The sequence below is a fragment of the Oreochromis aureus genome, linkage group 1 (assembly GCF_013358895.1).
Source record: "Oreochromis aureus strain Israel breed Guangdong linkage group 1, ZZ_aureus, whole genome shotgun sequence".
Lineage (NCBI taxonomy): Eukaryota > Metazoa > Chordata > Actinopteri > Cichliformes > Cichlidae > Oreochromis > Oreochromis aureus.
The window spans coordinates 24,096,014-24,383,093 of NC_052942.1; the positions used below are offsets into that span (position 1 = coordinate 24,096,014).

The 287,080-nt window shown below is 39.9% G+C and overlaps 12 protein-coding genes across 21 annotated transcripts; 9 read left to right on the forward strand and 3 right to left on the reverse strand.

Annotated features, from left to right (window-relative positions):
- Nucleotides 1-699: 699 nt before the first annotated feature.
- Nucleotides 700-10,722, forward strand: got2b (glutamic-oxaloacetic transaminase 2b, mitochondrial). The gene is made up of 11 exons (XM_031758089.2): nucleotides 700-717; nucleotides 2,734-2,947; nucleotides 5,338-5,494; nucleotides 5,661-5,789; nucleotides 5,881-5,940; nucleotides 6,046-6,207; nucleotides 7,250-7,354; nucleotides 7,504-7,654; nucleotides 8,197-8,362; nucleotides 8,826-8,976; nucleotides 9,444-10,722. Exons 2-11 carry the CDS (start codon nucleotides 2,865-2,867, stop codon nucleotides 9,564-9,566), a joined length of 1,287 nt encoding a protein of 428 aa, XP_031613949.1. The 5' UTR covers nucleotides 700-717; nucleotides 2,734-2,864; the 3' UTR covers nucleotides 9,567-10,722.
- A 781-nt stretch (nucleotides 10,723-11,503) lies between these two features.
- slc38a7 (solute carrier family 38 member 7) lies at nucleotides 11,504-24,685 on the forward strand. 2 transcript variants are annotated; one of them, XM_031758009.2, is made up of 12 exons: nucleotides 11,504-11,575; nucleotides 12,351-12,781; nucleotides 13,633-13,686; nucleotides 15,210-15,354; nucleotides 16,278-16,422; nucleotides 16,588-16,686; nucleotides 16,771-16,828; nucleotides 16,944-17,058; nucleotides 19,870-20,017; nucleotides 21,928-22,127; nucleotides 22,213-22,264; nucleotides 23,159-24,685. In XM_031758009.2, the coding sequence occupies exons 2-12, from the start codon at nucleotides 12,530-12,532 to the stop codon at nucleotides 23,259-23,261; spliced, it is 1,371 nt and encodes a 456-aa protein (XP_031613869.1). In that variant the 5' UTR covers nucleotides 11,504-11,575; nucleotides 12,351-12,529; the 3' UTR covers nucleotides 23,262-24,685. The 2 variants fall into 2 exon arrangements, with proteins under 2 accessions (XP_031613869.1, XP_031613868.1); XM_031758008.2 differs by having other exon boundaries at nucleotides 11,516-11,632.
- A 269-nt stretch (nucleotides 24,686-24,954) lies between these two features.
- si:ch211-122f10.4 (cathepsin A-like) lies at nucleotides 24,955-30,367 on the reverse strand. Its single transcript, XM_031758007.2, has 11 exons — nucleotides 30,064-30,367; nucleotides 28,723-28,834; nucleotides 28,500-28,637; nucleotides 28,248-28,406; nucleotides 28,041-28,132; nucleotides 27,670-27,754; nucleotides 27,426-27,578; nucleotides 27,198-27,343; nucleotides 25,993-26,155; nucleotides 25,822-25,911; nucleotides 24,955-25,737 (listed from the first exon to the last, which is right to left on the reverse strand). Exons 1-11 carry the CDS (start codon nucleotides 30,231-30,233, stop codon nucleotides 25,654-25,656), a joined length of 1,392 nt encoding a protein of 463 aa, XP_031613867.1. The 5' UTR covers nucleotides 30,234-30,367; the 3' UTR covers nucleotides 24,955-25,653.
- A 3,752-nt stretch (nucleotides 30,368-34,119) lies between these two features.
- On the forward strand, nucleotides 34,120-40,390 carry LOC116335741 (transcription factor E2F5-like). Of its 2 annotated transcripts, none has more exons than XM_031759492.2 (10): nucleotides 34,120-34,370; nucleotides 34,792-34,958; nucleotides 36,557-36,666; nucleotides 36,778-36,933; nucleotides 37,901-37,944; nucleotides 38,113-38,177; nucleotides 38,279-38,489; nucleotides 38,954-39,001; nucleotides 39,086-39,130; nucleotides 39,264-40,390. In XM_031759492.2, the coding sequence occupies exons 2-10, from the start codon at nucleotides 34,800-34,802 to the stop codon at nucleotides 39,347-39,349; spliced, it is 924 nt and encodes a 307-aa protein (XP_031615352.1). In that variant the 5' UTR covers nucleotides 34,120-34,370; nucleotides 34,792-34,799; the 3' UTR covers nucleotides 39,350-40,390. The 2 variants fall into 2 exon arrangements, with proteins under 2 accessions (XP_031615352.1, XP_031615351.1); XM_031759491.2 differs by having other exon boundaries at nucleotides 34,121-34,370; nucleotides 34,795-34,958.
- Nucleotides 40,391-42,115: 1,725 nt separating this feature from the next.
- gas8 (growth arrest-specific 8) lies at nucleotides 42,116-50,541 on the forward strand. 4 transcript variants are annotated; one of them, XR_005612813.1, is made up of 12 exons: nucleotides 42,116-42,201; nucleotides 42,500-42,595; nucleotides 43,469-43,666; nucleotides 44,515-44,709; nucleotides 46,872-46,926; nucleotides 47,041-47,243; nucleotides 47,527-47,682; nucleotides 47,809-47,889; nucleotides 47,968-48,177; nucleotides 49,205-49,270; nucleotides 49,351-50,075; nucleotides 50,196-50,541. XR_005612813.1 is itself a non-coding variant. In XM_031759571.2 (12 exons), exons 1-11 carry the CDS (start codon nucleotides 42,199-42,201, stop codon nucleotides 49,435-49,437), a joined length of 1,350 nt encoding a protein of 449 aa, XP_031615431.1. In that variant the 5' UTR covers nucleotides 42,116-42,198; the 3' UTR covers nucleotides 49,438-49,481; nucleotides 50,196-50,541. The 4 variants fall into 4 exon arrangements, 3 of the variants coding, with proteins under 3 accessions (XP_031615431.1, XP_039467049.1, XP_031615430.1); XM_031759571.2 differs by having other exon boundaries at nucleotides 49,351-49,481; XM_039611115.1 differs by having other exon boundaries at nucleotides 49,351-49,451.
- A 2,194-nt stretch (nucleotides 50,542-52,735) lies between these two features.
- On the forward strand, nucleotides 52,736-70,179 carry LOC120440687 (stereocilin). The gene is made up of 29 exons (XM_039613788.1): nucleotides 52,736-52,829; nucleotides 52,938-54,074; nucleotides 54,544-54,568; nucleotides 54,679-55,249; nucleotides 56,417-57,295; nucleotides 57,375-57,437; nucleotides 57,523-57,648; nucleotides 57,973-58,139; nucleotides 58,221-58,407; nucleotides 58,634-58,749; nucleotides 59,880-60,012; nucleotides 60,102-60,284; nucleotides 60,646-60,684; nucleotides 60,758-60,934; nucleotides 61,106-61,255; nucleotides 63,099-63,157; nucleotides 63,315-63,438; nucleotides 63,523-63,605; nucleotides 63,713-63,848; nucleotides 64,314-64,516; nucleotides 66,338-66,428; nucleotides 66,536-66,707; nucleotides 66,848-67,017; nucleotides 67,333-67,488; nucleotides 67,972-68,114; nucleotides 68,569-68,717; nucleotides 68,953-69,050; nucleotides 69,752-69,899; nucleotides 70,047-70,179. Exons 1-29 carry the CDS (start codon nucleotides 52,736-52,738, stop codon nucleotides 70,133-70,135), a joined length of 5,868 nt encoding a protein of 1,955 aa, XP_039469722.1. The 3' UTR covers nucleotides 70,136-70,179.
- A 3,727-nt stretch (nucleotides 70,180-73,906) lies between these two features.
- furina (furin (paired basic amino acid cleaving enzyme) a) lies at nucleotides 73,907-156,717 on the forward strand. 3 transcript variants are annotated; one of them, XM_031759510.2, is made up of 16 exons: nucleotides 73,907-74,148; nucleotides 82,255-82,572; nucleotides 116,011-116,109; nucleotides 123,266-123,361; nucleotides 125,272-125,400; nucleotides 125,600-125,676; nucleotides 132,260-132,348; nucleotides 138,272-138,444; nucleotides 139,881-140,093; nucleotides 141,700-141,800; nucleotides 142,921-143,024; nucleotides 143,196-143,313; nucleotides 148,413-148,592; nucleotides 148,686-148,810; nucleotides 150,058-150,180; nucleotides 151,451-156,717. In XM_031759510.2, the coding sequence occupies exons 2-16, from the start codon at nucleotides 82,369-82,371 to the stop codon at nucleotides 152,056-152,058; spliced, it is 2,439 nt and encodes an 812-aa protein (XP_031615370.1). In that variant the 5' UTR covers nucleotides 73,907-74,148; nucleotides 82,255-82,368; the 3' UTR covers nucleotides 152,059-156,717. The 3 variants fall into 3 exon arrangements, with proteins under 3 accessions (XP_031615370.1, XP_031615371.1, XP_031615372.1); XM_031759511.2 differs by lacking the exon at nucleotides 73,907-74,148 and adding an exon at nucleotides 74,405-74,728; XM_031759512.2 differs by lacking the exon at nucleotides 73,907-74,148 and adding an exon at nucleotides 78,500-78,518.
- A 372-nt stretch (nucleotides 156,718-157,089) lies between these two features.
- Nucleotides 157,090-183,118, forward strand: fes (FES proto-oncogene, tyrosine kinase). 2 transcript variants are annotated; one of them, XM_039611121.1, is made up of 19 exons: nucleotides 157,090-157,205; nucleotides 164,316-164,593; nucleotides 165,600-165,773; nucleotides 168,227-168,323; nucleotides 168,509-168,692; nucleotides 170,690-170,827; nucleotides 170,920-171,039; nucleotides 171,204-171,326; nucleotides 174,144-174,339; nucleotides 175,453-175,527; nucleotides 176,381-176,590; nucleotides 176,921-177,043; nucleotides 177,403-177,456; nucleotides 178,132-178,250; nucleotides 180,479-180,573; nucleotides 180,726-180,849; nucleotides 182,236-182,393; nucleotides 182,530-182,652; nucleotides 182,852-183,118. In XM_039611121.1, the coding sequence occupies exons 1-19, from the start codon at nucleotides 157,166-157,168 to the stop codon at nucleotides 182,992-182,994; spliced, it is 2,574 nt and encodes an 857-aa protein (XP_039467055.1). In that variant the 5' UTR covers nucleotides 157,090-157,165; the 3' UTR covers nucleotides 182,995-183,118. The 2 variants fall into 2 exon arrangements, with proteins under 2 accessions (XP_039467055.1, XP_039467056.1); XM_039611122.1 differs by having other exon boundaries at nucleotides 157,124-157,205; nucleotides 164,203-164,593.
- Nucleotides 183,119-198,767: 15,649 nt separating this feature from the next.
- On the forward strand, nucleotides 198,768-203,847 carry LOC116335753 (ammonium transporter Rh type C 2-like). Its single transcript, XM_031759507.2, has 11 exons — nucleotides 198,768-199,101; nucleotides 199,818-200,010; nucleotides 200,117-200,267; nucleotides 200,374-200,521; nucleotides 200,612-200,778; nucleotides 200,866-201,003; nucleotides 201,391-201,527; nucleotides 201,870-201,994; nucleotides 202,270-202,343; nucleotides 202,442-202,515; nucleotides 202,604-203,847. Exons 1-11 carry the CDS (start codon nucleotides 198,789-198,791, stop codon nucleotides 202,635-202,637), a joined length of 1,554 nt encoding a protein of 517 aa, XP_031615367.2. The 5' UTR covers nucleotides 198,768-198,788; the 3' UTR covers nucleotides 202,638-203,847.
- Nucleotides 203,848-233,327: 29,480 nt separating this feature from the next.
- kif7 (kinesin family member 7) lies at nucleotides 233,328-245,098 on the reverse strand. 2 transcript variants are annotated; one of them, XM_031759516.2, is made up of 20 exons: nucleotides 244,999-245,098; nucleotides 242,824-243,204; nucleotides 242,425-242,622; nucleotides 241,920-242,319; nucleotides 241,483-241,830; nucleotides 240,069-240,261; nucleotides 239,791-239,955; nucleotides 239,427-239,585; nucleotides 239,166-239,305; nucleotides 238,902-239,008; nucleotides 238,216-238,356; nucleotides 237,925-238,130; nucleotides 237,575-237,772; nucleotides 236,809-236,934; nucleotides 236,514-236,690; nucleotides 236,219-236,434; nucleotides 235,795-236,001; nucleotides 234,519-234,717; nucleotides 234,207-234,368; nucleotides 233,328-234,021 (listed from the first exon to the last, which is right to left on the reverse strand). In XM_031759516.2, the coding sequence occupies exons 2-20, from the start codon at nucleotides 243,152-243,154 to the stop codon at nucleotides 233,627-233,629; spliced, it is 4,068 nt and encodes a 1,355-aa protein (XP_031615376.1). In that variant the 5' UTR covers nucleotides 243,155-243,204; nucleotides 244,999-245,098; the 3' UTR covers nucleotides 233,328-233,626. The 2 variants fall into 2 exon arrangements, with proteins under 2 accessions (XP_031615376.1, XP_039467073.1); XM_039611139.1 differs by lacking the exon at nucleotides 244,999-245,098 and adding an exon at nucleotides 243,415-243,545.
- Nucleotides 245,099-249,963: 4,865 nt separating this feature from the next.
- On the reverse strand, nucleotides 249,964-255,992 carry LOC116335789 (fibulin-7-like). Its single transcript, XM_031759552.2, has 8 exons — nucleotides 255,822-255,992; nucleotides 253,826-253,985; nucleotides 253,574-253,744; nucleotides 252,844-252,969; nucleotides 251,354-251,542; nucleotides 251,115-251,252; nucleotides 250,699-250,834; nucleotides 249,964-250,605 (listed from the first exon to the last, which is right to left on the reverse strand). Exons 1-8 carry the CDS (start codon nucleotides 255,888-255,890, stop codon nucleotides 250,242-250,244), a joined length of 1,353 nt encoding a protein of 450 aa, XP_031615412.1. The 5' UTR covers nucleotides 255,891-255,992; the 3' UTR covers nucleotides 249,964-250,241.
- Nucleotides 255,993-258,519: 2,527 nt separating this feature from the next.
- LOC116335766 (C-type lectin domain family 18 member A-like) lies at nucleotides 258,520-269,684 on the forward strand. Its single transcript, XM_031759522.2, has 12 exons — nucleotides 258,520-258,578; nucleotides 259,429-259,520; nucleotides 263,658-263,891; nucleotides 264,003-264,100; nucleotides 264,188-264,309; nucleotides 264,443-264,550; nucleotides 264,671-264,763; nucleotides 266,766-266,872; nucleotides 266,964-267,093; nucleotides 267,260-267,356; nucleotides 267,923-268,014; nucleotides 269,647-269,684. Exons 1-12 carry the CDS (start codon nucleotides 258,539-258,541, stop codon nucleotides 269,682-269,684), a joined length of 1,251 nt encoding a protein of 416 aa, XP_031615382.2. The 5' UTR covers nucleotides 258,520-258,538.
- Nucleotides 269,685-287,080: the final 17,396 nt, after the last annotated feature.

The following is a 287,080-nucleotide window of genomic DNA, read 5'->3' on the forward strand; positions in this document are numbered from 1 at the left end:
GTACAATACCTTACAGTGTATAAGTATGACTAGGTCATTGAATTGTTGTGAAATGTTGTGAGTCTCAAGTAAGTTGCCTGCAATGATATTTAAGGTCCAGCAGGTGTCAGTATGGAGCAAAACAGCAAAACTGTGTCGACACAGTGTCGATACAGTTTGGGGAATGTGCTGAAACGCTTCACGAGGCCTCATCTACCCATCACTACCTGCAGGTTTTAGATGTGTCCTTGATCCAACACAGCTGGTTTAAATGGCTAAATTCCCTCCTCAACATTTCTTGAAGTTCTCCAGAGGTGTGATGGACCGAGCAGCGAAGGAAACTTGGGCACAGGTTAAAGTCCAAAAAGATGATTTTTATTTAACCCAAAAACATAATTGGTTAAATCATGCAAAAAGAATCAAAATCTTGGGCCCATAAAAGAGGTCAAAATAACAGAACTCTACTCAAAGTTGACAACACTACTGATAACTCAAACAAACTGACCTAACTTAATGAGACAAAGGGGAAACTTAAATAGTGGCTGATCAGCCCACAAAAAACACAAGAAGGGGTAAAACACACAAAACCTAACTAAACCAAACATAATGAACTCCCATTCCCCCCCCATGGTCCCGAGTTATGGCATGAACCAATTTGCAGTCTTCCTTTAAAGCTCGCTCCGCCCCTTTTCCACCTCTTGGCTCCTTATTCAAGGGACTGGAACAGCTGCAACTAAGGTAACTCAGAAAACAAAAGATTAATCATACATAACAGTGTAAACTAAAATGTGCGCACTTATTTTAGAATGCAGTGTTATGTGAATATGTGAATTAACTCTAAACCAAAACCAGTTATTTATTGTCCTGTAAATTAATTCCTATATCTAAAGAAAGACAAATGTGAATGCAATGTTACTTATAAGCCTCTACACTAACATGGTGGGTATTACCACTGTGTGGCTGTAAGTGCAGCCATCACAAGAGGCCTGGTAATGAACTAATCATTTGATTCAGTTGTGCTGACCCAGGGTGAGATCTAAAGCCTGCAGCAGACTGGCCCTCGAGGCCTGGAGTTGGACACCCCAGTCTTAGACTCACATCTAAGATTTGAAAGACATGAATAATCTGTGCAGAAAAGTCCTGCAATAAACTAAAACTACCAATCACATAACTGAAAGGTCAGGTAATAAAAGTTATAACAAAAATGAACAAATACAGTGTTTGTTTGTTTTTTCATTTTTTAGGAAATCAAAGTATTTTAGCTTTAAAATCCAACCTAAAGATTATTTTAAAATACATACAATGCCATGCTTCCTCAGTACTCAGTGATATTTTAGTGTCCAGACATCAGCACTGCAGTACAAACGGCACACAGGCCTTAATAAACAGTAACTGTCACAGCGCAATGCACAAAATCTCGTCTCGTCTCATTAAAAGAGCAAAGGTTGTGATATAAAAATGCAAACCAGTTTCAGTGTTTTCAATAGAAGCAATAAACTATGGCTGAAATAAAAGCACACCCACACTATAACTCTGTATTCAACTTGAGCTTTATTTTTATATCTGTTTCATATTTTTATATATCGCTCCCTTTTTCTCACCTCAGGACAGGTGTTGTAAATTAGCTGCAGTGCATGCGGTGCTTGTGCATAACTGTGTGTTGCAATGCAGTTATTATGCCTGTGTCAAATAAATCAATTCCCCTGAGAATTTAGTGACTAAAAAGACGTAAAGCTCCTCTATTTGAGTCAGATGGCTTTTATCCAGGAGACGTTATGTAATTTAAAATAAGATTGCACTGCTCTTGTGTGGATTTATGTATGTATAGTGTCCCCCTCCCTCCTTCACTGCCCTCTCCGTGCCACACTACTCTAGGGATTAAGAGTCAGATTATAATATCGAATCTTAATCTTGTATCAACTGAGCTGACCCCGTACAAACTGTCAGTCCAACTGTGTTATGGCCTCCTGTTACAGTGTGGACACTTGAAGTTATTGTAACTGAGGGAAGCAAATAAAAATGTTTGTTGGCTCTCCATAGGCAAATAAATATGCAAGCTAACACGGTCATGTTGCTTCTGTCATTTGAAGTGACAGCCATGTGGCGTTCAAAATGATGGACAATGTACTTAACAAACTGGTAAAAGACTAAAAATCTCCAAAAAAACACTAATTTCCACCCGCTCCACCCTGCCTGTACCTTCTACACCTCTGTTAAGCACTATCTGTTGCTTTGCATGGCTGAGCCCAGGTATTTAAACTCATCTATCTTCACTACCTCTACACCTTGCAGCTTCACCTCTCTACCTGTCCCACTCTCATCAGAAGTTTTGCTTCCACTGACTTTCATTCAGTACTCTCCAAGATTGTGTTCTCCATACCTCCAAAGTTTTATTTGGACCAACCACCTTTCAGTTCTTCATCTTCTTCATAGATGTCCTCACTTCCTCTTTACTAATCATCCGCACTTCCCGATTCACTAAAGTTCCATCTATCCATCTCTCATGTTGTTGTTTTCAAAGTTATTGATACACATTTATTTCAACATTCATCTTCATTTAATTTGCTTTCTTTTTCAGAAATCTGGCAAATATGTCCTTTTCTAGCATACAGAAATCTCATTTATAATCAAGATCCACAGCAAGATGAAAGTTTTACTATCTGGTGGTTTCTGTGTGACATCCGTCCTCGTTATTAACAGTACCTATGACAAATTACTCACGCTTCTTCTCCCTTTTCTGCTCTATAAATACAGACGAAACGACACCGTACGATCACTGACGGCTGCTCTGACGTCAGCGCGTATTCAGAGCGTAGCAGCGTGGTCTCGCCTGTCCTTCACATCCGTCCACATCCTTCTAGGCTCTCTTCCCAAACGCAGCAACAATGGCTCTGCTCAAGTCCAGCAAGGTGATCTACTGCCTGGGGAACATCTCCCCGTCCCTGGGAGTCCTGTCTACCCGCAACAGGTAAACGGCAGTAACGTGGACGTTCAGTTCGTTAAGCACCACCTACGTGGTCTCATGAACTGTCACGTTTTGCAGCTAGCTCAACGAACAAACCTTATTTGAAGGTTGACGTTACCTTGAGTTTTATGGTGAAGCTTGGTTGCTCTGCGGTTAGTGTAGCCCCAATAGCCGGTCAGCTAACCTCAGACTGAGGTCAAAGGATTTTTACACGGCCTGCTGTTGTCCGGGGTTTAGCATCTGCTCCCAGGTAGCAGCTAATATCTAGGTTAGCGATGTCCTCTTGTGACTTGATGGCCTGAAAGGTCAGCAGCCATTGTTTAAGACAAACTTTCTCTTTGCTTACCTCTATCCTGACCTCAAAACGGCAACTTTGAGTTACCACAACTTTGAGTTGCTGTTAATGAGGTTAACGGTACTGATAAAAGTCACGCTGGTGTGTTAGCACCGGAGGATGGTGGAGACTGAAGCCCAGCCGGATTTGTTACGTTATCAAAAGCAGCTTAAGTTTACAGTAGTAAACAGCTACCTTTATTGTTAATAAACGGTTTTCGCCTCTTGCTCCTAAAAACATTTTGAGTGACTTAAACCATCGCGATAATTTCAGTTGCACAGTTTGAGCTAAGCGACTTGTCGTAGTTTGTAAAGTCGTGCGAGCTGATTGGCTGTCGCTTCCCACCTTTGAGCGCCGATTGGCTAATTTCCAGGTGGAAATTGAGACACTGGTGTGTCCTTTCAGGGTGTGCTTGGAGGACAAACTCGTCTTCAGTTACTCGTTTATGCGATTAAAATATTTAACTTCAAGCTTTCGTAAATGCTGAGATTTGTGGACGTGGGGAAACTGTATTTAGGTTGCCCTTTCACTGCAGTAACTCTAGGTTTCGTTTTACTAGCTGCTTCTGTCGTGATTCAGTGTTTTATGTTCAAGCACGCAGCCAGCCGTTATTGTGTAATTTTAGACGGTAATATCAGTAGCTGATAGGGGTGAACAACAATATTGCCCTTTACCGTGCCACAAAGGCCTCTGGTCTGCTGATCGATGATAACTTCTCAGTAAATATTTAAATAAACGCTGAAGTTTGTCTGTTCAAAGGTTCTGCTTGCATGCACACTGCAAGAGACAAATGAACACAAATAACACTTTAGTTACTACGTTCCTGCTTTTAATGTCAACAGTAGTATGTTACACACAGTAAAATACTTGCAACCACAATTGTCTGTATAGATGGTAATTAGGGGAAAAAAGTATGTGCCAAATGATAGGAATAATATTTTAATGTCCCTTTGGAGACACTTGCCCTTTGCAAAGTGTCCTGTCCTAAATTTAGACTCAAGTTCAGAAAGTAGAAGAAACCTGATACAATAACATGTCTGTGAGGGCAAGAGTGCAGCAAAAGTAAAATCATGCCAACAGTCTGGAATTAAAAAAACGTGATAGTGGGTGTGGGTTTTCTAAATCTATGTACAAACGGAGATGTATTGTATTAATATCAGTTGGCGATGTGAAAACAGTAAAACGCCCAGTGAACTGATTGACTTTTCTTTTTCTTTTTTCCAAAACCCATACATCCCCATCTATGCTTAAATCAGACTTCAGTCTTTAGTCTGAGTGTTGTAAAAATATGGGATTGAAAAATAAGCGTTTCTAAGCCATTTGTCCCAAGGAAGAACTTTAGGTGTCTGTCTTGCTTTCTGTAGTGTGTTTGTGTGGGGTTTTTTTTTTTTTAATAATTACTAATAAGAAATTCAAGGATTGTTTAGTTTCTTTACCTTAATCAGCCACTTAAACAAATATTTTAATTAGCATCAAGTATTTTGAAACTGCAAAAGATCAATAAGCTTTAAAAGAAAAGAATGATATTCAACAAGATGATGCTGAAAGCTGGAAGAGCAAATAAAGGAAAGAATGGTAAAAAAATCATATAATATTCCACTGAGTGTTTGTTGTGGTGGGAACGTGAGTAATTATAGCATTTTTGACCCTGATTAACTGTCACACTTGTTGTTGGACTCTGGACTTCCTGATGGGATTATGTTTCATGATGCTTGTGCCAGCCAAGCATGTGTCATTCATGCGTCTCTAAGTCAGTGTGTTATCCCCAGGTCACATGAGGTGTTAAGCTGGCATTAGGCTCTGCAGCATGTATCTTTTTTCTTTTATTGGCCTTTTCTGGAAAAGGGACCATCTACAATATTAACATAAATGTTGCCATTTGATGCATTGTATCAGTTTTAGCTTAAAGCTAATTTGCATCTGCAGTCTGTTGGCAGGCTACATGCTTTAAACTGTACAAGGTAGTGGTACCTTAAAACCAGTTTGCCCCTCTTCAAAGATGCATTAGTTTGTGTTTGTGACCACAATCTAAGTACTATACTCATCTGCTTTGGTGCAGCTCCTGGTGGGGTGGAGTGCAGATGGGTCCCCCTGATCCCATCCTGGGGGTGACTGAAGCCTTCAAGAAGGACACAAACCCCAAGAAGATGAACTTGGGAGTGGGAGCCTACAGGGATGATCAAGGAAAGCCGTTTGTCCTCAGCTGTGTTCGCAAGGTAGATCTACCTCCTGATTAAATTATCAGACACAAAGTGTGTGTGTGTGTGTGTGTGTGTGTGTGTGTGTGTGTGTGTGTGTGTGTGTGTGTGTGTGTGTGTGTGTGTGTGTGTGTGTGTGTGTGTGTGTGATGTTTTATGCCTCATTTTCTTTGCCTTCTTCTAGGCAGAGGCTATCATTGCAGCTAAACAGCTGGATAAGGAGTACCTTCCCATTGGTGGTTTGGCTGAATTCAGTAAAGCCTGTGCTCAGCTGGCTCTTGGTCCTGAAAATGAGGTTTTGAAAAGTAGCCGAGTAAGTTCAACTAAAAGTTCAGTTGACGATGGACAGTTTTTGTCTTTTAAAAGAAATCCATAGCAGTACAGCAGTTTTCTTCTCCTTGCAGAGCGTCACCGTCCAGACCATCTCAGGAACTGGATCTCTGCGTATTGGAGCCAACTTCTTGGTGAGGTCCTCTTGTATTGATCACCTGGCATTTAAAAACTGTTTTTAAGAATGAGGTTTCTTGGTATGCTATAGCTATAGCTCATCAGCTTTTCCTGTGTCACAGGCTCGATTCCACCCTGGGCCACATGATGTGTACCTGCCCAAACCCTCCTGGGGGAACCACACACCCATCTTCAGAGACGCTGGCATGCAGCTCAAAGCTTACCGCTACTATGAACCTTCCACCTGTGGCTTTGACTTCAAAGGAGCACTGGATGACATCTCTGTAAGAAATGCGTAAAATACATGCGTCAAAAGAAAATGAAACATGTTAAGCATTTTTCCAACAATTTGATTATTGTTGATGATTTTATCCTTTTTAGATTGTCCAAATTATATCTATGATTTTGAAGGATAAGTTCTAGAGTTGTGATCAGATTTAAGAAATTTTCCTTTTATTAGGAAAGGAACGCAGGAAATGGGACTCTGCTTTTTCACTTGTGTGGTGTGTAGTGCAAACGGTGTATTTATACTAAGACATCCAAGAGGACTTTGGTCTTGCCCGCTTTCTGTTTACACACAGATATCAGGGAAGTTACACTGCGCATAGTGTGAATTTTTGTTGCATCAGTATATGAGGCTCTAATAAAGATTTGCTGAAATGTACATTTAATTCTCATCCCCTTATCTTAATATTTCTCATCCACTGTGCCACAGCACATAGGTGTGCCGTGAGAAAAGATCAGGTGTGCTGTGGAAGATTATCTGGTTCCACATCTGGTATTCCAAGCGATTGGCTTGAGTAACGGGCAGAACAATTACATTCTCTTCCACTAGAGGGCAGTTCAACTACATGCTCTAAATAAATCAGTTGCCAACTGCCAGTAAAACAGAAGACAGAAGAAATTGCATAATAGTCATGCAAGTGAGACAACGCAACGCGTAATAACAATAGATCAGTATTTGAAAAGAAAATGTAGTTAATCCGACCTGGGGCCTGGAGTAAATTCCAACCCAGATGAAGGCCCTAGCATCAGAAGAAGATAAAGCTATACTGGGGACAAACCGAGCCAATTCCGCTATACCTGGTGCACAGGGAAAAATTATTAATATGCTTTTTGTGACATTTTTGTTTGTGAAATCTGTGCCATGGCTCCAAAAGGTTGGAAAATGCTGCTTTATCTCATGGTGAGGAAGCTCCACTTCATGTTAATTATATCTAGTGCATGAGCAGTGTAAGAGTACTGCTGCTGTGAGAACACTGTCAGGCCTGTAGTGTTTGTGCGAGGGTTTTTGTAGGCTGACTAACTGAAACCCTCATGTTGCAGAAAATCCCAGAGCAGAGCATCATCCTGCTGCATGCATGTGCTCACAACCCCACTGGTGTGGATCCAAGGCCCGAGCAGTGGAAGGAGATTGCTGACATTGTGAAGGTGAGAGGTTATCAGAGGTTCTGAAAATGCTAATGCTGAAACGGCTGCTTTGCTTTTATCGCATGAGGTCTCCGACAGTTCAGACACCAAAATTGATGAGCTCTGCATAATTAACTGCTGTCTTTGTTCACCCACCACCACTCTTATAGAAAAGGAACCTGCTCGTGTTCTTCGACATGGCCTACCAGGGCTTTGCAAGTGGAGACATTGATCGCGACGCCTGGGCTGTCCGCCACTTCATTGAAAACGGTCACAACATTGTGCTGTCGCAGTCCTTTGCCAAGAACATGGGACTCTATGGTCAGTCAGATTCAGTGCAGGCTCTTCTTAAATGCAACATGATGGGTGTTTTCTGTTCTTAAATGAAACCTTTGATCAGATCTATCTTGATCCCTTAACACAACCCACTGAGAAAACGCTGATACTAAAATATATTTATTCGGTTACAGCAGTAGTCCTTTTGAGTGTTGTCACACTTGTATGGCAACACTTATCCTCACTGGCCACATATGGTTAGAATAGTGTCCTTATAATTTTTTCTACATATAGTCTCTAATTTCTGTTTAGTGGTGTCTTGCAAACAGTCTGTAGGTGCATTATTGCCACATTAAAACCTACATGAGTCTGGGAAAATATGACTAACACAAGAATCGCAAGCTATTTAATTACACGCGTGTGTGTTTGTGTGTCTGTCATCCTTGCTTATTTTTAACCTGTTCAATTTTCTTAAAACTGGGTGTTCAGTAGAGTTGGTGGTTTATCATGAACCAAAATCTTGTATTAAACCCTGAGTTTTTTGTCATCAGTATTTATATTTTTTGACTTGCTGTGCATGTTGACAGGTGAACGTGTCGGAGGCTTCACTGTCGTGTGCAAAGATGCAGAGGAGGCAAAGAGGGTGGAGTCTCAACTCAAGATCCTCATCAGGCCCATCTACTCCAACCCACCAGTGAATGGTGCCAGAATTGCAGCAACTATTCTCAACACGCCAGAGCTGCGCTCACTGTGGTACGAACTTTTAGACATGGACATATCCACAGACGACCCCACTAGGGTTTAAATACTGGGGACTCTCCTCCTTTAAGCTTCAAGCAGAGGTTTCACTTCTCATCAAAGAGGCTTCTTCAGTTTTAAAACCAAATGAAGCCCAGTTGCTTTCTCTTCAAGCTCCTTAGCTTATCACAACACTGCACTTATGCTGCGTTCCTTTGGCCACAGAAATCAGAGCTGGGAGTGACACGACTACCTTAGTTGAGCATGTTCCAGGAGTAAAGTCAGGTTTTAGAGACACTGCTCCAGCACATTCAGGAATGGAGCCTGGTCAGTGCTCTATGCGCTGCTGCCAACTAGCAACTTAAACTCTGACACATCAAACTAATGTAGTCTGAATACTTTGGGAACGCTTCAAATCTTCAGCGTGCCCCAAAAAGGTTGATGCTCAGTTATGCATTTCTTTGTTTTTTGTGTCCAGGCTGGAGGAGGTCCATGGTATGGCTAACCGCATCATCAAGATGCGAGAGCAGCTGGTGGCCGGTTTGAAAAAGAATGGCTCCTCCCACAACTGGCAGCACGTCATCGACCAGATCGGGATGTTTTGCTTCACAGGACTCAAGCCAGAACAGGTACTGAGACGATTAATGGCAGAGCAGGCAGAGAAATGGATAAGTTTTCATATTTAAACAAAGTGTAATGAATAATGTCATTCAGCAATAAACCTCACAGATCATATCAGAGGAGAGTTTATCTCTTAGGAAAGGGACTTGCCTTTTGGCAGGCCCACTCTTACAGTCATATGTGTTGTGTAAAGCTGCTTTCTGTACTAAGGTTTCACCACCAGGGGGTAATGGTTTACTGCTGTTTAACTTTGTAGTCGTTCCAAAGTTTAGTGGCGATTCGTATTGTGCAGGTTGCGTTAAGAATGTGGGCTTAAACACCTGCTGTCTCATTTAAAAACATGCATTCTTCAGTCTGATTTGTTTGACATTATGAGTCTTGAGCTTGCAGATGAATGTTTATTTAAAAAAAACAACAAACAAAAAAACAGCCTTTTTCCTCTGCCTCATTTGTGCTGCGTTTTCTTTCCCTGCAGGTCGAGCGCTTGACAAAAGAGTTCTCAGTGTACATGACCAAGGATGGCAGAATTTCCATGGCAGGTGTGACCTCTGGAAACGTGGGCTACCTTGCAGACGCGATCCACGCGGTCACCAAGTAGAGTGGATCCCGCTGGGAGAGCAGCAAAAATCAGAAGGAGCAGCACAAAAGAGGAGCTTCAAGCGTCATTTATTCTGTCTCCTTCATTCCACCTTTAGAAAACTTCCTTTTTCATTTCAATATTTTTTTTTTTTTTTTTTTTTTTTTTTTTAAGTTGTAGCCTTTTTGTTTCCTGACTGGCTTTCATCATGAGTTAAATTTGGAACGGTTAACGGTTGCTCTTGTTACAGGCTCTATTTTCCGGTTACACTTTCTTTCCTCTACATTTCACTAAAGGCTTCCCCTGCCAAATTGAAAGATTTCTTCCCATGACTGACTCATCTTTCCTTATTTATTATCAGAAATGAACTGTTGGCTGTACATTCGTGTCCTCCTACATATATGCTCTATCTGCTGTGGGCCCACACGCTAAAACGTTGAGGAAAAATTATCCAGGCGATGCTAGACGGAGATGAGATCTCTGGTGCTTCGTGAAAGCTTGTAGTTGATCTGAGGTTTTCCTCTTTAATTGTGGAGTTGTAGCACTTTAAACTGTGAGGCACTGTGTGAGTTTCAAGACATCACTGGCACTTGAGTGGGCTTTACTGTACTAATGGGCATCTGCCAGACATGTAATCTCGTTACTCTGTGGATCTGCCCTAACAATGATTCAGCAGTTTACTCTTTGTTCTGTTTCAGTAGAATTTGAATCTGTTTGATTTGTTTTAGTGATCACAGGGCAGCGGTCTCTCTCTGTCGGTCCTACTGTAAGCTCAGATACAAACGAGCACATGGTTTAGAGTTGAGAATGGAGGCGATAAAACTGTCGATCCCACTGTAAGGAATTTTTATTACACCAAATTTAATGTGTTCATCTCGCCAATTGAAAACTCTGTACTCCATGGTAAAGTCGTGTGGGGTACTTTCTTCAGGGGAACAAAACGGTTCATGATGCACACACTGTTCATTCAGATGAACACCATGTTTTTAGTGTGTGAATCTGTTCATCGGTAGGACTGTGAGACACAGATGGCAATTCAAAATGTGGGGTTTTCCTGAGTCAGCTCATACTTCTGGTACTCTGCCTCCATGTTTTTGCATTCTCTCTTATGGATCATCAGTCTTGTACATCATTGAACAAATAATAAATCATAGAGTAAAGATGTGAAACCAGTTAATTTTGTCCCTTTTCTTCACATTTACCTGCTACATCATGCTCAGACAACCTACATCTTATTCCAAGTGATGGATTATTGCACTGAGGTCCAGGGCAGTTTCCTAACTGTGTTAGCTATGATAGGCTAAACTTGTATATAATGATCTTGACTTGCACAAGCACAAAAGAGTACAGAGAGCTCTGACTTATGCATTTGCTTAAAAAATGGGTGTGGTTGCATTTTCATTGGTCTTGAAGTTTCTGATATGTTCTTAGATAATAGTTTACCCATGTAAGAAATGGTTACATGCGCCCTGTGTTCTGTTTTATTTACAGATGACAGCAATGAACAAATTTAAAAGACCACTTGTCATAAACATGATACAAACACTTTTAAACTAAATAATTTTAGGCAAAACTGAATTCATGTTCTTATAACCAGTTTGAACCAGCACACTGGTTTTCTCTGAGGAGTCAGAGATGAACAACATAGAGCATACACATATATTATAAAATTTAAGGTTATAGAAACACACAAATCGGTCTTTACCGATACTTTTAATTTAAGGCATAAAATGTACAGTAGTATATTTATAGCAAAAACAAAGGGTAAATTAAAAAATAGGATTAAAAAAAGACAGGTTGTGTACGTTATGTACGCCATAAGTTTAAGAAACAGCGGCATATAGGGAAGGGTAGAAACAATTTCCTGATTATGTCAAGAGTAGAAGCCTCAGGTAATCCCACAGGGTTTAAGAACACGTCGGGGAGAAAAAAAACTACATTACCCACAATTCTATTGTTGCGCACATGACTCGCTCGTCACGGTTACGGTCAAAACACAGGTCTCTCATTTCCAGCGGTGGTGGCTTAAGGTAGGATACGAGCACTTCAGTCTTACACGAAACGGAGACGACTTCTTAATCTTTATTGTGAGTAACGCGGAGGTGTTTAAATTTGCGGACTGGTTTGTGAAAACGAGATCTCTTCAGCTCGGTGTGCTGTTTGCTAGCTAGCTAATGTAGGCACAGTGGTGTATGGGTGTATTGATAAATGCTATTGTTACCTTAGTGAAAAGAAAAGTCTGAATCTAGCCATGATAAAAGGTGGATTACTTGACCAGTGTCTATTGTAGATACCCGTGTGTGTGTGTGTGTGTGTGTGTGTGTGTGTGTGTGTGTGTGTGAGAGAGTGAGCGTGAGAGTGACTGTGTTGGAGATCCGCTGGACACAACATTAATAAATCACCGCCATGCTTTATTCCTGGCAGCTTTGTGTGTTCTCCTACACTTTCTGCCGTAAGCTTATTAGCTACTTTATAAGAGATCCACTTGTAAAACGACTGTTCTCTAAAAGGTATGTTTGTTCTTGAGCTCACTGATTGTGATGTTTTTAAAAAACATGGTGATCATAAGAATGGTGTCATGTTTCTAATATGAATAGTACCACTTCACTGCCTTAAACTGGAGAATTTCTACATACAGTTTATTATGGACTTCCAGGAATCAGTGAGCAGAAACTGTTTTACCAAACATGACTCGTGATTCAAGCCACCCTTTTTTTTAACTTCCTCATCTAATGTACTTAGTATGTTAATTTGATACCACACTTCTCCCAAATGCATCTAAATGCAGTTAATATTTTATTACAGCTCAATCTCCAAATGGCTTCACCATCAAACCATCACCGTTGAAAAACCTGAGCTGGCTCCTGACTGGACACAAATATTCATCTGCAGCTGGGTTATTTCTTGTAGCTTCATTCCAATTTCCTCACCTGATTTTCTGAGGTGCTTAACGCTTCCCAGACTGAGCTGCACCCTGGTGACTCATGGCAATTAACAATGATGTTGAGGACTGGGGTGGTGCTGGCAGCAGTGACTCTGGAGAAAGGGCGTGGCTCTTGCAGAGCCCCAGCGTGGATTCTGTTCGGCAACCTGAGTCTGACAGGAGGAGCTCGGGAGTGTCACCAATAGGTGCTATTTTCATCGTGGTGAATGCAGCGCTGGGAGCAGGTCTACTCAATTTCCCTGCGGCCTTCAATATGGCAGGAGGTATAACTGCAGGAATCGTGCTTCAGATGGTGAGAAGATTATGTGCTTCTGCTACACCTATTTTGTCTAAGCATCACATGAAGTACAGTTAAATTGGGATTCATATTTATAATTTGGTCTGCTCAGTTTTTATGAAATACTTGCATTGATCATCTATAAATTAAAACCACTGAGTGTTGAGGTGAATGGATCCTGTTTTTGTGCTAAAAGGTCTTAGGTCCTGGCATGGTCCTGGTCCTATGTTACTTCGAGACATACCACACACCTTAACATTGCTGAGGCCAAGCACATCATTGGATAGCAATGGAAGCATCCTATAGCAGAACAATGTGTTCCATCATACTTGAGAAAATGCTTGGAAAAAGCTTTAGAAACACAACCAGAGTGTGACGTTCAAGCTCCAATCTCCTGACATCCCAGTCTGACAGAGCATCAGCGGGATGTGCCAGGAGAAGCCGATCCATGCAAGTCACACTCTTTAATCTACGAGACCTAAAGGATCCATTGGCAGTGTTAGAGTATCAGACACCAAGGGATGTCTCGTGTTCATTCCCCAGTCCCCAGACCAGTTTTGGAAGCTCAAGAGGGACCTCCAGAATATTACTCTGGTGTTTAATGTTGTGGCTGATCAATGTATACCCCCATTACACTGAGGATGAGACATTTTTTGACACTAAGAGAAGCTGAAAGGAAAAGAAATGTTATTTTATGTCACTACCCACAGTTATTATTAGGTTAGCTGGATTAGAGTCAGACTGAATATAGCATGAGCTTGTTCATTCCTGGAATACAAGCACTGACAATCAGAGCACCTGCTTTCTCTGTATTCATGTGACCAGCATATTCATATTGTGCTGCTTTGTGTTTCCTTGTGTTTCAGTTTATGCTGATCTTCATAATCACCGGGCTGGTGATCCTCGGATACTGCTCCCTGGTTTGTGTTGCCCCCGCCCCCAAACTTTCTTCACATTTCACTTGTTTTTCTTATATTTTCTCCGCCATGTTCTGGACCTCTAACTCCGAACAGTTTTGTCTCTCTTTTGTCTTCTTCCTTCATTCGTAGTGAAACAAACTGCGCAGGCCTCTTAAGTAACAACTTCTTTATTCTGTGGTTGTAATCCTGATCATATGGATAGGTTTGGACTTTCACTTCCTCAGTAGCTCAGATTTGTGCTTACGTCTCACACAACACTGGAATAAAAGAGTAAAGCTAAGACTGAGTCAGTTGAATTAAGTAAATTTGAAGTGATGCAACAATATCCGCTGAAGAAAATCATTTACATTCAGCTGTTGGATGGTTTCTGGCTATGTAAATGTAAATGTGTGAGACTCCAACCTTAATTTTGCCAATAACTATGCAGACTTCGGTAAATCAAGCTGTGGTAGCCAAGATAAAGTGTTTTTCTGTGTGATTGTCCTGGGTGCTGGCAGAATCCAAGATAGCCAATTAAGAGTGACTTAAATTACTTAAGTTATAAACAGCGATGCTCCTGCTGCTCGGTTGTTTGTGGAGTTATGTAGAAAAACCTGTTTTAAATGCCGCACACAGCAGGAGTGATCTGTGTTCTCAGTGGGTGCACGGATACATCAGTTTAGGCTTGCGGGAAATATCACTGGCTTGTGTTTAAAAACCTAATTTGGACAGTTAAACACTGTTTCAGCTGCATTGAAACTCAACGGCTAATTTAAGTGTAACATTTTAATGATGCTGATTTTAATGGTGGCAATGAAAAATCAGGCAAATACATACAGGCTACAGATGTGATTGCTAACCTTGTGACTTTAACTCGTGCAACTTTGTAAATTTGTAGTGTTAAGTGAATAAAACCCAAATCACTTAGGCCTAGAGACCGGTTGCAGGGCATTTAGCAACCATTGGTTTGTAGGCCAAAAATGCGTATTTCTTGACTGGTTGGCAATTGCTGGAGGTTGCTTGCCGCAATTGGTGAAATTGGTTGTGAAGAGCTATGTGGTGCTGACCCAAACACCCGTTTTTGGTTGCTTTGGTTACCATTTGGAGAGCAGCTGGTGAGCATTTGAAGTGGGTGACTGTGATAATCTGCAAATCAACCACAATAAGGTGTTTGGGTCACCACCCTCTGTGCTACAAATATTACCTCTCCAACCACTCGCCAGCCAGGTGGGGAATATACATTTTTCCCTAGGAACCAAAGGTTGCCAGGTGGGGTCACTGACTGGTCTCTAGGTCTGTATGACTGGGGTCTAAGTGAGTGATAAACTTAATAAACATTAAGCATAAATGAGATAAACTGTCACAACTGTGAGTGAAAAAACAAACACGTACACCCTCAACAGTCAATAGATTGAATCACCTCCATTATGGCAGGCAACTCTCGGATAATGAAGTCACATGAGAAACCTGAGTATCACTATCGTGTACCTACCTACTGTTGGATCTACGTCTTTTTTTTAAAATTATCTGTCTTTTTTATTCAGGTCAGTAATGAAGGTACTTACCAGGAAGTTGTTCGAGCCACTTGCGGGAAAGTCACAGGAGTTGTATGTGAAGTAGCCATTGCCATCTACACATTTGGCACATGCATTGCTTTCTTCATTGTCATCGGAGACCAGCTCGATCGCTGTGAGTGTACTTATTTATCAGACTGGTTAGCTTTTTTGTTTCGTCTCTAGAAAACCAAAACCTCTAAAACTGGAATGTAAAAGTCAAAAGATGCACCTGAATTAAATTTAGCTGATCTCTTCAAAACCATCTTTAAAAATTTATTATTTTTTTAAATCCTGGCTACACAGTCGTTATTGACCACAAGCTCTGTTTCCTGGGTTTGACTCTCTGTGACTTTGACCACTTCCATAAAATGAAATCTGAGGTGAAGGATCTAATTTCACGTAAAGGACGAGATCCAGAGCACGCTGCAGAGGCAGGGACAGGACAGGACTTCCAGGGAGCCATCAAAAATATTAGTGACAGTTAAAGCGGTCCGGGGTGCACAAGAGTATGATCTTTAAAAGGAAGATCAGCCAGATTTAAGTCATATAAGGTTTTGTTTATTTATTATTGTTTTACTTATTTTATTTATATTTTCATGGGATAATTCATGAGACTTTCCGATCATCTCCTACATTTAAATGACATTTCTGCTTTTCTTTTGCATTTAGCTGTGATGTGTTAAATAGGGGAAGTCTTTCTGTCATAGAGCAGTATAAAAAAAGGCAGTGTCATCACTGATGAGGGCAAAGAACATCAGAGATGACACTACTCAGCTTTTTTGCTCAGTAAACGTGTCTCTCATGTGATCAACTCAACCCAGAGATGCTGACAGTGTTTAAAAGAATTCAACTCTGGCCTCTTGCTATTTAGAAATGAATGAAGTGTTTGTGACTTTGATTGTCTACATTTCTACATCCCTCCTGTGTGTACAGCTGTTTAGCTAATCTCCTGCTCTGTACCCTGTTCCCTTCTCCAGCAAACAGCAGATTGTACTCCGGCTCTTTCTCTTTGTGCCCTTCACAAATGTTTTTGAAATCCTTGTTTTTTTGTTACAGTGATCGCTGCAGCGGGTCATAATGCAGAGGGTGAAGACGATCACTTCTGGTACACTAACCGCAAATTTACCATCTCTCTGACTGCGGTACTGGTCATTCTTCCTCTCTCCATCCCCAAAGAGATTGGCTTCCAGAAGTATGCCAGGTGCAGAACTTTGTCCCTTGTTGACCTGCAGCTTATTTTCACTATGAGAATTGGTTTCTTCTTCTTCTTCTTCTTCTTGTTATTATTATTATTATTCTTTTGTTTTGTTTTTTTTAATTTTCAATTTACACACTGATTATTTGAGTTGTTCTTTTTTTCTGGTAGTACTCTGAGTGTGATGGGAACCTGGTATGTTACCATAGTGGTCATCATTAAGTACATCTGGCCGGACAAAGAAGTGACTCCGGGCTATGTTCCTACCAGGTGTGGACACATTTCACAACACTTTCTAAACATCTGCATCCTCCTCATCTGACTTTGAGTTGCATATTGTTGTGTTTGTTACAGTTCTGCTTCCTGGACTGCAGTTTTTAATGCAATGCCCACCATATGCTTTGGCTTCCAGGTATCTCCTCATTTGGTATCATTTGATGAGATTTTAAGTTATGTGCCTTTATGATTAGACTTTAATATTAATAAGCTGTATCTCCTGCCTCCCCCGTCCTGATCTCTGGTCACAGTGCCATGTCAGCTCCGTGCCAGTGTTCAACAGCATGAGGAGGAAGGAGATCAAACCCTGGGGACTTGTTGTCACCTTCAGCATGTTCATCTGCCTTTTTGTTTACACTGGAACAGGTATTGTACATATATACTGAATAACATGCATGTTTATAATTGACTTTTATTTTTTATTTATTTATTTATTTATTTTTTTGCCTGTCCCGTTTGGTTCTTTTGCCATCAGAATTATTGTCTAAAGGCAAGGAAAGATGCCCAACGGATTTACTTTACCAAATGGACCATCCCAGCCTTGCTGTCTTGGTCTATTTGATTCACCTTTTATTGTTTATTTTATTTTATTTTCACTTGCTAAATACGGGACAGACTTGACTGGGGAAAAGAAAAGGGAGAAAGAAAGAGGGAAAGAAAAACAGCGGTGAAGAGGAACTGTGATAAAGGGCAAAAAAAACAAAACCAACAAAACAAACAGACAAAAAAATACATATATCAATCACCTGGATCACCTGTTGAGAAAGAAAAAGAAAACAAGCAAAAAAAAAAAAGACAGCAATATAATAAACAACATCATCGCGATGATCTATGTGAATATAACAGTAAATACTAAATATTGAATATTATTGTGCAGCACTTAAGATCGACAGCGCACAGTGTGCTTTGATTGATATATATATACACACACATATATATATATATATATATATATATATATATATATATATATATATATATATATATATATATATATATATATATATATATATATATATATATATATATAGAGGATCAGGAAAGCTAAGGCTGCCTATAGGAGGAGGATTGAAGATCACTTTGCTGACAACGACCCCAGAAAAATGTGGCAGGGGATCAATCACATTACCAACTACAGAAGCAATAACCAGGCGACAGCTAGGACTGATGCCTCGCTGGCTGAGGATCTAAATCGTTTCTTCGCCCGCTTTGAGGACGACCAGGCCCTCAGCTGTCACACCACTTCCACCCGCCCCCCAGCACCGGCACACTAACACTGAGGGAACATCAAGTGAGGTGTGTTCTAAGGTCAGTGAATCCCAGGAAGGCGGCAGGTCCTGATGGAATACATGGAAAGGTTCTCAGAGCATGTGCTGACGAACTGACCGGAGTCTTCACTAAAATCTTCAACCTTTCCTTGTCATTAAACACCGTCCCGCCCTGCCTCAAAACCTCCACCATCATCCCCATCGCCAAGAAGACAGCTGTGGACAGCCCAAATGACTACAGGCCTGTTGCACTTACGCCTGTAGTGATGAAGTGCTTTGAGAGACTGATCTGTCAGCACATCAGGGCCAGTCTGCCTCCCACTTTGGACCCCCACCAATTTGCCTACAGGACTAATCGATCCACCGAGGACGCGCTATCACCATAGCGCCCACACTGCGCTGAGTCACCTGGAGCACAGAGGAAGCTATGTAAGAATGCTCTTTCTGGACTTCAGCTCAGCATTCAATCATATCATCCCGGAGATCCTGGTCCAGAAACTGTCTCACCTGGGACTCTCCACCCCCATCTGCCTCTGGATCAAGGATTTCCTGACAAATAGACCTCAGTCTGTCAGACTCGGCCCCACCTGTCCAGCACCATCACACTCAGCACGGGTCTCCACAAGGATGTGTTCTGAGTCCCCTCCTGTTTACGCTCTACACATCCGACTGCTCCCCTACCCATCTCTCAAACACCATCATAAAGTTTGCGGATGACACCACTGTGGTTGGACTCATCTCAAGGGGGATGAGTCAGACTACAGAAATGAGGTCAACAGACTGACTGAGTGGTGTTCAGTTAACAACCTCCAACTGAACACCACAAAAACTAAAGAACTCATCTTGGACTTTAGGAAGGGAAGAGCAGACCCGGCCCCACTTTACATTCACGGGAACTGTGTGGAGAGGGTACACTCCATGAGGTTTCTGGGCGTGCAGATCTCTGATGATCTCTCCTGGACTGCAAATACCACGGCGGTGGTAAAAAGCCCAGCAGCGTCTCCACTTTCTGAGAGTGCTCAGGAGGAACAACCTGAGGAGAGGCTGCTGGTGACATTCTACAGAGCCACCATAGAGAGCATCCTAACGTACAGCATAACAACATGGTATGCAGGGTGCTCAGCTGCAGACAGGAAAGCACTGCAGAGGGTCATCAACACAGCCCAGAAGATCACTGGCTGCTCTCTGCCCAGCCTGGAGGTCATTGCAAACTCTCGATACCTCAGCAGAGCTGGCAATATCATCAAGGACTACTCTCACCCCAGCAATCAACTGTTTGAACTATTACCATCAGGCAGACGGTACAGGTCACATAAAACCAGAACAAACAGATTCAGGGATAGCTTCTTTCCCAGAGCTATCACCATTGCAAATAAGCACAAAAACAATTGAACCTGCTTAGCCATACCATATTGTCACTGCCATTATATTATGCTATTATTGTTATGCTGCTATTCATACTGTCATACTGTCATTATATTAATGCTGCTATCCTGTAAATATCATACTTACTTTTGTTTGAGTACTTATGTTTGTTTTATTGTACCTTTTATATCTTACTATTTTTTTTTATTTTTATTATATTTATTACTGCATTTTGCACCAAGGGAGTGGCACTCCAATTTCGTTGTACCCTGTACAATGACAATAAAGGCTATTCTATTCTATTCTATTCTATTATATATATAAAATTTTTTTTTTTTTTAATTGACTTTTAAATACATTTGAGAAACTACATGTAAAAGGTATTTGAAGGTATTTTTTATAGCACGGAAATATATTCCATAAATGTAGTCAGCATGCAGGTTTGCTTTTTTTGTTGTTTTTTTGTTGTTGTTGTTTTTTGTTGCTTTTTACAGTGAAATAAAAACACATTTCAGATCCTTGGTGTGATTTGTGATTTGTTCAGGTGTCTGTGGCTTCCTGACATTTGGCTCCAACGTCAGTCAGGATGTATTGATGTCGTACCCTCCCGATGATATCGCTGTAGCCATTGCGAGAGCTTTCATCATCGTCTGTGTGGTCACCTCCTACCCTATTTTACACTTCTGTGGCAGGTAAGATACAGAAAAACTAAAACGTACTACTAATGATACTAATGATGAAGCTGTAGTTGATATCTGGATATATTAATAGGTCAAGAAAATACAGCAGAAAACCATATGCAGTGTAAAGATACATTGGACTAAAGGTTTCCTCAGCAGAGAATAGAGTAATACTCACTGTGTCTGTCTGTTTCTGTTGTAATCCGAGCGTCTCAGTGTTTTTTTTTGTGGCTGCTCCAGCACATGTGTCTGAGTGCATGCTGTTTCCTCCATTTCTAACTGTATTTCCTCCCCTACATCTTGAGAAAAGCTGTGAGATGGCATAATCAAAATAAAGTATTTTATTTGTATTCCTGTGAAAAATACAAGTGGAGAACACTCTTAGGATAAGTAGCAGCCAAGTGGTGCCGATTGAAGGCAGCTGATTAATCGAGCGTGATCACCTCTATAAAAGTAGAAGCTTTAGAGGTGGAGAGCGTGTTAAAACATGCCATAATCTTCCCAGGAGTGGACGTCCCAGTAAGCTGACCCTGAGACTAGACCCCCAATACTTGGAGAAACTGCAGAAACCCCCAAAACTACATCTCAGACTCTATAGGGCTCAATGAGCATGTTAAATATTAAAGTTAATGACAGCACGATTTACTAGAGGAAAGCCTCTTCTCTCTAAAAAGAACATGACAGCATAGTTTAAGTTTATAAAGTTGCAAATGTAAGGAAAAAAAATCCTAATGTAAAACTATAAACTTTCCTATTTTATGTGCCCACAGTGAGTCTTTACTGCTAATTTGCTGCTCTCTCTCTCTTCAAGTGTGTATTTGTCAAATTAGACACACATACAGGGTGAAACACTACAGAGATGAGAGCAGCAAAGCGGCAGAAGTTTAGCATGAGATGATGATTATGGGTTCAACATCTGTTGGCTTACTGTAGCATTTTATTGCATCATCCAGTCTATTTTACCGTGCTAGCTCTTCTTCTTCTTCCTCCTCTTCCTCCTCCTCCTTTCCTTTCCTTTCCTTTCCTATTTCCTTTAGTCAGGGCAAGTGTGTCTCATGCACTTGATTGTTCATTCGGTGGTTGCATTTTTAAGTGTCTAAAATATATAAGCAGATTTTTTTGGTAAGGCTCCCATTTAGATAATTTTAATCAACATATGCACTGAGCTTGCATTTTCCAGCTGTCAGTTCTTACGAGTGAAAAACTTATGAAGAGATATCTGTGAGATTTCTGACTGCAGCTTGTTACTGGCATCAGATAATATATATATACATTTATATTTTCTGTTTTGGCCTTTTTGTTTCCTGTGGTGATTTTTTTTTTTTTTTTTTTTTTTTTCACACACTGAGATGCGTTCAAATTATCACTAGCAGAAGAAACTGACCATATTTATGTATTTGTTATTGGCTAAATATAATCTGTCCTCATTAAATAATGTTTATTACTGATGCTAGGGTTGCTAATTTTTCCAATATTTAGAAATAGAAAAGCAGCACTGATGTGAGATTTGTTTCAGGTGGTACCCCGTGTGTAGTTTTTAAAATCTGTATCAGATGATTAAAAAAAACAAAAAAATAGTCAAAGGGATTGGTGGTATGTATCGATGTGTTTGTATGCACTAAAGCAGGGGTGTCGAAGTCCAGGCCTCGAGGGCCGGTGTCCTGCAGGTTTTAGATAACACCCTGGGTGAACACACCTGAATCAAATGAGTAGTTCATTACCAGGCCTCTGGAGAACTACAAGACATGTTGAGGAGGTAATTTAGCCATTTGAATCAGCTGTGTTGGATCAAGGTCACATCCAAAACCTGCAGGACACCGGCCCTCGAGGCCTGGAGTTCGACACCTGTGCACTAAAGTCTTTATTTGGTTTTTATGGATGTTTTCTTCTCAGTACTCTGCTGTGGTCATGTGTTGTTCTAGGGCAGTTATAGAGGGACTTTGGCTGCGTTTCCAAGGTGAACAGGTAGAGGTGTGTGTACGTCGTGAGAGGAGGAGGAGGATCCTGCAGACGCTGGTGTGGTTTATCATCACCCTCGTCCTCGCCCTCTTCATCCCAGACATTGGTCGAGTGATCTCTCTGATCGGAGGACTGGCAGCCTGCTTCATCTTTGTCTTCCCGGGTACAATGCACGTCATCTGCTCTGTTCTGGTTTTCTGTGCAGCTTTTTTCTGTAAAGCCGACTCAATGTTTCTTTAAATTTACAGGTTTGTGTTTGATGCAAGCCAAACTCTCAGAGACAGACGTCCGATCTGTAAGGTGAGGCGCTGCTAATTCTTGGTCTTCTTTCTGCTTCTGTATATATTTTTTTTCAATCATGCAGTAATTACATTGCATGACACCATTTTATCATCAGCTGACTACACGTTCAAAACCTCAAAAGGCCCCTCTGCACATGAGGCTGTAATCGAGCTTGTGGGAATATTTGCACACTTTTTAAAACTGCGTTAATACCGGATGCTACATTATAGTTACCCTTCACAGTTAAATGACTACAATAGATTACATACAGCATACTTTGATCTTAAGTGGGCCAGACCCCTTTTTGCCGTTATAAAAAAGTTTAACTACGTATTTAATCCCGGATATCCCTAATCCCACCAATATAAGAAAAAGAAGTGCACTTTCAGTAGTATCTCCCTTTTTCTACATATCAAAGAAATCCTGCTGTGGTGACAGAAAAGCGTCAGCACAGCTGTTTGGGCTTATAAGACTTAAATGTGTAACAGTGCAGAGGAAGTTCTGAGAGCTCATTGATCAGACTAACCTTTAATTATAAAGCAGAAGGTTTTTGTTAATTTACAGAAAATGGCCACTTTTTTATTAATTAGTTAATTACTGTGGAACTGAAATTTATAGAGTAAATATTAAAACAAAAAAGCACTATTCTGTAACTTCATTGTTCATCTATTCATTTGGGGGAGGTCTTTATTAGTAGCAAAAGCTGTAAAACTAGATAAGCCCGTCTTTTATGCCACTGAGCTTCTGCATCTGTTTGGTCTGTGACGAATCAAAGTTGAAGAAAAACTTTCCAGTTGAACACTTTTTAAAAATTCTTCTCTAATCTTTTGACATTGGAGCCACATGATTCACTGTCATTATTGCAAAAAATGTTATCCATGCTCAAACGAATCTATTTCCTCTCTCTCACAGCTGGCATGGGCTGGTGATCTTCAGTGTTGCCATGGTTACACTTGGAGCGTTCATATTCGGCCTCACTACGACGAACTCCATCTACCAGGACGTCGTCAACTGAAGGGAATGTTTTTCATGAGCCAGTGCTGCTCTCAGGCCTCTGCTGCTACTCGGGACCTCTGGATGATACAAAGCGTCTCATGACCCCCCCCAAAAAAACAACAACAACAAAGACAAACATCACCTGCTCCGTACTGACGTGAAGGTCTAGAGAGTTTTGCTCAATCGGGGAGTCACCCCGTCATGCCGAGGGAATTCAGACGCTTCTAACAGCATGTTTCATGTGTTTTACTGTGTCATTATTTTCAGAAGGGACACACACTCCTTACTCCCCTCTGTGGATGTAACAATGACACGTTCCTGTTTACAAGAGCCAAGGGACTTAATCAGATTGATTTTAACAAAAGAATTGTACCACTTTGTATAATTTAATTAGCATGTCATAATGTAATTCATGTTCAGTACCAATTATGTCGCTGCTAATAGTTTGTCTACTCACCAGTGTTAAAAAAGAAAAAAGAAAAAAAACTGAATTAAGTGATACGTTACCACAGTAGGACAAAGCATATTAAATGTATGTAAAGGTGTAGAGTGGCCTTAATACAGAGCCAGGGCAGTTTGATTATGAGGTTTTCAATTATAGGGACAAAACAACCAAACATACTACACTTTAAAACTGATTTAGAAATGAGTTATTTTTTTGTTTTACTGGTTTGTGTAATTTATTGTGCTATAGTACAAGGTAGTTTTACAAGTGAATTTTAGATTAGATTGGACTAGATTAGATTATTTGTACAAATAAGCAAAGACCTACAAACATATGCTCATTGAAGCCAGTGTGTAAAACAGGGTGAAAAGTGCAGCTCTGTGTCTGCACAAATGAGCACCACCTCCACAGGTTTGTGCAGGTTTGTAAAGAGAGGGAAGGATGTAACCTACAAAGGATTCACTTCGCACTTTATTTACAGGAAAGGGTTATAAGACACGACAGGAAGGAAACTAAGTGAACAAACTGCACATGTGACATTTTAAGTTCAAGAATGTGATGTTAGAAATAATTTTAGTTTTTGTGTGCCTCAAACCAAAGTGGGAGCTTTTTTTTTTTTTTTTTTTTTTTAAATGCCCAAATATCCCAAAACTCCAACACTAAAGACGTACAGAGCACAGATCACTGACATGGTTAAACTATATCAAATGACTTTACCCCTCATCTTTGTACCAACTGTAACTTTAATAACCATTTTTGCAGTACATTGTTTTTTTTGTGATTCAGGTGATTTCATGTTTATGTAGTTATATTTTTTGTTTAATGAAACCCAGCAAGTATTTTTGTGAACACAACTGACAAAACAGAAAAAAGGGACTGTCAGAAACACGGGTATGCTACATGAGACTGCTGGACGGACATATTTATCATAATTGTGAAGAAAAACTACAAAATGAAAATTTCTTAAAGTACTAAGTGCTGGGATACTTTTTTTTTTTTTAAACAATCATTGTTATGATCATTGTTTTTTTATGGTTTGGTGCTTTAACTTGTGTGTCAGACTTAATTTATCGATGATCAGCTGCAATTACGCCACTGATTAACAAAGCATTTGCTAATCACAATCATGTCCCTGTTGTCTCATAAAAGTGACTTAAATATGTTAATGGGAAGATTTGGTAGAAATATTGTAGTGAACATTCAATGCTACTTCAATAAATGAAGTGCAATTAAAGCATGTGAATAAATGTGGACTGCTCAAATCTCATGAGTTGAACAAAAAATTTAATAAAAGACATTGAATTCATTTCATCGAATTACAGTTTTTGATCGGAGTTTGGCATCATCAGTCCAAACATTTTTTTTTTTTTAAATCCTTTATATTGTTATTTTATTAACACGTCAACCATAAGGATGAAAAAACAAACAAAACAAACATTTACATAAGTGTCACAGACAATACTTTTATAAAAGTATATAAAGTTCAGCATCAAATATCTGGACTCAGATCTGTCTGAGTCAATGAGAAGAAGCTTTGCAGAAACCACGGGATGCAGATGTTTCTTTTACACACAAGTAGCTCCCGAATTTACTGACAAAAATGGTAAAAAATACACACGAACAAGCTGAGCAAGTAGCTTTGGAGCCAAGCAGAGGGTTTGTGACCAAATCAGCTGTTAGCTTCAATCTAAATGAACACAAATTTCACCCATAAAAGCTGAGATTGAGGGCAAAGCGGTTATAACCATTTAATAACTATGGGTTATTCATTCCTTGATTAATTTGATGAATTAAACTTTTGGGCACGCCCCCCCCCAAAAAGTGTTCTCCATTTGTTCTGTCAAGAGCCAGGCTGACAGTCTTGACCTATTAAAAGGGTGCAAGTGCAATACCAAAGAGTCATTTTTACATCTCAAATTTATTTCCCTGAGAACAACAACAACAAAGAAAAAGTACATTCTCCGACTCAGTAAGGGGAATTTGTTATGAAAGATTGAAACATGTGGAGAGCTGGACCTGGAGCCCACTGAGGAACCATGTGACCTGCACCCTGAAACAGATCAAAGCAGTATTTTGAGTAACTGCGACATCTCCACATAAAGCAAACCGACAATGCAAAAGCATTAATGCTTACCTTAACAGTCAGAAAAGTGATGTTTCCAAACATCTGATAAAAGCCAGCAATTTGGTCCTCATGAATCCAGGTTTGGTATTTAGTGGTTGCCTAAGAACATTTTAGTACAATTAAGAAGTGCCTGCCGTTGGTGTGAAAAAGTATAATTTATGAATGTAGAATTAAAGCTACCTTCAAGCCAAGATCCTCCACAAACCACTGGTCACCCAGAAAGTTGCAGGCCATGTCGGTGTCTCCGTTATAGACGAGCGCACGGAGGCCCAGAGAGAGCAGCTTCAGGTACACGTCCTTCATTGTTGCATACAGCACGTTGTACTGCGATCCAACTTTATCACTGCAACAAATACATACTTATCATCATGCAAATCACACGACGCTAATGACAATCATTCACGCAATAATCACAATTACTGTTTTTTGGAACTTCTGGGAGATTTTGTGAATTAAAAAAAAAAGAAAAAAAAAGAAAAAAGAAAATTCAATACAGCTGCTTTGATAGGGTTACCTGTACAAAGATATATTTATGTTTTGATACATATAACAAAAAACAAAACAACACAAAACCAAAACCAGCAATGCAAACATGAATGCATGTTTTAAACCAACATCCATATTTGCCCGTTTTGTCTAACACAGTAACACAGTAAGGCTGTTTCTCTAATTTGTGAATTATTGACAAATGTAGTTTGTTTTTATGTGTACTGGACACTGGTGAGCAGACAATACTGATATTTTTTTAATCTTTACACAACAAACAGGGTGCTATACTTTAAAACAGGACTTCTTTGTACTTACACTAACTAAACAGATTACCTCAACGTAGTCCTTGCAGGACACAATTTTGCATTTAAAGGAGGAACTACTTTACTGTTTCCCACCATGTATTCTTTGTTTTGGGACTAAACCTTGGGCTTAAATCTACATATATGATTCACAGACTTTAAAAACCAACCATTAAATTCGGTCTGTAAGAACTTGTTTTCCCCTAAGAGTCATTTTCTTCTGACTGGCCAGTTTCAGGAAGCCAGGTGAGGGGCAGCTCCAAATGCTTGTGAGCTATACTGCTGCTGCTTTGTGGATGGGGCATACCTTTGTAGTCATCAGTGATTTGCTGGCATTGGCTCAATGCAAAAAATGGAGGATAAAAAAAAAATGTTGGAAGGAGGGTGAAGCTTGAGCTTTCTGCTCACACTTACAGTCACCTTAGTGTTTCAAACTTTGGCCAATTTCAGTGTTTAAAAAAAAAAAAAAAAAGCACTGCAACATCATCAACTTATATCTTCAGTAAAACTGCAACAAAGAGGACTTGAGGTGCACACATAACATTATTTATCACCAATTTTGCAATAACCAGAAGATTTCATTATTTGCCATACCTGCAGATATCCCAGGGAGGCAGGATAGCCGGAATGTGCAACGCTTTCCTCACGTCGCCTCTGTTCAGCCAGTTCATCTGGGCTGTGCTGTTGATACAGGGTGGGACTTCACCCAGAGTGGTGGAGGAACTTCTCTGTACTGAAAACTTCAGTAAACACCATCATTAACACCCAGGACAAGTAAAACACAGACATGGAGTGCACGAAAACGTGTTTTTGGAGGGTTACCTTGTGTGTATGTGGGTGACTCCTGTAGTTCCTAAACAGAAGACTCATAGTCCTCTCATAGACTCTACTGGATCTTCTCTGACCCTCACAATCCAAGTAAAGGGCATACTCATTAAGTCCACTATTATAGATGAGACCAAAGGCCACTTTTATCTTTAAAGGAGACAAAGAAGTATATGTCTGAAAGACTCTTAAGTCAACATGAGAAATTCCCAGTTGATTAAGGCAACAGTGAATACGTTACCAGTATCGTGCATGTCTCAGAACTGGAGTTGTAGAAGTTGCAGGTTCCATCCTTACAGCAATTTATGTTCAGGTCACGCCACAAACTGCACAAGAAACAGCTCTGCATCAGCTCTGTGCAAATGATCTCTTAACTTGAAGGCAGATTACTTCTGTCATATTTTTATATGACGAACGATATTAAAATGTAAAAATGATATGCTTCCCAGCTCCTGACTTTAATAGGAAAAACAACCTAAGTGATCAGATATATTTTTATGTAGCAACTCAAGAGAATTCATCTTGTGTGTAATGGAGCATGCAAACAATAAACACCATTTCTTTTTAAAGCCATTCCTTCATAATAAAACAAGAAACCTTGGCAAAACTTACTCTTCTCCAAAGAGGCCGTGGTAGTAACCAAAGTAGATCAATGACTGGTCATTGAGATTAAAGCTGCTGAGGCCATTTCCCACTGCAAAGCCCTGGGTACAAGCAAACGTGTCACTTTAAACCACGTCAGTGGGCACAATATAGAGGAACAGCTTCTCCTTCATCATGAAACTACATTAAGGAAATGAGGCAGATGAAGCGTCTTACCTTAAAGTTTATTTTGGCTTTTCCCGTGGCCACAAGGAGGCTGAGTGTTGGCGCATAAATTCCACCGTAGCTCTCCCCGAAGATGAAGAACTCGTTCTGAGTGAAGTTTGGGAACTTGGAGAAGAAATTCTGCAGGGCTTTGTAATTATCTTGGGCAACCTATGATAAACATTTCACATGTTTTCACATTTCACAGTCACCTTTTCTTCCTTTATAAAGATCTGCATTGGTTATTTAACACACTGAGCTCACCTGGTCATCATCAGTTGCATATTTCTCATCATCAGAGTAGGAATATCCCACACCTGCAGGAGACTCAACATACAGCACATTGGCAATCTTGTTCCAGCTGAATTTGTTCTCGTAAAGCGTAGCCCCATCATCATTTACCTGAAAATCAGAGTCAACACTTTTCTATTGAAATCCACTTTACTCAGTGCACAAGTGTAGTTATGCACACAGTGAGCACACTCACATGAAATGGTCCATTCTCTGATAGGAACCCATCCAGCGAGCTGCAGCCAGGGCCTCCGTTCAACCAGAGCACCAGAGGGTCTTTGACGGGGTCCCTCTGAGAAGTTACAAACCTGCAGGAAATCAGGACACAAGATATCACAAACTCAAAGTTACTCATTCCAAATAACTAGATAATCTCTTGTGAATAGTGAAAGCAGATCTGCAGGCAAGAACGAGTATAATAAGGACCAAGTGCTCCAATGCACTTTAACCTGAGAGCCAATACAATAATTGAGCTCAGAAAACACCACTCATACACCAGATAAGACCCAAGCTAGAACCACAAGGACAGTTTTGTTTGTTTGCAGCAAAACCCATGATCTAGAGCTTTTCTTGAAGTTCCTCAGTGATTTGGTATTTAAGTTCAAGAAACCTGCTCAACTGGTTTGTCTTTCTGATTCAGGATAACATAAGGTGCTGCTGCAAACATGAAATCATGTTTACTAGGCTTACATGAACTACATAAGGAAATGCATCATGTGGACAAAAGCAACAGAAGCATTTAGGTGTACCTCTTAGTTATTGAATCCAATAATGTAACGGCATTGTTTTATGGGATTGTTGTGGGGCCCTTTAGTTCCAGTGAATGCTTCAGCATTCCAAGACATTTTAGACAACTTTGTAGGCACAGTTTGGTGAAGGCCCTTTTCTGTTGCAGGATAGCAAACCAAAGTCCAGAAAGGTAAGGCCTGCACAGAGCTCTGACCTCAACCCCACAGAGCACCTTAGGGATGAACTAGAACTGAGACAATGAGCCAGGTCATCTCCTCCAGCAACAGTGTCTGACCTTACAAAAGCTCTTCTAGATGAATGGGCAAAAATTCCCCACAGACACACTCCAAAATGCTACAGGAAGACTGAAAGCCGTAACACACCTGCAGAGGGGTTTAGGGGAAACCTATTTATAGGTTTATTATGTAGGTGGCCCAATACTTTTGTCCATATGCACTCAGGGGTAATTACTAGACTCTGTATTAGTGGGAAGAACGTCAAGGACTTTGTTGTAATTAATATTATTATAAACGGTGACATGAGCAGATTTTTTTTTTCTTTTTTTTACATTTGGGCTCTAAACTTAAAATTTAATCTGGCTCCCATTGCAGATTTTTAGTATAAGAGGTAAAAGTTTGCTTTATAGTTGTTTATATTCTGTGTGGGGGGTTAAAAAGAAAGCTTTGCGTGCCTCATTATAAAGAAATAGAAGTGTATATATACTGCATTTGCACACAGAAACCACCGCAGTGTGGGCAGCCTGACGTGCTCTGACAACGTTTCTGGCGCATTTACCACCGGTTCTTACCAGTAATGGAGAAACTTTCCAGGCCGTGCCTGCAGGTATCCTGACCACTGTCGGTAGTTCGGTTTGAACGTCATTCCGGGCAAATGCGTCACTTCGTCCGGAGGGTACTCAGCCCGCGAGCCGAGCGGAAACACGGCCAGCAAACACAGCAGCAAACCTCCACCGAGCATGGCTGAAGCCTGGGTCACGTCTCAAACACCAAACGAACCCCGAAAATAAGTCCCTGCGCTCGGCGAGGAAAGAGGAAGAAGAAGCGTTCACTTCAACTTCCTCAATTACAGCTCCGCGTGAAACTGAACGTCATATGACTGGCGGTGTGGGTCACGTGACTCACATGGCGCTGTCGAACACAAATATTGAAGTTTAGAAACAGGTGTGAAGAATTTAAATTACAGTTGTTGGGGGGTTTTTTTTAAAGTTTTTAGTTTCGTTTTCAGTTTTACTTTTTATTGTTCAAAAACTAAACTAACTTTTAGTTTTTAGTAGTTTCACTGCTAGCTTTTTCTTTGTTAATTTTTTGTAAATAAAGGACATTCTCTATTTATCCGAGTAGTTATAATAATAAAAATGTAACTTTTTGAATGCAGTAGACATCCCATATACGCCTCAGTATGACAAATCAGACAAAGGCTAAAACGATTCCTGGTTACTTTCATTTTGTTATATTTAGTTTTAGTAGTACTGTTATAAAATATAATCCAAGTGCCTATTTGCTAAGTATATATTAAAGTATATATTAAAGTAATATTAAAGGCCAGCTTTGAGGGTTTATACACTGTCTTTTAGGTCATTAGACGGCTTGGCGACATGAAACTGTGATAAACAGGATCTTTAGTGCAGACTTTCCAGAGAGTCTCGTTCATGTTTGTGCTGCTAGATGATAACAACAGGAGACGACCTTCGGGTCGTGAGTGCCAGACGTGGGGAGCGGGGGTGTAGAGTATATCACACTCATCGTGTCGGTAATGCATTAGATTTTGCAGGAGGCTTCGCGCTGTGCACATCTCCCTTCCGGAAGGTTTTGTTGACTAAAGTATATATTTTGAATACACTGAGTTTGCGTCTTCACTATCAAGCCTGAGGACAAAAGAATCGGGTCGATAGTACTCAATATCCAAAGCAGCAACAGTGACAACAAAAGAGAGTGTTGGAGCTGGTGAAGACGAGTGTCAGGGGTTCTTTGTGAGGACAGAAGAGTGAGAGGGGAGGTTTATGGGATATTAGTGAGGCCTACAGTGATGTAATCTTGTTCATCTTGGCCACTCCCAATGAACATCTAAGCATCATCAACACTGCCACCTCCAGTTCAGCCTCCTGTCTTTATGGCAGTACAAAACCACACGATACTATGAGGGGCCGTACAAGCCAAAATTCATTCTTTCACTCTCACATACATATATTCTTCTTTCAGGCACATGTATTGTCACTCTCACATACATACATACATATATTTTCACTCTCACATACATATATTGTCATCTCGCACACCTTTATTCTTATTTCATATCCATGTATATTCACTCTCACATACATCCATTAATCTTCCTTTCACACACATGTATTCTATTTTTCTAAATGCTACATATTTTTATGCTGACATATATTTATTCTCCTTGCAGGTGCAGCCCTTTCTAGTCATATATATATACATACCCTTTACCTTTCAACACATATATATTTGTACTCCTATACTCATATATACATACAATCCCAGTGTTTATCCTTTACCCTTGCATACACATATTTTCTTCAGACATGCATGCATTCTCTTCTTACATACATATATTATTTGTAAGATTAAATGCATATTGAATGCATGTAAATGAGAGCAAAATGTAGGAATGCATAAAAGAAAATGCATGTATTTTAGAGTGAAAATTTGTAAATATGTACATTAAAATACATGTATAAGAGAGCACAATATTGCAATGTGTGTGTTAAATATGTGTAAACATGAGAATAAAAATATCTAAATATAAAAATTAAAATAAAACTATGTGAGAGTGAAAGTATATGTATGTGAAAGAAGAATGTATGTGTGTGAGAGTGAAAGAATGAATTTTGGCTTGTACGGCCCCTCATAGTATCGTGTGGTTTTGTACTGCCATAAAGACAGGAGGCTGAACTGGAGGTGGCAGTGTTGATGATGCTTAGATGTTCATTGGGAGTGGCCAAGATGAACAAGATTAGAAAAAATTAATACATCAGAGGGATGTTGAATATGGAGCTGCCAGGCAGGAGGAAAACAGGAACACCTCAGATAAGATTTGTGGATATCGTAAAGGAGGACGTGCAAAGGGTTGGTGTGACAGAAGAGGATGGCAGAGGAGGCAGATGATTATCTGTGGTGACCCCAAAAGGAAGCAGTGAAAGAAGAAGAAAAAGAAGAGGAAAAATGCTGGTAAAAGTGGAAGTTCAATGAAGTTAAAGCTTTTTAAACCCAGAGTTTGGGACACAGTGTGATCAGTTTAGAGTGGTGACTTTTGCACATGCAGTTTTTATGTTTGTTGTATTAAATAAATGCTTCAAACTCAGATAAGTGCCTGGATCCATTTCAGGATCGTAGAAATAGAGTAGATGAGTTAAATGACAACTCTCTGTCAAAGGATTCCCAGCAGAGACATTTTGGTTGACCAAAACATATAAATTGAAATTGACTCCCACAGAGTAAAAGCTGCTGTGCGGGGTTCTGCAAATTAGAGCTGATCAAAATGTAAAACATGGCTGTAGCAGTAAAGGGGTACAAGGGAATCCTGTGCAGTTTCTGATAACAGTCCCTAATCAGAAAACAGTCCTTAGTGGGACATTTGATCCCTATAAAGATAAGGAACATGACCAGGTTTCTGGATTTTAGCGCTACTATATCTTCCATGACTCTGTTCAAAAAGATTTTTATCATTCTCAAATTACAAATCTGGGTTAATCTGTGTAACACAATATTATTATCCAGTAAATAATTGTAAATAATTATTTCCTGGATATAATTACTTATTTACTCATAAAAATGTAAATAATATACATTTATATACATTTATATGGACCCGTGTTCACGATATGAAGCTGGCTGTAGTTACAAAGTCAACACAGGTTCCAATCACTGAATATAAATTGTTGTATTTAACAGAAAAATGCAAATACCCTTCAAGTTATGATGCAACAGATTTGCATTTCCACTAATACCAATTTTAAATACTAAATGTTTTTTTCAGGTTTTATTAAAAAATAAATATTAAAAATTTAATACTATTTTATTTTACTTTTTTGGCAGACTGGAGTGTGACAAGGAATGGGTTTGTACCTGTCTGCAGCCACTTTAAACAACCATTCAGAATTTTTGTCACAGTTTAAAAAAAAAATTAAAATAAGTCTTTAAATTACTGAGAATATCTTTTTATCATATGATCTTATTATTTACAGCACATATGTACGTATAAAGATCGCTTGACTACAATAATTTTTCTTCTTGTCAACATATCTTTAATAAAGCAACAGCAAGTATAAACATTACTTTACAGTACTTAATAATTGTCTATAACCTCCATATATGATTTTGCTGCAGATTTAAAGATAAATCATTTACAAGCTTGTGATGAATTGTGTGCAGCATGTCGCGCTTATATAGCACATTAATATGCATAGATGATAAATGTTTTTATATGCTTTACTCAATATAAAAGAAAATTTTAAAGATTTAAAAATAGGTCATTTTAAAGATTTAAATAAATTGATATTCAGCAAACTTTCACTTATTATTACTTATTATGTGCTTGTTTTCCATGAAATGTTACGGACATCTTTTCCATTATACCAGCGTACTGTCCACATTGTTGCTCTGTTGCTTGTAAATTTATCTTTAAATGAAAATAAAGAAATTTGCTAAATGAAAACACGTTTTTAAAAACAAAACAAAAACAGATCTAAATTTTACACTCTTTTTCACACGAGGATAAAGTCGCAGAAAACCTACTTTTGTCAGTGATTCACAGCTTTTGGCTGTCCGACCAGACTGATATTTTAATGTGAGGTGATTTTATTTTGGTCGGTCGAATGGTTAGGTTTTATTGTGAAGGCAGGTAAATGCAGCTACCGGAAAGCTCCGCGCCTAAACAGTTGGGAGTGGAGTGTGTTAGTAGAGTTAGCGCGGTGCTGTTTACCATGTAAATACTGTGTTTACATTAGAGGTTAAGAACGAATATATTTACTTGTCCGCCAAAACCTTTGTCTCAGTTTAAACACTGAAATCAGCTGTCGTTGTTGGGCTTGCTAACGTTAGCAAATCTGCGCTGCTACTTCCTCCAGCCATCAAGGTAAACACAGTTGTTTTGTCTTACGCTCGTCGCTCTTTGTGTTCGTGTGGAAGTGATCTTTAGAAAAACTAAAGGGTTTTACCAGTTTGCAGGATAAACTAAACCTCCTGAACAGCTCTTTCGAGTGAAAAGCTAAACAAATTTAAGCATTTCCGATACAATCTTTTCATAATAAATCGGCCCCAGGTAGCGGTGAGCTGGTGAATGTAAATATAAAGAGCTCGACATTATCGATTAGCCAAAGCGCTTATTTACACAATATATACCTGAAAACCTGACAAAGCAACGGCAGAGAGCATACACGGAAAACACTGAGAATATTTTATTTCGAAGAGAAATCTGCGGCTGTGTGAGGCGGGCTCATTCAAAGATCGGAGAGGCCCCATCTCGGGTTCATTTTTTTTCTTGTGTTCCTGCCCAGCAGTAGCTATGGATCTTGAAGATAGCCCACACAGCCCGGACGAAGACACCAGCATGCCAGAACAAAACCCCAAATACAAGAGGAGTCTGAGGAGTCTTCATGTGCTCACCACGAAGTTTGTCCAGTTACTGCAAGAGTCTGAAACCGGTGAGCTGGACCTGAGAGACGTAAGTGAGCCCACACAGTACAGTAAACACCTAGGCCAGCACTTATACGTGTGTTGTACAGTATCTTATAGCTTTGAAACTTTAAATTTGTGCTACTTTATACTGTATGCCCGCCATTTTTAAACTTCAGGCCTCCGTGGCCTAGTTTTCCTTTGTGTTTTCATTACTTCATTTTGGTCCTCAGAGGATTTACTGGTTGACCCGATCCTTCATCAAGAGATTTAGGAACACAGAGGTCATAAATGAGGGAAGCACAGAAAATACTTAACTTTACTTTTTAAAATGTAAACACAGTGGGTCTCAAAATCGAAAAATGTGCATATTTAATAAAATTATTCTCTAAGTTATATTTAGAGCATCATCTGGAAACTTTTGATTTTGTTTTATTCCGATTATGCTATGTTTCTTTTTGTGGTACAACTTGATATTTTTTCAATCCAGGATGATTTTAGCATGAAAACAGCATTTTCTCCATTTTTGTGACGAAAAATTTGAAGTTAAAAATGTTCTACATGTTTTACTTTACATGTGATGATTTGGGATAGAATGAGTCTTGTCCTGTAGGTTATAGACTTTTAAAATTTTAGATTAATATATCATTATATTTTTAAAATCTTATAAGAATAATTTCAGTTAACTGATTTAAAAAAAAGAACAAAGTATTTATTGTAAATAAACTGCAGTACCTTCAAGGCTCACAAGGGGGCGACCGGTCACACTTTACTACATACTATCATCATCTGGTTACTGTACATGCAGATCTTCTGTAAGTGCTTCTGCTTCTTATATTAAGAGAGCCATACTAGCTTAGCCAAACACACAGGACCACACACTGCATAGCTGAATTGACACATTGTTACAGGTTAGAATGAAAACATTACATCATTCATCTAACATGCTAAATAAACATTTAAATTAGTCTGCATGTTGCCATTTTTTTGATATGCACCACTGCATCGGTCACTAATGAAGCAAACTGGATTGAAACCATGTTAAATAGCAATAAAAACACACTGCATCTTGAGATTTCTAAGCACGAGTTTTACACTTACTGATTCATTTATTTATTTATTTATTTATTTTTGGGCTTTGTTTTGTTTTTGTTTTAGCATGCAGCAGCCCTTATTTGGCATGATCTGTGGGGCCTCGGGATGTCCTTTCCCCATGTGTGGGTTTAGAGTTCGATTTCTTTAAAGTTCTTTAAGATGTTTTCTCTGATTTAAAGTCCATGGATTGTTCTGGCTACATTTTGGCATACATTTAAAAATTACACTTCATTTGTTAAGCAAAAGCTTTTGCTTAAGGAAATAAATAAGTGCATTAAACCCCACAAGAACAGCAGCTTGATTTTGTTAACATTGTGAGTGTAAAAACTAAGAAGGAGTACATTGCGACTGGTGTGAAGAGACAGAGTGAGACGGAGGCAGATGATCAACTTTGTTCACCCCTAAAGAGGCCAGCTGACAGTACAGAACTAGAGCACATCTGGGGTGTTAGTGTAGGTCTGATGCATTGTCTTTGAATAACTGCTGTGTGTGTGTGTCAGACACGGAGGCTGGGGTAGAAAAAGCATCTTTTTTTTCCCCCTGTTGTTTCAGGCGGTCAGGGCTCTGGCTGTTGGACAGAAGAGGCGAATCTACGACATCACAAATGTACTGGAGGGCATCGGCCTGATTATGAAAATATCCAAGAGCACCATAAAGTGGATGTGAGTTTTTAACTCTTCTCTTGTGTGCATGCACGTATGTCACGAATGTGAAGCAAAACATAAATAATGGTAAAAGTTAACATGTTCTCTTTTATTTTCCCCACGAATAAGAGGCAACACGTTGGGAGAGAATACACAGCTGTTAGCCAATAGACTGGTGAAGTTAAAGTCTGAGGTGAAGGACTTGGAGCAAATGGAACGTGTTTTGGACCAGCAGAAACGCTGGGTCGAACAGAGCATCAAGAATATAACAGAAGACTGCAGAAAATATCCTTTTCTCTAATAACTGTTGAACACATTGGTTTCCAACAGTGCTCAGTCATTATTCTCCCCCTCAAAGGGAGGGAGTATGTAATTGCTTCTGTTTGTTTGTTTGTTAGCAGCCGAGCCTTTAGTTTTCAAGATATCTTTTTAAAATGCTGATTGCATTTAGGTAAAAACAGGGTCGAGGTAAAGGTCACACCAAATGTGAAAATGAGTAAAAACTTTTTGTGAAATCATATCGAGTAACAGATCACGAAAGGATGGAAGTTCTCACAGCTCCTAGAAGCCAAAGATTTCAGCCAATTCTGCTGCAATCATTTGGGTAAAGACAATAAAATACATCATTTTAGTATTTAATGCTTCAAGGTCAAAGGTCAGGGTCACTTAAATTAGGAAAAAGCTTTAGGTTCCATTGAATCATCTCCAAACTTTAGGGGCAATGTCTTAGTCATTGAGGTGCGTAAGCACTTTGTTTTTTGAGCTCTTTAAAACATTATTTTTTCAATAAACCATTATATGACTTCACAATGACACAAATACGATTAATATACTACACTAGATTTCCATGTTAACAATCCTGACAGCAGTACAAATGATCTATGAAAACAATACCGATGTCATTACTGAGGATTTCCAAAAGACAAGCTGATGTTAGCATGTTGTAATAAAAACATCAAAGTTGTAGTGTAGTCCGTGGGCGTGCGTGCATGCATGTATGTATTTACTTCTGTTTACGACAACGTAGGAACAGAATTATGTGTATTTGTACTAAATGTTTTATCCTTCCAGCTTTAACTGAAAATGAGATATTGGATATTATTTTTAGCAGATTTGATGAGATTTAATGTGTTTCTGTGACAGATACGCTGCATTTGCATTTGTGCCATTACACAAGATGCTGTGCAACAATCCATCACATCTCTTTTCTGAATAGCAAAATATTTTAGGTTGAACCTTAACTCAGATCAACTCTGTCATATGTGAATCATGAAGATATCTGCAACTGCTTTTGTGGTGATGTATAATCCCTCTTTTCCAGCAATTACTCTTTCTTCAGTATATTTTTATATAGTTAAAAAAAATCAAGTAGAGAGTCAGTGAGCCTGAGATGGTGCTTTCTGCTCTTTGGAATAAATGCATATAAATCATATTTTGACTTGTCTGCATCTTGTTTCTTCTCAGGCCACACACTTTTAGCAGTGCAAGCACCACCTGGCACACAGCTAGATGTCCCCATTCCCAAAGCTGTAAGATATGCATCACTGAAAGCGACTGTAGTTTATACTCCCGCTGCTGCCCTTAATTCAGATGGGGGTGATTTATGTGTGCTTGCATCTCCTTTGTACAGGTCCAGAACTGCCCGGCAAGGTACCAGATCCATCTGAAAAGCGTCAGAGGTCCCATAGATGTCGTCCTTCTAAACAAATGCTCCGTCAGCTCTGCTCCTGTTGTACTTCCAGTCCCACCAGCAGAAGAAATTTTACAGAGCGCCAGCTTAGCTCTGTCTGCCTGGCGAGAAGAAAACAGTAAAGTCAGTAACAAAACTGATGAATCCAAAAGTGAGTCGGTTATCTTTCCTGGATACACCACTGAAAGAGAAATGAAAACAAAAACCCTTCATTTTATGAGTTCCACGCCTTTTAATATTCATCCAACAGTTTGTTAACTTTTAAAAGGCAACAAACTGCTGTAGATGATGATGATGATGATGAGGATGATAGCTGACCCTGCATGGTGGCAGACTTGGTGTTTGAAGCAACCACTTTTGATCGTGCCACAGTCTTTACTGTTTTCCCCCATGTGACTGGAATCAGTTAATTTTAAAAAAAGCACATAATATTCTAACATGAAAAAGTGGATTTAATGCTTAGTTAAATAAGCTGTGTGACCAATGGTATTGTTAAATATTAAAGGAGGAAATGATACAGACAGGCTGTTCCTTCTTTCATCCTTATGCAGACTTTACATTTAACATATCTACATTTTCATGCTCACAGTTGGTTCAAAAAAATCTTTTTTCCAGCGCCGGATCCATCGAACCAACGTCAGGACCAAACAGTGCCGCCCAGAGGTAGTGCCGGTCTTCGCTCTTAAAAACACTAAAGTCAGATAATTTTACTGTAAATTAGTGTCTGGTTTGTTTTTCTTTTTGTAGGAATATTAAATACGAATCTAATCACACAGCTCTTGGCCTCTGAAGGTAAGCACATTTTATTTATCTTTATAAAGTTATTAACGATTATTGCATATTGAATGTGGTAATTACACGTTTACATCTGCCTAACAGTTTTTTCTCCTCTGCTCCGTTTGTCTCCATCCCTCATCTAAACAAGATTACACCTGTGATCTGGACGAGAGAGAAGGCATCTGTGACCTCTTTGACATCCCCATGCTCAAAGCCTGTGGTTACATGAGCTAATGTTTATAATTGGGTGTGATTTTAAACACTGGTTTGTGATGAAATGCATTTAATCAGAACCGTGGGACCTTGGCGAACGTGCAGTATTCTTCTTGAGCTTCCTGAAGATTCATATTTATGTTTTCAGCGCTGTTGTTGTGTTGATGTAAAGTGTCCAAGAGTTTGAATTTGGAAGCAAAGGGCGTGCACAGAAAGAGCACAGTCAGAGTTAAAGTATTTGTATTCTGGTTGAACTGTCAAGCATTTCAGCTTTTAAGCCAATTGCTACCAGAATTTTAGGCTCCATGTAAAAGCACAACAGGTGGCCTAGAGTCACAGCAGTTAGCCCTGTTGACTCACAACAGGAAGGTCCTGGGTTTGAATCCAGCCTTTTGTGTGGGGTGTGGGTTTTTTCTTGGTATGCTGATGTCTCCAACAGTCCAAAGACATGCTAGGTTAAATGGTGACTGGTGCCTAGATTACCTGGCTAAACTAGCCACTGTTATGAGTGTGAGTGTTAAATCTGTCTCTGTGTTGGCCTGATGATTGACTACCTCTCGCCTCGCTGGGACCTGTGACCATGATTTGGATAAGCTTTTTAGATGGGTGTAAGTGTACCCAGTGTTTTATCTGGAACTCAGCCCTATGTTCAAAAGTGAATATTCTCTTTTTAAATAATGATTTGTATTTAACTTTTAAGACATAACAACAATAAAATTATGCAAAAAGTTTTTGTATTTTCTAGAAAAATTGGAAATGGTAACAGTACAACACTGATACCAATCGATGAAATGTGGTCCCAAACCATGACGGAGCCTCCACCGTTTTCGATGACTTAAAACACTCACTATTGTATTTCTTTTCTAATCGCCATACATATTGATTTAAACCACGAATGTCAACTTTGGATGCATCACTCCTTAAGTCCTTTTGCTAATTGATTGACTATTTTCTGGTCTAGTTCTTGGACAGCTTGATGTCCCTCAGCCTTTTCTTCCCGTTTCCCTTCCTTAATATGTCATTAAAACTATTCCTGATTAGTAGATCAGTCAATCAACTGAAGCTCTAGATGCATCTGTCAGGTCTATCCTGAATTTTTTTTCCTTTTTCTTAATGACATGACTTTCAGATGCTGTAGATAGTGTTTTTTTACAAAAATATTTTTATTAATGCCTCTTATTTATTTTCACCTCCACTTCTCCACTTTTACTTTTTTTTTTTTAAGAACACACTGCTAAGATATGAGTCTTCAGCTAATAGTTCTTTGAGAATCACCTCTGTGCAAAAATACAATTTTTATGTCTGTGAAATTGTTATCTTTGAAATTTTTTTTTGTAGCGCCAACTAAAGGAAACCCCCAAAAAGCATCTAACACAGGGTGCCTTTATTGTCTTTCATAGGCTGGTGTGATTTAACAAATAAGCAAAAGCAAATATTCTGAAAATGAGTGGAATAGCAGCCAAAGGAACATTTTGAAACAACTTCAGAAAGTCTGGAGAACTACTGCTCCAGACCACCATGAACTACAGCCTCAGATTACAATATGTGTGAAATGTTGCTCAGATGAAATTTTAATCAGGTCTAAAGTATTAGTTTATGTTATTGCTTGATTTTAAAATACCTGCATCATACCAAACGTGTGAATAACAGGCCTAAAGCTGTACAACTACACTCACATCTCTGATACTGTACTTTCTCTAAATACATCCATGACATGGCAGTGCTTTGAGCTAAATGTTGGTGTCCTAATATTTTAAAATGAAATGGGTATATGTTTATTAAATACTGGTATGCCAGCATTTTCCTATTAGCCTAGAAGAACAACTGAAACTGATGGGAATGCTTTTCCTCTTGTATATGTTTAGTGATAAAGCTTTATGAATCTTGATGGGAGCAGCTGGGATAACCTGCACTGAGACATCTAATCTACTGGGGACAATGAAAGATCTGCATACTCTTATCACAATCTATGCAGAGTTTAATATTTTAGTCTGGACCAAAGTGCCCTCAGTAGAGCCATGCTATTAGCAAAATACTGTTGATTTAGCACTTAACCTTTGTTTACTATTTCTTGTCAATACGGTTTCACTTTCTAAAAAAAAAATGTGTGGTATACAGTTAAATTTCTAAGTATTCTATTTTCAAAGGCCATCTCAACTATCAATTGGCAGCACGTATGGCCATCAGATCAATTTGCTTTTAAGGAAATTATCTGGCAGGCTAGGAGAATAAATCTTTCCCCCAAAATAAGCAGGAGCAGGATATAAACTTAACTTTAATACTTGGTTCACATATGGCATATTTTTAAGGGACTTTTTTTTTTTTTTTTTTTTTTTTTTTTTTTAAGTATTATCGGCTCTATTCCCATAGGTGACTGGATCAGGAGTGATAACTCTTCCTTTCTGCTGAAAAGCATGCTAAAAGCTTTCTAGTAGGACGTCAACACTCTGCAGCAGTTGTGAGTCCCCTCCAGTTACCCACCTTAACTTCTAATAAGTTGCTTTCACTGGTTACATGAAAAGAACTGCATTAAAAACTGAAGCTCTATCACCGGCTTTAAAAGCACTGAAATAGTTGATGAAAGATACGCACACACGTAAACGCTGATCTTTATTTTTTCTTGTTTAATGCTTATGAGTATGTGTATGTTTTGTGTGCTACAGACACAGTAGAATTACCTGATGATTGTTAACCAATCATCCTGCTTGAAGCCCCCTTCCTGTCCCATTTGATTGGTTTTCCGTCTGTAGATCCCGCCTCCTCAGCAGGTTTGTGTTTATGTTGCTATAACAACACTAGTACTTACTGAGTGTGCGGCTCTTTTCGCAACAAACCGAACAGTTCTTCGCGTAATTTGAGCAGCGTACAAGATGGTGAGCATTAAATAATTAAGAAACAAGTGCTTTATCCGTAGTAAATAACCAGCTTTATCTTTTATGCCGCTAGCAGCTGGGCGTGTGTATAAATGTAGCTTATTTTTGTATACTTCTCATTGCTACTTAAAAAACACACTCAAGGTTACCACCAATGACTATAGAAACCTTTTTCTTTTATAAATATAAAAGGATGCATGGATGGATATATATATACTTTTATCTTTTATGCAGTCATTAGTTGCTAGCCAGAAAGCAGTTTTAACTTTAAACAGCTGTGCTGAATTTTTTCCCCCAGCCACCCAAAAAGAAAAGTGCAGATAAAAAACCAGCAAAGCCAAAGACGCCAACGCTGATAAATGGCCTCACCAAGGATGAGATGTCCAAGGAGCAGGTCAGAGCTGAAGAGTGATATAGCATGTGTCTGAATGTGTATTTTATGTCAGGAGGAAGCAAATAGGAACCTGTTCAAAGTGATCTGTGTATTTAGAGGGGTAGTACATAAAGCCGAGGCACAACATTTAAATAACACTCAATGCCAGTGAGATTGACATATCTTGGCTCCTAATATGGATCAAGCTCTGTAAACACTCCATTTGAATATTTTAATTAGAGCCTCCCTGCCTGCAAAAAGGCGTCCTGTTGCAGATAATGTAATTCAGATTTTTTGTAATAACTTTGTAATGTGCCAAGCTTTCCCTGAAGACTTTTAAGATGCTTAAGTCCATTGCAATACCAAAGAAAAAAGTAATAACAACAAAAACAACACACGGATATGGTAAGTTTACATGTACTCGTCATGGACATGGATGTTATGGCAATTTGGGGCTTTTAAAGATTTCTTTGAACTGCTGTTTCTCCAGGGTGGAATGATTGTGCAGGATATATCTTTAATGAATTAGAAAAAACAACAAAAAAACAAAACCAAGAATGGAGTGTGCAAGTTTGGATTAATTTTGGATTTTCTCTAATCCACACTCCTTCAAGTTAATGGGCCTTGGCCTTATCAAGTTGAGATACATTGTAGAACATTTAGGACCACTTATAAGACTTATGTGAGTGTGTATATATAGTGTACATGTACAGTGTATATAGAGCAAGAAAGAAATCATTAAAAGCTCCAAATTACCATGATATTGATGCCCATGATGAGTGTATGGAAATTGGACAGTCCGATTTTCTCAGACTCTCCAAAAGAGTGAAAAAAGTGACAATATGTTGCAGTCATTCGGTTTGTTGAGCATCGTCACATCTTTCTGTGTTTCAGCTGGAGGAGCACATTATGCGTCTTCGAGAGGAGCTGGATAGAGAGCGGGAAGAGAGAAACTACTTTCAGTTGGAGAGGGACAAGATCCACAGCTTTTGGGAAATCACAGATAGAAAACAGAAGGAGGTCGACTCTGAGCTGCAAAAGGTAGAAAAAGACGTAGAAGAAAATGAGGCCCGTCACCAATTAGATGTTAAGGTAAGATTTTACTTATTTTAAGCCAGAATATTACAAAATAGATAGCTCTTCCATTTTAAAGGCTGGTCAGATGGAGTAAGGTGATGCTGAAGTCCCAAACCGTGTTCTTAAATTTGGTAAAACAGGTCAAGAAACAGAAATCAGGACAAGTTTCTTATGCTAATATTTTAAGGTTTTTAGTGAAACCAGGATATGTGGTTCGGTGTTTAAAGGTTATTCTAGGATATATGTAGGAATCTGTGTATGGGGATTTGCTTATTAATGTCTACTGATAGATTTAAGGTACAGATGACTTTATCTTTTATGCTAGCGGCATAAAAGATAAAGATGGGTAACCGAGAGGGCTGTGGTGTTAATATGTTAAATTGTCTTCTATAAAGTTTGGCCAGAGATTATAATCTAACTCAGCGGTCCCCAACATTTTTTGCGCCATGGACTAGTTTATGTCTGACAATATTTTCTTGGACCGGCCTTTAAGGTGTCATGGATAAATACAACAAAATAAAACCAGTACCAGTACCAAAAAATGAAGATTTATTCATAACACACGGGAAAAGACCCAGGACACCGATTTAACAATAGAAACGATTAAAAAAATAATGATAAAAACCGATAAAAACCCTGAAAACCATAAATTTCACACCCGAGCCTCAACTCTCGCGGCCCGGTACCAGCTGATCAGTCCGTGGCCCAGGGGTCGGGGACCGCTGATCGAACTTGAATAGGCACTAAGCCAGGGCTTTGGGTCAGGGCTAAGAGATGGTGGATGATACCAACTGCAAGGCTACGTGTTCTAGGAATACTGGATTTCCATATGAACGCTCACATGTGATTGTTTTCCCCACCAGGTGTACAAGCAGAAGATCAAGCACCTCCAGCATGAACACCTGAACGATATTGCTGAACTGAATGCAGACTCTTTGGCGTCCAGTGAGCTGATGGAGAAAGAGCAAGAACACCTAGAGGAAGAGCTTCGTAAGACAATTACGAGGGTGGACATCCAAGAGATCAACTTTGAACACACCAAGAAGGAACTTGAACTGGTTTGTAGTACAAAACATACATTTCCCTTTACCTTAATCATAAGCATAGTGTTGCCAGGCTGCATTGGAAAGATACTTTCCACTTTTGAGGAAAAAAACCTTCATATTTCTGTATTGAAGTAGATTTTCACTTCCACCCTCACCCATGGCCACAAGCTGTAGGAAGTGACCGAAACAATGAGACTGTGGACACAAGCAGTGGTAAATGAGCATCCTTCGAAGGATGTCTGATCTCAGTGTTAGAGATAGGGTGAGGGCCTCAGTCATTCAGGAGGCGCTCAGAGTAGAGCTGCTGCCCCTTTACATCAAAAAGATGCCAGGTAGGGTGGTTCAGGCTTCTGACATAAGTTAGGTGTTTGGAGCATGTCCGGCTGAGAGGAGAGAGCACACGCTGGAGAGATCACATCTCATGGCTGGAGAATGGCAGAGGAGCTGGAGAAGGTGGCTGTGGAGAGGAAGGTGTGGCCATCTCTGCTTAGACTGTTTACTCCCATGACCTGGACACAGAAGTGGGTAGAACCTGGATGGATGGCTTAATTCACATAAACGTATTTCATTTTACAGTTGCTAAGCTTTATTTAACTCAGCTACTGACTATAACGAGCCTTTGTTGTTGCCTCTGTTTGATATATTAATCAAAAACTCATACTTTGTGTTTTTCATGCATTATAGCATTGCTAAAGTTACTGCATTACTCATCCTTTTCTGTATTTGTTTTAACATTTGTTTTAAAGCACTTAATTATCAAAAAAAAGTAATTAGGTACAAGAGCACTCTGGGGCTTTACTCACATTTATTAGCTAGTCTTCAGTGAAGAGGACACAGGAAAGCAGGGAGATTGAGGGTGGGGAAGACACACACCAAAGGGCCTCAGAATCTAACCCGGGCCACTGCATTTGGCCTTGCAGCATGTGGTCGCTGCTCAACCACCGAGCTAAACCAGTGTCCAAAAGCACGTAATTTTTTAACAATTTAACAATGCTTTTATTGTGAAACATTGTTAGGAACTTTATTGGTGAGGTCACTGGAAACTAAATACAAGACTCAGACTAGGTAGAAATCAGGAACTTACTAGGAAACTATGACAGTTACGTAGAACAAAGTGAGCAAGTGACAAAGGACAAGGGGAGACTACCACAATAAGTATACGCACAGATAACGAGAGGATATGAAACCTTCATTTTTTGTGATGTTTTTATTACAACTTGCTGACATCAGCCTGCTCTGACCCATGAGCTTGAACCATTAAATACTAAAACAGTGTATTTTATGATCTTTACCCATATGAATCGGTTGAAATATTTGGCGTCTAAGAGCTGTAAGAACTTGAGATATTTTGATTTTGCAAAACTTTATGGTGTCATTGTGATGTCGTAGGGTGGCGTATTAAAAAAAGTGCGTGTCGTACACCTCTCTACATGCCCTTTCATATGATAGATTATGGTTTCTTGATTTTTTTTTTCCGGGGTCAACTTTGACCTTGGGTCCTAACACGTACTCATGTCCCCCAATACCTAGTATCATGTTGTGAAGTTTGATAATCCACAAAAAATTGTAGATAATATAAAGTTTTTACTGATTTTCACAAATGTGGCGTGACCTTGACCTGGTTTTCATCAAAATGAAATCAGCTCGAGCTGTAATTGGTATCAAGATATCATTTATCTAAAAATGATATCTTGAAAACTGTGCATGCTAGACTGCTTACAAACACAGACAAACAGTACTGATTGTATACTTCCTCCTGTTGTGGGGAGAACAAGGACTAAACTAGAACATAACCTAAGAATAAGATGGACTAGAAGGCAAAGTACAAACAGAGACTGTAAGTAAATAAATAAACGAGATAAGGGGAAAAAATCACTAATGTGTATCAAAAGAGCAAAATTTGGTCAAAATTGATCCTCAAACAAAAAGGAATCACAAGTATGTGAATTAATAAAGTCTGGCTTCTATGAGCTGTAAGAACTTGACCACAAATTTGATCTTGTGGTCTTTTAAGGCTGATTAATTAGTGTAAAATTCTCACTGTGGTTTAACCGTGGGCATAGCTGTTATTGCACCTCAGTACTGTATTACATAGCTCTGCACGTCTGACCCTGATATACTTCAGCTTATAAGAATAAACACTCCTAACTGCAGCGTGGTTGTTATCTCAACAGAAACATGGTGAAGAACTGACCACAAGAGGCGACCACCTGGAGAAACAACTCGCAGGTTAAAAAAACGAAACGCAACCCAAAAATAAAAAGCTCATTCTGAGTTGAATTCATCGCTTCACGTTATCAAGGACTGAACAGGAGCCATCCTTTTGTGTTACTGTTGGAGCAGAAATTACAGCCTCGTTTGAGAAGAAGGTGCAGGCGCTACGACAAGATCTGGACAACATCAGGAAAAGTGAGATCGGCGAAAGAGAAAACCACTGGAACAGCCACATTGCCACTCTTAAACAAGATCACGATGAAACCTACCGCAGCGCTGAGGAATTTGTCATTATCATGAAAAGGGATGCGGACACGCTCACTCAGCTCAAGGTGCAAGCGCAAACACAGCTTTGTTTAAACCTATAACTCACTACTGATCAGTTTTCTGCTCGTGACTACAGCTTATAATTTTAAACTTATCTTTAAACTGAGTGAACTGATAATTGTTTTGACATTCTGGAAAATGCAAAACAAAAGCCTCCAAATTTGAAACGGTGACTGAGATTTTATTTTCGGTAAATCAAAGTGTTTCTGTTGCTGAACGGTTTGTTCCGCTAGCTTTGACCCAGATATGTTTTATTTTCACATGCAATGTTTTATTTGAATTTTCCAGGGAGAAATTAATGAAACAAAGAAGAAACAAAAGAGCATGAAACTGGAGGTGGTCACTGTTTTGAAGGAGAACAAACATCTTGCTGAGCTTATCTCAAAGATCAAGGAAGAAAACTATAAAATTGCCAAGAAACTGAAACACTACTCAGGAAATAAGGTTCTTTTGGCACCTTTTTTCAGTTTACTGTTGGACAGTTTTTCTTGCTTTTACCAGCATCTTCGTTGTTGTGCAGCATCGCTGTAGCCCAGCACGAGCATAATTTCTGTGCACTGCTTTTGACAGGATGTAATTGGAAACATCAAAAGAAAAAAGCTGAAAGATCTGAAAGCGGAGCATGAGGTGTTGGAACAGAAATTCAGCGAGGTAAAAACGAACACTCAGCTCCATTCATGTGTGGTTGCGCGCGTTTTATGTGAATGCTTTTGTGTGTTTGCTGCACAGCTCCAACTGGAAAGGGATGAACTTCGCAAGGCTTTCACTGAGATTGTTGAGAAGGCGCAGCATAAGGGAGACATAGAGAACATGGTGCTGGAAAAGAAGCTGCAGGCTCTGACAGAGAGCCTGGAGGAGACGGAGGCTCAGCTCAGCGCGGTGCTTTCAGCCTCCAACATGGACCAAACAGCCCTCAGTAGCGTCATAAAGAAAACTGAGGTAGTGTTGTACATCTACCTCATGTTTCTTCTTCAGCAGTCATCTAAACCTTTACACTGATTTTATATACGCTTACTGGCCACTTTGTTAGGTACACCAGTTCAACTGCTTATTTGCACAAATATCTAATCAGCCAGTCACATGGTAGCAAGGCATTCGGCCTGTAGACATGGTCAGGATTTCACCAACTGCTGATCTGTTGGGATTTTCACACATAACCATCTTGAAGGTTTACAGAGAATGATGAGGAAAAGAGAAACAGCAGCTTTCTGGGTGAAAATGCCTTGTTGATGTCAGAGGAGAATGGCCAGACTGCTTCAAGCTGATGGGAAGAACATCTCTGAACAAACCATTGAACCTTGAAGCGCACGGTCTGATGAGTGTCAAATTCTGCTGTGACATTTGGATAGCAGGGCCAGAATTTGGCTTAAACAACATGATCCATACTGCCTTGTGTCAATGTTTCAGGGAGCTGGTGGTGGTGAGGTAATGATGTGTTTGTGTGTGGTGGGGGGATTTTCTTGGCCCGTCAGGACCAACTTAGCATCTTTTAAACACCACAGCCTACCGGAGTATTGTTGCTGACTGTATCTGCTCCTTTATGATCACGGTGTACCCATCTTTTGATGGTTTCACCCAGCAGACTAACACACCATGTGACAAAGCTCAGATGATCTCAAACTGGTTTCTGGAACATGGCATTGAGTTCACTGGAGTCAAATAACCTCCACAGTCACCAGATCCCAATCCAATAAAGCACCTTTGGGGTGTGGTGGAATGGGAGAGTCACACTATGAATGTACAGCAACCGCAAGACCAAAAATCTCTTGAGGAGTGTTTTCAGCACCTTGTTGAATCTGTGCCACTAAGAATTAGAAGAAAAAGCTCGGAAGGCAAAAGGTTCATTCTGGTATTAGCAAGGTGTTACCAACAAAGTGGCCTGTGAGTGTATATTTTTAAGTATATTTCTGGAAGTGTCATGTTTTTATAAGAACATTAAAGAAGCTCTTAATGTTTTTGCTTGCAGGCACATATTGACTCCAAAAATACTGCCATCAGGACCCTACAGCACAAAATAAATAAAATTTCCGTGGTTAGTAGTCTGTTTGTTTCCTGAAATTACTTTTAATGTATTTCATAACAATAACCACAGTGAAACTTTGTATCCTGCAGGTCCGCAAGCATTTGCTGCTGCACACTGAGGTAAAGGCAAAGGCTCTTGGTGTTCCTGTGGAAGAGCTCCTGTGTAATTCCCAATGAGAGTAATCCTCATGGTAAAAATGTGGAGCAGCACTTGGATTAAAGTGAGAAGCAATGATTCCAAAGACTGGAACACTTACATTTCATTTACATCTTTTCTTTAATCTACCTTTGATGCTCATATGACTTTAAGTAGTAAAGATATATAAAAATAAAAATTAAAAATGGGATCTCTTAATTTGGAGAAAAAAAAGAGTTGTGTTGTGTGTTGTTTTAGACTAAAGGGTATGTCATGCCTCTATCCGTAGCATCCTGTCACACCAACCCTCAGCATGCCCTCCTTCATGACCTCATGAATTTTCTCTGTGGTCTTACTCCTTTACTCCTGTGTGTCATCTCCATATTTGACATCCTTTGTCCAGTATGTCCTCTCTAAAGGGAGCAGCTGAAAGATGAAGATACTTCATTGGATTTGTCAGGTGTTTTGAATTACAGCCAATAGGTGTCGCTATTCACTTAATTCATCACTGTGTCTCAGATGGTGTCATGGTCACAGATGTTGACATGCCTTCACTCTTTCTCTCCTCATCTTCTCTGTCTGACGCTCTCTGTCATGGGAACGAGACTCCTACCAGCAGTGGGCGTGGTTACCCAAGACTCCCGCTGGTGCACCTGTTTCTTATCAACACCCACCTGCAGTATTTAACCACTGTTATTCCCACATTGCCAGATTGCTAAGCTATATCATGTGGCAGTGTCACTGAGGCCTCTTCTAGTAGATTTTTTGGTACTTACCTTGTTTATCCTCTTCCATCCAGATTGGGTGTGTGAGCCTGCCTAGCTCCTGGTTTCTCCTGCCTGTCCCCCTCTGGCTTTACTGAGGAATACTCACATAAGTCTAGACCTGTGGAAAACAGGAAATTCTTATGTGACTCAACATCAATCTTTCTGAACGAGAACCCTGCAGAAAACTGAGCAGTTCAAGCATGCCGCGGTAACTGAACTCTATCCTGTGTAAAGAGTAAACTTGACCATTAGATTGCTGACCTGGGACCTTCCCTTGAACATTATTCATCTTTAATTCCTGAACTTGCTGCAGATGTTGTTACTGTATCTTGAAGTTGTTCATTAAAGTTGTTAAAATTCTTTCCATTGCTTCCTGCATTTAAGTGTTTTGTACAATCATTCAGTGGTTAGCTCTACAACGTTGCTTCACAGCAAGAAGTTTCTGGGATTGCACCTCCTGGTTGACCTGAGCCTCTCTGTGAAGTTCACATGTTCTTCCTTGTTTTTTTCCCCACTGTCCCAGGGCTTCTTCTTCTTTTTTTTTTAATAACTGCTGTTTCAAAATTGTCTATAGGTGAGGGTGTGAGATTGAGTAGATCGTGTCCAGGTTGTTCCCCACTCACCCCAAGACAGCTGAGATAGGCCCCATGATCCTGAAATGGGTCATGCACATTTCTTGAACTTGTGTAACCACATTTTGTTTGAAGTAAGTACTTTGATAACGCTTCTGATAATGCTTCTGCCTTGTGACAGAAATGTTCTTTCTGGTTCAAAATTACTTGATGTCATTCATGAGCGATATGTTTGGCATATTTTAGACTAATTATAGGCCAACAACACATTTACAACAGTTTAAATGTCTGGTAAATAACTCCAAACCACTTTTTGGCACAATACCGGTGCTTCATTTCTCTTTCCTGGATGCTGCTGCTTGTTCTCACCATTTTAAGACACAGAAAACAGCAAAACAATCAAACGAAATAATATCTCTCACACAAGCTGCAATTTAAATATATTACTTTTATATTTTGACTACTTGCAAGCTTTTGGCCTCATGCTGGAAAATGAGGTCAAAAAGTGGACTCAAATCAAATATTCCAATCTCAACTGCTACTTTCATCAGATGATTTCCCCTCCGCCATGACTGAGTTTCCAGCAGAGAGAGGAGGAACGTATGTGGCAGATCCAGTTTCTCATTGCCTATTCCCGTGGTGAATCGAGCCCCGCTGCGCTGAGTGATCGCTGTTCCCCGCGGCATCAATAATACAGGAGGAAGTTATTGTCCCGGTGCAGGCCACAGTATCATACAGCTAAAGCAAGTGGAGGGAGGGGATGGTCCTTTCACTCAGCCCTCTAGGGTTTCAGGGCCTGCAGACAGTGGTCTGACTCTGGGGAGCCTGCTCCCGTCCCCTTGCACAGGGCTCAATTGTAAGTTTGCCTGACTGAGGGATAAATGTGTCCAAACACTGACAGCCTGCACAGTCCTGCTGGTCTGGCACTGCTGGTAAGACTACACCCCCAACAAACCCTGTGTCACAAGATGAGTCTCAGCTCAATGGAGAATTAAGCAGCAGGGGGACATGGGACAGTCAGGGGATAGATATCCTGGGTGTGATTAACATGATCCAGATTTTCATGTTCTTTGAGCACCTTGCTGAATGCTGTGACCTTCCTGTAGCCTCGAGATGCTCCAAAATAAACTGGGAGCACCTAAACAATGCTATGCACTAATGGTAACCAACAAGACTGAGACATTTGATGCCTTTTTTTCAAAGTAACCACTTTGCCATGCCCATTATCTGCACACTGTCAAATGAAGACAGACAAAACCCCCCCCCCCCCAAAAACAATCCACATAACTAACACCATGAAATACTAATCCAAACATCAGCCTGAACCCCAGAGACAAAGAAAAAACAGGTGCCACAAATAGTTAAAATAACAGAGAGATAGAGGACACTGGGGGGAGCGGTGGGGAAGGAGAGTGAAAGGTAGAGAAAGTCCAAGCGATGGTGAAATAGAGAGTGGCACTCAGGAAGAGGTCAGTGCAGAGCGTGCTGACACGGCTCAGTGTGAGGAGGTGTTAGACAAACACTTCAGAGGATACTTACAGGCATGGATGCATAGGAACTGCAGGTAAGTTCAGAAAATAAGTTCTCTTCTTTTTGTCTTTAGTATAATTATCATTTAAAAGCACAGTTTTAATGAAACAGATGTATCCTGGTATTCTAAGGATGTACTGAAGTGTGAATATAAGTATCCTGTTTAACAGTCTTTAGATATCCATTCAGTGTTAAATGTGGACACTTTAAATTTTCAGCCCCAACATTTGTAAGACTTAATCACATTACTGATACTTGTTTTAGCAACCATGATGGTAAGGTGATGTGGTAGCCAGGCATTAAGGTTTAATATCCCCTTTCCACTGAGACACTTTACTCCTTAAGTTCAACCCCATCACCTAAAATGAAAAAGCATTTAAATGAGGGTTTTGTGAAATCAATAGCAGACTCAGTCCAAAGAGCAACATGTGACACCAACGAGTCGCGGTGTGGGCTGGCATGAGATGAAGATGGCTATGAAAGGGTCGGGGATGGCGGCTCTTAAATTCACGAGCATCATAGTTTGTGCTGTTTTACTCAGACAAGGAGCACCTGAGAGGACAGGTGAGTAGGCCACCAAAACATGCTACCAAATCCACTTTTTTATGTATTCGGTTACTATCTGTTTATTACACAATGCTGGCTCAAGCTATCGCTGATGCTATTTTGTAGGAGGTGGCAAGGAAGACCAGAAATACGCCATTCTGAAGGAGATCATTTCAGAATGGAGTAAAGGAGGCGGTGCAAATCCACAGAGAGCTCCCACTGAGACAAACACCAAGGACCAGTCTGTGCCCGCTTGGATGAGGAATATTGTGGGGGGCTTAAAAACGTTTGGTCTACTTCCCAGCAGGAATATGCCTTCTTTAAACAAGCCAATTGACAGACATCGTCTCTCTGGCTTCCTCTACAACATCTCCATGTATCTTCAGGAGATGGGTGCTGAGTTGGAGGAGGAGCCGGCAGAGCCAGACGAAGAGCAGCTTTGGGAGAAGGTGCTGCATTACTTCCTGCAGTCTGAAGGAAACGCTGCCCTGAACCAGTGGAACGGCCAGGTGCCACCCCGGCCCAGCGTTAGAGTGCAGGACTGGTTTCTGTCCCTCAGAGGTAGCCCACACTGGGACTGGCTCCTAGGCCTGCTGCAGAGCCTCATCACTCTATCAGAGCGTCAACCTCACAGGCCCTTCTTGACTTTCATAGCTCAAAACTGGAGGACAGTGAGTGCTGTGCTGGAAGCTGCTCTTCAGGCTCTCGTCAGCGGGACCTACGGCCAGGCCAGTGCAGGCCTACAAAGCTTCATCTGTGCACTGAAGGGTCGCACTGACTGTGCCTTTAGTGTCAGCTGGCTTCAGCAGCTGCTGCAGTTCCTAGAAACACGCAACTGGAAGCCCGTGGTTAGTTTGCACCCAGCAGGGGAAGCTGCTGAACACAGCAAGGGCTCGAACGCATTCGGGCGTTTAAAGCCCTTCAGCTTGCCCCCTGAGGCCATGAGGCAGGATGGGTTGTACGGAAATGCATCCGTGGATGAAATGGTAGCCACCGAGGAGGAGGCAGACTCCATGCAAAGCTTGCTGCTGCAGGCTTTGTCACGTTCAGGTGGAGGCGAGCGGGGAGGCAATTTGGCACAGAAAAATTTAGCTCTCGTGCAGAGTTTGGATGGACTGAGGAGGGGCCTCCTGCACAGGGTGGGCAGTTCTGTCTATGGCAACCTGAGGGAGAAAGTATCAAGAGTTACAATGGCGCTGCTTGATGATGTCAGCAGCCTGGTGGATATGCCACAGCCCAAAACCCGGAGCCGGTGCTCTGCTGGTGAGTATTCATATGAGATTTGGTCTGAAAATGTTCTCACAATTAGAAGAAATAAAAACTGGAGTTAAAATTCATCTGATGTGGTTAGAAATCTTTGTTTCTTGCATTTAAACACAAACTAACATCAGAATCTTTTCATAATTTCATAATTAAGGTCGCACACCCTCTTCCTGTGGTTTCTATAAAAAGTGCTCATTCAGAAAACAATTTTAACCCAGAGAAACCCTCCAGGGAGAGGACAGTGACAGTGAATGACACTGCTTTAAAAACGTTATAATCATCCTGGCCAGTGAAGGCATCTGTTTATCCTCCCATTGATGTCAGTAACTTTATATGTTGGGCTTTGTTAGCCGAGCTGCAGTGTTACATCATCCATGGTTGTGTACTGCAGAAGCTTCCAGCTGCTTTTCCACTACTTATTCGCTTTGATTTCCAAATAATATTTCCTTTCTCATCGGTCTTTTTGAAGGCGACCTACGACAGCTCATCTTATGGTAAGATATATTAGAAATACAAATGACTTTGTTTTTGATTTAATTTGATATATTTTGCATTAAATATCTGGCAAAACAAAACAGACATTGTTCTGTCTGTGGATTTGTAGGGGAATAAGGCACAACGTGATGTGGAACACTCAAGCTTTGGGTGTAAGCTCCCGGGGCCTCCCTAGCTCCCTCCCATTCCTGTCCTGCCCCTCCACCGAAGGAGATGAGCCAAGATCACCAAAATCACCAGCTCAGTCAACCCCAAAAGCGGCTCCCTCTTCACGTAAAGTCTCCAACAAAAAGCTTCATATTGAACCATTAACTGCACCTAACAGCCAGTCACAAACAGAGACTAAAGAGAGCAGCAGTCAGCAGAAGGAGATGGAGTACTCCACCTCTACAGAAATCCTGGAGGCTGCATGTAATGAATCCATCCCAGGCTTGACCGGCGTCTCTAACTTCACTGTATTCCTCTATTGTAAACTGTTTGAAGGTGAGAATGGGTCAGTTAACCCTGCAATGGATCAGATGGAGCTCGACCTGCATGCTACGTGCTCCGATGCAGCTTGGTACCTGTCTGCTGCAGAGGAGGACTTCCTTTGGGTCCATGTCTGCAGCGAGTTCTTTGCCCATGAATTTAACAATACAGTGTGTGCCAACTCATCTTTCTGGCTGCAGAGAGCACATCAGGTAATGGATTACTTTTTAGATGAGTGAGCATGAGTGTCTTCTTGGAATTCAGCTTAGCAAGGAATACAAATTTGAGTTTTGGTTGCCTTTATTATCTTAACATACAGTCATGTGAAAAAATTAGGACATGCTATGAAAGCCTGCAAACATGTTTGGTCATATGGACATTTAATATTCATTTTAACATTGGTGGGAGGTTCAAGCAATAAAACTAAACAATTACAACTGAAGAAAATACATTTTTATGTAAAATGCAATACTTGACTTAGGACACCGCTGCATTAATTCACATTAAAAAATGGGCAAAGATTTGCTTGCAGGCGAATCACATCAGGTGCACATGATTAAAACATCCTTACTCAGCATTTTAAAGGAGGCTTGCCCTGTTTAAACCTAAGACGCTGAGTTTGGTGTGTTCCTGACCATTGAAGTGAGAGTGAACACTATCGTGAGATCAAAAGAGCTGTCTCAGGTCTTCAGATAGAAGATTGCAGCAGCTTACGAGTTTGGGAAGGGATTTGGAAAGATCTCAAAAGAATTTGAGGTCAGCGATTCCTTTCCAAAATTAGTCTACAAGCGAAGGACATTCAAAACAGGTCTGGCTGTCTGAGCAAGTTCACCCCGAGAGCAGAGTGCAAGATCCTAAAAGAAGTCTCCAAAAAAATGTCTTCACAGGACATACAGCGGGCTATTGCGACTGCTGATGTAAAATGCATGCCTCTACAATCAGAAATCAGACTGCACATGTTTAACTTGCATGGGAGAGGCCAGGAGGCCAGAGAGAACAAAGACTAGGACTTCTGGGATAATGGATAATGGGCTGTACATGCAAATAATTCCTCAAAAATCTCACAGCTGAAGGAATTCTGCTGGATTGGGGGAAATCTTCCTCAGACCATGTCAGAGACTGGTAGACGGCTACAAGAAGCATCACTGATGTTATTTCAAACGAAGGGGGTAACACTAGCTATTAGGGGGTTTGGTGTCATAATGCTTTTCACAGTTAGAATACAAACTTTTGTTAATATCGTTTGTTTAATTAATACCTTTAATATTTGTTGTTTATGTGCAATGAAATCTTTTGTTTTCAGAGTTAAGTAGAAACAAGATTCTTAATAAAGAACTGAATATTCAGTGGGTTGACTAATTTCTTTTGTGCTGTTTCAGGCTGCAGTGACAAAAGACTATAATTTTTTTAACCAGACAAGCATAGATGAGCTGTGTGTGCAGCTTTCAGATGAGTCAATGTGGAATACAGGACTCAGTGAGAACTGTCTGGCTCAGTTGGGCAGCAGGTCTCTCAGTGCTCAGGCTTTCAGACACTGCTTTCTACCCAACAACTCAGTCCTGATCTCATCTCTGTGTGGCACTGACTCTCACCAGTCCTTGCCAGAGGGCAGGTGGGCTGCAGCATACTGTTCCAAGATACACAACGTCTCCCATGATGACACCACTTTGAAGACTTGTCAGTACAGAGAGTGGCCTGTGCAACATTTCACCAACTTCACCCTCCTGGAGCTCTGTGTGCAGACACGTGGACTGAGAGAGTACATCTGTCTGAATGCCACACTCTACGATCGGCTTTTAAGAACAAATCCTCAGTTTGCTGATGTCTGTGCTGATCTGCTGGCTGAACAGGAAGACAGGAAGTGCTTCCTCCAGAGGTTTTTTGACATGCTTCCAGCACCTTATGACTTTGATACATCGCAGCTGTGCATGGACCTGGCACCACTGCTCATGGATGTCCTGCACAAGCTGAGCGTGTGTGAGGTCGAGATGGGAGAGCGCGAGGGGTTTTTAGTGGCGCTGGGATATGTGCTGCGAGTCTTAGATTTTATGGTGGGTCTCTCTTCGGGACTGGATGAGGGAGAAAGAGAGGCAAGGCAGGGTCTGGGTCAGGCTATTCTCCTCTCCAGTCTCATCGACAACACATCCTGGTCTGTGCTGCGGCCCGAAGCCTCCACAAGCGTCCTCCACACTGTGGGAGTGTTCCTACGCAGAGAGCAGAATGCCACACTAAAGGAGGACCTGCTGAGCTGCTTCAGTGTAAGATGCAGTTACTAACAGACATATTTGTTTAACAGACACACAATAAGTAAATAACCTGTTACTCCTGTTACATCAGCCCGTCCTGTGGGACCTCATCCAGCGTGATGACAACTCATCTGCTCTCAAGGTTCTGCTGCAGGTACTGAGCTTGTGCAGATTTACCCACATATAACACCTCACACATCGACACACTGAGAGTTACATTCAACTGAATCTCTCACCAGGAGTACCTCCAGATGCCAAGAGACAGCATTCGTACTCTAGTGATGTCTGCTGAGAAGGATGCAGTCAAGAGATTTCTCTCCCACATGCATCGAAGCTGGGATCAGCTTCAGGTTGAAACCAGCCAGGTTTGTTCTTCAACTTTTTTTGCACTTAAACATGTTTATTGCTAAAGCTTCCTCTGTGTAAGAAGCTAATTAGCTGGATAAATACACATAAATGAGCCCTTGTTGATTTCACTCAGTAAAACTATTCATCACAGCGTAAGGAGATGGAGAAGAATTGTAATGTGTTTTCTTTCATATGCATTTCTTTTGATTGGTGGTTATTACAGCAGGTTGCACTGTGTTGCTTCTGCTTTATTTGGATTCACGTCATGGTCCATGCATAGTTAAAGAGTGCCAAATTGAATCCACGTCCATTCCTGTCCGGCGTTTTGTTTTCTCTGTCAGGCCTCTCAAAAAGAGTTGCAGGCCATGGAAACAATGACAGCAGCTTTCATCCACAAGTTCCCCCGAGTGACCCCAGAGCTGTTTGTGGACCTTTCTCAGTTCATCCCCTTTATGTCTGTCTCTGACATAATGAGCTTCCCAGCCTCCCTCATCGTCAATGACAGCGTGTGAGTTTACAGGCCAAACGTGGTCATAGTTAATGTAAAACGTCTCAATGTGACACTAACAGCTTCTGCAATGCTCTTCAGATTGACAGCCATCCGTGACCACAGCTCGGGGATGAAGTCCCTGCAGAAAAAGGCCTTTGTAAAAAGACTCCTGCAGTCTAGCGTGGTTGGTGATGTTCCTACATGGCCACCATACTTTCTCAGCTCCATCCTCCCACTTCTGCCTTACCTCCCAGTCAGTCATTTTCAGCAGCTGACATCACAGCAGGTTTGAGGGCATTTCTCTGATTGACATATTCTTACATGACTTTATCTCTTTTCATTAATGAATACCTACATGAATAAATGCTTCCATATACCAACCAATACCAACACATATGTGAGGTTTTAGAGAAAAGTGTTCTCCACCACCACCATTAAAGACCTACTTTACCACCATGAAACTTTCTTTTCACTCCGCATGCTTTTTTCGTCTTTGTAATCCTCTCTGCTAGCTTTTTCCTTTGGTGGAGTTACTTGGCAATGGCAGTCTGGATGGAGTAAGGGGGCGCCATGTGCTGCGGACCCTCTTCAGTAGGAAGATAAATGTGACCGGTGACAACATAATGAGGTGGGACCCAGATACCTTAAACTTATCCAAGCTTATCCATGTCTAGAGTATTGTGCAAAAGTCTTGAGCCACCTCACAATTCTTTAAATTTTGCTTCCAAGGAGCCAGACTTTCTTCAAAATTTCTGAAGTAGTCTAGACCAATAGTTTTTCTTTTTCTTTGGACATTGGCTGCTTTTTCACTCATTTTCAGACCAGTTCTTGTATGTGACCAAGCACTTAACACCAGCCCGTGAATCACTCAGATATACCAAACGCAACTACCTAAAGGGATGAACCTTTGTGGTATCTATACATAACAGACAATGTGGAAAAAAACACAATTTTCAATTGTATCTTTAGGTGCTGCAAAAACATATAATTTGTTCCCATTTTGTAGTTGACTCTATGAAGAATACCAAAGATAATACAGTTTGAGAAGCATAAAATAGTATTTTTGCACCAAAAAAAGTTGAAAACCTGGCATAGTGTGTAGTGAGTCCTTAAAAAATGAGGAAACTGGACAACTGGAAGACAAAAACGTGTCAGGCCTAAAAAACTGTCCATAACAGATGAACATGATCTGAAAACCAGGTCCTCAAGAAAAAGGAAAAAAAAAAAAAAAACAGCACAGACCTGACACAGTTGAAAAATGCATCTGGTCCTTCAGCTGATCCGTCTGCTGTTCACTGAAGCCTCATCAGAATTGGACTCAGTGGAAGGGTGACTGCCATTCTTAAGGAAAGGGAAAAGGGGAGAAAAGGCGGAGGTATGCCAATTGTAAAGAAATTAGGTATGTTTAAAGACTTTTGCACAATAATATTTTTTGGTATTGTTGTAGCAAAGGAACTTAACATGAATCTGGGGTCCATACTTGTAGCTTGGAGGGTCCACAGCAATTTTCTTTTTTCCCAGAAAGTCAAGCTGATGATGATTAATAACAATAGTGAATCTCATTTTAATCACACCCAATGCAGCATATGTTATCTTTATTGTGCTGTAGTTTATTCATTCTGTAAGAATCTCTGTATTTAGTTGTGATTTATTTCATAACTGAGCCCTTCATTTTGCAGTCCTTCTACAAAAAGCATTATGCCATTGAACTTAATGTTAAATCAAGTGATCAGAAAAGTGAATGAGTGCCTTTTGCAGATTAGGAGCCCTTGCGTGCTACCTGGATCCATCTGACTTGGGTTCATATCTTCAGGACTCTGCTGTGGCCTCTGCTCTCTGGCAGCAGCTGTCTCAGTGCATATCCAAGGGCTTTGTCAGTGCCGGTGGCAGGGTGAGGGGCACAGAACAACTTTAGGTTAAAGTTAAGTATGTTTTCATGACATGTCTGACTAACTGTATTTCACTGTGTCTTATGAATAGCTGTCCTCTTGGTTGATACCAGCAGTTCAGACCCTGAATGTCAGCAGCATGGCTCCTCCGGAGCTGTCTGCTCTCAGTGGTTTGCTTCCCCAGTTGGGAGCTTCTTTTCTGCTGTCACTCCCCTCAGATCAACTCCTGGAAGTCCTGTCACAGCCAGGATTACACACATATTCCCCAGCACAGGTCAGCAGGGAATTATTTCTCTTGTCATGCTTATCTTCTCCCTCCCCAAGTGTCACTGTAAATGTATAAATTTGAGTTGCATTTCCACAAAGTTTCCGATTTGTCAGGACAACTTCTAGTGGTTTTTATAAGGTGATGTGAAGCGTGTAGCAGTGGAGCCCCCTTTTCACAGAAATGAAATGCTAACCTTTACTGAAATATGTAATGCCAGGGATTTTGGGCATAAATGTAAGTCTACTGTTAATTTGCATATAACTAAAGAAAAGCAGGGAATAAACGGAGATGAAATATGTGTCCTGTGTGAACTTTCTTAAAATGTGGGTGTTTTGTTGGCAGACTTATTTTTTAACGCTCTTTGCAGGCATTTAAAATGTTATCCAAGATTTCGAAGGACACCAACGTAAGTGGACATTTTAAAAATATTTGTGCTGAATTTCGTCCAGCTGCACTCTCACCTCTGAGTTTTTCTCCAGCTCACCATGGAAAAACTGTGCCGACTGAAGCCGTTACACTCCGGTCTCTCCCCTGCTGTGCTCAGAGACCTCCAGTGGGCTGAGATCAGTGAAGCTGTCCACTGCCAGTGCTGGAGAACATTGCTAACTGAGCTTAAGCCTGGCCATAGAGCCATGCTATACAATGCAATGCAGGAGGTGACGGAGCTTTGTTTCTTCTCCTCTGCTTCTTCTCACTTTTCTAATCTTATGGTTTATCATTTCCCCTCTGGTGCTGCATTGAGTAGAAAAGACATTTGAGCAGGTTGTGACAAATTAGATTCAATAAAGCATAAATTCACATTTCTTATTGTGGTTCTGTGTCAGCAGGCTCTGCACAGAGACACGAAGAACACCACTCTGCAGCTAAACTGTCTTTTACCATTTGTCCCTCTGAGGGAGCTGATGCAGACCATGAGTGCTGAAATCATTTCGAGAAGCATCGGCGTGTACAGAGACACAGACTGGTCGCCACACCAGGTGCACCCTTTTACTTTAATCCCTTCTTTTGCGTGCTGTTTAACATCACATTCATATAACAACAATAGCTCTTTTACAAAAGAAGAAACTGTTAGCAGCTTCAGTTTTCGCCCCCGTTAATCTGCAACTCATAGGATATGCTTCAGGAGGCCCTTTCAGGATATTAATACTCCATTCACATCAGCTGCCATCAAGCTAATTAGTTTGGATGTTGTACAATGATGTGGAGGAGTACAGCATAAATTAATAATTGGCTACCTTAAAGGGGTTTTGTCACAGCCAAAATTGTTTTAGCCTGCTTTCACCACCTGTTCTCAGCCCGACAAGACTTCAGTCAAACCAATGAAGATTGTTCCTTTTCTCTCATTAGCTTCCCTGATATGTGCAGTAATCGGACTGATCATCGGGTCAGTGTTAAACCTTAAATTTCCTCTTAAAAACAGTACTAAATGTTTATATGAGCATTATGAATTAAACACTTGTCAAAGTGATCTTAAATTTCACCTAAAACCAATACTGCTGAATATATATAGTATGGAGACATTTATGATTTCTGGGGCTGATGCCAGCAGAGAGGGTGTCGTTGTTTACTCTTATGAGGATCGCTCTACAGATTAAAGTGAATAAAATCTTGACTGTTCTACACCTACTGCTGGCTGTTTGCTCCAATTCACATTTCCTGTAAGCTACACTGGTAGCGTACTTTCTCTTTTACTTTGCCATGTTTACAGTTGCACTTAGCTGTAGGGGAGAAAAATACCATCAACAGCAGGCAGAGCATCTGTGCTCATATTAGTCAGTCTCACATGAAGGGGGAAACTATCGTGAAGGACTGAGTGTCATGTACACTCTCCTTCCATTATGACGTGCTACATGGAAAAAAATGATAGAATGGTGTGCAACTGAGCTGAACTCATGTTTCTGGTTAAACAACATGATGACACTATTTCTGAACTAACCTGCAATATGTTCTATAAATAAAGATTTTCATATTGTACTATATACATATGATATCTCTCGTTAACCAGCGTCTGCTGATAAATATCCTCCAACCAGTGTGTGTGCATATACAGTGGCTAAAATAAATATTGAACACCAGTTTTCTAAGTATATTTCTAGAGGTTCTATTGATATGACATTTTCAGCAAACATCTGTAACAACCCATCCAATTCATGCATGTAAAGAAGAACTATAGATGTCCATAAATTATGTTATGTGTAATAATGAGAAACAACACAGACAAATAAATGTGTGTGTCTATGTGTCACGCTCATTTCAAGAGGTCTCTAAGTGGCTAACCTCATATTAATCAATATGTTAATGGGTTTGTTGTAAATACCCAACATGCTGAGTTGAAGAAGTATAAAAAATTTTAAACAGTGTGGGAAAACAGGGAAAAAAATCTTTCTCTGTACTCAACATTTATGCATCCTAAAAATGTCATCTACAAAATAAATAAATAACTGAACAAAATCTGTGACGTGTGAAACCCAAGGTAGAGCAGATGAATAAATATATTTTGAAAGGATTTTGACAAAGAGTGAGATTCCACTTTTTATAGGTGATGAAATATCTGTCTGTACACGTTAAATGCTAATATGGATGGCTGTAGGGCCGACCACAGACACCACAAGGGTATTGTTAGTCCGACGAAAGGCAATACTAAAGTCTATAAGGGACCAACTGTTTGTCACAGTTAGGTAATCGATTTTTATTTTCCAGCTGTTGGGGCTAAAAAAACTTGCCTTATTGTAATATCTGGAAGCTGGTTTGAGATTCTTTCTTGATTTTAAAGAAAAGCACAGTTAAAATGCTAACTCATGCAGTTCCTTTTCTTTACAGGCTCAGTTTCTATTCAGCAAGATCCATGAATTTCTAAACATTACCAGCAAGTCAGTGAGGTAGGTTTCACCCCTGCCAAAGCACGGATTTAATAATTCATTTAATATTTTGATTGCAAACTAAAATAAAAACACAACAGAAACATCTGAAGTCTCATTTTCAGTCAGACACCCGCTTAGAAGACAGTCTAAATAATAGCTTCTTTCTCACTCATAGAGATCTGGGTCATATCGCTGGTGGAATGAGCTGTGACTTTCTGAAGCTCTGGACCAATGATACAGATTTTGTAGAGCTGCTTCAGTTTGTTAGTGAGTTGCCTGGAGGCATAAGACCTGCTCTGGTGAGGAATGTGAGCCATAAAAATGTATGTTTCCATGAAAATGCATTTTTTCCCCTGTACTAACAAGTTCAGATGTGCCACCAGCGAAAATGTATCATAGAGGAACTGAGAAGACAACCTAAACTCGACCTCAGTATTTTGAGTTCTGCGTTTTCTGCAACATTGCCGTAAATATCACCTCCTTATATTTATATTTTACTCTTTTTTTCTGAATAAATGTTTTACTGTTTCTCTGGGGTGACTACATTTACACCCATGCTCTGCTCTTTTCCAGGGTGACCATGACAGAGAGGCTCTCTAATGCATCCCTCAGAGCCATTTTGGACCACGTTCAAGCACAGTTTGCTGATTTTCTCAGACTGCCACATTATAAACAGACCAATTTAGCCGAGAAGGCCTTAACTGAGCTGGTAAAACACCCAAAATAACAGCTTATCATGCAAGATGGGCACAAGTTAACACATGTTTTAGCACGTTTTAGATTTGTTGTTGCTGTAGGAAGCAAACTTTATCAAGCTCAAATACCAAATTCTGCAAATTCCCAAAGTAATAAAATTCTAAACCATTATAATGAGAATTCAGAGCAAACCAGAAACCAGAAGAGCGTTTCCTCGATGAGATAAGTCAGGGCTTCAGTCAGTGTTTGTGTGTCACTTATTAGATTTGTTTTAATTCATTAATTTTGCAGAAAGAACATTTGTGTGTTCAGGCTTTTCAAGCAGGCAGTTATAGTATTTAGAGAAAAACAGATGGAGAAAGTGCTTCAGAACATAACCCCCCTTTATCCTCTCAGCAGCTTTTCACACAAGTGAAGTCATTTCAGTGTGAAATCCTGGTAATCCAAGACGTCTCTCTCTGTATGTCGTGCTCTGCAGGGCTCTTCTCTGTCTGAGGGGCAGATTGATGGCATCGCTCTGGATATCCTCGGACCTTTGCTGCCTTTCTTAGACGGGGACATTTTGGCTCTGGTGGACAGACGAGCGGTGGCTCTGCGGCTGGAGGAGATGAAAAATTTCTGCCTTCCTAAAGAGGCTCTGAGGGATATCAGCGCTCTGCTCACCCAGAAAGACCTGTTTGGGTAAAACAGCACATGTGTAGGAGTTTTTGACACCTCAAGATTAGAATTAAAATATTGTTATTATTATTATTTTGGATTCACACAAACAAGCAGCATAAGCACTGAAAAATGAATTAATTAGAAAAAAAAGGTTACACCATTAAAAACTTAAATCCAATGTATCAAACAGGACTGTGGAAGTCATGAAATGTAAGCCTGTAAAAATACATGTAAATAAATCAAGCCCACCCCATCATTTTTTTATCATATCTTGTATAAATTGAAATATATTGACATAAAGGTCACGACTGCAGCATCAGCATACAGTCTTTTACTTTCACTCCATCTTTTCTCTTCTCCTAACCTATCACAAGTAACTGGGCACTAGTCTCATAAATATCTGTCTGTGCATCGTACATCACATCAGTGCAATTTATGTCATAGTTCAATCTGGACCGAAGTAGTGCTGCCGCCCAGTGCTGTAGCAAATCTGAAATTTCACACACAAAATAATGTATCAGCTTGGTTGTCTGAATCATTTTTGTACATTTTAGCGCCAACTGATCTCAAGTGAGCCTGAAACCAGTACATACAATAATAACCTGTAACAAATTACCACCTCCAGTTCAATTCAATTTCATTCATAGAGCACTAAATCACAACGAAAGTGAAGTGGTGTTATATCGTGAAGTAGAGACCCTGCAGTAATACAGAGGAAAAACTTCAACAATGAGACGACCCCCCTCTAAGCAAGCACACATGGTGACAGCGGGAAGGAAAAACTCCCTTTTAACAGGAAGACACCTCCAGCAGAAACAGGCTCAGAGAGGTGCAGCCGTCTGCTACGCATGGCTGGGGGGACACAAGACAAAAGACACACTATAAAAGAGAAACAGAGATGAATAATAACTAATGGTTAAATGCAGTTCTCTTCTTTCTTCATCAGGTGGAAGGCTGTCAAACTAATGATTATTCCGAGTCAAATGAAATTAAGAATCTGGACGAGTGGTCTCATTTTGTGGTCTCAACTTTTAACAATTTACAAAACAAAGCTTCTTGGTCCAAAATATAGTAAAACGTACTAATCTCCTGCAGTTCTTACACTGACCTGTGAACTTTGTATTTCAGACACAATCCACATCTATTTGTGGAGAGTAGAATAATGGTGTAAAATACAAGCCCATTTGGGAAATTCCAGCACTGCTCCTGCACTAACACGTGGATTGTCACAATTCGGAGGATTAGGACCCAAATGTAAACTCAGGAGACGAGCAAGATTTAACAACTGTCAGCCGTTTAATGAGGCTGGGTGTAAAAGTCCCACACAGCAATACAAAATCCACAAAGGCACAAAGAGAAACACACAGGGCTTGATAACTGGTGAAAAAGACACTGAGACGAAGAACAAAGGAATGACAGGACAATATATACTCAAACACACACTGAGGGCTAGAGTCACAGCTGGAGAAACAACATGTAGATGAAACTAATTATGATTAAAGTGCAGGGGAAGAGCGACTTACAAAATAAAACAGGAAGGAAGAAATAATAACTGAAACTGGGTGGATGCAGAGACAGGAACATTACAGAATGAAAAGAGGGATCACTGAGGTAACAAAACGCACTAACAGAACACATACTCAGAACATAAGAGGAACAGACTTACTTGATAAACATCACTAAGAACCAGAAAGATTAAAAAAAAGAATATAAATCAAAACCCAGACAATAAACATAAATCGTAAATTTCAAAGAACTAATAAAACCCTGCTCCAAAACCCAGGATAATAAGAGATTTCCCACTTTAAGCAGCAGTAATGAATACCTATTCTTGTTTTCCAGGGAGCCATCCAAGTGGCAAATTGGAGATGTAGAACATTTGGGTCGACTGGTGTTTGCTCTCTCAACGAAGCAGATTAACTCCATTCCACTGGTAAGCAGCAAAAATCATTCAAATAACTACATTTATTTTACTTTCACTGGTTTTCTTGGAGACATTTTGACCTGCAGGAATTCATAATAAGTGTTTCTGCTGTACAGTCAGTGCTGAATAAAGACACGGTGGAGCAGGTCCTGGTGGGTCAAAGGCGCTGGGAAGACAGCATTATTGGTGGCGTGTGCATTACCCAGTGTATTGACCAGCATCGCCAGAGACAGCAGACTCAGAGCCTCATTCGGGGCATTGTGAAAGCACGGAGCCGGAGGGCAAAAAGTTCAGTAAATGTTTCTTTAAGTGCATACTTTGTTTAATGCATTTTACATAGCTCTGTTAACTAGCACATATAAATGCCACCTTTTAGCGTCTTTTCACTGAATCCGCATGTATAGTTTTTTGTTTTTTTTCTTGAGCAGTGCCAGTTCCAAGCTGTGCAGACATTAGAGGGACATATCCTTCAGCTTGGACATCCACTCAGCTCAGCCGAATGTCACAGGAGGAGCTGAAACAGTGCGTAGAGGTGTTTGGTCAGGATTCTTCGCTGAGCTCAGAGCAGCGCCGGTCACTGTGGGTGAAACTCAGACAGGTCAGTTAAACTCCACTTACAGGAACATCCCCCAGGGCACTCAAAGTTCTCCTCCTCTTTATATTTCTCTGTATATATCATCACTTATGATTGCTTCAGGGTCTGTCAGAGCAGGGCTCTTCTGTCTCTCCTTCCAGTTTAGATTTTGACCCCATGAGGTGGATCTAAAACAAAAGTGGAAGCAATATATGTTCCAAAAATGTGATCAAAAATCTGCAAGAGGTGCTAAAGAATTAAAATAACTGTGAGATTTTTTTTTTTTTTTTTAAATATCTAGACTGTTGTGTCTTAGCTAAAAGATTTTATTCAATCCAGTTGTTGAGTCCAGTGAGAGAGCTGAGTGAAGATCAGGTGCTGGAGCTTGGCTCACTGGTGACTGCAATGCGAGAGAAGGACCTGCAAGACACTAACCTCTCTAATCCAGGTGTTTTGGCACATCTGGGCACACTGACAGACTGGAGCCCTAAAAAGGTGAGCAATTTTTAAAAATTATTTATTAATTTATTCTCTAAAACAGATGGGTGACAAATTAAAGTAAAACCAGCCTAAACTGTTGGCACTGAATCTATAAGCATGTGGGGTTTTAAAGAAGGGTTTGAACCGGGTTCTTCTGTGTTTTGAAGTTTGAAAATAATGTCCGAATCTCCCATAGGGATGCAAATGGGTTGAGATCTAGAGACTCTGGACTCTATTGCCTGATTCATGTCCTTTGCATAGTCTTCAAACGATTTAGTGTCTGCCACCAGGATCATTTATTTCATTATGGGAGAAAGATAGTCACTCAGGGCCAAGTATACTCAGACCATGTCAGCATACCCGATGCAGAAGATTCACTGACTGCATTGTTGAAGGCTTTTCCTTTGAATTTGACCCCCAAATTTACCAAATTAAATTGCAGAATCACAACTTGAGTATGTTGATATGAAAATTTGTGGTTCCTGTCTGACGTTTCAGATGAGAGCAGTGATTTTGAATGTGCTGCGGAAACGCAAACTGAAAGTGGAGCAGTTAACAGTTGTTGATCTGGCAGCGTTTGGCCATCTGATCTGTGGTCTGCATCCCTCTGAGATAAAAAAACTGAGCCCCTACAACCTCAGGTCAGTCACATAAATTGCTTACCCACACTTCCTACATGCACTTAGCTCCAGCTCTAGCTATAACAGAAACATGTAAAAGCAAGAAGGAGGAAACACAGCGATCCAACTTTACAAACAAATTATCCAGCATATGCAAGGGAATGATCACAAACTGGCAGATGTCAAACATAGCTATCAGCTAAGTTTGACATGATGGAGAAAAAAAATATCTGTCAAATAATGCTAATCTCACAATCTGTCAAAGTAAGAGCTCATAATGAAACTCCCTCCTGCTGCAACACAAAACTATCTGCTTGTGGTTTTATGAATAAAGGAGCTGATATCGCATGAACCTGCTAACAGATGCTAACTAACAGCAGGCGGGAGCACGATTCTGAGCAAAACAAACCCAGTGAAAACGTTTTCTATCCTCAGAGGAGGAATAAAATCTTGAATCTTTTCCCTCAAACTGCAGTATGGCTGTTGTGTTCCTGCGGGAGACATCCCTGCCATGCACAGAGCAGCAGATGGAGGCATTGACAAGCTGTTTTTCCAGACCACAGGCCTTTGGTCCAGTTAGTACTTGGGGACCAGAAGTTTTCACTGAAATTGGGACGTTGGCAGGTATAGTAGAGCATAATATCCCTTGGGTGTAAACTCTTTTTGATTAACTTTTTAAAAATTGTTTCTTTTTAAAGAGGAAATGACAGCTCTTGGATGGATAGGTACAATTAAAAGTATCCCTGAGGGTACAGGCTCGGAAGTAAGAGGAAATGTTTCTCTACACTCCTCCTGTGATGCGACATGAGAAACATTAATTATCTCACTACAGCGCCTCTTTCTCTCTCTCTATGTCCAGCGGGCCTGCCAGACATGGTGCTGTCAGCCCTGCTACAAGAACAAGTGGGGGGAATCACCCCCGAAGCTATCGCCCTGATATCACCAAAAAAGATGGCAGTGAGTTTCATCACTTATTTTAAAGGGAATATCTTATGCCGATTTTTAGCTCCTTTAGCTCTAGAATTTTATTCTTAGATTCCAGTAGAGTAGCTTTGCATGATTCACAGATTAAAATAATCCTTATTTTTTTATTCTGGCCCTTGGTGAAGCAAGCAGTCTTAGGTCATTTCCCTTTAAGTCAGCTCTCTTCTGATTGAGTGCCCTCTGCAAACAGAAGGTCTGCAGAGCAGGTGGGCAGCGATTTCCTTGCTTACAGCTGGAGACAGCTGTGTATCTGAGACAATCATTTTAATGACATACATAGCCAAGAGTTCTCTCTTTTTCACATGACTACATATTCAGTCATTCTCTTTAATCTTTTTGAAAATGATGAAAAACAATTTTTTAAACTTGTGATTTTCACCAAATGAATATTAAATAAGTAAATATTATAAATAATGCACTAACTTACAGTGGGCCTCAAAAGGGTTTGTCTGTGATTTTTAATTGGACAAATAAACAGAACAGGATAGTTTTTTGCTGTAATACACATACTATAACATTTTATTTATATACAAGTTACTGAACTCCTCATAAAAGTGTGCTGCTCTGGAAATAACTGAGAAATGTCAAATCAAAGGAAACCTGATGCCATGTAATGTCTGCATTCCTGGAAATGAAAATTTATTTTTTTTGTGTGTTGGGTGTGCGCCTGACAGGTGGTGTTTAGTGCAGTTCAGTTGTCATGGTTGAGTGTGGAGCAGGCGTGGGCTGTCACTGAGGAGCAGTGGGCAGAGCTGGACAAGGAACAGAGACATGCTGTTGGATTAGCTCAATATGAAGGAGATGTTCTGCTGGAGCTGAGAGGCGGGTGTCTTTAGAAACAATACAACTGATAACCTCCCCCATATTTAGTCTGTTAAAGCCACTCTGCATGATACTTGTTTCTGATAAGCACTGAATAAGATTTGTGTGTTTGCTCATGATGTATTCTGCGTTCTTCTTCTTCCACAGGGAGAAACTTGGCTCCATCATCCCTGAGCAAAGACATCCTCACTTTATGCTCACTGGCTTTGCACCTCTTCTTCTGGCAACTCATTTAAAAGACTGGAAGAACATTTAATTTTTGTTGGTACTTCAAATAAATAACTTGAACTGTTCTGTTTCGTCTGTGTGCTATTCCTTTAAATTGCATTGCTCTTGATTGTGCTTGGCTGCACATGTTTCTCTCTTATGTGGGTTATCAGCTTGGCAGAATATAAATGAGTTTATGTAGGTGTTTTGTACGTAATGTTCTTTTGTTAGAACAATCTCACTGCAATAATTAATGTTTGACAGAGGATAAGACTTTCAGAAACTTGAGATATTTTATTACATTAATACACCATGGTCCATACACTCATCAGACAATTTATTAGGCTCTCTTTGCTGCTACTGGGTTGGACTTGCTGCAAATCTGTTGGTTGCACATCCATGATCTGAATCTCCTGTTTCATCACATCCTAAATGTGCTCTACTGAATAGAGATCTGGTCAGAGCTGGTGTAAATTTGCAGTCTTAGTTTTCGCATCTTAGCTGACAGGACTGGCATGAGGTGTGGTCTTCTGCTGCTGAAACCAATGTGTGCTCTTCTGCACTCATTTGAGTTACACATGAATTATACTTCTGCATCAGATCTACGTCGTAACTTAGGCCATAACTGCAACTTCATTTTAACCCTACACCGCAACCTTCTATGTAACCTGATGTGCACCTCCCGAGAAATGTAACTACACGTCGGGTCAAGGCATTCCACAACAGTCTGAATGGCGTGGAAGGTTGCGTGCAGGGGTAAAAGGAGTTTTTCAGTTACTACATAAATTCGGGCGTAGATTTCCCACAGAAGTCAAAATCAAGCTTTACTGTTGCCTTCCTATCAACTCAAAGCAGTCTGACCTCTGACCTCTTACATCAACAAGGCCTTTTCACCTAAAGAACTGCTGATCTGCTGGATATTTTGTGTGCGGGAAAAATTCCAGTAGATCAGCAGTTTCTGAAATACTCAGACGACCCTGTCTGACACCAACAACCACGCCACATTCAAAGCTTTTCTTCTCAATTCTGATGTTCAGTTTCAATTTCACTTTGATTATGTCTATGTGCCTTTTCAGCTGCTCCCACGTAATTGCGGTGGCAATTAAACACATGTTAAACAAATGAGGGCGGGGCAGATAATCACATGAAGGCAAATGAGTAAAAACAGGAAGCAAAGCCAAAAAACAAGACACGTAAAAAAACTAACCTTCAAAGTAAAAGAGGCTGTCCCCAAAAATAGCTAATAGCTAACGCTGAGAATTAAGACTGAAACAAAACATGATGACAAAGAAAGTGGAACACAGAAGGCACGAGAAGTGGAAACCACAGGGACCACAACAGAGATGAAGCCCACAGACTCTGCCCACCATGATTCTCTTCCCCTATCAATTACCCCGACTATAGCTGCATAATAATAGATTCTCAATCCTGTCAGAATGCTGGCTGCTTCTCAAAAGGTAGCAAGGCACAACTGCACAGTATAACACCGGCACTGTGTCAGTGGAAATAGAGCTTTCAGTGCGCTTAAAAGATTTTCCCCCCCCTCCAGCAGGATTTCATTTCATTTTATGAAATGCTGCATATTTGATGGAAGAATCCTTCAATACAGCTGGATATGGCCTTTGAGTGTGCCCAGCTTACCGTCTCTGGACAACAATGCAATCACGTCATTTATGAATCTTGTATAAGCTTTGCAAGACAAACTCAAATTCTTTAATTTCTCTAAACAAACAACAAAAAACAAACAAACAAACAAATGCTCTAAAATCTGCAGAATATGCTATTGTTTTAACTTATCAATAAAAATAAATAAATTAAAAAAGAAATAAGGGATAAAAACGAAAATTTCTGTTTTTTTTAATGGTATAACTGAACTGATCACTTTCAGTAAGTCAGTAATTAAAAGATGTAGCCTCAGTTAGCCATTGCTACAACATTTTAGCTGTCATGATTTGAGACTTTAAAGTCTAAAACTGCAAATTGTCTGAATATTCACTTCAGTGTGTCAACTTTTAGGGGTGGGTGTGAATGTGAACTGTGAGTGTCTGTGTTGCCTGTGATGACATGATGATCTCTCTGGGTTTTACCCCTCTTTTTGCCCTGAGTCAGCTGTGATAGGCCCCCAGTGAGCTGAATAAGCACTCATGGAAAATGGGTAGTCAAGGAAACAGGTTTAAGCTGAATAGTTTAAACTATGCAACAGTTTAACATTTGATGAATGCAATAGCATTTGAAGTGTTTGCTCCATAGACTGTTGCAGGTGGCCTCACTAAATTATTGAAGGATGCTGAAAGAAAGAGGCAAGTGAGAAACTAAACCTAGAGCCCCAAGTTCACTGCTTATCATTTGGTTTCTGATTTAAGAAATGGGCCTGCCCACCGGGACCTGGAGTAGGTTTAAAATCCTGCTTTATGCTGGAGGTTGTTTAATAAACTGGTTTCTGTATTATCTGAAAAATAGTTAATCATTTTTCTTGATATTATGTTAATTTTTTCCCATTATTTTTGTGGTAGTATGTTAATTTATTAAAATGCTCCATTAGACAGTTGACAGGAAATGGAGTGAGAGAGATGAATTAATGACATGCAACCCTGGTGCTGAGTTCGTCCCCATATGGAAGGGAACCAGGCGCTGGCTTCAGGGGCAGCCCACATGGTGCATGCATCTAATTACAGTCGGGTTAAATCTGACACAGAAAATCAGGGACTATACAGTATTATTAACATATGAGTTTTCCATCCATCCATTTACTTCCACTTATCTAATTCAGGGTTAGGTTGGAGCCTACCACAGCTATTATGGAAGGAGAGGCGGGGTACTCCCTAGCCAAGTCGCCAGTCTGTCCCAAGGCTGACCCACAAAGACAGACAACAATTCACAGTCACATTCACACCTACAGCCAATTTAGATTCACCAGTTAACCCAACATGCATGTCTTTGCACTGTGGGTAAAAGCCGGGGTACCTCAAAGGCACATAGAGACCCTCCTACGGTGAGGCGATAGGGGTCCTCCTTGGTCTAAGCCAGTCATTTGCATGCTTTGAGGCAAACCCATGTGTGCTTTGAGATTTTGTGTAAATGTAAATTTACTATACAGGTATACATCAAAGGGACTGATTGTGAAGAATTTAAATAGAATCAAAGTCCTTTACATTGGAAGGTAATCGGGAGAAAAACCCAATAATCCAACGACTCTGTATGAGATAGCCCTTGTGAAAGTGGGAAGGAAAAACTCCCTTTCAACAGGAAAAGACCTTGGACAGGACCAGGCTCTGGGAGTGGCAGCTATCGACTATGACCACTTGTCTGTTGAGGAGAAAAGAACAAGACAGCATCATGAGATAAAACAAATAAACAAACATACAAAAAAAAACTATTAGAGTTTGTGTGGAGAAAACTGTAACAAAGGAAATTATAGCCATCAGGCTTGGACCAAATGCTGCAAATGTGCTTTTTAAAACGCATTAAACCTGTTTCAGATAACATATAGGTTATTTTCCACATATGCCAAAAGGTCATAATCTGCACTGTGATATAAATGCATGTTTTGTTTTTGTTTTTTTTAACCGACCTTTTAAAGTTTAAGGAAGCTGGTAAATTAATGGGGCCAACAGCAGTTTTCTCAACTACAGTAAGCTTTATTGGCATACAGTCACGCACACATAACAGATTGGCATCCACTGCGTGTTTTTCACTATAATAAATGACCCCTCTAGGAATCAATAGCGTGTTTGGCAGCTGCCGGACACAGCCTCGGTGTCGGCATGAGGGTGCGACGCCGCCTGTGGCCGGCAGGTGGGGCTGTAGCAGCGCCGCAGCTCGGTAGTTTTCCTCTAACGTCTCCGCTACATTCACGGCCGTGACGTATTTCCTGGGGCTTGTACGGACCACTCAGCCACACACCGGAGGGTTATCATGACTATTTATAACCAGCAATTCGATGTTATCAGTTTTTTTGCGGTTTCGTCGCGTCGTCGTCGGTTCTAACACCGCGTTGTGAGGCAGCAACAAGCCGTGTGGAGCAGGATGTAAACGGCAGCTGGTAAGTTGAGCCGTCGGTAAGTTTCCTGTCTGCTTTAGCTTGTGTCGTTACTTGTTTGGGCTGCCAAGTTTACCGAGCCCTCGGTGTCAGGACCACCGGGTCCGTGACACAGGGCAGAACCGGACGACGTGTTGATATTTTTGTTTGTTTGTTATCCTGTCAGTTTGTGGGTGTGTGCTTGAAAAGGGGGAGACCTCTCGCCTATACACAAACACACACACACACATGCCGAGCTGACGTCGACTGCGCCGCGTCTGGTTTCTGTGGCTGTTCCTGCGGAGTGGAGGAGAAAAAAAAATCGTGGCGTTCCTGATCCGTGCTGTGAGGAGTAAAATGTGAGGAAATGCTCGCCAGGGGCGGATGAGACGAGAGAGAGGGAGAAGAGAGGGGGGAAAAAAGGGGAGGCACCTGTGAGGCGGAATAGCTCAGCCTACCGCGGCGTCAAGTTTGCGTTAATCGCGGCGCGGTTACAGTTTCAGACATATTTGTCAAGCGCAGGAGTCATCATCGGATCAGCTCCAACCTCTTGCTCCGAGCCAAATTATGACAGCGTGTTGTTGTCACGGACTTAACCTGTGAGGTGAGTTTAAGCGACCGCAAACTCGCAGCAGCTCCGCCGTCAGCTGACACACGAAAACCTCTCAACTTTAGCTGGTAAACATCAAAGCGTTTCCCCCTTTTTTTTCGTGGCATTTAAGGCCCGAGAAAGAAGTTTTTTTTTTCCTCCTTCCTGATCTGTACTGCAGTTAATCTCTGCTACCGTCTTCTGAAGGCTAAGTACTTGTTGTTGCCACATGCAGTTTATAGGAACTCTTGTATATCCAGTGAATATGGAGACTGAGACACACAGTTTGCTTTGAGTAATGTTCTGATCAGCTATTGCTGTTAATTTGGCACATGTGAGTAGTTTAAGTACTGTTGGGGGTGAAGTTATTAACCTCGCTGTCTGGCCTGCTGTAGTTTACATGCATGTCTTGTATAGTTTAAGACATAATCTGGATTAGCTTTCCCTGAAAATCTCTTTTGGGGTTTATGAAATGTGACTGAACATTGAATATTAAGTGTCACACTATATGCTGCACTGATCGTGGGAGCTGACCTGCTTTTGTTGTGCCTCTGTTTTTCCCATTATTGTTACACCTACTGATAATTTTATCTCTCTGCTGTGGCAATATAGAGCTGCTCATCGTTATGGATAAACATAAAAACAAAACTGTAAAGCTCCTTGCATGCAGTGACATGTACCACATTACAAAAACACAATGCATGTTGTTCTCAATGCAAGCATTTGATGCTTTATAGATCTGAGCAAGCTTTTCCTTGTCATACCAGATTTTTAACGTAATTCATCTGTACTCTTGGCTCTTTTAAGAAAAACTGAAATTTACAAAGAGCTCTCGTGGTCGGAAAAAATATTACATAGGTGTTTATATGATGCTGAAATTGCAGCAGGAAGTCTGGAGAAGTAGTTAGATGACAACACTGGAACAAAACGCATGTTCCAGAGGGGGGGGAGGAGGGGCAGATGAGCATGGTGGGGTTTTTGTGTGTGTGTGTGTGTGTGTGTGTGTGTGTGTGTGTGTGTGTGTGTGTGTGTGTGTGTGTGTGTGTGTGTTGTTTGCAAGCACTAATAGGGCAGGGTGATAATCAATTCTCCAGTAACCCTCAAATAGGTTTAATAATAAAAATTATAGCTCACTCTCAAAAAATGATAGCAAAGCACATGATATTCTGTGGACAATGAAGGTTTTTTTAAACTGGGAACACTGCACTGATGATGTGTTTGGTTATAGTTGTGTGTCTAAGAAGGTGGGATACACAAAAAATGGGAAAATGGTGAAAACATGCACCCCGGGGATGAATAAAAAGCCGCCCCTGCTATTAGAAACCTGCATTCAAGAGCATAAACAATAACAGGAGAGGTTTAGCTTGGATATTTTATAAAAGGGTTTTATACTTGCAGCTGTGCCAGGTTTAGGTTTAACACAGGGCTCGTTCTATAAAGATGCACAGTGGTGTTTAAAAAATTATTATTTTTTAAACACTTTTTAAAAGCACATGTGAACAAGTAGTGGTCCCAAAGCTCTTCTCCTTTTTCTTCTTCTTTCCCTTCAATAATACAGGTATCTATTTCAAAAGCAGGCTTCATCTTGAGTTCTTTAGTTCTTCAGTGGAAATCTGTGACGGGAAAAAGTTAACACTGCAGTTACACTTCTCAAAATGCCATGAATTCTGTTTTCCTGCTTTATTCAGCAGTGAAACCTGTGTGTCATCCAGAGGCTTTCCTCAGCACATGGAAGGATAGAAACACGAATATTCTGCTGGTTCAGTCGGCTTCCTTTAAAAGGTTACTCTTAAGTATCTGAGGGAAAAGGGGGAGGGGAATAATCCTACCTCTGTCTCTAACAGGAGTAGGATAACCTATTAAGAGGTTATTGATAAATCCATTTTAGAAAAACGATCATTGTTAGGTTGATTGGTTTTTGCTCATCACCATTTAGAACAGCTGATTAATCAAAATTTTTTTAAAAAGTAAACGCGTGAGAAACTCCTTTCAACCATGTTAGAAATGTTGAGAATGCATATTGTGATAGTAGTATTTTATTTATTTTTATGTTTTTAAACCAGAGGGTACTCTGCAACTTCCTGTTGGCAACATGGGTTTGGAACGCAACAACCAGCTGATCTTAGCAGAGCTGTAAACAAGTAAATGCATAACAAATGTTAAAGAAATCTGTTTCTGAAAGAAGGAAAAAATGTTGTGTGACATATTGGAATGTCAGATTTTGAAATTGCCAAATACTGGTAATGATACTAGGGGTGGGTGATATAGCCTCAAAATTATAACATGATATTTAAATGAAATTTGGAATAATGGTATTTATAAAGATGTATGAAAAACAGTGAAAGTGTTATTGGCGGTTGCAGCTTGCAGGCAACAGCATTTATTAGTGGGAACAAAATAAAGGGTAGTTTCCGATGACAGACTGCCTAACTCGAAATGTGCATCTGTTGTCACAGGGTGCCACCAGCAGCAGGAGCATTATAGGGCAACAACAGTGACACATTAAAAGTCAAATGAAAGCATAAAAGTAGGCTAGGCAATGTTTTCCCTGGAAATTTTAAGTAACGCTTTTATTTTTAGCAGTCATTTCCATCCAGGCGAGTGTTTGGCTCAGTCATTTGTTTGTGACTGGGTTGCACGCCACCAGGTTCTCGTATCTCCTCTTTGCATGCCTTCATATCCTGGTTGTACTCACTGGTGTGCTTTTTGCCCTAAGTGGTTAAACAAGTTTATTTGCACTTTTGGCTAGAACAGTGCTCTTGCATATGTATGAAAGGAAAAAAACTGTCTGGGGTTGTTGTAGGGCATGCTAGGCAATGTAAACGCGTGGCATCACAACATGTCAATTGATTGGAAGTGCCAGATTGTCCCTGAGGATTCTAATCTACACATTCAGAAACGCTGTGGTTTTACAAAGTGTTGCTTTACCGTAGATGTCCAAGAATTGCTGACTTGTGCTTGTAGACAGTTTAAAGAAGTAGAAGTTGATGGTTTGTAGTATCCTGGATGGGAACACTTGCTGTGGTGCACTGAGGGTTCTCCGTTTCACACTAGAGAATATTTTTGGCTTGACTCCACTTCTCCAGTAATCTCTTGCAATATTTAGCAGAGAGCACTAATTTAATTTTTATTATGTTGTTCGTAGCATTTTCATGATTTAACTTATCAGTATTGTTATTGTCATTTCATCACTCTGCTACATACACAGATTATCTTCAGAACCCTCTGGAGGCTATTTGAGTCCGCCAACGGAGAAATATTGATTTTTGTGTATGTCACAATGTGAGAGAGAATCATAATTGCCAGATATTTGTATTTCTCAAAGGGTCATATGGGCTAAATGCATTTGAGTTCATTTTTATCTCATTAAAATGTAAACAATAAACCGATGAGGTGTAAACTGTTTTCCTTTCTAAATTGTCCTGATGAGATCGGTAATGAGGGCGGTATTATCCTTTGAGTTTAATGATACTTGGCTAATTATAATATGGCGCAGGTTTTTTCTGTAATAACCTGTGTTATCGCAGTCTGACATATGGTATCATTTACCGTGGTAACACTAAAGACCTCGCAGCCCAGCAGTCGGCTTCGTCTTTGTCTCTCGCAGACTGTAAAGTAGTTGAGCGGTTGTTGGGCCACGGTATGTGGGTTTTCCAAGCTGACGTTGGAGAAACTGAGTGGTTGAGCACTGAGGTGAGGTCACAGGCAAATGTGCTTTAAAGAAGGTGCGTGTGAAACCAAACAGAGCACAGGGATCGGCCACTCGCTGATACTTACTGCATTAAAGGAAAGAAGACAAAGTTAAGTGAGTTATGCCATCATGTTCATCTGTAATACTTTGAGTGCTTGACTCCTTTTAATTTGAAAAATTTGATCATTTTAACCTAATTTTAATACTTATGCAAATATTTGTTTAAGTAGCTGTAACCTTTGAGCTTTTCAGAAGGATGTAAAATCCACACAGGAGCAAACTCTTGTGTGTCTATTTCAGTACAAATTGAGTGGGCAATAAAAAGGTAAACATGTAATTAATATGGCGTGTTTGGATTAATTTTTTAATTTGGCTAGATATTTCTGTTTGTAAAACAGGCTTATCTGAGCAGAGAGGGGGAATTAACAGTCGATGGAGGGATTTGGGTGTTTTTGAGATGTATTTCTGACACCTGATTTGTTCTGCTCGCTTTCTTATACATGTCACTTTTTATTTATAGTTGTTTCTGATGTGAAGGGATTTATGCAATCAAAATCTACTCTTGAAACGTCCTGACATAGATTAGCAGCTTGCCGGGTCAGCCACAGTCGGGCTGACCTGTTTGCTTGCTTTTTGCTAATGATGTGACCTGTAGCTTCACAACACACTGAACAAAGTCGGACCTAGTAAAGGGATGAGTAAATGTCTGGACTCTGATGTTTGATGTACACTTTTAAGTCCTCACCTCATGCAGCCTGTCAGTTCTACATATGCATTATTTATTCCAGATAACAAGGAGCTTTTAAAAGGTAGATGTTGTTAATTCAAGTGAGTTGGCAGACTCTGCATTAATCTGGTATTTGTGTTAGGGAATACAGTTACCAAAGACATTTTGTTACAGTGTATAGCATCTGGCAACAAAAGATAAAGATGTTTTGACACGTATGCAAAAGAAGAGGTTATGCCAGGAGACTTCCCCTGTGTTTCTGAGCAATAAGCTCCACCACTGGAGCAATAGTACAGCCACCATTGTTCTAGAAACTTTAATACTGAAGTGATGGAGATCTACCACATATTTGTATTTCTCTCTCTCTCTCTCTCTCTCTCTCTCTCTCTCTCTCTCTCTCTCTCTCTCTCTCTCTCTCTCTCTCTCTCTCTTGTTTTTTTAACATCATGGTTGATATAAACCTAACAAAAAAATCACGCTGAAAGTTGCACATTTAGGACAAATTGCTGTTAGAGGTATTTTGACATTTCACAGTGCAGAGGTTCCTGGGAAGCAGCCTTGAATTGTGTTGAGTGTTCAGCAGAATATCAGCTTTTGATAACGACAAAATAGTGAGTAGATAGTCATTGAAAGTGTCATAATCGATTTGAGTTTGTTTGTTAGTTTTCTCAGGCTTACTCATAGTGTCACTAAAAGGTTTGGCTTTCCCGAATTACAAGTGACTAAACTTTGGTGTCGATGGGGGTCATGTTCCAGGAATTTTGGAAGGACTCTGTGTTAAATCAGAAACCCAGAAGACATTGTCTTGATGTTCTAATGAAGAAAATGTAACAAACTAATCTGGATCCAGATGTCTTTCCTTATCTCAAGGCGTGGACAGAAGTATCAGGCTGTTCTTGATGGCTCATGTATCAAGTTCTAAGTGATACGAGATGCCCCTAGTAGGTCTCTGAGGTCGAGTAGTCAGGGCCTACTTGTCACTCCGTATACGAGACTGAAAACTAGGGGTGATAGAGCTTTTGCTACTGTGGCCGTCAGACTCTGGAATTCCCTTCCTCAGGACTTACGATCCGCTGATTCATTGATTACTTTTAAAAAACAGCTGAAAACACATCTTTTTAAAATTGCTTTTTGCTAACTTTGTTTGTATTTTGTCTTTTTAATCTGTTATATCTTGTAAAGCACTTTGTGATTTCTATCTAGAAATGTGCTATATAAATAAAATTTTACTTACTTACTTTACTTACTTACGAGATGTGGCCTAAGCATGATGGGTAGGATAGTAGGGTCACAATCATATAATTGTCTAAATTTGTACTTTAACTTGTGACATGAATGCAACCAAATGAAAAAGCTTTAGAGCACACAAGGTTTGGACACTTATCTGTTGATTAATGGGTTTTTCTGGTGTAAAATCCTGGAATTCTAAGAGATGTTGTGTTGGTCCACTTGAGCTGATTTGGACATCTGCCTTGGATGTCTCCCAAGTGAGATATTTTTGACATGACCAGCTGAAACAAGACCTCCAGGACAGACCCAGAACTTGATGGAGAAATTATGTTGTCTCTTGCCTGGCTTGGGAATGCTGCAGTGTCCTCCTGGGAAGAACTGGAGGAAAAAGTTGAGGACAGGGATGAAACATTCCTATGTAGATTGCTTCCTACCGCACCTCAAATCTAGATAAGGTGTGTGTGTGTGTGTGTGTGTGTGTGTGTGTGTGTGTGTGTTTAATGTAAATATATGTAATATATTCATATAGTAAAGATGATGTTTGTTTTGTGTGCTGTTGTTGTGATGAATGGATTGGTGGGATATTTTTAATCTGTGTCTTTGGTAACACTGTACCTAAAAGTGACTCCAAGTTCACAGCTAAATTTTCCTTCCACCTCTTAACATATCATTCGTGCCTCACAACAAACTGCTCAGGGAAATCTCGAAGCGCTTGTTTGTTCATTTGGAGTGTGAGTTAATTTCAAGTCTTTTAATTTGTCGAATGGCTAACACAGAGGCTGTAACACCTGCGAAAGGATGGAAAGCTCCGTCCCACAGTAGTGCAGATGCAATGTAAAGGCCGAATGGAAGCACTTTATTTAGTGCAGCATAGTGAGCTTAAGATTACAACAGAGTTAGCACTTTGGATAATGGTCTCAACAGCCACAGCTGACCTTGACTCTAAACAACAGCTCAGACGCAAAATTGTATCAGCAAACAATCACCGCAAGCTGAGATCTCTCTGCTCGCACTGGCTGCTGTGGCTTGATAAGATAAATTGCTTTGTCTCATTCATAAGATTGTGTTAGATGTTTTCCAATGAGTGGCTGATAACACATCAGTCAGCATTTTACAAAGAAATGGCATCACTCAAATCGGAAACTTTTTTTTTTTTCTCCTCTAACACTTGATGTTCTGTCCTTTGGCCTCAGCCATTCGGTGGCTGCCGCTGCTACCTTCAGGCATTCAAACTGCTCCCTCAAGCCGATCCTGCACCTCATACCGAAACTGCCTCTGCTGTGATTCCCCCAGCATCCAGGGCGTAGTCTAGCTTTCCAACCACACTTCTCCACCTCTGCTGCCAACTCAGTATACCTCAGCATTTTTTTTTTTTTTTTTTTTTTTTTTTTTTTTTTTTTGTTTGTAAAGGGCATCTACTGTATCCTCCCAAGAGAGCATAAACACCAAAATTTGCCGCTGCATGTCTGACCGCAACATCATTTTGGGGCTGGGCGTCCGACTCTTCCTGTGGGATTATCAAATGGCTGTCTTTAGCTGGGCTGCAACGTGCGTGGATGAACAAAACAGATTAACATATTTAATGTGGTCAGTTTTCTTTGCAACACCTCAGCAGTCACATTACAGTGTAATTTAAAATCTGTAAACTTCCACACCAAGCCTATTTCTTTCTTGTTCCCCTTTATTTGGTGGATTAAGGAACATAAAGGAAGACGATAAGGTTAAAATTGAACTGTTTACTTTTTTCTTTTCCCCCCCTTCCCTTGCGTGTGTTTGTTCTTGTGTTCTGTGGAAATTTGATTTGTGTATCTTTAAATCTTTTGTTAGTTTAAAAACTTACGGTATCTTGTTTTAATACTGTACCTTTTTGTTATTTTTGCCTTTTCTTTTCAGGTGATTTGTGACTGTTCTTTTCTCTGACGCTCCGTGCACCTGCATGTACTGTGAGCAGCCCCGGCCTGTTGGTGAGGCGCTGTGCTCAGTGACTGTGCTGCACTAGGGGAACCCATGGCTACTGGCCATCCATCTCCCTCCGTAGGCCGCAGGTTGAGGCTGCTGGAGTTGCTGCTTGGGCCTCTGTTGGTGTTGCTGGTTTGTGGACCGGTACAGGGTCAGAAGGTCTACACCAACACATGGGCTGTCCACATACCTGGAGGTCAGGAGGAAGCTGATCAAATTGCTAGCAAACATGGATTCATCAACTATGGACACGTAAGTAATAAGCTGCATTTTCTTTTTCTTTTCCTGCATTTGCTGTTGCATTGTTTTCATATGGGAGTGTTAAAGACCTGAAGTACTCTTGATTAGGGGTTATAAACAGTTCATATGAAATTTAAACAAACCTCAATTTGACTATCTAAATATAGGGCTTATCTAATTCCTGAAGAAAGAAGGTGGGCTTGCAGCAATGAGCACAGTGTGTCCTTGTTATGTCTAATTTCTGACTTGGTAAATTCTGTTATTATATTCTCTAAACATTTATGAAATCAGTTATGAGAGTTTCTTGATGATTTTAGTGATTATTTTTAAAGCCATTGTTTTCTGGCTTGCTGTTAGCTCAGCAGTCTGAGAGCAAACTTTCTCATCAGAAGACAAGCACTCTGATTTCTTCACATTGTTGATGTTTCCAGTTAAAACCGGTTTTCTGTTCTTTGGCCCATTGTGTGACTGTATTGTTATGGTGTGATGGAAGCATTATGTATTACCTGTCCTGCCAGTGCTTTTTTTACATGATCATTGTTATGAGACGGGTTCTACAGGAAGCAGGAATTTCTTCCAAGAAATCTGATTTTTGAAAACTCTTAAAAAAATAAAAATAAAAATCAACCCTGATTGTTTGTCACTTTGATTGCGTTTATTTTATTGTTTTGTTTTTGTAGAGCTGGGTAGTGAGCTAGTTCAGTCTGTAGGCTAAAACTGCAGTATACAAACATACAAAACTCCCCTAAAGCAGGAAACGCCTCATAACTTCTATAGTTTTTATTGATGACGATATTAAAGAATCTAAGTAAAAAAGACAACAGTGAAAACACTGAATAATGAGCAGATTGTTGTGCATATTCCTAAACCTGGTACTGATCTTTTTTTTTAGAACTGCTTTCAATATGTGAAAGCTTTAAAATGAAGATTTTACAATGCCCATAGTTTTCAAAGCTCAGAAGATGTGGCCAGCAACTTACAGATAATTATTTCCTGTAATCTTCAGGCACTTTTTACGACTTCCTGTTTGGACTCGATGGAAACCAATTAACAAAGTTATCCTTCAACTTTATCACACCCTCCCCTTGCAAAAGAAAGAGGGGAAAAGTTAATTTAGTCTTTCAGTATGAAGGAGTGCCTTCTTTGTGTTGACTACTGTCAAAAGCTGAATTGTTGTCATGTATCGGTGATTAACAGCTAACCCAGTCGGAGGGGAAAAAATGGCTCAACAGGTGTCACACAGGAGTAATAAGCTTCAAAGTCAACACAGAGCCAGTATCCATGTATGAAATAAAACCACAGATGTAATACTGCAGCTTGTGAAACGTATCTAAATAAATAACCTCCTTTTAAATTGTTTTATACGTCTGTGTGAAATAGTAATGAGTCCCTATAAAGTTTTTATTTTTATTTCTTCTCGGAATGAAATGTGGCCAACATGTCTCGGGGAAATGGATTTTTCAAGCTTCAAAATTGTTTTGTTCTGTATGAAACAATCATAACAAGTAACTTTAAGTATATGTGACAGAGCTGTGTTACACTGGATCTATGTTTCACCCCAAGAAAGTGAAAACTGGATATATTTGTAAAATAAACATGAATGGGAAATGGTTGATTATTTTTATGATATTGAACAGTGTTAAACACTCACCAACAACTCAAACCAATTCAAATTATACATGTAAATAATACTTGATTTTAAAAACACTAACACAACTGACAGAGGTGGGACTGAGGTAAGCTCGTAGGTAGTGACCCATTTGTTTCCTTTTTGAATGCCGGTGTGCATTTGTATTACTTTTGTTTTTATAAATATACAATTTTTCTGGTTTAGAAAATGATTGAGGAACAAGCAGGTATTTATGCAGATGTTTCAGTCCGTGTAGCTTCACCTTGTTTTCAGGGAACAATATTCCGCACTGCACCATATGGTATTACTGGTCGTGACTAGGAATGTTATTTGTGCTCTGAATCACAGCATGAAGACTAGTGAGTAATCCTACACATTTAATCCTTTAACTATGTATTGGCTGTGAATAACAAGAAACCCAGACAAAGCAATTACACCCATGTAGTTACAAAACTGCACTCTGGAGATGAGGTTCTGCATGGTTCGGCCTGTCTCAGCAACTTAAAAGATTTTATGATGTTTTATGGAAGGAAAATGGACCGTTTTGTCTGACCAGAGCTAGATTGATGAGGTAGTCTTGACGCAGCATCTAAGACAGGAAAAAAGGCAGAGCGTGGGTCTGTCTAACAAAGCAGGCTTAATAAAGTTAGCTGGAAAGATGCTGAGTAAAGCCTTGAGGTCTCTGAAGTCTGAAACATGAACTGAATGAAAAACAGATGTTCCAGGTTTTCACTTAAATCAGTTATCCCTCTTATTAAACCTCCCATTTAAAAACTTTTTTTTTTTTTTTAAAGTTCGATCCATAAAATGGTATACATGTATGTTTGTTTTTTGAGAATAGTTGAGTAAATACAACCCAACATTAGATCCACTATCCTGCTGAAAAAGGCAGCAGCCCTGACCTCGTACATGTTCTGCAGGAAGAACTATGGCAGCCATCTTATGCTGCTAAGGAATTCCACCATTACCTGTGTCCTAATGTGCACATGCTGGGCTGCTGGCATTACATGAAAACCTGAGTTTGATTTATCAAAGAGAAATTCACAAGACGGATTACCGATCGTTACCAACATTCACTTCCTCTGTGTGCACTCAAGGTTAGTGTGAAAAGGACGAAAAAATTAATGATGACTCAAGAAGATTAACCTTTTTTCTAATGATTTTGTCTTAACAAAGATGCAGCAGGCACTCAGTTTATTAAAGCATTGAATACCAGAACTCTGTTTTGGTTTTAAGGGAATGGGTGGAAATGCCAATCTGCTTTTTGTTCCAGAGGTCTGTGGTTCAAACGTCTTTTGGGTATTTTGAGCTGTTTGACACACAGAGACAAAGACATTTATAGATCTGTAAAACCGATGAGATGTTTTCACAGATGTCTTTTATTAAATCAATAGAATAGTTGGTGGTGAAAATGATCCCCCATTGCAGCTCTAATTGAATTGACCGTTTTAGGCACAGGCTTCAGGAGACATCGACTTGCATATAAAACCTTAAGAGTAAATGACATGAAACGCCCACATCTGTTCAGTCCCTGGCATTTTGCTGATGATCTTTGAAAGGTTAGCTATAACAATAAGTGATAACTAAAATAAAGACGTGCTCATGCTCTGCGCTGCCCCGACGGCATAACATCACTGCTCATTGATTAAAATGAAGTCATTCCTTCAGAGATGGAAACAAACAAATCTGTTTGCCCCTTCTGCCTACAGCTGATGGGAAGTGAGAGTTGCTGTGTGAGCGATGTGTGGCCAGGCGTGGCGTGTGTGAGCAGCGGGGCTGTGCGTGTGGCTCGGTGTGTGCAGGTGTTCAAATTAAGCAGGGGAGCTGGAGGGGAGGATCAAAGACTGCAGCTGAGCAGGTTTTATAGCGCTGATGATGGTTGTTTTTATTTCGCCTTCACTCATGCTGCTCGCTCTATGGCATCCATACAACCTCTCCCTTAACCAACCCACAATTTTTATGTGACACGTGAGCATGTTCTCATGAAGGTGTCTGCATTAATTGCAGTTCATAGGTTAAAATTACCCATCAATCCAACAGCCATCATTAGATATAGTTATCGCTGCGTGTCCCATCCTGATCCTGTAAATTAGACGATATGGGCGAAAATTGGGACCAATAAAAGCTGGGGATAAAGTGATTGGCAGGGACGTCTGCTAATCAGAAGGTTAGTGATTCGAACCACACTCATTTAGGTCAGATATTGACGTCTCTTTGGGCAAGATGCTGAACCCAGAGCGCCATTGTGGATGTGTAAGATTATCCCATTTTCCACATATGGGTTACTTCATATACGGTTCAATTTTCAGGATGCACAACCTATAACATCAGGTTATTTCAGATAATGATGCTCGCTAGCAGTAGGCAGCTAGCTTCTTGTGGATTTCTTATGAGTCTTGACAGTTTAATGGAAACTTCCACAGTGGTGCTTTGTCTTACCTTTTAACTTACAATGTCAGGTCTCCACTGTTTAGATTTGCTAATCATACTATTAAGAATCTAGAGCAACATCTGTGTATAACTCTTTCAATACAACAAAAAGGAATGGTAAATGGACTGGTTCTTATATAGCTCTTTTCTGCTCTACCTGAGCACTCAAAGCACTTTACGCAATGTGCCCCATTCATAAGTTTTTTTTTTTTTTTTTTTTTTTTCCTTTCTAGTGCTTTCTATCTAACATTCACACTCTGATTGCTACATCGGAGAGCAACTTGGGGTTAGTTGCCAGGGATCAAACCAACAACCTTCCGATTAGTAGATGGCCTGCTCTACCACTTGAGCTACAGCCACCCAAGGAGGCCTCATCTTCAGATGGTTACCCTGTACAAGTCTGTAATTCACTGACATATTCAAAAGAGGCAGAGAAGTAAATTGGCAAAATAAAACCCACCAACGATGGACATGTCCAAACTCTGATGTGCCTAGTGGACCAAACCCTGGGCGAAGACATTTCTGTAAACAAAAAGATTAACAACAAATCGTACACGATGCATTGCACGAGCCGGGTAGATAAGTTTGAGATAATTTTGCTTGATGAGTGATTCGATTTCATGTGGTGTAACTCCATGCTGTAAACTGCAGAATCAGCTGACTTCAGCGCATTATGTCTCTTTATATACCAGTCGGATTTATGACTGCAGCTACTGAGTACTTTTCCTTTTGAGTAATCTATGTGTCATCTGTTCTGTAGAGCAGGGGATTCACAGGCAACAAAAGTCTAGCTGGCTGACCCAAAGCAGTGAGTCAGGGATATGGTTTTTTTTTGTTTTTTTTTTTAAATGGTAATGGATGTTTAACTTTGATTTGACATTTTCTCATTCAGTTTTGTAGTATTTGTATTGGGGCTGCTGAATCAGAATCACAGTGGCATTAAATCAGTTGGGGTTTTTTTACTATATATAGTTTGATCTCCTTTTTGTTTAACACAAAAATATCCACCCAGCTGGTGCTGGCTGATGCAACTCGTCAGTCTTTCTTTGCTGGTGCTAGTACTTGAAGTCGTGTTGAAGGTAAACTTCACTTGAAGTCCAGTTTGTTTTTCTGTCACTGCTAATCAATCAAACCGAGCCAGAGACTGTGAGAGTTGAGCTGGTTGTTTTACGGTGCAGAAACTTGAAAGCTGCCATCAAGTTGTTGTCTGATAGCAGCAAATCATGTAAAACTCTTGACACACTAAGTGCACAAACTGTCACAACTGAGCTATACTCCCTCTATGTGCTACCCCTTACTTGGCTGCCTTTATAAGTCTTTCTTTTTTCTCATCCTCCCTTGATTGTTAAAGGCAAAGACATTCCTGTAAACGTGCCTCAAATTAACCAGACTATCTCTTTTAAAAGTAAAGGGTTGCGGTGACCAAGTGGTCTGCAAATAGATTACGCCTCTCACTTTGACATTACGTCGAGATTATAGGGCCATTTAAGAATAAGGAGAATAATTAAAACTAAGTAAAGGTAATAAAATTAGGAAACTGCTGACTCACACTGTGGCATATGGGTATTAACTGCCAACTTGCGTCTCCGGATGGTTATTTTACATTTTAAAGACCCAGTTTCAGACTTGCGTTGCAGTTTTTCAAGAGGACCTTAAATTTTCGTGGCACATCTGTTTCAATTGCTCCTCCATTATGCTGGTATTTAAATAAATGGTCAGATGGGATTAGGGGAATTGCTGTTGGTGGTAAGATGTGATTTGATAAGGACTGACACAATGTTAAAAATCATTATAGTGTGATCAGTGAATGGGATCAGATGGAATAAGATCAAAGGCATAATTGAAAATGCAGCAACATAGTCATAATTTCTCATTTTATCAGCTGAAACCAGTGCTTTGCATATTTTATTTTTTTAAATCACGTGTTTTTTAACATTGTGCATTTCTGCTGTCATCTTGTTCCCTCACTGACGGTGTGGCTTAAAGTCTCAATATTTAACTAGTTTCTGAAAATGTTGCAGGTCAACCTTGCGCTTTCTTTTATTGAAGAATCATGCTGCTTATACTCGTGAGGTATTTATGTAACGCCATGTCTTGCAATTACTAAAGAATGGGGAAGTTGGCATGTCATCATTTTTAACTTGTGCTTCCTTGGAAGTCTTAGAAGTTAACACAGTAGTGCTGCTTTTACTTGCAAAGAGCTTGTGTCAGTAGAACCTTTTTCTGCTTCCTCCTGCTCCTGGAATGTGAAGGATACTAGTGTTCGTTAATAAGAAAAGAATAATAATTTAAAGTAATTAAAATGTTTCCTTGGTATTGGTAAGTTTTTCCTCCTTTGATTATTCATAAACAGAGGTGGAAGGAAAAGGATAATGAATCAATAGCTCATTTATTCCTTCACTCACTTCAAAGCCAAAGTCCTCAGAAGCCTGTCACTTCCCTTCTTGTGAGCAGTGGTTTTATGTTGCTGCTGGTGGATAAAAACGCCTGTGTTCTTGATGCTGATCTATTTAGAGACCAACTGCCCTCCTAGCTTGTTCTGCTGGTCTACCCCAGGGCTTTGCTTGTAAGAGAGGATTGTTTCTGTATAGTGTTCTCACTGTACTCCATGGCACCATCTTGGCCCGTTTCTGCTATCTAATGTGCTCATTTCTTCCTCCTTTTTGAAGTGGTAAGACCACCACCCCCCCCCGTTTTTTTTTTTTTTTTTTTTTTTTTTTTTTTTTTTTTTTAAAGATGATTAATATTCTGTCCAGCACAAGATTAAAGGAGTAGTGAAAAAAGATGGAAATTCTCCAGTTCTGATGAAGTGCATGTGATGAGTCTCCTGTGTCTCAGTAACTCATGACACGGCAGCACACTTAGGGCCCCCTGAACGTCTCTTCAATCTAGCCCACAGTTCTTAGTTCAAAAGATAAAGCTGAGTTTGTAAGCTTTTTTCTTTTTTCCTCCCCCAGATTACTTTTAACTTAAACTTTTACAGGCAAATTAAAAATTTTTCTTCATGAGGCAGTGAGAGAATTTCTTGTTTTTCTTACCAAATACATTATTGCCAACAGAATTTGCGTGATCACTTTTACACAGAAGTGTTAACTTGGTGTGTTGATTGTGTTGCAACATTTATTGTGCATCTAAGCCCACAGTTCCACAAGCCTAGAGACCAGTTGGCGACCCCCTGGCAACTGCTGGTTACTGGAGAAACGTGTATACCCCAAGTTTTTGCTGAAGGTTGGTGGGAGTCGACAGCTGAAATTGATTGCAAAGAGTTAAATGGCGCGGCACCAAAAACCTCCTCGTTATTGTGAAAAGTATGAGGGAAACTGGAACTCTTACTTTGAAGGTCATATTCCATTCAAACTACGGACGACTGCACCAGTCTGCCAGTGAGCAGTGGTAGCACCCTGTCTGTGACTGATTTCACCTAGCAACAGCGAGCAAACACTTACCAACCAGTCATTGAGTTTTAAATGAGTAAAAATGACATCAGAAAATGTCAAATCCCAGAACATAATGTTACGTTTAAGTGGGTGAGCCAGGTATATAACTCTCCCCTCTTTCTTTAAAATTATCCAGGACCTGCCATATTTCATGGAAAAACATTTGGCGTAGGTGTCTTAAGAGTTTTTGTGGTAAATTATGTGTATTGGAAGATTTTAAAGGTTTGCCACAGTGAAATAAAGTTTATTTAACTACTTTAATTTGCTGATGCAGGCTAAATAAAACATGTCACAAAGTATATTTGCACTAATCCATAAACTGGCCCTGTTGGATTGAACTTATCTACAGAGCTTGTTAAAAGTAACGTTTCCTTTCATGTGAAGGAGGTTTCTGTGAGATTGGGTTACATTCAGTTATGATCAGCGTTTGTTTTCCTCGCTCACCGTCTTCTCATTTTTCATTTTCTGAATCAGACTTTGTCACACCCCGTGGACATGAGTAGTTTCTCATGGTTTAATCATTGAGTAAAGTGTGTTGTCAGCAGCACTGAATGGTTTCTGTTATTAAATTTGTTCAGTGTAGTATTGTGGTGTTTATGCAGTGTCTGGGACATACAGTGAAGGTATATTTTCTTGACTTAAACTGACAGTTTGTCTTTTAAATAAGGCCTGTTTTGAAGTACATTTTACATAATTAGTTTGAAGACTTCTCCTTGGTTACTTGAGTGGTACCTAGCTGTTTCTTAAAATCTTCTTTCTTTTATTTTGTAGCATAAATGTGCAGAAAATGAGATTTGATGAAGGGTCTAAGTCAAAAGTCTAGCGATAAAAGTGTTCTGGCTACAAAACCTGAAAACAGATTCTCCGGTCTGGTAAATGGTAACTACCTGCTAAAAGGACTAATTATTTTCTGGTGAAACTTTATCACTATGCACAATAGCCTTGAATTAGAGAAAAGCATCAGCATAGAAAGACTGAAGGAACAGAATGCATAATTGGACTCTGGAGACCTGAAGCGATTAACTGTGGGGGGGGGTTGAAGAAATTTGCTGGAAAATTTTCTGAGCCGTTATGATTGGCCCACAGATGATGGGGAAGAAACTACCTGCTGAGTGTTGAAAGGAGCTCCGCTGCATGATTTGTACAATCACGCACAGGTGCTTCTGCTTTTTTTTTTTTTTTTTTTTTTTTTTCTTCTTCTCCCCCCCTGCTTTGTGCTGCCAAGCACAGTGTTCATCTGCCAGAAAAGAGACTGATCAGCACCTTCATAATAGCTAAATAAGTGTTAAATCGACGCCTCTTTTCTGATTCACTGAGCTGTAGCTACCTAACATGATACTAGCAACATCCTACTTTGAAGTAAATATGAAATGTCACAAACTGTGAAATTGTTCTTTGCTTTTCCTGTAGCTGACATGGAAAGTGGGTTCATCTGGAAAGAACGCATGCAGGTCTGGGGAAAAGCCTTTCTGGACTTGATGTTGAGAGAGGCTTTTTTTTTTTCTCATTTCTCTAATGTGAACACCAAAGGAATTATTCAGTAGTCAAACACAGCGTGAGTAATTTATCTGGTAGATATGGCATATAGAATTGATACATTTACAAGGATCTTAAAATTATTCGGAATCAGTTGGTCTACAGTGTGTGTTTAGCAAAAGCTTCGAGGGACAACGGTTATTATACTGGGATCACGGTTTGTGCATCATCATGCATGATGTTACTGTTCCCAGAGGGCCTTTAAGGGTCCTTGAGTCAAATGTGGCTTAAACACACCAGCTGTGTCGATTGGTACTTCTAAATATTTTAGTATACTTAAGCATATTTTGTAAGCTGATTTACTTGTGCCATATCTTCATAAATCTTTAACACACCACTCTGTGTACTGTGGCTCTGGTCCACTTTAACCAATGAGAGCTGATGGCTCCAATGGAGTGTGCAGCCCTGTACAGTCAGTGTAGCATGTGCCTTAGACTTTGCTTCTTTGAAGTTCAGTAATGAATGGTGCAAACCAGTGCTGAACTGTTGGATTTGGGCTGTTAGTTGGTACATAACTATTAAAGGGGCAAGATTTTTTTATTTATTTTTTTTGTTTTAATCTAGAGATGAATGTATCGTTTCTCTTCTTGGGACGGTTGCTCATCAGCGGGTGGTGTATCTCTTCAGTGTCTCTGGCCCTTGTGCTGTTGTTAATGAGAGAGGCTCCCTTTTATTCCACGCTTCGGCCTCTCTCTCACTAAGCAGACCCAGATCTCACTTCATCTCAGTGCAGCTGCACTTCTTTGAAAGTTAATGAACTGCAGAGATCGACTTATCCTGTTTGCTCTGCTGGAGACTTCTGTGTTGAAAGCAAGGACTTTAGAGCCACCTGAAATTAAATCCTAATCCATTACCAGCACAAAACGCTGTAACTGATATTGGAATCATTTTTATTGATGAGCCAAGTATTAAATTACACTTATTGTGAAAGTTTTGTATTACACTATTTTTATTATTTTATTTTATTTTATTTTGTCTGTGTTTGGAGCTTATAGAAATTACCATAAAAATGCCAGCAGGGGTTGAAGGTTTGAGCCGATTAATCCTGCTTTAACTACAGATTTTGTCAGCAAATGAACATGCCTTAAACTTGTAATCAAAGGTTTTTTGTTTTGTTTTGTTTTTTCTCTTTGAAAACGGTTGATCAAAACTATGACCAGGTTTCAGCTACTGTTGTGCAAGCCCTGCAGGCCTGAGTTGACGCTCTTTGCCAGGCATCAGTTTTGTAATGTATCTTATTAGCCCGCTCTTATATTTAGGCATAGAAAAACTGATTTAAAAAGTATGTTTATAAAAAAATGACTTAAACATTTTACTTTCACTCTTACAGCTGATATACATTCACGTTTGTTTACTAGAAGTCATTTATTGCTCCATGTGAATGAGGTAATCAATGGTCTGTTAATTCTTGCTGGAAAAAAAATAAACACTTCTGTACTCATCTTGTCTCTCCTCACACCAGCAGCAGTGTGTGTGTCGCAGAAGTAATTTTAGATGTGAGCAACTTTGTGTAGTTAAAGATGACAAAAAGGTAAAAAGCTGTTGCTGGAATCCTCGTATATGCTTTCAGATGAGTAAATGACAGTGAATTTCTAGCTTCTGTCTGCCCATATCATGCATCAGCATGAGCTTCATACAGTTGGAGCAAAGCAGAACAACGCCTACTCATTATTTTTTTTTTTTTTTTTTTTTTTTTTTTTTACAGCTGCAAAACAAGTTGGACTGCTGGAGAAATGCCTTTCGTTCATTTGTTGCATGGTTGACCTTGTTGGTTCTTTTAATGCAGTGAAGTTGTTGTTCCAGAATGTGCACGGAAAAAGCCAATGGGCTTCTTATAATTATCTCCAAGTATGACAGGCTTGTGTTCTCAAATCTTCCATACATCAAAAGGACTTTTTAACCACTCATTTATTAAGCAACATTTTCATCTGGCATGGATTTGTTTTTGTTTTTTCTGTTTAAATCAGTGCACATATTTGTGCAAATGTCACAATAGAACTTGTATGTGCAGACTATTTCCCCAAAGATGGAAAACAGTGTCTGGTATGGAGACAACTTCAAAGGCTCAGTGAAATTTATCGGCTCCGTTCTGTTTGGTATTCTCATTATAGTTAAGTCACTGATAAGTTTCTGTGAACCTCTGTTTTTTTTTTTTTTTTTTTTTTTTTAAATCTTTTTAGATTGGGTTATTAATCAAAATGACACTGCTATAGGTCAAACTAATAAATGCTGTCTTGTCAAAAAACTCAGTGTTGCGACGTGCAGGAATCGTAGAGGAGGCTAACATCATGAGAACAGAAACAAATCTGTATTTGTGGAGACACATCCTGACAACATAACTCTTGTTCTCCTTTTTAAAAAAGAAGTCAGACAAAAAAGGCAAAGATTGGTGGGGGTGGGGGGAATAAACTGATCAGCAGGAGGCCATCTGAAGCCTTGAGCAAAGAAGTGAACCACCCATATTACCAGAGGTCCTGGGAAATGTAGCAGCAGAGGCCCAGCAGCACTCAGTCATTACTCTGCTCTCCCACAGCGGCGTGATGGGGGCTGGGATGGAGCAGAACCACACACAGGTCACAGGGGCTGTAACAAGAGCCAGATGTGCTGAGGGGACATGAAAACACGTGGACGGGCACCTCTGTAGCTTTTAAATATAAGCATGATTACATGTGCAAGCACGTACACATACTGAGAGAAGAGGTATTTTAGGAATGCCAGTATTGAAATGGAGAGTACTCTTGGTTTTGTACTTAGATGATGATGATGATGACAGTGGGAATACCTACAAAATGTTCAGCTACTGCTTTTACTTAAATGCGTGACACATTTTTATGCCTATTAATGTATAAAACATCACAGGCGGTGCACTGTACTCATCAAAGTGTCATAAACCTATGTGCAGTGTGTGGGATGTTGCAGAAATCATTTAAGGAAGCTACACTGAATTTTGGGAAGTGGTTTTCAATTTTGACTTTGATTTTTATACATTGAGGAAATAACATGCATATTGACTGAAAAGGTCATTTCTTGCATCTGCTAGGAAGGTAGTTGGATGGCAGTTTATTTCATGAGTGAGGTAATAATTATCTGTTACCGTAATTTAAAAAAATAAATAAATAAGTAAAACAAATGTTCAATACTTAAAGGCCATGTTAAACAAAAAAAAAATGTAAGGATAAACTCTATGGTCTTGGTGGTCAGTGGATAACTGCAACATTGTGTTCACTTCCCAAACCCTCCCCATTAATGGTTGTCTTTCACTGAGCCAACACCTGAACAAAGGCACAAAAAGCCTCTGAAGTATGTTGTGTATGTACAGCATGTACAGTTTTCTGAGTAAGACATCAATGATTTTAATATCTTTGGTTTATGTTTAAGTAGAGTCCCTACAGAAAATCTAAAGTTAAAAAAAGCTTTGAATGTGTGGTCATAAATTTTATCACTGATGCTGTAAATCTGGGTGGGGAAATGAACACATCACTTCAAGGAAGGAAGCCAATTCTTAGGGGCCGTTAGACGGTGTACTTACCCATCTGCTCCAGTGGCCACGAGATAAGACTGTGGTCGAACTGGGCACCTTCCAGGCGTGAACGTGTGGTTTTCACACTGAAAACCAGCATTCTTTCTAAATGTATTCAAATGAGACTTTGTAGAGTTTTAAAACAGTAAAATGCATTATGCCGCTGTGGTTTCTCATTATGAAGCATTAGCAGGTGCTGCTCGGTTTCCCTCATGTCAGTGGACGTTTGGGGATGGTTAAAGTGTTACGTTGCTGGGAGCTAAAGTGAGCCACATTGTTTAGCATTGTGTTAGAAGGTAACTGATCTGTTTGTGAAAGTAGCTGGTTTTGGCTTTTGATGTCATGTCAGGGGCTCTAAACAAAGGCGCAACGATCTTCTTTGACCTACCTCTCCTCCTCATGTTGTCGAGATACGCACGCAAGCTGCCCTGGGAGGTGGAGCAGTCATTTGCGTTGCAGTTTGAAAAGGTTAAAGGCTTAGATCTGATAAGCCCTTTACAATGAAAACAATGAAGTGAATGTTTAAAAGCCTGTAATAGCCTAATGGAGGCAGCAGTGTGGGAGGAATGCAGTATTTGGGTGGAGCTTTATTATGACGGCTACGTGCGAACCCCCCCCCCCCCAACCCCACACCTTTGAAACAGGAGTCCTGCTAAATTGCAACACTTTTGAGGTCTTAGATTGTAGTGTAGCAGAGATGCTGGGTTTAGATTTCACATCAGGTGTCGTCTTCAGTGATACAGTTAGTGTTGCTTCACAGGACTGCCAGAGGTAGAGAAATGGGTTTCTGCTCTGAGAGGAGTCTGGTTTTGTGCCACTGGTCACCGTAAAAATCAGATTTTGAATAATGCGATACTCTCTTTGGCGACGTACATGATCCACAGTACATTTTTGTGGCTGCCAGTACAATTTGTTTGTTTACTGTATTGCCGAGAAACATCTTGTTTTTGCCGTCAGTTACATTTCTTTGTCGGCCCGAATGAAACCAGCACGTCAGTACAGTTGCTTTGGTTCGCAGGCCGAGTCAGTCTTGGAAGAATTCTCATCAAAGTACTGTTTGGCATGAACAACCAAACACCTCTCGGTCTCTTTTGTTGCACCTTGAATTAATTTTTCGGAGTTTTTCAGAGCTTCCAATCATGCACCATGGAGTTCCTGGCTTGCAGCGTCTTACTCTGAGTAGGCGCTTATTTGTTTTTGAGTGTTTCCAGTAATGTTTTGCTATCATGCCAACTTGGCAGAGATATTTTCTAGGGTGTGTGTGTGTGTGTGTGTGTGTGTGTGTGTGTGTGTGTGTGTGTGTGTGTGTGTGTGTTGATATCCCTTGGAAAAAAAGTGTTTGTCCTTCCAGCGTGTTATATCATCTGTTTTATTGATGTGACGGGCTCATCGGGTCTTTGTTCTCTGGTTTCCATGGAGGTCCTCTCAGCTGGCTAGTTTGAGCTCTGCAGTCGAGTGACACAGACTGTAAAACACAGGGTTTCTTTCTAGGTCATCTATCCATGTTGCAAAGGAAGAGGAATCCATCATATCAATGTGCTGTATCAGTTGTTGGTGTGTATGCTCAAGTGTTCATGAATATTTTATTGCTGATGTAAGCTATGCATCAGTGGGTTGCAGCTCCCCCTCCCTCTCCCACCACCTCGTCAGATGTTTGTGAAATTGAATCCCAGGATGCTCGCTATTGATAGGACGCTCGTCTTCTTTATTGTGGATGATGATTTTGCTGACTGAAGACATGCTGGCTAAATTGGATTCTTTTTATGGCTGGTCTTTAGCGGTGGGAGTTTGCTGCCACTGGTTTGTTGGATGGAGAATAATACTTTTATGTACATATCTGGATGTTGGCAGCTGAGGGGGAAGGCTGTGTCCTTTTCAATGGTTATGAAAGAGGTCCAAGCTGTAATCTATTTTTCCATTTACATTAAGATGGGACGATCTGGTTCAACTCAAAACTACAATAACAAGATTTATTTTTTTTTCCCCTGATATTCTCAAGTGCTGCAACCAGTGATTATCATTTTGATCCCTAATTCCTTACATTGTAGTGATTCCCACAGATAGACTTGGGCTGGCTGCCCAGTTATGTTAACATCCTCTCAAGTATATTTGGCAACTAATTCTAGCATTTTTGTGATCTTATATTCTTTTTTCATCTGACCAGCAGAATTGCGCTCTCTGTTTAATAGTTTTTAAAGTTTGTTGCTGCAAACCAGCCAGCTCTGGCCCTTCCTATGTTGCTGACCAGTTAACCAGTCACTGCTGATACTATGTAGTGATCATCTCCACAGGGAGATGAATTCCACCTCCATCATGTTGGACTGCATCCTGGGAATGTAGTTCTTGCACGGTTCAGGAGATCCACTGTGAGCTTAGAGGGTCAGTCTAACCAGTAAGTTATTGAAATACATGTTAGAGTATAAGCTTAAAAAATATGTTATTCAGACCGATTGTCTAATTTTGGCAACTTCAGACACTTGCGCACAGTTACATATTAGATAAACTGCCATTTAAACGCTAAAATCTGTTTGGTTTCTGTGTAATATATCAGGAAATCTGAACACTTCTGTTGGAAGAGTACTGTAGCAGGACAGAAATTTGAGTAATGTTGGCAACATGTAATCACAGCATCACAGAACCTCAAAACCCACTTAATCTCAGTGCACCTTTGGCTGTGCGTCGATTAAATTATAGGTGATCCCTTTTTAAAGATGCATGTCACATTACATTTCTACGATTTGGAAATTGTGACCACTACAATACAAGCATGTCTCCCTTAACTAATATAACTGCACAACAGCCCTAGATGCACAACCAATACATGTAAAGAGCTCTAGAGATTATAGCTAAAAAAGGCTCGGAGCTGAATTGGGCTCTCACAACCTAAAAATGTTAGATTCCAGCAGCATTTGGTGCAATATAAAGGAAATGAGTAGCAAAGGAAACTGTGATGACGCCGTTTTGTGAGAAGTGTCCATCTGCTTGGATCTGTTTCTGAGAAGCTTCAGCTCAGGGAAAGTTAGTGTTTTGGAGTACTCTGATAGCTTTGATAGTTGGTGGGGCTCAGTAGCTCGCTCTCCTTCTCAGGGCAGTTGTCCAGACTACAGTGCTTGTTCCCGTCAGCCTGCTCAGTCGCATGCTGCTGTGGGCCAGTGGAGATACAATAGTTCACAGGTTTCCCTCAGAGTCTAGTGCTGCCATTTCTCATTCTTCCAATGCACAAAGTAAACCAAGAGACCAGCAATTATGGTGCATGGGAAATAGCCGAGTCCTGTGCTGAGCTTAACTCTGAGGCAGCTTTCCCAGCAAGTGGGCTCAGTGTTTAGTCCACAGAAAACTGTCAGCCTCCCACTGCTTTCCAGACCTATAATACTAGCTGTATCATAACCCCCCTCAACACATGCACACAACACAGCCTGAAACCTTTTATTATCCTTTTTTGGCACCAGGTCAGCTTGTTTGTCTATTTTCGTTCTGTTCCACTTTCTTCCTTGTTGTCCCAGCTCACAGTAACTCAGATACTGGTGGAACTTTGTAGGGTTTCAGGAAACATGCCTTCTGTTTTTGCTTAGTCACATATTAGTCAGTGAAGGGAAAACTTAAGGGAGTTATAAATGTGTGCCTCATGGTGGTTTTCTGTTTTCCACTGACATATTTTCTTTTAACAAGGCATTTATCCTCAGAAATCATATATATGATATATTATTAATCTTCTTAGATGCTAGGATAGGGCTGGACACTTAATCCAATTTTATTCTCATTTCCAATCTTGGCATCTAATGATCATGAAAACCTTTGCCTTGTCTTATAGACCCAGTGCAGCCCTCATCTTTGTCGTGGTGCACTCATCCCTGTTTCAAAACCTAAACTGACTCAGTGTTTTGCACAGCAAAGATCTGACTTGTTCTTGTGAAATGGACTGAAACACCCACTGGTGTCATCTGATTCAAACTCTTAATCCCATGCTCAGTTTTTATTTTAAAAATGTTGTTTCAGTTGAATTGTAATTAAAGGACATAATCTAAATCAATTTAAAGTTGTTGTTGTTTTTTGTTTTTTTTAAGTTGGATAAATTGATGAATCTTTGTCTCAATATTAATTGATCTTACACTTTTAAGCGGAGCAGTCTTGTACTGTGGGAAAATGAACTAGATGATGTGGATTAGAAGCCGAAGGAGGAAGGGAATCTCTTAAATAACATGCCGGACAGAATGACCATGCTGGGGCTGTTAGTCTGGAGGAAATGGTTGTAGCCAGCTTTCCTGCCATTGTCCTTGCCGCCACCATGCAGCAGTGTGGTTTGGCCAGCCAGAAGTCTTAATCCAGCAGTTGTGGCAGCTGAACAGTCTGTGTGCTCAGAGCTGTTCAAGAGAAAGGAATTTTCCTTTCCATAGAAATATGTGACCCGAAATGCCACCACAGTGCAAAAACTGAGAAACATGGTCTGTAAAAAGTTTTCGCATTAAGTAATGGGTTAAACTGGTAAGCTATGTCTTATACTCTGGGGAGTCAGCTTACTGACACTTGGCTCAAGCTATGCTGGAAATTGGGAAATTTCCATACTTCATGAATTGAGTCACACTGTTGTAAATCATCTGATCCTACGTGTCACGGCATTTAATTTACATTGTTTTAGTACTCTCTTTGGGCAAACTTTTTAGTTGCCCCGTGCGCGTGTGCGTGTGCGCGTGTGTGTGTGTCTGTGTGGGTCAACCATCAGTGTGGAGGGACTTTACCAGCAGCCCTGCCTCCATGCTGAACACATTGTTCTTTAATTTAATTCCCCACAGACTTTGCATCCATTGATTTACTTTTTGAACCAGAGTATTCTCTTGTTACATCTGGTTAACTTGTATTTTGATTGTTTACTGAATGGGAGACAGCTGTTGTGCATGTAGCTATTTACACCCCTTTATTTACTGTAACATAACTGATCCCCTTTCAATCAGTTTCATGTTGTGCTCATTTTCCATCATCCTCTGACAGCATGAAGCAAACACAGGTGTTTCTAACATACAGTTCTTCCGGACTTGGTTTAGTATCTGTAGGCAGCGTATGATGTGTAATTACATGTTTGAGGAGGTGTACGTCAACTGTGCTGCTGTGAGTAGGATTTATGTTTTAACCTCTGGATACACAACTTCAATCAGGCCTCAACTATACAAATTCTGTATTAGCTGTGCCCAGTAAATTTACAATGCTTTAATGGTGATATGTGAGTGTTTTGATTCAAATCTGATTAGTGTGCCAATAGTATCCACAGTAAGACTTGATGCTGCTTAAGGTCACTGCTAGTATTCGGCGGTTGTGTTATGTGCAGCTCTGTTGTTTTCGCTCTTACCTGCTGTGAGTGAGATTGAGGAGGAGGTGCAGACAGAGCATGGCTCAGCATCTGCTCGCTTTAGACGACGTGCAGTAATCCTCCTCCTAAGAGGAAACCGTCCAGCAGCTCCTCCTGAGAACGAAGAAAATTGTAACTTTTTTTGTGATTTGTGTGTCCACTACAGAGGACATAAATGAATAGGCTGAAGATATTTACCATTGTGCTCTTTAGACCTGTGTCACATGCGTTGTGGACTTCTCACAATAAACGCAATGGGACTTCTTTTTTTTGTCCAAGTTGTGATTGCTGAAGAAAAGAACTTTGGCACAGATGATGGATGAAGTTACTTGAACTTTACTTGCCAGTTGAGTGCATTGATGGTGGGGAAGACTCACTGACATAACTGACATTACCACAGTTGCAAGAAAACATCCTGAAAGATGTGAAAAGAGCCCCAGAGTACATGGCATCAGTGTTTCCTCTTTTTGCCTTATTGTGGATTGACAGGCATCTCAAGTCTGTAGAAATACTTTGGTAACCTTTTCCAACAGTATGATTCACTGACAGTTTAAAAGCTGGAAGTAGCTTTTGGGGCTGGAAAGTGAAGCCAATGTGGAAATGCCTTAAAGTTGTGTTCTTTTTAAAGGCCAGCAGAGGCAACTGGTTGTATACAAGTAAGTGGGGGGAAAACTCCCATTGGCTTGTTTCCTCTGTGACCTCTGCAAACAATTTCCTGACAACTTTCTGATCTCAGTCCCTAGTTTCAGGTCATATTGAGTACAATAAAGTTTATTTTGGAATTTATAGTCATTCTAAGAGTTAAAAGGCAAGATTGCTCAGGATTTGCTCATCCACGGTCAGTCGGTTGGTTATTGGCTAAAGATGTGCCAATCATAAGGGTACACTGAAAAGCCACAGTTCCTTTTGAAAATGTCAGCTTTCAGCGGTAGACACTTTGCACACATTTTGAGAGACCATATGGTCTGACAGTGAATTTAAGTGAGCAAGTGAATTATTCTTATAATTGCTTTTGGTAATTCATCTTGCACACACAGCTCTCTCTACTCAGTGTTGTGTTACTTAAACTGTATTGATGTTTGGCTTGACTTTGATGTTTCCTGTGCCAGGACCACACACAATATGCAAGGCAGTACACATGGCTTAATGTCTGTACACTCTCCACTCTACGGAACGAGCGTGTAATTGATATTATTTTTAAGCCACACCAAGTGCATCTTTATTTGACAGGGAGCTGAAATAAAGGCAACCATGTCATATGAGTTTAATGTTCCTTGACAAGGCAGTGACTGCTTTTCATTCTCATAATGTGGACGTGAGTTGTTTTGCTCCATGGTGCTGTCTACTATGAATAATTCTGTTTTGTAAGTGCATTCAACAGATCTTCCCTCGACTGCTGAATTATTTGGTTGGAAGAGTGTATTTGTTCATACTGCCTAGGGTAAGGAAATTATGAATAATTTTGTTGATTGACATTCACCCACATAAATGAACGCATCAGTTTCATATTTCAAGGAACAAAGAGTTGCAGGATGTATGGCAACAGTGGTGACTGCAGCAGGGCACAGTTGTGATTTCCATGTTGACATCCTAAGATGATGATGATGATGGTTCATCATCAGCCACGGTGGCCCAGTTTCTCTGACAGTCTGCTTGGAACTGATTTCACTTCTACTTTATTGCTGTTGACAGTATTTTCACTCAGCCTTATCGTAAATAAGACTACCGTGCTAATCATCATTTGCTCATTACACCCAGCGTGTGCGTAGCACTCCGCTTAGTCTTCTGATTTATTCACTTATCAGCTCAGCTTCTTTGTTGCTAACCGAAACGTGAAGGTCGCCTGTGGAGTTTTTGTTTAACTTTTTTTTTTTTTTTTTATTTATTTATTTTTTTTTTAGGGGCAACACGGTGGCACGGTGGTTAGCACTGTTGCCGCACAGCAAGAAGGTCCTGAGTTCAATTCCACCATCAGGCCGGGGTCTTTCTGTGTGGAGTTTGCATGTTCTCCCCGTGTTTGCGTGGGTTCTCTTCGGGTACTCCGGCTTCCTCCCACCGTCCAAAGACATGCAGTTTGAGGGGATAGGTTAATTGGATAATCCAAATTGTCACTAGGTGTGAATGTGTGAGTGAATGTGAGCGTGAATGGTTGTCTGTCCCTGTGTGTTGGCCCTGCGACAGACTGGCGACCTGTCCAGGGTGTACCCCGCCTCTCGCCCTATGACAGCTGGGATAGGCTCCAGCGCCCCCCGTGACCCTGGAAAGGATAAGCGGAAGCGAATGGATGGATTTTTTTTTAGTTTTAAACAGTTTTATCCTCCACCGTTTTACATGCGTGGCTACTTTTTACCATCTTCTTCTTCCCTGTATCTGCCAGCTAAGTTTATTTTTGCCTTATTGCCACCTATTGATCAGCAAAAAATTGTAAAATGATGGGCAGGATTGTCTGTTGTATCAAAAGACTTCTCATCCCAATAAACTGGGCCAGTGCTCAGATGCTCGGGCTTACAACTATGTCGGCTGCTTAGAGGTAACAGCCCATTTTAAAGACTTGCAAATTCCTCATAATGAGGTTGGAGGGATGCTGCTGGCATAATCTCCTGGGTTTACAGCCGGAAAAGCCTGGCTCATGTCCCTTTGGGTCCCCACACACTTTTTACTTTCACTTCTACTCGTTGTTAGAGCTTGACCAGTTTAACTGCAGACTGATATTATCAGCCAATATTGGGTGTTTGCCAATATATAATGTTGGCATTTATAATGGACAGTAGATTAAAATTAAAGTAAAGAGGAGATGTGGGGGGTGGTGGCTTTCAACTGTGTTATGAGTGTTTAGAGCACCACAACAGAAGCCAACTTGGCCAGAGTGTAAACAAGTAAACAACGTAACAAATGTTAGGGTATCTGTTTCATGCATCTAAAAGGGGTTACTAGATTTTTAAATCTGCAGCCTGTAAGTTTACTGATTAGCTTTGGCAGTAAAGACAACTTGGTAAGGTTTAGGAAGTACATACAACTTTGTGTAGGGCAGCATTGTGGTTAGCACTGTTCCCTCACAAAAAGAAGGTCCTGGGTTAACATTCACTCTCTGGCCTTTCTGTGTTGAGTTTGCTTAATTTCTCTGGGTACTCTGTCTTCCTCCCATAGTCCAAAAACGTGCAGTTAGTCAGGTTAGGGTAACTGGTGAATCTAAAATTGCCCATAGGTGTGAATGCAAGTATGAATGGTGCTGTCAAGGTATGCCTGGTGACCTATCAAGGTATAGAATCTTGCCCTCCACAACCCTGATAAGTTGAAGAAAATGGATCAATATACAATTCTTGGGGTATTAAAAAGATTTCGGATCAACCCATTACCCAGTGTGACTCCTTGTGTATAAAAGTCACCTGTTTTGACACAATGATGCCCCAGGGATAGGAATGGTGAGGTCATAGCTGTGCCTGAAGTCACACAAAAGCTCTTCACTGACTGAGAACACTAAAACCCTGTCCTTGTTGCACATCATTTTTGGAGGTAACCCTCTAATCTGTTTACTAGTCAGTAAATTTAATTGGGAATCTACATTTTTCTTGTTCCCATGTCCCTTCTGATCTATAAACCTTTTAATGGATGTCATCCAACTCACCTTTGGATATTGAATCGATGGCGATGTTTGTGTCATATACTGTGATGTGACAGATTTGTTCTTTGCAAACTGGAAGATGCACAATAAAGTTGGCTGGATGTGACTTAGGTTACGCTTATACTTAACTATTCTAACTGGATGTGGGGGGGAAAAAACAATCTTCTTTGAAAGTCAAATCTCAGAAGTCAGTGCGTTGAACTGTGATTATTAATCTTCTTTTGAATTTATTTGAATATAAAAGACATTCCACAAATTCCTCAGACGAGCCAGCCAGCCATTATCCACTACATAAAACCTAAGTGTAAAATGCTTTCCCTGTACTATCTACTTTAAAGATGACTGAGATATTCGGGTAAATGATCCTTTACTTACAGGATGTCCTTTGGTTTCTTACAACAGATAAATATCGAAAGTGCTTTCAGAAATGGTCCGTGGCTTTTTCCTGGTACCGTTCACAGTTGCGATGCAGTTCATTTGTGGGAAACTTTGATATCAGTGCAGAGCTTAAAAAAAAAATCTAATCTCTTGCAGATAGCTGGAAAGTGGGTGTGCCTGTAATGTGCATTTATGCACTGCTGCTGATGAGCCTCACTATGCTGGTGCCTCATTTAGACTGTTCAGTTACTTGGAAGTAGTTTTCTGAAGAAATATTTCACAACCATTTTTTTTTTCTTTCGAGTGTGTGTGCAGCATTTTGTTTTAGCACATGTGTGAGCAGTCGCCGGAACACTTTTTGGCACCATCAATTTCTCGCCTATTGCTGCACGTTTATCTGTGAAATTGATGTTGAAATAAATTTAAGCTAAAGGGATGGAAGGTGTGAGTGCATGTGTGTATTGGCCCATAAGGCACCAGGTGCCCATTACTGAGGAGGAAGACTTTTTCCGAAAATTAGCACCTTTACTGTAACATCATAAAAGCAGAAAGCCCCTGCGTGTAGTCTTTCCTCAAGCAAGACAATGGCAGTACAGATAAGTAATGACTGATGAGACAGCTATTCAGCCAGAAATATGCGCTCAACATTTTTTTTTTTTTTTTTTTAAATTTAAATCATGAATGTTTGCAAAGCATGCCATATCAAATGCACACCAGTTGTGTCTAGTTTGGGTGATGTTTTGAAAAGCCCTGCTGTACTTAAAAATAACACCGCATTACTTGTGGATGAATTCCAGTGTGCATAATCCCTTCCCTTACTCACCTAGGCTGTACAGCATTTTCTTATTTTGACAAACCAAATACTTTATCACCTTCCCTTGCCCTTCTCGCCCCCTTAAAAGATACCAGATTGTCAAAACTGAATCTCAGTCTCCATGGAGGCAGCAGTAACAAACAGACTTTAAGGGCTTCCCCTGTTCAAAATGTGTGCTGCGTCTTGTTTTGCGATCTTTCACCCGACTTCCCATATGGTGCAGAGAGAAGTACACTGAGTCAGTGACTGTTGTGGAATAACAGGGCGATTTCACACACGGACTAATGCATACAGCCTCGGGCCTTGGCAGCAGTATTTAATGCCAGCACTGTGTAGCAGGACATGCTGGAATAAACAAACGAATAATGATTAAGGATATTCTGGGTGACTAATTTACTTGTTGTTCACACAACAGAGTCCAGACTAGTCAAAGATAAGAGAACACTCAGAAAACGGTCAAAATGAGCCCAGTCTAATGAATGATGTTAAATATTGTTCTTAGAAGTTCACATATTTAGGAGCCATTACTCGCTGACTACCTAACCCCTTGAAAGCCTACTAGGAGCAACTCTTGAAGCTCTTTTCTGAGCTGATGAACACAATGACTGAGTTTTCCTCAGAAGTTACCTGTTAGAGAGAGATGATCCTCTAACCTTGGAAAAACTAGAAAATATTCTAATGGTCGTCAACCCATGTCTTTGCTGATATATACTGAGGTGTCAGAACTCCTCATTAAGGGTACAGAGGAGGTCTTCAAATCTCGTCTTTGTCAGGGAGAGAATTGAGAGAAGTTGCTTGAAGTATAGAGTTTCCATATTGTGCAAAGGCCATCAAAAATGGCCAAGAAATGTTCTAACTTAAGGCAGTTTTCATTAAAGAAATGTCCTTCACCTCACAATTTCCCTCAAAGTCACTCTTAAAATGCAGCTGCTGTGCACCTTGGGGAGACCCTCATGACACTCCTTTAAATTGAAGTGCAGAGGGCTCAGCTACCTGTGGTGGTGTGGTGAGTGCAGAGACTAAAATGCTCAGTCCTCTGTGGAGGGAGAGGACAGTGATGGAAATGTTTTAGATGGAAATTAAGAGAGTGCAGCTTCCTCACATGGCCCCAGCGGTCCATCAGTGGTGGTGGGGGGAGAGCCTGTTTGGTATTACTGTCTTGCAGGAGTGCTCTATCTTTGCTCCGTGAGTTAAAAGGGGAGATAGAATTAGACTGCAGAATTAAATCTTATTAGCCCCTGTCCCACTGGCAATCACCTTTTGCACCATCTTCTGTGTGTGTGTGTGCGTGTGTGTGTGTGTGTGTGCGTGTGTGAGAAAGGAAGAGGGGAAGGTGGGAAGAAATTCAACAGGTTATTACTGACATTATATTTGAAATGAGAGTGTGTGTGTGTGTGTGTGTGTGTGTGTGTGTGTGTGTGTGTGTGTGTGTGTGTGTGTGTGTGGTCTTAGAAATTACAATCCAAGTGCTACTTTGCTAGTTTAGATGCACTGTTAACTTCAGATTCAGCTGTTAAACTCCCTGTGAAGAACATCACCTCTGCATGTACATCATGAACTGACCTTAAAATAGGGAAATTAAAAATAAAACGGAAACCAGGTGATGAGACCTACATTTCAGCCTAATCATTTAATTCAGTGCGGTAATCTGACTCATTGCAGCATTAATATCAGCGCTCATGGTTATTCATCAGTGCATATTAATGCCATCCAATCCAAAATTTTTTATTTTTTTTATTTTTTTTTTGCACCCTGCTTTCATGTCTCCTTATATAATAGCTTTTATTCCAGCACTCCTGACAGGGGGCCTTTGGGGCTGAGAAGCAAACTACCTGCCAGTGAATTCATGGTGCATCTTCTGTTCTTCTCAGCACTGTCAGATTTTACTTTGTTCAGTGTTAAGGAGGGGAAGAGAATCTTCATGAATGTGAAATGGTGTGACCTTTTTGAAAGCTGGAAAAACCCCCAAAACATTTCACCTCATCATGCGGATTATTTTCTCCATTTCCTAAAAAGTATACATTTGGTGATGTAGAGTGTTAGAGTTGTAGGAAAGGAAGTGGCGAGAGTCTTTTTTTCTCCTTTTTTTTTTCTTTTTTCTTCATAAATCATGGAACAATACCTTAAAACAGTATCAAGAATATTTCAGGTAACACAGACAAACCTATACAACCATGTTGGGGCATTTTTCATACTGCATTAGAACATGGCCAGTCATTATATGAAAATGTTGCTGTTTCATAAGACTAGATAACTATGCAAAAAGTAAGAGGAAAAAATGGAAACGCATTTGTTTCCACAGTAATGACCATATGCAGTTTTTCACGTGGTTTGGCTCTGCTGCTTGCACAGAGTATTGTTTACTGTGGCAGGGAGCGTCGGCCACAATGAGCTTTATATATTCAAAAACAAGGCAAGCAGGATGGTGTGATTTATGTAGAGCCGCTTGTATACCTGTACAGCACAGCCTGCAAAGCGGCTCTCTACCAACTGCCTTATAACTGTGTTAATATGACTGTCACAACCAAATGATTTTGAAATAAGTGGCAATATCATTGAACTGCCTGTACATATATCGTCACAAATAACCAACTGTTAAGCTTGGCTGAACATTAACAAGTTATGCAGCAATGTAGTAGCAGGAAAGAAATTTTGTCGTAATGATCCATTCTTTATAGCTGTAGTTATTCAAAGAAACTGTAATACACAAGGCTGCACAGATGTCAAAATGTCTGTATTTAATTTGACGGATGAGGAAGATATCAGCAGAACCAGTTACTTCCTCTTTTGGCAGCAGTGTTGTTGCTCAATGTTTTAGCACTGCAACCGGAATAAATGCTGTGTATTGCCTTTTGTCTTTCTTGAACTTTGCAACCTTGAGCTACAGTCTCTAAGTAATTATTTAGTAATACAGCAATTAGCCAGAATGCCACAACAGTGTATTTACACAATAACAGGATTATTATTTGTTTCTGCATAGAGATTTTGCAGACACCAATAAAGGTTTTAGTAAGAGGAAAATCACCACCGTTCTAAAAACAAAATATTAAACCTGTTTTGTTTAGTATGATTTTGTTCACTCAAACCTAATTCTAATTTTTATTTGTGAAATAGACAGAATTAATGGCAACGGATAGAAGTTTGCTGGAAAAGGGGGGCAAAATATGAAGAACCCCGAAGCGCAAAATGACTCCCTAGTATCTTTTTGGTTTTAAAGAGCATCCTTTTCTCCATTTAAACTGTTTTGGTCAGTTTTCTATACTTTTTTTTAATACAGATTGAAAGCTGAGATTAGATTTAGTATTCCCTCGCAGTGTCAGAAGCAATCATACACTCTGCTCTCCCACTGATAGAATTGCCTCCCTTGTGATAAAAGCCTGCTTCCTCTCTGTCCCTCTCCAATTTCCTCCATCTCTGTATAGCTGTCTTTCCTTTCCAGACACCCCCAACCCCAATGCTCCCACCTCATCCCGCACATCCCCTACACACACACACACGCGCACGCACACGCGCACATCACTGTGCGCACACATCACTGTATCCAGTGATGGATACAGTCCACTAATGAGGAAGAGCTCATCAAGGCATCTGGATGAGAGTTGTTGATGGGTTTAGAGAGATTATCTCTCAACTGTTAATACAAATCTAATGGGGCAATCTTTGATTTCCAGCAGGCTGATCATGAAAAGTAGTTTGTTTCCCGGTTGTCAGAGAAAATGCACAATTGTGATTAGAGGTTCATCATGTTAGAAGTTCTATGAGCGTAATCACACTTGATTTTTTTGAACATTATAGATATTAGATCTTCTTTGATAGTCCATACAACATAAGTGAAAATGCCCCCCCTTTATTTCAGTTGACAAGAAGGGACGTTTTCACATCAGCAAAGTTTTTCCATTAGTAGTTTTGCATGTTTGCACTTTTCTAATTGAATCTTTTGTCCACTTTGAGGGAATTCTTTGCTCTGTTATTAACAATTAAAAGGATCAATGCAAGACGACTTCTCGAGTTAGACTGACTATCACTTTATGCCTGAAGAATTTGCTGCTTGGGGACATTGTATTGCGTTAGTGCACTGCTTTAAAAAAAAGTGTATGTATATAGGCACTGCAGCTGCCTGGGAGGTGATTACAGCAAAATAAATTAGACATAATTTTAAATATTAATGAAAGTAAAATGTTACTGGAAGAATAATGAACAATATTACAGTGCAACCACTGCTATCAGAATTAATACATTAATACAGAGGGGGAGGGGGGGGGGGGGGAAGTGGGCTGTTGGACAAACGCTGATTTATTTTAGTCTGAATCATCTGCTGTGGATGATTCATATCTTGCACTTGCCTTTACCTTTGTGTTTCTTGTGAATACTGCTGGTTGTACATCAAAACCTTCACTAGCTGACTTTCCCAGTTCAGGAAATGGTGACGTGTGCACACTTCACTCGTTTTTCTTCTTTTTCGAAAGCACAATGAATATCAAGGCCTTCACATATATATTTTAAACATCTTATCTGTGACAGTTAAATCCCACACACATGTCCCAAGACAGCTGAGGAATTGATTCTTCAACCATCTCTGGGTATATTGTTGTATTATTGTAGGGTCTTTTCCTTACAGCGCCTTAAGGCAGCTGCTGTTGTAATTTGTTGCTGTATAAATCAAATTGAATTGAACAATACTGAAGTGGTCCTGTGGTTGGAAATGTTTCCTCACAGCAGGAAGGTCTTGGGTTCGAACTCAACAACTCATCGCATCAAAAATCATGCTATGACAATGCTGCCTATCTAGGCCCACAGAACTATTTTTAAAAGTCTGAATTATTTTTACTTAGTGGTTAAATAAAGGTTAATAATTGAAGGTATTTTTTGTGATCAGCCATCATCCAATGAACCTTGTCTCATTTCTGAGAATATTTTCATAAATCCTGCTGGTTGTAGTTGTGCTCAGATGAGCTAATTTTTAGCATGTCATCTGACTTCATCCTGAGGCCAGCTTTCAGTCTCTCACAGTAAGTCTTTCTGGCTTGGTTACTGAAAGTATTCAGCCTGAACATTCTGGCATTTATTTATTTTTTTTCCTTTCACTTTTTCAGACATTTGTTTTGTTATAAATTGTGAGCATGGAGAGACTCGAGGAAACCATGTGATTCACAAATGGGGCTAAATACCTAAAGGGGAGGGGTGTGTGTGTGTATGTGTGTATATATATATATATATATTTATCTCCATATATCATAACACAGTTGCACAGAGCGATTGGATTTCTAGTGCTCAGATGTATTGGCTTTTCTATAATTGATTATGTTAGTCTGTACAAACTCAGTGCAGCTGGGACTCTGGTGTTAGAGCAGCTGTGTATGTGTCTTGTCCTGTGCTTCTGACTTTACCTTCACAGCACCATAAAGACACTGCGAGGAGTTAGTCATCTGAGAACAGCACGCATCGACCCGTGAGCTACCAGCCCTGCAGCACTCCTGCAATGACACTGTAAACTTTTTACACGCTCATCCTCTCTATAAAGTTGAGGTTGTGCTGCTGCAGTGGCCAAGATGCTGAGTCCGTCATTTCCTAATGCAGGGACTCAATAAGAAAGGAGCTTATAATGAGCTAATATTTCTTTGTTTTTCATTAAGTACTTAGAAGGCAAACAATAGTTGCCTCTTTTTATGTTTTATTGCATTGTTATTATAGAGGCTTGCCATAAATTTAAGCTGCGAGAATCAGTATTTTATTTGACTGCATCAGTGTAAATATTATTTATTTTAGTCAATAAAAAATTGGCATTTACTGTGTAGTCAATGGTTAACAAGAAGTAAAAATGTGGCGAGGATTTCAAGTATTGCATTACATTGCTGAACAGAATCTGCCAACAGGTGGATGTAGGTGTGTTTGGGTTCATCAGAGGTCCCCAACTAGCCAACAAAAGGCAAGTGGCAGACCCCTGAGAAGGTTAATCATCTGCTAAAGGAGGGAATCCTGACCTTTTTGTTTTGCACGTTAACCCATCCAGCCACATAATGCAAAATGAGCTTAATCATTAGATCATTAGCACTTAAACTGAGGCTCTCTTAACTCATTTTTTTCTTTCAAGTGTAGATATTGAAACTGCCTATATCAGCCTGTCCTCTGTACAGAAATGTCAATTCTGTATTTAGTCCATTTTCTTTTTTTGTTCAACATTAAATGAGCTAATCAGAGTTCTTCAAAACAGTTTGTGTAGACTGAATGGTCGACTGTGCCAAGAATGATAATCTCTGTTTTCAGTATAAACAGAGCTGAGGAATGAGGCTGGTAGCTTGTTGAAAATGGATTGCTTGTTGATAAATAAGGTAGCTTGCGTTTACCTTGTAAGGCTTCATATGTTTAACAGTTTGTTCCAGTTTGTATTATATTAATTTAGACACTTTTTTTGGTCAAATTAGCCACTGCTTAATGTACAGCTCTTCAACAGAAAACAAAAAAATGTTTTAATTAAAGTTTGAAGCAAACGGAGACCGGTTAAGTTTTTTTTTTTTTTTAGTAATTTTCTTTAACTCTTGCAAAATGTTTGCTGTCTGTATTTAGGTCCTCATAGGATGGGTTAAAACTGGAGGCAACTTATGCAAACACAGCGCATGCAAATCTTATACAAAACAGCCTTGTTGTGGCTAGGTTTCAAAACACAGGGTGTTCTTCCTGTGAGGCAACAGTGCCATTGAGCCACTGTGGTGATGATTTAGCTTGCATTCTTATCAAGTAAATGCGTAGCATAGTTGCCAAATAAAGCTAAAGGTTAATGAGTAAGTAGAGACGGCGTGTGCTAGGAAAATAATTAAGGGGGCAAACAATGAGGAGAGAACATGTAATCACTAAATGTGGTTTGGCAGAAACGTAGACCAGCTGTGCAAACCCATTTTCAGGTGTGTGCGGGGAGCTCGGGTTTGTCTGTCTACTCTGTAGTTGTCTTTATTTTATTTTTTTTTTTTTAAGAAACTGCTTGTTACATCCAGCTGCCACTGTGGCCATCTGTGCCCTGTTCTGCCCATTCACCGCAGCGAGTAATTGGGCTCTGGCCTCATTAAATAAACAAGTTGCTGAACTATTTTAGGATGATTACTTGTCCTATGAAAGTCTAATTTTTTTTTTTCAATTTATCTCTGCTTACTGATGCACGAGCAAAATATGGTAATGACCTACATTGTGATTTTCTTAAATCAAACGCAATCCAAATGAAAATGAAGTGTGGGGTGGTTTGATGTGTCCATAGTTGAACCACAATGATGGCTCCCCCTTGAGTGGGATTTTCAAAAATCCACAGGGTCGATGTTCACAGCATCCGAAACTGTTTGCTATCGTCTTATTGCAGCCCCAAACCTCTTTCCCAATTTGTCTCCAGACATTGTTTGGCTCTTTGTAAAACATAATTGTGTCAACAGCCTCTGGAGATGAGACACCAAACCTTTCGATAAGTGCCTTGCCCAAAAGGTAAATTTGGCAGCTGAGGAGTGAGCCAACGTGCAAACAAAGCAGCAGACAGTAATTTTCCACTGTCTGTTACTATGCATATTAATGAGGTCGATGGATTAATGCCTCACTTTAGTAACAGGCCACTAGGTGAGCACCGGTTAAGTCTGTCGTGCTCCAACGGTGCCCAGCTTATCGCATCAGAAATTGTGGACCAGATCAGTTTTCCACGTGAATGTCTTTGCTGTAAATGGCCTTTTCTCTCTCAGTGGAAAGCAGTTAAAACCCCACAGAAACGGTGCGATCTTGAGATAAATTGTTAAACACAAGCTCTTAAGATTTGTTGCTGATTGCTTGATGATGATTAAGCTGCAGGGTAGACATTTAACAGGACTAGAATGGATTTCCTTTAGTTAAGTGTGCGTGAGTGTATGTGTGTGCATACATTTGTAACAGTTGAGATGTTTTCAGGGGAATTGACCTTTTTGTCCCTGCTCGAGTATGTGTGTGCATGTATGCATAGTGGCATGTGCAAGGTGTTTTTGTCCAAAAGCTAATCACAGGCCAGGTTGCTGTTCTTTTGTTTTTCCTTTTGTTTGTAGGGAGGTTGGCATAACTTTGCAAATTTCCTAAAAATCTGATGACAAGATGCCTTAAAGTGAAATAATTATGACCTATGGAAACAAAACTTTCAGACACACATATTTAATCAAAAGGTTTCCCAAGTTGGATAACAGTAACTTTTTCTTTTGTTTTTTGTTTTTAACCTTGTTTATCTTCTTTGACCATCATTGCAATGAGTTTCAATTATTCCATTCAGCCAATCTTTTCACTGATGTTGGTGTTATTTAAGGTTGCTTAATGAACACTGCCACTCTTTGCCCATGTCTTTGATCAGTGTCCTGCCTCCCAGGCTCTTATCTTGGCAAACACAATGGACACGGTACCTGCTTTCATTCTTTTATTCAGAAAAGGGTCGGTTGGCTCGGCTAATGCCTTTTGGTTGTCAGTGTTCTCTCCCCTTTTATATCCAGCACTTTCTTTAGACTTGTTCTTTAATGATTTTTGCACACAGAGACTTGTGGTTTTGGTAGTCCCACCTCTGAGCTAAATATCACTGTAAAGTGTGTCCTCCCTCTTGGTTATTGCCTCCCTATTGTCCTTTGGTTTTTGTGTGCAGGAGCTTTTTGTCTCAGCCAGGCTGGAATTGGCCTGTTTACTGTGATTAAATGGGAGCAGAGGAGGTTGGTGGGCTGAGCCGTATCTGTTTTAGAGTTGAGGAATGTTGCACTACCTTAGCTCAACATCAATCTCTACTGGGACACACAACACACACACACAAAAAATGTGTAAGTATGTTTTGGTTAACAACTCAGAATATATAGAAACCAAATGAGAACCAAAAGCAGGACTCCAGCAGAATGAGCAGTTGAACTGAATTTGTTGTACAGTACCATCGCCAGGATGAGCATGAATGTGCAGAGGTGGGGTGCAAGGAAATTGCTTAAGGTGGAGCAGGAAGGAGAGCGTGGCTGGCCCTTGAGCTTGTGAGTGGATGTGGAAGAGGGGGCAGGACTGGCAGGCTTGGAAGCACAAGAAAAAACTGAACTAGAAGCTGTCCGTTGTATTTTGAGCACATTGGCTAACTGCACATTGTGTGAGATAATTGAGTGAAGAGCGGAATGTATCCAGCCGGAGGTTGATTAGTGGAGGAGTGCAAGAGTGTGCAAGTGGCAGCTGGAGAGAAATCACACAAATGCAGAGCGGGAAACTGAGAAGAAACATGAGGAAGGGGAAAATCAGCTGCTACTCAATACATTTTTTGATTGTTTGACTAGTTGGAGGATACATGGGTATTTTGCTCCACAACTCATTGGTAATTTTTGCTCTAACTGATGAGTATATTTGCTTAAATAGTTGATCAGAAAGTCAAAACACCAGTAGAGAACTAGTACAAAAGCAAGCTAAACCTCACCCTTGAGTCGGTTTCTTTTTTATTGAAAGATAATTTAAATTAGTAATGGACTATAAAATTGGATTTGGTGTCAATTAATTTATTTTTCGGGAATGTGTAGATTCTCACCATTAATTCATTTAGTTAGTTTATTTAGTCATCACTCATTAGACAGACTGTATCAACAGTCCACGTAGCACGCAGTGACTAACGGGCTCAGGCAGAAACATTGATTATATATGGCTGTTCTCCACTCCTAATTAAGGCTACCCATCGACATTTTTAACACTCAAAACTGGCTTTGGAAATCCTTCTTTTGAAAAGGAAAAGTGAAACTAAACATTTTAAAAAAGCTTAATTAGAGCCTCACCACCACCGCCCGAGAACATTTTACTTTCATTACTAAATATAGCCCTCTTTTAAAAAATTTTTAATTGCATTGTTTCTATAACATACCGATCATTTCATAATGCGGGGCTTTGAAAACAAGGATCAGTGTGATAATGGGTTATTATAGTGTTTTTTTTTTGTTTTTTTTTTGTATTTTGTTTTTAATATGTACCTTATTTAAATGTAAAGTAAAATAAAGCCACCACGTTTCCTTCCCTCTGAAACTGCTCCGCTGTGATGTGAAGTATTTTTCATTTGCTTAGACAACTTGTTCTCCCAAGTGTGCTGCTGCTCAATATTAATAACCTAGGTTCATACTGTATTAATGGACTGATTACAGAGGAATATGGGTCACGTATAGGATTTCCCAGTGAGTAATGTGTAAGTCAAGTTTGTGGTGCCATGAGTAGGGTGGGGTAGGTTTACACAAACAATGCGAGTACATCGTGTCATGCATTGCTGGCATTCCATTAGCCTAATTAGGTGCCGCAAAGTGTGGAGAGAAATGGTTGCAAAGATGGGAGAGATGAGCCAGGCCAAAAATGGGTTTATAGATGGATTGTAGTAAATAGAAACATGAGTTTTAATTAATTTTTTTATCATCTGTTATGTTGCATTTTTCTTTAAGAATTGTATGTAACTACATGTACTCTATATATGAGCGTATGTATTTATGAAATATTTCTATAACTGGTGAGAAGGACATACCAATACCTGTGTATTATTTTATAAATTAACTGCCAGCTGCATGTTGCCTGACTTTGCACTGGCTCTGTACACACAGTTGTGATTTTCCTGGAAATATTGATTTATTGGTCAAGAAAATGAAAGTATAGAGACTAGAGTGATTTCATACTTTATTGAACCTATTATCACATGAAGAGCTGTTATCGGACTACAGAGAGACTTAAATGGCTCTGATGTGATAACGGTTCATATCTCCTTGTCTCTGCAGGTATTTGGTGATTATTATCACTTCCGGCATCGCACGGTGGTGAAGAGATCATTGTCGGATCACAGGGGGACGCACGTCCGTCTACTAAAAGATCCCAAGGTAAGACATTTGTTTTTGGTGCTACAGTCATGCATGCAAAGGAAGTCTGTTGGTTTCTTATGCAATGATGACTGACTAGGTGTGAAGTGTTGAAACTGCTGCTTTATGCTAGAGCGCTCTTTGTGTGATGGATTTTTGCAGTGTTGGGGTTTATTTTTTGGCATTTTGGAAGAACTTGATAGTGAATCGGGCTTTAGAATTGTGTTTGACCTAGTAAACCGCACTCTCTGGGCTCCTTTTAAAGCTTATAAATCCTACTTTGGATGTAGTTTTATTTATTTATTTTCAAATATAAAGCCCTCTCTTAAAATAATTTGCTGCGCGTTGCCAAGTAAAATGTCAGAAATGGGGGAACATAAACTCTTGCAAAGTTCATAAGAACATAAACAGATAAACAGAAATGCTTTTAAGACAAAAGACAAATATAAATATTGCACTAGTTTTATTTCCATACACAATCCTAAATAAATAGCACTGGTGCTTTTGTTTGTTAATAAGATTTAGTGCCTTGTGTAGGCTCACAATCCACTTTGTTAGGTACACCTCTTCAACCGCTTGTTCATGCAAATACCTAAACAGAAAGTCCAATGGCAACAACTCGGTGCATTTAGTCATGTCTGTATGATCAAGACGACCTGCTGAAGTTCAAACTGTGCATCATAACGAGGGAGAAAATTCATTTAAGTGACTTTGAATGTGGGATCATTGTTGGTGTCAGTCAGGCCGGTCTGAGTATTTCAGAAAGGCTGGGATTTTCCCACACAACCGAAAGAGAATCACATCTGCTGGTGTGAACTGTGCTTTGGTGTCATTTCGGTTGGTTTTGCACATCAATTTTGTCTAACCTCAGAAACGTTTCCAGCAACCTTGTTGACACTATGCTATGAAGAATTAAAGCAGTTCCGTAGGCAAACCACTGTGTACCAAATAAATTAGCTGTTCAGTGTACATGGACTGGGATAATGGGGAACAAACGTGTTTAACATATTGAACAAATAGGTTGATAAAATAGATGACAACCCCCATTATGTTGTGGAGGCAGATTTTCTTGCATTTTATTACCATATGTTCAATATTAAAGTCATTCTGTTTTTATTGTTTGGAATTGTAATAATAATTTAACTTAAAAAAAAAAAAACATGTAAGAGATCTTTCTTCTGGTTCGTCAGTCCAAACAATTTCCTCTCCCCCCCCTTTTTTTTTTTTTTTTTTTTTTTAAACACAGCATTTCAGTCCTAGCATCGACAGTTGCCTTTTTTTTTTTTTCTCATTTACTCAAGGGCTTGGAAGGTGAACATGCACTTCTCTATCGACCTGATTCTTCCTCCTCCTTAACTGATGTAATTTGAAAATTCACATGTCTGTGTTTTCTTGCTTTTTTTGTAGGAGTTTGAGGTTAGTGTGAAAATGAGTCAGTGTCCTTCCCCACTGGGAGGGACAAAGGGAAGGGTGTGAAATTAACATTCATAGCTGTGGGAAAGCAAGTGAGAAAGAATGTTTGAAGGATTCTTTTTAATGCTTCTAAATGAAAGAAAATCTTTCATTTTGAAAAAAGACACTTAAAACCAAATCAGTATTAAAAAAAAAATACAAAAACGCATCAAACGTGGCAGCTTTGTAGTAAACTTTGTTTTTCTGTATCTGTTAACTACTAAAGTTGCTAAATTACTGACCACATAAGCATAAATGCACTTGAAACTTTAACTAGTGTACCAATTAATTTTGGATATAGATATGACATGCCACACCTTCACACGTAGCTAAAGCAGCAGGTTATTGTGCGACATGCTGGGGTGACCATCCGAAGAGGGTTTCAGTGTCTGGCCTGAGGGGTGCATAAAAAGGGAGCCGGAACTGAACCACCAACCCTGTAATTAATGAGCGACCCATTTTACCTCCTGAGATAATCCTTTGATCCATTAATTAACCAATTATTACAGCTCTAAGCTCAGCTCAGTGGGTTTCCTATAGTATTTTATGTAATTTTTTTGCCCCGTTGTTGTGTAATCTTTGTTGGAAATGACCTTGTTTTTGTGACAGGAGAGTTTAGGGTGATTTTCAGACCGATTCACATGCAGGAATCAAAAGTTAAATTATAACTTACAGCTGATTGCAGTGGATTCTAAATTATGCAGAAAAGACGAAACTATAATATTTAAAAAAAGCACCATTCCTTCCTCTCCTCCTCACTTGTATATATTTTATTCTATTCATTTAAACGCTGGGTTTTGTTTTTTTTGGGGGGGGGGGTTTGGTTTGTTTGTTTTTTTAGTTTCTCCCTGACACTGGATCACAGTGATCAGTGTGCATCGGTTTCACTGAAAACAACAGACTAAAATAACATAATGCATAACTGTGAATAATACTACTTTCATAATCTGGCTCCAGCTTCTCAACACTGTTCCTGTCCTCCTTGTAAATTGTAAAAAAAGCTCCTCTTTGCTTTCGTACAAGTCTCTGGAAACGATATAAATGTATTTGCATTTAAATTGTGCCCTGTCTTTTCTGTAAACCTCGAAATTTAATGCCCGTTACAGTAATCTCGACAGGTGCATCTGCAGAATCATTATGTGCATCAAAACTACTGCTGCCTTGGAAGAAAAGAGATGAAACCTGCCTTGAAGTATCTCTGGCCACACACTGCATCTCTGCAGTACAGGTGCACACTGGGAGTAGAACAACTTCTGCTGGGTTTGTTTGCGTACATGTTAGAAGTGGTCCACCTCCCTCTTTGGGATTTCCTTTAACGCTGGTGTTCCATTTCCTGTTTTGAATCCTTTTTCCCCCACAGTAACTCAGAGAAAGTGGAGCCTTACAGTTCCAGGTCTTCCTGTCTGCTTCACGATGGTCAGATTAGTTTGTCAGTATTCATGAGTTTATTTTATCAGTAGAGCTTTGGACAATCATCATTAACTTGCAAACCTATTAGCATTGCTACACATTTTAAACTTTACTGTAATGAATAGTTTGATCAGAGCTTGAAAACCAGCAGGTCTGACTTGCATTTGCATCAGCCCAAGTGTTTTTCCATAAAATATTGCAGAAATGCTTCAAATAAAAGGAATTTTAAATCATAGCAAGGCCCTCTGCAGCTTTTAAACTGATTGAGATGAAGCCTGAACAAAAGGCTCAGTAAACTCTCTTTGAAGAGCATCTAATTACTTACAAAAGCACCTGGACCTATGCCAGATCTCATAGAATGACGACGGAGCTGAGAGCACTGTTAATAGGGTCTGTTCAAGATTTAAAGCTTGTGTCTATCTACTACCTCCACGACTTCAGCTGTCCCGTTTTATGCTGTCTGTGCTTTTCTTTTTGGTTTGTTTGGGAAGTTTACTTCATTTCATTATTTTGTTGAATAGAAGAAAAAGAATACGCACACACAGAGCACTGTAAGCTGGATTTGCTGTAATAGGTTTGGCTGGTTGAGGCTTTTTATGTCAAGAATAATAACAGCTCTGTAAACATAAATGACATTGTGACTGAGGTGTGATACAAATGGCACTCTACTGTATTCCTTTACGGGAATGATTCCTTATTAGGCTCCAACTTGGTCTCTGTGGGAGGATGCTGTGTTTGTATAATGAAGGACAAACCAGTGGTTGGGTAAGATGGGAAGGGTGGGGAGCCTATGTGTTGCAGAGATAGGACTCTCCACCTAAACATGAGCCAAGGCAGTCTGTTTGTAAACATTAGTTGTGCGTTGGCTGGTCTGGGCGTATGAGATAGACGGTTTTTAATTTTCAAAGCCTGCTTTTAATAAAAATGCCCATTTGACAACTTCATAGATACTTTGTGTTCTGTCACAGACTATTGAAGGTTTTCAAAAGACTCTTTTCAAAAGGTAGAAAGTGGAAATGCTTGCTACACTCCAGGAAAAAGTAGGAATCTGTTCAAGTTTGGCTTTGAGAAAGTATATAACTTACACCATTTCTGTTTACTGTTTACTTAAGTATGGAGATGCTCAATTTATAGAAAAGACACGCTATTAAAAATGATTGGTAAATAATGTAAGGTGTCAGCAGGGAGATGCATTTCTAAAACTCTGCATCCTCATTGCGTGCATAGTTTATGGACACGCCTGGGCCACTAATCTCTGCTGTCATTTCCTTGTGACTAGAACTAAAGTACTCCTCTCTAATACATTAATTAGTGGAAAATTATGTCTTTGTTCAGTTTGATGGACATTTCCAAGAACTGTGTGTGACATTAAGATGACTGACTGCACAAATTAGCTGGAAATAACTGGTGTCACTGAGATGCCTGAAGCTGAAAGGAGCAGGAACTGTAACGACTGCAGGGAAGCTAATCTGCATGTTTGCTGGAAGTCGAGTGTCTATGACTTGGCAGTCATCTATTATGACTAACATAGGAAAGATTAACCCTGCGTTTTAACCAACCTTAACAGGTAATGGGATAAGTACTGATTTCTAAACTGCAGTGGCTGCTGTTTGTATCAAAAATAGTGTTTTCTTTTAGTCGTGCAAAGATGAAAAAGACCCTGAAAGGATCAGTAATTTTATATTGGTTTTAATGTATAGAGTGTGATAAAGGTGGCATGCCTTCTCTGCAAGTTGTCATATCAGACTATCTTGTTAAACTCTGGCACTGTAAGGAAAGGCATGCCAAATACTGTTTTTGCATAGTTTTGTGTATGTGAATAGCTTTCAAGGGCGCCAAAGGGCATACACTTCTGAACTCTGACTTGCATTAATTGATGAGATTAGATCTAGTAGTATACACTCCACACACACCATGTTTACAGTAAAAATCCTCAGTTGCAAATTTTACAATTTCCTGTGTTGCATCAGACTTTGCAAACATTTTCTGTCTTCCAAGAATCTTGATCTGTTTGAACAGAATCTTTGTGGAAATGTTGCACATCAACCACCGACCCTGCATAGGTGTGAAACCAAGATTTAAGGTGTGATGAAAACATTGCAGAAAATGAAGAAGGGAAAGTCACATAGAACCATGTGATGACGCAGGAGAAAATGTCATACTTTTTTTTTTTCTGACTGAAAATTACAAATTCGTCACGGCGTACAACTGACTGTAGACATCCTTTTTGTCAGTTGTGCCCTTTTCCTTAGGAAGCCAATATTAAAGTGGCTGAGAGACATTGCATGTCATCAGCTGGCTTTATATCTCTAAACTGTACTCTTACCTGCCCTTTTCTGAGTAATTAGGGTACTCGTTAAATCTCCTGCCTAGAGATTAGCAGTTTATTTGCTTCAAGACATTTTTTTTTTTTTTTTTTTTAAAGGCTTCAAACCAACCCAACACTAGACTAACACAAAAAGCAAAAGCAAGACAGTTCTCTAACCTAAGGTCAAAAACGGTATAAAACCAAATAGCTACCAACTGCTACAAAGTCAAGTTACAAGCATTAGCCAATAGGCAACTTCTAGTACTACTTCTCTCTCAGGGCAAAACTAAATGCTGACTCTTTGTTGTGAGAAGAGATGGTTGTCAGGTGGACTTTACAAAGCTGCTAACTCTACATAACTTGGATTGAGGAGAAATCAGCATCAAGTGTTAGCAAATGGCACACATGATACAGGCAGGGACGCCTTCTGAATTTTTACAAAGGTGTGGCCAAATGGGGGCCACTAGAAATATTGGGGTGGCACACACCAAAAACAGAACAGGGAAGGGGTGCAGCAGAGGGATGACAGGAAATCGTAAGGGCGATTAAAAAGTGACACAATATGAATGACAAATTGTATATGCAGGAATAAATGACTTAATGTTTGAACTCATTGTAGGGTGTCTTTCTCTCTCTTGTGCTCATGGGGGCTAGCAAATTTTGGGGGGGTGGCCAGTGCCCCCTCTCCCCCCGGTGGCACCCCTGGATACAGGGTTACAACAATACACATGGTGGAAGTACATGCAATGAAATTCAATTTCTCATTTAAATATTTTGTTGCATTAGTATACTGTATGGGTTTGTTAACACATTGAAAACAAGTGGTAGAAACTCTAATAGTAAATGGGCTATAATTATATGATGGTTTTTCTACTCAGTTTGGGCTCTTAAAGGGCTTTACAGTTTTGTTTTGGTTTTTTGTCGGGGTTTTTTTGTTTGTTTTTTGTATGTCTTTGTTAGTTCTTTGGATGCATCTGGGTCAACTCAAGGTTCAGTATGTATGTCAGTAGGCATTTATTTTTCTGCATATGGTAGATAAGATCACCTTTCTTCCTCTGAAAGTAAAAGTGCAACACTTCTTTTCTTTTTTTTTTTTTTTTAAATATGCGTGCTTGTCTGTATTTGTGGTTTGCTCTGTTATGGCCCTTATTTTCAGTCTGGTGTAAACTGCCACAGTAACACCTCACCCCTGTTGACCCCGGATGAATCTGGATATTAACATTTCCGCTTAGATTGACCTCACATACATACCTGAAGTGAAATACTTCCCTTTTGTCACTTTTTGAACTGGCATTGCTTCAGTGTAGCTGTCGAAGTGACCTTCATTTACTTCTTGCTTCTCTCAGCCTTGTGTCTCTAGTGATCTGTAGAGGCGGGGAGAGGGGTGTGCTGTGATTTAGTCGTCCTTCAAATCAGGTGCTCCGTCCTTGCGGCAGGCACTTCTCTGTCTTCCTCCTCTGACACATTTTTTTTTTCCCTTTTTTCCCCCCCCTCTCCTGTTCCCATGTAACCAGCCGTTTTGCAGTACAGCAAGAACAATTCTGCAGAGGGTGTAAAAAGGCGGGCTTATATTCACTGTATTCTGCTTCTGTCAACAATTCCTGATAGAGCTCCCATGTTTTGAAAGCCCAGTGCAGACTTGGTTACTGTTCTGTTTGGCGTTGGCTCAAAATCTGCCTCCGTTTGTCTATTGTTAGTTTGCATACATGTCTAGGTGCACCCACAAGCAAAGTGAGACAGAAATTTTTAATTAGTCCTGGGCTGCTCTGGAATTCAGTGAGTCTCATTAGTGAGGAGTCCACAGTGCTCCTGTGCCTCTAATCTCACCATTTCTGCTGTTATCCTGCTGAGGACTCTCTATTAATTTATGTAACATGGTGACACTCGTGGCCAGTTCATTTTAATTTCTTGTACTACTTTTTGAGTGTGGTTAAAGGGTTTTTTATTTTAATTTATTTTTTAAGAATCACCATTGTTAAACTCCTAATGTGTCCTTTCTCTGTTTAGGTGACCTGGGCAGAGCAACAGGTGGTAAAACGGAGGAAAAAGAGGGATGTTTTTGAAGAGCCTTTAGATCCCAAGTTCAGAGACCAGTGGTACCTGGTAAGTATAAACAAGAGGCTATGGGTTTTTTCTTTTTCTTTTTCTGTCTGTCTTTGAAAAATAATTCTGTGCTGCAGCCTGGTAGAGCTTTTTATCTGTCTAAAGTCAATATAGGTAATTACATTTAGAGCTGTGATATTTCCTCAGGGTCTGAAAATAAACCTGTATGAATCCAATATACTTTTTGTGTGTGTGTTTTTGGGGGGGTGCTGTTTGTCTGGCTTGTTTGTAGAACAAGACGCTCTAGTGTGACTTTACCTAAAGGATTCAGCTTTAACAATAGCATACTTTCGTACAGCTCCCCTCAGCTCTGAATGGCATGTTTCTTGAAATTGATGGTTTACTTTGGTCCATAAACGGCACAGCAACAAAGAGCAAAAAGCGGAGTGAGAGAGGGGTGATTCATCTCCAAGTGCGCTTGTTTTCAGTCGATTGATTTTCACATTCGACTTGAAGAATGCCACTGATACACTGGCCTGTTAAAAGCAGCAGTAACAACTCTGGAGATTTTCTGTTCAGCCTCACTCTTCCTGCAATTACTGTGAGGTTGCTTCAGGCAGAAGATTATTCATGGTGATGCAAAGCACGCTTGTTTCACCACTTGTTCAAAATGTCTTTGCTTTAACGCACTCTGTTCCCCACTGTGCTTGAACAGTTAGTGGCACCTTGATAAGTAAATGTGCCAAGTTCACAGCATTTAAAAGTTGAACTGTTTAGTAAAAACCTGCCTGTGATACATGTAGATATGTTTTATGTGAAAGTTGGGTGCTTTTAGTGTCTTTCGAGGGCTGCAGCTAATGATTCTTATCATTCCTTTTGTCCAGCTAATCCGCTGGAGAGCACAGAAGAGGATTATACTTCTGTCTGTTTCAGCCTTGCAGAAATAGAATGAAGAAAATAAGTAAATGGTTGTCATTATGCAAAATGCATTGGGTGGATATGAATAATATTGGTGATACTCAATTGTCCAAAGAGGTCGTGAGCATCAGTAATGTCCTGCTCTTCTCTCAATGCACTAAATAAGTCTGAGTCTCATTAAAACTGAACCAGACTGACCACAGGAGGGTGTGGGTGGGTCTGTTGGCAGGGTTTCCAGCATCTGCTGTTACAATGAATATTTAATAATGCTTATATTTATCAAGGAGGAAAAAAAAGTCTGATTAGACTAATTCTTGTGCAATTAATAAATCATGGACAGATCTCATGCTCAGCTCTACATATGCTCGAAATATGAGTGTGCCCGAGGAAATGCTAAAATTAAGAGAGATGGGAAAGATTTGATGAACAATATCCAAAGTGAAACCTTGGACATGCCTCTCAGATTTATTATTCAGCAAGTGTGTCAGCCACAAAAGACCTTTTCAGTCTGAATCAGCATTGCAGATCGCAGCGTTTACGTTTTAATTGATTTTCCTGTCGATGGTTTAAAAGTGTCAATGGCAGTACAAGGTTGAGGAACAAAAATAATTCTGTCTGGTAAACTGCACTCACAAGGGCTTGAAATTTAAGCGGAAAATACAGTAAACGCTACACTAGACACATTATATTTTAATGATGCACTTTGAAAATAAAAAGGGCTTTGAAGTAGTTGAAAGCAAGACGTGGCTTTTGACCAAAGGTCAAGCTGAATGTCGAAACCCATCAAAAAGCATACTGAATGATCATTGCTATTTTCCACTTCACTATTTCTCTGGTTTACCAGGTATTAATAATACATGGTTTAAAAAAAAAAAAAAAAAAAACTTTACCAAAAGCTCAGCCTTCACCTAAACATGTTAAATTGCTCATATTTTATTAATTTGTTTTTATTAAAGGTGTCCTTTTCACATTTGGTTAAAACTGATTGTCATCCCACAGATATTTTTCTCATTGCTAAATTCTGTGTATTTCATTTGCTCTCTGCCCCTCAGTACAACAGCAACCACCATGACTTGAATGCTAAAGCTGCATGGCAGTTGGGCTACACAGGTAAAGGTGTGGTGGTGTCAATCTTGGATGATGGAATCGAGAAGAACCATCCTGACCTGATGCAGAACTATGTGAGTAGCACTTCTTGAGTAGCACCTGCTAAGGTTTTTTTTCGTTGTACTTGTACAATTACAATAAAGAGCTTTTCTAAGGATTTTCAAATTAATTCTGCAGTGGTGCCCTGCTAATATTTTTCTGTAGTAACATTTCTAACATTTACATGCTTTTTAAGTTCATAAAAATGGCAGTAAACCATCTGTCCTTTCTAAGGACCCGGATGCCAGCTACGATGTGAACGATGGTGACCCAGATCCCCAGCCTCGATACACGCAGCTTAATGACAACAGGTAAAACTCTTCTCAGATAAGAACTTAATTTACTCTTGGCCTTCCCTGAAACCACCCTCTTGTTCTTCTTTGTCAAGATAAAACTGAACTTGTTTATTAATTTGTCCACCTCCCTGTGTAATAGCTCACAACTGAAATCTAGATAAGTCTGCGGCTGTTTCCCATCCTCTGTTAAGCCTGGAGGCATAAATTCTGAGGGCAGATACAATTAAATGTAAAAGGCTGTAGGTTTTGTTTTATCAAACAGCTTTTTTTTTTTCTTCCTTTGTGGTATTTATGATATATCCGAAAATGTGCCGCTGCCTCCTGATATGAACCTTACTGCTGTCATATCCACACAACACAAGTCTCTGATTTGATTTGGCCTTTAAAAGTCGGGCGTTTCTTTAGCCCAGATAAATCTGCAGAAGGATTAAGGTAGTGTGTGAAGAAAACTACTTTATTGCAGTGGCATCTGCAGATGGCATTAGGAGTTGTTTACCATCACAGTGACGTCTTGCAGAGAATTGATTGAATTAAGTTCATCAGCATTAATGAAACAGCAAAACTCTTGGCTCTGGAGGGTCTCTGCTTGCCTCTCTTCATTTTCAGTGCCTGCCTTCTTTCTGGGTTTAATTTCTGATTTGCTGTAATCTGCTGCTTGTGGGCCACAGGCCTGAGAGGCTTTTTTAACTTGAGGCTCACCATGATTACTGGTGATAGGCTAAGATTATACTTGGGCATGGATGAAAATGCAACAGGGCCCTGGAGCAGGCACCATCAGTATGGAGGCCAGAGGGATACAATCAGAGTGGCAGCGTGGCCCAAACATATTGAGACTATGCTAATGCTGCATCAGCACCTTAAAGGCTTTGTCGAACATACAGGGGTTTGGGGCTGATTGTAGTAGTTAATTGCTTTCAAATTAGACATAGTTCACAATAATTTAAAGCAGAAGCACAAACAGTTATCAGCAAAAGCTTGGAACGGTGAAACAATGCAAACAGTATGCGCCATGCATTCTAATTTAGCCCAGTTAAGTGTTTTTAACAGCGACAGTGCCACAAAGTGTTTTCACCGAACCTTATATGGGGGATTTTCTTGTGAAAGAATGTGGAAAAACATCCCTCTGGTGCGGCTCCATATATCCAAAATCTATGCCAAGGCACGCTTAAGCTCTTCTAGCTGCTCGTAGTGGCCCAGAGCCCAGCTAAGACACTTACTATTGATGTTTCCTTCATTTTTGGTTGCACCTCTTTCCAACCCTCGCTCACCTCGGCCCTTATCTCCTGCCACCCAGCTCCCTGTGTCTGTCTTATTGCTTGAACAATTGACAGGAGGTGTGTGTGTGTGCGAGTGTGAGAGACTGTACGATGTGTGTTTGCCTGTTATCCTTGCTCTACTGTAGGGTTGGTGCAGATGCATGTGTAAACAGCCTGTGGGCAGGCATGAAACTGCGTAACGTTGTGTTAAACTGTAAGTGTCTGTTCCCTGCAGAAAGCCCAACTCTGTTCACCTACATAAAGCAGTCTTTCTCTCGCAGCATACAAGCAGCAATAAGGACCATTCACCGTCATGTTTATATAAAACGGCATGTGATCTAGATGTTTCTTTTTCCAAGGTTTCTCTGAGTTCTATCAGGACGGTTTCCAAATCTGCATTTTTCGATTAATGTTAAACTGACAGCCTTTAACAGGGATACTTTTTTTTTTTTTTTTTCCTGTGAGCATTTATTGCTGCTGCAGTACAAAAACCATAGTCATGATTATTTTGCTCAGTAACTGGAATCTCAGTAACTTAGCAGAATTATTCATTAACTTAATAAACATGCAGCAGGGAATTTCGTTGAACTTTATATATAATTCATATGGAAAAAAATTGTGATAGGGGACACAGGGTGTCCAGTTGGGACTCGAGCCCAGACTGGTGTGTTTTTGAATATAAAGCACTGCAACAGCACAGCCCTGCTTTAGGTTGCAGCTACAAACCGGGGCAGACATGTACAGTAGCCAGAGAGAGTGACTGAGAGCAAAAGCCGATAACTAACCGACACATTGGTCACACGCTACTGAAAACCAACCAGCTGAGAGATCCATAAACCCTCGGCAGCTACGAGCCTTAGTAACCCTTTCACAGAATCTCCACCACAAATCTTGCTGCTACTTTGAGATGCATCACATTGACCATGGGCTCTCTTAATGTGTTTATGACTCAAGCTGAACTAAACTGTGAATTTAGGCTTTTTGTAGGGTGAAAGTGTGCTTCATATATGACACAAGTTGATATGAATGCTTTGTTAAAAGCCCATCTGTATCCGTACACAGGACTGACTAAACATGTGACCTCGAAAGAATTCAGTGCACAGCAATGGATAAAAAGACTGCTAACAGTAACCTTGTGAATACTTTTCCAGACCTTACGTTAATCTCTCAGGACAATTTACCTCACATTCCTTACTTCACTTTCCTCTGCAAACATCACCAGACACTTTGACCTGTGGGTCAGATTATTTGTTAACTGGTAAACCATTAATAGACCTAAGAATGAACAGAAGGTGGTTGTTCAGAGACCAGCCAGCAAGTAGTCCTCGAGTTTGAGGATGACAATATCATGTCTGAGTGAAGCAGTTTAGGTTTTAGACAATGCTGATTGTTCTGCCAGCTGTGGGTCTGAATACTGATCGTGTGTTGGCCTTGGGCCTGCAGCCAGCTGTAGTTGCTGTAACCCAAGTTAGTCCTTGTGCCTCGAGTCTGCCATAGGGCTTGTTCCTGCTGTAATCGGAACAGGGCTTTGTTGAAACTGCTCTTTGTTCACCATAAGTTTTTGTTATCTGTTCTTGAGACAAGAATCTAGTTATTGAGCAGTGTATCACATACAAAAGGTGTTTCAGTGTTTCTATGAAGAGTTCTTTTTTTTTTTTTTCTCAGGAAATGGGAGATTTTATGGCAGCTCTGCAGAGAATGATAATTGAAGGCCTTGAATTTTTTTTTTTTTGGGCGGGAGAAAACATTTTCATACTGTAACTGCTAACGTTTGAAATTGCTACTTTAAGCAGCATAGCTATAAACCCACAAGTCAAAAAGTAATGTTAGTAAAATGGGAGGCATTTAATGACATTAATGTATACAGAAATCAGATTTTAATTATGGACATGATGATGGATAACAGTGCTTTTATTTCTGTTTTCTTTGTACTCTATTCCATAGAATAAGTGCTTTCTGATGCACTTGCCAAACTGCATCTAACAGAATGGGAAAATGTATTTCGGAGGAAGGACAGGGAAACGAGGCAAACAAGTTTGGTCCTGCAAATTTGGCTTAAAGAGTTGTTGAATAGTCAGCGAATACTCAAGATTTATGGCATTATGTAAATGTAGCATGATCCGTTTTTCTTTTAAAGAGTGGGTGCAACTGAGAGTTTAGAAGACTGTTTCATATTATCTGAGAGTCTTTCAGTGTCAGGGAATTTATCAGGACGATATTACAGCCGTGATAATTAATCTCTGAGACTTGTTAACAACTGATTGAACACTTCTGCCCTTGTCTTGTCAGTCAGCTCTTTGTTCCTGCTGACAATGTCTCTGAGTGGTTTCTCTGGAGTACTTCATGTGAAGATCTCCAGCACTGTGCTGTCAGCTCTTTAGCCTCCTGCCGGAACCCTGAGCACGAGGTTCAGTCCAGGTTTGCTTTCATGTGATGTCTTCTCAGGAACTCGAAACAGTAGAAATGAGGACAGTCAGTGAGCCAGCATTCATTCCTTCAATCACGTCTCGCCCTCATTATCAGGACTGGAAGCTCCCTGAGGCTAATCTTTGTGAATGATTATGCTGTTGACAGATGAACTCATAGAGTCATAGTTTCTAATTAGATATGGAATCAGTCTGCATTTGGAGATTTTGGGCAATAAACTATTAAAATCTTTCACCGGGGTTCTATTTGATATTATTATAAAGGCTTCTCTCTTATTCCTTTTTTTCCTTTTTCCCCCCTCCTCACCACCATTCATCCAATCTGCTTCACACCCAAGGAAGTGAAGTCCTATTTTGGGCTAGAAGTTGATTTCTGTTATTCTTTCACAAGAAAAACTTTTGATCACGACATCCTCAGTAGGCCACTGTCGACAGGGAGTGTTAGCAGCGTGATCACAACAGCTCATTGACTAGGGCTCAGTCTAAACTGCGAACAGTCATTGAGACAAACTTATTACCACCTGATGTGAAGTTGTTGAGGATGCTATCTTTAGTAACTATCAGCTGTCCCACCATCTGTTTTATCGCCACAGTGGTTATTTAACAGCAAGCAGCTAGTAAAAGTGGAGTTTGGGACTGATTAACTATTGTGGTCCGCTCGATAGGCACAAGCTCTGCAGCTAAAGCTTGCTTCACTTGTGTTTGAGCTTGCATGCAGTGAGAGACACGTATGAACTGTCCTCCTTTCAAAACTCACACAGTATTTATGTGTGAGTTTGTGCACACTGTACTTCTTATAAACACTCTGGCTGCTTGTTGTTTACTATGGCAGCACACATGCAGGGCAAATATTAAAGCCTATGCATATAAAATCAATCTAAATAATGTCATTTCTGGATCGCAGTCCAAGACTAATGCTGTTGGATCATTGCAGGTAAATGTTGAAAACCCAAATCAGCTGTGTATTTGCTGACATATCCCATTTCCCCCCCATGATAAATGACTGCAATAACTCAGTTGTGCTGCAAAGTGCACTTGTCCCCCTCTAAACAGGGACATTGTGAACGGGCGCTGCACCAGTTTTAGAACACTGTACTGGCTCTGCAGAGAGAGGAGGTTTTGTGGATGTGTTGCCCTCACAACCTAAAAAGTGATACAGTAGTAAAATTTCATTTGAGTAAGGGAGTAAGCTTCTTTGCCCAATCAGAATTTCCTAGAATTTGGCCCAAAGATGCACCCTTCTCTCTTTCTCTCCCCCCCTTTTCTACTGACCGTAGCAATGAGTAGGAGGAGCAAAGAGATATCTTTGTGTATCCATTTCATTTCTCACAGGAAAATGATTCCCAAAACCCTGATTACGCAAGTCATTCTTGTATAATCAGGTTCAGAAACCCAGGGCTCTCTCTGAGTCATTTGTATCCCACGAACAGCCTAGCACATAATTGACTTTAATGCATGTATTAGAGGAAGACTTCGGGGGGAAAGGTTTACTCACGGGAGGGATAGGCCTGTGCATACCTGGCATCCCATCGCAGACACCTGAGCTGTTCTTTATCATCAGCTTTCTCATCAAAAACACGGATGCTGTAGGATCTAAGACTCCAAAGTCAACAAACACACACTGCTGGGATTGCTGTGATAAAGTTCTCTGGAAAATCCAGATGACGTGTGCATGCGTGTGTGAGTGTTTAACTTGGTGTCTATAAAGATGTTTTTTATTATCCAACTGGGCCTCTGCTACCAGCTCAGTGGTAACAGAGGCCATTAAGAGACGTGGCACTTTTGTTGCCTCTGGCATTGACATTAACCTTTGCCCTCTTAGCTCATCATAGTGTCTAATGAGATATCTTGAGATGGCAAATTAAATTGCAATGCTCTAACCTTTTTTTGTTTCCTTTATTATAGCCATGACTTAAATGAAACGGGAAGTCCTCATAATTAATTAACTTAATAATGCTAAATGCGTTTCCTTATGTCTTCTGTGACCTCCGACTTCTCTGTTAGCAGTTAAAAATGCACGTCAGGCACCACAAACCGAGGGATTATGAATTTATTTAATGCTCATTTAGAACTACTCATCACTTTAGTAGCTGTCTACCCTCAGACTAAATGTCCATGTTCTGACATCAGATGCAGCCCATTTTATCAGGGAAGGCTGTTCACTGCTGATAGGGTGTTTTGATTATTTGGTTTGTGGTTTGGCAGGTTACCCAGAGTGCCTCAATGAAAGCCTGCTGGCCTAGATAGTTCCTTCAGTAGTGAACGTCCGCTGTATCTGTTGTTTCCTGATGGATCCAGCATTCCTGTCTAGGAATGGCTGCAATCCATCGGGGATTGCGCCATGGTTTGGAGGGCAATAAGAGTGCATGTCCATCTGGCAGGCGATGGGAATGCACTTGACTGGAATACGTTCCCAAGCCCTTCTGTATCAGCTTTTTGTATCTCTGCCTGCAGCTTTATCTTGCTATAGAAGTTCAAACTTGATGAAAGAGACGTTTTGATAACAGCAGATGTGATTTACAATTTCTTGCCACTAGTGTCATAGTAGTATGGCCGTTTATTTTTTCTTTCACTTGACACGTTTCAGGCTTTAGGCTTCCTAAGGTTTACTTTTTCTACAAGGACATGGTAATCCACAGTGGTTTTCAGTCATAAACATTTTTTTTTCTTTAATGGTTGAATTCAGATTGTTTAAACGAATCAAGGCCAAAGAGTGTGGGTGTGTTTTGTCTCGGTCTGCAGCTTAACCACAATGAAAGATGAAGTTGAGTATTTCACAAGTAACTTTTTGTTAGACAAGTGCACAACCTGCCGTGTGTGTGTGTGTGTGTGTGTATATATACAGTAAAATGCTGTCATTAGGCAAGTAACATTAGGATAATCAGTTTGTCTGACGTTCTCATTCTTTCTTTTAAGGCATGGGACCCGATGCGCAGGAGAAGTGGCGGCAGTTGCCAGCAATGGGATCTGTGGCGTCGGTGTGGCTTACAACGCAAAGATTGGAGGTATGGTGTGGATGATTGATTCAATCTCTCAGAGGCAAAAGTCAGTTTCATCTCAGGTTTTCTTTTTCTTCCTTTTTTTTTCCTTTGACTGCCAGAATGAGGTGAAATGCTTGTTCTGCTGTGCCTGTGTTATTTTCAGCCCATTTCCCGGGCACAGCATGCCACTGAATCTCTTTGAACATCACCACAGTTGTTATGTGGATTGCCAGTGTGCTGTAAGTGTAATGGTTTTGCATGGAGTAGCAGTGCTGAAATGCACTGAAATGACACAATCGTATAGCTTTTATTGAATCTCCATTAGCCATAACAGTTTGTATACACGCTACACATAAATAAAAATGGCTTTTATACTTTACTTCAGGTGTTCTCTTCAGGCAAACTGTTCTATCCCCGAACCCATAAAATTATTAGTTAAATTATCTTTTTAACATTATGTGACAGTCCTTAGCCAAGGTCAGTGCCCTGCCTTACATTTTTAAGATTTGTATTGGCCCCATAGTCCAGCTCTCCACATAGATGCTTGAAATTCAGCTTTTTTTGGTGTAATTTTGCTGACAGACATCAGCACAATAAATTGCTAACTCTGAATATTTACAGGCACCTTGTTGTGCTGATGGTGTCTCAGAAGAAATTAAGGGACTCCTCAAGGTTTTAACTAATGCAGCATAAATGTAAATCTGCAATCTTTAGTTGGTCGAAGGCAAATCCTGCTTTGAGTTTTTTGTCTTTTTGTTTTTTAAGCCAAGTCCCAGACAGCCAGAAGTCAGATTGTTGTTCTACACATTTGGCAGGGTCTCGTTGGCACCTTGCTGCGATTTCGGCTCCTGCTGTTTTCAAGTGATGCAACCACAAATTGACTGTGTCACTCTAGCCAAAGAAATGCCATCACCTAGTGTCTGTCTCCATCACTGTGCACATGCAGGCTGTTGCTGGCGTTCTTCTTTCACTCATTGTCTTTTTTTAATTTAAGAAAGCAAGTCCAATGAAATAAATCCCAAATACATATTTGTACCTCATTCTTTCTGGTTTCTGGTTTGCCTCATTGTTCTCTCCTTGTTTTACAGACATACTTTCATTTCCTTTTTCATGTACAAAACAAACTACTAAATGCAAAATTTATGTGGCAGATTGACCCAAAACAAATGGGTTGACAGAAATTTAATACAACTGTTTTCTTAAAGTATTTCTCTTATTTCTTTTTATGAAATAAAACAAACCAATATTCTGGTTGCAGCTTCTCAAAGATTTGCTGCTTTTCTCACTTTTCATCACAAGATAAATATTTTCATCACTTAAAAAGCCATATTTTTTAAATTGTTTTAAACTGTTTTAGATGTTTGAATGATCGGTTGATTAACCTATTAATTAGTTTTCTAATAATGAAAACCCTTGTCTCGGTGCTAATGCTTGTGATCAGTTTGTTCTCTTGTGTTTTTTTTCGTAACAGCTTATTTTGCACTCCTAATGTATTTCCTTGTTAATAAACGGTTTCAGCGAGCTAGCAGTTACGGTGTCAAGGTGCAACTCCACACAGATGAATAATCATATGCTGGGTGTTTGGCCTTAGGGGTCGGAGCGTGCTGCGTACCACTGTTAGTTTCATCTTTAAATGATGAAGATGTGGAGCAACAGTCAGAGCCTGCTCATTTATGAGACTATACAAAAGCGGAGAGCGTGGCAAAATATTTTGAAATATTAATTTGTTTGTTCTAAAAAGGATTTTGCACCCCGATGGGTTGTTTTGCTTCTGCCTAGAGGGAGAGAGCAGTTTTATCATTTCTCTTCCCACCCTTCAAAAGAATCTTCTGTAGCTTTTTGATATTATAACAAATATCAGATTTGATTTGTACATTTTGCATATAAATTATTTCATTTAAAAAAAATAAAATTATATAATTTAATTTTTTTCTCACAGCATGATGCTAAAATTCCAGCCACATCAAATGGGTGGTTTGGAAAGAAGTTGCTGTGGAGCCATTGCCAGTACATGTGCACATGTGTGCTGTGATGATCATGATGATACTGGCTCACTGCCTGTTTTAGTGCGGAAGACATGTTGTTTTGTCAGTGTTGTGGTGGTCTGATGACTCCAGGATGCAACCTAATGATGTTCAGTCCTTTTTAAGGACTGCACATACTGTAGGAGCTTATTTATCTAAGTGCACGCTGTAGCTCATTATGTCTCTGCTTATCTGAATAGCCTTCTGCCTACTTCCAGCTGTGATAAAGTTTGAACCCTGTCAAATAGTGCTTCAACTAGTCTCTACAGCCGTTCCAGATGGCAAGCATAAATATACCACTTTGAATTCTGCCTTTCTAACATATCAAATTGGCAATTTGAGGTAATGTAGGTGGAAAATTAGGTAGACTACTGTGTTCTTTATCTACACTTGAGGCTTTTTTCGATTGGTAAAGTCCAACCAAAACCACCATTCACAAATGGAAAAATCTTTAACCATTCATCCACTTTTCACAAAGAATAACACTTTATTTTCTTATTACAGGGTACAGACATTTGCCAAAAATTTGCTGTCAAACATCAGAAACAAGTGAGGGATACCCATTTATTGTTCATGTAGTCATTATTCCAGTAGCATAAGATGGGAGGTGGCAGTGCAACAGTGCAAAGATTTTTTTCCTCTCTGCACAAGATCACCTGCCGTCTTATCACCTACAGAACTGAAGCCCGTTATTTAGCCAGAATTCTCTCCTGTGAAGTACTTTTATGGTTGTTCTTAAATTAAATTGACTGACTGGCTTAAGTCTTCCAGTATTCTTAAGATCAACTGGGTAAAGAAACAAATAATCCTCACAGTTAACTGGAAAAGTCTCAGTTCTAACATTAGGAGGGTCACCACCTCAAACTCTTTAAATCTTCTCTGAAATGTTTCACTTAGGGTTTATGGTAAATAGACTCAGACTTATTTGCACACACACTTAAACTTTGATAGATGCATCTGGGGCTCAGTATCATGTTCAAAGATACTTTGGCATGCATACTATAGTTGCGTGGGATTGAACCACCAACGTTCTGACCCTCTTGGGCCACAGCCACTGCAGGATAAGCTCATCGTTCCTTCAGGCTAGTGAGCGTATGCTATGGAGGGGCGTTCGTTTGTTCACAGTTCACAAGAATTGAAACTTCTCCAACAGCGTTGGTCAGAATTTAATCAAAGCTGCACACAATTATCACCTAATGGGTCGTCACCCATCCACCCAGTCTGCTCGAGCTCAAGGTCACATTTGTTGTTGTTATTATTATTTTTGTTTTAGAATAGAATAGAATAGAATAGAATGCCTTTATTGTCATTATACAGCTGTACAATGAGATACAGAGCATCTCCTACTCAGTGTAAACATGTTTGGGGGGGGTACAGTTCTGCAGCACTATATACATATGGACAGTATTAACATAGGGAAGAAGATGTATATATATATATATATATATATATATATATATATATATAAAATGTACAATTTACAAACCGTAAACAATATGTAATAAATAGTGTTATGTATGTACAGTTGAGTTATTGCACATGGAATTGGTATAAATAGTGTTTATGTATATACAGTTATTGCACATAGAATTGGTATAAATAGTGGTGGTCCATAGAGGAAGTGGGAAGTGGGGGGCTGTGTTATCGGTGCATGTGTGAGTTCAGGGTGGTTATCGCTTTGGGGAAGAAACTGTTTTTGAGTCTGTTTTAACCTGTTTCTCTGTGGTGAGGGGGATGAGCTAACAATTCACTGCCGCTTTTTGTTTCCTCAAACATGTAGCCCTTAGATACAAAGATCAATACATATGACATCACAACCAGTTGTTTTATGTGGTCGTTGGTTTTTTAAACACTTTGAAAAGAATATAAACAGGAATGCAAATAATTAGTAGGATTCAGAGAGGCTGGAATGTGGAATCTGCTCTAGAACTGTATTGAACCTGTAATATGGATCTTAGCCTCTCTGTTTTGGGGGACTCTGTGATTCAGGATTTTGGACAGCCAGAGGAAATGCTTGAGTCTCCTCATCGACCTACACATTCCTCTCACAAAAGTGTATGCTGCCATGGAAACGCTAGTAGCAGTGACAGTTTAGAGCTTTTGGAGAACTTCAAAGAGCAGCTGCTTTGTTACTTATAGCCATGTATAACAGCATGAAGTAACCTGACCTGTAATCAGAGCAGGAAATTAGTTTGTTATTAAAGTGCCTTGGATATTTTTTCCCCTGCCACTTTTCTTGTGGAAGAACACTAGTTTCATTGCGAGATGAGCTTCTGAAAAAATAATTGGATTGGATAAACACCTCCTACTCTATATAGCCATGCTGCATTATGTGTGTTTTGTCACTGGCACAGCATATTCTTGCTATCATTTGCCTTATAAAGAAGCTTTAGTTTAAGGCAGACCATTAGCCACTGTTAGGTATTGAAATAACAGCAACTTTGATCTAATTTACGCTCTCACAGCTGCACTAATTTCATGTAGACACAGAGGAAGAAGAAGAAAAGTTGTTTCCTTTCATCTTTTTATCTGAGTTTTCAGTCAAAGGAGTCTGCTTCACACTTGAGGAGGTAGTTCACCCACAAACCAGCTCAAACACCAAAGAAAATCAATAGAGATAGTGTTTGATTTACGTGATGGGCTCCATAATCACAGCAGGTAGACATAAAACTAACGGCAGCATGCACCACACCACTGCAGGAGCTTTACAAATACACATGAACGCCGCATCGAAAACTCATGTGTAAATATGCAAATTAGACACTACAGTGGTAGTGTTTTGTGCCTACACCTTGCTGAGTACATTGTCATTTCATGCTGCGACACTATGGCACAGAGCTACAGACTATAATAACAGGTTTTCTGCCAGATGGATGGATTGATATCATTATTATTATTGTTATTATTATTGTTATTATCATTTTTAAATACAAATTTTATTGCATATATTTTTCTTGCTTTTCATAACTGCAGGGCAGCTTGAGTGCTTACTGTTTGATTCAAGGTGAACCAAAACTAAGCTGTACACTGTACAGGTTTTAAAAAACAAACAAACAAACAAAAAAAACCCCCACCAAAAACATCACAGTTAAGACACGAAATTAAAAACTAGTCATTCAAAAAAAATTCTGCTAAAATATTTATAAAAATTAAATTACAATTAACACGCAGGTTGATGTTTTATAAATTTACAGTAGTTGGTGCATATGGATTCAGTTGAATTTGTATTGGATTTAAATGAATGACATTTAAAAACATATATTTTTCATTGTGTGTGTGACAGATTCCCAACTCTGCTTTAGTTTTTGGTATTTGATTGTAAAGAAAATAAGTCTGTCTAAATCTCCTTATGGGGGACCAAATCTCTCTCAATTTTTAAAGAAATCACTTTAGCTTTGAGATAATTTTTCTCCTCCGCAGATGTAGTTGTGATCTTATGATGGGTTAAGTGTTATACCCTCTACAAAATGCCTTGTTTAGATGAGTTGGTGAAATATTGATCAGCTGTCTTGTGATACAACATACATGCAGGAGGGTGTAATCATCGATAACCTTGCATCTGTCCATTACCAGCCATTTCATTTCATACAAATCCACTCTTCCAAGTTTGTTTTTCCATCTGACCAGATGCAGCTTCCTGCACCATCTTTTCAATGGCCTTATACCTTATGCAGATGATTCTGTATCTGTAAAGGCTAAATGACACGCACATTTTCAATTAACCGAAGCATGTCAGTAAATTCTCTGGCTCTTGGAGCAATTCTTATTTTCCAGGGTGACGAGCAGTGAAACTGAATTTGCATCCTTGACTTACAGTATCATAAGAATTATGGTGTTAAAAGTAGTAATGAATCATTTCTGTTTTGCCATCTGATGTGTGTCTTTGACGTAGTTGACGTTTGCATTTGTGAACGCACATGCAGGTGTGCGTATGCTGGACGGTGAGGTGACTGACATGGTGGAGGCACAGTCTCTCAGTCTGAATCCCCAGCACATCGACATCTACAGCGCCAGTTGGGGTCCGGAGGATGACGGCAAAACTGTCGATGGACCGGCCAAACTCGCCAAAGAAGCTTTTATGCGCGGAGTTACAGAGGTGTGTGTGTGTGTGTGTGTGTGTGTGTGTGTGTGTGTGTGTGTGTGTGTGTGTGTGTGTGTGTGTGTGTGTGTGTGTGTGTGTGTGTGTGTGTGTGTGTGTGTGTGTGTGTGTGTGTGTGTGTGTGTGTGTGTGTGTGTGTGTGTGTGTGTGTGTGTGTGTGTGTGTGTGTGTGAGATGCAGAAATTATTTACTGCCTGTGTGTCACTTCCTTTCAGCAGTCAGTAATTGAACTGTTCAAGCATGAGAGGACACAAGCGGGAAGAACAAAGCGTTTTTTGACCCTGACAATTATGAATAGAAAGCAATGTCCTCTGAAAGCCACCCAGGAAGAAAACTCCTAGAAAATGAAAAGCGGCAGCACTGGCAGGAATCAAATGTTTGTTTGTGTGTGTGTGTGTGTCACCCCCCCCTTTTTTTTTTTTTTTGCTAGTTGAAGGATACTTATTAAACTCTGAGTTCGTCTTTTATCTTTGCATCTTTTTCAGATAATCAGGTTGTGCTTTCTTTAAGTGTGAATTCAGTGCCCCCCCCCCCATTCCCAAGGTTGTTTTTAAGAATTCCAATTAAACAGTTAGCGGAGCTTTAAATTGCTTAATGACAAGCATTTATAATCAAAAGCTTCCAAACACATGCTTATCTATATGCACATACACGTAGAGGGGTTGTAGAAAAGTAATTTCAGAAACTTTTCTGCCAACATCTAATGCTGCGATCTGAATAATAAGCGACCAAGCATACTGTCATGTCATCAGCCCTGTTGTTGACTTGTCTTAATGCATGTGACACACTGGGTGTGTGTCAGAGATGTGAAATGAACAAGTTAACAGATTAGTAAGTATACAGATCACACCCCGACCTCTCACATCTGCTCACCATGAATAAACACATCCATCCCGCTAACACAGACTCTTGTTATGGAGCAGTAGGATTCAAAGCATGTGCCATAAAGCTTGATTGGAACTGCTGACACTGACTGCTAAGATAATTGCCACAGTGACAGCACTGTCAGATGGTGGTGTGGGTGGTGCATGGCTGGAATTGATCAATGCAGAGAGAGAGACGGTGCCACTCAATACAATAAAGCCGCTCTTAGATGAAAATTATTGCACTTCAAAGGCTGAGAGGTTGGATGATTTATTACAATGAGCTGTTGTCGTATACTGCCTTTCCATATTGAATTGCTGTCATGCGATATTTGGCTCTTTGTAATTTAGTGAGTGACCACCCAGGCCTGTACGTTGGGTTTTAATGGGACTCTTTTTGAAGTGAGCTCTGAAGTGAACTTGCCCCACTATAATTGGGCTTCCTATTAAAGAGTGAATGAGATTTTGTTCTTCTGTGGATACTGTTAGTCTTTGGCACACATGGATGAAAGGACATGTGGTTGTCTTTTATTTTCCTGTTTGTTTAAATCTATGTTGTGTGTTCTCCAGGGACGCGGTGGTTTAGGCTCCATCTTTGTGTGGGCTTCTGGTAATGGAGGACGGGAGAAGGACAGCTGCAACTGTGACGGCTACACCAACAGCATCTACACGCTGTCCATCAGCAGCTCCACACAGAACGGCAATGTCCCCTGGTACAGCGAGGCTTGCTCCTCCACCCTTGCGACCACCTACAGCTCGGGAAATCTAAATGAGAAGCAGATAGTGAGTCGACTCTTTCCAGATTTTGCCGCCTGCTGCAAAGGTTGCACAAAAAGTACTAACGCACACTGCAAAAATACAGCTCACTACCACCTAAAACATCTGGAACATTTTAACATCTGAGAAGCAGGAAGCCTGGAGAACTTAATAAATTGATGATTTTAATGGTTGGAGATGAATTTTAATCTCATTGTGATTAATTCTGAACATGGTACATTAAGCTTTTTCAGCATTTTCATTCTGTACCCTCAATGTGTGAATCACAGCTAGCTTCTTCATTCTTTGCTGCTTTTCTTTCCATTTCTTCACCAGTCATTCAGTTTTGGGCCATTAAAATGATTATGAATTGTGACTGGCTGAAACTCCATCTGGCAATCTGTTGCTGCTTAACACTCTAGTCACAAATGCTGTTTCCCTCTTTGTCTCTCACACGTGTGCACACACACACACACACACACACACACACACACACACACACACACACACACACACACACACACACACACTCTTTCTCTTGCATGCACCCTAGCTGGCAGACCAACTGGACGGGCAGATTATGACATCTCCGTGACGTGTGGCTGGTTCCTTAATGCTTCAGTGATGTACTCATTTAATAGTGCTGTCATTCATGAAGCCAGGAATAAAGAGCCGGAGTCGGTGGGAAGAGAGAGTGGGACCTCTGAGGTTATACAGGAATATCTTCACTTTTTTAATTTTTTAATCACATGTATTATATCTGTCTCTTTCAAATTAAAGTGAGTTATATGTGAACCTAAGGCTCCTGAATGCATAATGACCATTAAAGTCATTCTTCCAGTGCATTTATTATTCCCTCAGTCTGTTAAAAGATCAGTTTCTGTATGCTCTGCACTGGTCAGCAGATTTGTGATCCAAGCTGCTTTTGTTTCAGCTTCATTCAGTAGCACTGATTGACTTCACCTCCAGAATTATACAGTGGGTGACTTGGGGCCTTATCACCAGGCAGTGTTTTGTAACCTTTATCTTCCAGCAGATGGGTTTTTTCCTGAGGTCAAATACACCACATTTCTCTGTATTCATGTAGCTGCAGAAAATTCTCACCTGGGAGCTGCCCAGCACAACTACAGCAGACTGCTGGGGGGGTCATTGAAATGATCTCTGCTAGAGCAGTCCAGTAAAAACAAGACTTGTTCAAAAGAAGCCAAACATCAGCTTATATGGTTTCTCTGGTTTTATTTTTCCGCTTTACCCATTAGATGATTTCTCTCTCTCTCCCTAGCAAATACATGAGATAATAAGTGAAGAAGTGATGGAGGATAAAGGTTTTTACTCATTCGAGGGAGACAAATTCCAATTTATCGGGTTACAAGAGAGTGAAATATCTTGTGAATTTAAAAATGAAAATGCAGCTGAGATTTGAATACCTTCATTGTCAAATGATGTACTGAGCTATGTAGACTTATACGAAGAAAATGGACACTGAGGACGGAACATAGCTAATGCAATTTTCTAACTATATTTTCTTTCTAGCAGCGCCAAGTGAAATATGAGTTTGAGAACAAAATGGAAACGTGATAAAAAGGAGGAGGAATGCTGTGATACTTAAGTCTACTGTGTTCATCTTGCTTAGGTGACTACAGATCTCAAATCAAAATGCACGGACTCTCACACAGGCACCTCTGCCTCTGCTCCGCTGGCTGCTGGGATCATCGCTCTTGCCCTTGAGGCCAAGTAAGTGCTTATCGCCATCATTTTTCTGAGTCCGACTAGTCCTTGCTATTCTTTTCAGCTGTACAGCCTTATTCTAGCGTTTAATATCTGCTGGCTTTTGTTTTGGGGGAGGGAAAAAATGGCACAAGCTCGTTAGAGAGTGCAACAGTTTATTCTTTCCAAACTCAGATATTGAAGTTTTCAGAATGCCAGAGTAGTTTGTAGTAATGCTCCACTGTTATCTCTTTGTAATGTTTCCCAACAGCAAAGTCATTTTTTTTAAAAAATAAACCAAAAAAAATAAAAATGCAATTTTTCCAAAAAGTAAAATATTTATTGCTTTTTTTTTTTTTTTTTTTTTTTTGCATGTGTTGCACAAACTTTTCCAGGCCCAGTTTTTAAACTTTTTTTTTTTTTTTTAAATTCTTCTATTAAATTAAGCTTTTACTGCTGGTGCTGAATGTTTATGCATTAGTTCTGCGTGATTATCCCATTTTATGAATTACTTTTTAACCCCTCTGCCACAGATTTCAACTGTGCACTTACAAACAACACCATTTGGATGTGAGCGCTAATCATTCTTATCTAGTCACGCAGCACTAATGGAGAGACAAACACGGACGTCAGAAGAGCGCTGAAAACGAGTAATTAGTCTTGTGGCAAAACAGAGTGAGGTGATGGAAAAAGATTGCAATTAGGAATGAATTTGATGACAAAGTGAGTCAGCAAAGTTATCTAAAAAGCCTCATTTTCTCTAAATCCACAATAAGACTAAAAAGCCTGTACGCATTTAATCACAACAGAGGCCAGTTGTGGCTTCATGTAAGCCCTTTTTGCGTTTAGTAAATACCAACTTGCTTGCCTGCATGAAGATTAATGATGCTTTGGAAAATGTCTCGCAAAGGGCAGAAAAGGGCTTGAAATACGTCTCGACTTAAGATTTTATGCAAGCCAAGAAAGAATGTGACTGCTAAATCGCTGTATTCTGAATTCAATCAGCTGTCCATCAGCAGAGTATCGGATGATGTTTCAGTGGCTCAACTTGAATTTTAAGCCAAACTTACCACGTGTGTCGCTGTTTGTGTGCTGTCTGTCTCTTTTTGTGTGTGTCTGCGTGTGCTTGCACGTACACGTGTTCCAGTAAAAACCTGACCTGGAGGGACATGCAACATCTGGTTGTACAAACTTCTAAACCTGCCTACCTGCTCACCAATGACTGGAAAACCAATGGAGTCGGGCGCAAAGGTACAGCAGCTCCTTTCAAGTTTTCATCAACCCTCTGCAGTTTGCAGATGCCTGCGAGGCTCATTAATAGTGTGCATCACATAAACCAGACTTAACTGGACAGAGAGGTTGAAATGCACACCAGCTGGGAGAGCCAGGATGCTGGCTAACGTTTCCTCTTGCTTTCTGCAGTCAGCCACTCGTACGGATATGGTCTACTTGATGCCGGTGGTATCGTGTCCATGGCAAAAACGTGGACCAATGTCGGACCACAACGAAAATGCGTCATCACCATGGTCAGCGAGCCAAGGTTAGTACACCGGAGGCTCATTAATACCGCAGCTCGGTTTATCTCAGCATCCTGATGACAAGAAACCGTTAAGGTGATGCAAAGAGAGGCAACACACCGCAACAGACACACAAACACGTGTACATAAACACAACAGAAGCAAATTATAGATATGTTTGTGTTTAAGAACACAATTTCAGGAGATTCTCACAGTGCAAACAAATAGAATACACTGAGCACAAGCAGCCTGTGTGAGTTTGCTTAGGTTTTAATTAATATTGAGTCACAAAACAATGAAAACTGCAGTGTGTCCCAGCTCAGTTCATGCGTCTCCTGGAATCATTACCATTGTAGTCTGGCATACTTGCAGCACATTCTTGAATTTGCTCCTGTTGTATCTTCAGTGCAGTGATTTTTGATTAAATTGTGTTTTCTTAATTTGGTTGTTTTGTTTATTCACATGTGTTTTCATGAGACGCACTATGTTGGTCTCCCATGGCCACTGTGGTCTGCACACGTTACAGCTGTCAATTTTCTAAAAACAACTTATTTGTTTAAATTGCTTTGACTAAAACCCACACAGCCTAGTTATTAAACTAAGTCATATGTGTCTCTGGAGGAAATTATCTTATTGGATTAGAGCAAATTGATGCTTCACTGTTTTTGGAGCTTGACCCATATTATGGAACAAAAAAAACCCCAGCCCCAGTTATACTAATTACTAAATATTCTAATTATTTGTAATCATCTATGCAATTATGAAGGCTATTTTAATAGATAAAGTTTGAAGAGGTAAATGTTAAAAGCAAAGAAAGAGGGGTAGAGCAATAACAGCAGTGAATGCTATATTAAAAGAGAATGCACCAAATATCCATCAAAGACAGTTTGTTTATTTCTAGCTGCTTTGTTCTTTGACTTCAAACATTCGTTAAATACTATGATAAGAAGCCTAAATTTTTCAGAAGTGGTAAGTTAAAAGACTAAATGAAAACAGAAATCAACATTAAATTGGTAACTCATAACAAAACAAAGGTTTTGGAGATGTTTGTGACTTGAGACTGAGCTGTCAAGCTTTGGCGCAGCGACACATCGTGTCTTCATCATGCTGGCTCTGGGCGCCTGTTGAAATGCCTGTCATTTTGTGTGCGCAACTCAAACTTGAGACAAAACACTTAAAAGAAAGATAATAGTTTGTCAATTCATGTCTACCTCTCGCTGTTGAGACTATATATTTCTTCCCAGCCATTTTATTCCTCCTCTTGCTGGTGTCTCAGTCTAAATCCAGTCAGACATCGCCTCTTCATTATGCGCTGCCTGTCACTTCCCTTGCTGGCTTTGAGGTTCCTCTCTTTTACTGCAGCTATGAGACGCTCAGAGCAGATGGTTTGAGCGTCTGGGAACAGCAGTCAAGGCAGGTTATTCAATTTACATTTTAGGTGTTTAGCTGACGTATTTATCAAGACTGTCTTGTAATAAGTGAGCAGGCAGGGTTTCAGTATCTTTCTCACTGTCAGTTACTTTCACTCATTACCTCTGACAGAGTCATGACCGCATGCTTACTGAGCCCATATTATGCTCATTTACCGGCTTATAATTTTATTTTGTGTTCTGCTAGCATACATTTACATGCTTTTATATTCAGTAACACATCAGTTTCCTGACATGGTGTATATTACGCCAGAATATACTCAACAGACGCTCCATTTGAACCCTTCATCACCCGAGTATCAAACAGGCCGCTTGGACAGATTTTGTAATTTTGGCTGTAAAATTACAAAATAATTCTCATCTTTCAGAACCGATTTGAATTTTCTCTGTAGCCCAAAATGGTTGCGGAGTTACGGTAATGTGAGGCATACATAGTTAAATCTGGATCGGGCTGATTTTTCTGTCTGTGTCATGATGTACTGAATATCCCTGTGTCTTTGTCTGAAACTGTTTGAATTTTGTCCACAGTCTAAACTGTAACGGTGTCACAGTCATTTACAGAGGGCTTGGAAAAATGGATCTGTGGAGGTTTTTTTGTTTTGTCTTGTTTGGGGCCTTTTAAAAAAACAAACAAAAAAACAATCTAACTAAGCCTACATTGCTCTGATTGGTCAACTGGGTGAACAAATGGGACTGAGTGGTTATACCCATTAACTCCTGTCCTGTGAGTTTGTGATTTTAGGATTATAGCTAGTAAATATAAACCAGAGTTTAGCTGTATGAATTTGAACTGTAAGTAGACCTGGTTCAAGGAGAGACTCCCGGATCAAACAAAACATGTTTTAACATTTTTAGGAATAACCTGAGTTACTAGTTCACATATGTACTGTCAGGGAAACACTAGCTTAAAAAAAGCCAGCATAGTGAATATGATACCATGAAAACCTCGTCCTTGGTTCAATTTCTGATTGGACACTTAAACATTTCAACCTAGTTCATCAAGGCAAAGTTATAGCTCTGCAGTGCTCAAACACATTTTTGGGGACTTTTCTATCAAAATAATACTCCTCTGCCTTGTCCTGAGCTCCATAGATAGCACGACTAAGATATTTTAGAGTTGGAGTTACTTAAAAGACTTGACTGATGTAGATTCCTGAAGAACAACCAGCCAGTGGTTCAGAAGCAATGTTCTGTCTTTGGGAGGGCTGTATAACTATGCAGACCTTTTACATGCACAAAAAAGTTGGAACGCACTTGAAGGGAAGTAATTTTATGATGATTTTATGATTACATTATTAAGTCCAACAATACTGCACAATTATTATATTTAAAGACCAAAGTGAATTATTATAACCATAATTACAGTAACATTAGGCCATTTACTTTTGTAGCCGTGAGATGGGGAATTAGGTTTTGAGTGACATGAGCAGACAGAAAAGCTCCTGTATGCCTGACTGAATGAGGCAGGCTTTGTTACAAATGTGTGTCAATGTGCTGTAAGAACACTGAATGTGCCCAATGTGTGCCCATTTCCTTCACACGAAAGTTGATGCAAATTACTACCAGGTCTGCAAAATCTTTTACAAATAAAAACTGTATGGCATCAGTTAAAAGCTCTCACATAGTTTTTAAAAAGTGATTTATGATTTGGAAACATCCCTTTTTGTTTTCCCAAGATTCTGCCAAACGCATGGGAATGCTTCAAGTTTGGCTTACACATGTGGTGTTTGTTCAAAAGCTTTATGCACAATGAATTGACATGAACATGTCTGTGCTGGAGGGATAGTTTTGATTATGCACAACATGTTGATTGGTTGATTTTTAGGTCTTTTTGCATAACCCACTTTACACACTTAAAAAGACAGCCAAATAAATTGTAAACAAAATGTTTCCAAAGGTGGTTTAATGCTACAAACAGACTTGGGATAAGTGGTTGAAAACATGGCATGGCCAGATAATTGCAACCATGTGCAATAAATGTGCAGTCTCAATGCCTTTTGGATTGTTGCTTAGATCACGTCTTTGACCACTCAGTCAGTTGCCATCTTTAAAGCAATCTTGGTGCATCAAAACGGTGATAAAGCTGCAATAATACTGTGTCGGTCTTCTATCAGTTAGCAGTTGAATAGAGACAAATTGGAACTTGCATGCAGTCTGTTTGTGATTTGCTGTGATAAATTAGTGAGATTGAAAATCTGCTTTAGTCTGCGTACACAGAAATGCACATTAACTACTTGCATTCAGAGTCCAGCCATAACCTTATAGGCTTGAAATAGAACCAACCGTACTTTTCATAGCAATATACCCAGAATACAAGCAGCTGACGACCAGATGAGTTGAGTTCCCTGTTCCAAGGAGAGCGCTCTAGGACGGGTTGTGCTCATTGGTGCTCTCTGAGTCAGATTCATTGACTGACTGTGATGAATTTAATTTGCATTTGCATTTATAAATTAGACTGCAAATATTTGCAGACTTTTGCCAGCCTGTCTGAAAGTGATTGCAGTTGGTCCGAGCTATACTGCGATTGCATGCAGGCTGCGCAACCAGCAGTCTGTCTGTATGGCTTCCCCATATTTTGATTTTTTTTTTTTTTTTTTTTTTTTCTTCCCCCTAGTCACAAGAACAATATTATCCTATTTTTACTTTAGTGTGGCTGAGCTATATAAGGAGAGGAAATAAAAATGACCTGAAATCAGCTGGCATGTTGAAGAAAAACCATCGTGCAAAAAAGTAAGGATTTATGTAACAGTTGTTGTGACAAATTGGAATCTGACTGCATGAAGTAAGAAAAAAATGATTTTTATTTTACTAGCTCTTGATAAAAAGGGAAAGGGAGAGTAAGGTGTAGCTTCTCATTTACTTGTTGGGCAGATTGATGGTTAGGTTTGCAGCTTCCTCTTCTTTTTAAAAAAATATTATTTGTTTTTGTCCAAGTGTGCTTGTAAAACCAGATTCTGTGTTTCCAGCACTGCCACAAATTTAGCTGCTTCTAGACCCTAAATCACAGTCGCTTGTGCTGCAGTGGTCAACTGCCGATGATAAATCAACCTCAACAGCTCTCTGTATAAATTTCCATTTCTCTAAGATTTTCTGTCCCCACCTCAGGAAACCATGAAATACGTTTTGCAAGCATGCTTAAATGCTGCGTGGCTGTCAATTTGCATTATAATATTATCATGGGCAGTCACTGTATGACTCATTGGCATCTGAATAGTGCAGAAAATTAACCTTTTACATGACTTTTCCCATGTGAGGCTGCTTTAAAGGTCAAAGGTGTTTACTGTATGCAGCCCTTTCAGTGCATCCTGAAAAATGTGACTCAGCCTAAACCTGAAGGGACTCCGTCTGGATTCAGTCTGGCAGTTTACTGATCGTCTTGTCTATAATTTGGGCACATCTGTGCCACTAAAACCCTGCACCTTCCTCCTCCTCTGAATTGTTGTGGATGCGTATAATCTCCTAAGCGGATTTGGGGGGGGGAAGAAAAAAAGAGGTGTGTTTACTTCCACAGAGGATAGGGGTGCTACAGGTCGAGACACTAATCCTGTTCAAGGCTTGAAACGAATCACCATTTGTTGGCTTTCAGTGTCCAAGAGCAAAATGTTGTCCACTTAGTAATAAGCCACTAATAATTCCACTGACACACAATCCGTAAGTAATGTCCATCACTGACTTAATCTGTCGGTTAACAGGAACATTGGCAGCCATTTATATATTAACAAGAGTGTGGACGGCTGCATGGGGACAGACAGTCATGTGACCTCATTAGAGCACGTCCAGGCCCGGCTCACTCTGTCCTACAACCGGAGGGGAAACCTGGCAATCCACCTCATTAGTCCTGCTGGCACACGCTCCACACTGCTCCACCCCAGGTAAAAAACGCACAACTACACAAACATGGTGATCTTCAGTGCATGCTGGTAATCACAAAATACTTCCTTACGCTCCCGCTTGCTTTCCTGCAGGCCTCATGACTACTCATCAGAGGGGTTTAATGACTGGGCTTTCATGACCACCCACTCTTGGGATGAGGACCCTACTGGGGCGTGGACGCTTGAAATTGAGAATGTGGCTGGTGCCAGTGACTATGGTAAAGCAGTTTTGTTATTACATAAATATAATATACACCAGTTACCCACATTGTTACAACCACCTGCTAAATAATAGCTCTCCTTGTGCCATCCAACTGCTCAGACTCATCAGGGCACGGGCAGGCCACTTCTTCCTGTTGTGTCTGGCTTCACAGTGACGGTCCTGTAGGTTGCAGTTTAGTCCCATCGTGAACTGATTTTATTCCTTCTAAATTTTAAAATTGCTTAATTAAAACTGAGGTCCAAGATTGTTGCTGTTCATTTTCCAAGTTTTTCAATTTTTTCAGTAGGGCATATTGTCGTCCTCCCCCTCACATGCTGTTGGGGATGGTGCTCTAAAGGTTGGGTAAACTTGGTATGCAGCAATCATGGGTGTGTGATATGTGCCAAAGTAACATCCAGGAGAACATTATATTGTATCAAGATAATTGCTTCCCCTGGTTTAAATGTTACGACTGATCATTGTGCAATGATTGATCGCTTCCAGGCTTTATCTAATTTAGTATCAGTTTATCTTCCCTCTTTATCTGGAAAATGCTGATCAAAGATCTTCAGAGTCCACATTGAATGTTTTCAACAGTCTTAAACCTAAACGAGGTCACCACTAGGTCACCAGGATGATCCTGAATGACATTACTTGAGTGTTATTTAATGTAACCTTTAATCTGTTGGGCCTACAGTTCAGCTCAAGGGTTGGAGGGTCAGTGCCAAGAGATTAGAGATCAAGTGGCTTCTGTGTCCAAAGTGTTGTTGCTATTTTTATACTAGTTGACTGTATGGCTGTGCAGCCTTTTTCCTTATTGCAGGAAGGATGACAAATTCTTCAGTGTTTATGTTTGGCTGTGGATCATCACACAACCATCCAGTCAAAGCAGGTCCACCCACAGCACCATGTTCAGCCAAAATACTTTAGAAAAAAACATCTAGATTCAAGTCTCATGCCTCCCTCCTCAGTAAGGAGTGATTTACTAAAGTGGAACCTCTCATGAGGCCCCACACTTCAATGATTTTTGAGAGATGTGCTCTTTACAACTTGTTAGGCACAGAGTGAAATCATGCTGTCTTTAAATTTGCAGCCCATATCAAGGAGTCATTTTCTGTCACTTTATGCAGAAAATCCAAGAGTCTAATAGGAGATGAGGATACATTTACAAAAACCACCCAAGGGAGTGCTGGAGCCTTGCTGGGCTTGACAGGCCTACTTCCCCCCAAGTTAATTTTAGTTTTCATCTGTCTCTCCGCCCAGGCACTCTGACCCAGTTCATCCTGGTGTTGTATGGCACCGGTTCAACAACTTCCAGCTCCTCTGAAAAGTCTCAGCCTGGCAATGACAGCTGCAAGACGTTGGATCTGAGGCAGATATGTATCGGTAAGACTGTTGTCTCTGCTTTGCTCCTCACAGGTCCTTTCAGCCACAGTAGAGGAGAAGTGTAGTGTTATGTTAAGGTGCTATACTTGAAGTAGCCCGTTCATGACATATTGGTAAATGGTAAATGGCCTGTATTTGTATAGCACTTTTACTAGTCCCCCCTAGGGACCCCAAAGCGCTTTACACACCCAGTCATCCACCCATTCACACACACATTCACACACTGGTGGAGGCAAGCTACAGTTGTAGCCACAGATGCCCTGGGGCTGACTGACAGAAGCGAGGCTGCCATATCGCGCCATCGGCCCTTCTGGCCAACACCAGTAGGCGGTAGGTGAAGTGTCTTGCCCAAGGACACAACTGTCCTGGGGCTCGAACCAGCAACCTTCCGATTACAAGGCGAACTCCCAACTCTTGAGCCACGATTGCCCCATATTATCTCGGCTGCATCCATTTGCTTTTTGTCTGTATTTCTATGCAAACTTGTCTATGCACAACTCCGTTGTGTAGCCTTATTATTTGCATAAAATTTAATATAAGAGCTGGTTTCTGCTTAGACTTAAATTTACTTCACGTCTCTTTTCAATAATCTCATTTAAAATAAAGGTACTCCTACTGCTGTGTTCTGCCAAGTCCAACTAGTGCTATAGGCAAGGTCTAAACATACCACTGAGCACCAAGGCAGTGTGAAGTACGTTTCCTGAAACAGTGCCAGTCTGACCCCTACAGGCTGTCAGCAGTACTTGCATGCTTATAAACAGGGTGAGCGAGATGTAGTTATAATGTATGTGATTATCATGTGTTATCATCCATGTGTCATATGGCACTGGGTGTGCTATGTCTCAGGGCTCAAAAGTATAATTCTGTTTTTGAACAAGCTGACAAGATGCAGCAGGAAGCGAAGATTTCCTCCTTCTGTTGGCTCTCCTGTTTTCAGCTCTATTACCCCCACCGCTGTCTGTTAATTGTCACTACAGGCGATGGTCTGCATCTGGACTTGGTGCATATGGAAATGTGTCTTCTTGTTTAAGCACGCTCCACTCAGCATAGAAAAAGATTTAGTAAGTGAAAGCGGCTCTAGTAAAAGTGTAAGAGCACAACAAAAAAATTGCCGTGAAACAGAGAGGGCAGGCACAGCATGAAATGCCTTGTTAAATGTGCTCTCTGTGCTTTCACAGGGCACGAATCCTGGTTCTGTTTTTTGGTTGTGTGACTCATATGAAGAGCTGAAAGGTGCAGAGGTTCATTTCTATTTCTCTCTGTGTTACAGAGTGCAATGCAGGCTACTACCTCTTTCAGCAGGGCTGTGTGAAAGAATGTCCAGCAGGCTTCTCGGTGGGCTCCCAGCCTCTCAACTACACAGTGGGAAACTTTATGGAACCAGCTTCCGTCCCAGCCTGCCTGCCCTGCCCACGGCCCTGCCTGACCTGCAGTAGCCTCAGCCCTAGGTCCTGTCTGTCCTGCCCCCCGCACAGCTCTCTGGACCCCAACTCTGGCACCTGCCTGCATCTCAACCAGTACATGCGCGAGTCCCCTGATAGCTTCATGGTGGGGCCGGGGAACCAGAGATCGCAACTAGAGCCCGGCTCCCGGCTCCCCATAACCATCGCCGTGCTCAGCTGCATGGGCATCATCGCCACCTTCGCCGGCATCTTCCTGATGCTGCAGCTGCGCTCCGGCGCGCTCATTAAGCTGCCTTCTCTGGAGGCCGGCGGTGGTCTCGGGGGCACCTTCAGTCTCGGCGGAAATAGGTTGGTGTCGTACCGTGGCATCCCAACAGTGTGGGGGGATGACGTGGTAAATACAGACTCGGAAAACGAAGAGTTTGACGTCCAAAATGAGAGGACTGCCTTTATCAAAACACAAAGTGCTCTTTAATGCCTCCTCCACGTCCCTCCTTCTCTCCTGCTTTTAAAATCCTCACACCACCATTTGTCTGATAATTCAGGGCTGTGGTAACTGTCTCCTCTCACAGTCTTTTTCTGGTTTAATCTCCAATTCATTTTCTTTTTCTGTCTTATCGGATTCTCATCTGAGTTCTGTTTCGGGATCTGGTCGCTCCGCTGTGCTGTGGGAGACCTGATGGGAAGCTGCTGTCTCTCAGAGCTCGGGATGGCCTGAGCTTTGCTCTGTTCACACTTGGGCGCTTTTCTATTAAACTGGCTCTCTCCCTCCCCTTGCCCTCAATCACTAACAGTGTCTGTCTGTGCAGAGTCCATTTTCCCTTCCAGCTCCAGCTCCTTTTTGTTACAGTAAACAAATGATTATTATTTGCTTTCTTCCTCTTTTTTTTTTTTTCCTCCCACTGTGTCCTTTAGTCTCAGTGCAGTAGCCAGATGAGATTGAGTGTATGTGTGTGTCTGTGCATGTACGCGTGTGCATCTCTAAATGATTGTGTGAATGTGAGCGTGTAAATCTAATGAACAGTGAACAGTGCAGAGAAGCTTAAGCGGGTCCTGTCATATTTAGTGCTTTAACTAAAACGTGATGGCCAAAAATTGTATTATGAACCATGAAATCCAATTTGGAAATATTTATTCTCTCTGAAGTGTCGTTTAATGACCTCGCTGTCTATAATCGGTTGACAAATACAATGCTCTCTAGTAATTTACATTTTTAAAGCGCATTTTCAAGATCAAACAAATCTAAAGCGTAGCAGTTGATGAGAAAATATCCAGACTTCAATGGTTTATAATCCATCAGCAGTCAGACGTACAAAGCAGACCTTTCAGGATATGCCATCTCTGCAGTGTCTCTCTCTATGACAGGACAATTGCAGTATCTACTGAAGATACAATTCTTATTTCATGCAGTCACTTTTAAGCCAGTACAGTTATTGTTCCTGTTGTGTGAAAAGGTTTCTCCCAGCTCTGAAAGAACAAACTGTGAGTCATTCAGTGAGCAAAGCCTCCTTCAGCCTTTTGGGATTCCAGCTGAACTTATTCCTGTTTTGGAAGCTATAAATTCTCCTGTGCTCGTAACCTCCCCCAACCATTACATGGAAGGGTATCAAAACAAAAAAGAAAAAAAGGAAATTATAAGAAAACAACACACACACACACACACACACACACACACACACACACACACACACACACACACACACACACACACACACACACACACACACACACACACACACACACACAGGCTATTCAATCAACCCTGAGGCATAATCCCTGCCAGGGATATTTAATTTCTGTGTCTGAAGTGCTTACATCCTGGGGCTGTGGGAGAAGATGCAGGGCTGCTTAGAGAACCCAAAACAATGTGTGACTTGAGCGCAAAAGCTTCTCAAAGCAGCTGGAAGGTGTTGACTTACTTGTGACTGATTTCTTGACAGAGCTGTAACAATATACCGGCTCTCCTCTCATCACATCAGCACTACAAACACACCGCATATCTTAACGAGTGAAAGTTGCTTTGCGTGTGCGTGTGGGAGAGTGTGAGTGACTGTTAGTTTATTGCATATGAGGTTCAGGAATGTTTATCTGCCCTCTGAAGTGAAGATTTCCTTCCTCCATCCTTCCAGTCTCCGCTTTCTTCTTCAAATTTCAGATATTGTTTAAAAATCCTGCAGCGAGACTCCACGTCTCATCAGCGTCTCTGCGCTTACCCTCCAGTCTTCATCTAATCTGAATTTCAGATCATGTCTTTAGTGTACTTGCCAATTAATTATATTCTGAATAATACTGCAGCAAACTGTTTATTCTGAGAGATTTTATTCATTCCTTTAGGGAAAATTGCTTTAAGGTTTTTTTTCTCTTCTTCTTCCCCCTCCTCCTTCTGCTTTTCTTCTTCTTTCCCTCCCTGGCTGGTCATCATCTGAAATTTGCATCTCATTATTTAATCCAGTGTAGCCATTTTGATTCCAGTGATCTTTTTTTGTTATGTTGAAATTATGATTTTCAAAATCAGTGGAGCTTGCTGAGAGAGGTTGTCATGGTGATGACATGCATTGGCGACTGCAGCTGCTCGTCCTTTTATCTACCTCTCATATCATTCAGCAAGGTTTCGTACGCCGTTTTGAGGAGCTGATAAATGATCATAGAGGTCAGATTATATGTAGGTTAGATATGAAATCGCTTCTGGGAAATGATAATTTTAAAAAAAAAATTGTTTTTTTTTTTGTTTTTTTTTGTAGGAGGGTAGGTTTGTATGTCACATTTGTTTTAGAGGAGAAACAAGTAATTGCAATTCAGAAACTGTAAAGCTGCTGTGTAAATTTTACTCCCCTGGAACTCCTATCTGTCCTAAAAATTTATTGCCTTTAGGATCAGCATTCATGTGCAGACACACCTGGGTGTTAAAGCCTCTTACTCAAAGAGGCTGGGTAGGAGAATTGCTCTTACATCTTGTTGGCCAGCATTTAAGTGCTAAATCACTTAAATCGCCCCCAGTGCTAAAACACTGGGGGCGTTTGTTTTCTTCATCTTTATCCAGGTATCTCCTCCTGGGGTTTGAGACCTTATTTTATTCTTTGTAAGTTTCTGTCACCGACAATCAATTCCTTTGTTTGTTTGTTTTCTTTTGGGGCAGGAGGGGGGCAAGGTGCAGAAGCACACAAACAAATGGATTTTAACTTTTATTTTAACCGCCTCACTAGAAAGGCCTCCACAGAAAATGTTCACTGTATGCAGATCATTTAAATTGCAGATTTAGAAATCAACTGCTTATTTGGAAAAGAGAAATTCTCCAAAGGCAAAAAGAATAAAGATTTTGATTACCAATACCTGCCAAAAATCCTCTTCAAAAGAATGGAGGAAGATTGGTATGTATGCTCATACAGCGCTCAGGCAAGAAGCGTAATTCATCTCGAATGGCTGGTGCAGGTGTAACACATTTGGCTTACTGTGGCCGCTTCTGGATCAGAAGCCAAACTGAAAATGAGGATTTGGAGAAAATGCCCTCAAAAGGAACAAAGCTAATGTGGCAGGCTTGTTCTGCAGGGGTCTGTGGGTTGTACATTAGTGCCTACTGCCATTTAGGCTTTGATTAGTTCCACTTTGAGGAGGGTGCTAATTTAAAAATGTAATAACTCCAGCTTCAGACTTGAGCCACCAAATCTTATTGACTTCCCAGCATGCTGCGAAGTGTGTAAACAACAGATAATGGGCTAATGCAGAAACAAAATTGCTTCCATAAACCGTTTTTCTTAAACTCTGGATGCATCGTTTGAAGAAGTATAACATGGGACTTTAACCAATGCGTTCCAATTACTGTGGGCTAATTGATTCCTGGTCTAGTCAAGATTATGCACTGTGCATTTTCCTTTGGACTTGTATTGCTTCCAAGAAGAGTGGTTTTGTTTTTTGTTTTCTTCTCAAAAATCCAACACTGCGGGGTGTTCAGACAGGTTTTTGTGGCCCCTCAAGTGCGCACACGAAATGATTTATTCATCTTGGCTTGATGTTGTATTCACTGCAGCTTGAAAACTTAAAAATAATTTAAAAAAAAGTAAAAATAAAAAATACTTTAATCAGATGATCTCAGAGCGCTGCGCAATCGGGTGTTAAACTTGGGAAATCCATGAATGCAGGCAGAATTAAGTAGCTTCTGCTTCCGAAGCGCCGGAGCTGCAGAAAACCATCAGCAGCCAGCTGATTCTTTTAACAGTGAGAATGCGATAGAAGCCCCACACACTAAAATAAGACGAGTGCCAGAAAGCAGCTCGTAGCTAAAAAGCCCTTCCACTTTACAGGCAGCACCAACGTGTGGCGCTCTTAAATATAGAAAGAAAAAAAGCACTGCATGTTGCAAAACATCAGCCCTGGTTATAAAGAGAAGACCCCCTCATTGCTGCCATGAAGGTTCGTCTTTACATCGCTGATCATGTGGAGCTCGACGTTGCTCCCGTCCTGCGTCAGGATGTAGTCTAAAGTGAGATTAATATCAAGTCGGATGAAGTTAATAGGAGCAATATCTTTGGCATAACCAAAGACAATCATTTTAATGCTGTCTGTTTAGTATGAATATGTGTTGCTTTCAGGTTGTCACAGTCCATCGACCCTTCGCTTGTGTTCAGAGTGTTTTTATTGAAACCATTCAGCCACCTCTGCCTTTTTTTTGTTTTTGTTGTCGTTTTTGACGATCTGCGGCGACACCTTGTATGTTCAGCAGCTGCGGAGGGAGGAGGTAGAATGTATCCCATCGCCATTAACTTAAGGGCTGAATCAGACCTGAGTGCGTCCGTGTGTGCTCACGCTTGTTAAAGTAGAAAAGAAACACTTTGTGATGGAGGAGCGGTCAGTGGAGCAGCCTCAGTCCACTCTGTTGACCTCCTCCCGCCTCTCCGTGAGGTTCCTGACCTGTGGCTGCACACAGTACCTTACAGATACGTGTGACCTATGGTAATGTACAAGAATGAATATCCTACATGGGACATAACTCTAAAATAAGGCCTATTTTTGTACTATATGAAAGGTGCAGTGTAATTTTCTTGTAATTTAAGGATTTTTTTGCTGTTGTTTTCTCCTTTTTATTTAATTGATGTCAATTATAGATTCTACTAAAAATAAAGATCTATGCAAATTTGAATGTGTTTTTTCTTTTACTTAAATGTCTCTTAAATGATTGAAACTTGATTCTGTTGTTGGTTAATGAATGCGAGAAGCACAGAGGTGGTAGACAGTTTAACGGTACATAAAATAGTTTCAAGAAAAGATCCTACATTAATGTATTTTTAAATGCAAGTACTGAAGTATGAGCATTACATGTGGTTAAATATCGGGGGTAAAAGCATCCTGCAGAAACTTTCATGCTATTTTAGCATCATGGATTTATTAGATTGATAATAATGAGCTTGTAACAAGATCTAAATGCCAGGTGTGATAACAAAGTTCAGTGACTCCGCCCACCTATTTATAAATCTAAAAATGGCTGATTTGAAGCTTTGATTACCTCATGAAGGTCATCTCCTCCTGCACCGGAAGCTGGCAGAGCTGCAAGATCACAGAGGAGGTTCTCGGAGTGATGAGACAGCCCGATGGTTTGTAATGGAGCCGATCATCAGCATTGTATCATCAGTGAGTGCAGCACTGGAAAATAATTGTTTTGTGCTAATTTGTTTAGTTTTAATAAGCTAACGTGCTAAATTATGATGGCAAACGTGATAAACAAAGCTAATCGGACACTTTATTAGGTACACCCTGCTAGTGCCGTGTTGTGCTCTTGTCCTCGGAGCTGTTTTTATTCACAGCAGAGATTCAACAGTGTGCTGGAAACATGCCTCATAGACTTGTTTCCATGATGACATGATGGCATCAGTCAGCTGCTGCAGATATGTCAGTTTGCACATCCATTATGAGAATCTCCTCTTTCTCCACATCCCAAGGATGCTCAGTTGAATTGACTGTGGAGGCCTTTTGGGTACCGTGATCTCGGTGTTATGTTTGAAAATAGCAGTCTGAGATGGTTTGGGGTTTGTAACACAGCGCGCTATCCTGCTGGAAAGATCCATCAGAGGATGTGTGCACCATGGGCATAAAGGGAATACTCAGGTAGGCTGTGGCGTTTAAATGATGCTCAGGTGTAACAAAAGATCCAAACTGTACTAAGAAATGATTCCCCACACCATCAGCAGCCGGAACCCAGGGGCGTAATTTCCAGGGGGGTTAGGGGGGTTATGACCCCCCCAATAATCAGACCCAACCAATATAATGCCCCCAATAAAATTATGAATTATCTTGCATAAATAGGCTTTTGATTTTCTTTACTCATTTCAGTTAATACCAGCAAAATAGTTGCATGTTTAATCATCTGGGAATTTACCCAGATTTATTTATTTAGACAGAGATCTTGACCACCTCCCCAATGTTCAAAACAAAGTTACGCCGATACCAGAACCACTGATATGAAGAGGGATGGATCAGTGCTTTCATCATGTTTATGTCAAATTCTGACCCTACCAATTTTAGCTTCAGCTTTATTTGTCATATGAAAGTTAGCAAAGAGTCAACATTTACAATGAAATGTGTTTAACCAAGTGCGGCATCATGAGAAATCTCCCAGTTAAGCAGTTCTCAGATTACTATCTGAATATTGCAACCAATTGACTTTATTAGATCAGTCTTCTTCTGTCCACTTATGGTGAATCTGCATGAATTGTACCCTCAATTTCCTGTTCCTAGCCGACATCCGGAGCACCCAGTACAATGTTCTGCTTCAAGGTTCAACATGTTTTGCATTCAGATTCAGAGATGCTCTTCTGCATACCTCGGTTGTAGTCGCCAACCTTTAATTCTTCATGACCGCTGGTATCAACAAGGCATTTTTCATCCAGATAACTGTCGCTTAATGGTTATTTCATCTTTTTCACACCATTCTGTTGTGTGAGGTTGTGATATAAAAATACCCATGTTATTGTGTCAGAGCCTGAGGGATCTTATTTAGACTAGCTGGAAAGCTACATCTGAAAATTTCATTGGTGGAATATAGAGACTATTTATAATGATAAGGAAGCACAATACTGGGAAATGTGACTGTTTGGGGGCGAAGATGAAATTGCAGTACTGTACACGTTTTCTTGCATTGTCAGAAATATGTGGCTGAGAGAAGGGCAACTGATTCAAAACTTCAGTAAGTAACGAGTATGGAAGTTAAACTGGATGTTATTGATCTACTAGAAAAGGAATTGAAGCAAAAGCTACCAGGCCAGATTTCATTTTCTAAGTTAGGTTAGTTTGACAGGATTATAGTTGTGTTTTTTGTTTGTTTGTGTGTTTGTTTTTTTTACATTTGAGGGCAAGTGGCTAAAGAGCTTAATGGTTTACATCTTTGACTTCATGTGTACACCCTGGTTACACTCAAGTGGACACAAATTCCTTGAGGGCTGTTTGTGTGAGGGAAGGCATGGTGGGGAAAAAAATGCCGAATTAACTATGTGATGACGCCTCGTGAATGAGTGAGCTGCTTAAAGTAGCTTTCTGGTTCACACTCCATACCAGTTGGTGGCGATAATGTACCATGGGGCATATGTGGGGTGGCCGTAGCTCAGGTGGTGGAGCAGGCCATCATCTAATTGGAAGTTTAATGGTTAGACCCCTCCAGTTTGTATGCCAAATGTCCTTGTGCAGGATACTAACCCCAAGTTGCTCTCTGATGCATAAGTATGAATGAGTGTGTGCATGTTATACAGAAAGAGAATAGAAAAAAAAGTGTGAATGAGACTGAGTTGTGAATGAGCTGCATAAAGTGCTTTGAGCGCTGAGTAGAAAAGCGCTATATAAGAACCATTTACACCTAAAGTAAGGGCATAGTTTGGGCAGCTGTGGGCCCAGAGTATGCCCATAATGGGCTCTGCTTACTGTAGGTTTTCAGTTTTGGAGCTAGTCTGTAGTCGTTTTCATTATTCAGCCTTCTTTGTATGGTCAGCAAATTATGTCCAGACAGCACAAAACTGTTAACTCTCTCTCGGCCACACCACAATACAGAGAAGAAACGGTAAACCACTCTCACTGAGAAATAAACTGCTGATGTAAAAACAATGCATGTGAAGATTTGAGACTATAAAACGCCACGGTTTAAAACCCCCCAAAAACATTCAAAGTAGGTATCATGCTCATGCTAAACGGTTTTGCAGTTTAAGTGTCAAAGCTCTTTTGTAGCACTTCTGTGTTTTTCTTTTGTCAGAGTTGCAACGTTGAGAATCTGAGTCAATGTACTTTCCATCCTTTCAACAGCTTTCATTTAAAGTAACTCACAGGTACAGCATTACAACGTGATATAAAGTCTGCTGCAGAAGTGGCAGCATGAGGTGACATTAGGACATCAAACATGAAGAGTAGTCTCTAACTGCAGCTCTTTGTTAGACTCTGTAACTAAACATAAAAGCTGACATTTCCTCTGTGGTCTGTACAACCAACTCTGAGCAGAGCTGCATTTTGTGTGTGTGTGTGTGTGTGTGTGTGTGTGTGTGTGTGTGTATGTTTATGTCCCTTTGTCTTCCCTGCAGCCTGTATAATGAGTGTATCTGATGATGTATGGCCACAATAATTACCCCAATGAATTTACAGCACGGTGGTTGCACCAGACACCAACCAAGTCATAAATGAAAGTAATGACGTGAGACTGGCTTCATACTGTGGTGTGAAAAAACAAAAGGAGTATTTGTATTATATGCAACAGGCACCCTCCGTGTTTACAGTCTGGTGTTGTTTAAAACTATTCTTCTAAAAAACAATAATGGTTACAAGACACCACGACTATAAACTTTTCTCAGCGTCTTTGCGGCAGTGCATTACTTCACCAGTAACCCTGTACTTTCCTGCATCATACCATGAGCTGCTTGTGGGGAAGTATGAAGCCACAATGCTTCGGTCAGCTGCTCACACACGAGTAACACAATAAGCCAAAAATCAATTGAAAGTGTTGTGAAAGTCCGGCATGTATTTCAGAAAGTATTTAACGTCAAACACAAGCTTGTTGGAGCTGGAGAGCAGGAATGCTACAGTTTGGTTAGTGCAGATCATTCATGTCTATGTTTCACTGAGGTTTGAGTGTTTTTACATTTTTGATTTTGCAACTTGTCACATGTTCAGATCCAAGTCAGGAGCTTATGATAATTAAAAAAAAAAAAAAGATATGTGTGAAGCTTATAATCCATCCTAAGCTTTCTGCCCCAGAACACAGGTTTTTTTGTTTGTTTGTTTTTTGGTATAACTTTCTGTTAGCAGCTTTTTTTCCCTGAGGCTCTCTACCTGATATCGTTATTGTGCCTGTGGGTCAGTCTCACTCTTCGGGAATCTGTTAAGCCTGGAGATTATTGGAAAACACTGCATTTCTCTTACCCTGAGAGTTGTTGTCCCTCTGGCACAGGACTATCCAAACTCTGTGTTTATCTTTTTCCTCTCTCTCCCTGTGCTCTGTGTTTTCATTTTCATTGGACCATTGAATGTCCTGGGATCTCTCTTTCCCCAGGTTATCAGTGCCTCATTCCACATGCTTCGAATCAGATTTTTTTATTTTATTTTTTTTACATTTATTCTGAGCCCCTCTGCTTTTCTTTCCCTCCTGTGTGCATTTTGTTGGCATATATTTCTGTTGGGTTTTTTGTAAAAGTCTTTCTTTCTCAGCTCTTTTTTTGATTTTAGTGGAGGAGGTAAAGTTGTGTGGCTCAGATCTTTGATGTGCTTGACCATCATAACGCTTCCCCTGTAAGAGCAAGCGTTATGCTGACAAATCACAAGGTGAAGCCCTGTGCTGCTTTTGAACTCTTTTCTATTACCATGTGTTTCTTCAAATCATCACTCATAACAGGTGGTTCATAACAGGTAAACAATAATCAATACTGTGCAAAAGTCTTCAGCAACCCCTCATATCCTTATATTTTGTTTAGAAAATGGGGGGAAAAGTCAAGTATTTTATTAAGCATAAGTGGTCGTCAAGGCTTCTTGAAACACATTCAAAGCTCTTCTTTGGATATTTGCTGCCTTTTGTTCTGTTCTCTATCAAGATGAAACACTGTTTCAATAATGTTCATGTCCTGGGGAGGCCAATCCATGACTGAAAGTATTCCAGTGTGCGTTTTTTTTCTATTGAGGTCTGCTGTGTGTGTGTGTGTGTGTGTGTGTGTGTGTGTGTGTGTGTGTGTGTGTACACCTAGCCACTTACTGATGTAGCTGTTTGCCAGGCCATGCATCCTGAAAAGGACATTTTGCAGATCTTTATTGTCCACATGACCTGTTCGTATAGGGCGTGCTGCTAGCACCACACCTTGTATTTTCTGTGGTGTAGTGGTTTTTCATCTAGATGGGGAATGGGCTCCTCTCCTGCAACAAAGATGTTCCTAGCATGCATTATGTCTTTCCTTCTTGATAGGCTTCTTGACTTTCCTGCCTTGACTGTCATGCTCGCACAAGCAAGAAGCTCATGCAGAAGTCATGCATGGCGCCCTCTGAAGGATGCTTGCCACATCATCCATATAGCGCCATAGTGGTGGAACCCTCCGCCTGATGGTAACTTGATGCCTCTATCTGCCTGGCCCACTGAGAATTACCTCAAAGGCTACTGTGAATAGGATGGGGAAGATGGTGCATCTCATAACTGTTCCACATTCTAGTTCTTGACATCCAGTCATGAAGCCCTCCAGAGTTGAGCACATGTGCAGGTTACTGAAGTATTTGGTGATTATATGTTGCACACAACACAGGACATGTACGATCCCCAGTGCAAAGTCTAACGGTCTGTGTGACACTGAGCCACACGCATTGGTGGTGAGATCTAACCACGCCAGATGCAAGTCGCTCTTCTCTCTCGACATGCTGGATCTGGTTCCAAATCAGGAGTGCTTAGTGGACATAGCAAAGCCTGGGATTCCCACATTCTGGCAGCTTGTATCGACATATCCATTCACCATTATAAAGTCATTCTCCTTGTCAGGATAGAGGGAAAAAAAACTTCCTCTCTACGTTCAGCAAGGCAATGCTTCTGAACTGACTGATGGTCTGAAGGCTCTGTTCTTGCGAATGAACACGCCAACAATTTATCACCCTTCTGATGGGACCGGTTGTTTCCTCCAAGCTGTTTTCATCCGCTTCGACAGTGCCCTGAGCACCTGCAGGCAGTTCTTAAAGAATTTGTGGGGAACCCCGTTCATCTTTACTATTTGTTGTAAATTCAGCTAAAGAAATGGGAACCGAGTGATGTGTTTCTTGTCAGGGTGCTAGTTATAAATTGCTTAACCCTTTCATGCATGAATTAACAACCGCAATCAGGAGTTTTTCTTAAGTATTTTTATCATCTTTAGGCATGAAAAAAAAGATTTTTGAACTTCATTTTTTTAAACATGTACTTTTTAAAGAGTTTTTTACATGTCCACTTAGGCGGACAACTGATGTGTATGGAGTGACACATCAGTGTCCAGTGTTGTGGTTTATGTGCAAGTATATCATCAACACCGACACAAATACAAGAATACAGCCTTTAAATAGCTGTCCACTGTAGTGACCACTATGCGGAAAAGGGTTATGTTTAAACTTGTTTCTTTGCTAAGATGTCTCTTATTTGTAGACACATCGATTCACCACTTGAGTCACGTTTCTTTTAAATACCTGTATGATGAGTAGGTCAGTATAAAGCAGCCTAACAAAAAATAACAGGACTGTACTGAAAATAAGTGAAAGAGCAACCGATGTCCAAAATAAAACTTTTAAAGACCTTTAGAAAGGCTGGAGAAATTATGCTTAAGACCAAAATATAGGAAAATCTGACTCTTTGGAAGCATAATATAAAGAAATAATGAGTGCCCTTTTCATAGCGCTAGACCTACTGGTACTGATTATCTTAGTAACAATTTCGTTATGACCTGTAAAAAGTCTTTCAATTCACTTTTTCAGTAGTGGGCCTTTGCTTATTTTAAACCAGTAAGGCCCTCTAGGGTAAAAAAGTGGTGCCCTGAACACAAGACATAAAATGCCATGTCTGTCTGACCTGGAACAGAGACTCATCTTCTATTGCACTTCTTATTTTATGTGTATTTGAAAACTAAAAACATGGGATACTACTACTACTCCTTTAATATAACGTCTTAACTATTAAAGTAGTAGTTAGTTGGATAATTCTGTTTTGTAACGTGTTATTAGAATAGTAACTAATAATTCAAGCAATAAAATAAAAGCAGAGAAGTGAAAAGCACTTCTGATGTTTATTTAGATGTACAGAAGTATCTGTAAACCATACTGAGCAACATGCCGTGCTGTTGCTCTGCTGCAATGAGCCACAGATAAGCAGTGGTCCCAATATAACATGCAGATAAGACACAGCTCAGTGTGAGCTCAGTGGTCTCTCTCAGGCTGCATTCAGCCTCTACACGACTGTTTGGTTTTTGCATTTAATTAGATTTAAAAAAAAAAAAAACACATATAATTATATAAGTGCTTTAGTGATGATATTATTTAGAAATAATTCAAGCTTAATGATCATTGCACCTCTCAAGGTCCCCAGAAATTGAAAGCAAAATGACAGTAACCGCACTCAAAGACACATGAGGAAGTGCCGCTTCACACAAACCTCTGTTGCTCACAGGGAAGTGAAACTCCTCGATGGTCACATTGAAATGAATACACTTGGTCATTAGCAGCTGCTACGGATTGCTGCTCTGCTCCTGCCTCTCTCACGAGAATGCAAATGTGCTGTAGGATTTACTGCTAACAACAAGTCATTGCCCGGAGGACAGCATAATTATCCAGAGATGGGGTTTGGAGAGGACCTGAGGTGTCCACAGGCACATGCAGCAGTGCTGCGACTGCTGGACTCAGAGCTTCTCTTGATGGAAGTCATGAAGAAGTGGATGGGGCAGCGAGCGAAGAGCGAACGGGAATTTTCAGTGCAGCTGCACCACATGACTGGCCTGGCTGAGAAGCTGGACCGACCTCAGGCTAACACAGGACTGGACTACATCAGTCAGCTCAATAAGGTGAGGCCTTGCATATCGCACTGCGTCTGAAGCTTTAGATTTAGCTCATCACCTGTCGTTCAGGTAGGAGAATGCCACTGCGCAACAGACTCATTCATTCAGTGCATTTAAAATTAATCTTCTAATTTGATGCACATTTAGATTTTTAAAAAAAAGGGGGTTTGCTACACTAATGCAACATCAAGGGTTCGATGAGCAAATTAAAAGAGAAAAACAGTAATATAAGCTGAGGAAATAAAATACAGAAGTTAGCACATGTGTCTAAAACTGTTTTGAGTAGATCTAGAATACCTCAAGTAACCTCACATGACATACTCTAAAATTAACTCCAGCAACTGCTGAGAACCCATTAGTGTTTAAAATAAGTAAAAAGTATATCTGAATGGCTTAGCAACATCTCAACTAAATCTACAAAAGCTTGCTTAGTTTCCTTAAAATATTGAAAGCTGACCTACACTTTTTCAAATTAAATGTGTTCTCAAATCAAATCGAGTAAACACGTCTTTGATTGGCTCATCTGCACACACTGTGAAAACATTTAAAGAACCTACAACCGTGAAATGCAGTGTGCTGCTGATGCCTTTAAACTAGTTTTATTTCTGCACATCAAAGTGTTTTAAATAATAATTTGGTGACTTTATCCATCAATAACCATTGCTTATTTGTACTGAATATATTTTATAGCCTTTATTTTGGTAGAACAGTGTGGAGAAGACAGGAGAGCTAGGAGAAAGACCGGGGGAAGACTTACAGTAAACAGCCTCAGGATGGATTCAAACCCAAGTCTCTGTAGTACAAAATACCCAGTGAGCTGTATCTGTGTCCAACGTGACTTCATAAATTTTTATGCAAATCTGATATCAGTTCCAACTAAGGAACAAACAAGCAAGTCTGGCTCCAAAAGCTGGTTACAACATGTCAAGTAGTCACAGGTTGTTTAGGGAGTTTATTGGTTTTCTCTTTGTCCCCACGATGTGTCCCGCTGACTTCTTCCTCTGCCTGTCAGTCCTGGGGAGTGCTGGTCTCACAGACCGAGTCTCTCAGTCAGCTGATGAAAAAGCGCTCCGAAGATCTGCTGGACGGTCCAATCAGCAAACTCACGCTGCTCATCAGAGACAAACAGCAGCTCCGCAAAACCTACGCAGAGCAGTGGAACCTGCTGAGACAGGAGCTCAACAAGGTGTGTAATTAACACGTGCGCACACACACACACGTTTCCATTACTTCAAAAGACATCACACTGGCCTATATTCAGCTTTTGAAGACTTGCTTTAACCCGAACAATGACTTGTTTGGACTTAAGCAATAAACTACACACACATACCACAAGCTAAAATATCCAGCTACTTTACCATTGTACAAACGTTCAGTCCTTTCATGAGGCACATTAAACTACTTTTGTACAGTCACACCTCTAATTATGGGGGGGAAAAAGCAAGGTGGTTTATTTTCTTTGTTAATTTTCACAGCTGTTGCTCTCTAAATGTCCTTTTGGTTTACGGTTTTGCACACTTTTATCCCCACAAGTTGAATAAAAAAATAATAATAATAAAGGCGGAACTATATGAATGTTTATTATCAGTGGAAAATGATCTTGGTGCAGATAAGTGCCTACGCTTACCTGTTCTACAGCTTTTTGGTCTCTAAAATTAAATATCACTTTGTGTACGTGCTTTTTTAAAAAAAAATATTTTGTCTAGTATGCAAAGATATATCTTCAGCTGGTACAAATTTGTTTTGCAGCCGCTCACGGCCGTTTGAAACAGCACGGCGTACGGCAGGGTCTTCCAGAATTTGCTGAGATAATTGCTGCCTGCTTCTTTTTGTTACTGTGCTCATATCTAAATTGAAAGCAAACACACTAAATTACTTTTTACGAGAACAAAAAAGCAATTAGAGCGCTAGAATGTTTACATATCCCACATTTCACGACTCACGCGAAACCAGACGTTGCTAGTTGGGAATGTTTATCTCGTTTTTCCTGAAATGTCAACTTGACTTGCAGATGAGTGCTGTGATGGCAGCTTATAAATAGACAGCAGTCAAATGATATGAAATTCAATAGACTGGAAAGAGTGTCTGTAAATGCATTTTGATGCCATCTCATACTGGTAGCTGCCTCACACTGGTTTTTATTACCCAATTACATCAGGCAAATGATGTGTTCATTTTCAGTGATCCACAGTGCAGTTTGAACGCCTGTCTGGTAGTTTGTTTAGTTTAATTTTCCTGCTTTGCTGTGCAGAAAAAGCCCGGTCAGCCTTTGAACCGTTTGCATCACTGTGCAGTTACACTAGAAACAACACTGAAACAACAGCGACAGGGAATTTGATTGTATCTGTGATGTTTGTTTGTGTTGGTTTTATTTTGTTTTGTCACCAGCCACACATCAAAGGTCAGATCGTTTCCTTGTGCTTTTTCTCATGTTTTATGTTACTTGGCAGTAAAACCTAACACGGCAGCAGTCCACTTCCTGTGCTAAATAGTACTGACAGCTTTTCAACCTTAAAGAAACTCGACTTGACACCCATCACACCCACCGCACTTAAGTTATATGTTTGTGAAAGATATTTACAAGTCTCTTTTTTGTTTGTTTGTTTTTTTGTTCTTTAAACCGCTTAAAAATTCTTAGTTTTGTGTCAGTAACGTTACCGAGGCACATCGGTAAATGTAGGCGAGCGCTTAGTTTCAAGTAAAGCAACAGAAAACTTTAAAAGCAAACTGTTTTAGCTGGTTTTCCTCTGACAAACAGTTGATTGTAGATTAGTCTTTATAACACCTCCAACCATGAATCATTCAGTGAAAATTGATTTTTAGACCTGCTGCCGTTAAATCTGTGTAATGTACAAGTTCTTTCCATAACTACAGTGACAACACACAGCTTTGTTGGCAGTTACAGGTCCTGACAGGTGAAAAATTCATTTCCTGCTTCGGTGTATTTTAGATGCTATCATCACGATAAAGCTGACAATAAAGTGGGGCCATTTCTCTCTGCTACGGTACTCCTGCCTACTGTTCGACAGGTTAGAGCAGCGAGCTTAATGCCCTCTAATTAGATGAGTCATAGAAAAAAAACAAGATGTTATAAATAAATCATAAATGATGCAGAACTCAGCCAACGGAGAACTAAAACAAGGAAGCTAGTTACTGACATTTTCAGTAACAGTCCTTAAACGGGTTGTCTGTAAGCCTGTGTGCTTATTTTAAATTCTTCCTCCCTGCGCTCCCTCGTTCTTGGTTCAGGATTTGTTGGCTTCTTTCCTGTTGCATCAGATTTGGAAGAGCTGCATTTGGGAAATTGTAGAATAGAGTCTGTATCATCAGTGCAACTGAATGGTTGTTTTATTGCTGCTGTCTACTGTCCTATTAAAAAATGTCATTTTTTTAGCAAAAATATTTTTGGTCCACAGTGTTCAAAAAGGTCAAAAATGAGCCATGACCTTTCGGTTTTGCTGTTTTTTTATTGAGTAAATTGGGTTTTTCTTCTTTCGGGTCAAATAGTTTAGGGCGAACTATACATGAGGCGGTTTTAACTTTTCATTCCCTGTTTTTTAAATGCCAACACAAAGCCTACGTTATTAGCTTTTTATCACTGTTCAAAATGTAAAATGCTGTTTTTATGGATTGCTTCAGGTGACACAGACAGAACTGGAGAGGCTAAAGAGCAGCTACAGGCATGCAGTGAAAGATGCAACTCAGGCAAAGAGGAAGTACCAGGAGACCAGCAAAGGTGGGGATTTCTGGTATCACTTATGTTTCTGAATAGAATCGGTTTCATGTTGATGTCACAGTCTCAGTTTTTTTTGTTTTTTTTTCCTGTTTTCCTGTGTTTAGTCTAATATGTGTATTTCTATCGTGACCTATATTTTGTGGTCATTTTCTGTACTGTGCTTGTGTGCCTGTGCGTGTCTGCAGAAAAAGACCGAGATAAGGCCAAGGAGCGTTACATAAAGGCTTCACTGAAACTCTACGAGGTCCATAATGAGTATGTCCTCTCTGTGCAAGCTGCTCAAGTTTACCATCAGCACCATTACAGTCAGATCCAGCCGGCCCTGCTCAGCGCCCTGCAGACTCTGCAGCAGGAGATGGTGCTCATACTGTAAGATCACACTCGCTGCGTGGATGTTTGGAAAGAAAAACAGACACATTAAGAATGACAAGAAGCATTTCTGTACAGTGCTCATATTTACTGGTGCGTCCCTGCGAATCATCTCGGTGTCTCGTCGTCACTCAGATACACATTTGATCGTGACACGACACGAATGTTTGCAAATTAATTTCAAATCTTGATAACACTCCGCTGCTGCCATCAACAAGCATATCCCACAATCTACAGCAGCAAAACAAATGTTCTAATTACCATATGTGTAACTACAGTACTGTGCAAATGTTTTGAGTCACCTCTCACTTCTTTCTATTTTGCTTCAGAGGAGCCAGATGTTTTAAATCGGTCTTGAGCAGTAGTTCTCCAGACTTTCTAAAGGTCGCTCAATGTTTTTCTTCAGAAATTGGCTGCTTTTTCACTTCAGTCTAGTTCTTGTGCTTTGTTTGTTTGTTAGGCTACTTAACAGCGACTTTTGCAAGCATTAAAAAACCTAACTCAAGGAACGAACCAGTGCTGTGTCTACACATCACAGACAATGTTAAATTCTGGGAATTTAGGCAATTAATTTCAATTTCATAGTTAAATCTATGAAAAATGAAACAGTAAAGCTAATTTTACAGCAGCATTCCCAAAGAGCTGTTAGCAGAAAACTTGGCTCATCTCTGTGCTGTGCCGTGTGTCCTGTACTCACTGTCAGCTGTCCTAGTATGTGCTGAGGTCTGGACCTACAGAAAATGCCCCCCCCCGCTTTGTGGCTTTGTGTCTGCAAACCCAGACAGATATTTTTTATCATGGTACGTTTTCCTGTGTGTGGCCTTTGTGTGTATAACTGTGGTTTAAAGTAGCTCTCCTGTTTTTGTGGCTTGTAAAGGTGGCACAGTTTTTAAGATTAGTAAATGTATAGAAATGACTCATCAGTAGTATTTAAGTTGTAAATTTAATGGGTACTCCTGTGCATTTAACCCCTTGGTATAGCATTCGTGCATGGAAACTGATGGAGTTGGTTGCCCGTCCAGTTTATACATTGTGGTGCCGACTGGTGTGTCAGGCCTTAAAAACTTGATCGATCTACTGTTCGCAGAAGCTTCATCAGCTACATTTCAGCCAGTGGTGCTGAAGATCTTGTCAAAATTGATGAAATTATTAACGCTGAAAGGCACTGTCAGATTTTCATCCACCATGCATCACCACCTGGAAAGCATCTGATTGGCAGTGGCCTCAATTGATCTCAACCACACTGCAGTGAAAGCATGCCTGGATGGAAGAACACACACACTGGAACTCTGAGTCATGGACCGGCCTCCCCAGAGCCCGGACCAAATCATTACTGGAGCACCATGGGATGGTGACAGAGAACAAAATACTTATTTCCTTTCTTTCCCAGCAAAATATAAAAAAATGAGAGGTGGTTCAAGAGTTTTGCACAGTACTGCCTGTGTTTTCATTATGAGCAAAAGCCTTTTCTGTGCAAAGACACTTACAAAGACGTGGCAGCTTTGAACACTACAGTAACATTTAGGTTTTGATTTGTATATTAAAGAAAACATGAACGTCTGAGTTTTAAAGCAGAGACAACAGTTCTGGGAATTTAGACAATTAAAGGGTCTGAAAATGTAAATCATAAAAGTCAAAGAGAGAAACAAGCAGTCAAACCAGTAAAATGGATTGGCTGACTTTGGGGGCTCTGGGCAGGAAATGTTTGGCAGAGCTGACAGATTCAGTCTCTGTCTAACGGCAGAGACTGAAAAATGGGCACTGCTCTCACTTTTATTATATTCTAAACGGGGAATAACAACATAAATATGACAGAGAAAGCGACGTGATGGGATACTTAACCGCAGACAAATCTCTCAAAGGACATTTTCACACCACTAATATGAGGCAACTTGCATCCAGCCAAACTGGAAATTGTGTTATGCTTTGGCAAATTAAAAGATGCAATGTGATATATTTGTGCTTCGCATTGTGTCATTTTGTTTTCATCCTTCCAGAAAGGAGATCCTGCAGGAGTATTTTGACATCTGCACTCTCCTCCATCATGAAGTGGTGCGGCTCCACAGAGAGATGGCATCAGCTCTAACAGCCATCGATCCTCACAGAGAGTATGAGAGCTTCATCCATCAGAACAGGTACGCAGAGGCGGACCGTTTCCCCTCAGCAACATGGCAATCACGGAAGCTAACCCTTCAGAGAAATGATACCATGGACTGTGTGTTTGAAGGTCTGTGGGGGAGATTCCTGCCTGTGCCGATTTTGACAACAGCCTTCTGGAGGACACCGAGCAGCTAAGCACTAAGGAGATTGAACTGAATGACCTCACCCTCGAGACGATCCAGCACAAGTGAGAACAACAGTGCAATCGCATTCAGATTTCGTTTGTTAATCTTGCAACAGCTTCCTCCACACGGTTAACTCGTGTTCCTTTAACCTCCCGTTAACCTTCCCTTTAACTGTTTTATATCAAGTGCTTCCTCTTCACCTGGGATTTTTGTCTTCTTCTCACAGACTGACTACGATAGAGGAGGAGCTCCTGGACCTGGCTCGGTCTCTGGGCTCTCAGCAGACTTCAGTTGAGCAGCTGGAGCTGGAGTTAGGGGAAGAGCAGGAAGGTGTCAAAAAGGGCCAGAGGTGAGCAGACCACACCAGGCTGATGCTGAGCTGTCAGACATTATAGAGCGGGGTTCACAATAAAAAACACACTGTCCCGTGGTAGCTGTGAAGACAAATTGCTAAAGTTTGCCTCAGCGGGCAGTCCTTCCCATCGGGGGCGTTCAGTGTGCTGTTGGCTGTGCAACGGCTAATAACCAGTGTGGTCTCAGCGGGCGATAAGTGCCTTATGAATTATAATACAGCAATATGTTGAGAGTTATGGAGCCCAAACCCTCTCATTTGTCTTGGTTGATGAGGGTGTCTAAAGGTGTTAGAGCTATACAGACCCGGGGGAGTGATCGAGTCACTAACAGGCTCTTGAAGGACAAGTGGAAACAATGTGTTTATATGCAACAGAGTCTGTGGTTATCAAAGGCAGCTGGGAGCACATATGGTGCAGGTGGTGAGGTGAGGTGACGCTGACCTTTGCTTTGCATGCTGAGGAAACATTTTGCAAATCAACAGTGAAAAGCTGAATTAAGGTGACCTAACGTGACCTCAGATGCCAGCCTGAGTAGTTCAGAGGGTCGGCTCTCCAACATTCGGAGATCTTTGCAAATGTTTTCTTGAGTGAAACTTTCTTTGGTTCTAATGAGTGTAAGCACAGCTGATCAATCATCTTCATGTGCGCATTAATCATTTTGTTTATAAACACGCGGTTAGTAAAAATTCCAGTTTAAAACCCAAACATCTGGGCTCGCTTGTTGTTGAATTAAGCCTAACCATAGACCATAAACTTTTTGTCAGTGGAGATCCTAAATGCTTTTTTCTTTTCCGGGATTAGGCTTAATCTACATTTCTGTGATGATGACGAACCTGGGGCAACTTGTTTCTGATGAGCTTCAATGTCCAGCCCGTTCTCTCATTTAATGGCCAATTAAAGGGAACAAAGCACATAGAATTTGATGGTGTCATTAAATGCTGTGTGATGATATAACGGCCTGTTGGGTGTCACAAGTGGAAAAAACAAACAAAAAAACAATGTGATCTCCGGGTCAACCAAGCGTGATTAGATTCTCCGCTGCACCTGCGCTCGTATAAACATCCTCTGTGGTAATTAGCCATACACATACTTAATCAATGTCCCATACACAAATAGATGATGAACAGTTTCTTGTCAATTACTCAGCTCTCAGTGCCTCAGAGGAGAAATAATGTAATTCTGATTGTTTTTTTTGTTTTTTTTGTTTTGTTTTTTTAACCTGTCCCGTTTGGTTCTTTTGCCATCAGAATTATTGTCTAAAGGCGAAGAAAGATGCCCAACGGATTTACTTTACCAAATGGACCATCCCAGCCTTGCCGTAATGGTCCATTTGATTCACCTTTATTGTTTATTTTATTTTCACTTGCTGAATACGGGACAGACTTGACTGGTGGAAAGAAAGGGAGAAAGAAAGAGGGAAAGAAAAACAGCTGAGAAGAGGGACGGGGAGAAGGGCAAAACCAAAACCAACAGAATAAGCAGACAAAAATACATATATCGATCACCTGGATCACCTGTTGAGAAAGAAAAAAAGAAAGCAAGCAGAAGAAAACGAGAGTAATAAACAACATCACAATGATATATGGGAATATGACAGTAAATACTAAATATTAAACATTATTGTGCAGCACGTGAGATCGACAGCGCACAGTGTGCTTTGAGGTAGGAGCCAAAAAGGTGTAGTTTGTGTGTGTGATCACCCGTGTGTGCACCTGTGAGCATGAACGCGCTTGTTTTTAAAAGGTTCCTTCATGTAATGATCTGCTAGAGGGTGTGGGGGGCCACTGCCCCGTCCTCCAGGGCATGAAGCAGGTATGGAGGAGATCAAAACTCCAGACATCCAGAGGCCCCCAGAACACAAGAGACCAAGGAAGACCAACAGAGGGGCAGCAGCACACTATCCCAGAAAGAGCTGAGGAGAGTCCCAGATGAGGGGTCACTCAGCAGCCGCGAGCAGAAGCCGGGGTTGCAGTGACGTGCCCGTGAGCTCCGCCGGCAGCCAGCTGTGCCTGAGTGACCGAGCCCCGGGCCGAGAGGCCGAGGGCACCCCATCCCCGAAGTGGCCCGAGCGAGCCCCAGTGCCTCAGAGGAGAAATAATGTAATTCTGATTGTGGTGTTTGTAGTGTGTGCTGCACTTATAGGTACTTAACAGGGAAGACTGAGTACATACGGAGGTTAAGTACAAAACCTATTCTGAAAAAAGTTGAGATGCTGTATAAAATGTAAATAAAAACAGAATGCGTAACCTGTATTTTAGTCACATTACAACATGGGAAATAATTCAGGTTCTAGAGCAGCCGGTGATCTGGATGATGTTTCAGTGAAGATGCTGCACAGTGTCGTTAAAGAAGGGGGGGGATGCTGCAAAGTGGTAAACATGGCCCGGTCCCACATTTTTTGAGATGTGTTGCTGACATCATTGTCTAAGTAATAATATGTTTTCTTACAATGGTACATGTTCTCAGTTTAAACATTTGTTATGTCTTTTATATTCCATTGTGAATATAATGTGGGTCTATGAGATTTCCATCTTGTTTTTATTAAATATTTGCAGAGTATCTCAGCTGTATTTGAAATGGGTTTGTTCAAATACCTCAAAAGATAAAAATCCTCAGATAATGAGGTGAAACAATTCTGTTTGTTTGTTCACTGTTGGGGTTTTAAAAGTCTTACAGGCTCATTATCAGCATGTTAAGCATATGAATCAATATCAAGAACTGCAAACCTGCACAAGCAGGCGTTTTATTGATTTCTAGGCGCTTTTGTTTATTTCTGTCACTTGTGTTGTGATGCTGCACTTTGCTTTGTGCAGGGTCTACCAGTTCAGCAAGAGACATGCGATGGAAGAGTGCCGGCAGCAGGTCGCCCTGACTCAGGGCCAGAGAGCCAAGCTGGAGGTTCAGAGGCTTCTTCTGAAAGAGAAACTGGACCGGCTGGGCTCCAGGGAACCTCCCTCTGCTCTGAATCTGGACACGGATACTGTTTCACTTTCATCCAGCACGAGCAACGTATGTTCTCCCTGACAGCAGCTTTCCCTCCTTTGTCTTTGATTAGCTCCTAATTACTGGTCCTGTCATTGGGCCAGCTGTACAAAATAAGCTGCGTGTTGCATGTGAACTCTGAAAACAACATACTGAATTATAAAGGATAAAAGCAGTTAGTCTTTCTGTAAGTCACATCAACCAAAACTCTTCTTTTTTATTCCTAAAAAAGACCAACAAGCCTGAATCCTTAACTTTAACATCTTGGGCTCTAAACAAGCAAGTAAGGGATTAGAAGCAGCAGCACTATCAGAGTTTTCAAGCATCCATCAATCGCATACAATATGAGACATACTTGTTTATTGATTTTTAACCAACGTGCTAGTTATCCTTTAGCCATGGATTGTACTTAACACTCAGAAAGTGTCAATCTAGTATTTTCCTCCTGCTTCTGCATAAAGTTGTTAGCATGGAAAGAAACTCCTCCTCTTATACTGTTTGTTGTTGTTGTTGTTTAAATGAAATCAGTTCATATCGTCTCCTTTATTTACTTCAGTCAAAACAAATCTGCCACTATGATAAATGTGATGAATGTTAACCACTAACCAGACCGATCGTCGCATATAGAATAAATGAAAGTTCTGATACCATTGCAAGGTTGTTATTTTTAAATACGTTTGAAATCTTATCTCTTTCTTTGATATCGACTGTAGAAAAAAATGATCATTAGTCTTATGCCAGACCCTCAGTACATTTACTGTCTGAAGCCTGAGCTTTGACTCACATTAATTACTTATTCATTACAGTTTGGTCATTATCTGAAACGTTGTTTGTTCTGAGTGTTCATCACTGTAACAATAAATACAGGACAGGAAATGGCACAAGCACAAATAGGTGCAGTTTATCTCGCTTCAGTCGCTACAAACTTGTGCTGTGCACCCAATCCTTTGTTACACTCTCTCAGATCAATCATCATAAATAATCTAATAGAGCCGGAGAAGCCTGATGTTGTCTTGCAGTTAGCTCATAGCCTGAAAAGCACATGGAGTAAGGGAGACATGACAATTGTAATGCTGACAGTAAACCTTGATAGGTTTTTTTGTGACATGCGTAACAAGCTCTGGGTCCTTTTTTTTTCAGGACCACACTCCACCCAGAGTCCTCGTGGAAGGGATCTTGAACAATCTGAGCAACCTGTTTAAGCCCAAATTTGAGGTAAGTTAGTAATTAAATTGCAATTAACGCAAAATAATTACAGTGACCGAGAGAGAAGTTGCATTTGTAGCAACCTTTATGGTACATGCTAGTTTATTTGTAAGGAAGGATGTTCCAGTGGAAGTTTTCTTCCCCCTCATCACTCTTGAACTTCTCTATTTCTATTCTCTCTATTCCCCCCCCCCCTTTTTTTTTAACCACAAAACAATTTATCATGTTCTGGAGGAAATGGCAGCATCTCAGAGTACATCCTCTGAGTGGTTGAGCTTGCTCAGGCACACAATCTGTCTTTGGGGTCTCGTGCTCATGACCGCGCTTTGGGACTTTGACCGCCAAGTTTCTTCTTTCAAAATTCTTCTTGACCTCAAACCAAGCTCACTTTTCAGGCAGCCAGTGTACATTTAATCGTTTAATCATTCCTGACAGACAGAAGCACTCAGGGAACCTGTGACACAGCTGCACAGTAACTCTGAGCAGCCTGAAAAAAACCCACCCTTTCTCAGTTTTTATTTTAATGTTAAATCAGCTGGAAACATATATATAAAAAATTGTGTGCATGCTCCAAAAGATCATATCAGGTGAGTAATATTTTAATGCCCATATTGTGCTGTACTGTGAATCTAAACTATTTGCTATTTTTGTATGAACTACTTCTCCTTCTATCTACCAGCCCTGTGGTACCCTGGGGGCACGAAAGCGGTGTGGTTGTACTTTAAAGTTTTACAGACTCTTCTTTGATGTGCCTCCATTTAATCTCTGCAGATTCACCCAAAATCTATCCCTTCCCATTCTTATTGTTTCATTATTCATGTTGGCTTTTAAAGACCCTGCTTTTCTCTTTTCCTGCCTCCAGGTGCCTCCAGTCCTCAGTCTGGTGAAAGAAGTGGATCGTCCTCTGGGGCAGCAGGACTGGTACCACGGTGCCATTCCCAGACTGGAGGTCCAGCAGCTGCTGAAGAACGATGGCGACTTCTTAGTGAGGAAGAGTCAAGAGAAGCAGGGTTATGTGCTTTCTGTGCAATGGGAAAGCTCCTGTAAACATTTTCTCATCCAGAACACAGGAGTAAGTGAATCTAAAGTGTTTTTGAAGACACTGTTTATACATTGCACATTCTTGCATCATTCACTTCCTTATTAATGTTTTTTCTCTCCACTTTTTGAGTATGCAAAAAAAGAGCAATTCTTTCTGTGACTGTTGTAATATGATTCATTTGTGGCCTAAAAAGTAAATGTGAGAAAATAAAACTTGTTATTGTAAAATGTTGTTTTGTATTGTTATTGTAAACTAAGCTTTTTTTGATAATGAGTCTTTTGTTTTTTAAATTCGGTAATGGCATTAAGTTTGTCTTCAGTTCGCCTCTGTAAACCTCTGCTTCTCCATGTGTGCCAGTAGAATATGTACCGTCTGGATGGAGAAGGCTTTCCCAGCATCCCTCACCTGATCCATCATCTGCTGAACTCTCGACAGCATATTACCAAGAAGTGTGAAGTTGTGCTAAAGAAACCTGTAGTAAAGGTAAAGTGACACACAGACACACACCACCCACATATGGATGTCTTTAGATTAGAATAGCTTGTATCTGCTTACTGCAGACTTATAATCTTTACTACAACTTTAAATTTGTCCAAGACATGCTCTCATGTTATGTGCCAACAATAGGACACACCACATTTTTTTCTGGGTAAACTCTGTATGCTATGGCTTCTGTTGCTCTAAGGCTGTGTAGCACAGGACTCCAACACTATTTTACTCCTATTTTTTCACATATGTGCTCATAAACTTGTCCTCTGGTGGCTTTTACCTTAAACACATTAATAGTTTAAAACTATTAAAATCACTGTCTGTTTCTCTTGCTTCATTTTTAACCCTGTTAGGACAAGTGGGTCCTGGAACATGATGATATTATCTTGGGACCTCTCATTGGACGGGTGCGTAAACTTGACTTTTACTAACAGAATTATGCAAGTAAAGTAAAATGTATTCTGAGTTTTATTTGTGGCCAATATTTGGCTTAGCAAAGTCATTTAAGTGTTTAAGTGTATGCAGTTCATTTTAGTACAAGTAAAATATTTAGTTTTAGACTCCTCGACTAAAACGACGATGATGGTGGTGATGATGCTAGCTTCCACATGTGAACATTTTATTAAGTTTGAAATGTGAACCTACAGGAAGGCTGTAAAATATAAAGATGTACACATGTTTGTATAAAAATGGGACTAATTCCATAGCAGCTGGTACAGTATTGTTGCTCTGTAGCTTTGAAAATGAAATCTAAAAGTCTGCACTTAAATTGTGATGCACGTTAGACTGATTGCTTTGGTTCAAATTTTGCTGTGGAGACAAAATCCTGAAATTGTGCTGCCGGTACAGGAACTAACCGTATCTGCTAGATTTAACTTCCCTGACAATTTCAGCTCCGTGTGGTAAATTGGTTGAAACAATGACCAGTTAAATTCAATAGTAGTGTACATGTGGCTTAGTTCATGAAGGAAATTGATAGTACCGCATTTTAAATGGTTTGAGGTTTAGTTAGAAATGCTCTTTGCTCAGTAAGAAGACAGAATTAGATTAGTACTGATCGTGTTGGTGACGGCACTGCACAGGGTAACTTTGGAGAGGTGTACAGCGGCCGTTTACGCACCGATAACACTCCTGTAGCTGTGAAGTCTTGTAAAGAGAACCTGGCCCCAGAGCACAAGAGTAAGTTCCTGATGGAAGCCAGGTCAGTACACATGCGCACACACACACACCCACACACACGTTTCCATTACAGTAAATCACATCACGGTGACCTGTTTTAATTTCCTGAACATTTAAGTCAGAGCTAATTTTTGCCAGAAAAGAGGCAGGCCCAAATCTTACCATGCAAACAAATTTACTGTGTTGTGAACAAGACCCCATGCAGAAATACACCCTTACTGCTGTATGGGGTCAGAATTACAATTGTAAGTAAGCAGCCAGGTTGACAATCAAATCAAGATTTGATTATGTTTGTTCAAGTGGCATCTGAACAAACCACTACACTTCTGAGACCTAAAGTGGCTGCAAAGTGCCACATTTGAAAAAAGCCAATCACAGCATATCAGCACCAACACCTCATACCAACTGTCGGGGGCGGTGGTGGAGGGCATCCACATGGCCTGGGCTACTTGCAGTCTTTTCAAGTGTGAGGCCATCTGTCCAACACAGGCCAAAATTGGGTCGTGCAACAGGTCAGTGATCCCAAACACAGCAGCAAATTTACAACAGAATGGCTGAAAAGAAAAATAATCAATATTTTGCAATGACCCAGTTAAAGTCCAGACCTCAACCACAACGAGATGCTGTGGTGGCACCTTAAGACAGCTGTGCATGAACAAATGCCCACAAACCTCAGTGAACTGACACAACGGTGCAGAACTGAGTGGCCAAAAGTTCCTCCACAATGATCTGAGAGGCTGATAACATCATCCAGACAGCAATTAGGTCAAGCTTGTAGAAACCACCATGCTGCTAAAGGTGCTTTAGCAAGCTACTGAATCATGGGATGTACTTGGTTTTTCACAGAACTTCAGGGCGTCCTGTGAAAACGTTTTCACAGCTCTGCTATTTTTCTGCTTTATTAAGCTGTGAGGACTACCACAGCTTAATAAAGAACAGTGCAAACATATATAAACCTGCTTACAAATGTCAAAACTCTACAAAAAAAAGGTACATATATATATTTTTTTCTTTTAATTTGACGAACGTTAGTCTTTAAATGTTCTTTTTTGTTGATAATGTTACAATATTCTGCCCATAAGTTCACAGGCTAAAATAAATTATTGCTAGTTTATTGTAAAGAGAAATTAGTGCTGGTGTATAGATAAGTGGATTCACATTTATCAACTTTTTTGACCATCACGCAGCCGTTTTTGCAGTCTGAGAGAAACTTGGGAGCACTAAAATGTCTTCAGTGTCCTAAAAGACTCAAACTGGTCCTTCAACATAGTGCACGTGTAACCAATATATCAGCTTATCGAAGAATAACAGGTGAAACTGTAACAACAGAGGACAATTTATTCAGGGTTTTACAGCAGTTTAGCATCTGTGTCCAATATCTCATACCTTTTAGTGGACTGAAGCGTGTATGTTCTTAACAGCTTCAGAACACCATCATCACCTTTCCCACATCCGCATGCGTTTAGAATTTAAAGGAAACTGCGCTCACTCCAACAACTTCCCATTGAGTGCGTGTGGTGAAATCTAAATTTCTGTCCTCTAACTTATGATCAGAATTGAAACGGAAAGAAAAAAAATTCTTGCATCAGTTACAACACTTCCACTTATGCTGTGTTACAACTCATTTCTGCTTAACCCTGGGACACGTGCATATGTCCTTACAGTTACTGCGTCCTGTCTCAGTCCATAAAAAACAAACTATGACGTTCTCAACAAATGTAAGAGAATGTTTCTAAACATTCCTTGAAATAAAATTGTAGAAGCTGGCCGAAGGACTTTAAAAAAAAATATATGTATGCACATAGAGCTCTATATGAAATGTACCTATGAGTAGTTTGATCGAAATACTTAATGGTCCAGCAGAAAATGTAGCAGCTGCTGCTCGCTCTTCTCAGTGGCACCGGTAGGACGGCAGAACGCGGTCCTTCTTGAAGACCCAAAAGGAAAGTCTACTCACTAGCAGGAGGATAAATGATAGTGATTTGAAGGCTAACACGTGTAAAATTGTCACAGCAGGCTCACACAAGCTTGCTCTGCCAAAGCTACAGGCCACGTGAGGTCATAGCCCCTCTCGCCAGAGCTGGCTACCACACTGACTGTCGTGAAACAGCTGTAGATCAACAACATCATAATACTTTATATAAATTTAACGCATAGTGCACAGAACTGAATCTAACTGTACAGTATACATCAGACAAGTAAACTAACAGCGGGTTATACACGCACACACCTGTCTTGTGTGCTGTCCAGGATCCTGAAGCAATACGATCACCCCAACATCGTGAAGCTTATTGGGGTGTGCACGCAGAAACAGCCCATCTACATTATCATGGAGCTCATTCAAGGTAAATGTGATCCTGTTAGACACAGTCTTTATGTCTTTCAACTTGTCAGCTGGATGCCTTCAAAGATTTATTGAACCATTTTCACCACCCACTTTGTTCCTACATCATCGTTCTCGCTCTCCGCATGTGTGTGTGTCTTTACACTTTTCAAGGTGGTGATTTTCTCTCCTTTTTGCGCACTGAGGGTCACAGTCTGACACCGAAGATGTTGGTCAAAATGACTGAAAATGTCGCATCTGGCATGGAGTACCTGGAGAGCAAAAAATGCATTCACAGGTTGGTCAGATGATCCCGCCGATTTGATCTAATCTTTTAATCAGCCACGTGCAAATCTGTGACTTCAGCAATAAAGATTCTGCAATGCTCACTATTCATTTCCTTCACAGTTACAGTCAGCTTAATCTTTCCTCATTGTTAGCATGCCAGAATACATAATGTTTCCCTCTGTGTTCGGTTTGATAATTACTACATATTAAATGTTCATTTGAATACAGTGCAGTGTAGTTTCAGCAACAACTAAAGTGGTGGATCTCCAGGCTTTTACTGTACACTTTACAAAGCATCACTTACCTTCCCCAGCTTTCACTTCACCTAACTGTTAACTGCACTTATCTGTAGCAGTTCCCCATATGTTGAGTAGCAGTAAAATGCTTGCCTTAAGTAAAGCTTCAGCTCAGCATGATATAAAGTGTCACACTGTAATCTCTAGAGAGATGTGCACAGAAAGATATTTAAACAAATACAAGTTGCCAAAAAAAAAAAAATCACTTTACAATAAAAAAAATACTGTGGCTGAAAAGTACTAAAACAGAAAGGCTTAATAAAGACAGAGGAGAACTACAGACATGGTCCATGGCAGGAAAAATCTGCTTTACATTATTTCTTAAATGCTGTAGTCTTTGATGGCCTAAGGCTCCTATTTAGGACCTTAAAGGAGTGCTACTTCGGAGCCTCCTAAACCCCTTTATACTGGTAATAAGATTTATATATTTATATATTAGATCTAAGGACCTGATGCAATAATATTGAACTGGGTGTGATGAGACCGTTCTGAACATTTTTAACGACTGAGGAGAAAAACCAGCTCACAGCCCTGATTGTAACTACGCATCCTCCAAAGACCGCAGAGCTGTGTAGGAGTTGCTTACAAAGATCAAACGTGGGGTTTTTGTGAGTAGCCTGCAAACAAAGCTTGCATTAAAAGACAAGACCTGAGATGTAAAAATATGTTCTGAAAACTCGACCATTGCTTTTTATTCAACTATACGTATATATGTATATATATTTAAGTAAACGATATACTGCGTTCAGGATTGTTGTAGTATTTTGGGGATATCTACAAATTGAACGTGGCCTCGATGGCTGGCTGTAGGGGCACTAGAGGAGAGGAGGAGGTTGTGACATCCGGCTCATTACAGCAGCACTTGTATGGTTTGCCCAGCGGGGACGGATCAGAGCAGGCTGCTGGTAGCCGCTCAGCCTGTAACGCTGCATGTCAAATGGCACTCGCACGCAACAGCAGAGATATGATAGGAACACCTCTCTTTTTAATGCCATCTGTTATGTTTTTTCATAGAGAGCATGATTTTTTTAATGTTTCATTTGTTTCCACTTTTCCCCAGCCTCAATCCCTCTTACATTTCCTGTCTTGTGCTTTTTAAGGGACCTTGCAGCTAGAAACTGCCTGGTCGCAGAAGGCAACGTGGTGAAGATAAGTGACTTTGGGATGTCCCGTCAGGAAGATGACGGTGTCTACTCTGCAGAAGGCGGTCTCAGACAGATCCCTGTCAAATGGACAGCTCCTGAAGCCCTGAACTATGGTGCATCATTAGCGCCTCTGCCATAATACCCAAACCAGACACATTTCTCCTTTTTCTACTGCCAACAGCCAGTTAAATACTCACAAAGAGCTGCGCCTATGCCTTTGCTTACACTGCCCCCTGCTGTTGTTTTCAGGTCGTTATACCACAGAGAGTGATGTCTGGAGCTTTGGCATCTTACTGTGGGAGACCTTCTCCATGGGAATGACCCCCTACACCAGCATGACCAATCAACAGACACGTGAAGAGGTGGAGAAAGGTGAAGACTTGTTATCTGGCACTTAGCGATAACGTGTCAAAGTGTTTGCGTTCACGTGACAATCAGGAGAATTCCTGCTCTGTCATTGTGATTGATTTTGACACTGATACATTTTCGGAGTCTCACGTGTATCAGAAAGCATGTGTACTGCCATCTGACCATCTCTCTCCCTGTTATGCTTCTCTGTGATGTGCTTCAGGGTACCGTATGCCTGCTCCGCACGGCTGCCCCATTGAAATCTCCAGGATTATGAACAGCTGTTGGCAGTATGATCCCAGAAACAGACCATCTTTTAAGAAACTCCGGATTGATCTCAATGCCATATACAGCAAAATTATATAATACACTCTTGTAAGTTGGACGTGTTTTAGACATTTTTTTTTTGTTAGGTTGTATTTGTTCTTTCTAAAAATAGGTTGAGATTTAATATGAATACTAAAAGTAAAAATAAAAGGTCTAATTAAAACTTGATAAGTTGTGTAGCATTTCCTTTTAGACTTACTAGTGAAAATGAGCTAGGAAGTGCTGACGTGTGGCCTTGTAGAGCATAAGCTTGCCAGGTGGGGGCAGCACTTTCATTTCTTCTTTTGTTTCAAGAAGAGTGTCAGCAACTCATTTACAACTTATCTCCTTTGAAAGACATGCAACGAGCTTGCAAACACTTGATTTTCTAAACTTCAGGATCCCAGAGGTTCCAATATAGACAAAAACACAAGTTTAATACCCAGCTGTTACTGTTTTGGCTGGAATAGTCTTGGTTTCCAGCAGTGGACCTAGATTTAACCCCTTCAGCTCTGTACTCTGTGAAATTCTCAGGTGGAAAAAAACAACAGCACAGTTATGTAAGGAAAGTGAATAACATGAATTGTTCTCACTGACATGGTAGTTAAACATTTTCCCAGAGCTTACTGGTGGTTCATTAGGATTCAAAGCTGCATGGTGATTCATGCAGTTAAATTACACCTTTGCCATTTTTTGTGTACTTGATCACAGAATTTACAAATATTTTCAGTTAAAAAAAACAAAACAAAGGTTTAGTATTTATAGTTTTCAGTATTTTCAAATTAAAGGCTTTAATTTCAATTAGACATACAATAGTATTTTTGCTATGTAAAAAGTTCAGAGACATTTGTCATGCTATTGTCTGCTGAAGCAATTATCTGACAATTGTAGCAGGGCACGATTTAATAACTTGGTCCCGGTAGGCAAAAAAAATTGGGCCTGGAGGAACTTGAAGTTTTAGTTTTATATCTCCTTATAATTAGAAAGTGATATTTTTATCTACAGTATTATTCTTATTGTTGTTTCTTTTTGAAGCACTTTGGGCTGCATGTGCATCTGCAGTATAAATAAAGCTGTTTTACCTTTACCTCAGCAACAGATGAGGTAAAGGTAAAACTCAGCGAAGAGAAGAGAAAACACTGTGTATCAATGGAAGACCCCAGCAGCCTGGAAATATTACAGCAAAAGTAAGAGGTTTCAGGTTGACCTGATCCATGTCTAACTATAAACTGTATCAAAAAGGAAGGCTTTAAGCCTGATATTAAACGTAGATACTCAAAAGAGAGAGATTGCTGGAATATGACACAAGAAACACAAGGGGGATCGCTTCCATTTTTTTTGATTGACCAGCCACAACATCATGAGCAGTCTGCAATGCCAACTTGGACAAACCTACCTTTTCTCTATCTGGTAACCATTTAGTGACCAACAAACCATGCGTAGCACTGTTTATGTCACTACTGAGAGAGACCCGACTCAAAAGTAAGTAAGTTAGATTTCAAGAGAAAGATCACAAAGCGCTTCACAATAAAATGTCAGAGCATTAAAAAGAAGATTTAACCAAACAGAAGTCTAAAAAGCTATCGCAGGAAAGGATTTTCCTGCTGCTACTTCGCCAAGGAGTCGAATACAGGGAAATCAGTCAAAGAAACAACCTCCCCTGCAGGTGAGGGGGTGACCTCAGCCTGCTCAGTTTTATTACTCTGAGCCCTGGTTACGTCACAGGCAGTAATACCTCTGGTAAATTCTGGTCTCTGACATCCTTTACTACTAGATTCGAGGACACTACTGGCAATGTAGGTAACTGTGGCCACATTTTTTTCCCCTCAATAATGGTAACACCAGGAACAGGCAAAGAGGGACATACTCCCGAATCTCCCCACTGTACCAAATCAGGGGTCAACGTCAAATGGCAGAAAGGTGCAGACAATGCATTCATCTCCATACCTCTGAACAGAATTAGCAGGATCAGCTATCAGAGGAAAACGAAGAACACACTGAATAGATTTGGACCGGGGGTGTATGCGGCGTGTATCCTGAAGCACATTCCTCTGAAGTTAAGCTGAATGAAAACTGTGACAGAAAAATCTAAACTTGATCTGCAACTGAGCACATTTTGTATAAAGTTTGACAGCAGCCTCCTTCTTATTACTGTGATGGATAGTAGCAGCAACAGACTTATGACCCCTGACAGCTAAGCTTGACTTTTGTTTTGCTTTTAGTGCAGGGCATTCTTCATATTTAGTCATCCGTCCCAAAACAAAAGTCACAACGATTATCTTTTCTCCAACAACCTTGAGGGGACCTGACTGCTGAAGAAGCTTTGTCTGATGTTTACCTGTCCGGTCCACCCAAAGTCATGCCTTACCAGTTGGGCTGCAATGATTCATTAAGTATCTCGATAAAAAATCCTTAATGCAACGATTTTTTTTTTTTGTTACTTTAACCTACAACTCTAACGCTAAGTTGTCGGCATACAAATTCAAGCATTTCATCCACATTTGTGACTAAAAATAGACCTGCAATAGAAATGTATCGGAGGACTGATAACACAACTGCAGTAGTGAAGATGATCCTGTCAGAGTTTAACATGGAGCTGTAGTCTGTCTACATCAGGGGTAGGAAACATAGGGTTTGGGGGCTAAAATTGACCCGGCAAAGACTCCAACCCAGCCCAAATTTCAGATGTTTTCTGTGAATCAACAAACTTTGTTTTATAATTACGGGACACTCTGAGGTACCGGAACTTGTTACGTAAGCCCAAAGAGTCATGACGACACATTTCTTTACTTTACGAGAGCAACATTTCTTTGTTATGTAGAAAAACTCAGAGGCACAGTTGAAATTGTGCTTATTTTTCTAATACTAAGATATCTTGGGGATTAAATGCTTTTACACTGTTAGACATGAGGATCTGTTAAGGTTTGATTAATATTATTTTGGAGATTTAGATAAAATAATATTTAAAATTGTAAATAAAATATAATATTAAACTAATTGGGATAATATTTACAAATACAAAAATAAAAATATAAAAGTTTTTTTTACTTTTTTGGGTTTTTTTTTCATGAGTGCCAGTGAAAATAAACACAGGGCGGTGAAACTCTCAACCACTGACTTGGGGCTGTTAAGCAGAGCACTGAATGATTACTACCTTTAATTATTAACATTAATTAATAATATCTACATCACCTGAACATGTGTTTCCTGCAGCAGAAAATGTTCTGAGAACAATCACCTCTGATAATGTTCACTTCTGAGAATGCTTACTTTTCTTCACTGTAACCACCAAATGGCTTAAGCTTAAACATGTAGAAACACACACGCACGCACAAAAACACATACTCATGAACACACACCAAATACACAGCATTCAGCCTCATCCAGAACTCTTGTTTTGTTGCCTTCTATTAATGAAGAAAGCACTCCAAGAGACAGAGTAAAGGCTAACTTGTATTATGCTTCAGTTTACCTTATTTTATTTGACATTACTGTACTTGTTAGTATTTATTTTATATTAAAGAAAATGTTTTCGTTAAAAAAAATAGATTTTTAATAACGCACGTAAATGACAAGGGTTTCGTTTTTTGACAGATGTTGTAGCTGCAGTTAAACTGTTAAAACGTTTGTGTTTTTAAAATGGAAACCATTGAGCAGGCTTTTTAAAAAGATGTATTTTTTTCTCTTTGGGACCTTTATAATCGCTCATTAATAAGAAAAAACTGTATCTAATAATAATAATGGATTGGATTTCATATAGCGCTTTTCAAGGCACCCAAAGCGCTTTACAATGCCACTATTCATTCACTCTCACATTCACACACTGGTGGAGGCAAGCTACTGTTGTAGCCACAGCTGCCCTGGGGCAGACTGACAGAGGCGAGGCTGCCATATCGCGCCACCGGCCCCTCTGGCCAACACCAGTAGGCGGTAGGGTAAAGTGTCTTGCTCAAGGACACAACGACCAGGACAGAGAGCCCAGGGATCGAACCGGCGACCTTCCGGTTGCAGATACGTTTCCCTGAGCCACGGTCGCCCATCTAATCTGATTACGTGATTAATGGATGAAATAATCAAGATCTGCGGCCCTGGTTCCTACTGTATTTAGTTTATGGGTTACAGTGTATTTATGCGCTGACACCACTGCATCAGACGCTCTTTTTTTTTTTTTTTTTTTTTAAAGCTGTTGTTCATTAAAGTATGTGGCAACACCCTCGGGGACAATTTCTTTGAACTGGTCCAACAGAATGAACTCCTTTGACATCTCCTTCTGCTTCAATCTCAGGACACTGCAGTTCACCAATTAAGTTTATTGGTCAGCAAACAAACAAGTTCAACATAAGCTTGCCCTTCTGACTTAGCTTCCTGAACGACTAACAGGCACCAGTTCATATGCATTAAGCAGTGCAGATGGAACTTTAGTCCCCAGCTGTGCTTAGAGCAGAAAATACTTCTTGACCCTTACCAGTAAAAACACTGGTCTTTTCTGGATCACACTACTGACTGATTGACTAAGGTGCTCAAACAGCACAAAAAAGGTAGCCACATCCTTTATAAACTACATTACAAGTATCAAAAGGACGATCAGCAGAACCTTTGCAAAGTCTATCCTCGTTCACTAGGTCAAGCCTGTGCATTCATTTTGCATTTCAGCAGAAATGCATAGAACCCGGAAGTTAATTTGAGCTTTTCCAAGTCCACCTCTTGGTGCTGAAGAAGAGGTCGGTCTTTACATACCAGTGCCTGTTCCTCTCACTCGCCTTCCTGCTTGTACTGCAAAAGTCAAATCACCAAAACTAGTCAGAGGGGAACTTGCTCACACTAATCAATGTATGTTTATGAGTACATCATTCTTGTTTTATGTTAAATGAACTCAAAAAAATGACTGACTGCACCTTTAAACAAATCAGAAAAATGGTTCAACAGTTCAGACTAATTGGGAAGACTAACTAAATGTATGTTTAGTGTGTTTTGCTATATAAACCTGCTGGTTGAGGTCAGGATTTTCAGTGTCACAGGTTGAACACTATTCAACACCCTGTGTGGAACGGGCCCACATTACTGCCACAATGACAAGAACATTTGACTCCCAGTTGAAAAAAAACATGCTGTGTCCTCTCCATGCTCTCCAAAGCTCATCCGTGTCTCCTTACTAGGAGAAGCAGCTCAAAGCAGCCAGTGGGACAGACTGGCAGCATTCAAGCTGTGTGTGATTTGTTTTGACTTGAGTTCAGTAGCCTATAAACTCCATGTGGATGGGTTAGTTTTTCTTTTCTGGCTTGTGGAATTTAGTATTTAGTTATTCACGGTTCCACCCTACAACCCATGAAAATAAACACTGGCCTCCGAAAAAATTTAGGGCAGGTTCTTTAGATACTTATCATCCACAGCTGCAATTTTTTTAGTAATATCACCATGTTAGCAGTTAATCAATAGAAAAGAAACAGAAATGCATCCAAATAAATGTTAAAATATTCAAATTAATTACAGTATGCTGCTTAAAGACGTTATCGCTATGAAGTAATTAAGCCGATGATGATGGGGTGTTTTAGTGCAGAAGAATAAAAATGTTTGAAGGCTTTATTATCATCAAGTATTGATTATGGGTTTGCTGTTTGCCTCCTTGAGGATTTATGACCTGAAAACATGGTGGCACTGATCCACCGTTTTGTTTTCTGCCATCCGAAACGACAAGGGATTTTTCATTCATTTTCTTTGGTTATCAGCATGGAGAAGGACTTGTTTGCTGTTCGATTTTCTGCTGTTTTCTGTGATTCTGTCTCAGTTCGACAGACCGTTTTTAACCTCACAAGTGTGAGCTGCTTGACTTGTACACATAATTGTACTTGTACACTATAAAATTTACAAAGGAACCCTGACAAAAGCTACTCTTGCTTGATTCTGTAGAAATATGAACTTAAAAAACGTCAGAGGTACCATTGTAATTATTGTTTGTGACTGTTGCATGAGAACAAACCCCATCAAATCTATTGCAAAGCTTTTGTTGGGGCAAGGCAAGTCGCATTGTTTAGTGCCACATGACTACCAGTGTGGGTGTTTTATGTCATGAAGAGGTGAAGCTCAGCTGTGACACTGAAGCTGCTGTCTTTCACTGAAATTGCTAAAATCAATGTCTATTCTGCTCTGAGTGATAATTTGAACTGTTTTTTTAAGCATTGTTGATTATGGATAAAACACATGACTGTGGATAATCTAGATGAAGTTGCAGGGGTAGACTTTTTTACCTGTTGCAGGAGTTCAACCGATTTGAGATGCATCTCATGGAGAATGAAAGCTTCATGAACACTTTTACACTGAAGGTGTCCGCTTGTTTAAAAAAATGTTGTCTAACTTTTGCATCATTATTCAAACCTTATTTCTGCTTCTGTTGCTATGACAAACAAAAAGATATGTGCTAAACAGAATGAGCACAGGTCAAAATGTACCAGAGTAAAAGTGTGGGTAGGAATGCAGTCGTGAAAAAAATATCATAGATACAGAGCGAGAAAGAAAATGTTGGCTCCACTTAATTTCTAAGATGAAAAATATTTGTGGTTAGTAAGGCGTGGTGTACGTTACTTAACAGTCATCCACCCGAGGCCATTTTGTACTTGAAACCTCACCGGTTGAACATGTTCTGTAGCTTCTACTTATCACATGAGTGTCTTGTGATGTTCAGGCCTGTTTTCATATTTTCTTTTTTTGGCTCCAAGGTAACAAACATGTATTAAAATGATTGCATGCATAGTGGATACATTTTTCCACTGAAAAGCAAATCCAAACAAACAATAGGCAAGGCAATAATTTACCCCCCTCTAACATTCAATGAATGTCTGATTTTCAAATGTAAGCCCAGCTGTTACAATGCCTGAAAGCACAGTTGTTACATATCTGATGTCTTCACGAGTTATTACACAAATCCAGTGACAATAAACCTGGAATAAGCGGCTTTGTTGGTGCAGTTTTCAGATTGTGACCAATGTCCGTATAAAATAAACTGGAACTGATATTACAGGCAGTTTCTGAATGCCTGCCAAGAATACAGTGAAAAGATTTTCAGTGCTGTCAGTAATTAATCTCTGGTAATACTGCATTAAATCTGCCGTTAATGATTTTTGGGATTGTTGTAGTACACCGTTTCTTATAATTTTGGTATTACTATCCACAAACGTGTGGAGAGACACAAACACATGCTGCTGTTTACAGATATTTCACAAGCAGCTCTGCGGTCCAGCCTGCTGCTCTTGAAGTGTAAATAGAGTTGGATGTCTCAAGACTGGTCTTGAGACCACTTTTACGTGGTCTTGGTCTTGTCTTGGTCTCAACGGACTTTGGTCTTGGTCTCGTCTTGGTCTCGCTGTCTCGGTCTTGCTGTCTCAGATCGACATAGTGGTCGGGAGATTTGGAGTCAACAGTATCCATGACACACAACGTAACGTTCGATAATGTGTCATGCGCAAAAGCATCAGCTCGAGCCATGCTTAGAGAGTGCTTTGTAGTGAATCAGAAGAGTCGACTCCCATTGAGTGAGAGCCGGCTCCTCACTTAATTTCCTTTCGCTGCTCAGCTCTCACACAGTGGCTCAGCTATGCTCCAATCCCTCCATATTGTGGCCAATTACATGCGAGGATATAGGATAATATGATTATGTGAAAAACAGAGAGGGTGAGAGACGCGACAGTCAAGTGGAGCGTGCGTCTGTCCTCTCAGTAAGTAAGTGAGAAAAACACATAAATATGTCTGATACCCGTAAACGAAGAAGCATCTGGCTGCAGTTTAAAGACTTTTTTGTCTCAGTCTCGGTCTCGTCTCGACTTTGTCTTGGTTTTGACTCAGTCTGTCTTGGTCTTGGTCTTGTCTTTGTATCGATACCCTCTGGTCTTGGTATTGTCTTGGTCTTGGTTTAGGCGGTCTTGACTACAAGTCTAAGTGTAAAACTGAAAAAGTATAGTAAGGGTAGCATTAGTAAGTGACCAGGTAATTCCATTCAGTTCAGTTTTATTTATATAGCATTAAATCACATAAACAGTTGCTTTAAGGGACTTTATATTGTAAATTAAAGACCGCTTGGTGACAGCGGGAAGGAAAGTTTATTCATGTATATGGATTAGCTAACAAACACCAGCTTTCCCTCCAATAGCAGACTGCTAATCTTAGCTAGCTAGCAAAGGCAAGATAAATCAACTGATTGACATAGAAATCACACATTTAACTCAGCACAAAACTGCAACAACGTCACTTTGCTGCACTTTGCTGCAGAACGCGTCACACTATTAAAAGACAGTTGTGATTATGGAAAGTAAACAATGGACTTTATCTAAAAGTCTGCATCTTAGCTTCGATTCCCAAACAGCAAGACATTTCTCCGTGACACCCAAATTTAACAACATCATGTTAGTGATTAAAGACAATAGAGACGTTTTGGGTACACTTTTGGGGAGCTGTTAGGTCCATGTTTTTTGCAGTCATTGATTGTGAAAAATTGGGTCAGAGAACTGACAAAAAGTATACCAGCTTTTATTTAACGAATATCATCTTAACTGTCTTGATCAGAATATGCTTAAATTATTTGGGGTACAACAAAATAGTAGAAGAAAATGCTGGAAAAAAATTTAATGCTGAAAAACTGTTATGCTCTCAAGTATGAATAGTGATAGTAATGAAGAATCAAACTGCTGAGAGAGCAATGGTTTACAGATTATTGAGAATAACTGAGTGAATTTTAATCAAATTAAGGCAAGAGGAGAAAAAATATACATGCCTGACACAAACAGGAAATGGCAGCAAGAACAAATGCACAAAACTATTTAACCTCCACACGTAAATATGAAGCCTCTACTGTGCACAATGTCACCAGTGTCACCTGACTCTTGTTATGAGTGGTATTTAGTAGCTCTGTGCATCGCTACTGCTACAAATCTACAACAGGAACATGTATATACCATTTAAATGAAAAATTAGAGTTTTGCACAAAGCATGATATGGCCAAGTGCTGGACTAAGTGTCTCATTTCACAGATAAAAAAAATAAATCAAGTTACAGTTACAGAAGGCAGATTAACAGGGTGAAGCAACTAAAAACATTTAGGTGGACTCAACAAGATTGAGAGAAAAACTATCCAACAACTTTTTCTAATGTGGTCATATATTATACTGTGCTTTTTATAAAACTTTTTGAAAATTACAGCAAAAAATAATTTAAAAAAAAAAGTTCAGTTCATTGTTTCGATATTAGTTTTGTGGATTGTTTGTGGGGAAAAATGGCATTAATGTACTGAGTATAACTCAAATGCCAGAGTTTAGTAATATTCAAAATCAAGATTGTATGTATGCCTATAACAGGCAGCAAAAGAAGCTCTAACATATGGAAAAAAGCAAGTGAGAGAAGCAGCAGAAAGTCCTGTGCATAAATCTTGAGCCAGGGTGGCAGGGCTTTAAAAACAAAGTTCACTGAGAAACATTCTTACTTCTCCTAATGCCATCGCGCTGCCACATTAGATCTCACTTTATGACTATGTCAACTGGCAGGTTGACGAGGATACTTTGCCAGTGACTGTACAGTACAGTCACTGGCAAATTACAGAGCAGTGTAAGTCTTGAACCACCCCTCATTATTCATACTTTGCTTCCAAGGAGCCAGACTTTCCTGTAATAAGGTTTTAATTCAGTCTTGAGCAATAGTTCTCGAGCCTTTCTGAAGCTCTTTCAATGGTTTTCTTGGGACACTGTGTGATTATTCATTCGTTTTCACTCCAGTCCTTGTACTTGCCCATTTTCGGATTAATGTTAAGTTGTTAAGCCACTTAAATCTGACATATTGTTCATTCAAACATAACAAAGGCACCTAACTTAAATGATAAATCAGTGTTGTGTCGACACATAACAGAAAACAGAGCAAAGAACCAACTCTAACTTGTATTTTTACGCAAGTTGTTGCTAGCATCCTGCCACAAAATTTTCGTCAAAAAGCTATTGGCACAAAACTTGGTGGATCTCAGCCTGGTGTGCAGCATGTCCTTGAAACATTTGAGGTCACTGAACAAACAGAGCAGAAAAGAAGTGGCAGATCTGAGAGATGAATATGGTCTTTCAGTTGATCCATATAATTTTCACTGAAAAAGGTCTTAATAGAAGACCTACTCAAGATTTTTGTAAAGTGCTGTGTAGCTAAATCTCGTAAACGATGTGCATACAGTGACTTGCTGATAAAAGGGACTTCTTTTTCTGTTTTCCATGCACTGTAATTGTAACAATTAAAGATGAAAAATTAGTATAAAACTAGTATAAAAGATTTTAAGAAATGCATAAAAAAGATAAACGTACTAAAACCGGAGCTGAATGGTTTAGGTGGTATGTAAACTCTCCAAACAAAGGGTGTTAAAATTTAACTAAAGATCCAGAAATTCAAATTGAAAATACAAACAATGGGGTTAACTTAGTTTGACGGTGATGGCAGTAGAACATTGAGCACAAATCTGCAGCTATAAAATGTTTAGTTCCACTGAACTTTGTTTAATGTCCTAGTGTAGAGTTTCAATTTCCGAATCATTCAGGAAATCAATCTAGAACTGTTTGAAGGAATGACGTAGAAGACAGTGATTGACTGAAAGCCTTGAGGACACAGAACGGATCCCAATTTTCTCCTCAGTAGAAACAAAGTCATAAAATCTGGACAAAGCAGTGGACACTGGATACATTCTTTTCTTAAACTCAGTCAAGTTAATGTGTTTTCAATTATTTAGCGGTTTTTAAATTTGAATTAAAAAAATTCAATTAATTGAATAAAAAAATTCAAAAAATCCAGATCAAATCAAATCTCAATCTAGTGTTTAAGCAACATGCAAAAAGCAACACATTCTACAAAAAACTAAAATGCTGATGTAAAGACACCCATGGAAGCAGCTATCCCATCAGTAATGCGGTAGTGTGTGTCCAGTTTAGCTCAATCACCTGTGAGGCTGTGTGACTAACCTGCATGTGCATGGACCAGAAGTTGCATGATGGACCATGTGAGAGACAAAGATGCTGTCTGACAAAGTAAAACTCTTGTCTCTTCTAAAATGCTTCTGCAGGTTATCTGCATGTCAGATCATCTACAGGATTGTCCTGTAGGTTTCTGTCAGAGCCGACTGCCTGACGCAGTCCTATCGCTGCGACATCTTGCGCGCTGTCGCTGTTCATACCTGACAAGTTCTGTGAAATTCCTTTCAGTTTTGTCACTCTCCTCCAGGTCAGTCTTCACAATCAAGGTGTAATCATAGTGACTGACACTTTATTTTCTTTAGAAAACCTGTGCTATTAAGATTCATGTCATATGATGAACTCGTCTTTCATAAATCTGTCACAGAATACACAAAAGAAATATGTTGTGTAACCGAGAAGAATGATGACACGATAAAGATGAAATGACGGAAATCAGTCATGTGAGGAGAAAGCAATTTTTTGATGCCTTTGTGCTGATAGGATTGAAGTGGTCAGCAGGTTGCTGATGTTTTTGATATGGGAAGTTCTTATGAAGATTATGGAAAAAGAAAAGGGCACTTACAAGAGCGTGATCATGTAAAGGAAATCAGTAAGGTGTTGGAACTTGACCATTTCAGAGCACCTTGATGTTGTTTCATCGAGCCTCATTAGACCCTGAGCCTGCCGGAGTATCCCTGTCTTCCCTCAGTGTGTGTTTTACTGATTGTGATGGAGAGCACTGTTTAAAACTGTTGAGATTTGATATTTTTAATGCCACAGCTCATGGTTGAGATCATTTCCATACTCTTAAAATCATTTGCAGAGCCCTTATGTGTCATTTAGTGCTGTGCGTGGCATGCACAGGTGTAGACTCAATCCACAGGACTTGGGGGCGGAACTGAACTTAAAACCAGTTTTATTGCTGGACTTAAAGGAAAAATACAATCTAGGAAACATGGAACCCAGAATGGAATTAATAATCAACTAGGAGAATAAAACGCAAAGAAGACACACCACATGATGGGAGAATGCAAGAATGAACTAAGGAAACTGAAAGCTTAAATACACACGTGAGGCAATCAGGGAGATGGCGCACACAAAGGGACACAGCTGAACTAAATCAGGGAAATGAGACAGAGCAACCTGAACATGATGCACAAAGGGCAAGAGACTATCAAAATAAGACAGGAAGGCTCACAACACCTCTGTACTGATTTACATTGACGGTGTCAGCAACAATTCTTCTCAGAGCAAAACAGAACTGGATCATCTCATTTAGGGCACAAGTTTTCAGTCTTGAATCATTATCTTGGTGTAAGCTACACACTCAATGTCAAGAGTATAGCGAAGTATGACTTCCAGGTCTCTGTAGAACATTGCCAATGCTTTTAACATTACTGAACTCACCAATGTGCATTCATCTTTGTTAATTTGCATAACTGCAAATTTGCTGCTGTTTGCAAATGTCAACAGTAAGTTATGACCTGCAGAGCGTGATCATGTACTGGGCTGATACTTTGTTTCCTGTGACACTACTGTGATGGTTCTCAACCTTTTCTGGCAAGTCCCCCATCAGCACGAAAAAAGTTCACACCTCTGCCCACACCCCAGTTTTTACCCATCAAAGCCATAATCATAACCTAGTTTTATGCCATATTTTTCCCATAGCTATCTGCCCCACTAAACACAGTTTACAGTCCTTTTTACTGATTTGTTTGCAAGTGATCTAAATATAGATATTGCTTTTGTCAGTTTTTCTTTTGAAACATGAGACGGTTGAAACCCCTTTGTCAATGAAGCTCCTGTCTTCTGTGTCCTAACAATAAACTGTCTTTCAAAGTTGACTTCTTCCTTTTGTCATTTTGATTCAATGATATCGGATTGTACCATTCAGTGCACTGAACTGACACTCATTTGTGTCATTAGCATTAGCATTTGCTACACAGATGTGTTTAAATGCAAACATGCATTTAAACACAGTATATAAAGCAAAAACAGAGATTACAATCTAATGGGCTTAAAATTCTTATTTGGTATGTCTCTATTAGCACTGTCTCAGCTCTCTTGGGTAAGCTTTCTTGTAATTTCTTTAGGTAGTCTTCAAAAATAGCTCTTCAGGCAAGTTGGGGGACATTCAAAGGGCATCTTTGGACATTGGCTGCCTTCTCTTCTGTTCCCTGTCAAATAGATCCCACACTGCTTCAGTAATGCTGAGGTCCAGGCTCTGGGGAGGCCAATCCATGACTGATGATGATGATACATTGTGTGTCCCCCCCGACCCCCAGTCCCTCTAGTTTTTAAGGACATGACTTTCAGACATCATCTACTGCATAAAGTTTCTCAGGTCTGTTACTACTTCTTCGGTCATTCTTTAGTCCTCCACTTGTCTAATTTCCTCAACATATATTAAGGGTACACTGCACAAAACGGCGAGGGGACTCATGATGTTTGCACAGAACTGTAAGTGGTATAAATAAAAGTTTAAATAAATAACTTCCTAAATCTATTATAATCCTAATAGTTTAAATACTTGTCCCTAATGCCGGCTTGCAGACCTGGCAGGTTGTCACACTTATAATATTTTTAAGGCAATGTCTAAGAAAGAAACGGAAGACAATTGAAAAACTTTGTTTGAATAGTTGCGGTGCACTGATCTGTGTCTACCTTACCTGCTGATTGACAGGAGCTCTTAATATCGCTACTGGGATCACTTAGCTCTCTGCCGTCAATGCTGAACATGTGACACCAAGTGACTATAGCATTTCTGAAATAACTTCATCAGATAAAATCTGAAACCTCATTCTGTTCCTCTGTCACATGTTTGAACATATTTCTAGGCAACATTGTATAATTTTTCCATCAACTATGCTGAATGACAATGGCTTTACAGATACACGATTGTACCAACTGAAATGCTCCATGTGGACTTATTCTTTCCATCATAGACTAAAGACGGCATGATCACTGCAGCATTCATTCATGAAAGCATGGCTGCCTTTTGCTTTAGGGCATTTCAGTTAGGCTGTGGCAGGGCTTCAAAATTAAACTTCACTGAGAGACATTATTACTTAATGCCACCCTGCTGCCAGTTAAGATCCCTGTGTGCGACAATGTCAGCTAGCAGTCTTGAGAAGGAAAGGATAATTTGCCAGTTGTCCCTCATTTCTTTATATTGTGCTAGGAAATTATTTTATTTCTCGAAATATGTGCAAACATGTGCATGTTTTGGTATTTTTCAGTTAAACAAATGGTAGCAGACTCCTAATAACAAAGTGCCTAAATATATAGCTTTTCATCCCCAGAGTCAGGTGCTTTTTTTATGCTTGAGTTATAGATAAGTGTCAAACGGATTAACAAACCAACACAATTAAAACAAAAAACATAAAACATGGAAATGGTCAGGTACAAGGACTTCAAATTAATGCTGTGACTACATAACATACATAACTACATGTATATGTGTATGTGTATATGTGTGTGTGTGTATGTATGTATGTATGTATGTATATATATGTATGTATATATATATGTATGTGTATATATGTATATGTATATGTGTATATGTATATATGTATTCCACATCAAAACAGAGCACTGTATAAGTATACATATACAATGCAGTGTGTTACAGCGCAAGCACCCTCAAAACATTACGATATGACGACTTATACACCTAAATGAAAGACATTTCCTTCCAATCTTTTTGTACTTGACTTGTGATGCAAGGAAGGTTAATTGTCTATGAGGCCTGTAAAGCTCTATACAAATAATGTCTCACATGTTGCAGTTGAGCTGGAGGATATAAATGTGATGTTATGATTGCTCAGTGCATTACATAATGAGTTGAAGAAGGTGGATTATCTTTGAAGAGAGAAACCAGATACAATCAAGAATGTTGCATGTGTCACTCAAGTGCAAGAGAGCTTCTACCCAGCACATGATAAGTCCTTAAACTGGAATGTCTTTGATGAGATAATCACCAAAACGTGGAAACACAGTGAGAACAAAACGTATCCAGATACTGTAAGCATTAGACATGTGAGGCACTGAGGGGACAACAGTCAGCAGTGACCTTTGCTCACTGTATATTTAAAAACAATTAGAGTGCTGATGTTTAATCTTGCATGTCAAGGATGTGGGCAGTGCACCGAGGAAGGTGGTTTGCATTGCTTTAGTCAGCTTTGCCTAGTATGCCACATTCAAGACCTTTATTGATGTTTGCTCCAATTAAAAAGGCTCGGCTGCGTAAAATTGATCAAGTATAAAACTGGGAACAGGCCATGTTTGCTCACTTCATCCCGAGAAAGCAGACACTGTTTCAAAGAGTAGTAAAGGGCATGGCAGATATGGTGCTGTTACATAAAATAAAAATTGTAAAAGAAATTAAAAAATAAAAACTTTGGTAAAGAAAAGAATCCTAAATCGAGTATGAATCTCTACAATGTAGTATAACCCTTACTGACAGGTGTGTTCACCTGAAGCCAGTTTCATGCCTGGACAGAGCACACAGCTGTCACACATAACTGATTTTCAGTGCAGGATTAAATAAGCAGTAGTATTCTTTATTCCACCTGAAAATACAGGTTCTCGTGTAATATTTACCGTTTTTGACCCATCGGACAACTTTGATATAATGGCATTTTAAGAAGTCATACTGGGTTAGTACTCTTCAAAACTCTATAATGAATAATTTTAATCAATCACACACATATAGTGATGTAATCTGAGTATTTCCCGCTGCCTGTTCTAGGAATAACGTCCCCTACTTTTAACAGGAAGAGCAGAGCAGCAGGTAAGGAGTGGTTTAGCTCATGAAAGATAACACGAGCACACACCTTGCTTGTGAGTGGTAGAGAGAGTCACACCCCCTCCCAAAGTTCACAGTATATAAAGATGCTGACAGCCAGCTTGAAGTCACAGCTGAGTGAGGGCCTACCTGAGGAGCGATCAGAGCATCGTCAGAAGAAAGTCATCAAGATGGGAAACTGCTGTGAAAGAGCTGCAAATTTCTTCGGCCCGCAAAAGAACACCTATATACGTGTTAGTTTACCGGCTGTCTGCTTCGTCTGGCAGATTGCTATGGTTGTTCTGTTTGGAGTTTTTATCCGGTATGACGAGGAATCAGATGAAAAAGGATGGAATGAGTACAAAAAGAGTCATAACATCACCAGCAACATTGAGAATGACTTCTACTTCAGATATCCAAGTAAGTACAACAACAGAAAGCCTTTAAGACATCTCTTTTTTATTTTCAAGTGCATTTGCTACTTTTAGCATATGCATGCTAAAAGTAGCACGGACATACATGCATGCACTTTTGGGATACATGTATGTTTGAATAAATAAAAGTGCCGTGTTTGCTCGCTTAATGCTGTAAAAGCAGACACTGTTGTCTGAGATCTTTGGCAGTTTCCACTGATGTCTAAAGGATGACGGTGAATTCCTCTCCAACCAATATTTACAACAACAACAGCAACAATAATAATAATAATAATAATAATAATAATTAATTTTTACTTTCAAAGGCTGAATACTTTTACAGAAGGCATCTCTGTTTTTCTATGCAACAGGGGAAAAAAAGCTGGAAATAGTAGTAATAAAAGACAATGATGGCGATGATAATAATACAACTTTTTTTCAGGCTTATTGCGGTAATGTGGCAGTACTTAACTACTGAAAATGTTGTAATGTGCAGTGTCCCTGAGAAACTAACCCCTGATAGATTGTCTGCCCAGTGATCTACGTGCTGACATCCTTAAAGAAGAGTTTACATTAAACTGGAAATATTAATATAACTTTAAAAAAAGAAATAAGAAAGTGTTAAACAACATTTCAGACTCCTTCTGTTTTACTCAGTATTAATAACAATAAAAGGCAGGTGGGATCGCAACAACATTTAAATTTTTTTTTTAATCTCTACAGGCTTCCAGGACGTCCATGTCATGATCTTTGTAGGCTTCGGCTTTCTCATGACTTTCCTGAAGCGCTACAGCTTTGGTGGCGTGGGCTTTAACTTTCTAATCGCCGCCTTTGGTCTACAGTGGGCTCTCCTCATGCAAGGTTGGTTCCACGCCCTCGACCCTGTCACTGGAAAAATTACCATCGGCATTGAGAGGTAAGTGCCATCGCTCCTTGATGAGTTATGTAACTCAAAAATGAAACCACATTCTTTAACTTGTAAACGTTAATTACCGGCTTGAACTGTGGTTGCTTTCCTTCAGTCTGATCAACGCTGACTTCTGCTGTGCTGGATCTCTGATCGCCTACGGGGCTCTCCTGGGGAAAGTAAGCCCTGTCCAGCTGATGGTTGTCACCTTATTTGGTGTCACACTTTTTGCTGTGGAGGAATACATCATCCTTGACCTCCTTCATGTGAGTTTCAGCAGCCACAAAAAATGTGAACTTTCCTTCAGAGTTTAAAATTTGTATTTTGGGGATTTGCAGTTTGTGTTTTAAAAAGGTGTAACTATTTTCACAGTGCAGAGATGCTGGTGGCTCCATGGTCATTCATACTTTTGGAGGGTACTATGGTTTGGCCATCTCCTGGGTGCTGTACCGACCAAACCTGAACTTAAGTAAACGCCTCAATGGGTCTGTCTATCACTCTGATCTGTTTGCTATGATTGGTGAGTGAATGGAAAATTACATAGTTTGCCAAACTCTGTGTTTTGTTTAACCCACCTAACATGTGTCCTTGCCTTTCTTACACCTCGCAGGTGCACTGTTCCTGTGGATGTTCTGGCCCAGTTTTAACTCAGCCATCACAAACCACGGTGCTGGCCAGCACAGAACAGTCATCAACACTTACCTTGCCCTCGCTTCCTGTGTTCTCACCACTTTCGCCATCTCCAGTATGGGTCAAAAGAAAGGAAAATTGGACATGGTATTGCACACAAAGGGGTGGAAATAATACAGAAGCTCATGAAATCCTCTTATTTATGAATGCTAATGTTCCACTTTTACCTGACAGGTACATATCCAGAATGCCACTCTGGCTGCTGGGGTTGCAATGGGGACAGCAGCAGAGTTTATGATCACTCCTTACGGTTCAATCATTGTGGGTTTCTGCTGCGGTATCATCTCCACCTTTGGGTACCTATATGTCACGGTGAGTGATGCCATTCTTTAACCCCCTAGCTTCTGTTCTGAGAGATTTTTGTGTTGTGGTGCTATCATAGAAAAACAAAGAAAGAAGCAGTGGCATGCAAAAACTGCTGTGTGGAAATCAGGAGTATGATAAGAACAATGAGGAATCATTTTAAGAGCATTCACTGCATGGTTTTAATATTAAGTGTAGGATGAATACGTTACAATAAATGGAAGCAAGGTGTGGTGACTGTGAAATTGATGCCAACCAATTGCAAGCGTGGGAGGGTATTTAAATGGAAGACAACTGAAGGGACAAATTGATGAATAAAAGATCACTGACACAGGCAATTAGTAAAAAAAAAAAAAAAAAAAGACTGCTAATTAGTTGTGACTTTATTTTTCTCAGCCCTTTTTGGAGAAAAAGCTCAAGCTCCAGGATACATGTGGCATCCACAACTTGCATGCTGTGCCAGGGATGCTCGGTGGCTTCGTAGGTGCCATAGTTGCTGCAACAGCTACTGAAGAGATCTATGGAAAAGAGGGGTGAGTGACAAATGCTAATGCACATAAAACTTTGAATTCAAAAACTGACCAGACCTGTTTACTGACTACTTGTAGGGATCCACACGCCCAGTTATTTGGCCTCCTTTTTTGAAAGACTCACATTAACTATGCAGTGACATTTGAAGTTTCTACTTCAGTTATGATTAGTGCTGTCAGCGTTAATCTCGCTAAAATGACGTTAACGGAGATTTGCCGCGTTAATGCCGTTATGGCGTTAACGTCATTTTAGCGAGATTAACGCTGACAGCACAAGTTGTGATGTGCTGAAAATGCACCGAAATTCAAGAGTTGTTGTTGTTTTTTGTTTTTTTTCCTGTGCAGGCTGATCGAGACATTTGGCTTGACTGGCAAGTATGTAAACAGGACTATGTCAACGCAGGGAGGCTACCAGGCTGCTGGCACATGTGTAGCAATTGCATTTGGACTGGTTGGAGGAGTCTGTGTTGGTGAGTTTGATAACATCATTTTCGCTTTCACTTGGAAAGATTTTTTTTTTTTTTTAAAGAACTCCATGAAGTATTTAAAAACAACATTTATACAGAATTTTAAGAAAACTAGATAAAATGAAAATCAGGAAAAGCTGTTGTGACTACTTTTGAGACACCCTTCTTTTGTTTTTGTTTTTTTGTTTTAAGTATAAAATTTATAGTGAACAGTGCCTATGATAGGCAAGGATAATTGAAGTAACAAATCTTAATGATATAATATTCTCTTTTTAAAGGTTTCATCCTGAGGTTTCCCATCTGGGGAGATCCCGCTGATGACTTTTGCTTTGATGATGAAGCGTACTGGGAGGTGAGACTGCACTAGATGGTGTTCTTGCCCTTTGACTATGCAGGCCTTATATACTGGTTCATTTTGGTTCGCTTTCTGATTTCATCTTTTGGTTCCAGCTTCCTGAGGATGAAGAGACAATCCCTCCTGTTTTGGAATACAACAACCACATGATAAACAAGCACCACGACACGTAAGCGCAGAAACTTTAACTGTCCTCCTTATTTACCACTTCCTCCTCCTCGTGAAATTCTTGTTAACTCATTTTCCTCTTTTCACAGACATGAGTCACAATTCTCTCTGGAGGAAAGTTAGAGACTTGCAGCAGGAGTCCAGTCCCCTTTATATCCTCATGAGCTTTATGCAGCTGACAAACATGAACTGATGAAAGAGCTTTTGAAAATAAGCCACAGGAAAATGTTTTAATATACAAGTATTGTTTTGCACAATTTATGTCTCATATAGTTGTCTATTATCAACTATTAGAAGCTTTAAGTTAAAACAACATAAAATAATCAGTAAATGTCCAATTCAACAAAATATTATTTGGAATCAAGGTTTTTAAAGCTGCTGGAGCTTCAAACTGTTCTCAAAATGTTGATTTTTACCTTCACTTTGGAAGCAACATATATCATTCTGACTTCAGAATGCCAAGTACATGTGAAAGATAATCTGTTTATAAGCTAATTATGCACTGAGGACTATTATTGTGCTGCCAAAAATGTAATAACAAAGACAAATTGTGTTTTGTTATTAGTTGAATTATTTCTATAAAATTATTTATAGCTTTTTAACTATAGGCCGCTATGTACATATAGTTCAACAATTAGTTTGGTGCATAAATTGCATATTGCCTCTTTAGAAGTTTTAATTATAGTAACTATGATACAACCTCTAGCAATTTGGTTGCTGTTGAATGTTACCTCCAATAAAGAATGTAAGACTGTATGTAAGAACTTGCTTGATTTACTTCTGGTATATTATGGATTCAGTTTATTGGATAAACTGATGCTGTAAAGGAATCAATGCTAATACAACATTTGTGTGATGAATGAAACATGATTGTTGTTCCTCCACTAAATGTACTGAACTATCTTAAAATGTGATTTAATAACACAAAGGTGCTTAGATTATTTAGACTTAACACTTATTGGAAATGATGTGACCAAAAAATATTAAAGAAGCTTGTGTCAGTTTGATGGAATGAAAACAAACTGCATTCCCAATGCGCTGAATGAAGGAATGCACAGCTCTCTAAATTAGTTTCAACATTGTTGATCATTACAACATTTGTGAGCGGAATAATTTTAGGTCAGTTTTACGAACAAAATAAAAAATTAATGTATTTTCAGTAGAAAACAATAAGAATTTCTTTACTATTCGCATGTCTAAATAACATCTAGGCAAATATGTGCCGTCCAATTTGTATTATGATAAGTAATCATTGCTAAGTGAATATAAAGTGAGAATGAGCTCACCCAAATCAATAAAAGCTGGAACAACCTGACAAATAAAATTGTCTCATGAACTGGAGCTGCGAGGTTTTTTTCAGGCTTCTTTTAGATGAAGTTAAGAAACGTTTAGATACAGCCACACCATGTCATGTAAAGCCCACTGCGTCCAGAAAGCACATGGCCTTCTGGAATATGAGGATTTTCACAAGGCAGATTCTCACTCAACAAAATAACTATGTAGAGTATTTTAGTAATATTCCTTAACAAAGTATCTCAACTGCATTTATTCTTGACCATCAGCTGGTATACCAACTAGCCAGTATCTATGTTTATGTCCTGTAAGAAGGATACTGGTATTTTGTGTGTTTTGCACTTATATTAACATATTTTTTCCAATTTCCTAAATAGCTTTACTTATATTTCAGCCACTTGTGGGCCTAAAAAAATTACTCACATCTACAGATAAGTCTCTGTTTATATGATCTGTATAGAAGCACAACTACAATCCATCGAGATTGTTGTTGTGGGGCAGATCCTACCTCTTAATGCCTCTTTGACAATGTATTACCTTGGACTGCAAGGAAACAATAAACTTGACTTAATACCATTCCTGAAAAGACTTCATGCAATTCAAAAACTTGAAGTTCTCAATCTTTTGCAACTGCATTCTTAAAGAGTGATCCTGTCTGTTGTGTGAGCATTAAACTTTAATTCCTTCGTAGAATAAAGGTACTTGTCTGTAATTTCACTTTAACTTAATTGACTGAATTCACTTAACTTTAATTAAATTGATATGTTCATTGATGAGCTAAAATTAATCTTAAAGCCGATAAGACTTTCATTGTTATCACAACTTCAACCCAATAAGATCAGATAGCGTGACAATTCCAAAATATGTGGTAGTGATCAGCTACCACATATTTTATGTTTTTCGTCAGTATATTTGCTTCCTTCTCCTTTTTGAGGGAACGCTGTAAGAGAATGCTTCTTGAGGACAGATTACAGAATACATGCCCCAAAATGTAGTTTGTTACATATTCCATTAAGTTACTCATTGTGAGTAATGTATTCTAAATACTTTGGATTACAATATATTGCCATGCTTTTCACAACTACATGAATGCTCTGTTGCTATGTGATATGTAATATGTTTTCTTTTTGTCTGCTTTCAGAACTGCACATGGTTATTTGCAGCTAACAGTTTGTTAATGCTATCCATGAAGTCTAACAGTCTGCAGTCTATGTATTAACCTCAACTAATGCCAGCTAACAATGTTAGGTCGGTGGCAAGTAGTCTTCAGTAATAGTAACAAATCACACAGCAATAGTTCATTGAAGATACTGAAATGGCACATAACCCAGGTAGCTACCACAGGAAACACAAAGTAGTTGCAGCAGGCTAAGATTAGCTTTTAAAAAAGAACTTCCATATGTTTCTTTAGGTTGGAGGTGGAGTCTTTTGGCTGAGAGCAGCTCGGTTGCTGACAGAGTTTGCATTGCATGGTCAGATTTCACCCATCCCTTTCTTCTTTAAATGTGAAGTGGTGTCGGAATTTCCAAGTAAAAAATGCATTTCTGCCGGTGCACTGCTGGCTCTTTTGTGCTGGCTTCGGGTACGTTGTGTAACTGATGGCACCAACATTATCAGGACGCTTACATTAGAGCCTCTTATTTTGTTTGTTTGGGTTTCTGGCAATGCATAGAATTACCAAAATTAGAGAGGGGATAGCCTAACATAGGAATCAGGAAAATACTGTAGTATAATTCATTTATTTCAACAAAGTATTCTACTTATCACCTATTTAAATGGTAACTGTAATGGAATACAGTTACCAGAATACTCATATTTTGTATTTCAATACGTAACACTGGTACACGTATTCCGTAAAATGCCCATGACTTGCCCATGATGACTCTCAAGCTGTTTGGGCAAAGAGCCATTGCAAGGTTGAGTGATAAAGAATATGACCCTTATTTCACTTCAAATGTTAATTAAAAAATGTGGATTGATTAGTGTAACCATGCCATGTAATGTAAAGCCCACTGCATCCACATGACCTTTCACAAGGCAGCTTCTCACTCAACACAATAACTATGTCAAATATTTTAGCAGTATGCCTCAATAAAGTATCTCAACAGCATTTATTGTTGACCATCAGCTTTTATACCGAGTAGCCAGTATCTATGTTTATGTCCTGTAAGAAGGATACTGGTATTTTGTGTGTGTTGTGTATTCTTTTTTCCAATTTCCTAAATAGCTTTATTTATATTTCAGCCACTTGTAGGCCTAAAAAAATTACTCACATCTACAGATAAGTCTCTGTTTATATGATCTGTATAGAAGCACAACTACAATCCATCGAGATTGTTGTTGTGGGGCAGATCCTACCTCTTAATGCCTCTTTGACAATGTATTACCTTGGACTTCAAGGAAACAATAAACCTGACTTAATACCATTCCTGAAAAGACTTCATGCAATTCAAAAACTTGAAGTTCTCTTTCTTATGCAACTGCATTCTTAAAGAGTGATCCTGTCTATTGTGTGAGCATGAGTATGCCTCTATGGAGCCATGAATTTGGGTGTATACATACGTGTAATGACCAAATATTCTATGATCTATAAGACGGGTCTTGATTTTGATCTTTGCTTTCCTTCGTTTAAAATCACAGATATTATGGGTTCTTTCCGAGATACTGTGGGCTCCCTATATTGTAGGAGAGTTATTCTGGAAGAAAACAACCTAATACCCAATTAAAGACATCAGCAAGTGCCTCAGACTGACCACACTTGTAGCATCACTCAGTGCTCAGCAGCACTGGCACAAGCTTCCAGAGTACTATGGCAGGTTGTGCTGATGTCATGGTAAAATTGATCAAACTTACCACTTGTCCATGACTCTCAAGCTGTTTGGGCATAGAGCCACTGCAAGGTTGAGTGAGAAAGAATATGAACTTTGTTTCACTTCAACTGCTAATTGAAAATTGTGGATTGATTAGTGTAAGCTGTCTTCTGAAGGTGAACATGCCAAAAAAAGTTTACAACCTCTGTTGTATGGCAGGGGAAGTTAAGATTACAGCTTCTTTAGGCTATGATGCAACAAGATGCTCCAAACAACCAGAAGTCATCCTATCAATAAACCACACCAGGAGTGGTGCCAGTAACTTCTAAGACCACACCCATCATTGTATTTCATTGTGATGTCGTACATGCGAAGTATCGTGACTGCATCTTACAAGGGCATTAAGGAGCTGACAGAATTTCTCAACACATGAATGATAGGTACATAGACATACCTGCCAACATAATCGAAACTGCTTAGTGTTTTTTTAAGCTACAGTAGGTGCACTTAAAAGTTAATTTTGCCATGGTGACACGCACACAAGGTGAAAGCAAAACTGTCCAGTTTGTGTGTGCGTGTGTATATATATATTTATACACACACACACACACACACACACACACACACACACACACACACACACACACACACACACACACACACACACACACACATATATGTATATGTGTATATATATGTATGTATATGTGTATATATATGTATATATATACAAATTTTACATGTTATTATGGGAGATTTGCTTTAGTGATGCAAGACCTGTGAGACCAGGCCACCATCGACAAGACAAACTGGCAGTGACCAGAGAGATTTGGGACAAGTGTGTGCAGTGCCAGCCACTCATCTACATCACAAGTCCAAATGTCACAGTGGATCTATTTGCTAGTCACTTTTAGGAGACCTTTAAAACAGTATATGCCAAGCAAGTAGTCTAAATATGGTATAACGATATTGGCAACATGTGATGTAGATTTATTTGAATATAAAATAATTAATTTAACATAACCTAACCAAGACACAAAGACCAGTAGGCTGATGCCAGGTGGAGTGGAAGAGAGACTGAGCAGTTCGCCTGGGCCAGCTTTTATAGCCTGCACAACACAGGTAACCTGCATTAGCTGACGTTCCTCCCATGCCAGCCAAACAGCGGGCCATGGCTCTCATGAGAAATACAGGTCTATTCTTGCCTTTGAAAAAAATAAAAAAGATTGTTTATCATAAGCCAATTTTAAATTCACAAGCAAATACACAAAAGCAAACAAACAAGCAAACTAAAAACTAAACAAAGTATATCCATGCATCACATGCAACACAAACAAACAGCATTTGTGTTTGAAATTTTGTTTGTTCATAATACTTGTCTGTTATTCCACAAGGCGGTGCTATAAGACAACGATTGCATGTAACCTGAAAGCAGGATCAGCTGATACTTTCTCTATCCTACTGTGAAATAAGCCCTTGCTGCCCAGTGTGCTCAGAGAGATTTGAGATGTAAAGATATGTATGATTTATTGTTGTATGAAATGAAGACATTTCAGGGTGAACAGTAAGCAGTGCAAACAGGGACTTTTCTTTCCACCTGAGTGCACGCCATCTGATTTTAGATCTCATCATGATGCATGCATGTTTCAGATTACAGATTCAAGACACATGTTGATTTTTTCTTAAAGCTCAAAATATTTTTGCCTGTCATGTGCAAACATGATTGAAGAGGAAACAAAACTTTTTACTTTCGCTTTTTCTTTCATTTCCTTCTAAATAAGACATTCCTTTTTAAAATGCCCAACTGGTGACTGTTAATAAAGCTTAAAATGTTAAAGTAAATGAAGCTAAGCTTAATTTTACATTTTCAGCATCTATAGCTTAGATTCACCTCTCCGATTACGTTTCAAATCTCACTCAAGTGGCAAAATTGATCTGTGAAGGATCTCCACAACTACAGTGCCCAAGTTCACTCTGACTTTGCTTAAGGTGGGATTCTGAAGAGGTGTTGTTAAGAAGGCTCCCTTAGGTCATCACAGACACACTTGATGCCCCCCAGTCTCTGGACTCCCTTTATTTTGATGGTAATGAGGCCTGCACAGACCAGTCAATAGAATCCCTTCCTGACCAGTCACTGTGACATTGATGAACTCTAAACACATTGAGTGGACAAGTGCTTTGCACTGGTTTTTGTCTGGTTGGCTTTACTGGGTGAAAAGGTCACATAAAAGGTGTGATGGGGTTAAACAAACTAGCTGTGGGGTTAAGATATTGATGGGATTACCTCAGTTCGAGTTATCAGTTTAGTAAAATAGCATCACGTACTAGCTGCTATTATTTATTAAACCTTTTGTGTTGCACTGCCCACCGGTCGATCTGTATAACTGGTATTAATGAAAGACAGATCAGAGTCTTAGTAAAAGACAGTATTTACTTGTTGAATGTTTATGCATGAAAAACTTATGCAGTAAAAACATTTGTTTGTTTAAAATCCGAGATGGATATTTTATTTACTGGAATAGATTTCCAAAAATATTGCACACAAATTTTGGGTTTTTTTTACACTGTTGAGAAGAATGTGATAGAAACTAAAGTTAGACATTTGAACAGTGCATTATGCTTGTTACCTAAACTAAATCAAGATTTTCCAGAATATTTTGCATGTTAGATGATGTCATGACAAGTTTTGATTATAGTTGTTCATTTTTGCAGAACGGCATCGATAATGCTTGAAAGATTATTCATGTGGAGTCACAGTTAATGATTTCTAATCAAGGTGAGTGTTGTGGTCTTTTTGTTTGTTTAAAAACTGAGATTAGTAGCGCTGAGTCCATCAAGTGTGTTGAGAAGTTGTGAGTCTGGGATCTGAGATGTCTTAAACCAGGGGTGCCCAATCCTAGTCCTCGAGAGCTACTGTCCTGCAGCTTTTAGATGCATCCCTACTCCAACACAGCTGAATCAAATGGTTTGATGACCTCTTCAGCATGCCATCAAGTTTGGCAAAGGCCTGATAACAAGACATTCATTTGATTCAGGTGTGTTGGAACAAGGATGAATCTAAAAGCTGCAGGACGGTAGCTCTCGAGGACTAGGATTGGGCACCCCTGTCTTAAACTTTTGAAACCAGGATTGCTGTAACAGAGATGTTTCTCTTACATCACTGTGCAGGCAGACCTTGTAGGGACCTGATGCCGTAGGAGAGTAAACGCACCTCCTCTTGTGAATCATATGACCCTGGGGAGAGTGTTTGTGAAACCACTTGGTCTGCTATTGTCCTCCTGGGACTGGCCTCCTCTGAAAAGCTGCAGAAAGCCTGTAATCAGATTAAAGGTTGCTGGGAAGGGGAGGGGGGGATTTTTGAGAAATAGCGAAGAGGTCGTGGAAGTTCTCTAATCAGTACCTGCCATTGAAGTGCAGAAGAGGGGCTAAATAACGCAGCAGGAGGGGAGGCGGGAGCCAAGCTGGAGGGACAAATTGGCCTGTTGTTGGAGGGGGATAATAGGACAATGAGGGAGGGGAGTATAATCAGTGTGTATTGAGCGGTAGAGAATAGGTGCAATGGGAAAAGGAGGAGACCGAAGAACTCCAAAGGCAGTGGGCCTTGTCCCATCTTGCCCTGGCAATTATATCACCTTTGTGAGCTGATTGGAGCAGGCTGCAGTGTCCATCTGGGCTTATATATGGACGCAACAACCTACATTTTCTCACTGTCCTTGCCAAGTGGTCTCACCAGGCCACTGAGCAAGATATCAGGGGCTCTTGTGGTCTAAATTAATGACAGTGGTAATCATTAGTCAAATCTATGTGTTTTTTCTCAGACAACCCAAGGCTAATGATGTTTATTGCCCTTAAGGACAGTCATATGACTATCTTGTTGCTGATGCAATCAAATGCGATGAGAGATTATCTAACCAATAAAAGTAGCCACCTCGCTGACCCAAACTTGCCTCTGTCATGAGACGTCTCAGTGAGTGCTGAGCTCCAGCGGTTTTTCTGTCGGATTCTTTCTGCCATTGTGATCACTCATCAAACGTCCACTGCCTGAACACCAGGCACCACTAAAGACCAATCACTACTTTTTATTCAGTTGACAAGAGTCCATTTGTTGGGGTCAAAGGGGAAAGTCTCGGGGGGAAGACCCCTAGGCCGGCACTGGTGATGAGGAGAACGAGAAAAATCACTATTCATAGCAGGGGACTGCTTTGATTTGGGCACAAAGGCCACTAGTTCCCTGCCTAGATTAAACAAGTGGAAATAAGAGCTGGTTTAAAACGTGTGCAAGAGATCCAAATTGAATGGTTTAGATAATTAGGTGCACCTGCCCGTGAGAGCCCCAATTAATGCCTTTAAGATCATTTGTACTATTGTAATAAACCCTAAAATGCAATATTTCTCACCTTGTTTATTGCTGATTGACAGCATGCATCCAGTTTGATAGAGAGATATAAGATTTTGAATTTCATTTTACACAACACAAAAGTACAAACACATGAAATCTACAAAGTTAAACAAAAGTTACAGATACAGTTCATCGAGGTTGAGTTGATGATCAGAGTTATCAAACACTGCGAGAAAAGCTAAATATCAGTGCGATTTGGTCCTGCTTTGCTAGTTAAGATGTTAATAAACCTGTACAATTTAAAATGACAGCTCCAAATTATCCTACCATTAAAATCATTGTTACATCATTTAGCAGAGGGTTGAGAAGACACGCGAGGAGTCTTAAATGTATACCAAAGCAAGCAAATTGCAAAATATATGAATGGATGAAACAGGTTTCGCCTACCTGTTCACTTCAATTTAAAAATGTTAAAAAAAAAAGAGAGAGAAAGACGTGAGGGAGGATGGTGGTGGGCGAGTTGCCTGCTGAACTGTTTAGGCAAGCTCAAGACTCCTACATGGACACTTTAACAACAAGCCTGCCCTCAAGATGTTTTAGCCCTTCTGTTCAGGCAGGATGGGAAAGTAGCCTGCACACATATATTGACACACAACAAATAGGCCAGATTTTTAAAAAACACACAAAAATTTGCTCTCCCTTTACCAATGTTTTGAAACACAAATTATTCATGATCAGCTGTTCAATACATCTATGCTGCTGGAAAGAAAAAAATGACTTGCGTTATTAAATCAGAGGTTGTTAGCAGAAGTCTGTGTAACTAAAGTCCTTCCCTTCCAAAACTCGTCCTTATAGACACCACAAGATGCTTTCTACCCTCGACCTTATGTGCTGTAAGAACTCTGTAGTGTACTTTTCTAAACCTGCCTCAAACACGTGGCCTCACAGGTTAAATATAACAACAAATATCAGTTTACATGACTTACAATACAGAGGGGTCAAGATTTGTAGAGTATTTTGAGCTGTAGTTCACGTACAGTATTTTAATGGCTTCGTCTGCAGTTTTTCAGTTCTTTTTTTCTCATTCTTGATAAAAATTATCGTCATTTTAGGCTCGAGAAGTGCATTAAAGTCACGTTCAGTGCCTTAGGTGGAACTCTAACACAGTGGACGGGTGATCTGTCACTGAGAGAAGATCTGTAACTGTATCTAACTAGAGAAGGTTCAGATGTCTATTCCCACTCTGCATCAGTCAAGTTCTAGTATTTCTCTGCACATTTAGTCTCACAATCGTGATTCAAATTGTAATCCTTAAGCACAACAATCTGTTTTCCACAAATTAAACAGACAGCTCGATCTCTGACTTCAGTAAATAAAAGTTTAAAAGACCATATCTTGTTATAAACTCTAGAAAGCTCAGATCTCTCAGAAAAGTTAGTTCCAATGGATTTACTGTGAAGCTGTGTTCACTTGCACATGCCTGTGTACCTATAAATAACAGTCACCTTAAAAATAAAAGCAACAAAGTTGCTTTGTGCAAATTTTTTTGGGGGGTTTCTCTAAACCACACAGGCTCAAATACACACATACACGCAACGCACTAACATTTGGTTAAATGTCCTTTAGTAAATTCCACCTCATTGCACGTTTCTCCAGAAAGATTTTATTGGCTCAGTGTAGGCAGTGAGAGGGGGTATTTTACTGTTATTTTGTCACTGCATTAGAATCATATAATAAGCGTTGCATTAAAGCATTTATTGAAGCTATTGACATTACATTAACGTTTGTATTACAGTGATTGTTATAACCTCATGTTAATCTTCTATTCACAGGTGTTGGTATAATCATATAATCTTTCATTGCAGGTGTAACCATGATCATCTTTATACATATTGCCGCTTGGTGCTTATTATGGAGTTGTGCTCAAGTCAGTAAGGGTTAAAAGCTACAGTCAGCGGGATGTCTGGCTGATCTATTGAGTGAAGTGACGTAGAGCGTAGAAGGCCGCACATGCTTACAAAACACATATACCATGTTATTCATCATGATCCTTTATTTATTTATATTCTTTTATTAAGCTTTGAATAGTGGCATTTGATTAGAACATTTATTCAACATATTACATGTATGGTTTCAGTTAGGTTATTGCACACATGAAGAGCTGGCCTCTGTCCTTATAGACAGAGTGAATGCTGAAGTCGAGGCACACACGCACATACACAAGCAGTAGTCAAACTCATGTGTAGGGGAGAGTTCAAATATTTAAATAACAATCTGCAAAGCCTTGTAGCTGTTTGATTATGCTTGCAGGAGAGACTGTTTGTTCCAGGGATAAGCAGAGTTAGAAGATTACCGGGAAGGATCTGGCCTCGGAAGAAGAAGATGTTCTTTTAATGTGTTAAAAGTTGTCAACATTGATTGTATTGTACCTACTTTACGCATGAGGGGGCGTTCCAATACCCTGATTTTCATAAAAACTATTGTTGTGTGGTTTTCGGTGAGAGATCGATGCTGTCTGCGTGCAGTGTTCATCTCCCACACGTGTGTTCATTAAAATCATCGTTTGACTTGACCCGGCCGGACCAGTGTTGTTATTTTGGTTTTCCTCCTGTATCCATCCCCAATATTTTGAACTCGTGACAGCAGCTGCAAATTTTAGTCAAGCTTGGAGGTATAGATTTTGAAGCAGGGGGTTCCTTCGTTTCTCATCTGAGGGGGACAGTTTGGGTCTTCTTCCAGAACTCAGCAAAGTGGTGACACATCTGAATGTTTGAACTGATGGTCTTGAAATCAGCAGTTGTTTAGAAATGGTTCAAAAAGACATTGTAGAACCTTCAGCACTACTTATTAAAGGATTTAAGTGAGTGTATGTACATATTTGAGCCTGTATGTATAAATTAAGCCTTTGTGAATTCGAAAAAATCAAAAATGAATTCAACTTTAAAAAAAATTTAATTCTTGAATTCTTGAACCCAATTTTTTTTAAGTCAATAAAGAAATCTGCTGTGCAATCATTCCACCCTAGAAAAAGGCAAAGATAACCTTTGTGATAAGATAACCTTTATTCATGCACAGATGCTAGGAACTGACTGCTCTTTCTGACAATTAATATCACATCCAAAATAACGGATATACATCTAATAATAAAGCAAAATAGCAGTAGAATCAAAGTGAAGTGCCATCATCACAGAAGTAAAGCACTCTACAACTGTAGGAAATCTAAATCTCCCATATATTTACAAAATGTTTCATTTCACTGCACCTCTTTTCACACCACTGAGAAGGTAATCAGTGTCTGATGCCCCACTTTAGAAACTGCACACAATAAGCAATATGTTGCAGAATGTAACAAATTTCCTTACAGTCGTAGCTACAAATTCAAAGTGGAACATAAGCATATAAAGTTTGGTGGGGAGAAAAAAAATGTGGAGAAAAGATGTGGCATGCACCGTGTCAAAGCAATAAACAGTGAGTCATAGTTTTGTCCAGATTGATTTCTCCTGTGCTGTCTTTTTACAGACGTATGTTACCAACTGGAAAAACCAAGCTGATGAGACACACTGGCAGAGAGGGGGCAGTAATCTCACACTTCACACTCCCACAAATGCAAAGGAGGGAAAGTCATGGAAAAACGGAGGGAAGAGGGGGACCGAGAAAGGTGGGGAGAGCAATGATTCTCTTGGGAAGGGAGGGTGTTTGGGTGAAAAGCAACAGCATATGTATTGTTGGAGGCCCTGACTCGCCACCCTGGAGAGCTCGCTGTTCCCACGGTTTGCTCAACAAACAAACGCACCCCTCCACCCCAAAACACACACACACACACACACACACACACACACACACACACACACACACACACACACACACACACACACACACACACACACACACACACCACCATGCTCTTGCACGGAGTGGTGATGTCATTAATTACCATCAAAATGAGCATGACAGCAAGCAAGTGTGCGTGCGTCCGCCAGCGAGGCTTTGTGCATGTTTGTGTGTACGTGTGTCTGTGTGTGTGTGTGGTGAATGTGTGTGTGTGAGGGAGAGTGAGGGAGATGTTGGGAATGAGGAAGAAAGAGACCATTGTCCATTCTGAAATAAAGAAATCTCCACTGAAGCATTGTAAATGGAAAAGGCAGAAAAATGGACCAAATTCTGGGATCTTTGAGCGAGAGCCGGGCTGTCACATCTCGTCAGAGCCTCACAAAACCTGATGTGCACACATTGCCCTGCCTGGATACAGAGACACACTGTGGCCCTGTGCTTGTGTGCTTTCCTGATGAAATTCAAGCCTTTTCCCTCCCAGCCTCACGGGGACCTTGTTTTACGAACATCGTTTGTTTCACACGTGCTTGTTGTTGTTATTTTCCACAAACAAGCAAAATTAACAGTTTTTAAAGCACAACTGTAGATTTTACAGTAATTTTACTGCATAATGCCACATTAAGTTCGCACCGGACGAATTTTGCGTGAAACCAGCCAATTAGAAAAAACAGTCAGCTTTGGCTTAAAGAACCAAAATGGTCCAATATCTTATTTTTTCATGATATTTGACATCTTTGCAACATAATATGGGAAAATATAAGATAAATATGCTTTGATTGAACATACTCAAATTTGTTATTGCACTCAGACAACACGTAATTTTTCCCATCTTAAAAATTTTGTCTTATTTGTTGTCACAGTTGTCTCTCTCTCTGTCTGTGTGTGTGTGTGTGTGTGTGTGTGTGTGTGTGTGTGTGTGTGTGTGTGTGTGTGTGTCCATGTGTGTCTTCTTAGTATCTTTGTTTTTTGTATTTTGCATTAAGATGATTTATAAACTTGAACTTGACACACAGTTTTCAGCCCAAGTTAGCAGGACTCTCAGGAATCACTTCCCTATAGCCAGTTTTACTTATTATGAAACAATGTAATTACATTGAGTCTACAGCCATGTTCAAAGCTATGTATGACCGAGTGGTGCGTTGAGCCCAATATTGTCACTAACATCCATATTTTTAACCAGGTTAATGATAATCACTGAAAATATAAATCTTCTATAATAATATAAAGTTAGTTTAACAAGCCCAAGATGAGTGTGTGTGCGTGTGTGTGTCAGTGTTTTTGGCACTACATGGATCATTGTATGGACCTTCATTAGAGATCGTTTGGTTTTTTGGTGCAGTGGGCCTCACTAAGCTTTGGCTGTGCAGTGAACCAAACCAGGGACTGAGATTACTATTGAATGTGTGGCCATAAATGCACGGGATTCCACCTCATCAAAGTTTGCACAGATAATTGCTACTATTTGATCTCCACTATCTGAAAAGAAACCGTGTTAATTAGAGGCTTTGATTGAGACGAGAAGAGAAGAGAAACAAATGTGTGCTTTGTTGTCCTGTAGAAATCTCTCCTCTCAGGGGTTTATGTATCTGCAGAGCTGGAAGGCTTTTGTCGCCAAAAACTTTGATGAGGTCCTTGTTTCAGGACCGGTCCCATCCCTGTCTTTGGGAAAACATCCAACTGCCAACTCATCAAGCATCCTGTAGAGCTAAAACAATGCCCAGCATTGAAGACATGAGATTGACAGTTTGAAATCCTTTGCTCTGATCTGTAATATGCCTTTAAACTAATGGAAGCATGGTTATGTCCCTGAGATACATCTCGTTGTTTTCAAAACAGTTGTGACAAAATCACTTTAATTAAAAAAACAAAAACAGTCACAGAGAGTTTTTATTTATTCTTCTTTGACTGGAACCTGATGTAGAACACCGAGATTAGTTAATGGGAAACAACCAGTCTGTTTGCTAAATGCATCCATTGAACAAAATCAATGGAGCCTAAGGCAGTCCCTAGAATCATGTGATCACTTATTAGAGACTCTTAAGTGGTACTTGTAAAGCTGAGAGCTTTCTGAACTGTGACTGAAACAAGTTTGATGTTTATTTTAACCAATAAGGATGTTTCTATTTTCTTTGATTAGCAGTCATGACAGCGGAATAGCAGCAAAAATGTCGGCTCTTCACCCAGTTGATCACTTTAATAAGACCTCCCTGCAGTCTGAAAATGAACTCTTTTCAGGGAAAAAAAACAAAGTCAAAAAAAATCTGATAAATTCTCCTCACTCTTTGTCAAAAAACAGCTGAAGATGGTTAATCCATATAAATGACAGCACCTTCATCATCAGCACAATAGTACACCGTTTTCTTTGAAAGCCTTGTTGTCAAACATTTTATGTTTAATTTTTTTAGTTTCTAATGATGTAAAATGGCCTAAAAAACTTGAACCACATATATTTTTAACACTTCATTTAAAAAAAAAAAAAAAAAATCCACCCCAGGTATGAATCATGTAGGCCGTTCACTATCTCACCCTGTAAACACAGGCATGCACTTAACTCCTGGATTACAATAATAAAAATCATTTTTAAAAAATCTCAGTATTAAAACCTTTAAAAAGAGATCAGTATTTAGCCCTCTTCTTGCTGTTATTACTGGAAACAGAACAACTCTTTTTTGCTGGAAACCTGAATAACTCAGCCTGAGTAGCGCAGATGCTTCTATATATGGTTTATAATAGGCGAAGAGTTTACCATTAAAATTGTGTTCAGATTCTTATTTTAATCTTTCTGTGTGTTTGTTTCTGATTTGTCTTTGTGTTTCGATCGCTCTCTGCTTATAAAGTATCAACCTTCACCGTATACTGTATTAATAAATATATTAACACAGCATATGAAAGTAACTCTTGGTCAACAAGCCAAGTCACTTAATATTTTTTTGTTTTATAAATATTTATCAGTGAATGCATGCGTGCTGATTTCTATTAGGAGCTAAAGTTTGGAGCTGTTCGTACCAGCAGCTGAAGAGATAAACTTCAAATTTAAACAACTGCACAAGTTTATATAAAATATATGCTGCATAAATGTGTGCATTTAAAGAACTACAACAGAATAAAGGGAAATCATGAACTCTGGACACCTACATTGAGGCCATCGTGTGGCTCTGCTTCACTGTGGTTGACTTGGTGGGTGTTCTCTCTGAGTGATGAACCTTATGGTGAACCTTGATGCGAGTGGTCTCTCACACCATGAAGGCACGAGTAGTTTTCTGAGTATCATAACAATGTGAATTATTTAAGCCCTTTGGGAGTTTTGGGACCGGTATCTTTGACAGTGCTCTTTTGCTGCCTGTCAGAATCAGTGCCATACTGAGACATAGACCTGACAAGGCCCAGCGGCTTACTAAAACACCTTATGTTGTTTCTTTCTTTCAACATGGAGACGAGCTGAGAGAGGATGCACAATCACTGTCCACATTTGTATTCAACTATTAATAATAAGCACAGCAAATGTGCACAGGAACTTTGTTATGAGCATAACCATCAAGGCGTTCTCTCTGACAGTGAGGACAGTCAGGATCAGTCAGGGGAGGTTTACTGATACCTCTGTGAAGCACTTTGTGATTGGTTTCTTGTCTTAAAAGGCACACTATGAATAAATTTTACTTGCTTAATTACTTTGAGAGATTTTAGTTTTCTGTTGATAATCACAGTGACAACACTATGTGTATCATGATGCCATTGCATGACTGAAGACCTCCACCACACAGTTTAATTAGTTTAAACTAGCATCAAGAGTTAGGTTTGATCGTGTATGTATATTTGTTCCCACAAGACAAAAATTCAGGCCACTGAGGATATTACACTTTAAGTGAGATAAATGAATAGTCAGACTCTTTCATCACCCTGTTCTTTAGCTATGTGGTGCGATTTCCCTCTTCTATTAAAATCAAAAGACTGAACAACAATAGAAAATACTTTTTCTAATTATTTGACGCTAAGGCTTATTTAGCTACTAATAGGGAACTTGTAATACCACAGCAGCTCCTTAAATTTGCTGCTGAGTATCACTGATGAGGGGAAAAGCAGAGAATGCCTAAAACAAACTGTAGAGGGGCTTCAGCAAAACAGCCAGAGGCTTAAGATATATTAAATTACCATGATTGGGACTTAAAGCATGGTTAAAGCCTGTTTGAGAGGCTGGGGAGCCTCAAAGCAGTCCCATTCATTGCTGGGGAGCTGGGTCAATAGGTTGGGGAACTTCACAGGACCAGATTTTATTCTTATGCAAACGAGGGGAACAAGACCTAAAGTTCACTGAGTTGGAAGATATAAATGACTGGACAATCATCTGCAGCCCTCCACAGACACAAGCCTGGACCACAGCTGTGTAAGGAAGGACAACTATGTCTAAGTTCACTTTAAACATCTCTCTTCCCGTGAAAATGCTGATAAACTATTGGAAAGAGTGAAAATGTCACCTATCATCCAGACTTTAGTTTAAAATCAGTGTAATGGATGGAAATGTCATAATAAATATAATAAAAGTTTCTAAATGTTTGCTTTCTTCTCAATAGTAAGGTATGAAAATTAATTTCTCAGCTTTAGTGATATGATTTCCAGTATCTTCTAACAAAAACAAACCATGTCCATCTATCTACATCTGCCAACTACTAGAATATCTGAGCAGAATGAATGTATGAATGAATGAACACACACTGAGTGCCATGAGAGAGAACACCTGCAGCCTGCCCCTCATCCTCAGGTCATCTGGGTCTCACACACGCATCACTCACGCATACAGTGCAGCATAAATGTACTGTTACTCTGTGCACAACATGAAAGGAGGAGAACTGAAGGCAGTGCTGTCTGCATTTAAAATGAGGTGTATTTATACTTAAGAAGCGGGCATTGCACGACTTACAAAATAAAGAAGTGCACTGCAAATGTGTACAGTGCGCATGCTCCCATTCAGTGGTATCAGGTGGACACCGATGCTTTCTTTCTTTCTTATGATGACGATTTCACTTAATAAGGCGTTGGTCAGGTGTAACACCAGCATCTGTGATTCGGAGTTTTACACGCTGAAAGAGCCATGGGAGGAATGACGCAAACTTCACTAATCATGAAGTCGGATCGTGGATCGAAGAAGGCACACGTGTCCGACCGGTTGTGTCGGGTCAAGTTGTGTCCCAGGAGAGTAAAAGGGCACGACCCTCTGTCCAGCAGCAGACTAGTTCTCGGGAACTGGGGTCAGTTTGATCTCCAGAAAAGCAGCAATTAGACGAACGGCAACATGTTGAAGTCTGCGTTACGCTGTCATCAACAGCTGGATTGAATTAATTTATTTGAGCTGTTTTACATCACGATCGAATCAACAGCAGGGGCAGGAAGCTAAATTTAAGCTTGTAGTAGAATGTATATCGTGCAATCTTTGTTTCAAATTTGTCATAATTCACCTGTTTAAAAAAAAACCCTAACATAAAATAAAATAAAATAAATTGTCGTCTTTCATTCTTCACCCTCCAAGCGTGGAGCGCTCGTTGCAGTCTACCTCTGTCCAAGGTGCTGACCGAAACGGCCTTTGTGAAGATTTCAGCTCAGTGATTTTAATAATAATTACAGAGCCATCTCATTTCTGTTTTTAATTACATTTTTATTAAATAAATAGGTTTCAGTCACTTTGCTGAGATCCAGTTTAAAAGGTAACTTAAAAAAGATGCATTAATACACTATCGACATTATAACGTGAAGAAAGTTTACATTACACGTTTATTGCGTTAATTTATGAACAAGTCATTAAAAATGATGAAATACACAGACCTGAATACAATATGATTTTAGTAATAGCTTTCCGGGACAAATTTACATTTAAATAAATAAACAAAAATAAAATGGCATTGCAATTAAATTCATTTCACACATATGTACACCTTTTAGCTTATTTTCTAAAATAAGAAAACGCATGAATCTTCTGCAAAGAGTGTGAGAACAATTTTTTTTTGTTCGCAGAGCAATTTTATTTGTAATCAGCTTGAAGGGAAATCTGTTTGCGCAGCTCTGCTCGCATGTGGGGAGAAAACTTTGAGTCCAGTAGTGGAGACGGGATTCCTCACAGTGACCCCTGATCCTCTACAGCTTGATGACTCTGGTACCATTTTGGTCCTCATCTGAGACGGAAAAAACAGAGAAAAAAAATAGGACAAAGACATCAGTTGTAATTTAACATACAAAAATTTAACTAATTAAAAAAAAAAAAAAAAAAGAAAGAAAAAAAAGAAACGCTGTGCGATTTGTTTGTGAGCCGCTCTAAACATTTACTTTATTCTTTAACTGGTCGCATCATCTCAGCATATATGTAACTCCTTTCAAATGAAGTTCAGGCGCGGGCTCGGTGTAGGATCAGACTGAATTCAGCCCTGTGGCCATGCTGCTGCCAGATTCACCAAATTATATATAAAGAGGCTCCTGGACAATTTAATCCCACTGGGAGACATGGTAAAGTTCTTTCTCTGCCAATTTTCACCCTCTCTCTTATTCAAACCTCCTCTTTCTTCCTGCAGCCCCACAATGCAGGATTGTGCTCTTTTTTTATGTTCTCTTATATCTTTTCTCTGTATGGCTGCCACCCCCAAACCCCTCAGACAGCATGCAGTTTATGCAAATGATCAGCCTTTCATGCTCAAAGTTGAATGAGACCTCAACAAAATCTCTCCCTTGTTCTCCCCCCCCACACACACAGACACACACACAAACGGCATGACTGAGTGTAAAAATACACTCAAGTATCATCTTCCATTTTTGCATTTGAATTACCATTTTTTTAAATCTGAAATTCTTTACTTGATCCCACGGTACACCTGTGTAGGAGGGGCAGGCATCTCTCTAAGTGTGGGTCGTATTTTAAGGGAGTATTTTAAATATTGGATGGATGAATTGATGGGTAACAGAGTTAGGAGTTGGTTGGGGAGAAAAAGTGGAAGAAGGTTGAGAGGGGTGTGCAGGGAGTGTGTGATGAATGATGAATGTGAAATTCTCAGTGTTCCCAGGGTCTGGGTGGTGTTTGAAAGGCTGGAGGGGGCGGATGGAGGCTGGAAGGGAGGGTGATTGTGCCCAGCTGTTGAGGGGGGTATCCTGAGTCTCTCTCTTCCTCTCCCTCTCCCTCTGTCTCTGACAGGCTGTCTTTTTCACCAGCACATAGCCGGGCCATCCAGCCTGCTGCCATAACAACGCCACAGCCTCTGTGTCATAGTAATGCCATGCAGTCAACGCAGAGCATGGGAGCAGGGGAGAGGGAGGGAGTCCAGGGGAGGAATGAGAGGAGTGAATGAAGAGTCCAGACGTTCCTACCCCTGTGAACTTGAACTTGACTGACAGTCAAATGACGACTGGCGGGAAGAGAATGCCAAATCCACTCCTGAGAGATTTTGTCCTTTGATATGGTCAAAATACGTACTGTGTATCTATTTTAACTCACAAATAAATAAATGTTTAATTGGGAGTAAGACAGGGATTTCATTTTTGTAGTGATTATAATATGATTGGTGCTTAAACTACATATGAATTGGTCATTTGCAATTATAGTACTACAAGTTGGCCTCTTATCAAATAAAATAAATAAAATAATGTACATGTTAGAATAAAATAGGGACTCATGCCTATAAATGAGTTCCTGTTACAGTTACATTAATAATAGAGATCTAATATTGGGAGAAAAAATAACACATTATTTATTTAAAACATTGCTTTTTTCTTCCCTATATTACTACATGTATGAATATGGACATTTTATTATTTAGTTAACATAACAAGTTGAAAAACATATTTTATTCCGGCTAATTACAAACCTACGTGTATGTCACAGATCAGGATGGGAGCAGGATCGTCTATGAGGAGCTGCAGCTCTCTAACTACGTGGCTAACCTTTTCAGTCTCTTGCTCCCTTAGAGTCAGCGCGGGGTTGATTGCTTGCCCCGGTCTACAGCTGATAAACGATGACTGGTCCACATCAGGGGTCTTAGCTGCTCAGACCCACTCGACCATGGGAAAAAGGCGAGCTGTGAAAGGTCCCCTGTCGCTGTTACAAAGCCAAGAACAAGCCATAGCAGGATAATCGTGTTTATCCCCAGATTAAGACTGGATCGCAGCTGCGGTATCCTTGTGGGAGGAATGGGGGCTGCAGAGATGTAAAAAGGACAATGTCCTGCCTTCAGGAGAGCTCATCATCATCCTTACTATACACAGGTACTGAGATATGAGACTTTGACTCATTTGGATCAGGCTCATTCCCCTATTAAAAAAATGTTCTGCTGTGTAAAACTTTGTTCTGGTGAGAGCAAAACACAAATCAAGGTTCTCTAAAGTGAGCCCTGAGAACGAAAGCTTCACTCTCACTGCTGTCCTTCACTAGTCTTCAGTTCTCAAGCAAGCACAGCTCACCCAGACAGAGCTAACCGGAGTCTAATCTGTACGTTGTATTCAAGTATCGAATTTGACACATGGCAACGGAAACTGAGCAACCAATAAACTGACCATCAAAGCCCTCAAAGACAAACTAAGTGTGCCAGCTCAGACTGTCTTTGCAGTTCTCGAGTCGAGTACGTTTCTTCATTCGTGTCTCTGTGCTTTCTTCGTTTGCTGTTTTGCTGCCACTTTACACATTTCTGCAATGAATCGTTGCAATCTTTCTTTTACTGATAAAATTTTGGGGGTTTTTCTGGGATATTTGTAGTGTGTCATGTGCTGCTTGTTAAGTGTAGTCATGTTAGAATTTTTCTTAATTGTTTTTGGAAAATTAAGACTTGCATTTCCTCACGACACATGACCACATTCACAATTCAGTTTGTGATGCACAATAGTTTACGCGTAAGACAGTGCATTAATACACATTTATACTCTCACAGCATGAAAGTCAGTGTCAGACATAAAGAGGCAGGAAGACAAAAGGACAAGTTGTACTGGAGACACTGTTATGGCTGCTGTGCTAATGCAAGCATCTGCCACTGTCTAGTCTTGACTGTTGTTCCCACCACAGGGTTTACTGCAGCAGCCTCTCAAATATACAATGTTGGGAGGGGGACAAAAAAAAGAAGTGGTGGACCTTTGTGAAATACTCCTTTCACAAAGCAGCCATTGTGGAGAGAAGGCAGGATCAGAATTATAATGTGGAGCCTGGTTACTGTTTACCAACAGGCCAACAGGTCTCTGCAGCTGCACTGCCCACCACTGACATGCAGACTGCACTGTGTTTGTATGTACATGTGCACGGGTGCACATTAAAGCCTTTTGTGTTTATCCATTATACCTCTGAGTGCAGTCAAACAGGGCTTTTTCAATAAAATACATTTCAGGAATGACTTTTGTTATACGAGAAATATTTTTGAATTCACTAGACAGTTATTGTGCAGACTGGCAACAGGTAAATAATCAAAGATACGGTTACAATTCCTTGCCCTTCCAGATGCTTAGCTGTTTTCTGGACCCAAAGCACATTAAACCCAGCGTAACCTTACTGTATGAATTAAAAATTTAAATAAAGATCCAGACATAGAAATATCTGAATTAGAGAGCTGAATGCTTCATGAAAAGCTGATAATGGGGAATTAAAGCGTGTGCTGTGTGTTGGTAGTCATGCAGTATTCCAGTGTGTGAGCGCTTATAATTACCCAGCTTTGCCCTAACCCCCCACCCTTCCAGCTGGATGTCTAATTACAACATGTAATAAAGGGACAGTTCCCCTTTTACTTGTTCAAGCCACAGCCTCTGGCTATTAAAACCAGTATTTTGGCATGACAGAGAAAAAAAACTATAAAAAATTATTGTCACATGAAACAAAGAAACACATGGAGGACTGCCAGCCAGCATGAGCAGCAACAATCTGAAAGACAATTTTTTTTAAATCTAAAATAATCTAAAATAGCATTTTCTCGGCTTCTAGGCACAATGAAAATTTAGCTGAACTTTTATCTAATCTAATTATTATTATTGTTATTATTATTATTTACTACAACTTCAAAAATATTTAGGACTATAAAATTATCATTATATTAAATATAAGTATAAAATTATCTTAACGTGTTCAGAATCGCTCTATCTTTTCATTGCTGGGTGGAGCTCGTAGGTGGTGCTGCGCCTTTAAATGGGCCTACTCGCTTTTTCTCCCAGTTTTGATGCAATTATGTTAATATGCAGAGCTTGTCTGCGTCCTATTCATTATCTGCTAGAAATGCGTGATTGTTTTCTTTATATTACAGTCATGGTCTTCATGCATGCCGTAATCCAACAGAGAGCTAAGGTGGGTTATTGGGTGCACTGTTTATTCTCTTTAAAAAAAAATAAAAGGAAAAGATCTTTTCTAAGTGCTACGACTGATTTCCTTTTTTGATGGTCTAACTATTAAATCTTATGTAGGTCACCGGACGCAGTCCAGCCCACTGACAGACCTCGACTTAAACCTGGGCCTAACGTTAATCTCTCTCCGTTCATCAGCATCACGGCAGGAAACGGAAGGCTGGAGGAAGCATTTAAACATATATGAAAACAGCGAGTTAGAAGAAGGAAGGTTTAAAAATAAAAAGGTTTAATGGTGGGGGAAAAAAACGAAACATGTATGTCGAAAAAGGATGTAAGTGTAAATGTATATTAACACTTCAGCTTCAGCTGTATCCTTTTTTTTAAAATAAAAGGTGACAAAAGTTAATTTAAAAACTTGATTCCTTTATAAATAATCATTCTTTTTGAAATAACAAAAACGTAAATCACTGTTTCGTTTTCCAGGGGACAACTGCATGTTTTTGTCTTTTACACCAAAAACAATTAAACAAACAAACAAAACCCCTATAATAATTAATGCATCCGTTATTGCAGGCTAATGGTCTAAAGGATTTTTGCCAAAACAAGACGTTTACCATACCTGGCGTTTTGGTGTCTAATTTTCTACTTGCAGATGTCATTAAGAAGCTGATCTCTATTTGATTTTGAAATAATTACTATTGCTAAAAATAGGAAATATAACCTAACGTTCTGCATTTTTACTTTCATTTAAAAAAAATATTATATATATTTTACTTGTATTTTTTTTTTAGTATTTTAAGTGAATGATTTGTTTTTAAAGCAGGCCTAACAAATAAATTCAATACTGAAAAAAAGGAAATTACAAATAAATTCTATACATTTAATTTAAAACTTTTTTGCTGACTAGTTTTTATGTGAAAAGAATTAAGCATAAACAGGTAAAAGCTAATCACTCTAAACTGTTACAATAACCTTAAAATGTCAAAAGTTTAGAAGATGTTGCACACAATAACACGGTGCTGTTACTTACATTGAGGTTTTAGCTTCTGATAAGCATTTTTCTCCTTTATGTTTTGCTTCGGTAAACTTGGTACAATTGTTTTAATTGTTTCACCACCTGCAGACTCACAGAGATGCAGGTTCCCTCTCAGCTTTAATATAATCAAATGTCATGAGGTTTTTTCAGCCACTGATTCAATGACTTTCTCCCGCTCTGTTCAATTACAGTAGCAGTTAGAAGTGCAGTGACTCACAGAACGACCTTCAAAAGGCCACAGAAATGTGACCTCAGTGATTTGCTACATCTCTGTTAAGTGAGAGCACACCGGAGGTGACAGTTAAGACAGGAAGGCATAAAGACAGCAGGGATTTGTATCTGACAGACGGCTGATGATGGACCACAGTAATGTGGCTATGCTTTTTGCTACACATCCATTTTAAAGGCAGCATTGAACCTCCGTCTAGATGACTCCCAAAATACAAACATCCCCACGTACTTAAATATGAGAAGGAGGCCTCTCATTTAGAGGACAACAAAATCCTTTTATAATAACCGTGCTTTTAAAAATATAACCTTTTGACACAAATACATGGGTGCAAATCCTTGGAAAGACATAAGCTAACACTTGTGATTTCTCTTCTGGATCTTAGCTGTTCTGACCAATTTAGGGAATCTGGAAATTTATTGTTGGTTCATACTGTGATAAGTAAAATACACAGTCTGCCGAACAGAGTCAAGGCAAAATAATATCAATTTTCTAATTTTTAAAGCTAAACTGCATTCAGCTTTAAAAATTAAAAAATTTAAATGTAATAACATTTTTTCCAAACAAAAAGCATGACTTGTATCTCAACAGTCTCATTATGCTTATTAAAGTTTTTTAATCACAGTAACATAAACATTAACATGAGGTAAAAATGGTGTTTTAAATTTGACAACTTGAGGCCAAATTCTTCTGTTATACAAAGAAATGCCATCAGTGTGTTTCTAAAGGAAGTCTGTGGTAGGAAAAATCATTCATTCATGTACAACAAAGGCCCCTTGTAAATTTTTTATTTTCAGAAATATTTATGTGACCCTGTGAGGTTATTATTCCCGGATCACTTCATTAAAGCAACCTTAAGAAAAGTTCCGTGTTACAGTTTATTAGAAGAAATGCTTTAATTTCTGGGATTCGGTGAAGTTGTTCGTGAGGCTGATAATTGTTGTAGAAAGGTGCAGCAAAAACAGCTGTCTTATTTTGAGCTTTTCAGTTTACTGATAAATTATTTACTTTATATTTGCACAACCATTTTTAAAACCTAAGACAATGTCTTCATTGTGCCAGTCTTTTTCTCACAAACAGGAAGGAAGAGGCATTTTTGATTGAGGAATAGTCAGTAAGTACAACCCTGCTGTATGCATTTTCATAAAGAATCTTGACAAAGGTTCAGTTAATTTAATAAAACTAATACACACACATAACCTACCTGAAAAGACAACATGTCCTCCTTTTGGAGTTTTTCTTTCTTTTCTTCTTCTTTTTTTTTCTTAATCTCATAAACAAGAGGCTGAGGATTTGGAGGTCATTCCTACTTTCGGTTATCTAGCTTTATGATGCATGATTATCACTCATACAGCTAGATAACCAAAGACAGGAACAGGCTCCGTCATTAGCCACAACAGCAAAAGGTAAGTCCGAGGCTTCCTGGGAACAAAGAAAATGATTCGGTATTTATGCAAGTTTAGCTTCAGGTTTCACTTCAACACCATCAAATGTTGAAGTGAAACCTGTTTTTTTTTTTTTTTTTTTTTTTAAATCAGATATGTCAATCCCAAATCTCCATAACTTCCCCAAAACTAATTAAACCATTTTAATATCTCACCGGTCTGTCAGTCAGTGAGATGGTACTCCAATTCTAGGGCCTAAGCACCTAAATACATATGAAAAAAGATGTGAGGTGACAAACTGTACAGTAGCTGTTCCTGTTGTGCTTTAAGGTGCAACTTCACAGTTGTGTAGCCTGTGTGACTGTTTGTGGTTTCTGTGCTGCTTCTCACACTTTACAAACAAACCCAGATCATCAGACTTCATCAAACTCCAATGCTTTAACATTTTAAAGCATTGTTTCATTAAAGCCCATCTTCCACAGCAACACTTTAGGAATCTATCAAACATGTATGCATAACATTATTATTATTATTATCATTATTATTATTATTATTATTATCATTATTTGCCTTTCGGTTATTTTTACAGCTATATATGATGAGTATTGTTATTATAGGTATTCTAATGGTGCCACTACTGCTTTGGTCACAATGCAAGAGCACCCTGCCACATATTTATATCCATTTCTAAATTATTTAGCTAAACATTTGACTCAAATCAACCTCGTGATGACCTCACGTTTTTCCTCTGTACGTCTGACGTCAATAGTTTTAATTGGGAAATAGATGCACCGACAAGACATGCGTCACTTTCTAACGCACACGTATACTAACACTTTTATATATGTGTATATAATTTAAAATATTAAAAAGGCCATAGCAGGTTTTATAGTGTGTTTTGGGGGGTTCATAAATAAAATAAAAAATTCACACTGTATGTGTCAAATTGGCTTCAGTGGCCTGGACGGTGTGTGAAAGGCTTCTGGTTGAAGAGTGGCAGGCCTGCATAATCACTGCTTTACTGTCACAACAAAGGTTTTGCCCTTGTTATATAAGTTAAGGCACAGGTAACTGGGTTACTCATGTACCATTTTAATGTTGTTCTCATGCAAACTAGTTATAGAAGCCAGTACACATCGTTATCTATTGGTCATGGGTTTGACGGTGAACTTGAGCATGTCACGTTAAATAAATGCCGACAATATAATCATAAATGTGTCAAATGTCAGGTCTGCGCCCTCAGATCGAGGCGCGTTTGTTGAAACACGCCTGAAGGTGGAATGATCTGTGGAAACTAGTCAAGCCCACCCTAACCAAAAGACTCACTTCTCGAGATGCCTCCTGCGTTCGTGGAGACCAAAACATCCACATGTGGCAAAGAGGGGCGGCCAGCGTCGCATCATCTGGGCTCCAGATGTTCAGAACATGGAAATGAGTTTCTGTACAGCCTCGCTTCGACAAACAGGTGAGCGCGTGGATCAGATCGATAAATCCCACGCCATCTGCCGAGCCTGCGCAGACGGCTGTGGATGAGACATCCTCGTCGTGTCGTGTGTTTGTATCCGAGATCAGGACGTTCCCGGGTCAGTGCCGTGATCTCCGTGGGACCGTCAGAGGAGCGAGACGCTTTTCATCCGCCGCGTCCAAAAGCGCATCATCAGTCCGCGGTCCTGAAGCTGCGACGTGTCCCCTGACAGACACTTGAGTGCTCTCCTCTCGCCTCCTCTCCGTCTTTTTTTCTCAATACTTCCTCCTCCTTTTGCTGACGTCACGCGGACAGCAAGTTGCCGATAACCAATCGCAAACTCTCCCTCTGTGCGTGTGCGTGTTTTTGGAGAACTCACGAAGACATCACGTCGCTGTTGCGCTCTTTTAACTGTGGAAGGTGAAACCGAACCAGCTAAGCAAAACTAAAAAAAGAAGAAGAAGAAGAAGAAACCACGTTGTTGCTGGCTAAAGTAAAAAAAAATAAATAATAGTTTTTACAATATTTTATTATTATTATTATTATATAAGTTTAGTTATCTTATCTCGTTAAGCTTGTTATAGCCACATTGCTCCTGGGTGGTGTCGGTATTGTTATTTTTTTAATTTTTTTTTATTATTTTTATTTTTTTAAAGATGTGTTGGTAAAACAGGAAATCATCTGTGACACGTTTGAAGCCGGTCACATGCTTTTCTTTTTTCTTTTCCAGATTTATTATCACCTGCTCCCCACTAATTAAAGCCACCATACAGATCTAGTCAGTTTCTGACTTTAGCGCCTCCAAGCGGTAGCAAAATCAACTACAACACTGTGGCAGATGAGCAATACCCCCGGTCCATCTATATGTGATCTCTTACTCTTTCTTTTCCACCGCTTTTCAAAGGTGGGAAAAGGAAACACGTAGGGGAGACCGGGGATAGTTGTAACGTGGGTCAGTTGTAACACTTCCAATTTCTCCAATCAGGGCTAAGTTTCAAATGATGTGATTCATCCTGTGCATGCCCAATTCAGTTCTGCTATCACATGTGAAAAATCAGCACATTTTGTCAAACACAGACAATTTAATTTAACACGAAAAAATGTAATTTGTATGCCAAAAAGTAAGTTTTTCTACTTTATTTCAATTTCTAATAGCATTATGTGCTTTGCAGTTAAACTCATCAAACTTAAATTATGTTATTTGTATGTCTATGGTTATATATTCTGTGTAGGTCTTTAGTGGTAACATTTTAGCTGTTGGCTGTAATCTTAGCTAGTTCATGGCTATAGGAGTCTGGGTCAGTTGTAACAGCAACAGTCTGGGTTAGTTGTAACAATAATGCAGATGTTACAACTTACCACACTATTACTTTAACTTATATTAAACAAGTTGGGGCAACGACATCAGCAGAGAGAGGTTCACTGGTCGCCTTTGTATATGCGGTTAATGCCATTGGCAACACAATTCCTCCACTGTTTGTGTTCCCACACATACATTATGCAGACCACTGTGTCAGAGATGGACCAGTAGGAAGTATTGGTAGTGGAAATAAATCAGGATGGGTGCAAGAAACAGATTTCCTCATCTTTCTGAAGCACTTTGCAAACCACACCAAGGTAAGCCATGATAAAAAGTAATGGAATTGCGATGCTGGTGCACAACTACATTTTTTCAGCTTCATTGTTATGTTCAAAAGTTGGTGCAAGAGTTGTAGGTTATAATGCCCACTGAGCCAATGAGGCCAAACTCAAGGAAGACCAACCAAAATTAATGAAATATTCAGTTGCAGAAAATTCCATCATCTGTCTTTTTTGGGGGGTTGGAATATGTTCAAAAGCTAGATTTCTGCATTCTGTCACACACACACAGCTACATAAATGGCTCTAAGTGCATCCATGTGTTGAATAAAAAAGATTACATGTTAATGTTTTGTCAGTACCCTTAATTCATTGTGTTACATTTCACCCCAGGATATGTTACAACTAACCCAGACTATGGGGTTAATTGTAACATTTCACTCTTTGTGTTTGAGATCATACCATGCAATGGGTAATTGTGCTGCAGAGAAAATAGCTGCACTATTTAATAGCAGAGACATGTAAATACTTTGCATTAAATTTTCAATCCACTACATTAAAAGAGCTCCAATTTACAGACAGAAATGTCAAAAATGTTACAACTATCCCCGGTCTCCCCTATTGTTTTCTTATCGCATCACAAAAATACTAAAATGTAACACAAACTCATTCAGACCAACTCACATTTTGAGCTGAATATTTTATTTATTTACTTATTTTTATGAGAAGAGGACACACCTGAAAAAATCCCCCCCAGTTTTTCTTCAGATACACATCTTTTTGTTAATGGTGTCCTGAAACAAGGCTATTTATTTTATTTTATTTTATTTTCATATATAATATATTTATTTTCAAGCCACCCCACTTGCCACTTCTCTATCATGCCTGTTTATGAAATTAGAATGAGTAAGAATCTGATCTTTGATTAAATATTTGACTTTTAATTATTAATAATTAGATGTAGATTTTACATCACATTTTACATTGGGCTCTTTTCCATTGATCGATTGCTTGTTCCTTTTGGAACAGTCAGCAACACAACACAAACACATACATGCTAACGTGTTGTTTTTCTTGCTCTCTCTCAGAAGTCAATGACTTTATGAAGAACCAAAGTTTCTGAGCCCAGAGGGGAAAACGGTCCACAGAGATGAGACTTGAACAAGTACAGAGATGTTCAGTCCACATTTCAGATTTGAGGTTATACTGCCTTCTAGTGTCCATCCAAACTCCCATGTCCCAGATATTCTCCATTATCTTTCATGTGTTCCTCTGTATCTAACAGAAGAGAAAAAAAATAATGTGTTCATTAAAAAGTGTAGAGAAAGAGAGAAATGGAAGAATATTGTGAATGACAATATTTAACCACAGCCCTAAAGTGTGGTACCTTTTCTCTTGCAGTTGGGATTTGGCACCTGAAGACACAGATCTTCAGACTTTTGTATTTAAGAGTAATTTTTCATTGTGAACAGATGTGCACTTTTAGGCTGTGTATAATAATAATGCAGTGTAATGCATCTTTGAAAACCATGAAGCACAGTTTTACCTTGAATCTGGCTTCTTTGTCCTCATTTCAACTGCAAATAATGCAAATTAAAACATAAAATGATTTTTCTTCTCTTATCAGCATCAGTTGTGCTAAGATTCATCCATTAATTTAACATTCAGAAAAATGCAAACGTCACTCCAAAATGATTGTTTTACAAGTCCTTAAAGTACAGCTACAAATATTCAATGCAATTTAGTTTAATTACTACAAATTCATTTAAAAAGCCCCATCAGTGTGCTTTATACTGCAAGGTTGAGATTTACAAGATTAGAGATAAATCTCAGATAATTAGACAATTCAGTATCTGCAAGCAGCTAATGGATTTTAAATACATTTCTGGATTCAACACGGAAGTGAAGCTGATATAAAAGAAATATGACGCGGGAGTGTTTAGAACAGCCTGGTATCAGCGACATTCAAGCCTAGAAGTTAAAAATACACAAACAAGTTTTTCAGCTTTACTAGTGATGGGACATTTCTAATTTTAGGTATACTGCACAGATGAAAGAATGCAGTTCTACTTTTTTGTTTAATGCACACCTTGAAGGACATGCTCTGGTCAAAAATGACTAAGATTCTTCATAGTGCTACTGGAGAGTGGATACAGCATCTTAGTAAGACGTTTCTGAGATTTATAGGTCAAAATACATTTAGAAGTACAAAATTACACATCACTGTATTTCCTAAGGGAACCATCTATAATATAAAAAGCATGAGTCCCAGTACACAACTCTGTGGAACTCCATGACTTTTTTTAAGTGCTGCAAACATTTTCCTTTAATCGTGCTTTAATAATAGTTCCCGTCTCTGTAGTAATTGATGTAGTCAGCGTTATCAAATGTTTCACCTGCCAGGAGCCACAGGAGGATCAGTGATAACCTTCAGCAGTGCTGTTTCTGTGTTGTGATGGACTCTAAATCCTGACTGAAACTTAAAATGCACCATTCCTGAGGTAATTTATTCAAGGTTTGACACCTGTGGCCTTGAACTGAGTACAAAAGAAAATAAGAAACATGAGCATAGAAGGCAAAAACCTTTTAATATAAAATCTTCAAGAAAGTCAAAGGACTACATCATCAGAGAAAGACAGAATCTCGTTTTGTAGGGATGAAATGAGCCATATTGTTAGACCACATACCTACCATCTGCATGACATGAAAAACTTAGTGGAAAGTGCTTTGTATCAAAATCAGTGGGTGTTCATTATTTAAAGTACAAAATTCACATAAAAAAGCTAAAAGACTGACAAAGCAACAAAATCTTTCAGCGACCACAGAGCAAAAATACATGCGAATTACATGTTACATTTACTTTCAGACAGGATTCTTTCGTACATCAATTAATGCATTGTTTGAGGTCAGCGGTCCAATGTTGAGGCTGGAGCGACGGGACTCTCGGCGAGATTTAACCACAGGCAGGGCGGTTGGCCCACTCCAAGACCCCACAGCAGTTTGACCTACACGTTTAACAGGGCCATCGCTGGCCACCTGAAGCCACAGCTCCTCCATGACGGCAGGTTCCTCCGTTGGGAGAGAAGAGCGCCTCCACGTGGATGGAAGAGGGGTGTTCACCAGCTCCCGCATTTCCTCCCTAGACTTGGAAGGTCTGTCCAGCTGCCCTGGCCCTCTGCCTCCTGAGCTGTCTTCGGGGCAACGGGGAAGCTTTTCCATGCTGCCAACGTTTGCAGGTTTACCATCAGATGGCACGACTGAAAGACAGTATGTTAACAGGATATTTACTAATGCAGGAATACATTATTTTTAACTGTAAAAATCACTAAATTCGACTGGAAAACTCCAAAAGTTACAAAGGAAAATTTGAACTGAAGGCATCTTGTTCCTAGTCCTGCAGAATGACATCACAATCACACACTAAAAATAAACACTTTTGTACCTTTAGGATGCTCTTTTGGCTGAGTGGCTGACCCACAGAGTTCCCTCAGTTTGCTGTTTAGTTCCAGATTAGTGGCCTTGTAATGGTTCAGCTCCCTGCTGAGGTTGAGGATCCATCCCTCATACTGCCGCTGCCGCCCTAACAGGCCCTCGTCCATTTGTTCTGTCGGGACGATAAAACGCACACAGTACGATATTAACGGAAACACCATCTGCCACTTTAACTTATACTCTACCTTTGAGCCTTAAATATGTTCAGTGTGTGAGACTATTTAGTCTTCAGAATAGCATGACTGGTTTATGTTAGTCTCACCTCGACACTGCTGCAGTAAGAGCTGCACACTCCTCTCATGTTCCTTCTGCTGTTGTGTAAGCCGGCGATCTGTGTCGAGTTGTGTGCGATCGAGTGCATTTTCCAGCCACTGCACCAGCCTCTGCTGCTCATCTAGTTGCATTTCCAGCTCAGCTAGGGCAAGTTGCAGCTTACGCTCTTCTTCACGCAGAGATACCACCTGCAGGAAATGTGCACACAAACACTCATAAGCCTAGAACTCTGAGTCCAGACGCAGTCCAGAGTCACATGTGCAAGGTGCACCTGCTCAACTACTTGTTAACATGAATATCTAAACATGGCAGCAACTCCAAGCATTGTGCATGTAGACATGGCCAAGACAACTTGCAGAAGTTCAAACTGAGCATCAGAAATTTAAGTGACTATGGCATGGCTGTTGGTGGCAGCTGAGCTGGACTGAGTGTTGCTGCTGATCTACTGGGATTTCCCCACACAACCAATTTTAGAGTTTACAGAAAATGGTCAGAAAACGAATATATCCAGGGAGCGACAGTTCTCTGGATGAAAACACCTTGTGGATGTTGGTAAATGACCAGATTGTTTCAAGCTTATAGGAAGGAAGAGTGACTCAAAAAACCACTCATTACAATCAAGTTATGGATACATACTGAACCCTGAAGCAGCCTGGGTGCCATTCCTCTCAGTGAACAACAGGAAACTGAGACTGCAATAAACACGGCTCACCAAAACTGGACAATAGATGACTGGAAAAACATTGCCTGGTGATGAGTCTTGATTTCTGCTGTCACATAAGGTAGGGTCAGCTTTGACAAAAGCTTTGACACAGCTTTTGACATCAGGAAAACATGGATCCATCCTGTCTCGTATCAATGGTTCAGTCTGGTGGTGGATGGTGCTGTAACGGTGTACTGTTACTAACCATGTCAACCCCTTTATGACCACAGTGTGCCCATCTTCTGATGGTTGCTTCCAGAAAGATGACACTCCATGTCACAAAACTCAAATCATCTCAAACAGAGACACATTTCAGCTTTGTAACTGCTGTTTTGTTGAAAGGGAAGTAGCATGCATCACCGGGCGTTTAATGTTTCACATTAAATGTGAAGGAGAGGGCATACTAAAGAAGAGAACAGCCACAAACTAATCAGACTGAGGTGCTTACATGGCCACAGTTCTCTCTATTTTTATCATCTTAAGGTTTATTCTACCCCCTAAAAATGAATACAATTTGTGTGGGTCTGTTTATTCAGAACATTTTTTATTCTGTTTCACATACCTTGTCGAAGTACTTGCACAGCAGAGCTCTGGTCTCAGAGGCAGACAGGTAACTGAGCTTGGCCATGAGATTCATCTCCCACTGGGAGAGCATACTGGCAGAAGCCCGAAGCTGTCTCTGTCTTTGAGTGATGGCTTCATTCTTATACTCAATCGCTGCATCCAGAGCCTCAATTGCCTCGTCCAGTTGGAAAAGCGTTCGCTCCTCCTGGTAACATCAGAGTGAACAGATGTCCTTAATGAAGATTTGAATACCATGTACAATTCATTTTCAGTTTGAAACTAGAGCTTTCCACATTCTTGATAATTAGGCTGTTATTGTGACTGTATTCAGTACATGTATTCTGTACATCAAAATATTAATCTAAAGAGTGCTGATAATTAAAATCAGATAAAAGAGCTTGAACCTCAGAGTAATATCTGACCTCTGGTGAGAGCAGGTTACCCTGCCGCAGTTTATCGTCCAGCTCAACTCGCTGTTTAAGCAGTGAATCTTTCTCTTGACGTAGGTTGGAGATCTCTTGCCGGATCTGTTGGGAGTCTTGAGCACTACTACTGCGAAGGAGACCATTCCTCTCACTCAACTCTTCCTCAAGTAATTCAATGCGTCCGGTGAGTGTCATTAGATCTTTACTTAGGGCCTGGAGGAAAGATGAATAAAACAGGACTCAGCATCTGCAAGTCCCCTGTGCTAATAAGCTGAATTGTTTGTGTTAATACCTGACTGGAGCGGAGCCTCTTGGTTTCCAATCCACTGCGTTCTTGTAGCAATGCTTCTTTCTTGGCCAGGATTTCCTCTCTTTTCGTCAGCTCTCCCTCCAGATCTTCCAATCCTCGCCTCTGTTCTAGTATCCGTTCCATCTCCTCATCCAGCCAGCGCTTTTGATCCTCAATTTTCTGCTCACAGGTGAGTTGAGACACAAAAGGACACATAAAAGCACAATAACAGACAGTAATAGTATTTCTAGGTGCCATACGTGTATACACTACTACTGCATCTCAGCTCTTGCTGCACCTGCTGCTCTTCTAATGAGATGACAGAGCCGTTGCTGCCACTGCGTCTCTGCCTCTGGAAAGCTGCAATCGCTTCGGTCTTTATCTTCAGGATCTTCTGCTGCTGCTCATTCTTTATTTCAAGTTCCTGGTATGGTGGAAATAGCATAAAAGTCACATTTTCACACATCGCACTGCAAGAACAGGAAGAACTGCAAGAACTGCATTCGGCTGCAATTTCCAGTCAAGCTAATTTGCTCATCACTGCCCCCCCAAAAACTGATTCTATACTCAAACTAAGGCTGCTGAGTCAAAATGATTTAGGTGGAGGTGACAGAGGACACATGTTTGTCGTGTAGGAAAGTTGGACCCTAAGATGAGACGTTTTTGACTGTAAAGCCTTTATTGCAAGGGCAACCACCAGTCAACGCCACCCTACCTCCACTGTGGGATGTCTGCGAGTGTAGCCTGGGGGCAAAGTGAGCCCCATTTGCTCTCTCTTGGCTCGAGCTGCAATAAACACTGAGCAAGTTTAAGCTGCAAAGGAAAGAGGTGTGCTTGATTTATAATTCAAGAAACAAACAAGAGCTTTTTAGTGAAAATGAATCCAAAAGCTGTTTAATCTCGATTTTTTTTGTTTTCATGTTTGTTGGAAAAAATCATAACTGACATAAAGTTGGATTAATTACCCAGCCTGAACTGAAACTGCAGTGCCATCTGTCGCACAGACTAATATTTTTCAATTAAACTTTGCTTAGTTACAAACAAACAAAGCCACTCAGTGGTACCTTGACTCTGTGAGTTCTCTGCTGCATTTCGTTCTCCAGACGACGCTTCTGCTGACTTTCCTGACGCAGCCGCTTTTGCAACTGCTCCTGCTGCTGTCTCATAGATTGGACGCTTCTCTCCAGCTCTAACACACGGCGCTCACTCTGGGCAGGAAGGTTCGCGAGACGGGCAGTATCCCTCTGACGCTGACTTAGTACCTAATGTTTAACCAGAAATATTTTCACTTTTAGAAGTTTACAGGTCATGTTTAAAAATCAGGATGTGAAATCATTAAGAACACAGTTTTAAAAAGCAGCATATCACCGACACAAAACACCGGCCTCACTCTTGGCGGCACATGAATACAAACCTGAACTTTGCTCTGGGCAGCAGCTATCTTCCTGCGACATTCCTGTGCTCTGGTCTTGTCTGTGATGCTGATCTCTCTCTCTTGCCTCTCTAGATCCTGCAGCTGCCGCTGGGCCTCCTGCAGCTCCTGCCGAGCCTGCACAGCTTCCCCCTCCAGAGCTGTGATCTTATGGCTGTACTGCTTGTTCAGAGCCTGAGCATCCTTACCTTAAAAAGCAAACAACTGATTCAGAAAAAACACAAAAGAGAATACTTTTTGTGAAAAGGATGAAGCCAAAATTTAAATTGCTACCTGTTTTGACGAGTTCCTTAATGAGTTCTTCTTTCATGCGAATGGTGACAGAGAACTCCCTGATCTTCTGCTGTGCCTGAAGAAGTCCCCACTCTGAAACACCTTCAAAGCTTTTTAGACTTTCCCCACTGCTGGAGTTGGCTACAGAGAAATTTGAAAGTGAACACACGAGGTTGGTGGTGATATAATGAGGAAGGGGACACAGCTTTGACTCAACTCAAGCACGAGTGGAGTGTAAGATAGAAACAGAAAAGAGGCAACAAAACCATAACAATCAGTTTTAGAAGTCTGCTGTAACCACTGGTTGAACATGTAACCACAATAAAGTACAAAATTAAGCTATCATTCCACGTGATGTTAGCGTCTCTGCAATTCACTTAATTCATTTTCTGTGCATGCCGCACACAGAAATGGAAACTATGTCTGCAAAAACACAGAAAAATAAGCAAAAGGAAGCAAAACTGGATCATAACTGATCGTATTTGTAACAAAGTGTTTCTGACTGTATGACACTGCATGACTTAAACTTGATTTTTGATTTGAGAACAAATGAATAAATATTCCACTAGTGAAGAAGTAGTACAAAAAAGAAATCCAGACAATACCTTCAACATCCCACTCAATGCTCCATTAAATCATTTCTGAGCATCTAGTAATCTTGGTAGTGAGCAAGTTGTTAGACTTACATGCTTTTCTGGCTAAACAGGGGTGCTGGTCTGGCTCCAGCCCTTTGCCAGCAGCTGGTAATCCCCCTGACTGCATGTCCCGCTTGGTCCAGGTCAGATTCACCTGCCTGACAGAATAACGCACAATTCACAAATACCATGAGCACAGGCGTAACACAATGACACTTATAATGAACAGTTGATTGACACGATTGCCCAGACAGTTGTTTAGCAACTTTTTAAAAAAAATTGAAACTCTATTTAGATTCAGAAGAAACAACATACTTTGATCTCTCTTGTCCAGAATGACTGCCCTCTTTTTCCCTGTAATGCATTTCTGCTCCACCTGGGATCTCCTGCTCCTCATACAGTTTCCCATCCTGATCAGTGCAAGGCCCATTACCAATGTATCCCACTGGACTGACCTGCAATCACACAAAACACACAGATGTAGAGGTATGAAAACTACAAAACAAAAGAATAAATTGGACTCTATGCATCTTAATATGGATTTTTCTACTTCTTTTTTTTTAAATAGCTGGTTACCTGTCTGTGGGTGCCTCCATTCTGACTGTGCTGCATGGAGCCCATGGGGGCAGTGTGCGGCCGCAACCTCATGTTAAGACCCAGGCCCATCAGTCCTGCAGTAGAGAGCTGACACTGTAGATCTGCTATCAGGTCCTGCTGCTCCTGCAGCTTATCACTCTGAGACAGTAAGAGGACAATAAAATCAGTATCACATTACTAAGGTCAGATATGATCTGAAACATCAAGTTTAAGTTTTGGCACAGCTCGGGTGCGGGTCAGTAGGATTAACTTTGTGATGATGATTAAAAAAATAATATTAAGATCAAAAGTGTGAGTCATTGCTTCAGGAGAAAAACAATATAAGAGATAAACTTTGTCTAACCTGCTGCTTGTACTGCTCCATAGCATCTTCCAGAGCTGCTAGAAAGTCCGTGTTCTCCCTCTCTAACCGCTGGATCTGTGACTGAAGGTGTGCAATAGTATCTTCCTTCTCTCCATCTTTATCACTGTCATGGTCATGGCTCCACCTCTCCTCCACAGCGGTGTCCTGAGGAGTAATTTATAGTTAGTAATACATGTCCTATGTTTTTGTTCAAAACGTCACTCTTTAAAAATAATTACTAGTGATTTAATAATTATTTTAGAGTGAAAGGGACAGACCTGGTTCTTTACAGAAGGCCTGCCCCTCCTCAGGCCAACACTGTCCTCAGTCGAGCTGTTCTCAATACCGCTGTCTGGACCGGAAGCCGTGGTCAGCCCACTTCTCTCCTCCTCCACAGAACAAAGCCACTCCTTCACTCTCAGACTTTGTTCAGCAGTCAGAGCCCCTTCACTCTGCAGCTCCCGCAGCAACCTGTGATCCACCAGCAGCACAGAGAAATTTTTGTACAGCCATAGATTTCACTTATCTCTTCTACATTTTTGTATCAGAGAAACATAAAAAATTATGATTTAGAATGAAATACACTGATGACTGGGTTTTAAATAGTTTTAACCAAGTTACCTTATGTCATACAACATGTGAAAACCCATGACAGAAAATAAATTAAAAGCTAAAATCCCAAATTTTAACTTTTAATTTATTTTCTGTCATGCAAAAAACAGTTTGCATGACAAATTACTACAATTTTTTCTTCCATTCTCAGAATTATTATTGTTTAGTAATGACACAAATGGAAAAATGCTTATTTTCTTTTTTTTTTTTTTCTCTTTGTCCCGTTTGGTTCTTTTGCCATCAGAATTATTGTCTAAAGGCAAAGAAAGATGCCCAACGGATTTACTTTACCAAATGGACCATCCCAGCCTTGCCGTAATGGTCCATCTGATTCACCTTTTATTGTTTATTTTATTTTCACTTGCTGAATACGGGACAGACTTATTAAATGCTTATTTTCAAAACATTTATAAATAACAAAACTTCTGACAAGGTTTTACCCATCAAAATCCTTACAGCATTATCACCACAGGCTAAAGACGACAGTCGCCAGCACTAGGTTGCAGCCCCTAGGAGTGTGAGACCATTTTTTCTTATCATTGTTGAGTTTTGCTATGACCATATGGGGCAAATAGTGCACTGTTTATGCCTCAGAAACTGTTCAAACATGCATTTTTCTGACATAGTTTTGAGAGATACCAGCAGGGAGTTAATGTAAGACAAACACTGGAAATACTAAAAAGTTCAGTTGTTCCTGATTCTGCCATTGCTTGGTTGTTTTTGTGGGTAGCTGAGATTCTCAGTCTGCATCTTTGGCTGGCTATTCCCATCCTGCGTCACATATTAAGACTTTGGCTGATTGGACACTTTCATTGTCTTCTGATATTTTAAAAAAATTTTTTAATTATGTAATTATAAAATAAAATCTAAAATGTGTTATGTTTGCACTGGCTTTTTAATTGTATGATATATACATATAAAACTTTTCTCTCTCTAAAGATGTAGATGAGGATTAATTCACAAAGCAACTGTCAACCAATGTGCACATTTTTTCTGGTACGTTAAACTGAGTGTCCAAATCTTACAGCACAGGTTAAATAATGCAGACTAAATCAAACCCATCGATAAATGCTCTTTAACCTGTAAGCAGTGTCTGTGCAGGTCCTATAGTGAGCGCTCTGGACTTGCAGTCTGCTTATTTCTCCCTCTCCAAGTCGAGGTCTCCTATTGGGTTCGGCGTGAGAGATTATGCGGGTCTCTGAACGCTGGCGGTTTTCGAGGGCTCTGCGAAGGGCCTTGATTTGTTGCTCGAGCCCTTCCACGCGATCTGGCTCACGCTTGCAGTTGACTGTAGCACGGTTCTGAATGTTCCTTGCTCTTGTGGCATAGTTTAGTGTGTTCAGGCTCTCATCAAAATCTGAGGAAGATGGACTGATGCAAGCAATCATCAGGGTTTTTGAATTTCCCCCTAAAGAATCTTTTAGTATCCTAGTTGACAGAAGGAAAATAAAATAATCAGGTATTAATGTTTAGTTAGATTGATATGTTTAAGTCCAGATCAACTTATTATAACTTACCTTGTAATTTTAGAATCTCTGTATGGTATGTGAGAGCCTTTCCTCTTGGGGTCCCCCAGTGCCCCGATAACATTTCCCAAAGCTAAAAGACCGCTGTTAATCTGGATACTCTCCTTTAGTCTCTCTCCAGTGTTTCCTGTCCTTAATATGCGCTCTGATCCTGCCAGGTCAACAAAGTGAAACTTGGAAGACAACATTTGTGGTCCAGAACTTCCAGCAGTCCCATAAAGGCGAGAGCTTCCTCGTCGTTGGTCCATGTACACAGTAAAAATGGTGTGGGACCTGCTGGAGTTAGGATTCATCTGGGTTGCACCAGTGTGCCTGGCTGTGTTTCCAGACTCCAGTAAACTTAGCACTTCATCAAGACCCTCCACTTCACACTCCTTTACGCCGCACAAAACTACAAAGTCAAAATGCAGTTAACAAATACTTTTTAAATGAAGACATTTCTGCATTCACTACTCAAAAACATGCTTAGAAACATTTAAGACTCTTTATTCCTCACCAATATTGCCCTTATCCTCCCGGATGTGGATGTCCTTGCTGGCAGTCTCAACTTCCAGCAAGTCCTTGAAATCCTCTTTGTAGATCTCCAGATAGGAGACTCGAACAGAGAAGTCTGTGAGGTCATTTTCATCGAGCAGCTTGAAGATATCTGCAACGGCCCTGGGGATGATGCCCTGCTCCTCATCACTAAAGGAACCTAAAATTACAGTTAATTTGTTTTAAATGGAAAATCTGATTCTGTTCAGTTTATTTTTTCCATCCGATAAGAAAAAAAAAATGCAAAAAAAAAGCATTACTTGTATTTTTAAAGTGTGTGTCATGCATGCTTTGTTGAAACCAAACATTTTACTAATATTTTTAGGTAAAAAAATTATAAAAGACAAAAAAGAAGACTTACAAATATTAGCTTCCCCAATGGTATAAGTCTTGCCTGATCCTGTCTGTCCATAGGCAAAGACTGTAGCATTGAAACCTTGGAAGAAGGCATCTATGAGCGGCTGAACAGACACAGAATAAACCTCCTCCTGACTGCAAGTTTCCTCAAACGGGAAGTCGCAAAGAAAGTGTCGGTCATGACCCAGAGTAACCCTACACAGCTCAGGATCCACAGTGATACAGCTCTCATGGCAGTGCAGAAGCTCTTTAGGCAGCAGGGGACGTACTCGGACAGCCACCTGCACTGCAGAATACTCCCCTCTGCCCTGGCCAGCAGGCAGTTTGGGAGACATTTCTTCTCTCCTCTCTGTTCCGCTGTTATGTATTGATCATCTTTGGACTCCTGAAGAAAACAAAAAAGCATTTATTGACAAATATTTGATGAACATCTCGTGTCACATTTATGAATATGGTACAAGGTAATAAATGAGGATGCAATTGCATGATAAGATGGGGAAAAAAAGCGCACCCATGACTGAGTAGCTTGTAGAACCACTTTTAGCAGCAATAACTTAACGTAATCGTTTTCTGTATGACTTTATCGGTCTCTAACCTTATTGTGAAGGAATTGTGGCCCACTTTTCCTCACAACATTGCTTCAGTTTACTGAGGTTTGCCAGCTTTCATTCATGCACAGCTCTTAAAGTTGTGCCACAGCATTTAGTCTGTTTAATGTCTGGACTTTAACTGGGCCACTGCAGCACCTAATCCTTTTTTTTTCTGTTGTAGATTTGCTGCTGTGCTTGGGATCACTGTCCTGTTGCATGACTGAGTTTGGGCCAAGTTTGATCTGTCAGACAGATAATCTCACATGTGAATCAAGAATAAGATACAACTTTGCAAACCTACGCGGTGTTGCTATGCGCTGTAGACTTGTTTTGTTTTCTTAGTTTTTTTGCATTTTCTCTGAGCATTGCATGATCTGACCTTGGGGTGCATTTGCTGCGATGTCCACTTCTGGAAAGATTGAGGCCTTTTGTTAAGACACACCTGAATGGTCCAGACCAGGAAACTACCAAAACTTCTGCACAAACACCAGGATAAAGGCACTTGCTGATGCCCAATTAATCAAAGTCACCTGATTAGCAGTACCTGGCTGCTACTAACCATCTACTACACAACACCTTTCCCGGATGTAGTCCTGTAAAGTTTTTCACAACACTGTACTTACTGCTGAAGAAAATTGATAAGATATGTGTTCAATAAAAAGATCAAATAAAATATTTTTTTTTTACAGTTATTTAAAGAACAAAACAAAATCACAATCTTTTTTAGATGCATGCAGTATAAAAAAAGTTTTGATTTCAAGGCTTTTTAACACCGCAATCTCTCCCAAAGTTATAGTGTTACTAAAAATATATACCTGTACCAAGATCTAATTCAAAATACACGTTTACAATTTCACATTAAACCCCTTCAAGGATGCTTTATTATTACTTGGATTAGTCTGAGCCTTGTGTAGTAATAAGCTTCCCCTATTTACTGGTTAATCACAGCTCTGCACTAACGACACAGTAGTTATATGACACAGTTAAAGTCTTCAACAGTTTAAAATAGCGGGTGTCGCGTTGTGAATCATCTTTTCTTATTTTTTTGGGTAAGTACTGTTACGTTACTGCGTTTTCACCCAAGGGTAGCGTTTCATCAGCGACTTCATTAGTTAATTTATCGCTTTTTCACGCAGACAAACCAGCTTCGTGTCGAGTAAAGAAAAAAAGTTCTAGTTCACATCCAGAACTAATCACAGCGCTGTTAACTTGTGTTTCCCAAGTTAGCAGGGTAACGCTAGCTCGCTGTTGTACAGGGTTACAAAAAACAAAAGAAGAAGAAGTAGAAGAAAAAAACACAAAGAATGTACTACCTCTATTAATGAGAAAAAATGTCGGCTTTATCTTAGGACTGTTTCATTTTCACACTGCTTCTTAAAGTTCACAAGTTCGTGAGGCTGCCTGTTTTCCAGATTCACTTCAGCTAAGCTAAAGTTAGCTGACAGTCTAAACAACAACATCAAAAACTTGAGGATGAGGGTGGATAAAAGCTGATAACGCGCGAACTAACTCGGCCCGTTAGAAATGCGTAACGTTAAACGGCGTACATCGACAGTTTTCGTAAGCACTAAACATTTTTCATGACTTACTTTAATGCAGCAGAAGTTGTACCACGAATTCAGAGTAACTCTGGAGAGCTTTTTTGGGGGAGAATGGAAGCTGAGGGGCAGTCCACGGGCAGCCCAGGGGAGGAGCACGAAACCTTGGCCTGGGTTTGATCTGCAGCAGCAAAGCATCATGGCTGAGAGGCGACAACATCTCAGCAGATCACAGCACACGCGATTTAGTACAAAAGGCACTTTAATCATTAGGGTTTTGTTTTGTTTTTTGTTAACTGCATATTTTGATATGGATGCTGGATTGTAAAATAATTTATGGGAGCCGCGAGAAATTTCTGTTATCTGCACGAAAACCACATTATGTGCAAATGCAACTATCATGAAAGATATTTTTTTAAATTCACTTTTATTTCTATAGAGCCAAATCACAACAGCAGGCGCTTTATATTGCAAAGTGAAGACCCTACAGACCCTACAGACCCTAGCACCCAACAATCACATTTAACCCTCTGAGCAAGCACTTGGCGATGGTAGGACTCTAACAGGAAAACTCTTTGTGCAGAACCAGGCTTAGGTAAGAGAGAAAGACAGGGCAAAACATACTGTAGAAGAGATCTTGAGATTAATAATAACTAGGGATTGAATGCAGAGTGGTGTGTAATCACATAGGGAGTAAACGAGAAACACTCAGTGGAAAGCACCCAGCAGCCTAGGCCTAGTGTAGCTAAGGGCGAACTCAGGGTCACCTGGTGCAGCCCTAACTGTGCTTTATCAAAAATGAAAGTTTTGAATTTTACAGTGATATTTATTCCATGGTTCATTCTCACCACGTGTCCAGCCTTGTTTGGACCATAACTGACACTAAAGGTGTACTTTTCTGTTTTTCCCTGTCTCATTTTTGCTGAAAGGATAATCTTAGGTTGTGTCTTCAGTAAATGCAACTTACATTATGTTTGAGAAAATTAAAGGTTGAGGCCAGAGAACTGTTTAGTGGAAGAAAACTGAAGTAAACAGCTTATGGGCTATAATAAAACAAATGAATGGACACTGAACACTATAAATTCCCAAACAACAAACAAAAAAACAAAAGATCAAACTGAACTGTTGATGTGTGCTGGCAATCATCCACCAATCACATTATGTGAGCAGGTCAGTTCAGATGTAACAAGACTTGAAATGTAGGCTATACATGATATGATGTTGAACGAAATGTTGGGCTATATTTAAAGTTCTTCAAAAATTGCCCACTTACCTTGGCTCCCATGTTATATTTAAATATAACAGGCTTATTTACAATGCCCAGTCGCAGGACAGTCTAGTGGTAGCTGTAGCTCTTATTCTCACTGAAAAACTGGGTTTAAATGCCCACAAGGAAATGTGGTACAAAACTCTTACATTCTCTGATTTTGTTGAAACATTATGCATTATACTTTTCCTAATGTTTTACTTGCTATCATTTTTGTATTATCTGTGTACAGGCCCTTCTTAAAAAGAGGTCCAAATCTCAAAGAGGCTAGTTGTTTAAATGATGTATCTAAAAACAACAGTGATGCTGATAATCATAGCCACAATAGCCATGATTACAAATGGTGATGAAAAACCACAAGCACAGTAAACAAATAAATGTGTTTATTTGCACATGAAATTTGGCCTTTCTCTCTCTCTTGCAATCTGTTAAAATCTTAGTAAATTCCAAACTGATAACCAATAACTGTTTAAACAGGTATGGTTTATGGCCACTTTTAAAAACAGTTGAGGGTGCAGTATGTCTAAAATGTGAACAGAGGGCAGTGTTGCATCATAGTCTGAAAAGGGACATTTTCTTTGCAAAGACTCACAGTGTAGGTTTAACAATAAACTTGCTCGTTGAAAGAGAATAGAGAATAGTAATAGTTTTCCTAACAGTGATCCTACTACTTGTAATTGATGTTACCATTTCTTCTTGATCACAACACTGTTATGGAATTTGTATGTGCAGTGGTGAGGGTAAGGTAGGGAAGGGGATATTTTGGATGGGGTGTCAAAAAATTGAAAGAATGAAGACCAACAGCGCACCTAAGGAAATATTAAACAAATAATGTATTATTTATTGTTATATATATCATATTGCCTATTTGTAGTAAAAGCATGCTGGCAAAGGAAGGGGCATGGCAGATTAATTTAACTAGTTTATTTGAAAAATCAATAAACCTTGAATAAGGTTAGATCTGCAAATAAAGAAGAAAAACTCAACTAAAACCCCCTAAAACTCATAGAATTAGATTATTAAAATATTACTTTACTATAACATTATAATATGCAGTACTGTGCAAAAGTTAGGCAGGTGTGAAAAAATGCTGTAAACAAAGAATGCTTTCAGAAATATAAATGATTGTTTATTGGCCCCAAATGTATTCCACAGCAGCACAAGGACCCCAAACATACAGCCAAAGTCATTAAGAACTGTCTTCAGTGTAAAGAAGAACAAGAAGTACTGGAATGGATGGTGTGGCCCCCACAGAGCCCTGATCTCAACATCATCAAGTGTGTCTGGGATTACATGAAGAGAAGGATGTGAGGAAGCCTACATCCACAGAAGATCTGTGGTTAATTCTTCAAGACGTTTGGAACAACCTACCAGCCGATTTCCTTCAAAAACTGTGTGCAAGTGTACCTAGAAGAACTGATGCTGTTTTGAAGGCAAAGGGTGGTTACATGAAATATTGATTTGATTTAAATTTCTCTTTTGTTCATTCACTGCATTTTGTTGATTGATGAAAATAAATGACTAACACTTCTATTTTTGAAAGCATTATTTGTTTACAACATTTTTTTCTCACTTACCTAAAACTTTTTTCACAGTCCTGTATATATATCTACATTGACAATGCTAAAAAACAGCAACTACATTAAACTAACAAATCAGTACAGTGAACTGGAGGCCAGTTAGGGAGCCAGTCTACACTGGGGAGTGTCCAGGGGGGCAACCAGCGACACACCAAATTTCTTTCAAACTAAGACAGTATCCTTCATATTTATCACTCATTACATCACTCTCCCCTTTTACCTGTCAGCGTTTGGACCTCAACAAAGACGCCTAGCCTCGCAATTACATGGCTCTCCATCTTACTGAAAGGAAAAACTAAACAAAAACGAATTAACTCTAAAGAAAGACGTGACTACTCAGTTAAAAGATGAAACACTTTTGTGGCTAATACATTAAAATAGACAAGCTAAAATTTAGTAAAAAGGCCTAAACAAGAAAGGAGCAGGGGAAACATATAAAAAAGATGGAGAAAAATGATTGGTAACTGAGGACCACACTGCTATAGACTAGAGACTTAATGCTGTGATCCTCACCACTGCCAGGCACTGGGAAGCCAAACAGGAAATAAAAATTTGGTCCACAAACACCAGGATCAGACAACAACATAAAGAAAGTCACTAATGTGCTCATTCTGGTACCATCCGAAACTGGAATAAGGCCAAAAAGCCAAGAAGAGGCTGAATAATGGAAGATAGGTGCATAGGACGATGTAAGCATTAGAGGAGTGAGGGTTGATGGTGCGTTCAAAAACACTACTCAGGTGAGGAACATTTTTCACTGAGAGTTCTCTACTACACATGCACAATCTGGAGATTCAGCAGACACCATCACTCTCTCCTTTTTCCATTAAAAGCAACGTGAGACCGAGATACACGCAGTCAAAAGTAAGTACCACTGATAACCCAAGTGGCTGTCAAAGTGAGCATGCTTGTTTCTGATAATAATGCCCCAACAACCAGACTGAGATCAGAATACTCACTGCAGTCTCACTTTGCAAGCACTCATTAGACTTTTTTTTTTTTTATCTGCACAGAGGTGTGACTCATCCGCACTGGAAAAAGCTGTAGAGAAGGGCAGTGGAGCCAGAGGAGAAGGGATGGAATGACAAGAAAGTGGATGTAATGTGATAAGGTTAAGGAGCGGGGGAAAACAGGACGGTGAGGTGAAGAGAATGGGCAAAACATCAGATTTCAGGCCAGGTGCTCTCACAGACCAACTTTGTTGTGTATCAACCTAGACAGACAATGGAGAGGTAAAATGCAGAGGATCGGGGGCTTTATTACTGAATCATTACCTCTTGTGGATCCCTGGGGGACAGACAAAAGCCAGCCTCCAGCCTACAGTCTTTTATTAAGACTGTAGAGGGGAGAACTGAAGAACAGAGGGAGGTCTTTTTTGTGGTGGTAATAAACACTACTGTTTTTAATTCACTCTGCAGCTAAGTCAGTGACTGACTGGCTGGTGTGAATTGTCTTCTGTTCAGTCATCTCTATTCATCTGTCATTCTCTGTCTGCCTCCCTCTCTATCTCTGGGCATCTTTTTCGTCACTCAACACTCAATCTTGTTTTAGAATTCTGTGTCTAAAGTATCCCTGCTCCCTCATGGAGCCATTGCTGCGTCTCAGCCACAGTATGGAGCCCTCTCTGCAACTAAAGACTTCCTGTTTCCCTCCAGTGTAACTACATCCTGGCACACTATCCACTATGTGATTCCTTATTTCTCAGAAAGCTGTGTAACATCAAGGAGAAGATAGATGGCTGGTGCAGCACAGTGGCGACACATTTCATCACGCTCCTTGGAAACTCCTCAGATATACAGCCCCCCTAATGAAAGGAAATAGATTGCACAAACTTTACTTTTAGGGCGCATGACACGGCTCTTTTCTGTGTGTTCTTGCTTTGGAAATGCAAAAGTTAAAGTTATTCGTGCACTGTAGGAACACAGAGGCTCTTTTCAGCAAGCCTTCCTTGGCTGTCAGCTGAACAGCGTTGCTCTGTGCTGCAGGAACTGAAGTGTTAAACAACCTCTGCTCACATATGTCCCTGCTTACAGTCTATCAGGCAGTTCTTAAAACACATTTCAGAAGGAATAGAGTGTAGAAAATCTTCTTTTTTTAAGCCTTAAAGAATCAGAAAGGAAAAGACTGAACTTTTAATGTTTTATATGATGTTTAATGGTTGTACTGGAGGCAATACAGGCATTATAGTTTTATCACAGAAAGAGTACCAAAACTAAAATCAATAAAACATAATTATAAATCAAAACATCCGTAGGCATAATGATTACGTGCATATAAATTTTAAGGCACTATTACAAAAATAATGCTATATTTCAGGACGGGCTGTCATTCTTTAGTCTTTCCAGCTTATTGCAAGTATCCTCAAGTCAAGTGCTGTTTTACTCTCTGCTACATGTACCAATTTTCTACATGCATTTCTATTTTTTTGCACAATAAATAGATTTTTCTTAGAATTCATACTGGGAAACAAACATAGTGACTTTGGTGATGTATTTCCCCAGCTGCACTCGCCTCTCCAGCTCACTCATTTCCACCTCTGCCTCCAGAGTGGCAGGGCCCTGCACAGGGCTCGCCAGCATCAGCTCGCCCGTGAGGCGGTCTGAGCGCTGCACTGTGAAGTGGCGGCGAACTGGCCTTCCGCCTAGCAGGGAGAAACGAAGGGTGTCACCTATTGGGCGCAGTGCTGACACTCTGAACATGACGCGGGGAGCTGACAGGTTGGACACAACAGCCAAGTAATGGTAGGAGAAGGAGTTTGGGGCCTGAGAGCACGCCTTGTTGTCCACAGGGCAGGGGTTACGTTCACAGCGCCTGGAAAATAATGAGAAAGATGTTACTAAAAGAGTGATTTTAAAGAATTAGTTGTTACTATACATCTTACACAAAAATAAGGATAATGCTCACATAGGTGACGTTTTGACATAAGTAGCGTTAGGAATTTTGGGACAGTCCACACGAACACACTGGAAACCACCATATGTATTAATGCACATCTGGTCCTTCGTGCAGTTGTTTTGCCTCGTGGCGCACTCATCAATATCTGTCACAAAAGAGAAACACAAAATCCCCACATTTAGTTGGGACATCATTTACACTGCAGCTCTTTGATTTGCCATTACTGAAAAGAAAAAGAGTCAAAATGAATAACATTTTATTAAGCGTACTTGTAGGCTCTACATTTTTGTATTACATTCCACGTGGTTCAGAATCGGCCTTTTGGAGGAATGCTTTGAGTACTTCTGAGTGCAAATTTAGCAAAAAAAGAAAAAGAAAAAAGAAAAGTGATAGCAAAATATAAAGCAGGAAGATGGACTGCTCACCTTTGCAACTGCGTCCGTCACGGGTCACATTGTATCCTGCAGGACAGGAACAGCGATAGCCTCCAGGGGTGTTAACACAAGCGTGTAAACACAATCTCCCAGCCTGTCCGTTATGAAACAGCTCACATTCATCAATATCTAAAATGCATAACACACACAGACATGGCTAACAACCCATATGGAAACATCATAATATGAAAAATGTATAGTCTGCGTCATCCTAAAGCTGTTAGGTGTACCAGTGCAGGTGTAGCTGTCTCTGCCAGAGATGGTGTATCCTGGCTCACAGGTGCAGTGGGTGGTCCCCTGCACTATAGTGCACCGTGATGGACGAACATAAGGCCCGGTGGTGGCAGCTGGTAAAGTGGATGCAGCAGCAGCTGTGGATGGGGAGGTGGCGGCAGAGGTGTTTGTCATGGTGACAAAGACTGAATAAGGAAGAGAAGACAGGTAAGCAATGCTGGTGTGTTATAGAAAAAGTTTTCATAACCTGTTTTCATATTTTCTTTGCTATAGCTTTGTATCTGCCCCAGGGATACGAGTTATTTATTTAGTCAGCTGACAATATATGTCAGACACTGATGTTGGTGTGCCGATGGTGATATGAGACAGTGTCAGTCACGCCTGCCAGTGTCAAATGGAATCCAAGAGGAGAGTCACTGGGTTGTATCAGTGGCAACAACATAAAGCCCTCACAGATACGAGTTTGATAGGTAAAATTTAATAAACTCTCTTCTTCTACAAGAACAAGACAGCAGCATGAGCTTAGTGAAGATATCTGACCGTTAATATGTTTGGATTTGTTTATTTTGCCAGTAAGGAATAAAAAGAAGAAAACAACAAAAACACTGAAGTTGACCTTTATGAAAAACATTTGCCCAAATTATGTTAAATGGGGGTTGTGAGTGGGGAGGAATATGTTGCAGTGTTTAAATAGTGGGAGGTATAGTGGTTAGCTGGGTTCAAATCTGCTCTTCAAATCTAGGCTTTCTGTGTGGTGTCTGCATGCTCCCCCTGTGTTCTTTCCAAATACTCTGGCTTTCTTCAAAAACATGTCCAAAAACATGGTTGTTCGGTTTTTTGGTGATTCTAAATATAAGCCTTAGTGGTTGTCTGTGTCTGTGTGTTGGCCCTGTGATGGACTGGCAACCTGTCTAGGTCGTATACATGGCCTCTCACCCAGTGACAGCTGGGATGGAGTCCAGCTCCTCACCCCCATCCCCCGATGTATAAATGGTATAGTGGTTAGCGCTGTGGCCTCACAGCAGAAACGCTCTGGCTTTAAACCTGTTTGTCAGCTTTTCTGAGTGGAGTTTGCATGTTCTCCCTGTGCTTCATCCCACAGTCCAAACACACATGTGTTTTAAGTAAGCGTCTAAATTGAACCTGCGTGTTCACAGCTGTCTGTCTCTCTCTTAGCCCTGGAAATCTGACCACATCTACCACTCCACTATCTTGGGTAAAGTTGGTGGCTGTTTTAATGTAACGATTGGATGACTATCAAAAACATTACCAGACTTTCAAATCTCTCAGTAAACTATCAAACCATCTGTAACTGCAGAAATATTTAGATAGTGTGAAAAAGGAGATGAATTTAGTAAAACTGTTGGTGTCTACTGCATTTTAGTGCCTAGGCAAGCAAATGCCCAATGCAATCTCTTTCAAATGGTAAAGTATCACCACATTTCATTCATGTGTGTGGTCTGAGTATGCAATGTATTATACTTACATGTTGGCACAGGGCTTTGACAGGTAACTCCAGCCCAGCCTTTGGCACAGACACAGGAAAACTGGTTCACCTCATCAACACACGTCCCACCATTCAGACAGGGCGAGGATGCACACTCATTGATGTCTGAGGGGAAAAAAAGACATTAAGGTTATGTTTGATCTCTGTCCAGAGATACACATATGTATGCAACTCAATAACTTTGATGCTTGAACATCATGAAACATTACATAATGACATATGCATGTGTGCGTAGACATATGAGAAAATACGGGAGCAAATGAGTTAACAGGAGGGGCAGCCAAAGTGTGGGGGATGCCACATCCTGATCAAACAGCCTTTGAGTTGTTATCTCAAAGTCAGCAAGCTGTCAAAGGACATGGAGGCTGGAATATCACATGTCACAGCATTCAAAAAGCTCTCTGGACAATGACCAAAGTACATAAAGAAATATGATCATGGGTCACATATGAAATGTAACATAGAAAAATGTTGTCGGCATGTTTGATGCCCAGAAAACAGAATGGTGCAAATAAAAGGGGGCGAGGAGAGGAGAGGTTACACAGAGGATGTTGACAGGATTGTAAAAGTGATCAGTGGGTTAGATAGCATGATGAGTGATGGTCAGAGTAATGAAGTGGAGAAACACTGGTGGGAGGAGGATTAGGAGGACACAATGGGGAAAATGACCATCACAGCAAGGACAGGCAGCAGAAGGCTCCTCTCTCACCTCGGCAGGTTGGTTGCTGGCCACTCCAGGTCAGGCTTTCCTGACAAACCCTGCTCTCTGATCCCACGAGTTCATAACCAGGGTCACACAGGAAGTGAACCTCATGGCCAATGCTGTGCGATTTGCCAAGTTTCCTCCCGTTGATGAGGGACTCCAGTTTTGGGCAGGTGCCTAGAAATTATAAGAACATAACAGCAGAAATATTCTGATATCTAAGAATTTGAATAAAGTCTTTCTAAGATATTTACTTACTGTTGATGGCTTTTGTGTTCTGCCTTGCAGCACTGCTCAGCAGTAAATTTATTTTCTTCTTTAGGTTGCGCAGACTCTGCATGTAGGAGGCTTCATGGGATGACAGAAGCTTCTGCACCTGCTTCAAGGACCCTTGAATTTCTTGCCTGCCAGGACAGTCCTAGAATAAAACAAAGCTACTGAATAAATTCATAAATGTTGAATATTGTAATTCACTACTGATCTTCTAATTCACAAAGAGGATCAGAAAAACCGTTGCAACTATCTAAAAAACCTTGTGAGAAGGTTAGGCACACTATATAATATTACATTGAAAATGACAGCTTCTTATTAAAAAAACAAAAAAACACCATCCTTGCTAAATATATGAAAATGGAAAAGCAATTTATTTGACTCAGGACAGTTAAAATAATTATTTGTTGAGAGATGAAAGCACCACAAGCCAGTGATGCTGCTTCTATTAGCAGTTTATTTATCTTCTCGTTCATTCAAGGACACGAATTCATTCAAAAGACTTCAAAAAAAGATTTGATTTTCTTTTTTGTATCAAATGAAAGAAAAAAATCCAACTTCTAGTGCATTTCTGTAATGCTAAGTCATATAAATTGCACCGGCACATATTTCTGTGTGAATGCTATTGCAATGAGGAAAAAAAATCTCGTCATCTAAATGAATAGACAAATGAATCTGCTCTACCTACTGCGCTATTTTACCCAGTGCACTGCAGAGGCTGAGGTGCTCATATGAAGGAGTAAATCTTGTGGGGATCAGAGAATGTTTTGTCACTATATTTGCCAGCAGGAACCTCCCCCCCGGCTAGCTCCATACTGTAACTCAGTCATGCTGACAAGAAAGGCTCTGTGTGTAACACTTTCTTATGTGGTATCAGGTGTGATGTTCTGCTTAGGTTTGAAGTTTTAACTACACGAGTCATTATAGAAATGGAGGTAAAAGCTTTCATTAGAGGGTAATTACTTGCTGATTTTTGGGTCAGCCAGTCATCTCCTTCCAGCGCCTTGCTTTCATTTAACAGGGTGTGAGCTCAAGTGAGTGGTACACACCTATTTTCTACCCATACCCGTTCCCTCATTACTCTCGTTGATTCAACAGCATCAGTCCCCACCTGGCCTCTGCTCTCTCACATGTTTTCAGACAACCAATTAGTGTTTTCATCCAGCAGCAGTGATGTAAGAAGAGTCAATATTTGTTGAAAACACCTTTCTTATTTAGACTGAACTGAGGTTTGGAATGACTTCAGTCATTTTTGGTGCTGATGACTGGTGTTTATCAGGTAGTTGTCAAAGGCCTCTTTCTGCCTGTGCTGGGAGATATTTCACATGGCGTTCATGTTAACTGGGTGATGTTACCACAGTCTGTAGGAGGCACGCGGTGCTGGAGCACAAAATTGCAGCACAGTTCTATTTAATAGATTTAGAGCCTAAATAACAATATGCTCTCACGCACTTATACAAGACTCTACAGCATCACACTCACATTATTATGCACTTCTACAAACACATAATTGGCTGGCCATTTTTCAGTAGAAAACAAACAAACAAACACATACAGGCACAGACATGCATGGTAGAAGCTGAAGAGAGCTATTCAGAGCCAGATGCAGCGTTTTGGAAATGTTTAGCTGGTTTGCAGTGAAGCACAGCATAGATATAGTGAGTGAATTCAGCCACCGGAGCCTCTGGGATGTTGCTCTTGAGGCTTGCGTGCAAAGTAAGGGTGACTCAAGGTTTGCTCTGTGAATATTTTTTTGTGATGCCAAGAAGTACATTCATATTAAGATCTGCTATGGATTTCAGAAGAAGTTATGCATGCCATTCTCTTTAAACCATACATAATTCATGAAGCACATTTTAACCAATTCCTTTTGACATAAGAACTTTAAGTGGAATGACGTGGTATAAGTTCAGGTACCCTGCTGTGACTAATTCATTCTTTCATTCACTCAATAGCTAACAATTTTAGTTGCATACTTGCTTACCTGCCCCAAAGTAGGATGAAGCAAACAGAAACACAGTAAGGTGATGGTAGTCACAGGTGATGCAAACATGTTTCCACTAAAACCAGTCCAGTCTGCACTCACTAATCGCTTCTCAAATGTGTTAGAACTTGCGTGCAGTGTGAACTTTGTGCCGCTGGCTCCCAGAGTGTGTAGGAACTCCAGGTGAAAGTAGGACCACAGTTGGCGGTGGGAAAGCTGCCGCAGCTAAACAGTGTGGAATGTTGTTTACTCTTCAGTAGCCAATCAGCAAAGGAGACTTGAAGAAAAATGTTACCACATTATGATCCCTTTTTACTTAATTTGGAGTGCACTTCCTCTACTGTTTAAAGCAGCTTGGTCTTGGAGAAAAGGTACAGTGAAGCTGTAACTTCTGCTGGAATAAAGGTGCTTTCCTGTTCTGTAATTAGACTGATTAATTAGATTGAATTAAAGACTGGTTTCAGCTTTCGAGCATAATGTCCATACCTAACGTGGCTATTAGTGTAGCAGTGGATTGGCAGCTGTATAACATCTGGATCCAAATCAAAAACTGCCCCCAGTTCACTTTTACTTTGCTAAATTCATCTCTTTAATCTCAGACGCTCTTCTTAAACGAGCTATATGCAGCAAGAGTAAGAAGACTACATGTACACCTATCAGCCAGAATATTATAACTGCTGACTTGGTGTGAATAACACCGATTACCTGAATATAATGCGAGATAGAGTATCATACGTGAGATGTAAGGGAAAAACAAGACTTAATATTCTGAATATTATACTATGGAGGACCAAACTTTCAGCTTACTGCATATGCTTGCAAACAATTTGACACCTAATACCTCAGGACACACTTTTTGGAATCAGTGCATTGACGTATGAAAGTTTTGGCAACATGACTGGTTGTTGAGGTAAGTGATAGATTATAATTTTTAAACCTGTCTGTATGGTGCATGAGTGATGTGGAATGAAGTTGCACTTGCAGAGCTAATCCTTAGTTCTAAAGAAAGCGATAAAGAGCTGCACCTTAAACCAATTCTGCTTTGTCCTATACCGTAGCCTTTCCTTGAACAACAACGTTACATGTGGACAGACACACTTGTAACGTTGCAATAGGGATGAAACAGATATGTCAGTTTCACTGTGCTACATCTTTTTTGAGGGAAATCTCATCATTTAAATAAAATTGTAGAGATATGCTGAAGAAAACATTTATTGTGTAGATGGACTATTGTCATCATACCCCTGTGTGAGCAGCCAGCAGCGCTACATTTCGATGTGTAAAATGTAACGAAGACACTGAGGCCTTGAATACTGCTTTGAACTCAAGCATGAAGAAGGTTTTGGTTCTTCCTTCGATTGTTGGTTTTACCTGAGAAATCATCTTTGTGGGTCTGTGTTTGTCTGAGCCTTTAACAGACTGAGCACACAGCTGTCATTTGGCTCAGCGGAGTCAGACTGTTCCTCACTGATGCAGCAAAATCAAAAGGATGGGAAATAAGTGGACAGCCGAGGGACCGAATCCTCAGTGCAAAATACCTACAGACCACAATGGAGAGAAATGAGTGGGATTGTATTGTGCTGCGCTGCAGTCATCTCCAGACACTGAATCACCTCACAGTTTGCAGATTCATGATTCATGCTTCCCGTACTGGGTCCTTAAAAACATTGTCACCAAGTCTAAACAGGCACCCAGAGAGAGCACCATACTGTACCTTCACACAGATATTTCTAGGCTTTTTGTACTACTACACATCATGTTCTCCCACACTTTCACATGGCTTAGAAATGAAGACAGATTTCAACTGGCTCATTTGAAAAACAGATATCAGTGATTCAGTAGCAGCAATCCATCAATAAGAATGACAGAAATCATTAAGCCATATGTTTTCCTTCCAGCGTCTGACAGTAAGAGGCAACACACCTGCTGTCAGTTTTGGAAAGTATGCAAACAAAGCATTTATTTTCAAGTGCTATACTTTATTATGGTATTCCACTGCCTACCACATTTATTTTAAAACTGTTGTTATATTCTTGCTATACTCATCATATGTGTCACACTACGAGCTTAAAGAATTCTTGAAATATTGTAGATTACTAATTGTAGATATGTCATAAAATTGCTATGGCACTCAGCTTGGAGCACTAAGTGCCTCTGCCATGACGTTTGTACTACACACTAGAGCAATTTATAAAATATGGGAAAAAAGTGTATTTATTTTTAAGTGCATTGTATTAAGAAGAAAACAGCGTTAGGAAAACTGCAATATAATCATTTCATTTTAAGTTCTGTGGAAAGACAGCTCAGTCTACTTAATGGATTTGAAAAGATGACTTCTTTTACTCACTTTTATAACCTGTTGAAAGATCAGTATGCTTTAAACACAAATTAAAATTGGGATCATTTGAATATTTACTTAGTAATATATTGAAAGGGCATAGAAACTCTACAGTGTGTCTACAGTCCCTGTAGGATTAGTAAATTCCTCTTTGAATAGTCAGTAGCATGTGCTGCAGCCTGAGGTGAAAGCACTTGAGCCGGTGAGGATAAAAGAGGGAGGAGAGGGGCAGGGAGGCAGGATAGGATAGCAGAGCAAGTGGCCACCGTTGGTGCAGACACTGCAGGAGTTCACAATGGGGTCGGTAACAGCGTCCGGGCGTTTGGATGTTTTTGTCATTTGCTTTCTTCTGCCCCCGTTTAACTCAGCAAACCGGATCATGGCAGAGACACCGGAGCTCCGGATTTTCCCCACCACCGGTAAACACAATTAGCGTTGTGAGAGAAGTCAGGTGGCCACAAGGGAGAGTTTCCAGTAGAGGGTGATCAGTTTACACACATTTTAGATTGGTTAAGTGCAGCTTTGAAGTGGGTGTTTGAAAGGACAGGTTCAGTTATAAAGGTTGAAATTTTGATCTAGTAGTTATTTAGAAGTAAAATGTAATTTCCTGCTGACTAAATTCTTCTGGCAAAGTACTAAACTTCCTATTAAAAGTGTGGCATTAGCTTAAATTGAATTAAATAGGCTTCACTTTAACTTTTTATTAAAATGTTTTTAGATCTAGTGTCAGTAAGTTTAGTTAGTAAGATGTGAAGTTGATGATCAGGAGATCAAAGTCAGCGGTGCGGTAAAATTTTCTCATGATACAGCCTAACAATAAAAAAAAAGATTTAAGGTGGTCAGCCCCAATTTAGATTATTATACAGCATTTACTTTAGCTTGTCTAAGGGGTATTGGTAATACTTTCAGTTAACTGTTTTACTTGAGTTAAAATAAGAAGTAGATAAATTTTAGTGTTTATTTTTAGGATAATTACTTACACTATGATCAGCAGACATACATATGTTGTTTAAAGACACTGTCAGCAGGTTAATATTATTTTAACAGTTTTAAATGGTTCATATGACAAAGAATTCTCTAAATAAGTGTTAAAAAGTTTTAAAATGTGTTGTGATTGTGTTGTGTTTAACCTACAGACTCCCGGGTGTTGGTGTGATAGACTTTACAGTCCAAACTTTTACTCTCTGTCTCTCTCCAGTGTATTTGCATTTAGTTGCCACAGCGACAGCAGTAGAAGTATAGTTAATGACCATCTGTATCTTCTTCCAGGGCTCGGGGTGAAGGAGCACTCACAGATTGTTGCTCACCACAATAGACTGCGCAGCCGGGTCAAACCCATGGCAGCTAACATGCAAAAAATGGTTTGTGGCACCTATTGTCTGTCTCCTCTGTGTGTTTTTGAATAGTGCCTTTGCTGTCATTGAGTTTAACATCACGCTTTTGTTAACAGTGTGGGCTCACGTTAACTAATCAGTGTGGGTAGACTGTCTGGTCTTCCTATGCAGCTCATGTTTTTCTCCTAATAAGGAACATTAGTTATTTGTTGTTGTTTCTCTTCCCGTTCCTGTGTGAAAAACACTTAGCTGCAGGTTGTAAACTTAATTGTTATGCTTCTAACATTAAGTAAGCCTGCAGCTTCAGTTCCAAGGCCCAGAAAAACAGTAATTGTCATAAGTGTCAGTCACACAGATCAGAAATGTGTGAAGATATGAGGTAGCATGTCCGAGCTGAGCGCTCAGTCAGCGTGACTCTCCCATGACAGCATCTATAACTTAGGAGGACTCTTGAGGTTACTGAGGTCCCTGTGCATTTAAAGGACACACTGAAGTGCAGAAAAGGCAGCTTTGATCAGTGGCCACAGTTGTTTCACTGAAAATAATTTCAATTCTTAAAAGTAAACTCACCAAATGACCACACAAACAGCAGGGTTTGGGGTCGAGCTGTCTTCCTTTGTAGTGCTGATAGTCTCGGCGGTGTGAAATAGTAGCGTTAGTGCACAATTTGTTCTGCTCTGCTGCAGACTCACTGATAGTGTCAGAAATGACAATGAGGCCAATATCAACTGGGGGTGTACAAGTTTGTCAGGGTCATTAAGTTTATTTTTTACACAACTAAAGTTATGTAACTAAGCAACATTTTTCACTTGTCTTTTTATTCTAATGATCAACAAATAGGTCTATTATAAACATGACAATAACAGCATGTTTCGAGAGAAACAATGAGTAATGTACAGTAAATTCTAAACAGCAGTGCTAAATTGTTTCCCTATCTTACTCCATCAGTTGCTTTGCTATACAGTGCTTATCTGCACAACTCTCTTGCATGTATGTGATTATGAGAGGTAATGAAGGATTATGAAACTCACTGTGTACTAGATACCCTTTGGGCCCAATATGAGATTTGTGCCAGGGCAAACTGTCACTTTTTCATAGATTACATCCTCAAAGCCAGTCGTACAGACTGAGCCCCTTTTCTTCGACTGCTCTTCAGCCTCAGAGAACTGTTTGCAACTGATAAGACAGTAATGAGAAAAAGAGGATGTGGATAATCACTTTGCATTCACAACTCTGGTTTTACAGGTAATTTCCCCATGAAAACCCTCAGAGAAGGCTTTGCCAAGCTGAAGAGGCATTATTAAAGAGCTTTACTGATAAACGTTAAAAGGCTCAAGGCTTCGCCTGTGTTTGCGAATATCTTAATGTGCTTTTTTTCTTCCCCCTCTCCCGCACAAGAATGAACCAGCAAGTATTATGGTGAGATTGTGTTGAAGTGATTATTATATGGTCCTTTAGGCTTTGCTTTCAGGATGAGATAAAATACCAATATTCCAAGAATGAATGATGCTCCTCCTTTTCTCACCCAGTGCCCTGTTGGCGGGTTTTCTTTGAGCTCTTTAGGCTAAGAAGTATTGAGGTCATACCATCACTCAAAGAGGCCGATATTGAAGTTTAGTGGTCTCTTTTGATATGGAAATCATGACCTCTGTTTGTGAGATTTTATCTTACTAATCTCTCTCAGAACTATACCCAAGGGTCCAACGTGTTATTTTAATGTAGTTAGCTTCAGAGGGAGCCATTTTCCTGAACTTTAGATGTAATTCCATTTTTTTCTGTATTTTTATTGCTACTAAACACCTGAATATAACAGTTGTTGGTGCCACAAAGAAGGTTGAAATGCATAAATTGTTCATGCTGTTAGGCGCTGATACATAATGGCACACTTCAAAATGAAAGATACTCCCCAGTGATCTAATAGCCCTCTGTCATCAAAGGCTTTGGCTGGCTGACATCAGAGAGCAGAGTGAATGATGAACTCAAGAGGCCTCGGCGTTTTCACACTACACAGCAGAGTTACACCATTAAAACCTGTCTTGAAAATCCTGTCAGTTGTTTGACTGACATTTCAGACAGATTTGGATTTTCCATCTGTAATAATTATGAACAGAACAGAGGGACGGAAATACAAGCAGAAGCAGGAATTTCTGTCATTTAGGCTAAAAAAACCCCACGATTGTGGACATTTTAATCTTTCGTCTTTGACCTAAAGATAGTCAGGATTGTAGCTAACCATGGGCTTCATCAGGCCTATGCTCACTGAGTTCACGCCTCAACTCTTAACAAAGCCCTGTGATTGATTTGGGTAGTGCAGTCTTAGCAGTGCATAACATCAGAGAGCCAGCCAAGCAGACACATCGATATAAGATACCTCATTCCTGCTCTGGTAGACATACCGCACATGTGCTAGATAGTGGGAGTGCCTTTGGAGTGATAGCTGCTGTTTGAAAGCCTGCTTTAAAAAAATAGTCATTAGGTACTACTATTGGATTTGCACCTGAATAACAAAGAGTTTTATTTCTATCAGTGGACTGTTACACAGCACTTTATTTGAACACCCAGAGTGCTTTCTTACTGCACTCATTTACTCATTCACATAAGCGCTTTTATCAAATTTAGCATTCACACTCCAATAGATGCATCTGGGACAATTTGCATCTTGCCCACAGATACATTGACGTGCAAGCCAGGTATCAAATCACCAGACAACCTGCTCTGTCTCCTGAACAACTGCCACCCCGATATCAATAGTCACAAATTACATCATAGTGGGTTTCACACATGCACGTTAGCTCTTAACTGTTCTAGATGCTAGAAAGAAGTATATGAGGGGCACATTTCTGACGCATATTCTCTATATTAGCTGATTTTTAACTTGCCAGGTCCCTGGAATAAAGGAGTCACACTATCCAGGCAGTTATTCACTGAAACCCCACTGAGGTTTTCTGGTATTGTTTTCTGCATCGTGCTAAATGTGCAAAAATACAACTTTTGTCCCATTCCTCTTCTTCCAAAATTACAAAAACGAAAAGGACAGAGCGGCGATGCTAGTGATAGTAATAAAAGTCTCCTTACAGCGAGAAAATTATTGGTTTGAACTCACCAGCTAGCTGGGGCCTTTATGTATTTTGCAATATGCATTCTCATACATTTAGGCGTGGGGTGGCTGTAGCTCAGGAGGCAGAGCAGGTCATCTACTCTTCGGAAGGTCTGTAGTTCGATCCCTGGCTCCCCCTAGTCTGCATGCCAAATATCCTTGGGTAAGATATTAACCCCAAGTTGCTCTGCAATGTGTGAATGGTAGTTAGTAAGTGCATAGAAGATAGTGAATGTGGCATGTTGTATAGAGCTTTGAGTACTCCAGGAGAGTAGAAAATCACTATATAACAATCAGTCTGTTTACCATATAATTTCGATAGCTGACACTGGCTAATCACTGTGTATAATTAACCTACTTCAGATTGCCTTGATATACATCACTTTCTAAAACACAATACTGATCAAGTCTGACATAAATAAATTTTAAGCATGGTGGCACGGTGGATAGCACTGTTGCCGCACAGCAAGAAGGTCCTGAGTTCAATTCCACCATCAGGCCGGGGTCTTTCTGTGTGGAGTTTGCATGTTCTCCCCGTGTTTGTGTGGGTTCTCTCCGGGTACTCCGGCTTCCTCCCACCGTCCAAAGACATGCAGCTTGTGGGGATAGGTTAATTGGATAATCCAAATTGCCACTAGGTGTAAATGTGCGAGTGAATGTGAGTGCGAATGGTTGTCTGTCCCTGTGTGTTAGCCCTGCGACAGACTGGCGACCTGCCCAGGGCGTACCCCGCCTCTCGCCCTATGACAGCTGGGATAGGCTCCAGCGCCCCCCGCGACCCTGAAAAGGATAAGCGGAAGCGAATGGATGGATGGATGGATGGATAATCTAAAGCAGCTTTTAAACAAAAACACAGAGAAACACAGTGTAAACAAGGCGAAGGGGCTGTTTGAGCTGCATTTTCTGATGACCCTCCTATGTCAGCCAGTTTCCTAAGACCATAGGACCATAAAAACAGAGACGAGATTGGGAGCTTTAGCCCTGTATCTGTGTTCTTTTTGTTTACTGTTGAAATTGAAACCCATGTCACTGTATTGCAGAATAATGGGGATGTTTATTTTCTATAGGACTGGAATGAGAAGTTGGCTACACTTGCAAAGGAGAGAGCCACATTGTGTCACAAAGAGCCTTTCCTTCAACACTCCTCGTCTTTCAGCCATATTGGCTGGAACACACATCTTTCTGTTGTTGGTGCTGCTTCATTTTCTGACATCATTGACTTCTGGTTCGACGAAGGAAAAGATTTTCTCTACTCAAGTGGCCAATGTAAGGAAAATGCCACCTGTCAGCATTATACCCAGGTATTCACCAGCAAATACAAACCGCACACATGTTTATATGAAGTCCTACAGCTGCATACAGTTTCTGTTTCCTGCTCTTGTTGTGTATCCAAATCCTTTCTTGTCTTGTAGCTGGTCTGGGCTACTTCAAGCCAGGTGGGCTGTGCCAACCAACAGTGCTGGAGAAACGGAGAACTCTGGGAGATATTTGTCTGTGCATACTATCCTGGGTAACAGTTTGCTTTCCCAAAAAGCTAAATATTAAAAGTATTATTAGAAAACACAATTTATTTGCTGCATATATTTTCATGTTGCAGGGGTAACTGGGAGGTAAATGGTCAACTGGTGATGCCGTATAAATCAGGGCTGTACTGCTCTCTCTGCACCTCCTTAATGTCTGGCTGTTTGAGACTGTGGGACCATGTAGGCGGACTATGTGGTAAGACAAACACACACACAAAATGTATTTATATTTTGATTTTTTCAGTGACAGCAGACTTTCTTTAATATTTAATATGATCAGTTCCCAGTTGTTCATTTTGCAGCCTACATGTTTTTGTGTTTCTAATCAGAGATTCCAAAGAACCCGTGCCGTATGAACTGTGGCGAACACGGCCATCTTAATATCTCATCTTGCAAATGCAAGTGTGACCTCGGGTTCACTGGACGCTTCTGCCAGGGTACCAATTATCAACAGCTGATGTCATAAAAATCATTCTCAGTCTGCTGTCCTTGTTTATCTTAATGTACAAAGAGAAAGCAAAGGCACAAATTCTGCTGTTTTATTGTGTGTTTTTCAGTTCGGTGCAATGTGCAATGTGTGCACGGTCATTTCAAAGAAGAGGAATGCTCTTGCTTGTGTGCTGTTGGCTATGGTGGTGCTGAGTGTGCAGGTAAGTGAAGTGTGCTTTAGTATGCAACAGTCTGCCACAAGAGTAAGGCCTCCTGCCTGATATTGTGCAGGTCTCAGTTGTACTGACTTATAATCTCTAAGCTGTCAAGGCAAGGATTTCACTGGATGTCAGATGTTGACTCGTGGTATCAGTCAGCAAGATGTTAGCAACACATCTTTTAAGTCTTGTGAATTGTGAGTCGTGGTCTCGGTAGTTAAAATTAGTTTGTCCAGCTCACATGTGCCTGATTAAAATGAGATCTGTAGAATTTGGGGATCGAGTCTACACCTCAGATTCCTGTAATGTTTCTCCATCTGTTCCTGAACGTGTTTGTTAAAGTGTTGCAAGGTTACTGTACTAAAAGTGATCGCTGGAATAAAACAAATTACAAGAACAGCACAATAAAAATAAAACAAAGGCAAAACAAATAATAATAATAATCATACTACTACTAATAATAATAATAAAAAATTAAATTTGATCTACCAATTTAATTTCCTCTTCTTGGATCTTTTTAAGACAGCTTCCAAAGACGCTCCTATTCTTTGATTACTTCCTGGAAGTCCCATTCTGAGCATGTGCACTGTCCACTTTGCAGTTTCATCACAGACCTCAGACTTGTATAGTCAGCACACATTAGCTTCTGTTTACGACTGATCTCATTTTATCTGATTTTATGTGGACAATCATTGCTGTTAATGAGAGCTTGATTGGATTTGCAAGGAGTTTTCAGTTTACGAGTCCACATGCAGCATCTCAAGTGATGAGCAAGGTTAGAAACACGTTAGTGGGTTAAAGGCTAATAGCGTTGGTAGGTTTAATAGGTTGTGCACCATGAATTTGTCCCCCATGATGAGACTGTCTTCACGGAGTTCCACTTTATTGTTGTGAGGTGTCTGACAGAGTACACTCAGTTAAGACCTGAAGTACAGAGTGTGCTTTATGGCCACACAAACACAGTATGCCCTCAGTGCCCTCCCTAGATACTAGATTTGGTTCCTTGCACCTCCTGACAAGGAAAGGATAACCTGTCTGACACATTAGATGAGTTAGAGCACAAAGGCACGTGTTAGGCTTTCACTGAGAGATCTCATAATAGCAGCTACCCTGAAAGCAGCCGAGAGACAGGTCGGCCAAACCTACATCAAGTGAAGTTTTTTTTTAATCACACCTCGACATAATGTGCAACAAAGTTTAGGCTGGTTGTATGTGTTAATGAACATTCAGAAGACAATTAATGCCTGCAGTACACACACACACACACACACACACACACACACACACACACACACACACACACACACACACACACACACACACACACACACACACACACACACCACTGTTCACTGATATAAATGAAAATGCAATTAGTCATTTTAATTAAAAGCAACAGCTTTTTTAAAAATGTGACTTACATTCACATTTTAGGTGCTTTTAGATGGTAGACAGTCAGCGTGTACTACAGCCTGAAAGCCATGAATGTTTTACCCTTACTGAGATGCTCGCTCTTTTTTCCATATGTCCTACTGCATTGTAGAGCCGACAATTTGACATTTGCCAGTGGAATCAGACAAAAACATCTGACTTCACCAGTTAGTGGTTTTAATATTTTCACCGACTAATGGTTCTTTATGTTTTTATATTTCTAATCAAGTTTTACTCTGAGACCAAGAAAAGTTTTAATTCATCCACATAGTCCATACACATAATGAGAAATGCCATCTGGCTGCTAATGACATGGTAAAGGATACTATAGTAGTTTATTGATGGTTTCATCATTGACCTTTAGAGGGGATATGGGGGGATTTTATGTGATCTCATCAAGTAGAAGTGGTAGACACTTTAATACCTTAGTGTACATCACTTTATTTCTGGCAGCCACTGAGTAAGGAAATTTGTGCTTGTTCCCAAGCATGTGTAAGTCTGTTCTGTCTGCTTTGAGGTTGGTGTTCAGTGTTATTACTCTTCGTTTTTAGTTTATGTGCTTGTGTCCCAACAGAGAAAGTGGAATTCCCATTTCAAAGCTGTGATCTCATCATAGATGGAAATTGCTTCATGGTGTCTTCTGATGTTGAGACCTACTATGGGGCTAAAAGTCACTGTCAGGTGTGTGCGCTTCACTAAGGAGCCTCATCGAGTCTTCTATAAAACATCATACGGAGACAAAGTTTAAACTTTTCCTTATGCAAACCACCAGGAACAAGGAGGCGTTTTGGCTCAAATCCACAATCAGAAGGTTCAGGACATTCTGGCTTTTTATCTTAGTCAGCTGGAGACGAGCAACGAGCTCACCAAAAATGACTTTGAAACGGACAACTTCTGGATAGGTACTCTTTTGTATTATAAATTAATATAAAAGAAATATATCAGTTATATCTTTATCACTGAAAAACACTGGCACTTTAATTTGCTGTTTTTTTTATATAGACATGCTATGGGTATGGATGTAGTTGAAATGGTGCATAGATAAAACAGCATGTTTTTACTCCACAGGCCTGACATATAAACCTCCAAAAGACTCATTTCGCTGGGACACAGGAGAGATTCCCAAATACTTCAGCTTTGCCTTTGGGCAGCCTGACAACCAAGGGTAAGAGACCCATTTAGAATGAGACATTAGCTACTGACAGACGGCCGAGGGAAATGGACCAAAACAAACAAATCAATTCTCCTGAAAGGTGGAAAAATCTGCTTCTCTGTTTTGTTTTGTTTTTTGTTTTTTTTGCATGTTTGTTTTCTTTTAATTTAGCCCTTTTCCCCTCTGTTTACTTTATTTCTTTAGTTTTATTTCTAATTAATTAATTAACTCAGTTTTTAACCAATAGAAAAGACAGTGATCTTGGTTGACACGCAGCCCTCATTAATACCACTAGATGTCTCTGTTTCCCTCTGTGTTTCCTTAACCTTTCTAATTATAATCACCTCTTTTGTCCATGCTCTCTGTAGCAGTGCATAATGCTGGAGCTGTTTCATCTATAGCATCTAGATGGATCCATTAAACATTGGGGTTTTTTAAACTAAATAAAACAAATGAATTATGTTCAAGTCTATATTTCCTTTTATTTTTTTAATTTATTTTTTAATTTCTAACCATTTCTGGTATCTATCACAAACCCTTCACGTTAGTTCACTCACAGCTTCTCTTTTTCTTTACAGTTTTGGAAACTGTGTCGAGCTGCAGGCATCGAGTGGGTTCAACTGGAATGACCAGCGCTGTAAAACACTGAACAGATACATTTGCCAGCACGGTATGGCTCCTTCTGGGAGAAAGTGGATGAAAACCTAGATTCAGTTTTTGCACAACTGGCTGCCTAAAAATATAGTAACAGAATTTCAGAAAAACTAAAACTGTTGACATTTTTTATTCAGAGATATAGCTTAACCTGAGAAGAACACTTCGTTTTTCTTCACTATGAAATCTTTGCACATTAATTTTACTCAAAAGCAACCACTGATTTGTCCACAGATGATTTGCAAATGAGACTGGACTGTCCTCCTATATCTCCACCCAAACATGGTCTTCATTTTGAAAGAGATCTGTGCCTCAGAAGATCCCAGTGCCTATAGTGCTATTAGAAAAGGATTTAGTACACTGACTACTTTGAAATTTATACTTTTTTGACATTTTAATACATTTAAGAGAGATTATTGTAATAAGATTAACGCTATGTTGCAGTTCAAGGACAGTGTTTTATCTTCTAAGCCACATGACATAACAAAAAATAAATAGATTTTAATATAAAAAAAATGTATATAAAGAGAGCTCAATAATAGTTTCTATTTGTTTAGGTAGCAGAATGGACATCCTCTCATTTTTCCATTTAAAAATGGCCTCTTCTTTACAATTTTGGTTTCTGCTTCTTGTACATGCTGTGCTCCACTGTGTCCAGGCAATTAGTTTTCCTACTTCACTGCCTCTGTCACTGATGTTCAGTGAAGTGTAAAATATTAATCCAGTGTGTCCAGTAATGATGTGAAAACACAGAAATCTCCATGTGATCCCGCTCACACCTGCCTCTCAGTCTAAATCAATGGCACTCAGTGCTCACCATCAAGAAGCTCTGAGTAATCAATATACCTCAGCTCCACAAAAGCCTGCAGTGTCTGAAAACACACACACACACACACCACACACACACACACATGCACTTACATTGATCATGAGAAATGAGATGGTGGCAGATGTTTAGTTTTGCCCACTTGAGTGTGTCTTTGCAAGTGTCTGCTGTGTAATCTATTGATTACTCGTAGCTGAATGATGGATCTGCTCTGAATCTGGTCCTCGTTGCAGGGATGTGAGTTTTACAAACCGCCTTTCTTTTTTCCTTTGTGTACAATGTGTAAAACACGATTAGTAAATTGTGATCAAAGGAGAGCTTGCTGCTGAATTGTGTCTGTAGCAGATAGTCCTACGCGTTTTTAACAAAGCTAAATTTATGGAAATATTCTTCCTCAATCAATAACATTGTCACACTTCCTCTCAAAATAAAAGCAAAATTTCACCAAAGCAACAAAGAACTACAAGAATAAATTAAGCTGATTATAAGTGCACAGAGCCCTGCAGCCCATCAGACTAATTTCCAGACATTATTGCTGTGTTGTTTTAATTGGTAATAAAATGATAAGTGGATATCACACAGCCTGGAGCAGACACTAAGTTGTGTTTCTCCACAGTACCGCCTGTACTTGTGTCTATGTGTTTTTTTATGTATGAAAACATATCCATAGTTTGAAACTCTTTCATGACTTTGACATTTATGACTTTACAATCATTTCTCAAGAGAACCGAAGGATAACTTGAGAATTATAACACAAATGTGACAATGTTTTGTGCTCAACAAGCAAACTCCCTTTTATATTTCATGTTTTTCTTTTTACAGATGCAGAGCATATTGCTCAGTGGGAGGACAGCAGGTGACCTGGATTTTTCAAAGGGGTGAAATACTGCAGGTGTGATTATTTTAAGATACGTGTATTCTGGGACAATAGCCACCAGTGTTGGTGAACGTTTCGCTTTTGCTGTAGTACTTTACTGTGCAAATCTCTTTAACCACCGTTTTTGCTGGGAGAATGGGAAATACGTGTGATGCAGTGATTGATTGACATATGCGTAAACATGCATGAAAATAAAGTATGTAAGGCAGAATTTGTGCATGAAAGTCAACATTTGCTGTGAACACCTTTATTCTTCAACACAGCCTGAACTCTCTTGGGTAGGCTTCCTTGTAATTTCTTTATGTAGTCTTCAGGAATAGTTCTCCAGGCTCTTAAAGGACATTTAAAGTTCTTCTTTGGATCTTGGCTGCCTTTTGTTCAGTTCTCTGTCAAGATGATCCCACACTGCTTCAATAATGTTGAGGTCCAGGGGAGGTCCTGGGGAGGACAATACATGATTGGACAGGGCTGAAAATGACTGAAAAAGGCACCAGTGTTCAAACACTTTCAGACCTTCAAAAAAAACCAACAAAAACTGGAGAGCTTATGCTCAAAACCACTGGCTTCTTTGCAGCAAAATAAAAGAAATAAGGGGTTGCTTAAGACCTTTGCACAATACTGTACACGGTTTCTGTTAGGTTTAGATGTGCTTTAAATAATTTACAAGTATTTTACAATGAAATGGCTTGTGTTTTCTATGCCACGTAGAAAACTTCAGCTGGAATGAAAAGTCTCACATGCATTACATCAGTGCACTTTTTAAAATATCTTCTTCCTCACCTGTCCTGGAAACTCATGTATCCAGCCAACATTAAAGCAAATTTGAGTTTGAGTTCTGTTCATCTCACTTACAGGAATCAGGCATATTCATTTAGGTCACTTTGATCTAAGCTACAGCATCTCAAACATCAGTGATTCATCATCTCCAGAGGAAGACCTTCACAGCAACACGACCATGAGGTTGACGTTTTTCGCCATAGTTTGATTTAATTTAGAGTTTAATTCTTGGTTATTCTTTGTTTCTTTGTTACCTGTTGTATTTTGAAAGGATTTCTTTAATTGTTTGTTTTTGTTGCTCTTACCTCTGTTTGCTGTGTCTTAATTCTTCCCACCTGAGATTAATCGGTCCTGTGTGTGTGTGTGTGTGTGTGTGTGTGTGTGTGTGTGTGTGTGTGTGTGTGTGTGTGTGTGTGTGTGTGTGTGTGTGTGTGTGTGTGTGTGCATGTGTGTGCGTGTGTAGTCTTTTCCCCTGCCTGCTTCATTGTATCTCTTCTAATTATTTCTCTGGGTGTGTTTTTAAAATTATTTTGATTCTTCATGTTTTTTTTCTTCTTTCTGTTGGATTTTAATGTGACTTCACGCTGTCTGTATCTTGGGCCACTTTGGTGCTAAATGTTAAAAGAAATTTTTTTTAAAAAAATGTTGTCACTTTTAGAAAAAAATATATAGATAGACACAGTTATAGACCCAGTTATAACGGTTTCAGATAGTGAATTCAAATGATCTCTTCTAGAGCACTAACATGGGGTTCTTATTTGATCTTAACAGCATAACAACATTACTTATATCCTCATACACGTGGCCAGCTGTGTATGTAAGCACCTGTCAAACTCATCACCATCAGAATAAAGATGTTTAGGAAATATGAGGACCTTTTGGCCATTCAAAGGCTTGTTTGAAGTTGAGACTTGCTTTTTACAGTTCAGGTTAAACGTGCCCTACCTCAATTTTAGCTTAAAGTACGATGGAAGTTTAGACATTTGAAGGGAAGACAAAGGTTTGGGAGAAGGATTGCATTTGGGAAATGAACTGCCTCACAGACATAACCATCTAAATGAGTGTGGGCGATTTAAATGTGGATCGGGTCAGTGAGCTTTTAATGGTAACTCTAAGGTCTGACATCACGATGGCCTTTGAATTAGCAGAGGAAGATACTGCTGGATGGTAAATAATACACTCAGAAGGAAGAATGGGATAAGTGCTGCAATGTAACAGGGTCAAATCAACCTGCAGTGAATTAATGCGAATAAGCATATAGGGTTAAATAGTTACAAATGTCATTAAGCTTTCAATTTCTACTTTATATATTTTATACATTCTCTCTGCAAGTATGCAGCACATCCAGTTTTACATACACATACAGACAATTACAGCCCTAATCCTGCTAGTATACCTGTACCTATAGCTAATGCTCCAACAAAGACATTTAAGGGTTAAAAATGTGTATTGCTGTAGTGGTTAAATTTGGTATTTAAAGTGTCATTGTTTCAGTGCTGACACAAATAAAGTCCTTGCCTCTGAAAAGATAACATGAATGCAGAGAAATATTTGGCTACACCGTGTGCCATAAGTGAGACGTGCTGTCCAATAAACTTTTTTTTTTGCTGATGTGTTGGTTTACATCTCTGACAGTCTTTCTAAGCAGAGTGTGAGTCCTGAATGTGCCTGCGTCTGTCTGAGAGCGTGCTCAGTATGTGTGAATCTTTGCCTCATACTCGTTGCTCGCGCAGCTTCCTGCTGGTCTCATGGTGCCCACTGATAAGCTGGTGCTGCAGAGGGTTTCAGAATGGTGCTAGTGGCAGTGGAATTAGCTTCCATTGTTATGATAATGACAGTGATACTCGTGCCCCTTCCAACTCAGACCGGCCATTGTATGGAAACAGGAATGCAATTTCTCCGGCAGCGGCAACCGACAATCCTCTATGAGAGTGAAAGGTCCCTAAATGACTCTCCATTCAGGCGAGGCTAAGGGGCCAGCAGCCAATTAAAGTGGGAGCAGAAGAACAGTGCCATCCCAAAGACCTGAGGCTCTCTAAACACACACATTAAGCAATACTGAGACACACACATTAGATTCTGTATTTTCTTTTTGACAAAGAACATCTAATCCCCATTTTTTCCTCACAAACCTGATTCTTTCTGGGGTACAGACAGTTTGCACTAAATAACTCAAGAGGTTTATTGAGCACAGTGTGTACACAGACTCAGGAACACGCGTTACTGATTTGAAAGTGCCTCAATATTGAAGTTGGGAAATTGTGAGACAGAGTTCCAGAGCAAAGTGGAGACACTCTCCCAACACCATCCATCACCGTTAAATTGTTCGGCAGTGCTTACGGTATCAGACAGTCTCCTCTGGCAGCTCAGGCTGAGTCACGATGGAGGGCGAAGAGTTTCGAAAGTGTGAGCGGTGAGTTAAGTGCATGTGTGCTGTTGGGATCTATGAGCCTTGAGCTCATCAAAAGCCCGATGGGCCAGATACATTTCTTTTAATACAATACAACTAATAATGCCCATCACACCTCTGACAATTACTCAAAGAGTCTCCCAGAGAAAACAATGAACTTGAAGGTTTCATTTATTCTACGGCCACCTTTAGCCCCAAACTGTTTCTCTGCTCATTTGAACTGCTGCTGCATAAACATCTTGTCCCCATCTAAAGTTATACATGTTTAGCCATCTGAAAACTTTCTGTAATAACTGTTAATATGAAATCAATCCTCATATACTGCTTATAGTTCCTCCAGCCTTATTAATAATTAGGTTTTAAATGCACAGTGCGGTGTCCAAATTTTGCACAGTCCATTGCTTTTGTTGTTAGCAGAACCCACTGCCAACTTAAACCTTGTGTGGCTCATATATTGCCAGTTCTCATATAAATCCTGTGTGTAATCGGGCTAATTGGTCCTTAAATATAAGCTCAAGTTTAAACTATCAAAGAAGCAGCCTTTTTTTCAGCTCCGACCTCATAACCAGCTTTAGCTTTACCAAGATTGGTTCAAATGATTTTTATTTGTAGCTGAAAATATTAGCCAATGAAAGACACTTTTACTGCTGATGTAAAAAGTGAGTAATTGCAAAAAGCAGCAAATCCCAGATGTTCAAGACAACAGTACAGTCATATAGTTTGAGCTTGTAACATGAACTGAATCTGAATTTAAGTCATTATAACTATTCTTTGTTATGTGCTGGTTCCCTATTATGTTGAGGTAGAAAACATCATTTCATTCATTCCTGGAAGATAATGTATCCTGACTTTATTAGTGTCTCGGGGGAGCTGGAGGCCGCTAAGATAAAACAACAGTCTTTATCAGGAACTTTATTAAAATGCAGCAATTTGTTGAAATGTTGGCTCTTTTGCAGCAGATGTGCTAGCAGTAGGCATAATGCGCATTTTAAGGTACCAAGTACAAAATATCTTTCCATCACATAATATTTCAAGACCAGGACTTAGATGAAAGCTCTCATACAGCTGCAATCAGTCTGCAATTATCGCTCTTTACATCTCAATGAGGAAATCCAGCTGCACTTTAGTCGATGATGATACAGGCGGAGGAGTAACCATGTATTTTTATGTGAAGAGGCTGATGATACTTAGAGAGAGAATTACGAAGGGGGTTTCTAATCATCTGAACAAATCATAAGAGCTGCACTAAACACTCCCTTCTCGTCTTCACCTGATGAGGGCCTCTGTTTAGCAGAAGTAGGACAATGTTTTCTTTCCTTTTTTTATGTCCCTTGCATCAGTTTTTGAATCCTGACATCAGCGTTTCTCATATGATACTAAACTGAGAACAAATGCCATGAGAGCATTCGAATTCTATTTAATTATTTGTGCCGGCCATTTGTTCTTCCCTAACTTCTTTCCTAGCTCTGTAAAAATCAAGTGTTAGTTTATATTAAAAACAGACTTATCAGAGTTTCAGATATGAACAGAGTTTAATTTTACATCAAACCAATATTCAGTCCAGTCAGACGACTGCCATGATTATTCCACCCATCTCCAATCACCATTAAACTATTATTTCTCTGTCCTTTATCTACACACTGCTCTCTCCCTCTCTCTCGTTCTCGGCTGCTTTCTTTGTCTTTTTCATTTTCTCTTTTCAGTGCAGTCGGTATTGAGCAGCCCACAGCATTTGGATGCAAGATGAACTTTGATAAGAGTTAATGTGAATACAGCATTGTGCAGGGAAAGAATGGCTCGGGCTGCACTCAAGAGCCTCCTCACTAGGAAATGGACTGTAAAGAGCTGCAGCCACCCACCCCTCCAGTTTGGAAGAGGAGAGGACAAGAAGAACCGAAGGAAGAAGCAGGGAAAAAAAGAATGTAGGAAAACTAAATATATGACTGAGAAGCAGAAATGTGGAACAGCACAAGAAGTCCAGGGTACAAACATAATTACACATAATTACCACATTTATATAACCAACATAATTGTACTTAGCCCAAAAACACAACGTCTCTGTATGTCTTGCTGCATTAATACATTTCACATAAGCTAATAATAATAATATAATAATAATAACAGTTAGATATTTAAATTTAAACAGCAGTTTTGATGGAATCCCATAGTTAGCAATGAAAACGATTGTTTTTGTGCAAGGACTTATTGTTACCTTTTTTTCATTAATCAAAGAAAAAAAAGAAAAGCACAGCCTCCATTGGCTGGCACCTGTTCCACCTCTCTATCAGACATGATGTTCTTTTAGGAATGAACAAGCTCTTCTTGCAATTGGCAATAAATAACCAGTACAAAAGAAAACAATGTTCAACAACTGCAACTTCTGCCTTAAAATTCTGAGCATCCTTGTCTGTGCAGCCTAACCATCCACAGCAGAATTCCTGTATGTTTTTGTTTGGTAAATGGTAAATGGACTGATTCTTATATAGCGCTTTTCTACTCTCACGGAGTACTCAAAGCGCTGTATACAACATGCCTCATTCACCCAATCACACCCATTCTCACAAGCAATTTATCTATACGTAGTGCTTACTAAGTACATTCGCACACATTCATACTCCGATGGACGCATCGGAGAGCAAGTTGGGGTTAGTATCTTGCCCAAGGATACTTGACATGCAGACTGGAGGAGCCAGGGATCGAACCACCAACCTTCCGATCAGTAGGTGACCTGCTCTACCTCCTGAGCTACAGCCACCCGAAAGCAGTGCTGTGCATGCACGTTTTTAGATGTGTGTAAATAACCCTTTGTTAAAAATGCAGTAACTACAGAGTCGTGCACATCTGCATTTCTGTCCTTGTAGAGTTCTCCTAATCTCTTATTATAAAGGTCATGTCCGTTAGCTAGTCGAATAAGATAAAAGAACTGTGGTTCATATTTCAGGGAAAATCACAGAATCCACAAAGACACAAGTCAAGCTTTATAAAACAAGCTCACGCTGTCTGCAAATATCAGTGCTGCAATCAACCACACAAAATGATGGTCAACAGAAATCATACCTGTTTTTACCTGCTAGCCTTCTGAGCCTCAGTGAATAATTAATAAATGAGTGTTTGCATTTAGTTAAATAGTCATTTATACACCCATACATTTTCTTCTACTTATCCAATTCAGGGTCACATGGGGTCCGGAGCCCATCACAGATGTCACAGGATGATAGCTGGGGTACACATCTCGTCCTGCCAGTCTATCACAATTTTTTAAATGATTTTAATTCCTCTATAAAATAGAGAAGCACAGTCAGTTACACTTAACTTTCTGACCAGCTGTTTTAACAAAACGCAGTTGCACAAGCACCATCTTTAACACAGTGTCCCTGGAATGATCTGAGTGCAATGAGTGTTTTTTTAAAGGTAGTATATTTTTTCCACTGCCAAAACCAATAATCAGTCAATGGATAAATGGATGAAGTCTCCTCATAAAACATACACACAAAGACTTTTTGACCAAACTATTGGCCAGTCGACCGGCAGATTATAGCACTGTTTGCAATCCAGTCATCTATAATATTCTCTTTTTCAAGATCGAAGAGTCCTGGCTTGAACACACAGTATTTTGTGTTTTCATAATCTTAAACAAGAAAGTCATCTTCAGAAATCAGAAACATCCCTCACCAATATTTATATTTCATGTGCTAGCTAAATATTGAAAACTGTAAATCACAAAAGAATCTGAGGGAATATATAAAATGCCATCTAAAATTCAGTGGTAGTCTTTCTCATTTATCTGTGAAAGTTGTTTTTGCTAGAAGCGAGAACTCCCTCCTAAAGCTTCAGCTTTTGAGGAAATAGCCTCCGGGTAAAAGATATAAACAACTTTGGTTCAGAATTTACAGATTTTAGATTAACACACACTGTACTCTGTACCCCGACTCTTTTAGCTTTGTCATACATCGAGCCCTGAATCCCACTTAAAGTGTTTTTTAACACTTTAATCTCCTTATAAGTGACCCACATGAGGTGCTGTTTTCAACATCCAAGAGATGTGATGCATTATTGTAATTTGTGTTAATTGTGAAAGTTGCCAAAGACATTTCTTAACATATTTTGTAAAGCAAATCAAAGCAAATAAATGAGATACATTCACATTTCTTTACACATTTTAATGAAGAGGGATGTTGACAGACAAATATAAAATGTGATGCAGTGGAGTAAAAAGAAACGTAGGTGAGCAGCTGTTGTGTGAGGGACTGAGTAGGAATAGTGATTAAGAATAATGGCCGTAACAGAGTGTAAGATGAGGGTAAAAATAAGACATTAAACAGACATTAAGACATAGAGTGGTGGCGTGATGAGAATAGTCCCAAACAGGAAAAGAGGAGGAGAAGAAGAGAAATGAGATCTGGAGTGAAACATCTCCAGGAGGCTCTTGATAAATGAATAAATAAAGGGCTGTGAGACGAGAGGGCTTCTCAAGGATGTCATATCTTAATTGAAAATGACAACTTCAATTAAAATTGTAATCATTCTGTCCGTTTTCTAATTAAAAGCGAAACGACTGATAGTTTTGACTCATTAACTTCAAAGAGTGATGCAGCCTGACAAACTGGGAAAAGTATATTATTTTCTGAATGGTACAGAGGGGAGCCGATGATGAGGAGTGGTGCAAAGGATGAAGGAGACTGATGCATAGGGTAAAGGATAATCTGCTGCAATGACTTTCTATTACAGAGACACGGCTCTTGGTCAAAGAATGAAGGCTTAAATGATAATAACCAGGAAGCAAAGAGATGCTGTTCTGTCAAAGAGGCAGTTAGTCCTGACAAAAAGTAACAGCAGTAAGTGGCAATTATTCTGTTTTAAAACGAGTAGCCGCTTCCTCATTACTGCTTTTCTGAACTAACACAGCTGACATGGATACAAAGTTTTTTAATATAACAAGACAAGACGACAGACACACACACACATGCACACGCCTATTACTGGAGTCATATATGGTTCTTGCTCCATGAGTACACCATTTAAGGCCCTTTGTTGGCCTGGTCACTGCCTATGAGAATGACTGACATTTGAAGAACAAAATATTGGACTGGATAAAAACAACAGCACACCAAATAAAACATGTATATCATGATTTTTTTGGCAGCTTCGACTGTCCAAACTGGAAGTTAGACTCAATAATTGCCAGTGCAAAGTCAACATGAAAATTTTGTCACGTTCTCAGTCTGATTAGGCAAATATGTAGCTATATAGTTACCTACAACACGTTTGGAGCAATAACAGTATTCTTCTGATTGTGTACTTCTCTATAACTGGCTAAGGAGAGAAGTACAACCATAAATGTCTACAGCCATCTGTAAAACACGGTGGAGGCTCTGTCATAGTTTGGGCTGCAATTTAGCTTTGTCAAAACTGGTTGTATTAAGAATGCCATAAAAGTATTTTGATCTACCATGCAATGCAATTTGAAAAGTGTTAGACTGGCTTCATTTTTCAGCATGACAAACATCCTAAACACAGAGCCAATGCAATAAAAGCATACCTAGTTAGAGAAACAGAGGAACCCTGTCAGCTGCCCTAAGACCGGACCTCAATATTTTTGAAGCAGTGTCAGGTTAAAATCCCAAAATGGATAAATGAAATGAATAAAATATATGCTGACTTTGAATTTGATGGCTGTTTAAAAACCACCTGACTGAACATTTCACAACTAATGGCCTTAATTAGTAATATGATTACATACAGATTACAAAAGAACACCACAGGGACTAAGTCTTTCTGAAGTTAAACAAAGGATTTTACCGCCTTGTGAGAGAGACTACACAGACAGACAGTCCAACTAGTGTAACGTAACATTTTAGTCTAAAATTGTGGGGAAAAGAACAAGTTTCATCATCTAGTCTACATGACTTCATTGAATTATTTAGAGGTTTTAGACAAAAGTCTGTACACAGGGTCAAGGCCAAAAACCAAGAATGAATGACTATGCTGCGCATACTAACAGTGCACACTAACCGGACTTTGGCCCTCTTTAGCACCACCTAATTTTTTGTTTACTCTTTCAACAAATTGACATGCAAAATTGGATTAGCGCTAGATCATTTAAACTATTTAGACATCATTACAAATGTTTATTCACACATGGCTTGCTAACTCTAGTTCTGGACAACGAGCTGTTCTATTTGACACCCAGAGGAGAGAAGTTGGCTGGATAAACAATCTTGCAATAATGACAACATTTTTCTTCACCCAGGTTTTGTGATGATTTTTTCTGCAGCACATTGATTCTTATGGAACTATTTTGACAAATCAGACAAATAAGTCTTAAAATCATGAATAAATGAGTTCTAATATACACAAGAAATATACCAGAGTGCACTGACATAATATTCTCTCCATATGTCTTATCACTCCTTCCTAGGAAGAAAAACTAAAATTCTATAAATAACTATGCATTTACTTAGCAATATGTGTTCCTTTATTGATCTATGTGTGAACTTGTGTATCTGTGTAAACAAGTTGTGCTTGGCTATGTACATACACATACATATATAGATATATGTTAAGATATATGTATGTGTACACATATAGCTCTTTGATTAAAAAGCTGAAAGCAGTTCAAGGACTTAATCCTTCATTCAGCATCATTCTTTTTTGTTTACATAAATTTGATACATGGAGTGCTATGCTGAACCAGCTCAAAAATAGTTACTGTTACAAAAACCCCACAAACTGTTACAACGCACAAACACAATCAAATTCAACCCAGAGTTTATTTGTAACCACCAAAACAGGAACAGTATATTTACACAGCTATCTTATTTTGTTGTTACATGACGAAAATGGAAAATAAATATATTTAGAGAAATTTGTATTTGAGAGCCTCTTGCTAATAGAAACAAAATATTTAAACAGGTAATTTCTGGTATGTATATAAGTTTAAAGTCAGCTGTTTACCTTCAGTTTTTGTCCCGTCTCCTTCTCAACCCTAACATGTTAGAGCAGAATACTGCCCCTGGTTCTGCTGGAGGTTTCTTCTTGTTAAAAGAGTTTTTCCTTCCTACTGTCACTGAGTGCTTGCTCGTTACTCTGCTTGTTAAAGTTTATTTCTGTATTATTGTAGGGTCTTTACCTTAAAAAATAAAGGCAACTGTTGTTGTGATTTGTTGATACATATATATAAAACTCCACTGAATTGAACATCTACAGTGCTTGAGTAGATCTGTACTGCGTACTTACACAAGTTAGTTTATCCTTTATATCTGAAAGGTCTACTAAAGATAAATTAATCCAGAAAATGCATAAAGTTTGTGCAGTAAACAGGCAGCATGTCATATTGGTGAAAAAAAAAAAGATATCCTCACTATGCCATCCTCACTTTTATTAAGAAAGGTTTTTTTATAATGTTTTGTCCCCTACAACACAATGATTTGTGTCCGGTTGATGTAAAGAAGACCAAAACAGAAGGGTACTTAGAGAGTACTCTTATATCATAACTACAGTACCCAAACTTCATAACTGCTTATTAGAAAAACAATTAATATGACCACGTGTGCACATGCCTGAGTACTTGAATGCCAAAGGAGCAATATCAAATATCAATTCACAATAATGTTTATTAAACTACTCTGACATATTCTAGCATTTTCGAACAGCTGGCATGCTGCGCACACCTCCCTGTATAGCAAGAGAGCAATGCAAATTGTTTGACTAGTTGAGGGGACACCTGGTCACAAGATGCTGGTCTGATGGAAATATTCTATTCAATTTCAATTTATATTTATTTATATGGCACCAAATCACAAAAACAGTTGCCTCAAGGCATTTTATATTGTAAGCTAAAGACCCTACAGCAAAACAGAGAAAACATAGAAAACACCAACAATCGTATGAACCCCTATGAGCAAATATGAAACAAACTTCAGTTTCCTCATATTTAAAATTTAATTGGCTCTTTTTTGCTGGTGCTCAAGCTCTACATAAAATTTCCCTTAATTCTTAAGGTAATTTTCGCTTGTTTGTCTGTTTTATGATTATCTTTATTTTTATTAATTGTGTTTAATAGTTTTAGTCTTTTTCATATTTTCCTTGTTGTGTGGTTTTTGTTTTTCTGTCTTTTCTGATTTCTGTCAGGCTCTCAAGATGACACAGAAGTTTCTGGTTAGTTAAGAGATTTTTTTTTCTTCGTCACAGCTGGGCAGTCCAAGTGAACAAGACTATCCCTGACACAAAAAGATAGGGCTCTGGAGGATGATGAATGGGGTTGTTTGAGAATGCGACTCAGTTCAGCCACACTCTCCGCTGTGTGTGTTTCACGGTAGGAGGCAGGGAAGGAGGCGGTAATGCAAAGTTAACTGAGTTTCGGGTTCTCACTATCTCTGAACATAATTGAATCCTCCTACTAATTACTCATCAGAGCATGCCCAATATAGGTTGGCTCATCCTCTGAGGAACCTACTGTGCTCTTTGTCAAGCCAATTTTTCTTTGTTCACTACATCACAAGTCTGGAAACAGCATACAGTCTTGTGTGTGGTCTCTGTCCGAGAGATGCTCCAGGGAGAAACGGCCTCATCCAAAACTGAGATCAAACTGCACAGAGGACACTGTTATCTCACATTCAAGCTCCTCACAACAAAGACAAAGTCCAAATTCATGTTTTACAACCTCACAACACTGGGCTATATTTTCAGGAAAATACCACAATCCAAGGCTGTCGATTTTTGTATACCATTTTTTACACTTTAACATCTTAAAGTATAACTCATAATAATTTATAGGTATTCTGGAAGCATTGGTCAGTGTTTGGTCATAAATAAAATGTTTGTATTGCACAAAAGGATATGTTTAGCCTGGTCGCTCAAGCTAAGTGAATAGTGCCAGTATAAAGCTGTCTTGAAATGCATAGCCATTATCATCAGCCAAATTACACACAGTTATTAAATGCTTAAAAAAACTGCCCCACCTGAGGACTGTCACAGTGATGGAGCCACATACAGGTACATGCACGCACACAAAACAGAAATGAATGCATGTGCATCCACACTCAAACAGAAACACAATAGCAGACACACTGGCTCAGACCTGAACTATAACTTGCTGTCCAATTGAGTTTGCAGGTCCAGTAGCAGAACATAATGAGGTTTTCACACTGAGACACTCAAGCTGGAGAGAGTGGCAGGGGGAAGGTGGGGGCGGGGGATTCAGTGGGTGTGACATGGAGAAGGAAGGGGTAAGGAAAGAGAAAAGGCACTCAATGATAATGTATGAGCTGTCTGCGGTGCTCCATGGTGGAGGAAAGAGTGCAGCGGTGCATTTAAAAAGAAGATTATCATGTCAAGATACAGTAATACCTCGCTGAACACTGATTTTCATTGGGCATTGGTCGCTGCTGTCTGTCTGGGTGTGAACACAAAAAGAGGCTAATCAGGGAGGAGTGTGTGTAGGACATGTTGGCGCCGAGTCATCCCATAACAGAACAAAGTAAATTAAAATGAGAACATTTTAATTCATCCTGTATTTATTACAGATGGACCAGCTCATATAATCCTCTTTTACAGTCACGTTCAGTCCAATAGAAGGGTACTTCTATAAACTTTCTAATCTAAAGTTTCAGGACATCATAAAAATAATGTGGTCCATAGTAAGTACTTAAACTTTGTAAATATAAATAAAAACGACAAGAGTGATTATTTAACAAAAATTAAGCCAAAGTGCAGAAGCAGTGTGAAAAAGTAAATAATTGTATAATTCAGTTGCTTGCAGAATCTCACAATAACTTAAAGTAATTTGAAGCATTCGTTTTCTATATGACTTTATTAATCTCTCACATTGTTGTAGAGGAAAGGTGGACCACTATTCTTTAAACGTTGCTTTAATTCAATTAGGCATTTGTTTATGCACAGCTTGGTGGGTTCACTTGGGTTCACTGTTGCTGTGTTTGGGACCACTGTATTGTTTTATCACACAATTTGTGTCAAGCTTCAGCTTTTGGACAGATGGCCTCACATTTGACTCTAGAATTCTTTGGTATACAGAGGCGTTCATGGTCGACTCTAGGACTGCAAGGTATCTAAATCCTAATTTGGTCATATGGCCTAAATCATCAACCCTCCACCTCCGTACTTGACAGCTGGTACAAGGTTTTTGTGCTGATACGATGTGTCTGATTTTCAATAAATTTGGTGCTGTCCAGCCAAACATTTCCATCTTGTTCTTATCCTGTCTAAACAGGACAGGGTGGTTTGCTCAGATGCACTTTTGCAAACTTGAGCTCTGCTGCCATTATTTTGTTTTTTACAGAGAAGAGACTTTTTTTTCCTGGCAATCCTTCCAAACCAGACATAGTTGTTCAACCTTTCCAGTGTCATGAACTTTAATATTTAACATACTAACTGAGGCCTGTGGCTCTTGGATTGTTTTGCAGTTTCTCTGAGTGTTGCACAGTCTGGCCTTGCCATTTGTTGCTACTTCCTCTACTAGGAAGACTGGAAACATTTGCTTTCCACTTGTCAGTCCACATGTCGGTTCTTTGTAAACAGCCATGTACCTTCCAGTACTGATAGGCATGAAATTGTTGGTTCTTTATATTTACCACTGATGTTCCCCTTGGCTCTATGCTAACACACATGTGATTCCTCCAAGCCAGCAAACTTCTGCTGTTACAGAGATGCTCACACTTGGTTATGATGAATTAATTAAATGCATTTGATTGTCAGCACCTGGCTGCTACTACGCCTCTTAATTCGTATGGAAGCTAAACTTACCAAAGCTATACTTAGTTTTTCACAGAACTGCTTCTGCATTCTGACTTAATTCTTGTTGCATAAATAAATTGATTTGGTGTAAGATGCTATGTTTTTTTTACCCAACTGAGGTAAGACTTGCAAAGGACCAGATTATTATTATTGTTCCCATTCTTTAAACAGTGCAAAGTATTTGCTAGTATTGTTGCATGTATATGTTTTCTGAAACAGCTAACAAAGTAGGTTCTATGTATTATTCTAACTAATAGAAAAAAATGAAGAAAAGAAATGAAGCTTTAGCTGAAATATTACACACAATGGAGCTGAATATTCCAAAATGAAGACCTGTTTCATTTGAAAGCAAGCAGGTGATCGGCAGGTTTAGACCTTGAGACCTTAAGAGGGAGATGGAGAATGCACTATGTGTTCACTTATGCTCTTTTGTTATCCACATCAGGTGTAACTTACTGATATTGAAAGGTACAATTCTGTCCTTCTAATTGCTTCATAACTGTGTTGGAGTACATGGTATGATTTGTCGATATTCAGGTGTCCATACAAAAAATAACTCTTTTCATATATTCCTAGGATCTGTGTTCCATTGCAGAGAATTGAACGAAAACTGAGACTCCAGCTGTAAATTCATGTTTTAAACACAAAAGAGATTTGTAGTTTATGTATGTGTCACAGTTTGTGCAAAAGACTCGATGGGAGGACGCAGTGCAATGGTGTTAATGAACACTTTCAGATTCACAGGGACTAAGTACTGACAATAGTTCAAGCAATGAGTTTCAGGGGTTTTTTTGCCGAGTTAAGTCCAATTACAACCAGATGATTTGGCAGGTAGGAGTGTTTTGCTCACACAGGTTGCCAGTTCAGGATAGTAGTAACTGTCTTTATAATGAAGGCTTTAGATTAATCTTCTTTGGCATTCAGAGGCATGGATGTAGGACTTTGCAGTTTCTCCACAAAGGATGTGTACAGGCAAGTATTCTCAAAATCCACAGATTTGCACTCAGGTAAGTATGCTTTAGTGGACAAAAGTTGAACAGGTAGGTTTCTCCAAAAGGCGGGTACACCAGCAAAATATCTGGGATGGATAAATCAGGTAAGTATGGGTTAACAGGTAACCAGGAAACAGAGCATCAAAGCTAGGCAGTCTAAGATACACAACCAATCATCTATATCAGAAGTGTGAGTGGCTACTTCAGATGTAGACGAGAAAGCAGGTCTAAGACTGAGAGGGCAGAGGGACCATGACAGTATGAATGTGAGTAAGGATTTAAGAATCTTGAGTCTATTACTAAATTTTCAAGATGCATACCTAACCAACAAAAATACAGTGTTTTTACAAGTTTTAATGTAGGAAACGTTTATTTTATTTTATTTTATTTTATGTTATTTTATTTTATTTTATTTTATTTTATTTTATTTTATTTTATTTTATTTTATTTTATTTTATTTCTTGCCCTCAGTCACTACTTCATGCTAAACCTCAGCATGGGTGCCTGCCTCCTCATGAGAGTTTATCAAGAGTATATAGCCCACAGCATATGCTTTGCTATGTGGTCAATTTTTCAGATGGCTAAGCACAGCTTGAGTATGTCAGCTAAAACAAATTTCTTTCTGCAGGCCTATAGCTGAGTTTCGACTTAACTGCGTAGGTGTATCACCGTAACACTTTATTATTCACACACTACTTTTTTTGAAATACCACTACACAAATAAAGTTCCACTTCCACCATAAGTACCTTCAGCCTGAAAAAACCAGCAGTATCCCATCCCTAACAGGCTTCCTGTATATCATCTCTACCTCTTTTCTGTGTGTAATTGCGCTGGATTTTGAGTAGTGGTCAATATTCTGAACTGTACTTGTGATATTGACCCTCACACAAAAGAAAGAGCTGCGAAACACTAACTAAACCAGGCACATTTAAAAATAAATAAATGCATTTTATAATTATGACAAACAAATCCATGGAGTAGCTCGCTTGGCAGGACTGAACCACAGTACTGTGTAGTACTTTTTCTGTATATTTTGGCTGATTTTGTTCTGTTCAACACAACCCCACACTACTTCAAAAATGATGAAATCCCGGCTTTCAGACCAGGTATGCTTTTACTGCATTAGTAGGGTGTTCAGGATCACTGTCACGCTGAAAAAGGAAGGTGTTTCAAGTCAGATGCTTTCCAGAGGATGTTACATGATGGATCACAATTCACCATCATGGTACTACGGTCATAATTCCATCAATTTTGACAAGATCCCAAACACCACTAACTGAACTGCAGACCTAAACCATAACAGAACCACCACTGTGTTTTACAAATGTCTGCTGACAGCCACGGTTCCAGCTCTCGCCTGACCTCTTACATATGTATATATTTGAACCAACACTCATAATCAGTACCAACAGGTTTTATGATGAGTGTTCCCTTCCTTAAGAATGCCATTCTTAGCCATTCTTAAGGAAGGGAAACGGCATCGACGGCCACTAAAACCATTTCTGATGAGGCTTCAGTGAACAGTAGACAGATCAACTGAAGGGCCAGATTCATCTCAAATCCAGTGTCAGGCCTTTGCTGGATTTTTTTCCTATTTTTCAGGGACATGATTTTCTCATACTGTTCACCTGTTGTAGATCCCTTTTCTTAGGTTTGCTACTTCTTCTTTTCCACTTTCCATTTTCCTAAACTTTTCAGGTTTTCAAATAAAAGCTCTTTTAGAATCACCCTGTTATGTGTTTTTGTACTGGGCAGCTAATAAAAAAGTGGCTAAAGATACAAGATACACTGTGCTGTTCTACCTTACCGAGTGATAAGTTATAGGGTTTCAGCTCCTTGTCACTTAACAACACAGTTATCCAAGAGTTAACAGTTTAATAAAGCAATTTTGCCTGGGTTAAGTGTAGTGTGAAAAGAGCTAATAATCATTTTAGAGTTGCCTAAGATTAAAGTTTGGCTTGCAGCCAGTCTTACTCTGTGTTGGTAGTTAAAGGAGCTAATTAAACCCCACATGAAAGCCCCCTCCTCAGGAGCTAGAAAGATTAAACGCCCTCAGGTGTATTCGCTCTCTAACTACCGCGCAACAAAAGTGAAACGATTAGACAGCATGCACAGTTTGCACCACGCAAAACAGGATTCTGCTGAGTGTGTTTTGCGATACAGTATTAATTATAATCAAGATCCCCGAGATGGAAATAATGCTGAGAAATGGGACATTACTAGGATTGCAATGAAATCCTCAGTTACTTTCTCAGCTTACATGTAACTTGCCTCCAGTGCAGTATAGGTTTTGTGTAGAGATAAAGTCACTACTTATATGAGCGTTTCCCTTTTTATTTGCTGCTTACTCACACAATGTGTGTGTACCATAAGCTGTATATAAAAGATGGGCATGGGAGCCCTGTTTTGAAGCTGTATTAGCATGTTAGCTAAGGATGATTTTGGTT

Excerpts from the sequence above, each read along its gene's own strand:
- kif7 (XM_031759516.2), bottom strand. The coding sequence starts at position 243,154 with ATGTCTCCCAAACTGCCTGCTGGCCAGGGCAGAGGGGAGTATTCTGCA. Across the intron at positions 239,956-240,068 it reads GGCCTTCTGTAAAGAACCAG|GACACCGCTGTGGAGGAGAG; the intron begins GTCTGTCCCTTT and ends ATTACTCCTCAG. Across the intron at positions 239,586-239,790 it reads TGGAGCAGTACAAGCAGCAG|AGTGATAAGCTGCAGGAGCA; the intron begins GTTAGACAAAGT and ends TTACTGTCTCAG.
- slc38a7 (XM_031758009.2), top strand. The coding sequence starts at position 12,530 with ATGGCAATTAACAATGATGTTGAGGACTGGGGTGGTGCTGGCAGCAGT. Across the intron at positions 13,687-15,209 it reads TCCTCGGATACTGCTCCCTG|GTCAGTAATGAAGGTACTTA; the intron begins GTTTGTGTTGCC and ends TTTTTTATTCAG. Across the intron at positions 20,018-21,927 it reads ATTTTACACTTCTGTGGCAG|GGCAGTTATAGAGGGACTTT; the intron begins GTAAGATACAGA and ends GTGTTGTTCTAG.
- LOC116335753 (XM_031759507.2), top strand. The coding sequence starts at position 198,789 with ATGCTGACAGCCAGCTTGAAGTCACAGCTGAGTGAGGGCCTACCTGAG. Across the intron at positions 200,522-200,611 it reads TGATCTGTTTGCTATGATTG|GTGCACTGTTCCTGTGGATG; the intron begins GTGAGTGAATGG and ends TACACCTCGCAG. Across the intron at positions 201,528-201,869 it reads GAGATCTATGGAAAAGAGGG|GCTGATCGAGACATTTGGCT; the intron begins GTGAGTGACAAA and ends TTTCCTGTGCAG.
- got2b (XM_031758089.2), top strand. The coding sequence starts at position 2,865 with ATGGCTCTGCTCAAGTCCAGCAAGGTGATCTACTGCCTGGGGAACATC. Across the intron at positions 5,495-5,660 it reads TCCTCAGCTGTGTTCGCAAG|GCAGAGGCTATCATTGCAGC; the intron begins GTAGATCTACCT and ends GCCTTCTTCTAG. Across the intron at positions 5,941-6,045 it reads GTATTGGAGCCAACTTCTTG|GCTCGATTCCACCCTGGGCC; the intron begins GTGAGGTCCTCT and ends CCTGTGTCACAG.
- LOC116335789 (XM_031759552.2), bottom strand. The coding sequence starts at position 255,890 with ATGTTTGCATCACCTGTGACTACCATCACCTTACTGTGTTTCTGTTTG. Across the intron at positions 252,970-253,573 it reads CCAGCAACCAACCTGCCGAG|ACATCAATGAGTGTGCATCC; the intron begins GTGAGAGAGGAG and ends TTTTCCCCTCAG. Across the intron at positions 250,606-250,698 it reads TATGTCAAAACGTCACCTAT|GCGCTGTGAACGTAACCCCT; the intron begins GTGAGCATTATC and ends ATTATTTTCCAG.
- LOC120440687 (XM_039613788.1), top strand. The coding sequence starts at position 52,736 with ATGGCTATGAAAGGGTCGGGGATGGCGGCTCTTAAATTCACGAGCATC. Across the intron at positions 58,750-59,879 it reads ACCGGTGACAACATAATGAG|ATTAGGAGCCCTTGCGTGCT; the intron begins GTGGGACCCAGA and ends TGCCTTTTGCAG. Across the intron at positions 69,051-69,751 it reads TATCACCAAAAAAGATGGCA|GTGGTGTTTAGTGCAGTTCA; the intron begins GTGAGTTTCATC and ends TGCGCCTGACAG.
- gas8 (XM_031759570.2), top strand. Across the intron at positions 43,667-44,514 it reads GTCACCAATTAGATGTTAAG|GTGTACAAGCAGAAGATCAA; the intron begins GTAAGATTTTAC and ends TTTCCCCACCAG. Across the intron at positions 44,710-46,871 it reads CCAAGAAGGAACTTGAACTG|AAACATGGTGAAGAACTGAC; the intron begins GTTTGTAGTACA and ends TTATCTCAACAG.
- si:ch211-122f10.4 (XM_031758007.2), bottom strand. The coding sequence starts at position 30,233 with ATGCTCGGTGGAGGTTTGCTGCTGTGTTTGCTGGCCGTGTTTCCGCTC. Across the intron at positions 28,835-30,063 it reads GGAAAGTTTCTCCATTACTG|GTTTGTAACTTCTCAGAGGG; the intron begins GTAAGAACCGGT and ends GATTTCCTGCAG. Across the intron at positions 25,912-25,992 it reads TGGAGGATCTTGGCTTGAAG|GCAACCACTAAATACCAAAC; the intron begins GTAGCTTTAATT and ends AAATGTTCTTAG.
- fes (XM_039611121.1), top strand. The coding sequence starts at position 157,166 with ATGGTTTGTAATGGAGCCGATCATCAGCATTGTATCATCA. Across the intron at positions 170,828-170,919 it reads AGCTTCATCCATCAGAACAG|GTCTGTGGGGGAGATTCCTG; the intron begins GTACGCAGAGGC and ends GTGTGTTTGAAG. Across the intron at positions 178,251-180,478 it reads AAGTTCCTGATGGAAGCCAG|GATCCTGAAGCAATACGATC; the intron begins GTCAGTACACAT and ends TGTGCTGTCCAG.
- furina (XM_031759510.2), top strand. The coding sequence starts at position 82,369 with ATGGCTACTGGCCATCCATCTCCCTCCGTAGGCCGCAGGTTGAGGCTG. Across the intron at positions 132,349-138,271 it reads TTACAACGCAAAGATTGGAG|GTGTGCGTATGCTGGACGGT; the intron begins GTATGGTGTGGA and ends ACGCACATGCAG. Across the intron at positions 148,593-148,685 it reads TCCACACTGCTCCACCCCAG|GCCTCATGACTACTCATCAG; the intron begins GTAAAAAACGCA and ends GCTTTCCTGCAG.
- LOC116335766 (XM_031759522.2), top strand. The coding sequence starts at position 258,539 with ATGGCAGAGACACCGGAGCTCCGGATTTTCCCCACCACCG. Across the intron at positions 267,357-267,922 it reads GGGCAGCCTGACAACCAAGG|TTTTGGAAACTGTGTCGAGC; the intron begins GTAAGAGACCCA and ends TTTTCTTTACAG. Across the intron at positions 268,015-269,646 it reads CAGATACATTTGCCAGCACG|ATGCAGAGCATATTGCTCAG; the intron begins GTATGGCTCCTT and ends TTCTTTTTACAG.
- LOC116335741 (XM_031759492.2), top strand. The coding sequence starts at position 34,800 with ATGGATCTTGAAGATAGCCCACACAGCCCGGACGAAGACACCAGCATG. Across the intron at positions 34,959-36,556 it reads GTGAGCTGGACCTGAGAGAC|GCGGTCAGGGCTCTGGCTGT; the intron begins GTAAGTGAGCCC and ends CTGTTGTTTCAG. Across the intron at positions 36,667-36,777 it reads AAGAGCACCATAAAGTGGAT|AGGCAACACGTTGGGAGAGA; the intron begins GTGAGTTTTTAA and ends CCCACGAATAAG.